This window comes from Oncorhynchus kisutch, unplaced genomic scaffold (genome assembly GCF_002021735.2).
Source record: "Oncorhynchus kisutch isolate 150728-3 unplaced genomic scaffold, Okis_V2 scaffold3840, whole genome shotgun sequence".
Lineage (NCBI taxonomy): Eukaryota > Metazoa > Chordata > Actinopteri > Salmoniformes > Salmonidae > Oncorhynchus > Oncorhynchus kisutch.
In genome coordinates, this window is record NW_022265785.1 from 965 (window position 1) to 204,416 (window position 203,452).

Below are 203,452 nucleotides of genomic sequence, written 5' to 3' on the forward strand. Positions count from 1 at the left end.
ACAATTGTTCACCGTGTGTAATTACGTTGAATGCTCCGGAAAAAAATGATAGAGATGGAATTCACGGCACAAACGGGTTACAAAATGTTTCGATTTAGGCTATAAAAATTGAACGGGACTTCATTTGATCACTGGGACCCTCAGGAAGAGAAATAAGAGCAAGATATCAGAATGTAAGTCATAATTTTACTTTCAGATGGGAATGTCATGGCGGAAAATGTTTTTGTTGTTGATTGCTCTTCTCAAACAAAAGCATGGTATTTGTTCTCTGTAATAGCTATTTTAAATCGGAAAACGTAGTTTGATTACCAAGATCGTAATCTTCTGAAGGATGTAAGACACTTGCATTTTCAAGGATGTTTAATGTTACGTAGTTGTATTTTTAGTTGTCACCCTGAAATTTCCCCTGATGTTGATCCCTGTACGGGGATCGCAGCCATAAAAGGTTATTAAAACACTTTCCACAATGGGAGCAGTGGTAATGATTCTCAACTGTGTGAATTTGCTCATGGGCTTTCAGGTATGCTTTCTGGTTAAAGCTCTTTACACACTGCGAGCAGTGGTAAGGCTTCCACCCTGTGTGTAATCTCTCATGAGCTTTCATGTTTCCTTTCAGGTTAAAACTCTTTCCACACTGCATGCAGCGGTAAGGCTTCCCGCTTGTGTGTATTCTCTCATGAGCTTTCAGGTTTGCTTTCTGGTTAAAACTCTTTCCACACTGGGAGCAGTGGTAAGGCTTCTCCCCGGTGTGTACTCTCTCATGTTGTTTCAGCTCACATAAGTGGTTACAACCCTTTCCACAGTGGGAACACTGGTGTCGTCTTGCTGGTTTGGACGTCCCTGGCTCTGGTTCCTCTGAGTCTGGTCTTTCTCCTGCCAAAGACAGTGTTTTTTAAAATAGAGACCCGAATGAAACCTCCACATGATAAAACGGCCTTGCTACGAGGGTAAAGCCTAATCAGATCCCTCAATAACCTAAGGCCAGTTTTAACAATCTTAGTGTGATTTTAAAACAAATGTTTTAGAGTTTCCTGGTAATTACTGATAATGTTTACATTACTTATTTATTAATTCTGTTTTCGTCAGAACACGAAAAACCTAAACAGTTCTAGGACACTAAAGACACAGACGTCACTGGATTCCATCGAGCAGGTAGTTCTAAATATATAACTTTCATAGCTGTATGATACAGAATGCGACCTACAGTCATGGCCAAAAGTTTTGAGAATGAAAAATATTAATTTCCACAAAGTTTGCTGCTTCAGTGTCTTTAGATATTTTAGTCAGATGTTACTATGGAATGCTGAAGTATACTTACAAGCATTTCATAAGTGTCAAAGGCTTTTATTTCCAATGACATGAAGTTGATGCAGAGTCAATATTTGCAGTGTTGACCCTTCTTTTTCAAGACCTCTGCAATCCGCCCTGGCATGCTGTCAATTAACTTCTGGGCCACATCCTGACTGATGGCAGCCCATTCTTGTATAATCAATGCTTGTAGTTTGTCAGAATTTGTGGGGTTTTGTTTGTCCACGCGCCTCTTGATGATTGCCCACAAGTTCTCAATAGGATTAAGGTCTGGGGAGTTTCCTGGCCATGGACCCAAAAATTGACGTTTTGTTACCCGAGCCACTTAGATATCACTTTTGCCTTATGTCAAGGTGCTCCATCATGCTGGAAAAGGCATTGTTCATCACCGAACTGTTTCTGGATGGTTGGGAGAAGTTGCTCTCGGAGGATGAGTTGGTACCGTTCTTTATTCATGGCTGTGTTCAACATTGTGAGTGAGCCCACTCCCTTGGCTGAGAAGCAACCCCACACATGAATGGTCTCAGGATGTTTTACTGTTGACATGACACAGGACTGATGGTAGCGCTCACCTTGTCTTCTCCGGACAAGCTTTTTTCCGGATGCCCCAAACAATCGGAAAGGGGATTCATCAGAGAAAATGACTTTACCCCAGTCCTCAGCAGTCCAATCCATGTAACTTTTGCAGAATATCAGTCTGTCCCTGATGTTTTTCCTGGAGAGAAGTGGCTCCTTTGCTGCCCTTCTTGACATCAAAAGTCTTCGCTTCACTATGCGTGCAGATGCACTCACACCTGCCTGCTGCCATTCCTGAGCTCTGTACTGGTGGTGCCCCGATCCCGCAGCTGAATCAACTTTAGGAGACGGTCCTGGCACTTGCTGGACTTTCTTGGGTGCCCTGAAGCCTTCTTCACAACAATTGAACCGCTCTCCTTGAAGTTCTTGATGATCCGATAAATGGTTGATTTAGGTCCAATCTTACTGGCAGCAATATCCTTGCCTGCAAAGCCCTTTTTGAGCAAAGCAATGATGACGGCACGTGTTTCCTTGCAGGTAACCATGGGTGACAGATGAAGAACAATGATTCCAAGCACCACCCTCCTTTTGAAGCTTCCAGTTTTTTTGGGGGGGGGGGTTCAGTTAATTTGCATGGCAAAGAGGGACTTCATCTGAACACTCTTCATAACATTCTGGAGTATATGCTAATTGCCATCATACAAACTGAGGCAGCAAACTTTGAAAATTAACATGTGTCATTCTCAAAACTTTTGGCCACGACTGTACACACTTCATTAAACACAAAATAAGTTAATAAGTCATTTTAATTGGAAGTCCAAAACTTGTTTTTACGGCGAAGACACAAAGCACATCAGTAAAATCTCCCCGTTGTCGAAAGGGTTCGACACCTGCTGTTTAAATGGCCCAGTTTCTTATTTAGACGTTCACAGATTTTCTACATTTTGACTATCGCTGAAGTCATATATTGGGTAAAGTAAAAAATAAGGTGAAATATTTTGGGTAAGATGTTCCTAAAACTGATAGTAACTACAATAAACTAAATATAAACACAACATGTAAAGTGTTGGATGTTTCATGAGCTGGAAAAAAAAGCTGAATTTTTTACATCCCTGTTAACATTTATTCTCTGCCAAGATAATCCATCCACCTGACAGGTGTGGCATATCAAGAAGCTGATTGAACAGCTTGATTATTACACAGGTGCACCTTGTGCTGGGGATAATAAAAGTCCACTCTAAAATGTGCAGTTTTGTCACACAACAATGCCACAGATGTCTCAGAGGAAGCGTGCAATTGGCATGCTGACTGCAGGAATGTCCATTTTTATATATTTTTTTACATTGGAGAAAGACACATCAGTAACATTTCCCCGTTGTCGATAGGGTGGACACTGAGAAAAATTACAAGATTGTATTAATACTGTTTAGCCATCGAATAGCTTTGATGGGTACTCTCTCATCTGTGTCTATGGGACTGAGTCGGGCCTCTGGAGTTTGAGCTGACAATTGATTCATGACTTACTGATAAAAACCTACAGACAGGTTGGGGGGTTAAAACAACACCAGGTGCAGATGACCACAGGATGAACCCATGATGGCTTGTGATGCCCCCCGATCAGCATGGGAGGGGTGGAACCAGCCCTGACTAAGCATTGATAAGAGCTCTGTTTTTCATTCAAGGTTAAGCTTGAATGAAAAATATAAAACATGCATTACCTTTGACAAGCTTCTTTTGTTGGCACTCCAATATGTCCCATAAACATCACAATTGGTCCTTTTGTTCAATTAATTCCGTCCATTTATATCGAAAATATCCATTTATAAAGCTCGTTTGATCCAGAAAAAACTGCTTACAAAAACACAACGTCACTACAAAATATTTCAAAAGTTGCCTATAAACTTTGCCAAAATATTTCAAACTACTTTTGTAATACAACCTTTGGTATTTTTAAACGTTAATAATCGATCAAATTGTAGACAGGGCAATCTGTATTCAATACAGGAACAAAAAGAAACCAGCACTGCTTTTCACGTCTTGCGCAACTCACAAAAGTGTCCCCAGTTCCGAGTTGGCCTACTTCTTCATAGCACAAAGCAATAACCTCAACCATATTCCAAAGACTGGCGACATCGTGTGGAAGCGGTAGGAACTGAAAATAAGTTCCTATTAAATATCCAATGGCAAAGACAATTTAGTGAACAGAGAGGGGGAAAAATAAAGAAATCGGAACAGTTAGTCCTCTGGGTTTTGCCTGATACATACGTCCTGTTATAGTCACAGACATGATTCAAACAGTTTTAGAAACTTCAGAGTGTTTTCTATCCAAATATATGAATAATATGCATATCTTATATTCTTGGCATGAGTAGCAGGAAGTTGAAAGTGGGCATGCTATTTATCCAAAAGTGAAAATTCTGCCCCCTAGCTTTAAGAGGTTAATTAACTGAGAATACACACAGGAGAGAAGCCTTACCACTAATGTGTTTACCTGTTTTTACCAGATGAAATTGCTTCTTCCAATTATTGATAAACATGTACCTGTTAAGAAACTGACTGTTAGAATTGTTAAGGCTCCATGGATTGATAAGGAGTTTAGAAACTGTATGTTTGAAAGAGATGGGGCAAAAGGAGTGACTAATAAGTATGGCTGCACATCTGTACTGCAAATTGAGAAATGATGTGACCAAACTCAACAAAAATAATAAACTTTATTATGAACCCAAGATCAATGATATAAAGAATGATGAAAAAAATGTACAAAAAGGAAGGGCACAAATACAATGCTATTTCTCTGTAAACAAATGAACAACAGACTTTCAGCATGCTTATAGAGAAGGGCACTCAACATGTACTGCACTGACACAAATTACTGGTGATTGGTTGAGAGAAATTGATGATAAGAAGATTGGGAGCTCTATTGTTAGATTTCAGTGCAGTCTTTGATATTATTGACCAAAACCTGTTGTTTAAGAATGTTTGTGCTATGGCTTTTCAACCTCTGTTCAGAGCTATTTATCTGATTGAATTCAGAGGGTTTTTAATGGAAGCTTCTCTAGTGTCAAACATATAAAGTGTGATGTACCGCAGGGCAGCTCTCTAGGCCCTCTACTCTTTTCTATTTTTTTACCAATGACCTGCCACTCCATTAAACAAAGCATGTGTGTCCATGTATGCTGATGATTCAACCATATAAGCACCAGCAACCACAGCTAATGAAGTCACTGAAACCCTTAACAAAGAGTTGCAGTCTGTTTTGGAATGCATGGCCAGTAATAACCTGGTCCTGAACATCTCTAAAACTAAGAGCATTGTATTTGGTATAAATCATTCCTCAAGTTCTAGACCTCAGCTGAATCTGATAATGAATTGTGTGGCTGTTGAACAAGGAGGCTAAATTACTTGGCATTACCTTAGATTGTAAACTGTCATGGTTAAAACATATAGATTCAATGGTTGTAAAGATGGGGAGAGGTCTAGCCATAATAAAGAGATGCTCTGCTTTTTGACACTACTCTCCACAAAGCAAGTTCTGCAGGCTCTAGTTTAGTCTAATCTTGATTATTGTCCAGTCGTGTGGTCCAGTTCTGCAAGGAAAGACCTAGTTAAGCTGCAGCTGACCCAGAACAGAGTGGCTTGTTTTGCTCTTAATTGTAATCAGAAGGCTGATATAAATACTATGCATGCCAGTCTCTCTTGGCTAAGAGTTGGGGAGAGACTGACTGTATCACTTCTTTTTATAAGAAACATGAATGTGTTGAAAATCCCAAATTGTTTGCATAGTCTGTAAGGGAATTCTGCCCTATGTGCACACAAGAGACCACAGGAAAATGCTTCTCTGGTTATGCTTCTCCCCTCTGATAGTGATACATTTGCTCCATTGTTTCCATGACATTTGGAATTTCCCACTCTGATGATTTATATCTGACAGTGGGGCTTTAAATGAATAGTATGGTGACATCTTAGTGGGTCTTGAAATAAATAGGATTATTAATCATAAACTCCTATAGCAACAATACACTGTGGCTTTGACATCAAGAAGAGAACGGGCTGATGGGTGGTGGTGCTACTCTATAGGTAAGGCTGTCCAATAGGAATGTTCAATACACACAATAGATTGATCAGTAGCCAGTTAGCTAGCTGCTACAGTCCCATATGAATGTTAAATACACACAATAGGACTGTTGACCAATATGAATGTTCATAATGAGGGAGAAATAAAGGTGGGCTCTCCTGTCAACATGGGACTCCTGCTGCAGGTAGCCTAGCGGTTAATGGTGTTGGGCCAGTAACTGAAAGGTCTCTGGTTTGAACCCTAGAGACGACTAGGTGAAAAATATGTAAATGTGCCCTTGAGGGCAGCAGGAGCCTCATGTTTCTCCCATTCTTCTCTGCAGATCCTCTCAAGGTCTGTCAGGTTGGATGGGGAGCATCGCTACACAGTTATTTTCAGGTCTCTCCAGAGATGTTCGATCTCGTTAAAATCCGGGCTCTGGCTGGGCCACTCAAGGACATTCAGAGACATCTCCCAAAGCCACTTCTGAGTTGTCTTGGCTTTGTGCTTAGGGTCGTTGTCCTATTGGAAGGTTAACCTTTGCCCCAGTCTGAGGTCCTGAGTGCTCTGGAGCAAGTTTTCAACAATGCTCCGTTCATCTTTCCCTTGATCCTGATGAGTCTCCCAGTCCATGCTGCTGAAAAATATCCCCACAGCATGTTACTGCCACCACCATACTTCACCGTAGGGATGGTGCCAGGTTTCCTCCAGACGTGATGCTTGGCATTCAGGCCAAAGAGTTCAATCTTGGTTTCATCAGACCAGAGAATTTTGTTACTCATGGTGTGAGAGTCTTTTAGGTGCCTTTTGGCTAACTCCAAGCAGGCTTTCATGTGCCTTTTACTGAGGAGTGGCTTCCGTCTGGCCACTCTACCATAAAGTCCTGATTGGTGGAGTGATGCAGAGATGGTTGTCCATCTGGAAGGTTCTCCCATCTCCACAGAGGAGCTCTGTCAGAGTGACCATTGGGTTCTTGGTCACCTACCAGACCAAGGCCCTTCTCCCCCGATTGTTTGTTTTGTTGGAGCAGCCAGCAGTAGGAAGGGTCTTGGTTGTTTCAAACTTCTTCCTTTTAAGAATGATGGGGACCTTCAATACTGTTTGGTTCACTTCCCCAGATCTGTGCCGTGACGCAATCCTGTCTCCAAGGGAAAATAACACATCAAATATAGGCTACTTAAAGCTCTTGAGAGAACACACATATGCTTGTACTCTAGTCTATTAAAAAAAATAGAATTGTGCTTTTGGTCATGCAATATTTTCTTTTTATATATACACTGATCATACCAAACATTTGCTGGAAAAAAAACGTCCTAATATGGACTAGGAACCTCCCCCTTTCCACGTCCTAATATGGACTAGGAACCTCCCCCTTTCCACGTCCTAATATGGACTAGGAACCTCCCCCTTTCCACGTCCTAATATGGACTAGGAACCTCCCCCTTTCCCTCAGAAGAGACTCAATTTGTGTGGGGCATGAACTCTTCAAGGTGTCCAAAGCGTTCCACAGGGATGCTGGCACACGTTGACTCCAATGTTTCCCACAATTGTGTCAAGTTGGCTGGATGTCCTTTGGGTTCAGTGGAGGCTCCTCAGAAGAGAAAGGGGAGGACCATCCTCCTGAGTGATTTTCAGAGCAAAATAAATTTGGTAAAACATTAAAAACATCATTTCTGGACGAAACTACTAAATATAATCACATCACCAAATAATTGAATAAAACATACTATTTTCCATCCTCCTCAGGGTACATTGACTTCAATACAAAACCTAGGAGGCTCATGGAACCCAAGCCCTTCCATAGACTTAATCAGTAATTATGACAACTTCTGGAGGATGTCCTCCAACCTATCAGAGCTCTTGCAGCATGAACTGACATGTTGTCCATCCAATGAAAGGATCAGAGAATGAATCCAGTACTGAAAGCATAAGCTACAGCTAGCTAGCACTGCAGTGCATAAAATGTTGTGAGTAGTTGACTCAAAGAGAGAGAAAGATAATTGTTGAACAGTTTTGAACAAATTAATTTATTCCAAAATGAAGGAGAAGCGAGAGAGAGATATATTGTCATTTATTTTCTACTTTCATTTTCACTTACTTAGCTAGCAAATGCAGCTAGCTAGTTTAGCCTACTGAAACACCCTGCTCAAACAGAGGGATGCTAGCTGGCTATCACTATCCAACACAACACTGGAACTCTTCCAAGTCAAGGTAAGCTTTTGGTTTTATAAATGTATTGCCACCGGGGCCCACCAATGTAAATGCTAAACTGCTTACTGACTGTACACTGTAACGTTACTGCATGATTGTAGCAGGTTTACTAACGCGTTAGTTCTATTAGCTCTGTTGACTATGATGTTACTTTAGCTAATATGGTGACAACAATGTAAGCTGTGTGTTTCAGTTATGAAATGGTTTGGCTCGTAAAAGTTTTCTTTCCTGGTCACATACAGCTGATGTGTTGTGCATTGAAGTCCAGAAGCGAATGGAGAAGGTGAGAGGAGGAGAGAAGGAATACAACGTGGCTGTTATGAAAGTGAACTGTGGTGTATTCATTCTGACGACTCTGTTGACAACGGTTTCTTAAACAGAAACAAACAGGATAAACACACCTGAATTTGTCAAATAAAATCAAACTTTATTTGTCACATGCGCCGAATACAACAAGTGTAGACCTTACAGTGAAATGTTTACTTACAAGCCCTTTAACTAACAGTAGAGTTCAAGAAGAGTTAAGAAAATTTGAGCAAATGAACTAAAGTAAAAAAATAATAAAAAGTAACACAATAAAATAACAATAACAAGGCTATATACAGGGGGTACTGGTACCAAGTCAATGTGCGGGGGTACAGGTTAGTCGAGGTAGTTTGTACATGTAGGTAAGGGTGAAGTGACATTTCATAGATAATAAACAGCGAGTAGCAGCAGTGTACAAAACAAATGGGGGGGTCAATGTAAATAGTCCAGGTGGCCATTTAATTAATTGTTCAGCAGTCTTATGGCTTGGGGGTAGAAGCTGTTAAGGAGCCTTTTTGGTTCTAGACTTGGCGCCCCGGTACCGCTTGACGTGCGGGAGCAGAGAAAACAGTCTATGACTTGGGTGACTGGAGTATCTGATTTTTTGGGCTTTCTTTATATAGGTCCAGGATGGCAGGAAGCTTGACCCCAGTGATGTTCACAACCCTCTGTAGTGCATTACGGTCAGATGCCGAGCAGTTGCCATACCAGGCGGTGATGCAACCGATGCTCTCGATGGTGCAGCTGTATAACTTTTGGAGGATCTGGGGACCCATGCCAAATCTTTTCACTCTCCTGAGGTGGAAAAGTTGTTGTCGTGCTCTCTTCACGACTGTCTTGGTGTGTTTGGACCATGATAATTTGTTGCTGATGTCTTCACGACTGTCTGTCCATGTGTCACTGTCTGTCACCTAAAAAATGTATCTCGACCTGTGTGCACCTACATTCTAAACTTCCATTCATAGGCTAGGTTGTAGAAATCTCATGATGGGTATAGGGAAAATTCTAGTATCATATAGTAGCCTAAACCTGTTGCTGTTACATTGAACAGGGTGAATGGAATATGAATGACAGTCATCCAATATTTTTATTTATTTATTTTATTTCACCTTTATTTAACCAGGTAGGCTGCGACCTGGCCAAGATAAAGCATAGCAGTGTGAGCAGACAACAAAGAGTTACACATGGAGTAAACAATTAACAAGTCAATAACACAGTAGAAAACAAAGGGGGAGTCTATATACAATGTGTGCAAAAGGCATGAGGAGGTAGGCAAATAATTACAATTTTGCAGATTAACACTGGAGTGATGAATGATCAGATGGTCATGTACAGGTAGAGATATTGGTGTGCAAAAGAGCAGAAAAGTAAATAAATAAAAACAGTATGGGGATGAGGTAGGTGAAAAAGGGTGGGCTATTTACCAATAGACTATGTACAGCTGCAGCGATCGGTTAGCTGCTCAGATAGCTGATGTTTGAAGTTGGTGAGGGAGATAAAAGTCTCCAACTTCAGCGATTTTTGCAATTCGTTCCAGTCACAGGCAGCAGAGTACTGGAACGAAAGGCGGCCAAATGAGGTGTTGGCTTTAGGGATGATCAGTGAGATACACCTGCTGGAGCGCGTGCTATGGATGGGTGTTGCCATCGTGACCAGTGAGCTGAGATAAGGCGGAGCTTTACCTAGCATGGACTTGTAGATGACCTGGAGCCAGTGGGTCTGGCGACGAATATGTAGCGAGGGCCAGCCGACTAGAGCATACAAGTCGCAGTGGTGGGTGGTATAAGGTGCTTTAGTGACAAAACGGATGGCACTGTGATAAACTGCATCCAGTTTGCTGAGTAGAGTGTTGGAAGCCATTTTGTAGATGACATCGCCGAAGTCGAGGATCGGTAGGATAGTCAGTTTTACTAGGGTAAGCTTGGCGGCGTGAGTGAAGGAGGCTTTGTTGCGGAATAGAAAGCCGACTCTTGATTTGATTTTCGATTGGAGATGTTTGATATGAGTCTGGAAGGAGAGTTTGCAGTCTAGCCAGACACCTAGGTACTTATAGACGTCCACATATTCTAGGTCGGAACCATCCAGGGTGGTGATGCTAGTCGGGCATGCGGGTGCAGGCAGCGACCGGTTGAAAAGCATGCATTTGGTTTTACTAGCGTTTAAGAGCAGTTGGAGGCCACGGAAGGAGTGCTGTATGGCATTGAAGCTTGTTTGGAGGTTAGATAGCACAGTGTCCAATGACGGGCCGAAAGTATATAGAATGGTGTCGTCTGCGTAGAGGTGGATCAGGGAATCGCCCGCAGCAAGAGCAACATCATTGATATACACAGAGATAAGAGTCGGCCCGAGAATTGAACCCTGTGGCACCCCCATAGAGACTGCCAGAGGACCAGACAGCATGCCCTCCGATTTGACGCACTGAACTCTGTCTGCAAAGTAATTGGTGAACCAGGCAAGGCAGTCATCCGAAAAACCGAGGCTCCTGAGTCTGCCGATAAGAATATGGTGATTGACAGAGTCGAAAGCCTTGGCAAGGTCGATGAAGACGGCTGCACAGTACTGTCTTTTATCGATGGCGGTTATGATATCGTTGAGTACCTTGAGTGTGGCTGAGGTGCACCCATGACCGGCTCGGAAACCAGATTGCACAGCGGAGAAGGTACGGTGGGATTCGAGATGGTCAGTGACCTGTTTGTTGACTTGGCTTTCGAAGACCTTAGATAGGCAGGGCAGGATGGATATAGGTCTGTAACAGTTTGGGTCCAGGGTGTCTCCCCCTTTGAAGAGGGGGATGACTGCGGCAGCTTTCCAATCCTTGGGGATCTCAGACGATATGAAAGAGCGGTTGAACAGGCTGGTAATAGGGGTTGCGACAATGGTGGCAGATAGTTTCAGAAATAGAGGGTCCAGATTGTCAAGCCCAGCTGATTTGTACGGGTCCAGGTTTTGCAGCTCTTTCAGAACATCTGCTATCTGGATTTGGTTAAAGGAGAACCTGGAGAGGCTTGGGCGAGGAGCTGCGGGGGGGGGGCGGAGCTGTTGGCCGAGGTTGAAGTAGCCAGGCGGAAGGCATGGCCAGCCGTTGAGAAATGCTTATTGAAGTTTTCGATAATCATGGATTTATCAGTGGTGACCGTGTTACCTAGCCTCAGTGCAGTGGGCAGCTGGGAGGAGGTGCTCTTGTTCTCCATGGACTTCACGGTGTCCCAGAACTTTTTGGAGTTGGAGCTACAGGATGCAAACTTCTGCCTGAAGAAGCTGGCCTTAGCTTTCCTGACTGACTGCGTGTATTGGTTCCGGACTTCCCTGAACAGTTGCATATCACGGGGACTATTCGATGCTATTGCAGTCCGCCACAGGATGTTTTTGTGCTGGTCGAGGGCAGTCAGGTCTGGGGTGAACCAAGGGCTGTATCTGTTCTTAGTTCTGCATTTTTTGAACGGAGCATGCTTATCTAAGATGGTGAGGAAGTTACTTTTAAAGAATGACCAGGCATCCTCAACTGACGGGATGAGGTCAATGTCCTTCCAGGATACCCGGGCCAGGTCGATTAGAAAGGCCTGCTCACAGAAGTGTTTTAGGGAGCGTTTGACAGTGATGAGGGGTGGTCGTTTGACTGCGGCTCCGTAGCGGATACAGGCAATGAGGCAGTGATCGCTGAGATCCTGGTTGAAGACAGCGGAGGTGTATTTGGAGGGCCAGTTGGTCAGGATGACATCTATGAGGGTGCCCTTGTTTACAGAGTTAGGGTTGTACCTGGTGGGTTCCTTGATGATTTGTGTGAGATTGAGGGCATCTAGCTTAGATTGTAGGACTGGCGGGGTGTTAAGCATATCCCAGTTTAGGTCACCTAACAGAACAAACTCTGAAGCTAGATGGGGGGCGATCAATTCACAAATGGTGTCCAGGGCACAGCTGGGAGCTGAGGGGGGTCGGTAGCAGGCGGCAACCGTGAGAGACTTATTTCTGGAGAGAGTAATTTTCAAAATTAGTAGTTCGAACTGTTTGGGTATGGACCTGGAAAGTATGACATTACTTTGCAGGCTATCTCTGCAGTAAACTGCAACTCCTCCCCCTTTGGCAGTTCTATCTTGACGGAAGATGTTATAGTTGGGTATGGAAATCTCTGAATTTTTGGTGGCCTTCCTGAGCCAGGATTCAGACACAGCAAGGACATCAGGGTTAGCAGAGTGTGCTAAAGCAGTGAGTAAAACAAACTTAGGGAGGAGGCTTCTGATGTTGACATGCATGAAACCAAGGCTTTTTCGATCACAGAAGTCAACAAATGAGGGTGCCTGGGGACATGCAGGGCCTGGGTTTACCTCCACATCACCCGCGGAACAGAGAAGGAGTAGTATGAGGGTGCGGCTAAAGGCTATCAAAACTGGTCGCCTAGAGCGTTGGGGACAGAGAATAAGAGGAGCAGGTTTCTGGGCATGGTAGAATATATTCAGGGCATAATGCGCAGACAGGGGTATGGTGGGGTGCGGGTACAGCGGAGGTAAGCCCAGGCACTGGGTGATGATGAGAGAGGTTGTATCTCTGGACATGCTGGTAGTAATGGGTGAAGTCACCGCATGTGTGGGAGGTGGGACAAAGGAGTTATCAGGGGCATGAAGAGTGGAACTAGGGGCTCCATTGTGAACTAAAACAATGATAACTAACCTGAACAACAGTATACAAGGCATATTGACATTTGAGAGAGACATACAGCGAGGCATACAGTAATCACAGGTGTTGATATGCTGTAATAGAAATAAGGCCATGCTCATGAGAAAACAAATCACATGGGAAGCTGGACAAACCCAGCAGCATTGCAGTTCTTGACACAAACCTGCGCCTGGGACCAACTACCGTTCCCTGTTCAAAGGCTCTTAACTATTTTGTCTTCCCCATTCCCCCTCTGAATGGCACACATGCACAATCCATGTCTCATTTGTCTCATGGCTTTAAAATCCTTATTTCAGCCATCTCCTCCCCTTCATCTACACTGATTGAAGTGGATTTAACTTGTGACATCAATAAGGGATCATAGCTTTAGCCTGGATTCACCTAGTCAGTTTGTCATGGAAGGAGCAGGTGTTCTTAATGTTTTGTAGACTCCGTGTAAAGCACTACAGATAATCAAGTGATATTTGCATGTGCTGCATTTGCTCTGTTGTTTACAGCGGGGTTGGGAAATTCCAGACCTCGAGGGCCTGATTAGTGTCACAGTTTTACCCCAGCCCCAGCTAACACACCAGACTCCAATGATCACCTAATATTCAGTTTAGAATGCAGCTTGATTAATCAGCTGTGTTTGCGGGATGGAGAAAAAGTGTGACATCGATCAGGCCCCGAGGACTGGAGTTGCCCACCCCTGGTTTACAGGATGATTTGTATCTTAAAGAGCGTAGCTTTAAGGGATTAGTTCCGTTACATCTAGATAAAAACGAATGTGAAAAATGAACAGAGCAAATGTGTATTAAAACACAACCTATTCATAGAAGTATTTATTCATCATTTACAAATCCATTAAGCTTCTACTTCGGTGTACAGGAAATAATTATTTGTAAGACGTAAGAGAAAATATATCAGCTTATTGTTAAATTATTATGACGCTCTATCCAATACAAAAAGGGTAATAACTATTGTTTCCAAACTGCGTTATTCACTCCAGCCAGCAGATGGCGGGCGTCTTTCAGGTGATGATTCTTGCGTGACGTGTAATAGACTGGACGGGACGCTTCTTCAGGAACAACAACACGGCTACTCTTTCAACCACCTCGGTAGCTTGCAAGCCAACATAAAACCGAAAGATTGACGCTTTAGACATTATTAATGTACATTAGCTAATCTCAGTGTTGTTAACGCAGTTCATTTGACGTATCAACTGGTTAACTTTAACCTATTTTGCTTGTTCAATTTGCAAAGTTGTTAAACATTGATACTGAGCCTAGCACTAGGCTAGTCGCTAATTCTAACATCCCGGACCATGAGTTCACTAAACTACTCCTCCCCTGCTAAAGAAGAGGTCTACTGTATGCAGAATGAAGCTTTGGGGTTGAACATTGTCGTGAAAGAAGAAGATGATGTTATTGAGGAAGAACATTTTAGAGAGGAAGAGGATGCTATCGCAGAAGAGGTGAAGAAGGAAGACGTTTTGAGTGTGAAAGAGGAGGAGACAGCATATCTGATTAACACCAGTGAGTACTGTCTTAAACAGGGGCACAAACTATGCCGTTGTTGAACTAATGTGTGGTTTTAAGGGGCATTCTAATGGAATTCTACACTTGAATATGTTGTTCAGTACTTTATACATTCTTAAAGGGTCAATCTGCCTTTGGTACATATATTTTGGGGTCTTTTAAATTAGATTTAATAAAATCTCCATGTGGTCTACATTAAAGTGCATCTCATCTAGTATAACATGCTTTTAAAATGCAATATTGGAGCATAATTTATACTTAAAATATCAAAGGGACGCAAAAGGCAGCCATTCCGTGGAACTACCCTTTAACATTTGCATTTTAGGCGTTTAGAGCGATTAATGCCTCGTCTAAGACTCTATGATTTTAATAGACAGTCATAAGTTTACCATCTGTTTGATGTTCTTGTTCACACAGGAGAGAGACATGACTATTATGGATCCTCTGGGGAGCCTCAAAAACATCCTGATGCTGACGAGGCAGAGAAGATTCTCTCCGGATCAGAACACCAGATGGTACAGATTGGTCTTTTCTAGCATTCAGCTTGCTCTATCGGGCTCAGGGCTGGGTTTCTGTAAAGCACTTCATGACAACAGTGACATAAGCATTCATAATGATATGTATCTGTGTCTCCTCTTTATGGTTACCAGGACAACGCTAGCCCTTCCTCTCTCCCGGAGTCCCCATGTCGTGTCTCTCCCGGTAGCACCTTACTGCTGGGTATGAAGAGGTTGTCTGTGCTGCTGGTGGACTGCAGGAAAACAACGGGGCAGAGTGGAACTGTGAGAGGTGGAGAAGAGAAGAAAGCTTCAGATTTGACTCATCGAAGTAAGTGCTGTAGTTTAGTTTGAACAAATAAAATAGATCTGCCCACTGGTATCTGTTACCAGGACAACCAGCAGAGTTCTGTTAGTTGACAGGAAGATAGAGTGGTGGATATGGATTTTATGAATATCATAACACTGAAAAAGGATTCTGCCAATGAATAGAGAGAAACCAATAGACCATATAAAACCTTGATGAAAGTTCGCTTTAGAGAGAAAGTTTCTAGATGAGGTGTATGTTTTCCAGAAACCTTCCCTAAATACATTATGGATGTGACATTGCCTGTCCCAGTCAATCCCCGTTCTTTACACCAGTCTAGAACAGGCAAACAAAACTCAAGACACTTCAATGTGGTCTGTATTGCTTCATTAACATCTGATCTACAGGACTTGTTAAACATGGCAAATATATATTTTAAAACCAGCTTCTTTTTTTTTGAAAACTGAAAAATTGGGCGTGCAAAATTATTCAGCCCCTTTACTTTCAGTGCAGCAAACTCTCTCCAGAAGTTCAGTGAGGATCTCTGAATGATCCAATGTTGACCTAAATGACTAATGATGATAAATACAATCCACCTGTGTGTAATCAAGTTTCCGTATAAATGCACCTGCACGTGATAGTCTCAGAGGTCCGTTAAAAGCGCAGAGAGCATCATGAAGAACAAGGAACACACCAGGCAGGTCCGAGATACTGTGGCAAAAGGTCGCAAAGTTCAAGGGGGCCGAATACCTTCGCAAGGCACTGTATATACTATATAGACCTTAAAGAACATGGTTTAATATATATACTATACAGACCTTAACAGAACATGGTTTAATATATATACTATATAGACCTTAACAGAACATGGTTTCATTTGGAAATTATTAACTTTATTGATTTCATGTGTAACTGACACCAGTGTGCTGCTAACAGTTTAGTTTCCTCCACTGTCCCCATACTGGACTCAAACTAGTGATCCTCTACTTCTCAACACACGTGACCGTCCTCGATAATTAACTATATTCAGAGTGCTAGAGCCACACACTCACTCACTACAGCACAATAAGGGGTATGTGTATTTAACAGATGATGAGATCAGAAACAAATCAGTCCCTTTGTTGCTCTGTTTCAGAGCTACTCTGCTTTCTGAGGAAGGAAACACAACATATCATCAAGGCCTTTTCAACTCTAAAGGTGTATTTGTCTGCCATTTAGGCTGCAACAACGATACAGTGGAACCCCCTGATCTGTTGTTTTATGAAGGGTCACCTACTCCCGGTACCCAAACAGCTAGTCCCATCCTGGGATTTTTATATTGTGCTTGAGGCTATTGCCGCTGTTGGAGCCGCTGGAAATAATAGAAATGAGATGTATCTTGTTTAAAACCTTTTTACTTTAGCCATTACATCCGTATAATGAGTTCCATCCCCATACAATCATGAGGTTCTATAGTAGCAAGGATCTGACACCTCCGGAGGGCTTGATGGCTCAATCCACCAGAGGTATGGCTACATCATAGGCATTGTTCAAAGGCATCTCTGTTCAAGAGATCTGTAATGATGCATGTTGTGGTGATATACCTTCATGAGGTTCTACTGACTGGACATCACTACACATACGGTGAGTAGAGTGGGGACCTCTGAGGGATGATCCTAGACTTGGCATCGGAGAGTACAGTGCCTCCGGAAAGTATTCAGACCCCTTGACTTTTTCCTCGTTTTGTTAGGTTACAGCCTTATTCTAAAAACACAATACCCCATACTGACAAAGCAAAAACATTTTTGTTTGATATTTTTGCTAATTAATTTTAAAAAAATACAAAACTAAAATATTACATTTACTTAAGTATTCAGACCCTCTACTCAGAACTCTGTTCAAGCAGCAGGTTCTGCTCTGGAGCAGGTTTTCATCAAAGATGCCAATGACATTTGAGTAAAGCCAGTGTGTCTGTATGCGGATGACTCAACACTGTACACGTCAGTTACTACAGCGACTGAAATGACAGCAACACTTAACAAAGAGCTGCAGTGAGTTTCAGAATGGGTGGCAAGGAATAAGTTAGTCCTAAATATTTCAGATGACCTAAAATTACATGGCCTACTATGCTAATTCTGTAGCGGTATTGTTAGAGGGGGGTAAAGAAATATTTTGTTGGGGCGCCAGGCAGGTATTGACCCTAGTTATTAAAGTTAGTTATTACCTGTTATAACATTATTATTAAATATTATTAAAACTGAAAGGATGAGAGTAGAATAGAGTAGCGCTTCCAGACACATTCTAAACATGATGGAGTCTTAAAGGAGGACTGTAGCATCTAATGATGAAACATGATGGAGTCTTAAAGGAGGACTGTAGCATCTAATGATGAAACATTATGGAGTTTGAACTTCTTATGGCTAACATTCTGCTGAAAAGGCAGAGCGCAAAATTAAAAAATATTTTTTAGAAATGTGTAACTTTCATACATTCACAAGTGCAATACACCAAATTAAAGCTTAACTTGTTGTTAATATAATTATGTTAGATCAGAGCCTCGTCACAAAAACACACACAGCCATTTTCCAGCCAAAGAGAGGAGTCACAAAAAGCAAAAATAGAGAGAAAATTAATCACTAACCTTTGATGATCTTCATCAGATGGCACTCATAGGACTTCATGTTACACAATACATGTATGTTATGTTCGAAAAAGTTAATATATATATCCAAAAATCTCAGGTTACATTGGCGCTTTATGGTCAGTTATGTTGTGCCTCGAACACATCCGGCGAATTTTCAGAGAGCCACGTCAATTTACAGAAATACTCATATTAACTTTAATAAAAGATACAAGTATTATGCACAGAATTATAGATATACTTCTCCTTAATGCAACCGCTGTGTCAGATTTCAAAAAAGCTTTACGGAAAAAGCAAACCATGCAATAATCTGAGTATGGCGCTCAGACACAACAACAAGCCATGCACATACCCGCCATGTTGTGGAGTCAGAAATAGCGTTATAAATATTCACTTACCTTTGATGATCTTCATCAGAATGCACTCCCAGGAATCCCAGTTCCACAATAAATGTTTTTTTTGTTTGATGAAGTCCATCATTTATGTCCAAATACCTCCTTTTGTTAAAGGAGGACTGTAGCATCTAATGATTAAACATTATGGAGACTTAAAGGAGGCTTGTAGCATCTAATGATGTATTACTATGGAGTCTTATGCTTTAAAGGAGAAGTTTACCCAAAATCCAGAAACTCCTAGGTGATTCCATACATTGAAACTAGTCCCGTGGACTTTTTCCCATGGATTCTCTCTCCCTGTAGTGTTGTCCTGAAACTGCTGCAAAAACGTGACTCGTGACGATGCTGGATGCTGGCCTCGCTCTGCTGCTTTGCCAGTTAATTTGTTATTTTGTTACAGCTATGGCCTTTGTCTTTCACCTGGAGTTGTTTATTTATGTTTGAGAAAAAAAACACTTTTCAACATATACAAAATAAATTCAGCAAAAAAAATTACGGATCGTTTTCAGGACCTTGTCTTTCGAAGATTATTCGTAAATTTCCAAATAACATCACTGATCTTCATTGTAAAGGGTTTAATCACTAACCTTTGATAATCTTCATCACTCAATACATTTATGTTTTGTTCGGAATGTCAGTGTTCTGCCATGGCCAGTGAAGAGCCCGGATCTCAATCCAATTGAGCACATCTTAAGTTTGCTGAAAATAAACGCAGTTGACAGCGAGAGGATATTTCTTTTTTTTGATGAGTTTAGATTGGCGAGGGGGATTTTTTTTTTGAATTTTAGAATAATGCTGAAATGTAACAACATTTGGAAAAGTTGAAGGGGTCTGGATCCTTAATGAATGCACTGTGTGTGTATACTGAACCAAAATATAAACAACAATTTCAACGATTTACAGTTAATTTTAGTCAGTCATTGTAAAGGAATAAATTAGGCCCTAATCTATGGACTTTACATTTAAATGCCACACCTGTCAGGTGGATTAATTATCTTGGCAAAGGAGAAATGTTCACTAACAGGAATGTAAACAAATTTGTGCACAATATTTTTGTCTTTTATTTCAGTTCATGAAACATGGGACCAACACTTTACATGTTGTGTTTTATATTTTTTTTAGCAACATCTACCCCAAAATTATTTTTACTTTACACAAAATATCATGACATTTGTGATAGTCAAAATGTACAAAATTTGTGAACGTCTAAATAAAAGAAATTGACGCAGCGGGCGTTGTCGTGGAAATTCATGTATACTGAGAGAGACTTTGTCATTTCTTCAAACAATCATTTTTTATTTAATATTGATTCATTATTGAAATAATGAAGCTGTTGACCCCACACTCTTGAGTATGTTGCCGAGAGCTTAACCTTGAATGAAAAACAGAGTTCTTATAAATGCTTAGTCAGGGCTGGTTCCACCCCTCCCATGCTGATTGGGGGGCATCACAAGCCATCCTGGGTTCATCCTGTGGTCATCTGCACCTAGTGTTGTTTTAACCCCCCAACCCGGCTGTAGGTTTTTATCGGTAAGTCATGATTCAATTGTCAGCTCAAGCTCCAGAGGCCCAACTCAGTCCCATAGACACAGATGAGAGAGTACCCATCAAAGCTATTCGATGGCTAAACAGTATTAATACAATCTTGTAATTTTTCTCAGTGTCCACCCTATCGACAACGGGCAAATATTACTGATGTGCTTTGTGTCTTTCTCCAATGTAAAAAAATATATAAAAATGGACATTCCTGCAGTCAGCATGCCAATTTCACGCTCCCTCTGAGACATCTGTGGCATTGTTGTGACAAAACTGCACATTTTAGAGTGGCCTTTTATTATCCCCTGTACAAGGTGCACCTGTGTAATAATCAAGCTGTTCAATCAGCTTCTTGATATTCCACACCTGTCAGGTGGATGGTTTATCTTGGCAGAGAATAAATGTTAACTAACATGGATGTTTTGTTTCAGCTCATGAAACATCCAACACTTTACATGTTGCGTTTATAATTTGTTTATTGGAGTTACTATCAGTTTTAGGAACATCTTTCCAAATATTTCACAACATTTTTTTACTTTACCCAAAATATGACATCCGCGATAGTCAAAATGTTGAAAACCTGTGAACGTATAAATAAGAAATCGGGCCATTTAAACCCTTTCGACAACGGCGCGAGATGTTACTGATGTGCTTTGTGTCTTTGATGTAAAAACAAGTTTTTGACTATCATACAAAATGACTTCTTTAGTTAATTTATGTTTAACTTCTTGCGTCGAGCAATCCCATATCCGGGAGCTTAATTATAGCCTCAAGCTCATTGAATGAATAGTTAATGCAACATTAACTATTCATGAAAATCGCAAATGAAATGAAATAAATATATTTGCTCACAAGCTTAGCCTTTTGTTAACAACACTGTCATCTCAGATTTTCAAAATATGCTTTTCAACCATAGCTACACAAGCATTTGTGTAAGAGTATTGATACCTAGCGTAGCATTTAGCGTAGCACTCAGCAGGCAACATTTTCACAAAAACAAGAAAAGCATTCAAATAAAATCATTTACCTTTGAAGAACTTCGGATGTTTTCAATGAGGAGACTCTCAGTTAGATAGCAAATGTTCAGATTTTCCAAAAATATTATTTGTGTAGGAGAAATCGCTCCGTTTTGTTCATCACGTTTGGCTAAGAAAGAAACCTGAAATTTCAGTTATTACAACGCCAAACTTTTTTCCAAATTAACTCCATAATATCGACAGAAACATGGCAAACATTGTTTAGAATCAATCCTCAAGGTGTTTTTCACATATCTATTCGATGATAAATCATTCGTGGCAGTTTGGTTTCTCCTCTGAACCAAATGGAAAAATGCACGCAGCTGGAGATTACGCAATAATTTCGACGGAGGACACCAAGCGGGCACCTGGTAAATGTAGTCTTTTATGATCAATCTTCCAATGATATGCCTACAAATACGTCACAATGCTGCAGACACCTTGGGGAAACGACAGAAAGTGTAGGCTCATTCCTGGCGCATTCACAGCCACGGGGCGGCAGCTTAGCCTAGTGGTTAGAGTGTTGGACTAGTAACCGGAAGGTTGCAAGTTCAAACCCCCGAGCTTACAAGGTAGAAATCTGGCGTTCTGCCCCTGAACAGGCAGTTAACCCACTGTTCCTAGGCCGTCATTGAAAATAAGAATTTGTTCTTAACTGACTTGCCTAGTTAAATAAAGGTTAAAAAAAATATATATAAGGAGACATTGGAACACAGCGCATTCAAAATCTGGGGCACTTCCTGTATGAAATTTCATCTTGGTTTCGCCTGTAGCATTAGTTCTGTGGCACTCACAGGCAATATCTTTGCAGTTCTGGAAACGTCAGAGTGTTTTCTTTCCAAAGCTGTTAATTATATGCATAGTCGAGCATCTTTTCGTGACAAAATATCTTGTTTAAAACGGGAACGTTTTTTTATCCCAAAATTAAGAGCGCCCCCTATATCGAAGAAGTTAAGTGTGTAGGTCGCATTCTGTATCATACAGCTGTGAAAGTTATATATTTAGAACTACCTGCTCGATTGGAATCCAGTGACGTCTGTGTCTTCAGTGTCCTAGAACTGTTTAGTTTTTTGTGTTCTGACTTGTAAAACAGGATGAATAAAATAAGTAGTGTAAACATATCAGTAATTACCAGGAAGCTCTACATTTGTTTTAAAATCATACTAAGATTGTTAAAACTGGCCTCAGATTATTGAGAGATCTGATTCGGATTTACTTGTAGCACTGTTGTTTTATCATGTGGAGGTTTCATTCGTGTAACTATTTAAAAAAATAAACTGTCTTTGGCAGGAGAAAGACCAGACTCAGAGGAACCAGAGCCAGGGACGTCCAAACCAGCAAGAAGACACCAGTGTTCCCAGTGTGGAAAGCGTTTTAATGATTTGGGGAAGCTGGAACGACACGAGAGAATACACAGAGGGGAGAAGCCTTACCACTGCTCCCAGTGTGGAAAGGGTTGTAACGATTTGGGGAAGCTGAAACTACATGAGAGAATACACACAGGGGAGAAGCCTTACCACTGTTCCCAGTGTGGAAAGAGTTTTAGCCAGGCAGGTAACATGAAAATACATGAGAGAATACACACAGGGGAGAAACCTTACCGCTGCTCTCAGTGTGGCAAGTGTTTTATCCTCTTAGGGGCCCTGAAGCAACATGAGATAATACACACTGGGGAGAAGCCTTACCACTGCTCCAAGTGTGGGAAGAGTTTTAATCGGTTACACGCCCTCAAATATCATGAGCGTATACATACAGGGCAGAAACCTTACCACTGCTCCCAGTGTGGAAAGACGTTTAACCATTTAGGGGAATTCAAAAATCATGAGAGAATACACACAGGAGAGAGACCTTACCACTGCTCTCAGTGTGGCAAGTGTTTTAACCTAATAAGGTCCCTGAAACATCACGAGAGAATACACACAGGGGAGAAGCCTTACCACTGCTCCCAGTGTGGGAAGAGTTTTAACCAGTTAGGGAGCCTGAAAAGACACGAGAGAATACACACAGGGGAGAAGCCTTACCACTGCTCCCAGTGTGGAAAGTGCTTCAACCAGTCAGGGGATCTGAAAAAACATAAGAGAAAACACACAGGGGTGTTGCCAGTGTGAAAAAAGATTTAAACAGAAAGGTTTCTTGGGGAAAAAAATGAGAGAATACACACAGGGTAGAAGTTTTACAAATGCTCAGACTGTGGGAAGACATATTTCTCATCACAGTTACTTAAAAGTCATGTGAGCATCCACACAGGACAGAATAATTACTTCTCCGAGTGTGTATATTGATATTTTACATCAAATTGACTTAAAATTCATCAGAGAACATACACAGTGCTCCAATTATCTTATATTGTTGACTGAGAATGTGTTTACCTGTTTATACCAGATGAAATGTAATTGTACAAAGTATACTTAAACATATAGTTGTATGTTTTTATTAGAAAATATGAATTGAATATGGAGTCTGTCAGTTTGAATATAGAGTAAATCAGCTTCCATGTGTTTAAATGGTCCTTTTTTAAAGTTCTGTGTGTTTATCTGGGTGTGTCATTCCTCCAGCACTACAGATAATCAAGTGATATTTGGATGTGATGCATTTGCTCCATTGTTTACATTTTCATTGTGGCCCACTGATGATTTAATGACATTAAAATGTTCACAGTGTCTGTAATGCAAAATGTTAATTGTATGTGTCCACATAACTGAGTATGTGACTAACCTTGTGAAACTGTCCTATTATAATCTCCTGTTCCTGGGAATATCATCCTGTGTTGCAGACCAGCTGCACCTGTGCCCTTGTATGAATAATGTCCCTCCCAGGAACAGGAAACTATAAAGGTATGTGCCCATCACCCAATGCTTCAGAATTCAGGCTGTCTACACTGCACTGTGTAACTCTGTTATTCTCTCTGAGCTCAGAAATAAAGAATCTTGGTTTGACTTGGACTCCAGCAGATCCTTATTTTATAATATCCACCACAACTCTCCCACAGATTGCTGTTTATCATTGTCTCAATGAAGAGTTCTTTGTTTTATTTTCCTGGGGGCATTTACAAGCCTCCCACTGGTTGAATTAACTTTGTTTCCACATCATTTCAACAAAACAAATCTATGTGATGTTTGATTAATGTGGAAAACTGATTGGATTTGTAAAAAGCCATGAACATCAGGTATTTTTTATTTTTCACTGAACTGGCAACCTAAATCCAATGACAGGTGACATTTTGTGTTGATTTCATGTTGAATTCACTTTAGTTGAGGACTCAAAGAAATGTAAATAGAAACTAGACGTTCAAGTGACGTCTGTGCCCAGTGGGCTGGTTTGAATACGGGGCAGGTGTTGGATCAATATCCACCTTCGTTGTTAAGTTTCCATGCAATTTGCGACAGATTGCCATGTGAATATTCTAGAACCTGCATAAAACATACACATTTTCAAAACAACGTTTGCTGTTAAATTCTCATGTACTGAATGAAAAATACAAGTTAAATTGGTTTCCATCGCATTTTCAACTCTACTGATGGTTTTTAAAACTGTTGTGTGAAATAGAAAACGTGTTCTTGTCCCCGTGCACTGTAGTCAGCAGCTCTAAGATGTGATGGTTATTATATCAATATTTGCACATAAAGGAGTTCCCACCTCCATTTCTCACTTATACATGTTTACTGACACATGAAGACCCCACCATGTCATACGAACTAACAAATTGTCTGCCTGCATTTATAAAATTGGAAAGGCATATCCTGTTTCCGTCAGCCCGGTCATTACTTTTGAAATGGTTGGATCAATATTCACCTTCATGATATGGATGAAGCCTGATTTGGAATGTCTGAGTAGTTCTATCTGATGTCATAATACACCCATCTGATAATCAAGTGATATTTAGAATGTCTGAGTAGTTCTATATGATGTCATAATATACCCCTCTGATAATCAAGTGATATTTAGAATGTCTGAGTAGTTCTAGCTGATGTCATAATACACTCCTCTGATAATCAAGTGATATTTCCATGTGATGCATTTGCTCCATTGTTTCCATTTGACGTCAGGAAGAGAATGGAATGATGGCTGGTGGTGCTACTCTACAGGTAAGGCTGTCCAATATGAATGTTCAATACACACAATAGGTTGATCAGTAGCCAGTTAGCTAGCTGCTACGTCTTTGTCCACACAGTAGCTAGCTATCAACAAAGTAAAAATCCCCTCCAGGCCTTGTGGTGGCAGCAGTGTACAACAACCACTGTTTACCGGAGCTTCCTGATTAGAAAAAAATGAGGCTGTATTTTGCTTGATTAACCAAATGGTATGTGTGTAAAGTCATACCTTATAAAAAAACTCACAACAGATGTGATGGAAACAGGTTTTCAGAAGACTGAGGTCGGTTTTCCTTTAACTTTTTACCTGGGCTTTGCTCCTTTCATATCTATTTTGATCCTGACAAACTCCCCAGTCCCTGCCGGTGACAAGCATACCCATAACATGATGCTGCCACCACAATACTTGTTGTGTGGTTAATGTGTGGTCTATCTCCAGGTCATCAGACTGTTAAATAGTCACCTCAAGCCGGCCTCCTCACAGTACCCTGTCCTGAACTTTAGTCACTGTTACTAGCCGTCTACCACCCAGTACTCCACCCTGTATTCTAGTCAAGGCTCATCCTATATAACTACTGCTGTACACACCTTTTATATTCATATACGGTCCATAATGTCTAGACACACCATCATATACACCGTAAACAAACTGTATATAATTATATTCCAGACTCTGACATTGTAAACCAACTGTATATATTTATATTTATATATATATATTTATATTCACAATACAATGTCAGAGTCACATAACACAATACAATGTCAGTGTCACATAACACAATGTCAGAGTCCCACAACACAATGTCAGCGTCACATAACATAATACCATGTCAGTGTCACATAACACAATGTCAGAGTCACATAACACAATACAATGTCAGTGTCACATAACACAATACAATGTCAGTGTCACATAACACAATACAATGTCAGTGTCACATAACACAATACAATGTCAGTGTCACATAACACAATACAATGTCAGTGTCACATAACACAATGTCAGAGTCCCATAACATAATACCATGTCAGTGTCACATAACACAATACAATGTCAGTGTCACATAACACAATGTCAGAGTCACATAACATAATACCATGTCAGAGTCACATAACATAATACAATGTCAGAGTCAGAGTCACATAACATAATACCATGTCAGTGTCACATAACACAATGTCAGAGTCCCATAACACAATACCATGTCAGAGTCACATAACACAATACCATGTCAGAGTCACATAACACAATACCATGTCAGAGTCCCATAACACAATGCAATGTCAGAGTCACATAACACAATGTCAGAGTCCCACAACATAATACCATGTCAGAGTCACATAACACAATACCATGTCAGAGTCACATAACATAATACCATGTCAGAGTCCCATAACACAATGCAATGTCAGAGTCACATAACACAATGTCAGAGTCCCACAACATAATACCATGTCAGAGTCACATAACACAATACCATGTCAGAGTCACATAACACAATACCATGTCAGAGTCACATAACATAATACCATGTCAGAGTCACATAACATAATACAATGTCAGAGTCACATAACACAATACCATGTCAGAGTCACATAACACAATACCATGTCAGAGTCACATAACACAATACCATGTCAGAGTCACATAACATAATACCATGTCAGAGTCACATAACACAATACCATGTCAGAGTCACATAACATAATACCATGTCAGAGTCACATAACATAATACCATGTCAGAGTCACATAACACAATACCATGTCAGAGTCACATAACACAATACCATGTCAGAGTCACATAACACAATACCATGTCAGAGTCACATAACACAATACCATGTCAGAGTCACATAACACAATACAATGTCAGTGTCACATAACACAATAAAATGTCAGAGTCCCATAACACAATACCATGTCAGAGTCACATAACACAATGTCAGAGTCCCATAACACAATACAATGTCAGAGTCACATAACACAATGTCAGAGTCCCATAACACAATACAATGTCAGAGTCACATAACACAATGTCAGAGTCCCATAACACAATACAATGTCAGTGTCACATAACACAATACAATGTCAGTGTCACATAACACAATACAATGTCAGAGTCACATAACACAATGTCAGAGTCCCATAACATAATACCATGTCAGAGTCACATAACACAATACAATGTCAGTGTCACATAACACAATACCATGTCAGAGTCACATAACATAATACCATGTCAGAGTCAGAGTCACATAACACAATACCATGTCAGAGTCACATAACACAATACAATGTCAGAGTCACATAACACAATGTCAGAGTCCCATAACATAACACAATGTCAGAGTCCCATAACATAATACCATGTCAGAGTCACATAACACAATACAATGTCAGTGTCACATAACACAATGTCAGAGTCCCATAACATAATACCATGTCAGAGTCACATAACACAATACAATGTCAGTGTCACATAACACAATGTCAGTGTCACATAACACAATACAATGTCAGAGTCAGAGTCACATAACACAATACAATGTCAGTGTCACATAACACAATGTCAGTGTCCCATAACATAATACCATGTCAGAGTCACATAACATAATACAATGTCAGTGTCAGTGTTTGCATCCTTAGATGCTTTGGTAATGTGTTATATTGTGTACATGTTCCCCTTGTAGATATTCCTTATCCTCTTAGATACTAGTACATTAGTAGTACATAACAGTGTAATAGTGTAGTACCACAGTACGGTCCTGTCTTGACAGCCTCGTTTGAAACTTTAAAAGTTTATTGTTTATTGTCAGAACCAGCCTTCTGGACATGTGTAGTATGTAAAATATCAGGGACTCCTTGATTCACCAAAGGTTCTTGTTCTCTACAGTTTAACATAAACAGTATTTCCCTCCCCTCTAAAAACATACTTTTGGATTATAAACATGTCATTAAAAAAGATGCCTAAAGTAGCCAGTGTATCTTGTCATGTCATATACATCATAACCCAGGGTGGTCAAATTGTTGTTAGAATGTCATATACATCATAACCCAGGGGTGGTCAAATTGTTGTTAGAATGTCATATACATCATAACCCAGGGGTGGTCAAATTGTTGTTAGAATGTCATATACATCATAACCCAGGGTGGTCAAATTGTTGTTAGAATGTCATATACATCATAACCCAGGGTGGTCAAATTGTTGTTAGAATGTCATATACATCATAACCCAGGGGTGGTCAAATTTTTGTTAGAATGTTATATACATCATAACCCAGGGGTGGTCAAATTGTTGTTAGAATGTTATATACATCATAACCCAGGGGTGGTCAAATTGTTGTTAGAATGTCATATACATCATAACCCAGGGGTGGTTCAAATTGTTGTTAGAATGTTATATACATCATAACCCAGGGTGGTCAAATTGTTGTTAGAATGTCATATACATCATAACCCAGGGGTGGTCAAATTGTTGTTAGAATGTTATATACATCATAACCCAGGGGTGGTCGAATTGTTGTTAGAATGTCATATACATCATAACCCAGGGTGGTTCGAATTGTTGTTAGAATGTCATATACATCATAACCCAGGGTGGTTCAAATTGTTGTTAGAATGTCATATACATCATAACCCAAGGGTGGTCGAAATTGTTGATCAAATGTTGCATATAAAATCTTTAGTACCTAGGCATTGTGTTATATGTTAGAATGTCTAACAAATAACTATATTGTTTACATTAACAATGTCGTTTTGCCAAAATAAACTGTTACCTGCATCTGTATGTAGATGATACAGTTGTGTACTATATTGCCCGCCCAGCTGATCAGGCTCTATCTGAACTACAGTATGCTGATCAGGCGCTATCTGAACTACAGTCTGCTGATCAGGCTCTATCTGAACTACAGTATGCTGATCAGGCTCTATCTGAACTACAGTATGCTGATCGGGCTCTATCTGAACTACAGTATGCTGATCAGGCTCTATCTGAACTACAGTCTGCTGATCAGGCTCTATCTGAACTACAGTAAACATATTTACCACGTATTGCTTGTTACAGAAGACTACTGTTGTATATTGAATAGTCATTCATCACTGTTACACCTCCTTGATGTGATGGTTTTCTATGTCTGTACACAGTGTGAATAGTGGTTTCCATAAAGTTATTACCCCCCTAAACCAGAATGTTAAATGACCTTTATGATATTTTGTACCACTATTACTTTGGGGTTCTAATCCCCCTCTGTCAACATCCACACTGTGAACACATCATTAACATTCATGAACCTGCACTCTCTTCATCCCTGAACTAGCAACAATAACTATTGTCTATTGTTATTCTCAATGACCTTCCTGGCCTTATGAAATCCTAGCTAAATACAATGTTGGTGCCAGTTTTCATGGCTTTGGTTATGCAAACATTTGTTTACTAGATTATATTTCTCATTAAGAATAATGTTGTTTTAATTCTGTATGGGTCACGCCTGGCTTTGGTCATGTGTTCCCTTATGGGTCAATGATTGTAATTAGAATATAGTAATGATGCTCTCTCCTCAATCACTTCCAATGCCTTTGGAAAGTATTCAGAGCCTGTGACTTTTTGCACATTTTGTTATGTTACATCTTATTCTAAAACATTTCCTCATCAATCTACACACAATAACCCATAATGATGAAGCGATAAAAGGCTTTTAGACATTTTTCAAATGTATAAAAAAAATAGAAAGCTTATTTACGTAAGTATTCAAATCAAATCAAATGTATTTATATAGCCCTTCGTACATCAGCTGATATCTCAAAGTGCTGTACAGAAACCCAGCCTAAAACCCCAAACAGCAAGCAATGCAGGCGTAGAAGCACTGTGGCTAGGAAATACTTCCTAGAAAGGCCAAAACCTAGGAAGAAACCTAGAGAGGAACCAGGCTATGTGGGGTGGCCAGTCCTCTTCTGGCTGTGCCGGGTGGAGATTAGAACAGAACATGGCCAAAATGTTCATAAATGACCAGCATGGTCAAATAATAATAATCACAGGCAGAACAGTTGAAACTGGAGCAGCAGCACGGCCAGGTGGACTGGGGACAGCAAGGAGTCATCATGTCAGGTAGTCCTGAGGCATGGTCCTAGGGCTCAGGTCCTCCGAGAGAGAGAAAGAAAGAGAGAAAGAGAAAATTAGAGAGAGCATACTTAAATTCACACAGGACAGGACAGGAGAAGTACTCCAGATATAACAAACTGACCCCTTTGATATGAGACTCGAAATTGAGCTCAGGTGCATCCTGTTTCCACTGATCAGTCTTGAGATGTTTCTACAACTTGAATGGAGTCCACTTGTGGTAAATTAAATTATTATTTGGTATTGTGTGTAGATTGATGAGGAACAAATGTAATTAATACATTTTTGAAGAAGGCTATATCATAACAAAATGTGGAAAAAGTAAAGGTGTCTGAATACTTTACGAAGGCACTGAACAAACATCACATTGAATATTGAACTCACTTTCAAAAAGCTCCATGAGGAAGAAAGGCTTCCTAGATGATCTGTTAGATGTTCTGTCTTCAGGATGTTCTGGGTTGATGGCTGTTGGAGAGGGAGGGGTAGTTGAGTGAGCTGGGGCCTTTTATTGCTCTGCCTCTGGGAGCCTGACAGCTTGTGACATGATGAGAGAGTGGAAGAGGGTCGACCTGTAAGATATTTTGTGTTATAAACGTACTTCTACTTGAAGAGGTTTTTGACCATTCAGGGACCTAATCTCAAACACACATGAGGAAACAACTGTCTACACTAAAGAATGTGAATTTGGTCATAAAAATGCTTTTTGACAAGTTATTTGCATGAAAATAAAGATGTTTAAGAAATGGACACTATAGAAAACAGCCTTGTTATGGATACATGTCTTTAAAGAAGGACTGGTATAAGATATCTGCTTCATTTGTGGGGCACATGTTGACCTGATGTTGGGGAATCACTGGAGGGGAATGTTGACCAACTGAGCATCTCAGTGTACAGTTCATTAAATACAATAGTCGTTTTGTTACATTTCAGTCTTCTGTGATGTATTTGAAGTTTCATATTGGGATGCGAACTCAGATACATTTAAACTATATCTGACATGCTACTGGTGTCTTTGTTAAGCCCATAACCATGTGTGTGAAGTGTCAACAAAAAGCCCCCCCCCCCATAAAAAGATCCCTCAACAGAAAGCTGCACAATATGTTGAGTAAAGTAATTTATGCCACCCTCGCCAATCTGTCACCTAATCCTGCCTAATGGGCAGGTCAGGAAAGTATTGGCTGTAGAAGGAAGAGGAAAACATAACATCTGTTTGTTTTAAAATGACTTCTTATGACATTGTTGGCCAGAATAAACATTGTAATTAATATTTTTCCAAACTGCGTTACCCACTCCAGTCAGCGGATGGCGATATGAGTTTTTCAGGTGATGCTTCTTGCGTGACGTACAATCTAGTGGACGGAACTGGAGGTTTCTTCAACAGCGACAAAAGGCTTCTGATTCAACCAAGGTGGTGGTTTTCTAGCGAACATTAAACCGAAACATTGAAGCGTTTAAGACAAATCTTGTGTATATTATTCTTAGTGTTTTAAACACAATTCTGTTTACATATCTACTCGTTCATTGAAACGTAGATTGCTTGTTAAATTAGCTAATGTGGTAAAGTGATACTGCACGAGGCTAATCGACCGGAGCATGAGCTCATTAATCTCGACGGAGAAAGAAGCTCTGAAGAAAGGAGAGGAAGAAGCTTTCAGGATGAAAAGGGAGGAAGAGGAGGCTATCGCATTGAAAGAAGAAGAGGATGATATTACAGTGAAAGAGGAATATGGGAAAGAGGTTGTGGAAGAGGAGGAGGTAGAAGCTTTCAGAATCAAAAAGGAGGAAGGTGCCATAACATTTAAAGAAGAGGAAGAACCTTTTGGAGTAAAAGAGGAAGAGGAGGCTATCTCAATTAAAGAGGAGGAAGACGTTTTGGGAGTGAAAAAGGATGAGGCTGAAAATTCCATTGAGACCAGTGAGTACTGACTTGAAAACGGGCACAAAATATGCATTTCTTGAACTAATGTGGGGTTTGAAAAGGGGCATTCTACTGAAGTTCTACAATTTAATATGTTGTTCAGTTCTCAATACATTGTTAAAGGTGCAATCCGTCATTGGTACATATATTTAGACTTTTATATTAGATTTATTGAAATATCCACGTAGTCCACGTTAAAGTGCACTTCATAAAACAGGCTTTTCAGAATTCAACATTGGTGCATAATTTATACTTAAATTATCAAAGGGACGCAAAGGGCACCCATTTCGTGGAACAACCCTTTTACATTTGCAACACAAACAATATTTTAGGAAATCACGATGAAAGCTGCCTTTATAGGCACTTTTTTATACACTGCTCAAAAAAATAAAGGGAACACTAAAATAACATCCTAGATCTGAATGAATGAAAATAAAGGGAACACTAAAATAACACATCCTAGATCTGAATGAATGAAAATAAAGGGAACACTAAAATAACATCCTAGATCTGAATGAATGAAAATAAAGGGAACACTAAAATAACATCCTAGATCTGAATGAATGAAAATAAAGGGAACACTAAAATAACACATCCTAGATCTGAATGAATGAAAATAAAGGGAACACTAAAATAACATCCTAGATCTGAATGAATGAAAATAAAGGGAACACTAAAATAACACATCCTAGATCTGAATGAATGAAAATAAAGGGAACACTAAAATAACACATCCTAGATCTGAATGAATGAAAATAAAGGGAACACTAAAATAACATCCTAGATCTGAATGAATGAAAATAAAGGGAACACTAAAATAACACATCCTAGATCTGAATGAATGAAAATAAAGGGAACACTAAAATAACACATCCTAGATCTGAATGAATGAAAATAAAGGGAACACTAAAATAACACATCCTAGATCTGAATGAATGAAAATAAAGGGAACACTAAAATAACACATCCTAGATCTGAATGAATGAAAATAAAGGGAACACTAAAATAACACATCCTAGATCTGAATGAATGAAAATAAAGGGAACACTAAAATAACACATCCTAGATCTGAATGAATGAAAATAAAGGGAACACTAAAATAACACATCCTAGATCTGAATGAATGAAAATAAAGGGAACACTAAAATAACACATCCTAGATCTGAATGAATGAAAATAAAGGGAACACTAAAATAACACATCCTAGATCTGAATGAATGAAAATAAAGGGAACACTAAAATAACATCCTAGATCTGAATGAATGAAAATAAAGGGAACACTAAAATAACACATCCTAGATCTGAATGAATGTAAATAAAGGGAACACTAAAATAACATCCTAGATCTGAATGAATGAAAATAAAGGGAACACTAAAATAACACATCCTAGATCTGAATGAATGAAAATAAAGGGAACACTAAAATAACACATCCTAGATCTGAATGAATGAAAATAAAGGGAACACTAAAATAACATCCTAGATCTGAATGAATGAAATATTCTTATTAAATACTTTTTTCTTTACATAGTTAAATGTGCTGACAACAAAATCACACAAAAACTATCAATGGAAATCAAATTTATCAACCCATGGAGGTCTGGATTTGGAATCACACTCAAAATTAAAGTGGAAATCCTGATCCAACTTTAATGTAATGTCCTTAAAACAAGTCAAAATGAAGCTCAGTAGTGTGTGTGGCCTCCACGTGCCTGTATGACCTCCCTACAACGCCTGGGCATGCTCCTGATGAGTTGGCGGATGGTCTCCTGAGGGATCTCCTCCCAGACCTGGACTAAAGCATCCGCCAACTGCTGGACAGTCTGTGGTGCAACGTGGTGTTGGTGGATGGAGCGAGACATGATGTGCTCAATTGGATTCAGGTCTGGGGAACGGGCGGGCCAGTCCATAGCATCAATGCCTTCCTCTTGCAGGAACTGCTGACACACTCCAGCCACATGAGGTCTAGCATTGTCTTGCATTAGGAGGAACTCAGGGCCAACCGCACCATCATATAGTCTCACAAGGGGTCTGAGGATCTCATCTTGGTACCTAATGGCAGTCAGGCTACCTCTGCCGAGCACATGGAGGGCTGTGCGGCCCCCCAAAGAAATGCCACCCCACACCATGACTGACCCACCGCCAAAGCGGTCATTCTGGGGGATGTTGCAGGCAGCAGAACGTTCTCCACGGCGTCTCCAGACTCTGTCATGTCTGTCACGTGCTCAGTGTGAACCTGCTTTCATCTGTGAAGAGCACAAGGCACCAGTGGCGAATTTGCCAATCTTGGTGTTCTCTGGCAAATGCCAAACGTCCTGCCCGTGTTGGGCTGTAAGCACAACCCCCACCTGTGGACGTTGGGCCCTCATACCACCCTCATGGAGTATGTTTCTGACTGTTTGAGCAGACACATGCACATTTGTGGCCTGCTGGAGGTCGTTTTGCAGGGCTCTGGCAGTGCTCCTCCTGCTCCTCCTTGCACAAAGGCGGAGGTAGCGGTCTTGCTGCTGGGTTGTTGCCCTCCTACGGCCTCCTCCACGTCTCCTGATGTACCGGCCTGTCTCCTGGTAGCGCCTCCATGCTCTGGACACTACGCTGACAGACACAGCAAATCTTTTTGCCACAGCTCGCATTGATGTGCCATCCTGGATGAGCTGCACTACCTGAGCCACTTGTGTGGGTTGTAGACTCCGTCTCATGCTACCACTAGAGTGAAAGCACCGCCAGCATTCAAAAGTGACCAAAACATCAGCCAAGAATCATTGGAACTGAGAAGTGGTCTGTGGTCACCCCCTGCAGAACTACTCCTTTATTTGGGGTGTCTTGCTAATTGCCTATAATTTCCACCTGTTGTCTATTCCATTTGCACAACAGCATGTGACATTTATTGTCAATCAGTGTTGCTTCCTAAGTGGATAGTTTGATTTCACAGAAGTGTGATTGACTTGGAGTTACATTGTGTTGTTTAAGTTTTCCCTTGAATTTTTTGAGCAGTGTACATATTCATGCCTCTTGTAAGACTGTGATTGCAATTGATGGTCATAAGTTTACCATCTGTTTGATGTTCTCATTCACACAGGAGAGAGACATGACTTTCCTGGATCCTCTGGGAAGCCTCAACAACATCCTGATGCTGACGAGGCAGAGAAGAGTCTCTCCAGATCAGAACACCAGATGGTACAGCTTGGTCTGGTCTAGCATACAGCTTGCTCTATTGGGGTCTGGGCTGGATTTCTGTAAAGCACTTCATGACAACAGTGACATCAGCATCCATAATGATATGTGTTTGTGTCCCCTCTTTATGGTTACTAGGACAACACTAGCCCTTCCTCCCTCCCGGAGTCCCCGTGTCGTGCCTCTCCCGGTAGCGCCTTACTGCTGGGTATGAAGAGGTTGTCTGTGCTGCTGGTGGACTGCAGGAAAACAATGGGGCTGAGTGGAACTGTGAGCGGAGGAGAAGAGAAGAAAGGATCAGATTTGACTCATCAAAGTAAGTGCTGGAGTTTAGTTTGAACAAATAAAATAGATCTGACCACTGGTATCTGTTACCAGGACAACCAGCAGAGTTCTGTTGGTTGACAGGAAGATGGACTAATGGAAATGGATGTTATGAATATCATAACACTGAAAAAGGATTCTGCCAATGAAAGAGAGAAACCAATAGACCATATTAAACATTGATGAAAGTTAGCTTTAGAGAGAAAGTTTCAAGATGATGCTTGTTTTACAGAAACCTTTCCTTAAAACATTATGGATGTTACATTGCCTGTCCCAGTCAACCCCCCTATCTTTACAAGACTGTTGAACAGGAAAACATGATGGAGTCTTAAAGGAGGACTGTAGCATCTAATGATGAAACATTATGGAGTCTTAAAGGAGGACTGTACCATCTAATGATGAAACATTATGGAGTCTTAAAGGAGGACTGTAGCATCTAATGATGAAACATTATGGAGTCTTAAAGGAGAGCTGTAGCATCTAATGATGAAACATTATGGAGTCTTAAAGGAGGACTGTAGCATCTAATGATGAAACATTATGGAGTCTTAAAGGAGGACTGTAGCATCTAATGATGAAACATTATGGAGTCTTAAAGGAGGACTGTAGCATCTAATGATGAAACATTATGGAGTCTTAAAGGAGGACTGTAGCATCTAATGATGAAACATTATGGTGTCTTAAAGGAGGACTGTAGCATCTAATGATGAAACATTATGGAGTCTTAAAGGAGGACTGTAGCATCTAATGAGGAAACATTATGGTGTCTTAAAGGAGGACTGTAGCATCTAATGATGAAACATTATGGAGTCTTAAAGGAGGACTGTACCATCTAATGAAACATGGAGTCTTAACCTCTTATGGCTAGCGGAACCCCTCGACAACATTCCGCTGAAAAGGCAGAGCGCGAAAATCAAAATATTTTTTAGAAATATGTTTATTTTTTATTTTACCTTTTTATTTTACTAGGCAAGTCAGTTAAGAACTAATTCTTATTTTCAATGACGGCCTAGGAACAGTGGGTTAACTGCCTGTTCAGGGGCAGAATGACAGATTAGTACCTTGTCAGCACGGGGATTTGAACTTGCAACCTTTCGGTTACTAGTCCAACACTCTAACCACTAGGCTACCCTGCCACCCCTACACTCTAACCACTAGGCTACCCTGCCACCCCTACACTCTAACCACTAGGCTACCTGCCGCCTCTACACTCTAACCACTAGGCTACCTGCCACCCCTACACTCTAACCACTAGGCTACCCTGCCTCCTCTACACTCTAACCACTAGGCTACCTACCGCCCCTACACTCTAACCACTAGGCTACCCTGCCGCCCCTACACTGTAACCACTAGGCTACCCTGCCGCCCCTACACTCTAACCACTAGGCTACCTGCCGCCTCTACACTCTAACCACTAGGCCGCCGTAACTTTCATACATTCACAATACACCAAAATAAGCTTAACTTCTTGTTAATCTACTCATTGTGTCTGATTTCAAAAGAGCGTTACAGCGAAAGCACACCATATAATTATGTTAGGTCAGAGCCTCAAAAACACACACAGCCATTTTCCAGCCAAAGAGAGGAGTCACAAGAAGCAGAAATAAAGAAAATGAATCACTAACCTTTGATGATCTTCATCAGATGGCACTCATAGGACTTCATGCTACACAATACATGTATGTTTTGTTCGATAAAGTTCATATATCCAAAAATCTCTGGGTTTAAACACTGTTTCCCATGCTTCAATGAACCATAAACAATTAATGAACATGCACCTGTGGAACGGTCGTTAAGACACCAACAGCTTGCAGACGGTAGGCAATTAAGGTCACAGTTATGAAAACTTAGGACTCCAATGAGGCCTTTCTACTGACTCTGGAAACACCAAAAGAAAGATACCCAGCGTCCCTGCTCAATTGCGTGAACGTGACTTAGGCATGCTACAAGGAGGCATGAGGACTACTGCAGATGTGGCCAGGGCAATAAATTGCACTGTCCGTACTGTTAGACGCCTAAGACAGCGCTACAGGGAAACGGGACGGACAGCTTATCGTCCTCGCAGTGGCAGACCACGTGTAACAACACCTGCACAGGATCGGTACATCCGAACATCACACCTGCGGGACAGGTACAGGATGGCAACAACAATTGTCCAAGTTACACCAGGAACGCACAATCCCTCCATCAGTGCTCAGACTGTCCTCAATAGGCTGAGAGAGGCTGGACTGAGGGCTTGTAGGCCTGTTGTAAGGCAGGTCCTCACTAGACATCACTGGCAACAACGTCGCCTCTGGGCACAAACCCACCGTCACTGGACCAGACAGGACTGGCAAAAAGTGGTCTTCACTGACAAGTTGCGGTTTTGTCTCCAGGGGTGATGGTCGGATTCGCGTTTATCGTCGAAGGAATGAGCATTACACCGAAGCCTGTCCTCTGGAGCGGGATCGATTTGGAGGTGGAGGGGGCGTCGTGGTCTGGTGCGGTGTGTCACAGCATCATCAGACTGAGCTTGTTGTCATTGCAGGCAATCTCCACGCTTTGCGTTACAGGGAAGACATCCTCCTCCCTCATGTGGTACCCTTCCTGCAGGCTCATCCTGACATGACCCTCCAGCATGACAATGCCACCAGCCATACTGCTCATTCTGTGCGTGATTTCCTGCAAGACCGGAATGTCAGTGTTCTGCTATAGCCAGCGAAGAGCCCGGATCGCAATCCCATTGAGCACGTCTGGGACCTGTTGGATCGGAGGGTGAGGGCTAGGCCCATTCTCCCCAGAAATGTCCGGGAAGTTGCAGGTGCCTTGGTGGAAGAGTGGGGTAGCATCTCACTGCAACTACTGTCAAATCTGGTGCAGTTCATGAGTAGATGCACTGTAGTACTTAACCCCCCCCCCCCCCTTTGTTCAGGGACACATTATTCCATTTCAGTTCGTCACATGTCTGTGGAACTTGTTCAGTTTTGAATCTTGTTGAATCTTGTTATGTTCCAACAAATATTTACACATCTTAAGTTTGCTGAAAATAAACGCAGTTGACAGTGAGAGGATGTTTCTTTGTTTGCTGAGTTTAGATTGGCGAGGGGGAAAAACAATTTAATCAATTTTAGAATAATGCTGAAATGTAACAACATTTGGAAAAGGTGTATCATTCGTGTATCTATTTAAAAAAATTAATTGTCTTTGGCAGGAGAAAGACCAGACTCGGTGGAACCAGAGCCAGGGACGTCCAAACCCGCAAGACGACACCAGTGCTCCTACTGTGGAAAGGGTTGTAACAGGTTAGGGGCCCTGAAACAACATGAGAGAATACACACAGGGGAGACGCCTTACCACTGCTCCCAGTGTGGCAAGTGTTTTAACCAGTTAGGGAACCTGAAACTACACGAGAGAATACACACAGGGGAGAAGCCTTACCACTGCTCCCAGTGTGGCAAGTGTTTCAACCAGTTAGGGAACCTGAAACAGCATGAGAGAATACACACGGAGAAGCCTTACCACTGCTCCCAGTGTGGAAAGTGTTTCAACCAGTTAGGGAACCTGAAACGGCATGAGAGAATACACACGGAGAAGCCTTACCACTGCTCCCAGTGTGGAAAGTGTTTCAACCAGTCAGTGAAGCTGAAACGGCATGAGAGAATTCACACAGGGGAGAAGCCTTACCGCTGCTCCCAGTGTGGCAAGTGGTTTAACCAGTTAGGGAACCTGAAACAGCATGAGAGAATACACACGGAGAAGCCTTACCACTGCTCCCAGTGTGGGAAGAGTTTTAACCATTTATTTAACCTGAAAAGACACGAGAGAATTCACACAAGGGAGAAGCCTTACCACTGCTCCCAGTGTGGAAAGTGTTTCAACCTGCCATGGGAGCTGAAACGGCATGAGAATTCACACAGGGGAGAAGCCTTACCACTGCTCCCAGTGTGGCAAGTGTTTCAACCAGTTAGGGAACCTGAAACAGCATGAGATAATACACACGGAGAAGCCTTACCACTGCTCCCAGTGTGGAAAGTGTTTCAACCAGTTAGGGAACCTGAAACGGCACGAGAGAATACACACGGAGAAGCCTTACCACTGCTCCCAGTGTGGAAAGTGTTTCAACCAGTCAGTGAAGCTGAAACGGCATGAGAGAATTCACACGGGAGAAGCCTTACCACTGCCCCCAGTGTGGCAAGTGGTTTAACCAGTTAGGGAACCTGAAACAGCATGAGAGAATACACACGAAGAAGCCTTATCACTGCTCTCAGTGTGGCAAGTGTTTTAATCAGTTAGGAAACCTGAAACAGCATGAGAGAATACACACGGAGAAGCCTTTTCACTGCTCCCAGTGTGGAAAGTGTTTCAACCAGTCAGTGGAGCTGAAACGGCATGAGAAAATACACACAGGGGAGAAGCCTTACGAGTGCTCCCAGTGTGGAAAGTGTTTCTACTGGTCAGGGGATCTGAAAAAACATGAGAATACACACAGGGGAGAAGCCTTACCACTGCTCCCAGTGTGGAAAGAGTTTTAACCATTTATGGAACCTGAACATTCATGAGCTAATACACACAGTTAAATGTCTTTCGAGAATCCACACAGGAGAGAGAAATTACTTCTCTTAGCGTGTATATTGATATTTCACATCTCATTGACTGACAACTCATCAGAGAACATACACAGTGCTCCCATTGTCTTATATTGTTGCCTTCTAATGTGTTTACCAGTTTTTACCAGATGAAATTGCTTCTTCCAATTATTGATAAACATGTACTGACTGTTAGAACTGTTCCATGGATTGATGAGGAATTTAAAAACTGTATGTTTGAAAGAGATGGGGCAAAAGGAGTGGCTAATAAGTCTGGATGCACATCTGGCTGGCTTATGTACTGCAAATTGAGAAATGATGTGACCAAACTCAACAAAAATGATAAACTTTATTAGGAACCCAAGATCAATGATATAAAGAATGATGGAAAAAAAATGTAAATAAACAATTAAAGAAAAGCAGTGTAAGTATTGAATTTTGTGAAGTTAGTGTGGGAGAGGTGGAACAATAGTCGTTATCGATCAATAATGACAAATCTGGCATTGACAACAGCAACAGCTGACTCTATAGCCACTCCTACTGAGGACAGTAGCTGACTCTATAGCCACTCCTACTGAGGACAGTAGCTGACTCTATAGCCACTCCTACTGAGGACAGTAGCTGACTCTATAGCCACTCCTACTGAGGACAGTAGCTGACTCTATAGCCACTCCTACTGAGGACAGTAGCTGACTCTATAGCCACTCCTACTGAGGACAGTAGCTGACTCTATAGCCACTCCTACTGAGGACAGTAGCTGACTCTATAGCCACTCCTACTGAGGACAGTAGCTGACTCTATAGCCACTCCTACTGAGGACAGTAGCTGACTCTATAGCCACTCCTACTGAGGACAGTAGCTGACTCTATAGCCACTCCTACTGAGGACAGTAGGTGACTCTATAGCCACTCCTATTGAGGACAGTAGCTGACTCTATAGCCACTCCTACTGAGGACAGTAGCTGACTCTATAGCCACTCCTACTGAGGACAGTAGCTGACTCTATAGCCACTCCTACTGAGGACAGTAGCTGACTCTATAGCCACTCCTACTGAGGACAGTAGCTGACTCTATAGCCACTCCTATCTGTCATATTTTTAATCTGAGCCTAGAGGAAAGTCTTTGTCCTCAGACCTGGATGGAAGCCAAAGTAATTCCACTACCCAAGAGTGGTAAAGTGGCCTTTACTGGTTCTAAGCCAGCTCTTAACAAACTGTTGGGAAAAATTGTGTTTTACCAAATACAATGTTCAAAAAAATAAAGGGAACACTAAAATAATACATCCTAGATCTGAATGAATTAAATATTCTTGAATTATTTATTTACATAGTTGAATGTGCTGACAACAAAATCACACAAATTATCAATGGAAATCAAATGTATCAACCCATGGAGGTCTGAATTTGGAGTCACACTCAAAATTAAAGTGGAAAACCACACTACAGGCTGTCCAACTTTGATGTAATGTCCTTAAAACAAGTCAAAATGAGGCTCAGTAGTGTGTGTGGCCTCCACGTGCCTGTATGACCTCCCTACAATGCCTGGGCATGCTCCTGATGAGTTGGCGGATGGTCTCCTGAGGGATCTCCTCCCAGACCTGGACTAAAGCAGGACAGTCTGTGGTGCAACGTGGCGTTGGTGGATGGAGCGAGACATGATGTCCCAGGTGTGCTCAATTGGATTCAGGTCTGGGGAACGGGCGTGCCAGTCCTGAACTGTACTCGAGTTACAGGGAAGACATCCTCCTCCCTCATGTGGTACCCTTCCTGCTCGTTCTGTGCATGATTACCTGCAAGACTGGGAGGTCAGTGTTCTGCCATGGCCAGCGGAGAGCCCGGATCTCAATCCCATTGAGCACGTCTGGGACCTGTTGGATCGGAGGGTGAGGGCTACGGCCATTCCTTCCCAGAAATGTCCGGGAACTTGCAGGTGCCTTGGTGGAAGAGTGGGGTAACATCTCACTTGTTCAGTTTATGTCTGTTGTTGAATCTTATGTTCCAACAAATATTTACACATCTTAAGTTTGCTGAAAATAAATGCAGTTGACAGTGAGAGGATGTTTCTTTTTTTTGCTGAGTTTAGATTGGCGAGGGGGGAAAACAATTTAATCAATTTTAGAATAATGCTGAAATGTAACAAAATATGGAAAGGGTGAAAGGGTCTGAATATTTAACGAATGCACTGTGTCTGTGTGTATACTGAACCAAAATATAAACAACAATTTCAACGATTTACAGTTCATATAAGTTAGTCATTTTAAATAAATAAATTAGGCCCTAATCTATGGACTTTACATGACTGGGCAGGGGAGCAGCCATTGGTGGACCCTGGAGGGTATAAGCCCACCCATTGCGGAGCCAGGCCCAGCCAATCAGGATGAGTTTTTCCCCACAAAAGGGCTTCATTACAAATAGAAATAAAACTCGGGTGGCTGGTCTCAGAGGATGTGGAGGTCCTGGGCTGGCGTTGTTCGTTATATGTGGTCTGTGGTTGTGAGGCCAGTTGGATGTACTGCCAAATTCTCTAAAATGACGTTGGAGGCAGCTTCGGGTAGAGAATTGAACATTCAATCATCTGGTAACAGCTCTAGTGGATATTCCTGCAGTCAGCATGCCAATTGCACGCTCCCTCAACTTGAGAAACCTGCACATTTTAGTGTGGCCTTTTATTCTCCCCAGCACAAGATGCACCTGTGTAATGATCATGCTGTTTAATCAGCTTGACATGCCACACCTGTCAGGTGGATGAATTTTCTTGGCAAAGGAGAAATGTTTACTAACAGGGATGTAAAAAATTCTGCAATCTTTTGTTTCAGCTCATTTTAACATCCAACACTTTACATGTTGCATTTATATTTTTGTTTATTGTGTCATGTTTTGTGTTGACCGCAGGAGGGGTAGCTGCTGCTTTTGCAACAGCTAATGGGGATCCTAGTAAAATACCAAATACCAAACTCTGTTGTTCTCTCTGAGCTCAGAAATAAAGAATCTTGGTTTAACTTGGACTCCAGCAGATCCTTATATTATAATATCCACTACAACTCACCCACAGATTGCTGTTTCATGATTGTCTCAATAAAGAGTTCCTCATTCCACTTTCCTGTGGGCTTTTACAAGCCTCCCACTAGTTGAATAAATGTTGTTTCCACGTCAAATTAAAAACATCCTTAACATAGATAAACCTTCACTATCTTCATCCCTAAACTAGGAACATTAACTATTGTCTATAGTTATTCTCAATGACATTCCTGGCCTTATGAAATCCTAGCTAAATACAATGTTCCCACCCGTTTTCATGTCTTTGGTTATGCAAACATTTGTTTATTCGATTATATTTCTCATGAAGATGAATATAGTTTTAATTCTGCATGGGTCACGCATTGCTTTGGTCATGTGTTCCCTTATGGGTCAATTATTTTAATTAGAATATAGCAATGATGCTCTCTCCTCAATCACTTACAGTTTCTTTGGAAAGTATTCAGACCCCTTGACTTTTAGGTTTAGGTCATCAGTAAAGGGGACATCTTAAATATTACAATGACCCTTTCAAAGACAGACATTCCCCGGACCTCCCCCTATAACTATTTTTAAAAGGGTAAAATGATCTGTTTTCTATAGCATTAAGGTCAGGGCGTTGTGATGCCCACTCCAATACCTTGACTTTGTTGTCCTTAAGCCATTTTGCCACAACTTTGGAAGCATGCTTGGCGTCATTGTCCATTTGGAAGACCCATTTGCGACCAAGCTTTAACTTCCTGACTGTCTTGAGACGTTGCTTCAATATATTCACGTAATTTTCCACACCCATGATGCCATCTATTTTGTGAAGTGCCCCAGTCCTTCCTGCAGCGAAGCACCCCCACAACGTGATGCTGCCACCTGTGTGCTTCATGGTTGGGATGGTGTTCTTCGGCTTGCAAGCATCCCCCTTTTTCCTCCGATCATAACGATGGTCATTATGGCCAAACAGTTCTGTAACGCTCCCAAGGATGAACCAGACTTGTGGAGGTCTACCATTTTTTTCTGAGATCTTGGCAGATTTTTATGTATTTTCCCATGATGTCAAGTAAAGAGGCACTGAGTTTCAAGGTAGGTCTTGAAATACATTCACAGGTGCTCTTCCAATTGACTCAAATTATGTCAATTAGCCTATCAGAAGCTATAGACATAATTTTCTGGAATTTTCCAAGGCTGTTTAAAGGCACAGTCAATTTAGTGTATGTAAACTTCTGACCCACTGGGATTGTGAAATAATCTGTCTGTAAACAATTGTTGGAAAAATGACTTGTGTCATTAACACAGATGTCCTAACCGACTTGCCAAAACTATAGTTTGAAACAAGACATTTGTAGAGTGGTTGAAAAATGAGTTTTAATGACTCCAACCTAAGTGTATGTAATCTTTTGCTTCAACTGTAAATACTGTATCCTTCACTATCTATTCTTCACTATATATTGCATCTTAGCTGCTGTGTTTCTGCTCATCCATGTTTTCTACTTCTATATTTCCCATTCCTTTACTGGATTATGTGTATTAGGTTTAGTTGTGGAATTTGTTAGATATTATCTGTTTGATACTGCTGTACTGTCGGATCTAGAAGCATAAGCATTTCACTACACTCACAATAACATCTGCTAACCAGGTATATGTGACCAATAACATCTGCTAACCATGTGTATGTGACCAATAACATCTGCTAACCATGTGTATGTGACCAATAACATCTGCTAACCATGTGTATGTGACCAATAACATCTGCTAACCATGTGTATGTGACCAATAACATCTGCTAACCATGTGTATGTGACCAATAACATCTGCTAACCATGTGTATGTGACCAATAACATCTGCTAACCATGTGTATGTGACCAATAACATCTGCTAACCATGTGTATGTGACCAATAACATCTGCTAACCATGTGTATGTGACCAATAACATCTGCTAACCATGTGTATGTGACCAATAACATCTGCTAACCATGTGTATGTGACCAATAACATCTGCTAACCATGTGTATGTGACCAATAACATCTGCTAACCATGTGTATGTGACCAATAACATCTGCTAACCATGTGTATGTGACCAATAACATCTGCTAACCATGTGTATGTGACCAATAACATCTGCTAACCATGTGTATGTGACCAATAACATCTGCTAACCATGTGTATTTGACCAATAACATCTGCTAACTATGTGTATGTGACCAATAACATCTGCTAACCATGTGTATGTGACCAATAACATCTGCTAACCATGTGTATGTGACCAATAACATCTGCTAACCATGTGTATGTGACCAATAACATCTGCTAACCATGTGTATGTGACCTTATAACATCTGCTAACCATGTGTATTTGACCAATAACATCTGCTAACTATGTGTATGTGACCAATAACATCTGCTAACCATGTGTATGTGACCAATAACATCTGCTAACCATGTGTATGTGACCAATAACATCTGCTAACCATGTGTATGTGACCAATAACATCTGCTAACCATGTGTATGTGACCAATAACATCTGCTAACCATGTGTATGTGACCAATAACATCTGCTAACCATGTATATGTGACCAATAACATCTGCTAACCATGTATATGTGACCAATAACATCTGCTAACCATGTATATGTGACCAATAACATCTGCTAACCAGGTATATGTGACCAATAACATCTGCTAACCATGTGTATGTGACCAATAACATCTGCTAACCATGTATATGTGACCAATAACATCTGCTAACCATATGTATGTGACCAATAACATTTGATTTGAACAAAACAAATCCATGTGATGATGTTTGATCAATGTGGAAAACGGATTGGATTTGTAAAAATCCATCTACATAAGGTATTTTTATTAATTTTCACACAACTGGTAACCGCTGACTGGTGACATTTTGTGTTTCACCCTACTGGCAACCTAAATCCAATGACAGGTGGACATTTTGTGTTGATTTAATGTTGAAATCACTTTTGTTGACGAATCAAAGAAATGTAAATAGAAACTAGATGTTGAACTCATGTCTGTGCCCAGTGGGACGGTTTGAATAAGCGGCAGGTGTTGGATCAATATCCACATTAGTAGATAAATTTCCATGCAATTTGCGACAGATTTTCATGTGAATATTCTCAAATCTGCATAAAACAATATACGCATTTTCCCACCGGAAATGTTTGCATCAAACAGATTTATTGCGGATAGAAGTATGCGTGATGACGTAAGGCACGGAAAAAAGGTTTTCCTGTTGAATTCCCATGTACTGAATGAAAAATGCAAGTTGAATGGGTTTCCATTGCATTTTCAACTCTACTGATGGTTTTGAAAAACCGTTGAGTTATATAGCAAAAGTCCTCTTGTCCCGTACACTGTAGCCAACAGCTCACATATACAGTGTTGATAGGCTACCTACATGATGAGATTATTATGGATGAGAGCGACATTATTTTATTTGTCAAATGGCAACCAAGCATCAATCATCATCATGTCACCAGAAGACCCTCAAAATGTATTGGAAAGGAGCATCAAGCTCATCACGTGCACTTTCACCACCCTGTGAAGTTCATCATTTATTTAATCTGTAGCCTAATAAACTGCATCGTTTCCCAAGTCGTAGTGGGAGGACCATACAATATATCATCACGGGACTCCAAGTTAACTAAGATATTATCGTTATTAAATCAATATTTGCGCATAAAGGATTAATGCCGCCATTTCTTGTTACAACATTTTTACTGACACAAAAAAATACACCATGTCAAACGAAATAACAAATCGTCTGTCGGCATTTAGAAAAGTGTACAGGCATATCCTGTTTCCATCAGCCCGGTCATTACATTGGAAATGGTTGGATCAATAGCCACCTTCATGATATGGATGAAGCCTGATTTGGAATGTCTGAGTAATTCTATCTGATGTCATAATACACCCCTCTGATAATCAAGTGATGTTCACATGTGATGCATTTGCTCCATTGTTTACATTTAAGTTGGAGGCCCACTCTGATGATGTATGTCTTACATAGTGGGGCTTTAAAGGAATAGTATGGTGACATCTTAGTGGGACTTGAAATTAATAGGATTATTAATCATAAACTCCTATAGCAACAATACACTGTGGCTTTGACTTCAAGAAGAGAACGGGCTGATGGGTGGTGGTGCTACTCTATAGGTAATGCTGTCCAGTATGAATGTTCAATACACACAATTGGTTGATCAGAAGCCAGCTGCTAGCTAACACAGCTCGCTAACACAGCCTGCTAACACAGCCCGCTAACACAGCTCGCTAACACAGCTCGCTAACACAGCCTGCTAACACAGCCTGCTAACACAGCTCGCTAACACAGCTCGCTAACACAGCCTGCTAACACAGCTCGCTATCAACAAAGTCAAAATGGACTCCAGGCCTGGTGGTGGCAGTAGTGCAAATACAACCACTGTTTATACGAGCTTCCTGAGTGAAAAATAATTTGGCTATATAAAGAGGGCACGACAAACCCTATTCTCCCTCAGGAGACTGAAAAGGTTTGGCATGGGTCCTCAGATCACAACGCAGGGCCAGACGGATTACCAGGACGTGTACTCCGAGCATGCGCTGACCAACTGGCAACTGTCTTCACTGACATGTTCAACCTCTCCCTGTCTGTGATACCAACATGTTTCAAGCAGACCACCATAGTCCCTGTGCCCAAGAACACCAAGGTAACTTACCTAAATGACTACCGACCCATGTCACTCACGTATGTAGCCATGAAGTGCTTTGAAATGCTGGTCATCTCTGTGAAGATGGGAGAACCTTCCAGAAGGACAACCACCTCTGCAGCACTCTGCCAGTCTGGCCTTTATGGTAGAGTGGCCAGACGGAAGCCACTCCTCAGTAAAAGGCACATGACAGCCCACTTAGAGTTTGCCAAAAGGCACCCAAAAGATTCTCAGACCATGAGAAACAGGATTCTCTGTTCTGATGAAATCAAGATTGTACAATGGCCTGAATGCCAAGTGTGACGTCTGGAGGAAACCTGGCACCCTCCCTACGGTGAAGCATGGTGATTGCAGAATCATGCTGTGAGGATGTTTTTCAGCAGCAGGGACTTGAAGACTAGTCACAATTGAGGCAAAGATGAACAGAGAAAAGTACAGAGAGATCCTTGATGAAAACCTGCTCCAGAGATCTCAGGACCTCAAACTGGGGCGAAGGTTCACCTTCCAACAGGACAACGACCCTAAGCACACAGCCAAGATAACACAGGAGTGACTTCAGGACAAGTCTCTGAATGTCCTTGAGTGGCCCAGCCAGAGCCCGGACTTAAACCTGATCGAACATCTCTGGAGAGACCTGAAAATAGCTGTGCAGCAACATTCCCAATCCAACCTGACAGAGTTTGAGAGGATCTGCAGAGAAGAATGGGAGAAGCTACCCAAATACAGGTGTGCCAAGCTTATAATTTAATACATTTTAGAATAAGGCTGTAACGTAACAACATCTGGAAAAAGTCAAGGTGTCTGAATATTTTCCGAATGCTGTCCTCTCCAAATGTAGCTGTATTTTATTGGTTGGAATTGTTTTAAGATGGCCATACTGTGGATTATTTAGATGTTTGATTTTTTATTCTAGGACCCCTTTAGGTATAAATATATATATATATATGTGTAATACCAGTCAAAAGTTTGGACACTTCAAAACCTTAGTCAAATATATAGGTATTTTAATCCAGTTATAAACGTCTTTTCATTGCATTTCTATGGGCAATATTAGTAAAGCCCAAATTCAATATTTAATTTATTTATATATACAGTACCAGTCAAAAGTTTGGACACACCTACTCATTCCAGAGATTTTCATTATTTTTTACTTTTTTCTGCTTTGTAGAATAATAGTGAAGACATCAAAACTATGAAATAACACATATAGAATCATGTAGGAAGCAAAAAAGTGTTAAACAAATCTAAATATATTTTATGTTTGAGAGTCTTCAAAGTAGCCACCCTTTGCCTTGATGACAGCTTTGCAACACTCTTGGTAATGTAGAAAAGTTCAAATAAAGAAAATCCCTGCAATGAGTAGGTGTGTCCAAACTTTTGACTGGTACTGAATATATATTTATATATATATATTTAAATCAAATATTGAATTTGGGCTTTACTAATATTGCCCATAGAAATGCATTGAAAAACACATTTAATAGCTGGGAAAAAATACATATATATTTGTTTTAAGTAATAAGGTTTTGAAGTGTCTGTCCTATATTTAGGCAATATAAGAAAGCTCAGGTAATATTTTATATTGTTTTACATATATTTAACCCCTTATTTTTGGGGGCACAAAACTACCTCCGTACTTCCATTTGTGTGTATAGGTTACATTCAAATGAGTTACGATGATCAACATAGAGAACACACTTTCACAACCCTCCCAAACCTCTCTACAACATCCCCAACAAACACCTTCACAACCCTCCCAAACCTCTCTACAACATCCCCAACAAATACTTTCACAACCCTCCCAAACCTCTCTACAACATCCCCAAACACCTCCACAACCCTCCCAAACCTCTCTACAACATCCCTAAACACAATATTATTTACCCTCAATGTTCAATAATGTGAAGACCCTCTACACAATATTGTGCTGCTGATGCCATAGCCCATAGCAGTCTCTTTCTGCTGTGAAGCAGAGGGTCACTGAACAGGTGGTGCAGCCGACAGAGGATTTCTTGTGGCAAAGAGCACAACGAAGCCTCCTTACTAAGCCCCTTTTGCACTCATTCCTGCCTGCAATAAGGAATTTAAGCATGTGCACACCACTGGTTGAAGGAGCAGAAGGGACAGAGGTAGAGGGGAATGAAGGTGCTACAGTGCTGTAGCTAGCAAGCTCCTGGATGAGCAGCTCTCTGAAGGCTAGCTGTGAGATGGGGGGCTGTCCACAGCTCTTGGCCATTTCCTTCTGGAGGATGAAGGCATTCACCACAGAAATGTCAATGAAATGATAAAACAATGTCTTGTACCATTTCATGGTTTTGTGGAGAACATTATAGTATCCTATCAGCGCATATGATAGGCCCACACCTCCCCCCATGCTCTTGTTGTAGTCCTTTACTGCAGTTGGAATGGAGACATTTTTGGTGGTCCATGCCCCTGTAGCGTCCTTCACACGCCTGACGACGTGATCACCACTGAAGGACTTGTGGATAGTGGAGCACATCGCCACCTCTCTGGTGTCCACCCACTTCACAAACAGCAGGCCATCTTCACGGATCCATCTCATGGTACCCCGCTCAGCCTGCTTAGGCATGTCGTTCACCCTGGTTTTCGGAAAGCCCACTCTGTTGGTCCGAATGGTGCCACAGGCCCACACATCCAGCTTCCTCAGGTCTGTGAACAGGGTAGGGCTTGTGTAAAAGTTATTCACAAACAGTTTGTAGCCCTTCCCTAGCAGCTGAAAATCTAATAACTGCATAACGGAGTCATAGCTAAATCCCTTACCGGTCGCACAACTGTTCTTACCCTCATAGACAAAAAAATTGCACGTGTATGCAGACGCAGAATCGGCCAAAACAAACAGTTTGTAACCCAATTTAGTCGGTTTGTTACGCATGTAGTGTTTTAGGCCATTTCTGGCCTTTGAGGCTACCATCCTCTCATCTATGGAAAGGTTCTGGGCAGGCTGAAAATAAGTATTGCAGGCCTCAATGATGTCGAGGTAGAGAGGTTTAATTTTGCAGAGCTTATCAAACCTTGCCGTGCCTCGTTTCGTCTCGTTGTCCTTATCAACTTCTGGGTCACTGATATGAAGCGCCCGTGAGATTGTCAGAAACCTTTTGCATGACATGACCGTGGTGGGGAAAGGCAGTTGATAGAGGGGTGCAGATTTCCAGTAGTCCTTCAGGGTTTTTAGCTTCACAAGACCCATGTAAATGACCATAGAAAAGTAACAAAAAAGATCTGACCTGGAAATGGGCTTCCATGTCTCTTTCTTGCCTGCCTGCTTCTTAGCTCCGTACTTATTAGTGTTCAACACCAGGGAATCAACAACTGCCGAGGTGAAAAACAACTGAAAAAGTTGCATGGGGCTGTACTTGGAGTTCATGTCCAGCTGAGGACCTGGTGGCCTCTTTGGTCTGAAAATTGGAGGTGGTGGGGCCACATCCTCCTCCAGTACAGAGTGCCAACGACCCTCCTCCGCACTGCCAGCAGGTTCCACACTTCCCTTCCTCCGCTTCTTTGTCACCGGCTTCACACCTCTTGATGGCCGGGCGGGGGTAGGTGTGGTGCCGGAGACAGCAGGGGTCCGGCTGGATGGACCAGCTTCAGTGGGGGATTTGCACCTTGGCAGTATGGGCTCCCAATCAGAATCGCTGGGACTGTGAAATAAAGACAAAACAGACACAGATTATATATAGAGTAAGTAAACATCCACTAAGGTGAGGTGCTGTATTTTATCTAAACATGGAATGGACATGTAAAAATATATGTAATATATACAGACACACAGATACACCCACAATGTAGAGCAATGTTTACTTTATACACATGTGTACTTTATATTTCATGTCCTCGTCATATTTTTATATATGGCAAAAAATATATATATATATCTCAAACAACTCAAATGAATAATATTTTATATTATTCATTTCAAACAACGTTACTCACCAATCCAACACAGAATCTTCTCCATTTAGAGTGAAAAGAATAGTCACTGTCTGGTCTGACTCATCTTGTAGTAATTCACTCTCACTATCTCTATCAATATCGTCAATGATATCGTGTAGATCTGTATACTTTGTCTTTGCCTTCGATTTTAAAGATTTACTTGCCATAAGTATTCTCTGAAAATGCTCTCAAAACAGAAATGCTGCACGTAACCAGCGTGGCTGCCTCGTAGAGTTTTCAATGGCGAATGGTTGTCTATACGCTTGAGTTTCCCACAAACGATAGTCTTCCTGGATAGAACCATCACATGTTGTCGTTTACCTGAGCTCATTGGCTATCTACCCAGCTAGATTTCAAGACGATCAGTGGTCATTGGTCCGAAATACAGTCATTGTTTGCCGTGTTCAAATCAGTTCCTTTCGGTCCCAGAAAAGAACCATGAAGTGTGGTTGTTTTACTAACAAACAGAGGAATGCAATGAAACCAAACATGACTCGATAAACGTCCGTTTAGATTGAGTAATTACATTGAACGTTACGTCCAAAGTTGAAGGACACGGAATTTACGCCAAGCCGTTTACAAAATGTTTCCTGTTAGGCTATAAAAATGGATTATATTGAACAAAAGACACTATTGTTTTGTCGTGACCTTTAGTGTTGCCAAAAGAAGATCTTCAAAAGGTAATTGATGAATTTTATTGCAAATTTCTGATCGATAATCGCATTTGCAGTAAAGCTTTTTGAATTCTGACATGGTGGCTAGATTAACCAGAGGTTTAGCTTTCATTTGGTGTATTGCACTTCTGATTTAATTTATATAATTTATAATAATGACATTTCGGGCAATTTTTGTTGAAACGTTTCCCTAGAGGAACGCTTGTCCTAGACAGGTTTTTAAACTGTCTGCTACTCAGGTCCATAAGCTAGGGTATGCATATAATTAGTAGATTTGGGTAGAAAACTAAAGTTTCCAAAACTGTTAAAATAATGTCTGTGAGTATAACAGAACGGATATGGCAGGTGAAAACGAGGAAAATACAACCAGGAAGTACTATTATTTTGAAAGGCTGTTTTTCCATTGAAAGCCTTTCCACCAAACAAAGACTTAAGACCCAGTTCACGAGCTCTATGGCTTCCTCTACATGTGACCAGTGTTTAGGAATTGTTTCAGGCTTTTACTCTGAAAAATGAGGGTGATACAGCACTTTCAATGAGAGGACAGTGGACATTTCCAGACATGAGCCAAGCGCGTCTTACTTGTTTCTCCTTTTCTATTGACGAAGCTTTTCTCCGGTTGAAATATTATTTTATTATTTATGACAAAAACAACCTGAGGATTGAAAATGTCCCTTGGGGTTATCCGTACCTATGTAGGACATGCAAGGGTTAGGTTAATAAACAGGCTGGAGCTAGAACCTCATTGTTGCGCGTCCTTATTTTAGATCATACTACAGTTTGACATGTTTCTACAAACTTTTATTGTACTTTTTAAAAACTTTGTCTGGACTTTGTGCCCGCACCTTCGGATTACTGGACTAAACGTGCGAACAAAAAGGGGGTTTTTGGTCATAAAGAGGGACATTATCGAACAAAACAAACATTTATTGTTTAACATGGAGACCTGGGAGTGCCACCAGATGATCAGAGGTAAGTGATTAATTTTAATCGCTATTTCTGACTTTTGTGACACCTCTCCTTGGTTGGAAAATGACTGTATGGTTCTGTGGCTAGGGGCTGACCTAACAATTGTTTGGTGTGCTTTCGCCGTAAAGCCTATTTGAAACAGGACAATATGGATGGATTTACAACAAGTTTATCTTTAAAATGGTGTATAATACTTGTATGTTTGAGGAATTTTAATTATGGGATTTCTGTTGTTTTTAATCTGGCGCCCTGCAATTTCACTGGCTGTTGTCGAGGTGGGACGCACTTGTACCAGAGAGGTTAACAAGAAATTTGTGGAGTGGCTGAAAAACGAGTTTTAAGGACTCCAAACTAAGTGTATGTAAACTTTGACTGTGTGTGTGTGTGTGTGTATGTATATATATAAATACATATGCAACTATTTAAACAACTGCATTAGCATGAGAAGTAAAAACTTGTTTTACTTACTGATCAAAAAGTGGATCTTCTCCTTCCAAAAACATTTCTTCCGCGCTGGAATCAAAACTCTGGTCGCTCACAGAGTCCTCATCCATTCCTTCTGTGTCACTCTCCTGGTCAATTTCTGCAATAATATCATCAAAATGATTATACTTGGACTGAGATTTAGCTTTTCCACTCTTAGTAACCATGTTTAACTTTTTCAGACTTGAGAAGTCTGTAGAAGAGAACGAACTGCTGTGAAACGTAAACTACCGTGCATCTGGTTTCCTTTCACCAGAGAATGAACTCTGTTGTGCACAGCTCTAGCATGATGGCTGTTTGTCCTACAAACAGCGTTCACATACTGCTGGAAATCCCAGCTCATTGGCTATCTAGCTAGGTTTCAAAACGATAGGTGGTCATTGGTCCAAGAACCTTCATGGGCTAATTCAGGTCTTGTATAGCCAATACGTAATGTAGAATTATGAAACATGTTTGGTTGCCTTCTAGAGTGTCTGAGGATTGCACAGAAACCGAACTTGACCGTGTTAAGCTATGTTTGATTGCTAAAATTTGATTTCATAAAATTGTTTTGTTGCAAGTTGAGTCGGAATTCATGCAGAATGCTGTTTACAACACGGATCGTGTTAGGATATACATGTCCTTTTGTCAGTTAAAATAACATTAAATTTATCATAAATACAGTGTAGACATTGCTAATGTTGAGGCGGAAAATGGCTGATTATCTACATAGAGGCCCATTATTATCTACAGAGGCCCATTATCAGCTAATCCAAGTTTATCATTTTAAAATGCGAATCGAACATTAGAAAACGCTTTTGCAATTATGTTAGCACAGCTGAAAACTGTTGTTCTGATGAAAGAAGCAATAAAACTGGCCTCCTGTAGACTAGTTGAGTATCTGGAGCATCAGCATTTGTGGCTTTGATTGTCAATGTTATTTTAATGGACCAAAAAAAAGATTTTCTTTCAAAAACAAGGACATTTCTAAGTGACCCCAAACTTTTCAACGGTAGTGTATATATAGAAATACATGTTTAACATTTGCACCAATTGATTGGTGAAAAGAACAGGTGGCTAAGTCAAACAAGATTTGTATTAGTCGGGGACAGCCCCACTGGTAAAAGATACTAGTCCATCTTCATGTCAACTAACAGAACTCTGCTGGTTGTCCTGGTAACAGATACCAGTGGGAAGATCTATTATATTTGTTCAAACTAAACTCCAGCACTTACTTTGATGAGTCAAATCTGATCCTTTCTTCTCTTCTCCTCCTCTCACAGTTCCACTCAGCCCCATTGTTTTCCTGCAGTCCACCAGCAGCACAGACAACCTCTTCCTACCCAGCAGTAAGGTGCTACCGGAAGAGGTACGAAACGGGGACTCCGGGAGGGAGGAGGGGCTAGCGTTGTCCTGGTAACCATAAAGAGGGGACACAGACGCATATCATTATGGATGCTAATGTCACTGTTGAAAAAGTGCTTTACAGAAGCCCAGACCAGACCCTGAGAGCAAGCTGTATGCTAGACCAAACCAAGCTGTACCATCTGGTGTTCTTTAAACACTTTAAAGTACTATTTAAGTAGCTTTCCGGGGGATTTGTACTTTACTATTTTTGACTAATTGTACTTTTACTTCACTACATACATAAAGAAAATGTACTTTTTACTCCATACATTTCCCTGACACCCAAAAGTACTCATTACATTTCAAAGGCTTAGCAGGACAGGAAAATGGTCCAATTCACTCACTAATCAAGAGAACATCCCTGGTAATCATTACTGGCTCTGATCTGGCGGACTCACTAAACACACGTTTCAATTGTAGATTGTCAGAGAGTTGGAGTGTTGGCTATCCGTCAATAAAACAAACAAGAAAATGGCACCATCTGGATTGCTTAATATAAGGAATTTGAAATGATTTATATACTTTTGATACTTCAGTATATTTTAACTTTTACTCAAGTAGTATTTTACTGGGTGACTCACTTTTACTTGCATACTTTTCCCACCACTGTGATGCAAATGTAAAAGGGCCGTTCCACAAAATGGGTGCATTTTGCGTCCACTTGATATTTTAAGTAGAAATGCAGTGTATATTATATTTTAAAACCCGGCTATACTAGAATAAGTGCACTTTAATATAGACCACATAGAGAATTCAATAAATCCATCTCTGAAGTTCCAAAAATATATGTACCAATGGCAGATTGCCACTTAATAAACAATTCCTACAGTACTGAACAACATATTCAAGTGTAGAACTTCAGTATAATGCCCCTTTAAAAACAACTGCATAGTTTGTGCCCGTTTTTAAGACAGTACTCACTGGTGGTAATCGGATCTTCAGTCTCATTTTTCACTCCCAAAACGTCTTCCTCTTTTATTGAGATATCCTCCTCTTTTACTCCAAAAGGGTCTTCCTCCTCTTTCAATTTTACGGCATCTTCCTCCTTTTTGATTCTGAAAGGTTCTATCTCTTTTTCCACTTTGACAACCTCGTTCCCATATTCCTCTTTCACTGTAATATCATCCTCTTGTTTCAATGTGATAGCCTCCTTATTCATTATTCAAGCTTCTTTGCCTCCTTTCACCAGTTTCTTTCTCCGTCTAGATTAGTGAGTTTATGCTCCGGGAGATTAGCCTAGTGCAGTATCAATGTAACACATTTGCTAATTTAACAAGCAAATTACGTTTAAATGAACCAGTAGATATGTAAACAGAATTATGTTGAAATCACTAAGAGTAATATACACAAGATTGGTCTAAAGAGCTCCAATGTTTCGGTTTTAGGTTTGCTAGCAAAGCACAACGTGGTTCAATCAGAAGCCTTTTGTCGCTGTTGAAGAAGCCTCCTGTCCCGTCCACTAGATTATACGTCACGTAAGAAGCATCACCTGAAAAATTCATATCGCCATCTGCTGACTGGAGTGGGTAACGCAAATTGGAAAATATGAATTACAATGTTCAGTCTGGCAAGCAATGTCATAAGAAGTCATTTAAAAATAACCAGATGTTATGTTCTTACTTCTTACAGCCAATACTTTCCTCCAGGATTGGCCTGCCTATTAGGCGGGATTAGGTATGTATATAGACTCTTTTTTTCTACTGTGTTATTGACTTGTTAATTGTTTACTCCATGCTTAACTCTGTGTTGTCTGTTCACACTGCTATGCTTTATCTTGGCCAGGTCGCAGTTGTAAATGAGAACTTGTTCTCAACTAGCCTACCTGGTTAAATAAAGGTGAAAAAAATTAATTTAAAAAAGGTAACAGATAGAATAGGGTGGCATACTCTTGAGTTAAATTGACCAAGGCTCATCGCGAACAACACATAACACTTCCTATGGTGGCATATGGGCTATTTAGGCAAGTGTTGGTGTCTCCCATCTCCACAGAGGAACTCTATATCTCTGTCAGAGTGACCATCAGGTTCTTGGTAACCTCCCAGACCAAGGCCCTTCTCCCCTGATTGCGCAGTTTGGCCAGGCGGCCAGCTCTAGGAAGAGCCTTGGTGGTTCCAAACTTTTCCTTTTAAGAACGATGGTAGCCACTGTGTTCTTTGGGAACTTCAATGCAGCATATTTTTTGTTGTTGTCTCCCTTCCCCATATCTGTGCCGGCGCTCTACGGACAATTCCTTCGACTTCATGGCTTGGTTTTTGCTCTGACTTGCGCTATAAACTGTGGGACCTTATATACACATGTTCAATCAACTGAATTTACCACAGGTGGACACCAATGAAGTTCTAGAAACATCTCAAGGATGATCAATGGAAACAAGATTCACCTGAGCTCAATTTCGATTCTCATAGCAAAGGGTCTGAATACTTATGTAAATCAGTTATTTCTGTTTAAAAATACATATACATTTGTAATACTTTCTAAAGGCACTGTATGTATAAACATATATTTTCCTTTGTGTTCCACTAACCCTATCACCCCTTCCCTAATTGGAGGAAACTAATGAACAACTTTCAGGCTTCTATGTCCAGCTTATACATACTATGTACATTTTACAGACAATGTGTTATACAATAGTTATATTTAGTTTGTTTTTAATCCTATCCTTCAGTTACCCTAAACCTCTCCCATCTATCTCTGAAGACCATCCAGTCCTATCCTTCAGTTACCCTAAACCTCTCCCATCTATCTCTGAAGACTCAGATTAGCCTTGTTAAAATCCCCAGCTACAATGAATGCAGCCTCCGGATAAATGGATTCCAGTTTGCAAAGAGTCAAATAAAGTTCGTTCAGAGCCATCGATGTGTCTGCTTGGGGGGAATATATACGGCTGTGATTATAATCGAAGAGAATTCCCTTGGTAGATAATGCGGTCGACATTTGATTGTGAGGAATTCTAAATCAGGTGAACAGCAGGACTTGAGTACCTGTATGTTGTTATGATCACACCACACCACGTCACTAACCATGAAGCATACGCCCCCGCCCCTCTTCTCACCAGAAAGATGTTTGTTTCTGTCGGCGCGATGCGTGGAGAAACCAGCGGGCTGCACTGATTCTGATAGCGTCTCTCCAGTGAGCCATGTTTCCGTGAAGCAAAGAACGTTACAGTCTCTGATGTCCCTCTGGAATGCTACCCTTGCTCGGATTTCATCAACCTTGTTGTCAAGAGACTGGACATTGCCGAGAAGAATGCTAGGGAGTGGTGCACGATGTGCCCGTCTCCGGAGTCTGACCAGAAGACCGCTCCGTTTCCCCCTTTTACGAAGTCCTTTTTTGGGTCGCCGGCTGGGATCCATTCCGTTGTCCTGGGTGAAAGGCAGAACACAGGATCCGCTTCGCGAAAGTCATATTCTTGGTCGTACTGATGGTGAGTTGACGCTGCTCTTATGTTCAGTAGTTCTTCTCGACTGTATGTAATGAAACCTAAGATGACCTGGGGTACTAATGTAAGAAATAACACGTAAAAAAAACAAAAAACGGCATCGTTTCCTAGGAACGCGAAGCGAGGCGGCCATCTCTGTCGGCGCCGGAAGTAACTCAATGTGGATGGTATATACAGGATGTACCGGTACAGAGTCAATGTGGAGGCTGTATACAGGAGGTACCATTACAGAGGTAATGTACAGCAGGCAGGAGGTACCGGTACAGCATCAATGTGGAGGGTATATACAGGAGGTACCGGTACAGAGTCAATGTGGAGGCTATATACAGGAGGTACCATTACAGAGTCAATGTGGAGGCTATATACAGGAGGTACCGGTACAGCATCAATGTGGAGGCTGTATACAGGAGGTACCGGAACAGAGTCAATGTGGAGGCTATATACAGGAGGTACCATTACAGAGTCAATGTGGAGGCTATATACAGGAGGTACCATTACAGCGTCAATGTGGAGGCTGTATACAGGAGGTACCGGAACAGAGTCAATGTGGAGGCTATATACAGGAGGTACCGGAACAGAGTCAATGTGGAGGCTATATACAGGAGGTACCATTACAGAGTCAATGTGGAGGCTATATACAGGAGGTACCTGAACAGAGTCAATGTGGAGGCTATATACAGGGGGTACCGGAACAGAGTCAATGTGGAGGGTATATACAGGAGGTACCGGAATAGAGTCAATGTGCGGGGACACAGGTGAGTCGAGGGATTCATTTTAAGCTGCATTTGCTCTATTGTTTACAGTATGATTTGTATCGTATAGAGCGCGGCTTTAAGGGAAAAGTATGGTCACATCTAATAAAAACGAATGTGAAAAATGAACAGAGTATTAACAGAAATGTGTTTTAACACACTACCTATTCGTAGAAGTATTTATTCATCATCCACATATTCATATTAAGCTTCTACGTCTGTGTACAGGAAAGTATTATTTGAAAGACGTAAGGGAAAATGTATCAGCTTATTGTTAAATTATTATCACGTTCTTTCCAACACAAAAAGTGTAGTACCTATTGTTTCCAAACTGCGTTACCCACTCCAGCCAGCAGATGGCGATGGGCGTCTTTCAGGTGATGCTTCTTGCGTTACGTATAATAGACTGGACGGAACGCTTCTTCAGGAACAACAAAGCGCCAACTCTTTCAACCACCTCGGTAGCCTGCTAGACAACATAAAACTGAAAGATTGATTCTTTAGACCATGTTATTGTACATGAGCTAATCTCAGTGTTTTAGACTAATTTCGGTTGACGTATCTACTGGTGAACTGTAACCTAATGTTCTTGTTAAATTTGCAAACTTGTTAAAGATTGATACTGAGGTTAGCACTAGGCTAGTCGCTAATGCTAGCTAGCTAACATCCCTGACCATGAGCTCACTAAACTACTCCTCCCTTGCTAATGAAGAGGGGGTCTGCTGTTTGGAGAAAGAATCTTTCAGAATGAAAAAGGAGGAAGAGGAGGCTGTTATTGTGAAAGAAGAGAAAGAACCTTTTAGAGAGGAAGAGGATGCAATCTTAATAAACGTGAAGGAGGAAGACGTTTTGAGAGTGAAAAAGGAGGAGACAGAAGATCCGATTGACACCAGTGAGTACTGTCTTAAAAACAGGGACACAAACTATGCAGTTGTTGAACTAATGTGGGGTTTTTAATCGGCATTCTTACTGTAGGAATTGTTAAATGGTCGATCTGCCATTGGTTCATATACTTTTGGGACTTTTCAAATAGATGTATTGAATTCTCCATGTGGTCTACATTAAAGTTCCCCTCATCTAGTATAACTAGTATAATCTTTTAAAATTCCATATTGGTGCATATGTTCTACTTAAAATATAAAAAAGGCACCCATTTTGTGGAACAAACCTTTTACATTTGCAGCACATATTTTTTTAGGAAATCAAGATGAAAGTGTCCATTTTAGGCTCTTTTTAGACATATTCATGCCTCTTGTAAGACTCTGTGATTGCAATAGAAGATCATAAGTTTACCATCTGTTTGATGTTCTCATTCACACAGGAGAGAGACATGACTATAGTGGATCCTCTGCGGAGCCTCAACAACATCCTGATGCTGACGAGGCAGAGAAGAGTCTCTCCAGATCAGAACACCAGATGGTACAGCTTGGTCTGGTCTAGCATACAGCTTGCTTTATCGGCTTGGGCTGGGTTTCTGTAGAGCACTTTATGACAACAGTGACATCAGCATCCATAATGATATGTGTCTGTGTCCCCTCTTTATGGTTACCAGGACAATGCTAGCCCTTCCTCCCCCCCGGAGTCCCCGTGTCGTGCCTCTCCCGGTAGCACCTTACTACTGGGTATGAAGAGGTTGTCTGTGCTGCTGGTGGACTGCAGGAAAACAACGGGGCTGAGTGGAACTGTGAGCGGAGGAGAACAGATGAAAGGATCAGATTTGACACATCAAAGTAAGTGCTGTAGTTTAGTTTGAACAAATACAATAGATCTGCCCACTGGTATCTGCTCCCAGGACAACCAGTGGAGTTCTGTTAGTTGACAGGAAGATAGACTGGTGGATATGGATGTCATGAATATCATAACACTGAAAAAGGATTCGTACAATGAAAAGAGAGAAACCAATAGACCATATAAAACCTTGATGAAAGTTAGCTTTAGAGAGAAAATTTCAAGATGATCCAATGTAAGGTGCTTGTTTTACAAAAACTTATCCTTAAAACATTATGGATATTACATTGCCTGTCCCAGTCAACCCCCCTGTCTTTACAAGACTGTTGAACAGGCAAACTAAACTCTAGACACTGTTAATTAATTAACTAATACTGAGGAAAGCTGTGATCAGGCTTATAGGGAAGGACATTCAATAAACACAGCACTTAAAAATGACTGACTGGCTGAGAGAAATTGATGATGATAAAAATATTTTGGGCTGTTTTGTTAGACTTCAGTGCGGCTTTTGACATTATCGATCGTAGTCTGCTGCTGAAAAAACGTATGGCTTTACACCCCCTGCTATATTGTGGATAGAAATAGAGGGTCCAGATTGTCAAGTCATTACAGCTATGGCCTTTGTCTTTCACCTGGAGTTGTTTGTTTATGCCTGAGAAAAAAACACCTTTCAACTCAGCAAAAAAATGTACGTATCTTTTCAGGGCCCTGTCTTTCAAAGATTATTGGTAAAAAATCAAAATAACGTCACAGATCTTTATTGTAAAGGGTTTAAACACTGTTTCCCATGCTTCAATGAACCATAAACGATTAATGAACATGCACCTGTGGAACGGTCGTTAAGACACCAACAGCTTGCAAAAGGTAGGCAATTAAGGTTACAGTTATGAAAACTTAGGACACTAAAGAGGCCTTTCTACTGAATCTGGAAACACCAAAAGAAAGATGCCCAGGGTCCCTGCTCAACCGTGTGAATGTGCCTTAGGCATGCTGCAAGGAGGCATGAGGACTGCAGATGTGGCCAGGGAAATAAATTGCAATGTCTGTACTGTGAGACGCCTAAGACAGCGCTACAGTGAGACAGGACGGACAGCTTATCGTCCTCGCAGTGGCAGACCACGTGTAACAACACCTGCACAGGATCGGGACATCCGACCATCACACCTGCGGAACAGGTACAGGATGGCAACAACAACTGCCCAAGTTACACCAGGAACGCACTATCCCTCCATCAGTGCTCAGACTGTCCTCAATAGGCTGAGAGAGGCTGGACTGAGGGCTTGCAGGCCTGTTGTAAGGCAGGTCCTCACCAGACATCACTGGCAACAACGTCGCCTCTGGGCACAAACCCACCGTCACAAAAAGTCACGGTTTTGTCTCCAGGGGTGATGGTCGGATTCGCGTTTATCGTCAAAGAAATGAGCATTACTCTGGAGCGGGATCGATTTGGAGATTATTTATTTATTTTTATTTTACCTTTATTTAACTAGGCAAGTCAGTTAAGAACAAATTCTTATTTTCAATGACGGCCTAGGAACAGTGGGTTAACTGCCTGTTCAGGGGCAGAACGGCAGATTTGTATCTTGTCAGCTCGGGGATATGAACTTGCAACCTTTCGGTTACTAGTCCAACGCTCTAACCACTAGGCTACTACCCTGGCTCCCCAGATACTGACTGTTACTTTTGATTTTGACCCCCCCCCCCCTTTGTTCAGGGACACATTATAACATTTCAGTTAGTCACATGTCTGTGGAACTTGTTCAGTTTATGTATGTTGTTGAATCTAATGTTCCAACAAATATTTACACATCTTAAGTTTGCTGAAAATAACGCATTTGACAGTGAGAGGATGTTTCTTTTTTTTGCTGAGATTAGATTGGCGAGGGGGAAAAACAATTTAATCCATTTTAGAAGAATGCTGAAATGTAACAAAATATGGAAAAGGTGAAGGGGTCTGAATACTTAACGAATGCACTATGTCTGTGTGTATACTGAACCAAAATATAAACAGCAATTTCAATGATTTACAGCTCATATAAGTCAGTCATTGTAAATAAATCTATTAGGCCCTAATCTATGGACTTTACATGACTGGGCAGGGGAGCAGCCATTGGTGGGCCCTGGAGGGCATAAGCCCACCCATTGCGGAGCCAGGCCCAGCCAATCAGGATGAGTTTTTCCCCACAAAAGGGCTTCATTACAAATAGAAATAAAACTCGGGTGGCTGGTCTCAGAGGATGTGGAGGTCCTGGGCTGGCGTTGTTCGTTATATGTGGTCTGTGGTTGTGAGGCCAGTTGGATGTACTGCCAAATTCTCTCAAATGACGTTGGAGGCAGCTTCGGGCAGAGAATTGAACATTCAATTATCTGGTAACTGCTCTAGTGGATATTCCTGCAGTCAACATGCCAATTGCACACTCCCTCAAAACTTGAGACATCTGTGGCATTGTGTTGTGTGACAGAACTGCATATTTTAGTGGCCTTTTATTCTCCCCAGCACAAGGTGCACCTGTGTAATGATCATGCTGTTTAATCAGCTTGATATGCCACACCTGTCAGGTGGATGAATTAACTTGGCAAAGGAGACATGTTTACTAACAGGGATGTAAACAAATTTGTGTTCAACATTTTTGAGTAATAAGCTGTTGTGCATATGGAAAAATTCTGGGGTCTTTTATTTCAGCTCATGAAAAATGGGACCAACACTTCACATGTTGTGTTTTATATATTTTTTGCAACATCTACCCCAAAATAATTTTTGCTTTACACAAACTATCAATGACATTTGTGATAGTCAAAATGTACAACATTTGTGAACATTTATTCAATATTGATTAATGATTGCAATAATGAAGCTGTTGACCCCACACTCTTGAGTGTGTTGTCGAGAGCTTAACTTTGAATGAAAAACAGAGCTCTTATAAATGCTTAGTCAGGGCTGTTTCCACCCCTCCCATGCTGATTGGGGGGCATCACAAGCCATCCTGGGTTCATCCTATGGTCATCTGCACCTGGTGTGGTTTTAACCCCCCAACCCGGCTTTAGGTTTTTATCAGTAAGTAATGAATCAATTGTCAGCTCAAGCTCCAGAGGCCCAACTCAGTCCCATAGACACAGATGAGAGAGTACCCATCAAAGCTATTCGATGGCTAAACAGTATTAATACAATCTTGTAATTTTTCTCAGTGTCCACCCTATCGACAACAGGGAAATATTACTGGTGTGCTTTGTGTCTTTCTCCAATGTAAAAAAATATATAAAAATGGACATTCCTGCAGTCAGCATGCCAATTTTACGCTCCCTCTGAGACATCTGTGGCATTGTTGTGACAAAACTGCACATTTTAGAGTGGCCTTTTATTTTCCCCAGCACAAGGTGCACCTGTGTAATAATCAAGCTGTTCAATCAGCTTCTTGATATTCCACACCTGTCAGGTGGATGGATTATCTTGGCAGAAAATATGTGTTAACTAACAGGGATGTAAAACATTCTGCAATCTTTTTTTCAGCTCATTAAACATCCAACACTTTACATGTTGCGTTTATAATTTGTTTATTGTAGTTACTATCAGTTTTAGGAACATCTTTCCAAATATTTCACCTTATTTTTTACTTTACCCAAAATATGACATCATCGATAGTCAAAATGTTGAAAACCTGTGAACGTCTAAATAAGAAATTGGGCCATTTAAACATTGTGTCGAACCCTTTCAACAACGGGGAGATGTTACTGATGTGCTTTGTGTCTTCGATGTAAAAACAAGTTTTTGACTATTACACAAAATTACTTCTTTAGTTATTTTATGTTTAAGGAAGTGTGTAGGTCACATTCTGTATCATACAGCTATGAAAGTTATATATTTAGAACCACCTGTTCAATTGGAATCCAGCGACGTCTGTGTCTTCAGTGTCCTAGAACTGTTTAGTTTTTTTGTGTTCTGACTTGTAAAACAGGATGAATAAAATAAGTAGTGTAAACACCAGGAAGCTCTACATTTGTTTTAAAATCACACTAAGTTTGTTAAAACTGGCCTCAGGTTATTGAGAGATCTGATTAGGATTTACTCTCGTAGCACTGTTGTTTTATGATGTGGAGGTTTCATTCGGGTATCTATTTTAAAAAATTAACTGTCTTTGGCAGGAGAAAGACCAGACTCAGTGGAACCAGAGCCAGGGACGTCCAAACCCGCAAGACGACACCAGTGCTCCCACTGTGAAAAGGGTTGTAACCGGTTATGGGACCTGAAACAACATGAGAGAATACACACAGGGGAGAAGCCATACCACTGCTCCCAGTGTGGAGAGTGTTTCTACTGGTCAAGGGATCTGAAAAAACATGAGAGAATTCACACAGGGGAGAAGCCTTATCACTGCTCCCAGTGTGGAAAGTGTTTCTACTGGTCAGGGGATCTGAAAAAACATGAGAGAATTCACACAGGGGAGAAGCCTTACCACTGCCCCCAGTGTGGAAAGATGTTTAAATGGAAGGGGAACCTGAAATCCCATGAGAGAATTCACTCAGGGGAGAAGCCTTATCATTGCTCACAATGTGGAAAGATGTTTTACCAAAAAGGACACCTGAAAGCTCATGAGACATTTCACACAGGGGAGAAGCCTTACCACTGCCCCCAGTGTGGAAAGGGTTTTAACGATTTGGGGAAGCTGAAACGGCACGCGAGAATTCACACAGGGGAGAAGCCTTACCACTGCTCCCAGTGTGGCAAGTGTTTTAACCAGTTAGGGAGCCTGAAACGACATGAGAAAATACACTGAGGGGAGATGTATTACCACTCCTACCAGGGTGCAAAGCTTTTGCCCATTTAGGAAGCCTGAAAGAACATGACACAGAGGAGAAGACTTACAAAAGCTCAGACTTTGGGAAAACATATTACTCATAACAATCACTTAAACGTCATTAGAGAATCCACACAGGAGAGAGAAATTACTTCTCTTAGCATGTATATTGATATTTCACATCTCATTGACTCACAACTCATCAGAGAACATACACAGTGCTCCCGTTGTCTTATATTGTTGCCTTATAATGTGTTTACCTGTTTTTACCAGATGAAATTGCTTCTTCCAATTATTGATAAACATGTACCTATTAAGAAACTGACTGTTAGAACTGTTCCATGGATTGATGAGGAATTTAAAAACTGTATGTTTGAAAGAGTTTGGGCAAAATGAGTGGCTAATAAGTCTGGCTGCACATCTGGCTGGCTTACATACTGCTAATTGAGAAATGATGTGACCAAACTAAAATAATACATTTTATTAGGAAGCCAAGATCAATGATATAAAGAATGATGAAAAAAACTTGTAAAAAAAACATCATGAAAGAAAAGCAGTGCAAGTTTTGAATTTTGTAAAGTTACTGTGGGAGAGGTGGAACAATTGTTATCGATCAATAATGACAAACCTCCTGGCATTGAAGACTTAGGAGTGGCTATAGAGTCAGCTACTGTCCTCAGTAGCTTTCCATCTATCTGTCATTTTTTATATGAGCCAAGAGGAAAGTCTTTGTCCTCAGACCTGGATGGAAGCCAAAGTAATTCCATTACCCAAGAGTGGTAAAGCGGCCTTTACTGGTTCTAACAGCGGAACTATAAGCTTGCTGCCAGTTCTTAGCAACCTGTTGGAAAACATTGTGTTTGAACAAATACAATGCTATTTCTCTGTAAACAAATGAACAACAGACTTTCAGCATGCTTATAGAGAAGGGCACTCAACATATACTGCACTGACACAAATGACTGATGATTGGTTGAGAGAAATTGATAACAAGAATATTGTGGGAGCCCTATTGTTAGATTCCAGTGCAGCCTTTGATATTATTGACCTTAACCTGTTGTTTAAGAATGTTTGTGCTATGGCTTTTCAACCTCTGCCATAATGTGGATTCAGAGCTATCTATCTCATAGAACTCAGAGGGTTTTTAATGGAAGCTTCTCTAATGTCAAACATATGAAGTGTGATGTACCGCAGGGCAGCTCTCTAGGCCCTCTACTCTTTTCTATTTTTACCAATGGCCTGCCACTGGCATTAAACAAAGCATGTGTGTCCATGTATGCTGATGATTCAACTATATAAGCACCAGCAACCATAGCTAATGAAGTCACTGAAACTCTTAACAAATAGTTGCAGTCTATTTTGGAATGCATGGCCAGTAATAATCTGGTCCTGAACCTCTCTAAAACTAAGAGCATTGTATTTGGTACAAATCATTCCTCAAGTTCTAGACCTCAGCTGAATCTGGTAATGAATTGTGTGGCTGTTGAACAAGTTGAGGAGACTAAATTACTTGGCATTACCTTAGATTGTAAACTGTCATGGTCAAAACATATAGATTCAATGGTTGTAAAGCTGGGGAGAGGTCTAGCCATAATAAAGAGATGCTCTGCTTTTTTGACACTACTCTCCACAAAGCAAGTTCTGCAGGCTCTAGTTTTGTCTAATCTTGATTATTGTCCAGTCGTGTGGTCCAGTGCTGCAAGGAAATACCTAGTAAAGCTGCAGCTGGCCCAGAACAGAGCGGCTGTCACGCCCTGGCCATAGAGAAGCTTTTATTCTCTATGTTGGTTAGGCCAGGGTGTGACTAGGGTGGGACTTCTATGTTCCTTTTTCTGTGTTTTTGTATTTCTTTGTTTTTGGCCGAGTGTGGTTCCCAATCGGAGGCAGCTGTCTATCGTTGTCTCTAATTGTGAATCATACTTAGGCAGCCTTTTTCCACCTGTGTTTTTTGGGTAGTTGTTTTCTGTATAGTTGATTTGCCTTACAGAACTGTTCGTTCTTCTCTTTGTTATTTTGTTTGAATGTTTTTTGATTAAATAAAAATCATGAACACTTACCACGCTGCGCTTTGGTCCATGCCTTCCGACGAGAGACGTGACAATTGTGTCATGTTTTGTGTTGACCGCAGGAGGGGTAGCTGCTGCTTTTGCAACAGCTAATGGGGATCCTAGTAAAATACCAAATACCAAACTCTGTTGTTCTCTCTGAGCTCAAATAAAGAATCTTGGTTTGACATGGACTCCAGCAGATCCTTATATTATAATATCCACTACAACTCACCCACAGATTGCTGTTTCATGATGGTCTCAATGAAGAGTTCGTCATTCCACTTTCCTGTGGGCTTTTACAAGCCTCCCACTGGTTGAATAAACATTGTTTCCACGTCAAATTAAAAAACATGCTTAACATTGATGAACCTTCACTATCTTCATCCCTAAACTATCAACATTAACTATTGTCTATTGTTATTCTCAATGACATTCCTGGCCTTATGAAATCCTAGCTAAATACAATGTTCCCACCCGTTTTCATGTCTTTGGTTATGCAAACATTTGTTTATTCGATTATATTTCTCATTAAGATGAATATAGTTTTAATTCTGCATGGGTCACGCATTGCTTTGGTCATGTGGTCCCTTATGGGTCAATGATTTTAATTAGAATATAGCAATTATGCTCTCCTCAATCACTTACAGTTTCTTTGGAAAGTATTCAGACCCCTTGACTTTTAGGTTTAGGTCATCAGTAAAGGGGACATCTTAAATATTACAATGACCCTTTCAAAGACAGACATCCCCCGGACCTCCCCCTATAACTATTTTTAAAAGGGTAAAAATGATCTGTTTTCTACAGCATTAAGATCAGGGCATTGTGATGCCCACTCCAATACCTTGACTTTGTTGTCCTTAAGCCATTTTGCCACAACTTTGGAAGTATGCTTGGCGTCATTGTACATTTGGAAGACCCATTTGCGACCAAGCTTTAACTTCCTGACTGATGTCTTGAGATGTTGCTTCAATATATTCACGTAATTTTCCAACCCCATGATGCCATCTATTTTGTGAAGTGCCCCAGTCCTTCCTCCAGCGAAGCACCCCCACAACATGATGCTGCCACCTGTGTGCTTCACGGTTGGGACGGTGTTCTTCGGCTTGCAAGCATCCCCCTTTTTCCTCCGATCATAACGATGGTCATTATGGCCAAACAGTTCTATTTTTGTTTCATCAGACCAGAGGACGCCTTCAGGCATTTGGAAATCGCTCCCAAGGATGAACCAGACTTGTGGAGGTCTACCATTTTTTTCTGAGATCTTGGCAGATTTGTATTTATTTTCCCATGATTATCAAGTAAAGAGGCACTGAGTTTCAAGGTAGGTCTTGAAATACATACACAGGTGCTCTTCCAATTGACTCAGGATGTCAATTAGCCTATCAGAAGCTACGAAAGCTATGACATAATTTTCTGGAATTTTCCAAGGCTGTTTCAAGGCAGAGTCAATTTAGTGTATGTAAACATCTGACCCACTGGGATTGTGAAATAGTCTGTCTGTAAACAATTGTTGAAAAAATGACTTGTGTCATTAACACAGATGTCCTAACCGACTTGCCAAAACTATAGTTTGTTAACAAGAAATGTGTAGAGTGGTTGAAAAATGAGTGCACTGTCGGATCTAGAAGCATAAGCATTTCACTACACTCACAATAACATCTGCTAACCATGTGCATGTGACCAATAACATCTGCTAACCATGTGTATGTGACCAATAACATCTGCTAACCATGTGTATGTGACCAATAACATCTGCTAACCATGTATATGTGACCAATAACATCTGCTAACCAGGAATATCTGACCAATAACATCTGCTAACCATGTGTATGTGACCAATAACATCTGCTAACCATGTGTATGTGACCAATAACATCTGCTAACCATGTGTATGTGACCAGTAACATCTGCTAACCATGTGTATGTGACCAATAACATCTGCTAACCATGTGTATTTGACCAATAACATCTGCTAACTATGTATATGTGACCAATAACATCTGCTAACCATGTGTATGTGACCAATAACATTCCATGTGATGATGTTTGATCAATGTGGAAACGGATTGGATTTGTAAAAATCCATCAACATAAGGTATTTTTATTAATTTTCACACAACTGGTAACCGCTGACTGGTGACATTTTGTGTTTCACCCTACTGGCAACCTAAATCCAATGACAGGTGGACATTTTGTGTTGATTTCATGTTGAATTCACTTTAGTTGACGAATCAAAGAAATGTAAATAGAAACAAGATGTTGAACGGACGTCTGTACCCAGTGGGCTGGTTTGAATAAGCGGCAGGTGTTGGATCAATATCCACATTAGTAGCTAAATTTCCATGCAATTTGCGACAGATTTTCATGTGAATATTCTCAAATCTGCATGAAACAATATACGCATTTTTCCACCGGAAATGTTTGCATCAAACAGGTTTATTGCGGATAAAAGTCTTTGCGTGATGACGTAAGGCACGGAAAAAAAGTTTTCCTGTTGAATTCCCATGTACTGAGTGAAAAATGCAAGTTGAATGGGTTTCCATTGCATTTTCAACTCTACTGATGGTTTTGAAAAACCGTTGAGTTATATAGCAAAAGTCCTCTTGTCCCGTGCACTGTAGCCAACAGCTCAAAGATACAGTGCTGGTAGGCTACCGACATGATGAGATTATTATGGATAAGAGCGACATTATTTTATTTGTCAAATGGCAACCAAGCATCAATCATCATCATTTCACCAGAAGACCCTCAAAATGTATTGGAAAGGAGCATCAAGCTCATCACGTGCACTTTCACCACCCTGTGAAGTTCATCATTTATTTACTCTGTAGCCTAATAAACTGCATGGGTTCCCAAGTCGTAGTGGGCGGACCACACAATATATCATCGCGTGACTCCAAGTTAACTAAGACATTATCGTTATAAAATCAATATTTGCGCATAAAGGATTAATACCGCCAATTCTCGTTTATACATTTTTACTGACACAAAAAGACCCCACCATGTCAAACGAAGTAACAAATCGTCTGTCGGCATTTATAAAAGTATACAGGCATATCCTGTTTCCATCAGCCCGGTCATGACTTTGGAAATGGTTGGATCAATATCCACCTTCATGATATGGATGAAGCCTGATTTGGAATGTCTGAGTAGTTCTATCTGATGTCATAATAAACTCCTCTGATAATCAAGTGATATTTGGAATGTCTGAGTAGTTCTATCTAATGTCATAATACACTCCTCTGATAATCAAGTGATATTTGGAATGTCTGAGTAGTTCTATCTGATGTCATAATACACTCCTCTGATAATCAAGTGATGTTCACATGTGATGCATTTGCTCCATTGTTTACATTTAAGTTGGAGGCCCACTCTGATGATGTATGTCTTACATAGTGGGGCTTTAAAGGAATAGTATGGTGACATCTTAGTGGGACTTGAAATTAATAGGATTATTAATCAAAAACTCCTATAGCAACAATACACTGTGGCTTTGACTTCAAGAGAACGGGCTGATGGGTGGTGGTGCTACTCTATAGGTAAAACTGTCCAGTATGAATGTTCAATACACACAATAGGTTGATCAGTAGGTGCTAGCTTAGTTAGCGGTGCGCGCTAAATAGCCTTTCAATCGGTGACGTCACTTGCTCTGAGACCTTGAAGTAGTGTTTCCCCTTGCTCTGCAAGGGCCGCGGCTTTTGGGTAACGAGCGATGGGTAACCATGCTTCGTGGGTGGCTGTTGTGGATGTGTGCAGAGGGTCCTTGGTTCGCTCCCGGGTATGGGCGAGTGGATGGTCTAAAGTTATACTGTTACATAGGCAGTTAGCTGCTTAGCCGCACAGCTCGCTAACACAGCTCATATCAACAAAGTCAAAATGGACTCCAGGCCTGGTAGTGGCAGCAGTGCACAACAACCACTGTTTACCCGAGCTTCCTGGGTGAAAAATAAGTTGGCTATATAAAGAGGGCACGACAAAACCTATTCCCCCTCAGGAGACTGAAAAGGTTTGGCATGGGTCCTCAGATCACAACGCAGGGCCAGACGGATTACAAGGACGTGTACTCCATGCTGGAAAATGATGGTGGGCACACAAAATATTGACACTTTGGGCCCAATTTGGACATTTTCACTTAGGGGTGTACTCACTTTTGTTGCCAGCGGTTTAGACATTAATGGCTGTGTGTGGAGTTATTTTGAGGGGACAGCAAATTTACACTGTTATACAAGCTGTACACTCACTACTTTACATTGTAGCAAAGTGTAATTTCTTCAGTGTTGTCACATGAAAAGATATACTTAAATATTTACAAAAATGTGAGGTGTGTACTCACAAAATCATACAATGTGATTTTCTGGATTTTTGTTTTAGATTCCGTCTCTCACAGTTGAAGTGTACCTATGATAAAAATGACAGACCCCTACATGCTTTTCTACATGCTTTTCTACATGCTTTGTAAGTAGTAAAACCTGCAAAATCGACAGTGTATCATATACTTGTTCTCCCCACTGTGTATAAATATATATACAGTGCGGCAAAAAAGTATTTAGTCAGCCACCAATTGTGCATTTTCTCCCACTTAAAAAGATGAGAGAGGCCTGTCATTTTCATCATAGGTACACTTCAACTATGACAGACAACCACTAGTCATGAGTGCACACGATTTGGTTTAATTTGAAGTGATCTATTTGAAGATATTTCTGTCAGAGTTTACATTGTAGGGGATAGGCTGGCTAGCCAGGTCCTCCATATTACTTCACAGCCTGTAAAAAAAACAATTCTGACATGACTTCGGCATTCTTTGGAATTCTGATCGGTTTTATGTACTGGAAAAATAGAAAAGAGAGGTGTAACTTTGCATTGGGACTTGTGATGCTATACTAATGCAGATCCATATGTTACATGTGGTTACATTTAGCTACCTTCACTTTAAGGGAGTTGTATGGCCACATTTAGATGTGAAAAAATAACAGACAGAGAAAACCATTTCTATTCTAACAGTATTTGGGTCATTCTTGAGCTCTGGTAATATTTCAGTCCCACTGACTGATTCTGTATATATATTGAAATGTCCAGTATAATGAATTGAAATAAATATAGAATTAATTTAAACCTTGTTATTACAATTCATTTTTACTAATTAATATTAAAATGAGAAGCGTAAACAGTGGAGAACAGCATACAAAAGAAGCAAGGAGAGGAACTTGACCACTACATTCTTAACTTTCATTCATAGGCTACGTTGCTACCTCATGATGGGTATAGGGGAAATGTTGGTATCATGTAGCAGTCTAAACCTATCGCTGTTACATGATGGGTATAGGGGAAATGTTAGTATCATGTAGCAGTCTAAACCTATCACTGTTACATGATGGGTATAGGGGAAATGTTAGTATCATGTAGTAGCCTAAACCTATCGCTGTTACATGATGGGTATAGGGGAAATGTTAGTATCATGTAGTAGCCTAAACCTATCGCTGTTACATGATGGGTATAGGGGAAATGTTAATATCATGTAGTAGCCTAAACCTATCGCTGTTACATGATGGGTATAGGGGAAATGTTAATATCATGTAGTAGTCTAAACCTATCGCTGTTACATGAACGGAATATGAATGACAGTCATCTAATATGCTGTAATAGAAATAAGGCCATGAATAAACAAATCGTCCTGCCTCATCTTAAACGGCACTGACCACCACTGTTTGGGTGGTGGACCACTCTTGGTACACATGGGAAACTGTTGAGCTGAAAAACTCAGCAGCGTTGCAGTTCTTGACACAAACCGGGGCGCCTGGCACCTACTACCATACCCCGTTCAAAGTAACTTAAATATTTTGTCTTCCCCATTTACCCTCTGAATGGCACACATGCACAGTCCATGTCTCATGTCTCACTGATTAAAATGCCTTATTTAACCTGTCTCCCCCCTTCATCTACACTGACTGAGGTGGATTTAACTAGTGACATCAATAAGGGATCAGAGCTTTAGCCTGGATTCACCTAGTCAGGCTATGGTCATGGAAGGAGCAGGTGTTCTTAATATTTTGTCTACCCAGTGTAAAGCACTACAGATAATCAAGTGCTATTTGCATGTGATGCATTTGTTCTGTACAGGACGATGTGTATCTTATAGAGCATAGCTTTAAGGGAATAGTATGGTCACATCTAATAAAAAAGAATGTGAAAATGAACAGAGCAAATGTATATTAACACACTACCTATTCATAGATGTATTTATTCATCATCTACATATTCATATTAAGCTTCTACGTCTGTGTACAGGAACGTATTATTTGTAAGACGCAAGAGAAAATGTATCAGTTTATTGTTAAATTATTATGACGTTCTTTCCAATACAAAAGTGTAGTAACTATTTTCCAAACTGCGTTACCCACTCCAGTCAGCAGATGGCGATGGGCGTCTTTCAGGTGATGCTTCATGCGTGACGTATAATGGACTGGACGGGACGCTTCTTCAGGAACAACAACACGGCTTCTCTTTCAACCACCTCGGTAGCTTGCTAGCCAACATAAAACCGATAGATTGACGCTTTACACCGTGTTTGTGAACATTAGCTAATCTCAGTGTTTTAAACGCATTTCTGTTGACTTATCATCCGATGACCTTTAACCTAATGTTCTTGTTAAATTTGAAAACGTGTTAAAGATTGATACTGAGGTTAGCACTAGGCTAGTCGCTAATGCTAACTAACTAGCTAACATCCCTGACCATGAGTTCACTAAACTACTCCTCCCTTGCTAAAGAAGAGGTGGTCTGCTGGACGGAAAAAGAAGCTCTGGGACTGAACATTGTCGTGGAAGAGGAGGCTGTTACAGTGAAAGAAGAGGAGGCTGTTACAGTGAAAGAAGAGGAGGCTGTTACAGTGAAAGAAGAGGAGGCTGTTACAGTGAAAGAAGAGGAGGCTGTTATAGTGAAAGAAGAGGAGGCTGTTATAGTGAAAGAAGAGGAGGCTGTTATAGTGAAAGAAGAGGAGGCTGTTATAGTGAAAGAAGAGGAGGCTGTTACAGTGAAAGAAGAGGAGGCTGTTATAGTGAAAGAAGAGGAGGCTGTTACAGTGAAAGAAGAGGAGGCTGTTATAGTGAAAGAAGAGGAGGCTGTTATAGTGAAAGAAGAGGAGGCTGTTATAGTGAAAGAAGAGGAGGCTGTTACAGTGAAAGAAGAGGAGGCTGTTACAGTGAAAGAAGAGGAGGCTGTTATAGTGAAAGAAGAGAAAGAACCTTTTAGAGAGGAAGAGGATGCTATCTCAATAAAGGTGAAGGAGGAAGACGTTTTGGGAGTGAAAGAGGAGACAGAATATCAGATTACCACCAGTGAGTACTGTCTTAAACAGGGGCACAAACTATGCCGTTGTTGAACTAATGTGGGGGTTTTAAGGGGCATTCTACTGAAGTTCTACACTTGAATAAGTTTCGTACTCTATAAATTGTTAAATGTAAAATCTGCATTTGGTACTTTGATTTAGATGTATTGAATTCTCCATGTGGTCGACATTGTGGTCGACATTGTGGTCTACATTGTGGTCGACATTGTGGTCTACATTGTGGTCTACATTGTGGTCTACATTGTGGTCGACATTGTGGTCTACATTGTGGTCTACATTGTGGTCTACATTGTGGTCTACATTGTGGTCTACATTGTGGTCTACATTGTGGTCGACATTGTGGTCGACATTGTGGTCTACATTGTGGTCTACATTGTGGTCTACATTGTGGTCTACATTGTGGTCGACATTGTGGTCTACATTGTGGTCTACATTGTGGTCTACATTGTGGTCGACATTGTGGTCGACATTGTGGTCGACATTGTGGTCTACATTGTGGTCTACATTGTGGTCGACATTGTGGTCTACATTGTGGTCTACATTGTGGTCTACATTGTGGTCGACATTGTGGTCGACATTGTGGTCGACATTGTGGTCTACATTGTGGTCTACATTGTGGTCTACATTGTGGTCGACATTGTGGTCTACATTGTGGTCTACATTGTGGTCTACATTGTGGTCTACATTGTGGTCTACATTGTGGTCTACATTGTGGTCTACATTGCACCTCATCTAATATAACAGCCTTTTAAAATTATTTTCTACTTAAAGATCAATGGGACGCAAAAGCCAACCAATTTGTGGAACGAGCCTTTTACATTTGCATCACAAACAATATTTTCGGAAATCATGATGAAAGTGGCCATTTTAGGCCCTATTTAGACATATTAATGCCTCTTGTAAGACTCTGTGATTGCAATAGAAGATCATAAGTTTACAATCGGTTTCATGTTCTCGTCCACACAGGAGAGAGACATGACTATCCTGGATCCTCTGGGGAGCCTCAACAGCATCCTGATGCTGACGAGGCAGAGAAGAGTCTCTCCAGATCAGAACACCAGATGGTACAGCTTGATCTGGTCTAGCATACAGCTTGGTCTGGTCTAGCATACAGCTTGGTCTGGTCTAGCATACAGCTTGGTCTGGTCTAGCATACAGCTTGGTCTGGTCTAGCATACAGCTTGGTCTGGTCTAGCATACAGCTTGGTCTGGTCTAGCATACAGCTTGGTCTGGTCTAGCATACAGCTTGGTCTGGTCTAGCATACAGCTTGCTCTATCGGGGTCTAGGCTGGGTTTCTGTAAAACACTTTATGACAACAGTGATATCAGCATCCATAATGATATGTGTCTGTGTCCCCTCTTTATGGTTACCAGGACAACGCTAGCCCTTCCTACCTCCCGGAGTCCCCGTTGCGTGCCTCTCCCGGTAGCAACTTACTGCTGGGTAGGAAGAGGTTGTCTGTGCTGCTGGTGGACTGCAGGAAAACAACAGGGCTGAGTGGAACTTTGAGAGGAGGAGAAGAGAAGAAAGGATCAGATTTAACTCATCAAAGTAAGTGCTGTAGTTTGAACAAATACAAAAGATCTGCCCACTGGTATCTGTTACCAGGACAACCAGCAGAGTTCTGTTAGTTGACAAGAAGATAGACTGGTATCTGTTACCAGGACAACCAGCAGAGTTCTGTTAGTTGACAGGAAGCTAGACTGGTGGATATGGATGTTATGAATATCATAACACTGAAAAAGGATTCTGCCAATGAAAAGAGAGAAACCAACAGACCATATAAAACCTTGATGAAAGTTAGCTTTAGAGAGGAACCAATAGACCATATAAAACCTTGATGAAAGTTAGCTTTAGAGAGGAACCAATAGACCATATAAAATCTTGATGAAAGTTAGCTTTAGAGAGGAACCAATAGACCATATAAAACCTTGATGAAAGTTAGCTTTAGAGAGGAACCAATAGACCATATAAAACCTTGATGAAAGTTAGCTTTAGAGAGGAACCAATAGACCATATAAAACCTTGATGAAAGTTAGCTTTAGAGAGGAACCAATAGACCATATAAAACCTTGATGAAAGTTAGCTTTAGAGAGGAACCAATAGACCATATAAAACCTTGATGAAAGTTAGCTTTAGAGAGGAACCAATAGACCATATAAAATCTTGATGAAAGTTAGCTTTAGAGAGGAACCAATAGACCATATAAAAAGTTAGCTTTAGACGGAAAGTCTCAAGATGATCTGATGTAAGGTGCAAATTTTACAAAACGTGTCTTAACAACATTATGGATGTTACATTGCCTGTCCCAGTCAACCCCCCCCCCCCCCCCCCCCCCCACCCATCTTTACAAGACTTTTGAAGCGGCAGACAAAACTCCAGACACTTCAATGTGTTCTGCATTGCTTCATTAACGTCTGATCTACAGAACGTGTTAAACATGCAAATGTACAGTTGTAGTCGGACGTTTACATACACCTTAGCCAAATACATTTATACTCAATTTCACAACTCCTGACATTTAATCATAGTAACATTTCCCTGTTTTAGGTTAGTTCACCATTTTATTTTAAGAATGTGAAATGTCAGAATAATAGTAGAGAGATTTATTTCCGCTTTTATTTCTTTCATCACATTCCCAGTGGGTCAGAAGTTTACATACACTCAATTCGTATTTGGTAGCATTGCCTTTTAAATGATTTAACTTGGGTCAAACGTTTCATCTCTAGGAGACAGAATGCATCTCCTTCCTGAGCGGTATGAAGGCTGCGTGGTGCCATGGTGTTTATACTTGCGTACTATTGTTTGTACAGATAAACGTGGTACCTTCAGGCGTTTGGAAATTGCTCCCAAGGATGAACCAGACTTGTAGAGGTCTACATTTTTTTTCTGATGTCTTGGCTGATTTCTTTTGATTTTCCCATGATGTCAAGCAAAGAGGCACTGAGTTTGAAGGTCAGCCTTTGAAATACATCCACAGGTACACCTCCAGTTGGCTCAATTGATGTCAATTAGCCTATCAGAAGCTTCTAAAGCCATAACATATTAATTTTGGGGAATTTTCCAAGCTGTTTAAAGGCACAGTCAACTTAGTGTATGTAAACTCCTGACCCACTGGAGTTGTGATACAGTGAATTATAAGTGAAATAAGACATTTGTGGAGTGGTTGAAAAACTAGTTTTGATGACTTAACTTTATTGACATCGGTGTGTTGCTTACAGTTTAGTTTCCTCCACTGTCCCCATACTGGACTCAAACTAGTGATCCTCTGCTTCTCATCACATGTGACCACTCTCCTTGACAATGAACCGATGGAGCGATACAAAAGGTACCAGTTGGACAGCTCCATCTGTGACGTTTCAAGCTGTGGAGTGAGTTTAAAAGGTACCAGTTGGACAGCTCCATCTGTGATGTTTCAAGCTGTGGAGTGAGTTTAAAAGGTACCAGTTGGACAGCTCCATCTGTGACATTTCAAGCTGTGGAGTGAGTTTAAAAGGTACCAGTTGGACAGCTCCATCTGTGATGTTTCAAGCTGTGGAGTGAGTTTACGGCACGTTCTCACCTCCGTTACACATGTTCAGGTTGACTTTCCCACGGAATCGACCATATACACTACCAGTCAACAGTTAGGACACAACTACTCATTCAAGGGTTTTTCTTTATTTTTACTATTTTCTACATTGTAGAATAATAGTGAAGATATCAAATCTATGAAATAACACTTATGGAATCATAGAGTAACCTAAAAAGTGTTCAACATTAGGCCACACCTGTCAGGTAAATGGATTATCTTGGCAAAGGAGAAATTTTAACTAACAGGGATATAAACACATTTTGCACCGAATTTGAGAGAAATAAGCTTTAGTGCGTATGGAAGAATTCTGGGATATTTCAGCTCATGAAACATGGGACCAACACTTTACATATTTATATTTTTTGTAACATCTACCCCAAATATTTCACATTCTTTTTTTACTTTACCCAAAATATCATGAAATTAATGATAGTCAAAATGTGTGAACGTCTAAATTAGAAATTGGGCCATTTAAACAGCATGTGTCGAACCCTTTCAACAACGGGGAGATGTTACTGATGTGCTTTGTGTCTTCGACGTAAAAACAAGTTTTGGACTTCCACTTTAAATTACTTATTATATGTTTAAGGAAGTGTGTAGGTCACATCCTGTATCATACAGCTATGAAGGTTATATATTTAGAACCACCTGCTTGATAGGAATCTAGCGATGTCTGTGTCTTGAGTGTCATAGGACTGTCTAGTGTTTTGTGTTCTGACTAGTAAAACAGAAATACAAATAAGTATTGTAAACAGTAATTACAACATTTGTTTTAAAATCACACAAAAATGGTTTTAAATGATGAAATGTTTGAAAGCTGGCCTCAGGTTATTGAGGGATCTGATTTGGTTTAAAGTTCATAGCAAGGCAGTTTTATCATGTGGAGATTTCATTCTACTCTGTCTTTGGCAGGAGGAAAACCAAACTTGAACGAACCAAAGACGTCCAAACCAGCAAGTCAACACCTCTGCTCCCAGATTGGAAAGAGTTTTACCAAGTCAGGAAGCCTGAAGATACATGAGGGAATACACACAGGGCAGAAGCCCTTCCTTTGCTCCCAGTGTGGGAAGAGTTTTAAGCGGTTAGACACCCTCAAAGCTCATGAGCGTATACACACAGGGGAGAAGCCTTTCCATTGCTCCCAGTGTGAGAAGAGTTTTAAGCGGTTAGACACCCTCAAAGCTCATGAGTGTATACACACAGGGGAGAAGCCTTACAAATGCTCAGACTGTGGGATGGCATTTTACTCATCACACTCACTTAAAAGTCACGTGAGAATTCACACAGGGGAGAAGCCTTTCCATTGCTCTCAGTGTGAGAAGAGTTTTAAGCGGTTAGACACCCTCAAAGCTCATGAGCGTATACACACAGGGGAGAAGCCTTTCCATTGCTCCCAGTGTGAGAATAGTTTTAAGCGGTTAGACGCCCTCAAAGCTCATGAGCGTATACACACAGTGGAGAAGCCTTTCCATTGCTCCCAATGTGAGAAAAGTTTTAAGCGGTTACTCACCCTCAAAGCTCATGAGCGTATACACACAGGGGAGAAGCCTTACAAATGCTCAGACTGTGGGAAGATATATTACTCATCACACTCACTTAAAAGTCATATGAGAATTCACACAGGGGAGAAGCCTTACCTCTGCTCCCTATGTGGAAAGAGTTTTAGTCACTTTGGAAACATGAAAGCTCATGAGCGAATACACACAGGGGAGAAGCCTTACCACTGCTCCCAGTGTGGAAAGAGTTTTAACTATTCAGGAAACCTAAAAGAGCACATGAGACTGCACACAGGGGAGAAGCCTTACAAATGCTCAGACTGTGGGAAGACCTATTACTCTTCACAGTCACTTAAAATTCATGTGAGAATCCACACAGGGGAGAAGCCTTACCACTGCTCCCAGTGTGGAAATAGTTTTAGTCACTTAGGAACCCTGAAAGTTCACCAGCGACTACACACAGGGGAGAAGCCTTACCACTGCTCCCAGTGTGGAAAGAGTTTTGGCCAAGTAGGAACCCTGAAAGCTCATGAGCGAATACACACAGGAGAGAAGCCTTACCACTGCTCCCAGTGTGGAAAGCGTTTTAACCATTCGGGAAAGCTGAAAAAGCACGTGAGAATTCACACAGGAGAGAATAATTACTTCTCCTTGACTTCTTAAAATGCATCAGAGAACATACACAGTGCTCCCAGTGTCTTTAATTGTTGACTGAGAAGGTGTTTTCTTGTTTATACCATATGAATTTAAATTGTACAATGTATACAAAAAAATATATTTGTGTGTTTTTATTAGAAAACATGAATTGAATATGGAGTACAGTGGTTCGTCCTTTAAAAGTTGCAGCGTACTGCAACACAGCTTGCATGGTGCCACAGAATTCTATGGCATGTAATTTACGTGTCAACCACTGTCACCAATAATGCTAGTAAGTGCTAGTTTGACCACCAGAGGGCATCTTTAATCCAGCCACAGTGTCTGATTTAAAAAATGCTTTACAGCGAAAGCTCCACAAACGATTATGTTAGGTCGCCACCAACTCACAGAAAAACCCAGCCATTTTTCCAGCCAAAGAGAGGAGCCACAAAAAGCACAGATAGAGATAAAAATGAATCACTAACCTTTGATGATTTTCATCAGATGACACTCATAGGACTTTATGTTACACAATATATGTATGTTTTGTTTGATAAAGTTCATATTTATAAAAAAAAATCTAATTTGACATTCAGTAGTTCCAAAATGCGGTGATTGTGCAGAGAGACACATAAATTCACAGTAATACTCATTATAAATGTTGATGAAAATACAAGTGTTATGCATGGAACTTTAGATACACTTCTTCTTAATGCAACCGCTGTGTCAGATTTCAAAAAAACTTGACGGAAAAAGCATAATCTGAGAACGGCGCTCAGAGCCCAAACCAGCCAGAGAAATATCCGCCATGTTGGGTAGTCAACATTAGTCATAAATAGCATTATAAATATTCACTTACCTTTGATGATCAGTTCCACAATAAATGCTTGTTTTGTTTGATAATGTCCATCATTTATGTCCATTTATGTCCAAATAGCTTCTTTTCTTGGGGCGTTTGGTTAACAAATCCAGTCGGACGAAAAGTTCAAAAAGTTATATTACAGGTCGAAGAAACTTGTCAAACTAAGTACAGAATCAATCTTTAGGATGTTTTTATCATAAATGTTCAATAATGTTCCAACCGGAGAATTCCATTGTCTGTAGAAAAGCAATGGAACGAGAGATACCTCTCATGTGAATGCGCGTGACTGAGAACGAGGCTGCTGCCAGACCCCTTAGTCAAACAGCTCTCATCCGGCTTCACATGAGAAGCCTGAAACAACATTCTAAAGGCGGTTGACATCTAGTGGAAGCCTTAGGAAGTGCAAAATAACCCATAGTCCGCACAAACATGATCAGATTTCCCACTTCCTGGTTGGATTTTTCTTAGGTTTTTGCCTGCCATATGAGTTCTGTTATACTCACTCAAACAGTTTTAGAAACATCAGAGTGTTTTCTATCCAATACTAATAATAATATGCATATATTAGCATCTGGGACTAAGTAGGAGGCAGTTCACTCTGGGCACTCTTTTCACTCTATTCATCCAAAAATGAAAATGCTGCCCCCTATCCCAAGAAGTTCATATTATGGTGTTTATATTACAAAGAAAACTAAAAACCCTCTGGGTTTCCGTCAGGATGGAAAATATGGCCCTGTACAATGTGACGGTCTGGAGTAGGCTACAGTACTGGGCTATTTAGCTAAAGAATCCCCGTGTCGTGCTGGCACACCGGAGAACGAGGTTCAATTCCCAGACGGGGAGGAAGGAGTAGGCTGTCCTTGTAAATAAGAATTTGTTCTTAACTGACTTGCCTAGTTAAATAAAGGTTACACTAAGAACATAACATTTCTACACCATAATTGTATAATTGTAGTCTAACCAATACCCAAACGGAGTAAACAATCTAATTCATTTATCAAGACCAGTCCCCATGCTTGTCTCAGAGCAGCGCGAAACAGTGATCAAATAGTTGGAGGCTTTTGCTTCAAATCCTATTGGTTCTAATCCTATTGCTTCTAGCTTCAATATGCTCTTTAAATAAATAAGACCTCCACCCCTTTAAACAGCACATTACTCAACACTAGTGAGACTCATGTCAGTAAATTGAAAAATATGACCTGACTCTCCACCAATAATTACATATAGAGGATTCTAAATTAAAACCAAAAGCCGCCGCATTGGTCTCCCAGTGACGGACGGCGCGGGTATCGAACCTGCATCAGAGAGGTGTTGGTGAAGGTATATTGTCCTGATAATAGCACATAATGGGCTATTAAAATACTGTACGTGGTGTCCAGGTCAGGATAACCAAACATTTCTTTATTAAAGACTATCAGAAAGAATGTTGGTACTTATTTATTTTGATCCAAAGCCATGAATAAGTGAGTCACTCAGCTATATGTAGATGCCCGGCTATATGACTGTGCCATCAACTTGATAGGATATAACGCTATTTTGGAGGTTATTTCATTTTCAAAAAACAAAAGTGAGTGATTGTAATCTGAATAAAGGCCAAAATAATATTTATGAAGGCCAAAACATGTATTTTTGTTTTTAGAGGGAGAGAAACGCTGGGCCAGTTGTGCTCCGCCCTGTGGGACTCCCAATCACAGTCAGATGTGATACATAATAATACATTTTGCTATATTATTTGTTTGGTCTTTTCTGGTGGATTAAACTGAAATTTCGACCAATCACGGCCGGTTGTGATACAGCCAAGAAATACATTTGATGATAGAATTCTCCCCCTATCCTCCTTCTAGGCAAGTCTATTGTCCAGCTTCTTGCTAATAGCCATAATGGCGCTGTACGACATGACCGTGTGTGTTTTGAAAGAGTGTTTTCCATTTAGCAACAATTTGTTTACCTTCATTAGACAACTTTGTTCCAATATTTCTGTCATTCAGTGATATTTATTCCCATAGTAATTTGTTATGGATCCATAACTAAATAAACATCTGCATTTTGAAAGAGTATTTGTATCATTGTTAAAGAAAGCATAAAGATACTGTACTGCTGTTTTGAGTTAGAAATGTAACACTTAAGAGCACTTAAGCATGGAATACATTGCAGGTAGGGGGATGTTCACACCTACAGTAGCCGGGATATAAAGAGTCTATTGTCCTGCTAATTGGGCTACAAGTGTTTGAAAACCTGTTTTGAAAATGCCACCAGCTGTCCATCACTACTGTAAACAAAAACACAGCATCTTGGTTACATTCTTTATTTTGACCACGTCACAAATCATTTGTATCTACCTTTCCAATTGCTTTTAGAGTTTGGGATTTACAAATGTGCGCTTTTCATATCATTTTTTGTTAAATCCTGTTTGGATTTAAGTATAACTTTTGACTGACGCCTTTAATGAGAGGTCTACTGCTTTAATATTGAATAATATCTGCCCTCCGAATTAATATCTAAGGGGCATTTTTCACACCATTATTAGTTACATTGTTTTAGTTTGAACGTGCAGACAGGCTCTAAGAACAGCGGGAGAGTTTTCCTAGTTAGCGCCATTATGAATGCAATGCCCCTTAAAGTGTTGCTCTGTGCTACCCAGTGGGGTGGGGATCCAACCCCCCTTCCTCCTTCTCCCTTTCCCATAGGGTGTTACAGTGAAAGACAAGAAAGAACCTTTCAGAATGGAAGAGGTGGCTATTATCGTGAAATAACCTTTTCGAGAGGAAGAGGATGCTGTCTCAAAGGTGAAGGAGGAAGACGTTTTGGGAGTGAAGGAGGAGGATACAGAATATCAGATTAACACCAGTGAGTACTGTCTTAAACAAGGGCACAAACTGTTGTTGAACTAATGTGGGGTTTTAAAGGGGCATTCTACTGAAGTTCTACACTTGAATATGTTGTTCAGTACTGTATAAATTGTTTAATTGTCAATCTGTCGTTGGTACATACATTAGATTTTTTGGATCCCTACAAATCTGGATCCCTACAAATCAGCAGGGCTAGACAATCTGGACCCTGTCTTTCTAAATATTATCTGCCGAAATTCTTCCAATCCCTATTACTAGCCTGTTCAACCTCTCTTTCGTATCGTCTGAGATCCCCAATGATTGGAAAGCTGCTTCGGTCAACCCCCTCTTCAAAGGGGGAGACACTCTAGACCCAAACTGTTATAGACCTATATCCATCCTGCCCGACATTTCTAAAATCTTCAAAAGCCAAGTTAACAAACGATCACCGACCAGTTCGAATCCCACCGTACCTTCTCCACTATGCAATCTGGTTTCCGAGCTGGTCATGGGTGCACCTCAGCCACGCTCCAGGTCCTAAACGATATAATATCGGCCATCAATAAAAGACAGTACTGTGCAGCCGTCTTTATCAACCTGGCCAAGGCTTTCGACTCTGTCAATCACCGCATTCTTATCGGCAGACTGACTAGCCTTGGCTTCTCAAATGATTGCCTAGCCTGGTTCACCAACTGCTTCTCAGATAGAGTTCAGTGTGTCAAATCGAAGGGCCTGTTGTCCGGACCTCTGGCAGTCTCTATGGGGGTGCCACAGGGTTCAATTCTCGGGCTGACTCTTTTCTCTGTATATATCAATGTAACCCTCTTGCTGCTGGTGACTCTGTGATCCACCTCTACTCAGACGACACCAATCGGTATACATCTGGCCCTTCTTTGCACACTGTTAACAAACCTCCAAATGATTTTCAATGCCATACAACACTTCTTCTGTGGCCTCCAACTGCTTTTAAATGCAATAAAACTAAATTCAGTCCTATCTGGTGCAAACACAGAGACAGGAACATCAGGACACTAAGGACAATCACCCACGAAACACTCAAAGAATATGGCTGCCTAAATATGGTTCCCAATCAGAGACAACGATAAACACCTGCCTCTGATTGAGAACCACTTCAGACAGCCATAGACTTAACTAGAACCCCTCACTAAGCTACAATCCCAATACCAACACACCACATACAAAAACCCATGCCACACCCTGGCCTGACCAAATAAATGAATATAAACACAATATATTACGACCAGGGCGTGACAGAACCCCCCCCCCCCTTAAGGTGCGGACTCCCGGACGCACATCAAAACAATAGGGAGGGTCCGGGTGGGCGTCTGTCCATGGTGGCGGCTCCGGCGCGGGATGTGGACCCCACTCTATCAATGTCTTAATCCCTCTTCCTCGCGTCCTAGGATAGTCCACCCTCGCCACCGACCATGGCCTAGTAGTCCTCACCCAGAACCCCACTGGACTGAGGGGCAGCTCGGGACTGAGGGGCAGCTCGGGACTGAGGGGCAGCTCGGGACTGAGGGGCAGCTCGGGGCTGAGGGGCAGCTCGGGACTGAGGGGCAGCTCGGGACTGAGGGGAAGCTCGGGACTGAGGGGAAGCTCGGGACTGAGGGGAAGCTCAGCACTGAGGGGAAGCCCAGCACTGAGGGGAAGCCCAGCACTGAGAGGAAGCCCAGCACTGAGAGGAAGCCCAGCACTGAGAGGAAGCTCAGCACTGAGAGGAAGCTCAGGCAGGTAGTTGGATCCGGCAGATCCTGGCTGGCTAGCGGTTCTGGCAGATCCTGGCTCACTGGCGGATCTGGAAGAGTCTGGTTGACTGGCGGATCTGGAAGAGTCTGGTTGACTGGCGGATCTGGAAGAGTCTGGCTGACTGGCGGATCCTGGCAGACTGACGTCTCTGGAAGAGTCTGGCTGACTGGCAGATCTGGAAGAGTCTGGCTGACTGGCAGATCTGGAAGAGTCTGGCTGACTGGCAGATCCTGGCAGACTGACGGATCTGGCTGCTCCATGCTGACTGGCGGCTCTGGCTGCTCCATGCTGACTGGTGGCTCTGGCTGCTTCTTGCAGACTGGCAGCTCTGGCGGCTTCTTGCAGACTGGCAGCTCTGGCGGCTTCTTGCAGACTGGCAGCTCTGGTGGCTTCTTGCAGACTGGCAGCTCTGGCAGCTCCATGCAGACTGGCAGCTCTGGCAGCTCCTTGCAGACTGACAGCTCAGGCTGCTCCATGCAGACTGGCAGCTCAGGCTGCTCCATGCAGACTGGCAGCTCTGGCTGCGCTGAACAGGCAGGAGACTCCAGCAGCGCTGTAGAGGAGGAAGGCTCTGGCAGCGCTGAACAGGCGGGAGTCTCCGGCAGCGCAGGAGAGGAGAAAGGCTCCGGCAGCGCTGAACAGGCGGGAGGCTCTGGCAGCGCAAGGGAGGAGGAAGGCTCCGGCAGCGCTGGAGAGGCGAGGCGCACTGTAGACCTGATGCGTGGTGCTGGCACTGGTGGTACTGGGCCGAGGACACGCACAGGAAGCCTGGTGCGGGGAGCTGCCACCGGAGGGCTGGTGTGTGGAGGTGGTACTGGATAGACCGGACCGTGCAGGCGCACTGGAGCTCTTGAGCACCGAGCCTGCCCAACCTTACCCGGTTGAATGGTCCCGGTCGCCCTGCCAGTGCGGCGAGGTGGAATAGCCCGCACTGGGCTATGCAGGCGAACTGGAGACACCGTGCGCAAGGCTGGTGCCATGTAAGCCGGCCCAAGGAGACGCAATGGGGACCAGATACGTAGAGCCGGCTTCATGGCACTTGGCTCGACGCTCACTCTAGCCCGGCCGATACGCGGAGCTGGAATGTACCGCACCGGGCTATGCACCCGCACTGGGGACACCGTGCGCTCCAAAGCATAACACGGTGCCTGCCCGGTCTCACTAGCCCCCCGGTAAGCACAGGGAGTTTGCACAGGGAGTTTGCACAGGTCTCCTACCTGGCGCAGCCATACTCCTGTGAGCCCCCCCAATCAATTTTTGGGGCTGACTCCCGGGCTTCCTTGCCAACCGTGTTCCCTCATATCGCCGGCTCCTCTCTCCGGCTGCCTCTGCTCTCCTCGCTGCCTCCACCTGTTCCCATGGAAGGCGATCCCTTCCCGCCAGGATCTCCTCCCAAGTGTAGCAACCCTTGCCATCCAATATATCTTCCCATGTCCAATGCATGCTCTTCAACCAATTGCTGCCCGCACCCACCCGCCCGACTAGCATCACTATTCTGGACGGTTCTGATTTAGAATATGTGGACGACTACAAATACCTAGGTGTCTGGTTAGACTGTAAACTCTCCTTCCAGTCTCACATTAAGCATCTCCAATCCAAAATTAAATCTAGAATCGGCTTCACAACAAAGCCTGCTTCACTCGTGCTGCCAAACATACCCTCGTAAAACTGACTATCCTACCGATCTTTGACCTCGGCGATGTCATTTACAAAATAGCCTCCAACACCCTACTAAGCAAACTGGATGTAGTCTATCACAGTGCCATCCGTTTTGTCACCAAAGCCCCATATACTACCCTACATATGTGTCGCCAAACCCACTGGCTCCAGGTCATCTATAAGCCTTTGCTAGGTAAAGCCCCGCCTTATCTCAGCTCACTGGCTACCAAAGCAACACCCACCCATAGCACACGCTCCAGCAGGTATATTTCACTGGTCATCCCCAAAGCCAACACTTCCTTTGGCTGCCTTTCCTTCCAGTTCTCTGCTGCCAATGACTGGAACTAATTGCAAAAATCACTGAAGCTGGAGTCTTATATCTCCCTCTCTAACTTTAAGCTTCAGCTGTCAGAGCAGCTCACCGATCACTGTACCTGTACACAGCCAATCTGTAAATAGCACACCCAACTACCTCATCTGCATATTGTTATTTATCCTCTTGCTCTTTTACACCCCAGTATCTCTACTTGCACATCATCGTCTGCACATCTATCACTCCAGTGTTAATGCTAAATTAATTATTTCGCCTCTATGGCCTATTTATTGCCTTACCTCCCTACTCTTCTACATTTGCACACACTGTACATAGATTTTTCTATTGTGTTATTGACTGTACATTTGTTTACGTGTAACTCTGTGTTGTTGTTTTTGTCGCACTGCTTTGCTTTATCTTGGCCAGGACGCAGTTGTAAATGAGAACATATTCTCAACTGGCCTACCTGGTTAAAAAAAAGGTTAAATAAATACAAATAAAAAAATACCTTCATGAGGTTCTATAGCAGCAAGGATCTGACACCTCCAGAGGGCTTGATGGCTCAATCCACCAGAGGTATGGCTACATCATAGGCCTTGTTCAAAGGCATCTCTGTTCAAGAGATCTGTAATGCAGCATGTTGTGGTGATGAACCTTCATGAGGTTCTATAGTAGCAAGGATCTGACACCTCCAGAGGGCTTGATGGCTCAATCCACCAGAGGTATGGCTACATCATAGGCCTTGTTCAAAGGCATCTCTGTTCAAGAGATCTGTAATGCAGCATGTTGTGGTGATGAACCTTCATGAGGTTCTATAGCAGCAAGGATCTGACACCTCCAGAGGGCTTGATGGCTCAATCCACCAGAGGTATGGCTACATCATAGGCCTTGTTCAAAGGCATCTCTGTTCAAGAGATCTGTAATGCAGCATGTTGTGGTGATGAACCTTCATGAGGTTCTATAGCAGCAAGGATCTGACACCTCCGGAGGGCTTGATGGCTCAATCCACCAGAGGTATGGCTACATCATAGGCCTTGTTCAAAGGCATCTCTGTTCAAGAGATCTGTAATGCAGCATGTTGTGGTGATGAACCTTCATGAGGTTCTATAGCAGCAAGGATCTGACACCTCCAGAGGGCTTGATGGCTCAATCCACCAGAGGTATGGCTACATCATAGGCCTTGTTCAAAGGCATCTCTGTTCAAGAGATCTGTAATGCAGCATGTTGTGGTGATGAACCTTCATGAGGTTCTATAGCAGCAAGGATCTGACACCTCCGGAGGGCTTGATGGCTCAATCCACCAGAGGTATGGCTACATCATAGGCCTTGTTCAAAGGCATCTCTGTTCAAGAGATCTGTAATGCAGCATGTTGTGGTGATGAACCTTCATGAGGTTCTATAGCAGCAAGGATCTGACACCTCCGGAGGGCTTGATGGCTCAATCCACCAGAGGTATGGCTACATCATAGGCCTTGTTCAAAGGCATCTCTGTTCAAGAGATCTGTAATGCAGCATGTTGTGGTGATGAACCTTCATGAGGTTCTATAGCAGCAAGGATCTGACACCTCCGGAGGGCTTGATGGCTCAATCCACCAGAGGTATGGCTACATCATAGGCCTTGTTCAAAGGCATCTCTGTTCAAGAGATCTGTAATGCAGCATGTTGTGGTGATGAACCTTCATGAGGTTCTATAGCAGCAAGGATCTGACACCTCCAGAGGGCTTGATGGCTCAATCCACCAGAGGTATGGCTACATCATAGGCCTTGTTCAAAGGCATCTCTGTTCAAGAGATCTGTAATGCAGCATGTTGTGGTGATGTACCTTCATGAGGTTCTATAGCAGCAAGGATCTGACACCTCCAGAGGGCTTGATGGCTCAATCCACCAGAGGTATGGCTACATCATAGGCCTTGTTCAAAGGCATCTCTGTTCAAGAGATCTGTAATGCAGCATGTTGTGGTGATGAACCTTCATGAGGTTCTATAGTAGCAAGGATCTGACACCTCCAGAGGGCTTGATGGCTCAATCCACCAGAGGTATGGCTACATCATAGGCCTTGTTCAAAGGCATCTCTGTTCAAGAGATCTGTAATGCAGCATGTTGTGGTGATGAACCTTCATGAGGTTCTATAGCAGCAAGGATCTGACACCTCCAGAGGGCTTGATGGCTCAATCCACCAGAGGTATGGCTACATCATAGGCCTTGTTCAAAGGCATCTTTGTTCAAGAGATCTGTAATGCAGCATGTTGTGGTGATATACCTTCATGAGGTTCTATAGTAGCAAGGATCTGACACCTCCGGAGGGCTTGATGGCTCAATCCACCAGAGGTATGGCTACATCATAGGCCTTGTTCAAAGGCATCTCTGTTCAAGAGATCTGTAATGCAGCATGTTGTGGTGATGAACCTTCATGAGGTTCTATAGCAGCAAGGATCTGACACCTCCAGAGGGCTTGATGGCTCAATCCACCAGAGGTATGGCTACATCATAGGCCTTGTTCAAAGGCATCTCTGTTCAAGAGATCTGTAATGCAGCATGTTGTGGTGATGTACCTTCATGAGGTTCTACTGACTGGACATCACTACACATACGGTGAGTAGAGTGGGGACCTCTGAGGGATGATCCTGTCTAGACTTGGCATCAGAGAGTATATGAGCTCTATGGTTGTTGACTATATCCCCAAAGTGAGAGACTAACAAGTCATTGAAATAGAACGGAAGGTTACCTAACAGAACCCTGGTTCTATGATATTCACCAGGTTACCTAACAGAACCCTGGTTCTATGATATTCACCAGGTTACCTAACAGAACCCTGATTCTATAATATTCACCAGGTTACCTAACAGAACCCTGATTCTATGATATTCACCAGGTTACCTAACAGAACCCTGATTCTATGATATTCACCAGGTTACCTAACAGAACCCTGGTTCTATGATATTCACCAGGTTACCTAACAGAACCCTGATTCTATGATATTCACCAGGTTACCTAACAGAACCCTGATTCTATGATATTCACCAGGTTACCTAACAGAACCCTGGTTGTATAATATTCACCAGGTTACCTTTCACACATGGAAGACAAACGTACTTAGATGTGAAGACGGGAGAGACTATGGCCCTATATAGGAAGTGGAGTCGTCTGCTATTAGCTGTTGCTTGACAGACGTTGTTTGATTGGATCTCCCTAGACTCCGCCCCTAACGAGGCTTATAATATCATAGAACAGGGGTTATGTTAGGTAACCTTAAGTTACATGTTCTACTATGCTAATGTCTCTGTATTAAATTGCCCATAACTTTAACACTAGCAGAGATCCTGGAACTAATATACCCTTAAAGTAGATTATATTCAACAATATATTTAAAAAATTGAAACATTTATATTTTCTATATTAATAAATGAATGTAAGAATGTATGAATGAAATCAAAATACAAGTGAAATGCTTACAGTGAAATACTTACTGACAAGCCCTTAATTAACCAACAATGCAGTTTATAAGCCCTTAATTAACCAACAATGCAGTTTATAAGCCCTTAATTAACCAACAATGCAGTTTATAAGCCCTTAATTAACCAACAATGCCGTTTTAAGAAAAATAAGTGCTATGTATGAAAATACAAATAATTTATATTAAAGAGCAGCAGTAAAATAACAGCAGCGAGGCTGTATACAAGGTATTACCGGTACAGAGTCAATGTGGAGGCTATATACAAGGTATTACCGGTACAGAGTCAATGTGGAGGCTGTATACAAGGTATTACCGGTACAGAGTCAATGTGGAGGCTATATACAAGGTATTACCGGTACAGAGTCAATGTGGAGGCTGTATACAAGGTATTACCGGTACAGAGTCAATGTGGAGGCTATATACAGGAGGTACCAGTACAGAGTCAATGTGGAGCCTATATACAGGAGGTACCGGTACAGAGTCAATGTGGAGACTATATACAGGAGGTACCGGTACAGAGTCAATGTGGAGCCTATATACAGGAGGTACCGGTACAGAGTCAATGTGGAGCCTATATACAGGAGGTACCGGTACAGAGTCAATGTGGAGCCTATATACAGGAGGTACCGGTACAGAGTCATTGTGGAGGGTATATACAGGAGGTACCGGAACAGAGTCAATGTGGAGGTTATATACAGGAGGTACCGGAACAGAGTCAATGTGGAGGGTATATACAGGAGGTACCGGAACAGAGTCAATGTGCGGTGACACAGGTGAGTCGAGGAAAAATACTACTCCTATTACAGATCCAAGTGGTAAAGATTCATATGACATCCATTGTTGGAGGACTGTAGCATCTAATGATGAAACATGTAGCATCTCCACAGAGGAGCTCTGTCATGATTGTAGCAGGTTGCTAACAAGTTACTTGTATTAGCTGTGTTGACTTGAGCTAATATGGTGACAACGATGTGTGTCGCAGATATGAAATGGTTTGGTTTGGAAAGGTTTTAACACCTGGTCACCTACAGCTGATGTGTTGTGCATTGACGTCCACAAGCGAAGGGAAAAGGTGAGCGAATTGATGTGAGAGGAAATACAACGTGGCAGTTGTGAAAGTGAACTGTGTTTACGCATCATCAGGGGTGAATTCATTCAGCCGATTCTGTTGCATTTGCTCTATTGCTTACAGTATGATTTGTATCGTATAGAGCGTGGCTTTAAGGGAAAAGTATGGTCACATCTAATAAAAACGAATGTGAAAAATGAACAGAGTATTAACACAAATGTGTTTTAACACACTACCTATTCGTAGAAGTATTTATTCATCATCCACATATTCATATTAAGCTTCTACGTCTGTGTACAGGAAAGTATTATTTGTAAGACGTAAGAGAAAATATATCAGTTTATTGTTAAATTATTATGACGTTCTTTCCAACACAAAAAGTGGAGTACCTATTGTTTCCAAACTGCGTTACCCACTCCAGCCAGCAGATGGCGATGTGCGTCTTTCAGGTGATGATTCTTGCGTGACGTATAATGGACTGGACGGGACGCTTCTTCAGGAACAACAAAGCGCCAACTCTTTCAACCACCTCGGTAGCCTGCTTGACAATAAAACTAAAAGATTGATTCTTTGGACCATGTTATTGTACATTAGCAAATCTCAGTGTTTTATACAAATTTCGGTTGACGTATCTACTGGTGAACTTTAACCTAATGTGCTTGTTCAATTTGCAAACTTGTTAAAGATTGATACTGAGGTTAGCACTAGGCTAGTCGCTAATGCTAGCTAGCTAACATCCCTGACCATGAGCTCACTGAACTACTCCTCCCTTGCTAATGAAGAGGAGGTCTGCTTTACGGAGAAAGAATATTTCAGAATGAAAAAGGAGGAAGAGGAGGCTGTTATAGTGAAAGAAGAGAAAGAACATTTTAGAGAGGAAGAGGATGCTATCTTAATAAACGTGAAGGAGGAAGACGTTTTGAGAGTGAAAAAGGAGGAGACAGAAGATCCGATTGACACCAGTGAGTACTGTCTTAAAAACAGGGACACAAACTATGCAGTTGTTGAACTAATGTGGGGGTTTTAATGAGCATTCTTACTGTAGGAATGTTAAATGGTCGATCTGCCATTGGTTCATATACTTTTGGGACTTTTCAATTAGATGTATTGAATTCTCCATGTGGTCGACATTAAAGTTCCCCTCATCTAGTATAACAGTCTTTTAAAATTCAATATTGGTGCATATGTTCTACTTAAAATATAAAAAGGAACCCATTTTGTGGAACAACCCTTTTACATTTGCATCACAAATATTTTTTTATGAAATCAAGATGAAAGTGGCCATTTTAGGCTCTTTTTAGACATATTCATGCCTCTTGTAAGAATCTGTGATTGCAATAGAAGATCATAAGTTTACCATCTGTTTGATGTTCTCATTCACACAGGAGAGAGACATGACTATGGTGGATCCTCTGCGGAGCCTCAACAACATCCTGATGCTGACGAGGCAGAGAAGAGTCTCTCCAGATCAGAACACCAGATGGTACAGCTTGGTCTGGTCTAGCATACAGCTTGCTTTATCGGCTTGGGCTGGGTTTCTGTAGAGCACTTTATGACAACAGTGACATCAGCATCCATAATGATGTGCGTCTGTGTCCCCTCTTTATGGTTACCAGGACAACGCTAGCCCTTCCTCCCTCCCGGAGTCCATGTGTCGTGCCTCTCCTGGTAGCACCTTACTGCTGGGTATGAAGAGGTTGTCTGTGCTGCTGGTGGACTTCAAGAAAACAACGGGGCTGAGTGGAACTGTGAGAGGAGGAGAAGAGATGAAAGGATCAGATTTGACTCATCGAAGTAAGTGCTGTAGTTTAGTTTGAACAAATACAATAGATCTGCCCACTGGTATCTGTTACCAGGACAACCAGTGGAGTTATGTTAGTTGACAGGAAGATAGAGTGGTGGATATGGATGTCATGAATATCATAACACTGAAAAAGGATTCTGACAATGAAAAGAGAGAAACCAATAGACCATATAAAACCTTGATGAAAGTTAGCTTTAGAGAGAAAATTTCAAGATGATCCAATGTAAGGTGCTTGTTTTACAAAAACTTATCCTATAAACATTATGGATATTACATTGCCTGTCCCAGTCAACCCCCATATCTTTACAAGACTGTTGAACAGGCAAACTAAACTCTAGACACTGTTAATTAATGAACTAATACTGAGGAAAGCTGTGATCAGGCTTATAGGGAAGGACATTCAATAAACACAGCACTTAAAAATGACTGATTGGCTGAGAGAAATTGATGATGATAAAAATATTGTTTAGGCTGTTTTGTTAGACTTCAGTGCGGCTTTTGACATTATCGATCGTAGTCTGCTGCTGAAAAAACGTATGGCTTTACACCCCCTGCTATATTGTGGATAAAGAGTAAAAAAATAAAAGCGAACCTTTATTTAACTAGGCAAGTCGGTTAAGAACAAATTCTTATTTTCAATGACGGCCTAGGACTGCCTTGTTCAGGGGCAGAACGACAGAGTTTTACCATGTCATCTCGGGGATAAGATCCAGCAACCTTTTGGTTACTGGCCTACCGCTCTAACCACTAGGCTACCTGCCGCCCCCAGAGCTACCTGTCTAACAGAACACAGAGAGTGTTCTTTAATGGAAGCCTGTACAACACAATCAAGGTAGAATCAGGAATTCCCCGGGGCAGCTGTTTGGCACCTACCTTTTTCAATCTTTACCAACGACATGCCAACGACATTTGAGTAAAGCCAGTGTGTGTCTGTATGCGGATGACTCAACACTGTACACGTCAGCTACCACGGAAACTGAAATGGCAGCAACACTTACAAAGAGTTGCAGTGAGTTTCAGAATGGGTGGCAAGGAATAAGTTAGTCCTAAATATTTCAGATTGCCTTAAATTACATGGCCTACTATGCTAATTCTGTAGCGGTATTGTTAGAGGGGGGTAAAGAAATATTTTGTTGGGGCGCCAGGCAGGTATTAACCCTAGTTATTAAAGTTAGTTGAATAGATAGAGTAGCGCTTTCAAACACATTCTAAACATGATGGAGTCTTAAAGGAGGACTGTAGCATCTAATGATGAAACATTATGGAGTCTTAAAGGAGGACTGTAGCATCTAATGATGAAACATTATGGAGTCTTAAAGGAGGACTGTAGCATCTAATGATGAAACATTATGGAGTCTTAAAGGAGGACTGTAGCATCTAATGATGAAACATTATGGGGTCTTAAAGGAGGACTGTAGCATCTAATGATGAAACATTATGGAGTCTTAACCTGTATGGGAACGGGGTTCTGCCGCCAACAGCCAATGAAATTGCAGGGCGCCAAATACAAATCAACAGAAATCTCATTATCAAATTTCTCAAACATTCAAGTATTAGGCACCATTTTAAAGATAAAAGTCTTGTTAATCCAGCCACAGTGTCTGATTTCAAAAATTTTCCAGCCAAAGAGGAGTCACAAAAAGCACAAATAGAGATAAAAATGTATCACTAACCTTTGATGATCTTCATCAGATGACACTCACAGGACTTCATGTTACACAATACATGTGTGTTTTGTTCGATAAAGTGCATATTAATATCCCAAAATCTCATTTTACATTGGCGTGTTATGTTCAGTAGTTCCAAAACATGCAGTGATTTTGCAGAGAGCCACATCAATTTACAGAAATACTCATTATAAATGTTGATGAAAATACAAGTGTTATGCATGGAACATTAGATAAACTTCTCCTTAATGCAACCGCTGTGTCAGATTTTTTTTTTTTACTTTACGGAAAAAGCATACCATGCAATAATCTGAGTACGGAGCTCAGAGCCTAAACCAGTCAAAGAAATATCCACCATGTTGCTCGGTCAACATTAGTCAGAAATAGCATTATAAATATTCACTTACCTTTGATGATCTTAATCAGAATGCACTCCCAGGAATCCCAGTTCCACAATAAATGTTTGATTTGTTCGATAAAGTTCATCATTTATGTCCATATACCTCCTTTTGTTAGCGTTTGGTAAACAAATCGAAACGCGCGTGCAACTTCCTGCGGAAAGATCGGATGAAAATTCCAAAAAGTTATATTACTGGTCGTATAAACATATAAAACGATATATAGAATCAATCTTTAGGATGTTTTTATCATAAAAGTTTAATAATGTTCCAACCAGAGAATTCCATTGTCTGTAACTCTCTCATGACCGCGCGTCACGAGACCAAGGCACTTTGCCAGACCTCTGACTCATTTCCCTCTCATTCAGCCCCCCCTCACAGTAGAAGCATCAAACAAAGTTCTAAAGAAGGTTGACATCTAGTGGAAGCATTAGGAAGTGCAACATAACCAATATCCCACTGTATCTTCAATAGGGGCTGAGTTGAAAAACTACAAACCTCGGATTTTCCACTTCCTGTTTAACAAAATATGGAAAAGGTGAAGGGGTCTGGATACTTAACGAATGCACTGTCTGTGTGTATACTGAACCAAAATATAAACAGCAATTTCAATGATTTACAGCTCATATAAGTCATTCATTGTAAATAAATAAATTAGGCCCTCATCTATGGACTTTACATGACTGGGCAGGGGAGCAGCCATTGGTGGGCCCTGGAGGGCATAAGCCCACCCATTGCGGAGCCAGGCCCAGCCAATCAGGATTAGTTTTTCCCCACAAAAGGGCTTCATTACAAATAGAAATAAAACTCGGGTGGCTGGTCTCAGAGGATGTGGAGGTCCTGGGCTGGCGTTGTTCGTTATATGTGGTCTGTGGTTGTGAGGCCAGTTGGATGTACTGCCAAATTCTCTAAAATGACGTTGGAGGCGGCTTCGGGCAGAGAATTGAACATTCAATTATCTGGTAACCGCTCTAGTGGTTATTCCTGCAGTCAACATGCCAATTGCACGCTCCCTCAAAACTTGAGACATCTGTGGCATTGTGTTGTGTGACAAAACTGCACATTTTAGTGGCCTTTTATTTTCCCCAGCACAAGGTGCACCTGTGTAATAATCAAGCTGTTCAATCAGCTTCTTGATTTGCCACACCTGTCAGGTGGATGGATTATCTTGGCAGAAAATATGTGTTAACTAACAGGGATGTAAAACATTCTGCAATCTTTTTTTTCAGCTCATTAAACATCCAACACTTTACATGTTGCGTTTATAATTTGTTTATTGCAGTTACTATCAGTTTTAGGAACATCTTTCCAAATATTTCACCTTATTTTTTACTTTACCCAAAATATGACATCAGTGATAATCAAAATGTTGAAAATCTGTGAACGTCTAAATAAGAAATTGGGCCATTTAAACAGCAGGTGTCGAACCCTTTCGACAACGGGGAAATGTTACTGATGTGCTTTGTGTCTTCGACTTAAAAACAAGTCAGTAGAACGTGGAATGAAGCCTCTAGTGTAATGTGGGACCGGATGGCAGCTATTTAAGTCACTGGTCTGGCAGAATGCCAGTCATTATATCGCCTTGCGTTCCATTACTCTGTAGACTAAAAGAATGCTCCGGTTGGAACGTTATTGGATATATATGATAATAACATCCTGAAGATTGATTCTCTACTTAGTAGAGTACCAGTTTATTCGACCTGGAATATAATTTTTGAAGTTTTTGTCCGAGTTCGCCTGGACCAGCGCCTATTTTTGGACATGTGAACTAAACGTGGTAGCTAATTGGACACTAGTAATGGACATTATGGAACAAAACAATGATTTATTGTGGAACTCGGACTCCTTGCACTGCATTCTGATGAAAGATCATCAAAGGTAAGGGAATATTTATGATGTATTTTCGTATTTCTGTTGACTCCAACATGGCGGAGAAATATATTTACTTCTGAGCATTGTCTCAGATTATTGAATGGTATGCTTTTTTCATAACGTTTAAAAGAAAATGTGACACAGCGGTTGCATTAAGAACCAGTGTATCTTTAATTATATGTAAAACATGTGTCTTTCGTCAAAGTTTATGATGAGTATTTGCATATACTCCAGAATGTTATGAAGAGTGATCAGATGAATTACAAAGTCCCTCTTTGCCATGCAAATGAACTGACCCCCCCCCCCCCCCAACACTGGAAGCTTCAAAAGGAGGGTGGTGCTTGGAATCATTGTTCTTCCTCTGTCACCCATGGTTACCTGCAAGGAAACACGTGCAGTCATCATTACTTTGCACAAAAAGGGCTTCACAGGCAAGGATATAGCTGCCAGTAAGATTGCACCTAAATCAACCATTTATCGGTTCATCAAGAACTTCAAGGAGAGCGGTTCAATTGTTGTGAAGAAGGCTGCAGGGCACCCTGTTACGGTTTTCTTTAGGTGAAAGAGAGTCGGACCAAAATGCAGCGTGGTATTCCTGATACATGTTTAATGACGACGAAAAAACGAACAATACAAAAACAACAAACGTAACGTGAAAACCTATACAGCCTATCTGGTGACAACAAACACAGAGACAGGAACAATCACCCACGACACACTCAAAGAATATGGCTGCCTAAATATGGTTCCCAATCAGAGACAACGATAAACACCTGCCTCTGATTGAGAACCACTTCAGGCAACCATAGACTTACCTAGAAAACCCCACTAAGCCACAATCCCAATCCCACACTAAGATTGTTAAAACTGGTCTTAGGTTATTGAGGGATCTGATTAGGATTTACCCTCGTAGCAAGTTTTATCATGTGGAGGTTTCTTTCGGCCTCTATTTTTCTTTTAAACACTGTCTTTGGCAGGAGAAAGACCAGACTCAGAGGAACCAGAGCCAGGGATGTCCAAACCAGCAAGAAGACACCAGTGCTCTTACTGTGGCAAGTGTTTTAAGCGGTTAGGGAACCTGAAACGGCACGGGCTAGTACACACAGGGGAGAAGCCATACCACTGCTCCCAGTGTGGAAAGTGTTTCAGCCGGTCAGGGCATCTGAAAAAACATGAAAGAATACACACAGGGGAGAAGCCTTTCTACTGCTCCCAGTGTGGAAAGTGTTTCAGCCGGTCAGGGCATCTGAAAAAACATGAAAGAATACACACAGTGGAGAAGCCTTTCTACTGCTCCCAGTGTGGCAAGCGTTTCAGCCAGTCAGGGCATCTGAAAAACCATGAGAGAAGACACACAGGAGAGAAGCCTTACCACTGCTCCCAGTGTGGCAAGTGTTTCACCCAGTCAGGGGATCTGAAAAAACATGAAAGAATACACACAGGGGAGAAGCCTTTCTACTGCTCCCAGTGTGGCAAGCGTTTCAGCCAGTCAAGGGATCTGAAAAACCATGAGAGAAGACACACAGGGGAGAAGCCTTTCTACTGCTCCCAGTGTGGCAAGCATTTCAGCCAGTCAGGGGATCTGAAAAACCATGAGAGAAGACACACAGGGGAGAAGCCTTACCACTGCTCCAGGTGTGGCAAGTGTTTCACCCAGTCAGGGGATCTGAAAAAACACGAAAGAATACACACAGGGGAGAAGCCTTACCACTGCTCCCAGTGTGGCAAGTGTTTCAGCCAGTCAGGGGATCTGAAAAAACATGATAGAATACACACAGGGGAGAAGCCTTACCACTGCTCCCACTGCGGAAAGGGTTTTAACCGGTTAGGGACCCTGAAACAGCATGAGAGAATACACACAGGGGAGAAGCCTTACCACTGCTCCCAGTGTGGCAAGTGTTTCACCCAGTCAGGGGATCTGAAAAAACATGAAAGAATACACACAGGGGAGAAGCCTTACCACTGCTCCCAGTGTGGCAAGTGTTTTAACCGGTCAGGGAGCCTGAAACAACATGAGAGAATACACGCAGCAGAGAAGCCTTAACACTGCTCCCAGTGTGGAAAAAAAATAAATTAAAAAAATATAAAGTAAATAATCAACTTTATTATGAAGCCAAGATCAATGATATAAAGAATGATGGAAAAAAAACTTGTAAAAAAACATGCAAGTTTTGAATTTTGTAAAGTTAGTGTGGGAGAGGTGGAAAAATTGTTATCGATCAATAATGACAAACCTCCTGGCATTGACAACTTAGATGGAAAGCTACTGAGGACAGTAGCTGACTCTATAGCCACTCCTATCTGACATATTTTTAATATGAGCCTAGAGGAAGGTCTTTGTTCTCTTGCCTGGAGGGAAGCCAAATTAATCCACTACCCAAGAGTGGTAAAGCGGCCTTTACTGGTTCTAACAGCAGACCTATAAGCTTGCTGCCAGCTCTTAGCAAACTGTTGGAAAAAATTGTGTAATTGTGTTTTTAATGGAAGCTTCTCTAATGTCAAACATATGAAGTGTGATGTACTGCAGGGCAGCTCTCTAGGCCCTCTACTCTTTTCTATTTTTACCAATGGCCTGCCACTGGCATTAAACAAAGCATGTGTGTCCATGTATGCTGATGATTCAACTATATAAGTACCAGCAACCACAGGTAATGAAGTCACTGAAACCCTTAACAAATAGTTGCAGTCTATTTTGGAATGCATGGCCAGTAATAATCTGGTCCTGAACATCTCTAAAACTAAGAGCATTGTATTTGGTACAAATCATTCCTCAAGTTCTAGACCTCAGCTGAATCTGGTAATGAATTGTGTGGCTGTTGAACAAGTTGAGGAGACTAAATTACTTGGCATTACCTTAGATTGTAAACTGTCATGGTCAAAACATATAGATTCAATGGTTGTAAAGCTGGGGAGAGGTCTAGCCAAGTTCTGCAGGCTCTAGTTTAGTCTAATCTTGATTATAGCCCAGTCGTGTGGTCCAGTGCTGCAAGGAAAGACCTAGTAAAGCTGCAGCTGGCCCAGAACAGAGCGGCTGTGACGCCCTGGCCATAGAGAAGCTTTTATTCTCTATGTTGGTTAGGCCAGGGTGTGACTAGGGTGGGCATTCTATGTTCCTTTTTCGGTGTTTTTGTATTTCTTTGTTTTTGGCCGAGTGTGGTTCCCAATCGGAGGCAGCTGTCTATCGTTGTCTCTAATTGTGAATCATACTTAGGCAGCCTTTTTCCACCTGTGTTTTTTGGGTAGTTGTTTTCTGTATAGTTGATTTGCCTTACAGAACTGTTCATTCTTCTCTTTGTTATTTTGTTCGAATGTTTTTTGATGAAATAAAAATCATGAACACTTACCACGCTGCGGCTTTGGTCCATGCCTTCCGACGAGAGACGTGACAATTATGTTTTGTGTTGACCGCAGGAGGGGTAGCTGCTGCTTTTGCAACAGCTAATGGGGATCCAATTAAAATACCAAATACCAAACTCTGTTGTTCTCTCTGAGCTCAGAAAAAAAAATATTGGTTTGACTTGGACTCCAGCAGATCCTTATATTATAATATCCACTACAACTCACCCACAGATTGCTGTTTCATGATTGTCTCAATGAAGAGTTCCTCATTCCACTTTCCTGTGGGCATTTACAAGCCTCCCATTGGTTGAATAAACGTTGTCTCCACGTCAAATTAAAAACATCCTTAACATAGATAAACCTTCACTATCTTCATCCCTAAACTAGCAACATTAACTATTGTCTATAGTTATTCTCAATGACATTCCTGGCCTTATGAAATCCTAGCTAAATACAATGTTCCCACCCGTTTTCATGTCTTTGTTTATGCAAACATTTGTTTATTCGATTATATTTCTCATTAAGAATAATGTTGTTTTAATTCTGTATGGGTCACGCCTGGCTTCGGTCTCCTCACTCAAGCCATTTTGCCACAACTTTGGAAGTATGCTTGGCATCATTGTCCATTTGAAAGACCCATTTGCGACCAAGCTTTAACTTCCTGACTGATGTCTTGAGATGTTGCTTCAATATATTCACATAATTTTCCCCACCCATGATGCCATCTATTTTGTGAAGTGCCCCAGTCCTTCCTCCAGCGAAGCACCCCCACAACATGATGCTGCCACCTGTGTGCTTCACGGTTGGGATGGTGTTCTTCTGCTTGCAAGCATCCCCCTTTTTCCTCCGATCATAACGATGGTCATTATGGCCAAACAGTTCTATTTTTGTTTCATCAGACCAGAGGACGCCTTCAGGCATTTGGAAATCGCTCCCAAGGATGAACCAGACTTGTGGAGGTCTACCATTTTTTTCTGAGATCTTCGCAGATTTGTATTTATTTTCCCATGATATCAAGTAAAGAGGCACTGAGTTTCAAGGTAGGTCTTGAAATACATACACAGGTGCTCTTCCAATTGACTCAAATGATGTCAATTAGCCTATCAGAAGCTACGAAAGCTATGACATAATTTTCTGGAATTTTCCAAGGCTGTTTCAAGGCACAGTCAACTTAGTGTATGTAAATATCTGACCCACTGGGATTGTGAAATAATCTGTCTGTAAACAATTGTTGAAAAAATGGCTTGTGTCATTAACACAGATGTCCTAACCGACTTGCCAAAACTATAGTTTGTTAACAAGAAATGTGTAGAGTGGTTGAAAAATGAGTGCACTGTCGGATCTAGAAGCATAAGCATTTCACTACACTCACAATAACATCTGATAACCATGTGTATGTGACCAATAACATCTGCTAACCATGTGTATGTGACCAATAACATCTGCTAACCATGTGTATGTGACCAATAACATCTGCTAACCATGTGTATGTGACCAATAACATCTGCTAACCATGTGTATGTGACCAATAACATCTATTGTTATTCTCAATGACATTCCTGGCCTTATGAAATCCTAGCTAAATACAATGTTCCCACCACAATAACATTTGCCAAACCATGTGTATGAGACCATTAGCATTTGATTTGAACAAAACAAATCCATGTGATGATGTTTGATCAATGTGGAAAACGGATTGGATTTGTAAAAATCCATCTACATAAGGTATTTGTATTAATTTTCACACAACTGGTAACCAGCTACTGGTGACATTTTGTGTTTCACCCAACTGGCAACCTAAATACAATGACAGTGGACATTTTGTGTTGAATTCACTTTAGTTGACGAATCAAAGAAATGTAAATAGAAACTAGATGTTGAACTGACGTCTGTGCCCAGTGGGACGGTTTGAATAAGCAGCAGGTGTTGGATCAATATCCACCTTAGTAGCTAAATTTCCATGCAATTTGCGACAAATTTTCATGTGAATATTCTCAAATCTGCATAAAACAATATACGCATTTTCCCACCGGAAACGTTTGCATCAAACAGATTTATTGCGGATAGAAGTTTGCGTGATGAAGTAGTGCACGGAAAAAATGTTTTGCTGTTGAATTCCCATGTACTGAATGAAAAATGGAAGTTGAATGGGTTTCCATTGCATTTTCAACTCTACTGATGGTTTTGAAAAACCGTTGAGTTATATAACAAACGTGCTCTTGTCCCGTGCACTGTAGCCAACAGCTCACATATACAGTGTTGGTAGGCTACCTACATGATGAGATTATTATGGATGAGAGAGATATTATTTTATTGTCATACAAATCCTGTTTCCATCAGCCCGGTCATTACTTTGGAAATTGTTGGATCAATATCCACCTTCATTATATGGATGAAACCTGATTTGGAATGTCTGAGTAGTTCTATCTGATGTCATAATAGACCCCTCTGATAGTGATACATTTGCTCCATTGTTTCCATGTCAGTTGGTTTCCCACTCTGATGGTTTATATCTGACAGAGGGGCTTTAAATGAATAGTATGGTGACATCTTAGTGTGTCTTGAAATAAGATTATTAATCATAAACTCCTATAGCAACAATACACTGCAGCTTTGACATCAAGAAGAGAATGGGCTGATGGGTGGTGGTGCTACTCTATAGGTAAGGCTGTCCAATATGAATGTTCAATACACACAATAGGTTGATCAGTAGCCAGTTAGCTAGCTGCCACAGTCCAATATGAATGTTCAATACACACAATAGGTTGATCAGTAGCCAGTTAGCTAGCTGCTACAGTCCAATATGAATGTTCAATACACACAATAGGTTGATCAGTAGCCAGTTAGCTAGCTGCTACAGTCCAATATGAATGTTCAATACACACAATAGGTTGATCAGTAGCCAGTTAGCTAGCTGCTACAGTCCAATATCAATGTTCAATACACACTATAGGTTGACTGTTGACCAATAAGAATGTTCAATACACATAGTAGGACTGTTGACCAATATGAATGTTCATAATGAGGGAGAAATAAAGGTGGGCTCTCCTGTCAACATGGGTCTCCTGCTGCAGGTAGCCTAGCAGTTAATAGTGTTGGGCCAGTAACTGAAACGTTTCTGGTTTGAATCCCAGAGACGACTAGGTGAAAAATCTGTCAATGTACCCTTGAGGGCAGCAGGAGCCTCATGTTTCTCACATTCTTCTCTGCAGATCCTCTATAGCTCTGTCAGGTTGGATGGGGAGCGTCGCTACAAAGCTATTTTCAGGTCTTTCCAGAGATGTTAGATCGGGTTCAAATCCGGGCTCTGGTTGGGCCACTCCAGGACATTCAGAGACATCTCCCAAAGCCACTTCTGTGTTGTCTTGGCTGTGTACTTAGGGTCGTTGTCCTATTGGAAGGTTAACCTTTGCCCCAGTCTGAGGTCCTGAGTGCTCTGGAGCAAGTTTTCAAAATGGTCTTTCTGTATTTTGCTCTGTTCATCTTTCCCTTGATCCTGATGAGTCTCCCAGTCCAGTCCATGCCACTGAAAAATATCCCCACCATGCTTCACCGTAGGAATGGTGCCAGGTTTCCTCCAGATGTGACCCTTGGCATTCAGGCCAAAGAGTTAAATCTTGGTTTCATCAGACCAGATAATTTTGTTACTCATGGTCTGAGAGTCCTTTGGGTAAACTCCAAGCTGGCTTTCATGTGCCTTTTACTGAGGAGTGGCTTTCATCTGGCAATTCTACCATAAAGTCCTGCTTGGTGGAGTGATGCAGAGATAGTTGTCCTTCTGGAAGGTTCTCCCATTTCCACAGAGGAGCTCTGTCAGAGTGACCATTGGGTTCTTTATAGAGCATGGCTTTAAGCGAATGGTATGGTCACATCTAATAAAAACGAATGTGAAAATGAACAGAGAAAATGTATATTAACACACTACCTATTCATAGATGTATTTATTCATCATCTACATATTCATATTAAGCTTCTACGTCTGTGTACAGGAACGTATTATTTGTAAGAAGCAATAGAAAATATATCAGTTTATTGTTAAATTACGTTCTTTCTAATACAACGTGTAGTACCTATTGTTTCCAAACTGCGTTACCCACTCCAGCCAGCAGATGGCGATGGGCGTCTTTCAGGTGATGCTTCTTGCGTGACGTATAATGGACTGGACGGGACGCTTCTTCAGGAACAACAAGGCGCCAACTCTTTCAACTACCTCGGTAGCCTGCTTGACAATACAACTAAAAGATTGATTCTTTGGACCATGTTATTGTACATGAGCTAATCTCAGTGTTTCAGACACATTTCGGTTGACGTATCTACTGGTGAACTTTAACTTCATGAGCTTGTTCAATTTGCAAACGTGTTAAAGATTGATACTGAGGTTAGCACTAGGCTAGTCGCTAATGCTAGCTAGCTAACATCCCTGACCATGCATGAGCTCACTGAACTACTCCTCCCTTGCTAATGAAGAGGAGGTCTGCTTTACGGAGAAAGAATATTTGAGAGTGAAAAAGGAGGAAGAGGAGGCTGTTATAGTTAAAGAAGAGAAAGAACCTTTTAGAGAGGAAGAGGATGCTATCTTAATAAACGTGAAGGAGGAAGACGTTTTGAGAGTGAAAAAGGAGGAGACAGAAGATCCGATTGACACCAGTGAGTACTGTCTTAAAAACAGGGACACAAACTATGCAGTTGTTGAACTAATGTGGGGGTTTTAATGGGCATTCTTACTGTAGGAATTGTTAAATGGTCGATCTGCCATTGGTTCATATACTTTTGGGACTTTTCAATTAGATGTATTGAATTCTCCATGTGGTCGACATTAAAGTTCCCCTCATCTAGTATAACAGTCTTTTTTTAAATTCAATATTGGTGCATATGTTCTACTTAAAATATAAAAAGGCACCCATTTTGTGGAACAACCCTTTTACATTTGCATCACAAATATTTTTTTAGGAAATCAAGATGAAAGTGGCCATTTTAGGCTCTTTTTAGACATATTCATGCCTCTTGTAAGACTCTGTGATTGCAATAGAAGATCATAAGTTTACCATCTGTTTGATGTTCTCATTCACACAGGAGAGAGACATGACTATGGTGGATCCTCTGCGGAGCCTCAACAACATCCTGATGCTGACGAGGCAGAGAAGAGTCTCTCCAGATCAGAACACCAGATGGTACAGCTTGGTCTGGTCTAGCATACAGCTTGCTTTATCGGCTTGGGCTGGGTTTCTGTAGAGCACTTTATGACAACAGTGACATCAGCATCCATAATGATGTGCGTTTGTGTCCCCTCTTTATGGTTACCAGGACAACGCTAGCCCTTCCTCCCTCCCGGAGTCCATGTGTCGTGCCTCTCCCGGTCCCACCTTACTGCTGGGTATGAAGAGGTTGTCTGTGCTGCTGGTGGACTTCAGGAAAACAACGGGGCTGAGTGGAACTGTGAGAGGAGGAGAAGAGATGAAAGGATCAGATTTGACACATCAAAGTAAGTGCTGTAGTTTAGTTTGAACAAATACAATAGATCTGCCCACTGGTATCTGTTACCAGGACAACCAGTGGAGTTATGTTAGTTGACAGGAAGATAGACTGGTGGATATGGATGTTATGAATATCATAACACTGAAAAAGGATTCTGCCAATGAAAAGAGAGAAACCAATATACCATATAAAACCTTGATGAAAGTTAGCTTTAGAGAGAAAGTTTCAAGATGATCCAATGTAAGGTGCTTGTTTTACAAAAACTTAAACTTGAAACATTATGGATATTACATTGCCTGTCCCAGTCAACCCCCCTATCTTTACAAGACTGTTGAACAGGCAAACTAAACTCTAGACACTGTTAATTAATGAACTAATACTGAGGAAAGCTGTGATCAGGCTTATAGGGAAGGACTTTCAATAAACACAGCACTTAAAAATGACTGATTGGCTGAGAGAAATTGATGATGATAAAAATATTGTTTGTGCTGTTTTGTTAGACTTCAGTGCGGCTTTTGACATTATCGATCGTAGTCTGCTGCTGAAAAAACGTATGTCTTTACACCCCCTGGTATATTGTGGATAAAGAGTTCCAAAAAAAGCTAACCTTTAAGAACAAATTCTTATTTTCAATGACAGCCTACTGCCTTGTTCAGGGGCAGAACGACAGAGTTTTACCTTGTCATCTCGGGGATAAGATCCAGCAACCTTTTGGTTACTGGCCTACCGCTCTAACCACTAGGCTACCTGCCGCCCCAGAGGTACCTGTCTAACAGAACACAGAAAGTGTTCTTTAATGGAAGCCTGTACAACAAAATCAAGGTAGAATAAGGAATTCCCCAGGGCAGCTGTTTGGCACCTACCTTTTTCAATCTTTACCAACGACATTTGAGTAAAGCCAGTGTGTCTGTATGCGGATGACTCAACACTGTACACATCAGCTACCACGGAAACTGAAATGGCAGCAACACTTACAAAGAGCTGCAGTGAGTTTCAGAATGGGTGGCAAGGAATAAGTTAGTCCTAAATATTTCAGATTGCCTTAAATTACATGGCCTACTATGCTAATTCTGTAGCGGTATTGTTAGAGGGGGGTATAGATAAAGTTTTGTTGGGGCGCCAGGCAGGTATTAACCCTAGTTATTAAAGTTAGTTGAATAGATAGAGTAGTGCTTCCAGACACATTCTAAACATGATGGAGTCTTAAAGGAGGACTGTAGCATCTAATGATGAATTACTATGGAGTCTGATGCTTTAAAGGAGAAGTTTACCCAAAATCCAGAAACTTCTAAGTGATTCCATACATTGAAACTAGTCCCGTGGATTTTTTCCCTCTCCCCCTCTCTCTCCCTGTAGTGCTGTTTTGAAACAACTGCAAAACGTGACTCGTGACGTTGCTGGGTGCGGGCCTCACTCTGCTGCTTTGCCAGTTAATTTGTTATTTTATTACAGCTATGGCCTTTGTCTTTCACCTGGAGTTGTTTGTTTATGTCTGAGAAAAAAACACCTTTCAACTCATAAAACATATACAAACTAAACTCAGCAAAAAAATGTACGTATCTTTTCAGGACCTTGTCTTTCAAAGATTATTGGTAAAAAATCCAAATTACGTCACAGATCTTTATTGTAAATGGTTTAAACACTGTTTCCCATGCTTCAATGAACCATAAACGATTAATGAACATGCACCTGTGGAACGGTCGTTAAGACACCAACAGCTTGCAAATGGTAGGCAATTAAGGTTACAGTTATGAAAACTTAGGACACTAAAGAGGTCTTTCTACTGAATCTGGAAACACCAAAAGAAAGATGCCCAGGGTCCCTGCTCAACCGTGTGAATGTGCCTTAGGCATGCTGCAAGGAGGCATGAGGACTGCAGATGTGTCCAGGGAAATAAATTGCAATGTCTGTACTGTGAGACGCCTAAGACAGTGCTACAGGACGGACAGCTTATCGTCCTCGCAGTGGCAGACCACGTGTAACAACACCTGCACAGGATCGGGACATCCGACCATCACACCTGCGGAACAGGTACAGGATGCCAACAACAACTGCCCAAGTTACACCAGGAACGCACTATCCCTCCATCAGTGCACAGACTGTCCGCAATAGGCTGAGAGAGGCTGGACTGAGGGCTTGTAGGCACTGCAGTACTTAATGCAGCTGGTGCCCACACCAGATTTTGTATTTATTTTTATTTTACCTTTATTTAACTAGGCAAGTCAGTTAAGAACAAATTCTTATTTTCAATGACGGCCAGTGGGTTAACTGAACGACAGATTTGTACCTTGTCAGCTCGGGGATATGAACTTGCAACCTTTCGGTTACTAGTCCAACTCTCTAACCACTAGGCTACCCTTCTGCTGTTTCCAGCTCCCCAGATACTGACTGTTACTTTTGATTTTGACACCCCCCCTTTGTTCAGGGACACATTATTCCATTTCAGTTAGTCACATGTCTGTGGAACTTGTTCAGTTTATGTATGCTGTTGAATCTTATGTTCCAACAAATATTTACACATCTTAAGTTTGCTGAAAATAAACGCATTTGACTGTAAGAGGACATTTTTTTTTTGTTGCTGAGATTAGATTGGCGAGGGGGGAAACAATTTAATCAATTTTAGAATAATGCTGAAATGAAACAACATTTGGAAAAGGCGAAGGGGTCTGAATACTTAACGAATGCACTGTGTCTGTGTGTATACTGAACCAAAATATAAACAACCATTTCAACGATTTACAGTTCATATAAGTCAGTCATTGTAAATAAATAAATTAGGCCCTAATCTATGGACTTTACATGACTGAGGGGTGCAGCCATTGGTGGGCCCTGGAGGGCATAAGCCCACCCATTGTGGAGCCAGGCCCAGCCAATCAGAATGAGTTTTTCCCCACAAAAGGGCTTCATTACAAATAGAAATACAACTCGGGTGGCTGGTCTCAGATGCTGTGGGGATCCTGGGCTGGCGTCGTTATATGTGGTCTGTGGTTGTGAGGCCAGTTGGATGTACTGCCAAATTCTCTAAAATGACGTTGCCAGGCTTCTGGTAGAGAATTGAACATTCAATTATCTGGTAACCACTCTAGTGGATATTCCTGCAGTCAGCATGCCAATTGCACGCACCCTCAAAACTTGAGACATCTGTGGCATTGTGTTGTGTGACAAAACTGCATATTTTAGAGTGGCCTTTTATTTTCCCCGGCACAAGGTGCACCTGTGTAATAATCAAGCTGTTCAATCAGCTTCTTGATATGCCACACCTGTCAGGTTGATGGATTATCTTGGCAGAGAATAAATGTTAACTAACAGGGATGTAAAAAATTCTGCAATCTTTTTTTCCCAGCTCATTAAACATCCAACACTTTACATGTTGCATTTATAATTTGTTTATTGTAGTTATTATCAGTTTTAGGAACATCTTTCCAAATATTTCACTTTATTTTTTACTTTACCCAAAATATGACATCAGCGATAGTCAAAATGTTAAATCTGTGAACGTCTAAATAAGAAATTGGGCCACTAAAACAGCAGGTGTTGAACCCTTTCAACAACGGGGAGATTTTACTGATGTGCTTTGTGTCTTCAACGTAAAAACAAGTTTTGGACTTCCACTTAATGACTTATTTACTGTTGTGTTTAAGGAAGTGTGTACAGTCGTGGCCAAAAGTTTTGAGAATAACACAAATGTTAATTTTCACCAAATCTGCTGCCTCAGTTTGTATGATGGCTTTTTGCATATACTCCAGAATGTTATGAAGAGTGTGCAGATGAGTTGCAATTAATTGCAAAGTCCCTCTTTTCTATGCAAATTAACTGAATCTCCCCCAAAACTGGAAGCTTCAAAAGGAGAGTGGTGCTTGGAATCATTGTTCTTCATATGTTACCCACGGTTAACTGCAAGGAAACACGTGCCGTCATCATTGCTTTGCACAAAACGGGCTTCACAGGAAGGATATAGCTGCCAGTAAGATTGCACCAAAATCAACCACTTATCGGATCATCAAGAACTTCAAGGAGAGCGGTTCAATTGTTGTGAAGAAGGCTTGTTGATTCAGGTGTGGGATCGGGGCACCACCAGTACAGAGCTCAGGAATGGCAGCAGGCAGGGGTGAGTGCATCTGCACGCATAGTGAAGCAAAGACTTTTGGTGTCAAGAAGGACAGCAAAGAAGCCACTTCTCTCCAGGAAAAACATCAGGGACAGATTGATATTCTGCAAAAGTTACATGGATTGGACTGCTGAGGACTGGGGTATTCATGTGTGGGGTTGCTTCTCAGCCAAGGGTGTGTGCTCACTCACAATGTTGGAACACAGCCATTAATAAAGAATGGTACCAACACATCCTCCAAGAGCAACTTCTCCCAACCATCCAGGTACAGTTCGGTGACAAACAATGCCTTTTCCAGCATGATGGAGCACCTTGCCATAAGGCAAAAGTGATAACAAAGTGATTATTATGCAAGAATGGGCTGCCATCGGTCAGGATGTGGCCCAGAAGTTAATTGACAGCATGGCAGTGCGGATTGCAGAGGTCTTGAAAAAGAAGGGTCAACACTGCAAATATTGACACTGCATCAACTTAATATCATTGTAAATAAAAACCTTTGACACTTATGAAATGCTTGTAAGTGTACTTCAGCATTCCATAGTAACATCTGACAAAAATATCTAAAGACACTGAAGCAGCTAACTTTGTGGAAATTAATATTTTTCATTGTCAAAACTTTTGGCCACGACTGTAGGTCTCATTCTGTATCATACAGCTATGAAAGTTATATATTTAGAACCACCTGTTCGATTGGAATCCAGTGACGTCTGTGTCTTGAGTGTCCTAGAACTGTTTAGTTTTTTGTGTTCTGACAAACAGAATGAATAAATAAGTAGTGTAAACATTGTCAGTAATTACCAGGAAACTCTACAACATTTGTATTAAAATCACACTGAGATTGTTTAAACTGGCCTTAGGGATCTGATTAGGATTTACCCTCGTAGCAAGGCCGTTTTATCATGTGGAGGTTTCATTCGGGTCTCTATTTAAAAAAACACTGTCTTTGTCAGGAGAAAGACCAGATTCAGAGGAACCAGAGCCAGGGACGTCTAAACCAGCAAGACGACACCAGTGTTCCCACTGTGGAAAGGGTTGTAACCACTTATGTGAGCTGAAACAACATGAGAGAATACACACCGGGGAGAAGCCATACCACTGCTCCCAGTGTGGAAATAGTTTTAACCAGAAAGGAAACCTGAAAACTCATGAGAGAATACACATAAGGGGGAAGCCTTACCGCTGCATGCAGTGTGGAAAGAGTTTTCGCCATAAAGGAAACCTGAAAGCTCATGAGAAAATGCACACAGGGGAGAAGCCTTACCACTGCTCCCATTGTGGAAAGCGTTTTAACGATCTGGGGAAGCTGGAACGGCACGAGAGAATACACAGAGGGGAGAAGCCTTACCACTGCTCCCACTGTGGAAAGCGTTTTAACGATTTGTGGAAGGTGAAACGACATGAGAGAATACACACAGGGGAGAAGCCTTACCACTGCTCCCACTGTGAAAATGTTTCAACCAGTCAGGGGAGCTGAAACGGCATGAGAGAATGCACACAGGGGAGGAGCCTTACCACTGCTCCCAGTGTGGTAAGGGTTGTAACGATTTGGGGAAGCTGAAACGACATCAGAGAATACACACAGGGGAGAAGCCTTACCACTGCTCGCAATGTGAAAAGATGTATAACGAGAAAGGTCACCTGAAAGCTCATGAGAAAATTCACACAGGGGAGAAGCCATACCAATGCTCCCAGTGTGGAAAGTGTTTCACCTGGGCAGGGGATCTGAAAAAACACGAAAGAATACACACAGGGGAGAAGCCTTACCCCTGCTCCCAGTGTGGCAAGTGTTTCAACGGGACAGGGGATCTGAAAAAACACGAAAGAATACACACAGGGGAGAAGCCTTACCCCTGCTCCCAGTGTGGCAAGTGTTTTAACCGGTTAGGGACCCTGAAACAGCACAAGATAATACACACAGGGGAGATGCATTACCACTCCTCCCAGGGCGCAAAGCTTTTGCCCATTTAGGAAGCCTGAAAGAGACACAGAGGAGAAGGCTTACAGAAGATTAGATTTTGGGAAAAGATGTTACTCATAACAATCACTTAAATGTCATTAGAGAATCCACACAGGAGAGAGAAATTACTTCTCTTAGCATATATTGATATTTCACATCTCATTGACTCACAACTCATCAGAGAACATACACAGTGCTCCCATTGTCTTATATTGTTGACTGATAATGTGTTTACCTGTTTTTACCAGATGAAATTGCTTCTTCCAATTATTGAGTAACAAGTACCTGTTAAGAAACTGACTGTTAGAAATGTTAAGGCTTCATGGATTGATGAGGAATTTAAAAACTGTATGTTTGAAAGAGTTGGGGCAAAAGGAGTGGCTAATAAGTCTGGCTGCACATCTGTACTGCAAATTGAGAAATTATGTGACCAAACTCAACAAAAATAATAAACGTATTAAGAAGCCAAGATCAATGATATAAAGAATGATGGAAAAAAACATCATGAAAGAAAAGCAGTGCAAGTATTGAAAAATTGTTATCGATCAATAATGACAAACCTCCTGGCATTGACAACTTAGATGGAAAGCTACTGAGGACAGTAGCTGACTCTATAGCCACTCCTATCTGACATATTTTTAACATGAGCCTAGAGGAAAGCCAAATTAATCCACTACCCAAGAGTGGTAAAGCGGCCTTTACTGGTTCTGCCAGCTCTACCTCATGATGGGTATAGGGGAAATGTTAGTATCATGTAGTAGCCTAAACCTATCGCTGTTACATTGAACAGGGTGAATGGAATATGAATGACAGTCATCTGATATGCTGTAATAGAAATAAGGCCATGAATCAACAAATTGTCCTGCCTCACCACACTGACAGCCACTGTTTCGATGGTGGGCCATTCTTGGGAAACTGTTGAGCTGTAAAAACCCAGCAAAGGTTTTCTTGACACAAACCTTTACCACTCTAAAGGCCGCTTTACCACTCTCAAGAGTGGATTAATTTGGCTTCCCTCCAGGCCTGAGGACAAAGACTTTCCTCTAGGCTCATGTTAAAAATATGGTTCTGCCAGCTCTTAGCAAACTGTTGGAAAAAATTGTGTTTGAACAAATACAATGCTATATATTTCTGTAAATGAACAAATGAACAACAGACTTTCAGCATGTTTATAGAGACGGGCACTCAACATGTACTGCACTAACACAAATGACTGATGATTGGTTGAGAGAAATGGATAACAAGAAGATTGTGGGAGCTCTATTGTTAGATTTCAGTGCAGCCTTTGATATTATTGACCATAACCTGTTGTTTAAGAATGTTTGTGCTATGGCTTGGATTCAGAGCTATCGATCTAATAGAACTCTGAGGGGTTTTAATGGAAGCTTGTCTAATGTCAAACATATGAAATGTGATGTACCGCAGGGCAGCTCTCTAGGCCCTCTACTCTTTTCTATTTTTACCAATGGCCTGCCACTGGCATTAAACAAAGCATGTGTGTCCATTTATGCTGATGATTCAACTATATAAGCACCAGCAACCATAGCTAATGAAGTCACTGAAACCCTTAACAAATAGTTGCATTCTGTTTTGGAATGCATGGCCAGTAATAATCTGGTACTGAACATCTCTAAAACTTAGAGCGTTGTATTTGGTACAAATCATTCCTTAAGTTCTAGACCTCAGCTGAATCTAGTAATGAATTGTGTGGCTGTTGAACAACTTGAGGAGACTAAATTACTTGGCATTACCTTAGATTGTAAACTGTCATGGTCAAAACATATAGATTCAATGGTTGTAAAGCTGGGGAGAGGTCTAGCCATAATAAAGAGATGCTCTGCTTTTTTGACACTAATCTCCACAAAGCAAGTTCTGCAGGCTCTAGTTTAGTCTAATCTTGATTATTGTCCAGTCGTGTGGTCCAGTGCTGCAAGGAAATACCTAGTAAAGCTGCAGCTGGCCCAGAACAGAGCGGCTGTCACGCCCTGGCCATAGAGAAGCTTTTATTCTCTATGTTGGTTACGCCAGGGTGTGACTAGGGTGGGCATTCTAGGTTCTTTTTCTGTGTTTTTGGCTGAGTGTGGTTCCCAATCGGAGGCAGCTGTCTATCGTTGTCTCTAATTGTGAATCATACTTAGGCAGCCTTTTTCCACCTGTGTTTTTTGGGTAGTTGTTTTCTGTATAGTTGATTTGCCTTACAGAACTGTTCGTTCTTCTCTTTGTTATTTTGTTTGAATGTTTTTTGATGAAATAAAAATCATGAACACTTACCACGCTGCGCTTTGGTCCATGCCTTCCGACGAGAGACATGACAATTATGTCATGTTTTGTGTTGACCGCAGGAGGGGTAGCTGCTGCTTTTGCAACAGCTAATGGGGATCCTAGTAAAATACCAAATACCAAACTCTGTTGTTCTCTCTGAGCTCAGAAATAAAGAATCTTGGTTTGACTTGGACTCCAGCAGATCCTTATATTATAATATCCACTACAACTCACCCACAGATTACTGTTTCATGATGGTCTCAATGAAGAGTTCGTCATTCCACTTTCCTGTGGGCTTTTACAAGCCTCCCACTGGTTGAATAAACATTGTTTCCATGTCAAATTAAAAATCATGCTTAACATTGATGAACCTTCACTATCTTCATCCCTAAACTAGCAACATTAACTATTGTCTATTGTTATTCTCAATGACATTCCTGGCCTTATGAAATCCTAGCTAAATACAATGTTCCCACCCGTTTTCATGTCTTTGGTTATGCAAACATTTGTTTATTCGATTATATTTCTCATTAAGATGAATATAGTTTTAATTCTGCATGGGTCACGCATTGCTTTGGTCATGTGGTCCCTTATGGGTCAATGATTTTAATTAGAATATAGCAATTATGCTCTCCTCAATCACTTACAGTTTCTTTGGAAAGTATTCAGACCCCTTGACTTTTAGGTTTAGGTCATCAGTAAAGGGGACATCTTAAATATTACAATGACCCTTTCAAAGACAGACATCCCCCGGACCTCCCCCTATAACTATTTTTAAAAGGGTAAAAATGATCTGTTTTCTACAGCATTAAGATCAGGGCGTTGTGATGCCCACTCCAATACCTTGACTTTGTTGTCCTTAAGCCATTTTGCCACAACTTTGGAAGTATGCTTGGCGTCATTGTATATTTGGAAGACCCATTTGCGACCAAGCTTTAACTTCCTGACTGATGTCTTGAGATGTTGCTTCAATATATTCACGTAATTTTCCAACCCCATGATGCCATCTATTTTGTGAAGCACCCCCACAACATGATGCTGCCACCTGTGTGCTTCACGGTTGGGATGGTGTTCTTCGGCTTGCAAGCATCCCCCTTTTTCCTCCGATCATAACGATGGTCATTATGGCCAAACAGTTCTATTTTTGTTTCATCAGACCAGAGGACGCCTTCAGGCATTTGGAAATCGCTCCCAAGGATGAACCAGACTTGTGGAGGTCTACCATTTTTTCTGAGATCTTGGCAGATTTGTATTTATTTTCCCATGATTATCAAGTAAAGAGGCACTGAGTTTCAAGGTAGGTCTTGAAATACATACACAGGTGCTCTTCCAATTGACTCATGACGTCAATTAGCCTATCAGAAGCTACGAAAGCTATGACATAATTTTCTGGAATTTTCCAAGGCTGTTTCAAGGCACAGTCAATTTAGTGTATGTAAACATCTGACCCACTGGGATTGTGAAATAATCTGTCTGTAAACAATTGTTGAAAAAATGACTTGTGTCATTAACACAGATGTCCTAACCGACTTGCCAAAACTATAGTTTGTTAAAAAGAAATGTGTGGAGTGGTTGAAAAATGAGTTTTAATGACTCCAACCTAAGTGTATGTAATCTTTAGCTTCAACTGTAAATACTGTATCCTTCACTATCTATTCTTCACTATATATTGCATCTTAGCTGCTGTGTTTCTGCTCATCCATGTTTTCTACTTCTATATTTCCCATTCCTTTACTGGATTATGTGTATTAGGTTTAGTTGTGGAATTTGTTAGATATTATCTGTTTGATACTGCTGCACTGTCGGATCTAGAAGCATAAGCATTTCACTACACTCACAATAACATCTGCTAACCAGGTATATGTGACCAATAACATCTGCTAACCATGTGTATGTGACCAATAACATCTGCTAACCATGTGTATGTGACCAATAACATCTGCTAACCATGTGTATGTGACCAATAACATCTGTAACCATGTGTATGTGACCAATAACATCTGACAACATTAATACCATGTGTATGTGACCAGTAACATCTGCTAACCATGTGTATGTGACCAGTAACATCTGCTAACCATGTGTATGTGACCAATAACATCTGACAACCATGTGTATGTGACCAATAACATCTGCTAACCATGTGTATTTGACCAATAACATTTGATTTGATTTGATTTCAACAAAACATGTACTGAGTGAAAAATGCAAGTTGAATGGGTTTCCATTGCATTTTCAACTCTACTGAGGGTTTTGAAAAACCGTTGAGTTATATAGCAAAAGTCCTCTTGTCCCGTGCACTGTAGCCAGCAGCTCACAGATACAGTGCTGGTAGGTTACCTACATGATGAGATTATTATGGATAAGAGTGATAATATTTTATTTGTCAAATGGCAACCAAGCATCAATCATGTCACCAGAATAAGACCCTCAAAATGTATTGGAAAGGAGCATCAAGCTCAACACATGCACTTTCACCACCCTGTGAAGTTCATCATTTATTTAATCTGTAGCCTAATAAACTGCATGGTTTCCCAAGTCGTAGTGGGAGAACCACACAATATATCATCGCGTGACTCCAAGTTAACTAAGATATTATCGTTATTAAATCAATATTTGCGCATAAAGGATTAATACCGCCACTTCTCGTTTATACATTTTTACTGACACAAAACGACCCCACCATGTCAAACGAAGTAACAAATCGTCTGTCGGCATTTAGAAAAGTGTACAGGCATATCCTGTTTCCATCAGCCCTGTCATGACTTTGGAAATGGTTGGATCAATATCCACCTTCATGATATGGATGAAGCCTGATTTGGAATGTCTGAGTAGTTCTATATGATGTCATAATACACACCTCCGATAATCAAGTGATATTTGGAATGTCTGAGTAGTTCTATCTAATGTCATAATACACTCCTCTGATAATCAAGTGATATTTGGAATGTCTGAGTAGTTCTATCTGATGTCATAATACACCCCTCTGATAATCAATTGATGTTCACGTGATGCATTTGCTCCATTGTTTACATTTAAGTTGGAGGCCCACTCTGATGGTGTATGTCTTTTTATAAATTTATTTAACCAGGTAGGCAAGTTGAGAACAAGTTCTCATTTACAATTGCGACCTGGCCAAGATAAAGCAAAGCAGTTCGACACATACAACGACACAGAGTTACACATGGAGTAAAATAAACATACAGTCAATAATACAGTATAAACAAGTCTATATACGATGTGAGCAAATGAGGTGAGATAAGGGAGGTAAAGGCAAAAAAAGGCCATGGTGGCAAAGTAAATACAATATAGCAAGTAAAACACTGGAATGGTAGATTTGCAATGGAAGAATGTGCAAAGTATAAATAAAAATAATGGGGTGCAAAGGAGCAAAATAAATAAATAAATTAAATACAGTAGGGAAAGAGGTAGTTGTTTGGGCTAAAATATAGGTGGGCTATGTACAGGTGCAGTAATCTGTGAGCTGCTCTGACAGTTGGTGCTTAAAGCTAGTGAGGGAGATAAGTGTTTCCAGTTTCAGTGCTTTTTGTAGTTCGTTCCAGTCATTGGCAGCAGAGAACTGGAAGGAGAGGCGGCCAAAGAAATAATTGGTTTTGGGGGTGACTAGAGAGATATACCTGCTGGAGCGTGTGCTACAGGTGGGAGATGCTATGGTGACCAGCGAGCTGAGATAAGGGGGGACTTTACCTAGCAGGGTCTTGTAGATGACATGGAGCCAGTGGGTTTGGCGACGAGTATGAAGCGAGGGCCAGCCAACGAGAGCGTACAGGTCGCAATGGTGGGTAGTATATGGGGCTTTGGTGACAAAACGGATTGCTCTGTGATAGACTGCATCCAATTTGTTGAGTAGGGTATTGGAGGCTATTTTGTAAATGACATCACCAAAGTCGAGGATTGGTAGGATGGTCAGTTTTACAAGGGTATGTTTGGCAGCATGAGTGAAGGATGCTTTGTTGCGAAATAGGAAGCCAATTCTAGATTTAACTTTGGATTGGAGATATTTGAAATGTGAGAAATGTAACACAAATGTGTTTTAACACACTACCTATTAGTAGAAGTATTTATTCATCATCCACATATTCATATTAAGCTTCAACGTCTGTGTACAGGAAAGTATCATTTGAAAGACGTAAGAGAAAATATATCAGTTTATTGTTAAATTATTATGACGTTCTTTCCAACACAAAAAGTGTAGTACCTATTGTTTCCAAACTGCGTTACCCACTCCAGCCAGCAGATGGCGATGGGCGTCTTTCAGGTGATGCTTCTTGCGTGACGTATAATGGACTGGACGGGACGCTTCTTCAGGAACAACAAGGCGCCAACTCTTTCAACCACCTCGGTAGCCTGCTTGACAATAAAACTAAAAGATTGATTCTTTGGACCATGTTATTGTACATGAGCTAATCTCAGAGTTTTAGACAAATTTCGGTTGACGTATCTACTGGTGAACTTTAACCTCATGTGCTTGTTCAATTTGCAAACTTGTTAAAGATTGATACTGAGGTTAGCACTAGGCTAGTCGCTAATGCTAGCTAGCTAACGTCCCTGACCATGAGCTCACTGAACTACTCCTCCCTTGCTAATGAAGAGGAGGTCTGCTTTACGGAGAAAGAATATTTGAGAGTGAAAAAGGAGGAAGAGGAGGCTGTTATTGTGAAAGAAGAGAACGAACCTTTTAGAGAGGAAGAGGATGCTATCTTAATAAACGTGAAGGAGGAAGACGTTTTGAGAGTGAAAAAGGAGGAGACAGAAGATCCGATTGACACCAGTGAGTACTGTCTTGAAAACAGGGACACAAACTATGCAGTTGTTGAACTAATGTGGGGTTTTTAATGGGCATTCTTACTGTAGGAATTGTTAAATGGTCGATCTGCCATTGGTTCATATACTTTTGGGACTTTTTAATTAGATGTTTTGAATTCTCCATGTGGTCGACATTAAAGTTCCCCTCATCTAGTATAACAGTCTTTTAAAATTCAATATTGGTGCGTATGTTCTACTTAAAATATAAAAAGGCACCCATTTTGTGGAACAACCATTTTACATTTGCAACACATATTTTTTTAAGAAATCAAGATGAAAGTGGCCATTTTAGGCTCTTTTTAGTCATATTCATGCCCCTTGTAAGACTGTGATTGCAATAGAAGATCATAAGTTTACCATCTGTTTGATGTTCTCATTCACACAGGAGAGAGACATGACTATGGTGGATCCTCTGCGGAGCCTCAACAACATCCTGATGCTGAAGAGGCAGAGAAGAGTCTCTCCAGATCAGAACACCAGATGGTACAGCTTGGTCTGGTCTAGCATACAGCTTGCTTTATCGGCTTGGGCTGGGTTTCTGTAGAGCACTTTATGACAACAGTGACATCAGCATCCATAATGATGTGCGTTTGTGTCCCCTCTTTATGGTTACCAGGACAACGCTAGCCCTTCCTCCCTCCCGGAGTCCATGTGTCGTGCCTCTCCCGGTCGCACCTTACTGCTGGGTATGAAGAGGTTGTCTGTGCTGCTGGTGGACTTCAGGAAAACAACGGGGCTGAGTGGAACTGTGAGAGGAGGAGAAGAGATGAAAGGATCAGATTTGACACATCAAAGTAAGTGCTGTAGTTTAGTTTGAACAAATACAATAGATCTGCCCACTGGTATCTGTTACCAGGACAACCAGTGGAGTTATGTTAGTTGACAGGAAGATAGACTGGTGTATATGGATGTAACACTGAAAAAGGATTCTGCTAATGAAAAGAGAGAAACCAATATACCATATAAAACCTTGATGAAAGTTCGCTTTAGAGAGAACATTTCAAGATGATCCAATGTAAGGTGCGTGTTTTACAAAAACTTATCCTTGAAACATTATGGATATTACATTGGCTGTCCCAGTCAACCCCCCTATCCTTACAAGACTGTTGAACAGGCAAACTAAACTCTAGACACTGTTAATTAATTAACTAATACTGAGGAAAGCTGTGATCAGGCTTATAGGGAAGGACATTCAATAAACACAGCACTTAAAAATGACTGATTGGCTGAGAGAAATTGATGATGATAAAAATATTGTTTGTGCTGTTTTGTTAGACTTCAGTGCGGCTTTTGACATTATCGATCATATTCTGCTGCTGAAAAAACGTATGTCTTTATACCCCCTGCTATATTGTGGATAAAGAGTTCCAAAAAAAGCTAACCTTTAAGAACAAATTCTTATTTTCAATGCCGGCCTAGGACTGCCTTGTTCAGGGGCAGAACGACAGAGTTTTACCTTGTCATCTCGGGGATAAGATCCAGCAACCTTTTGGTTACTGGCCTACCGCTTTAACCACTAGGCTACCTGCCGCCCAGAGCTACCTGTCTAACAGAACACAGAGAGTGTTCTTTAATGGAAGCCTGTACAACAAAATCGAGGGAGAATAAGGAATTCCCCAGGGCAGCTGTTTGGCACCTACCCTTTTCAATCTTTACCAATGACATGCCAACGACATTTGAGTAAAGCCAGTGTGTCTGTATGCGGATGACTCAACACTGTACACGTCAGCTACCACGGAAACTGAAATGACAGCAACACTTACAAAGAGCTGCAGTGAGTTTCAGAATGGGTGGCAAGGAATAAGTTAGTCCTAAATATTTCAGATTGCCTTAAATTACATGGCCTACTATGCTAATTCTGTAGCGGTATTGTTAGAGGGGGGTATAGATCAAGTTTTGTTGGGGCGCCAGGCAGGTATTAACCCTAGTTATTAAAGTTAGTTGAATAGATAGAGTTGTGCTTCCAGACACATTCTAAACATGATGGAGTCTTAAAGGAGGACTGTAGCATCTAATGATGAATTACTATGGAGTTGGATGCTTTAAAGGAGAAGTTTACCCAAAATCCAGAAACTTCTAAGTGATTCCATACATTGAAACTAGTCCCGTGGATTTTTTTCCCTCTCCCCCTTTCTCTCCCTGTAGTGCTGTTTTGAAACAGCTGCAAAATGTGACTCGTGACGTTGCTGGGTGCGGGCCTCACTCTGCTGCTTTGCCAGTTAATTTGTTATTTTATTACAGCTATGGCCTTTGTCTTTCACCTGGAGTTGTTTGTTTATGTCTGAGAAAAAAACACCTTTCAACTCATAAAACATATACAAACTAAACTCAGCAAAAAAATATACGTATCTTTTCAGGACCTTGTCTTTCAAAGATTATTGGTAAAAAATCCAAATTACGTCACAGATCTTTATTGTAAATGGTTTAAACACTGTTTCCCATGCTTCAATGAACCATAAACGATTAATGAACATGCACCTGTGGAACGGTCGTTAAGACACCAACAGCTTGCAAAAGTTAGGCAATTAAGGTTACAGTTATGAAAACTTAGGACACTAAAGAGGTCTTTCTACTGAATCTGGAAACACCAAAAGAAAGATGCCCAGGGTCCCTGCTCAACCGTGTGAATGTGCCTTAGGCATGCTGCAAGGAGGCATGAGGACTGCAGATGTGGCCAGGGAAATAAATTGCAATGTCTGTACTGTGAGACGCCTAAGACCGTGCTACAGTGAGACAGGACGGACAGCTTATCGTCCTCGCAGTGGCAGACCACGTGTAACAACACCTGCACAGGATCGGGACATCCGACCATCACACCTGCGGAACAGGTACAGGATGCCAACAACAACTGCCCAAGTTACACCAGGAACGCACTATCCCTCCATCAGTGCACAGACTGTCCGCAATAGGCTGAGAGAGGCTGGACTGAGGGCCTGTAGGTACTTAATGCAGCTGGTGGCCACACCAGATTTTGTATTTATTTTTATTTTACCTTTATTTAACTAGGCAAGTCAGTTAAGAACAAATTCTTATTTTCAATGACGGCCAGTGGGTTAACTGAACGACAGATTTGTACCTTGTCAGCTCGGGGATATGAACTTGCAACCTTTCGGTTACTAGTCCAACTCTCTAACCACTAGGCTACCCTTCTGCTGTTTCCAGCTCCCCAGATACTGACTGTTACTTTTGATTTTGACACTCCCCCTTTGTTCAGGGACACATTATTCCATTTCAGTTAGTCACATGTCTGTGGAACTTGTTCAGTTTATTGTATGCTGTTGAATCTTATGTTCCAACAAATATTTACACATCTTAAGTTTGCTGAAAATAAACGCATTTGACTGTAAGAGGACATTTCTTTTTTTTTCTGAGATTAGATTGGCGAGGGGGGAAACAATTTAATCAATTTTAGAATAATGCTGAAATGAAACTAAATTTGGAAAAGGCGAAGGGGTCTGAATACTTAACGAATGCACTGTGTCTGTGTGTATACTGAACCAAAATATAAACAACCATTTCAACGATTTACAGTTCATATAAGTCAGTCATTGTAAATAAATAAATTAGGCCCTAATCTATGGACTTTACATGACTGAGGGGTGCAGCCATTGGTGGGCCCTGGAGGGCATAAGCCCACCCATTGCGGAGCCAGGCCCAGCCAATCAGAATGAGTTTTTCCCCACAAAAGGGCTTCATTACAAATAGAAATACAACTCGGGTGGCTGGTCTCAGATGCTGTGGGGATCCTGGGCTGGCGTCGTTATATGTGGTCTGTGGTTGTGAGGCCAGTTGGATGTACTGCCAAATTCTCTAAAATGACGTTGCCAGGCTTCTGGTAGAGAATTGAACATTCAATTATCTGGTAACCACTCTAGTGGATATTCCTGCAGTCAGCATGCCAATTGCACGCACCCTCAAACTTGAGACATCTGTGGCATTGTGTTGTGACAAAACTGCATATTTTAGAGTGGCCTTTTATTTTCCCCGGCACAAGGTGCACCTGTGTAATAATCAAGCTGTTCAATCAGCTTCTTGATATGCCACACCTGTCAGGTTGATGGATTATCTTGGCAGAGAATAAATGTTAACTAACAGGGATGTAAAAAATTCTGCAATCTTTTTTTCCCAGCTCATTAAACATCCAACACTTTACATGTTGCATTTATAATTTGTTTATTGTAGTTATTATCAGTTTTAGGAACATCTTTCCAAATATTTCACTTTATTTTTTACTTTACCCAAAATATGACATCAGCGATAGTCAAAATGTTAAATCTGTGAACGTCTAAATAAGAAATTGGGCCACTAAAACAGCAGGTGTTGAACCCTTTCAACAACGGGGAGATTTTACTGATGTGCTTTGTGTCTTCAACATAAAAACAAGTTTTGGACTTCCACTTAAAATGACTTATTTACTTATTTTATGTTTAAGGAAGTGTGTACAGTCGTGGCCAAAAGTTTTGAGAATGACACATCTTAATTTTCACCAAATCTGCTGCCTCAGTTTGTATGATGGCTTTTTGCATATACTCCAGAATGTTATGAAGAGTGTTCAGATGAATTGCAATCAATTACAATGTCCCTATTTTCCATGCAATTGAACTGAACCCCCCCCCAAAACTGGAAGCTTCAAAAAGAGGGTGGTGCTTGGAATCATTGCTCTTCATATGTCACCCACGGTTACGTGCAAGGAAACAGGTGCCGTCATCATTGCTTTGCACAAAAAGGGCTTCACAGGCAAGGATATAGCTGCCAGTAAGATTGCACCAAAATCAACCATTTATTGGATCATCAAGAACTTCAAGGAGAGCGGTTCAAATCAAATTTATTTATATAGCCCTTCGTACATCAGCTGATATCTCAAAGTGCTGTACAGAAACCCAGCTTTAAACCCCAAACAGCAAGCAATGCAGGTGTAGAAGCACGGTGGCTAGGAAAAACTCCCTAGAAAGGCCAAAACCTAGGAAGAAACCTAGAGAGGAACCAGGCTATGTGGGGTGGAGATTAGAACAGAACATGGCCAAGATGTTCAAATGTTCATAAATGACCAGCATGGTCGTATAATAATAAGGCAGAACAGTTGAAACTGGAGCAGCAGCACGGTCAGGTGGACTGGGGACAGCAAGGAGTCATCATGTCAGGTAGTCCTGGGGCATGGTCCTAGGGCTCAGGTCAGTTGAAACTGGAGCAGCAGCACGGTCAGGTGGACTGGGGACAGCAAGGAGTCATCATGTCAGGTAGTCCTGGGGCATGGTCCTAGGCCTCAGGTCCTCCGAGAGAGAGAGAGAATTAGAGAACGCACACTTAGATTCACACAGGACACCGAATAGGACAGGAGAGGTACTCCAGATATAACAAACTGACCCTAGCCCCCCGACACAAACCACTGCAGCATAAATACTGGAGGCTGAGACAGGAGGGGTCAGGAGACACTGTGGCCCCATCCGAGGACACCCCCGGACAGGGCCAAACAGGAAGGATATAACCCCACCCACTTTGCCAAAGCACAGCCCCCACACCACTAGAGGGATATCTTCAACCACCAACTTTCCATCCTGAGACAAGGCTGAGTATAGCCCACAAAGATCTCCGCCATGGCACAACCCAAGGGGGGGGCGCCAACCCAGACAGGATGACCACATCAGTGAATCAACCCACTCAGGTGACGCACCCCTTCCAGGGACGGCATGAGAGAGCCCCAGTAAGCCAGTGACTCAGCCCCTGTAATAGGGTTAGAGGCAGAGAATCCCAGTGGAAAGAGGGGAACCGGCCAGGCAGAGACAGCAAGGGCGGTTCGTTGCTCCAGAGCCTTTCCGTTCACCTTCCCACTCCTGGGCCAGACTACATTCAATCATACGACCCACTGAAGAGATGAGTCTTCAGTAAAGACTTAAAGGTTGAGACCGAGTTTGCGTCTCTGACATGGGTAGGCAGACCGTTCCATAAAAATGGAGCTCTATAGGAAAAAGCCCTGCCTCCAGCTGTTTGCTTAGAAATTCTAGGGACAATTAGGAGGCCTGCGTCTTGTGACCGTAGCGTACGTGTAGGTATGTACGGCAGGACCAAATCAGAGAGATAGGTAGGAGCAAGCCCATGTAATGCTTTGTAGGTTAGCAGTAAAACCTTGAAATCAGCCCTTGCTTTGACAGGAAGCCAGTGTAGAGAGGCTAGCACTGGAGTAATATGATCAAATTTTTTGGTTCTAGTCAGGATTCTAGCAGCCGTATTTAGCACCAACTGAAGTTTATTTAGTGCTTTATCCGGGTAGCCGGAAAGTAGAGCATTGCAGTAGTCTAACCTAGAAGAGACAAAAGCAGGGATTAATTTTTCTGCATCATTTTTGACAAAGTTTCTGATTTTTGCAATGTTACGTAGATGGGAAAAAAGCTGTCCTTGAAATTGTCTTGATATGTTCTTCAAAAGAGAGATCGGGGTCCAGAGTAACGCCGAGGTCCTTCACAGTTTTATTTGAGACGACTGTACAACCATTAAGATTAATTGTCAGATTCAACAGAAGATCTCTTTGTTTCTTGGGACCTAGAACAAGCATCTCTGTTTTGTCCGAGTTTAAAAGTAGAAAGTTTGCAGCCATCCACTTCCTTATGTCTGAAACACATGCTTCTAGCAAGGGTAATTTTGGGGCTTCACCATGTTTCATTGAAATGTACAGCTGTGTGTCATCCGCATAGCAGTGAAAGTTAACATTAATGAATGAATAACATCCCCAAGAGGTAAAATATATAGTGAAAACAATAGTGGTCCCAAAACGGAACCTTGAGGAACACCGAAATTTACAGTTGATTTGTCAGAGGACAAACCATTCACAGAGACAAACCGATATCTTTCCGACAGATAAGATCTAAACCAGGCCAGAACTTGTCCGTGTAGACCAATTTGGGTTTCCAATCTCTCCAAAAGAATGTGGTGATCGATGGTATCAAAAGCAGCACTAAGGTCTAGGAGCACGAGGACAGATGCAGAGCCTCGGTCCGATGCCATTAAAATGCCATTCAATTGTTGTGAAGAAGGCTTCAGGGCACCCAAGAAAATCCAGCAAGTGCCAGGACCATCTCCTAAAGTTGATTCAGCTGCGGGATCGGGGCACCACCAGTACAGAGCTCAGGAATGGCAGCAGGCAGGTGTGAGTGCATCTGCACGCACAGTGAAGCGAAGACTTTTGGTGTCAAGAAGGACAGCAAAGAAACCAATTCTCTCCAGGAAAAACATCAGGGACAGACTGATATTCTGCAAAAGTTACAGGGATTGACCTGCTGAGGACTGGGGTAAAGTCATTTTCTCTGATGAATCCCCTTTCCGATTGTTTGGGGCATCTGGAAAAAAGCTTGTCCGGAGAAGACAAGGTGAGCGCAACCATCAGTCCTGTGTCATGCCAACAGTAAAGGATCCTGAGACCATTCATGTGTGGGGTTGCTTCTCAGCCAAGGGTGTGGACACACTCACAATGTTGCCTAAGAACACAGCCATGAATAAAGAATGGTACCAACACATCCTCGAAGAGCAACTTCTCCCAACCATCCAGGAACAGTTCGGTGACGAACAATGCCTTTTCCAGCATGATGGAGCACCTTGCCATAAGGCAAGGGTAACAAAACATCAGTATTTTGGGTCCATGGCCAGGAAACTCCCCAGACCTTAATCCTATTGAGAACTTGTGGTCAATCATCAAGAGGCGGGTGGACAAACAAAAACCCACAAATTCTGACAAACTCCAAGCATTGATTATGCAAGAATGGGCTGCCATCAGTCAGGATGTGGCCCAGAAGGTAATTGACAGCATGCCAGGGCGGATTGCAGAGGTCTTGAAAAAGAAGGGTCAACACTGCAAATATTGACACTACATCAACTTAATGTCATTGTAAATAAAAACCTTTGGCACTTATGAAATGCTTGTAAGTATACTTCAGCATTCCATAGTAACATCTGACAAAAATATCTAAAGACACTGAAGCAGCAAACTTTGTGGAAATTAATATTTTTCATTCTCAAAACTTTTGGCCACGACTGTAGGTCGCATTCTGTATCATACAACTATTAAAGTTATATATTTAGAACTACCTGCTCGATTGGAATCCAGTGACGTCTGTGTCTTGAGTGTCCTAGAACTGTTTAGTTTTTTGTGTTCTGACAAACAGAATGAATAAATAAGTAGTGTAAACATTGTCAGTAATTACCAGGAAACTCGACAACATTTGTTTTAAAATCACACTGAGATTGTTAAAACTGGCCTTAGGTTATTGAGGGATCTGATTAGGATTTACCCTCGTAGCAAGGCCGTTTTATATGTGGAGGTTTCATTCGGGTCTCTATTTAAAAAAACACACTTGTCTTTGGCAGGAGAAAGACCAGACTCAGAGGAACCAGAGCCAGGGACGTCCAAACCAGCAAGAAGACACCAGTGTTCCCACTGTGGAAAGGGTTGTAACCACTTAAATGAGCTTAAACGACGTGAGAGAATACACACAGGGGAGAAGCCTTACCACTGCTCCCAGTGTGGAAAGGGTTTTAACGATTTGGGAAAGCTGAAACGACACGGGAGAATACACACAGGGGATACGCCTTACCACTGCTCCCAGTGTGGAAGGCGTTTTAACGATTTGGGGAAGCTGGAACGACATGAGAGAATACACAGAGGGGAGAAGCCTTACCACTGCTCCCAGTGTGGAAAGGGTTGTAACGATTTGGGGAAGCTGAAACGACATGAGAGAATACACACAGGGGAGAAGCCTTACCATTGCTCCCACTGTGGAAAGCGTTTTAACGATATGGGCAAGGTGAAACGACATGAGAGAATACACACAGGGGAGAAGCCTTACCATTGCTCCCACTGTGGAAAGTGTTTCAACCAGTTAGGGACCCTGAAACAGCACAAGGTAATACACACAGGGGAAAATCGTTACCACTGCTCCCAGTGTGGAAAGGGTTTTAACGATTTGGGGAAGCTGAAACGACATGAGAGAATACACACAGGGGAGAAGCCTTACCATTGCTCGCAATGTGAAAAGATGTATAGCGAGAAAGGACACCTGAAAGCCCATGAGAAAATTCACACAGGGGAGAAGCCTTACCAATGCTCCCAGTGTGGAAAGTGTTTCACCTGGGCAGGGTATCTGAAAAAACACGAAAGAATACACACAGGGGAGAAGCCTTACCACTGCCTCCAGTGTGGCAAGTGTTTCAACGGGGAAGGGGATCTGAAAAGACACGAAAGAATACATACAGGAGAGAAGCCTTACCACTGCTCCCGCTGTGTCAAGTGTTTTAACCAGTTAGGGGCCCTGAAACAGCACGAGAGAATACACACAGGGGAGAAGCCTTACCACTGCTCCCAGTGTGGCAAGTGTTTCAACCAGTTAGGGACCCTGAAACAGCACAAGATAATACACACAGGGGAGATGCATTACCACTCCTCCCAGGATGCAAAGCTTTTGCCCATTTAGGAAGCCTGAAATAACATGAGACACAGAGGAGAAGGCTTACAGAAGGTTCGATTTTGGGAAAACATATTACTCATAACAATCACTTCAACGTCATTAGAGAATCCACACAGGAGAGAGAAATTACTTCTCTTAGCATGTATATTGATATTTCACATCTCATTGACTCACAATTCATCAGAGAACATACACAGTGCTCCCGTTGTCTTATATTGTTGCCTATAATGTGTTGACCTGTTTTTACCAGATGAAATTGCTTCTTCCAATTATTGATAAACATGTACCTATTAAGAAACTGACTGTTAGATATGTTAAGGCTCCATGGATTGATGAGGAATTTAAAAACTGTATGTTTGAAAGAGTTGGGGCAAAAGGAGTGGCTAATAAGTATGGCTGCACATCTGGCTGGCTTACGTACTGCAAACTGAGAAATTATGTGACCAAACTCAATCAAAATAATAAACTTATTAAGAAGCCAAGATCAATGATATAAAGAATGATGGAAAAAAACATCATGAAAGAAAAGCAGTGCAAGTTTTGAATTTTGTAAAGTTAGTGTGGGAGAGGTGGAACAATTGTTATCGATCCAATAATGACAAACCTCCTGGCATTGACAACTTAGATGGAAAGCTACTGAGGACAGTAGCTGACTCTATAGCCACTCCTATCTGACATATTTTTAACATGAGCCTAGAGGAAGGTCTTTGTTCTCAGGCCTGGAGGGAAGCCCAATTAATCCACTACCTAGTCATGTAAGACTGGAACATAGTATCAACAGGAACTCTTAGTTCCCTTTATCCATCTGTTACCTAAAATATAGTTTCAACACACAGACATCTGACTATGTACAGTTGACCTTTTCATGCACTTGCTAGGTGTCTACCACTGATTCTTTATCTCAAGCTAAAGCAAAACATGAATCATTGTACTTTTGTCATCACAGGTGTTCCTGTAATGTACAGATATCATCAAAGTTCTTCAAGTCAAATTACACACATCTCTGACACACACACTTATCCCACCAGACATGCCACCGGGGGTCTTTTCACAGTTCACAAGATTCCAGAACAAATTCAAGAAAGCGTACAGTATTATATAGGGCCCTTATTGCATGGAACTTCCTTCCATCTCATATTGCTCAAATAAACAGCAAACCTGGTTTCAAAAAACAGATCAAGCAACACCTCTCCCCTATTTGACCCAGGTAGTTTGTGTGTATGCATTGATATGGAGGCTACGTGTGCCTTTTGCTAAATGTATGTAGTTCTGTCCTTGATCTGTTCTTGTCTATTGATGTTATGTGTCATGTTTTGCTAGCAACATTAACTAATGTCTATTGTTACTCTCAATGACCTTCCTGGCCTTATGAAATCCTAGCTAAATACAATGTTCCCACCCGTTTTCATGTCTTTGGTTATGCAAACATTTGTTTACTAGATTCTATTTCTCATTAAGAATAATGTTATTTTAATTCTATATGTGTCATGCCTGGCATTGGTCATGTGTTCTCTTATGGGTGTCACGCCCTGACCGTAGATTGCTTTGTATGTTTCTATTTTTTGTTTGGTCAGGGTGTGATGTGGGTGGGCATTCTATGTTTGTATGTCTAGGTTTTTTTATTTCAATGTGTTGGCCTGGTATGGTTCTCAATCAGGGACAGCTGTCTTTCGTTGTCTCTGATTGTAGTGGCTTCCTATCCTCTTTACCATAGCCACTGCCCAAGCCTGAAGCGGGGTTGTTTGGTACGCATACAGTCCACACTCAAGGTTTCCAAACGGCCAAACATTCAATGACATCCAGAGATATGGTGCAAAATAAATGTTTATTCTTCTTATATCTAACAAATAAATGATTCTCCAATCAACTTAAAGCATAGAATACTTGATATGGAAAATACATATTATGACCTGTCTGTATGGTCAAAAAACTATACCGCTCCCGCATCTAGCAAGTACTCCCCCTCCCGAAGGCCCAACTTCCTGCCTTTATCCTAACACACTTACCACAATACAATGACTAGGCAAGAGGGGGGGCCAAAAACTGAGTTACACTGACAACAAATGAATATATCTCAATCAGGTAAATATACATCATAAAGGTACCTAATATTTCATCATTTACATTAATATTTAATATATTTACACAAATGTACATGGAGCTCCATATGTTCAGTCTTCTATACAAATATGTCCAAATTGGCTCTAACACTGATTGAGAACCATACTTTGGTAGCCTGTTTTCCCACTGTTAGTTGTGAGTGGTTGCTACCCTGCCGCCCCTAGGCTACCCTGCCACCCCTAGGCTACCCTGCCGCCCCTAGGCTACCCTGCCGCCCCTAGGCTACCCTGCCGCCCCTAGGCTACCCTGCCGCCCCTAGGCTACCCTGCCACCCCTAGGCTACCCTGCCACCCCTAGGCTACCCTGCCACCCCTAGGCTACCCTGCCGCCCCTAGGATACCCTGCCACCCTTAGGCTACCCTGCCGCCCCTAGGCTACCCTACTTTATTTGGAAAGTATTCAGACCCCTTGACTTTTTTCACATTTTACTACGTTAAAAGCCTTATTCTAAAATGGATTAAATAAAACCATGTCCTCAACAATCGACACAAAATACCCCAAAATGACAAAGCGGAGACAAGCTTTTTTATAAATGTTTTGCAAATGTATTAAACACAAAATGATTTACATAAATATTCAGACCCTTTGCTGAATGAGACTCGAAATTGAGCTCAGGTGCATCCTGTTTCCATTGATCATCCTTGAGATGTTTCTATAACTAGATTGGAGTCCACCTGTGGTAAATTCAATTGATTGGACATAATTTGGAAAGGCACACACCTGTCTTTATATGGTCCCACAGTTGACAGTGCATGTCAGAGCAAAAACCTAGTCCTGAGGTTGAAGGAATTGTCCATAGAGCTCCGAGACAGGATTGTGTTGAGGCACAGATCTGGGGAAGGGTACCAAAACATTTCTGCAGCATTGAAGGCCCCTGTTTTAGCCCCCTGCAGTAAAAGGTTATTCGTGGAGTAAAATGATCTGTTTAAGTCACTAGTAAAGGGCACATCGTTCAAGAATACAGTTATCTTTTATTTTGTGGTCTCTATCCTCTCAATCATTTATTCCTTCATAAACAGAAAACATATGTACTTAAACACAACATGTGTTCAAGGGCCCCTCGAGGTTCACGACCTCTTGACCATTATATCTGGATAGCTGACAACTATTTTTTAAAGGTCAAAAGTGATCTGTTTAGGTCATCAGTAAAGGAAGCATAGTTAAAGAGTACAATGACCCGTTCAAAGACTGAGACATCCCCCCCTAGAACAATTTTTTTTAAATGATCTGTTTAGGACGTTAGTAAAACAGATGTTTTCAAAGACACCTGGGGGACCAGGTTGTTAATTATTTTGTGTCCATATAGTTCCCCTGTGTGCAAGGGCCCCCTAGATTCACAACTTCTTAACCCTTAACATTCGCAGCCAAGGGGAGAGAAAGAGAGAGAGACATTTAGTAGTCATTTAAACATACATATTACCATTGTTAAAGTTTACTATGTAATATTAAATACAACATTTAATAAAATAATTAAATTATGTCACTAATGTTTTTTACTAAAGAACTTTTTCTAAATCATACATGTTATTATTACATGTAGCATCACTACATAACAACAACATGGTAGCAACACCACATGGTACATACATTATTGGGCACAACAATACATCACACGAAGCAGCCACATCTGTCAGTAAGAGTGTCCACAATTGAGTCCTTGAATGAAGAGATGGAGATAAAACTGTCCAATTTGAGTGTTTTTTGCAGCTTGTTCCCATCGCTAGCTGCAGCGAACTGAAAAGAGGAACGACCCAGGGATGTGTGTGTTTTGGGGACCTTTAACAGAATGTGACTGGCAGAATGGGTGTTGTATGTGGAGGATGAGGACTGCAGTAGTTATCTTAGATAGGGGTGAGTGAGGCCTAAGAGGGTTTTATTAATAAGCATTAAACCAGTGGGTACGGCGACTGGTATACAGAGACAACCAGTTTACAGAGGAGTATAGAGTGCAGTGATGTGTCCTATAAGCAGCATTGGTGGCAAATCTGATGGCCGAATGGTAAAGAACATCTTGCTGCTCATTGTATCCTACCATGACTATATCCAACCCAACTCCATGTGTTGTCACTATCATGTATCCTACCATGACTATATCCAACCCACCTCCATGTGTTGCCACTATCATGTATCCTACTTGCCTGAAGCTTTGATCCAGTGGAAGAAGTATTGAGGAGCAGGGAGGTTAAAGGTCACTTCAGGATACAGCTGTTACTCTACACTATCCCTAGATAATACAGTAATGAGAGAAAATGTATAGAATATTTATGGCTCTATAACATCTCTATCTAATCCGTTTTATTGAACCTAATTCCATTTTCTCCATTTAGTTTTTCCAGGTTTCTGATTTGTCCCTGTTTGTCTGTTTTTCTCTCTAAATCACACTGTTAATAGAAAACAACAACATTGGATGTTCTAAGTCCACAACAAGACTTAAACCACATCAGGAGAACACGTTTGAAGTCTGAGAAAAATCTAAGACATGTTCATTTTTATGTGTAGATACCCTTTAATTGAAGTGACACCAGCAAGAGCCTTGCTTGGTTAGTGGTGTCTCTGTAGCACATATGTGATTGCAGAGTCTGCTGAACAAATCACTGGATTGATGCTAATAGTCATGGTATCATTCTGCCAGGGAGGCATAGACTACTTTGTAGTTAACATTTAATTGACAAGATTTGTGGGAAAGCTTTTCCATCAACCAGAAGATAGTTGTCATTAGTATCATCGCTAACAGCTACACATAGTGGATCATTAGCATCATCGCTAACAGCTACACATAGTGGTAGACAAATGCACTCAGACAGGGGCATTTCCTGGCTGTTTCCTCTTCAGAAAGTTGAAGGAAAATACAAATCACTGAGGCTAATTTAACAATGGCTTGAAGGCAGTGGGTTCAGAATAACGATGACAAAAATCGAATACTCTTTCATCTGTCACCTAATTCTGTCTAATGGGCAGGTCAGCCCTGGAGTAAAGTATTGCCTGTAAGAAGTAAGAGAAAACATAACATCTGTTTCTTTTAAAATTTCTTCGCATGACATGGCTTGCCAGAATAAACATTGTTATTCATATTTTTCCAAACTGCGTTACCCACTCCAGTCAGCAGAGAGCGATATGAGTCTTTCAGGTGATGCTGCTTGCGTGACGTATAATCTAGTGGACGGAACTGGAGGCTTCTTCAACAGCGACAAAGGGCTTCTGATTCAACGAACGTGTTGCTTTGCTAGCGAACATAAAGTTGAGTCTTTGAAGCTCTTTAGACCAATCTTGTGTATATTACTCTTAGTGTTTTGAATATAATTATGTTTACCCATCTACTAGTTCATTTTAACGTCATTTGCTCGTTAAATTAGCAAATGTGTAACTAAATTTATACTGCATTAGGCTAATCGACCGGAGCATGAGCTCACAAAGCTCGACCGAGAAAGAAGCTCTGGTGAAAGGAGAGGAAGAAGCTTTCAGGATGAAAAGGGAGGAAGAGGACGCTATCACATTGAAAAAAGAAGAGGATGATATTACAGTGAAAGAGGTTGTCAAAGTGGAAGGGGAGGAGGTAGAAGCTTTCAGAATCAAAAACGAGGAAGATGCCATAACATTGAAAGAAGAGAATGTAGTGAAAGAAGAGGAAGAACCTTTTAGAGTAAAAGAGGAAGAGGAGACTATCTCAATAAAAAAGGAGGAAGACGTTTTGGGAGTGAAAGAGGAGGAGGCTGAAGATCAGACTACCACCAGTGAGTACTGTCTTAAAAACAGGGACACTATGTAGTTCTTGAAATAATGTATTGTTTTAAAGGGGCATTCTACTTCAGTTCTACACTTGAATATGTCGTTCAGTACTGTGGGAATTGTTTAAGGGATAATCTGCCATTGGTACATATGTTTTTGGGACTTCGATGTATTGAATTCTCATTCTCCATGTGGTCTACATTAAAGTTCACCTCATCTAATATAACAGGTTTTTAAAATCTACTTAAAATATCAAAGGGATGTAAAGGCACCTATTTTGTGGAAATTAACCTTTACATTTGCAACACAAACAATATTTTACAAAATCATGATAGAAGTGGCCATTTTTGACATATTCATGCCTCTTGATTGTAATAGTGGTCATAAGTTTACCGTCTGTTTGCTGTTCTCGTTCACACAGGAGAGAGACGTGACTATCGTGGATCCTCTGGGGAGTATCAACAACATCCTGATCCTGCTGACGAGGCAGAGAAGAGTCTCTCCAGATCAGAACACCAGATGGTACAGCTTGGTCTGGTCTAGCATACAGCTTGCTCTATCTTGGTCTAGGCTAGATTTCTGTAAAGCACTTCATGACAACAGTGGCATCAGCATCCATAATGATATGTGTCTGTGTCCCCTCTTTATGGTTACCAGGACAACGCTAGCCCTTCCTCCCTCCCGGAGTCCCCGTGTCGTACCTCTCCCAGTAGCGGCTTACTGCTGGATATGAAGAGGTTGTCTGTGCTGCTGGTGGACTGCAGGAAAACAACGGGGCTGAGTGGAACTGTGAGAGGACGACAAGAGAAGAAAGGATCAGATTTGACACATCAAAGTAAGTGCTGTAGTTTGAACAAATAAAATACAATCTGCCCACTGGTATCTGTTACCAGGACAACCAGCAGAGTTCTGTTAGTTGACAAGAAGATAGACTGGTGGATATGGATGTTATGAATATCATAACACTGAAAAGGATTCTACCAATGAAAAGACAGGAACCAATAGACCATATAAAACCTTGATAAAGTTGGCTTCAGAGAGGAACCAATAGACCATATAAAACCTTGATAAAGTTAGCTTTAGAGAGGAACCAATAGACCATATAAAACCTTGATAAAGTTGGCTTCAGAGAGACACCAATAGACCATATAAAACCTTGATAAAGTTAGCTTTAGAGAGAGAGTTTCAAGATGATCCAATGTAAGCTGCTTGTTTTACAAAAACTTTTCCTTAAAAATGATGACCTGACTTTTTTCAATCTTTACCAACGACATGCCAACGACTTTTGAGTAAAGCCAGTGTGTCTGTATGCGGATGACTCAACACTGTACACGTCAGTTACCACGGAAACTGAAATGACAGCAACACTTAACAAAGAGCTGCAGTGAGTTTCAGAATGGGTGGCAAGGAATAAGTTAGTCCTAAATATTTCAGATTACCTTAAATTACATGGCCTACTATGCTAATTCTGTAGCGGTGTTGTTAGAGGGGGGTAAAGAAATATTTTGTTGGAGCGCCAGGCAGGTATTGACCCTAGTTATTAAAGTTAGTTATTACCTGTTATAACATTATTATTAAATATTATTAAAACTGAAAGGATGAGAGTAGAATAGAGTAGCGCTTCCAGACACATTCTAAACATGGAGTCTTAAAGGAGGCCTGTAGCATCTAATGATGAAACATTATGGAGTCTTAAAGGAGGCCCGTAGCATCTAATGATGAAACATTATGGAGGCTTAAAGGAGGACTGTAGCATCTAATGATGAAACATTATGGAGTCTTAAAGGAGGACTGTAGCATCTAATGATGAAACATTATGGAGGCTTAAAGGAGGACTGTAGCATCTAATGATGACACATTATGGAGTCTTAAAGGAGGCCTGGAGCATCTAATGATGAAACATTATGGAGTCTTAAAGGAGGACTGTAACATCTAATGATAAAACATTATGGAGTCTTAAAGGAGGCCTGTAGCATCTAATGATGAAACATTATGGAGTCTTAAAGGAGGACTGTAGCATCTAATGATGAAACATTATGGAGTCTTAAAGGAGGACTGTAGCATCTAATGATGAAACATTATGGAGTCTTAAAGGAGGACTGTAGCTTCTAATGATGAAACATTATGGAGTCTTAAAGGAGGACTGGAGCATCTAATGATGAAACATTATGGAGTCTTAAAGGAGGCCTGTAGCATCTAATGATGAAATATTATGGAGTCTTAAGGAAGTGTGTACAGTCGTGGCCAAAATGTTTGAGAATGACACAAATGTTAATTTCAGCCTCAGTTTGTATGATGGCAATTTGCATATACTCCAGAATGTTATGAAGAGTGATCAGATGAATTACAAAGTCCCTCCTTGCCATGCAAATGGACTGATCCCACCCCCCCACCCCAAACTGGAAGCTTCAAAAGGAGGGTGGTGCTTGGAATCATTGTTCTTCCTCTTTCACCCATGGTTACCTGCAAGGGAACACGTGCCGTCATCATTACTTTGCACAAAAAGGGCTTCACAGGCAAGGATATAGCTGCCAATAAGATTGCACCTAAATCAACCATTTATCGGTTCATCAAGCACTTCAAGGAGAGCGGTTCAATTGTTGTGGAGAAGGCTTCAGGGCACCCAAGAAAGTCCAGCAAGTGTCAGGACCATCTCCTAAAGTTGATTCAGCTGCGGGATCGGGGCATCACCAGTACAGAGCTTGCTCAGGAATGTCAGCAGGCAAGTGTGAGTGCATCTGCACGCACAGTGAAGAGAAGACTTTTGGTGTCAAAAAGGGCCGCAAAGAAGCCACTTCTCTCCAGGAAAAACATCAGGGACAGACTGATATTCTGTAAAAGTTACAGGGATTGGACTGCTGAGGACTTGGGGTAAAGTAATTTTCTCTGATGAATCCCCTTTCTGAATGTTTAGGGCATCCGGAAAAAAGCTTGTCTGGAGAAGACAACCCTCAGTCCTGTGTCATGCCAACAGTAAAGCATCCTGAGACCATTCATGTGTGGGGTTGCTTCTCAGCCAAGGGTGTCGGCTCACTCACAATGTTGCCTAAGAACACAGCCATGAATAAAGAATGGTACCAACACATCCTCCGAGAGCAACTTCTCCCAACCATCCAGGGACAGTTCGGTGACGAACAATGCCTAAATATTTTGGGTCCATGGCCAGGAAACTCCCCAGACCTTAATCCTATTGAGAACTTGTGGCCAATCATCAAGAGGCGGGTGGACAAACAAAAACCCACGAATTCTGACAAAATCCAAGCATTGATTATGCAAGAATGGGCTGCCATCAGTCAGGATGTGGCCCAGAAGTTAATTGACAGCATGCCAGGGCTGATTGCAGGGGGTCAACACTGCAAATATTGACTCTGCATCAACTTCATGTCATTGTAAATAAAAGCCTTTGACACTTACAAGCATTTCATAATTATACTTCATCATTCCATAGTAACATCTGACAAAAATATCTAAAGACACTGAAGCAGCAAACTTTGTGGAAAGTAATATCTTTCATTCTCAAAACTTTTGGCCACGACTGTAGGTCGCATTCTGTATCATACAGCTATGAAAGTTATATATTTAGAACCACCTGCTCGATTGGAATCCAGTGACGTCTGGGTCTTGAGTGTCCGAGAACTGTTTATTTATTTGTGTTCTGACTTGTAAAACAGAATGAATAAATAAGTAATGTAATTACCAGGAAACTCTACAACATTTGTTTTAAAATCACAATAAGATTGTTAAAACTGGCCTCGGGTTATTGAGAGATCTGATTAGGATTTACCCTCGTAGCAAGGCCATTTTATCATGTGGAGGTTTCATTCGGTCTCTATTTTTCTTTTAAACACTGTCTTTGGCAGGAGAAAGACCAGACTCAGAGGAACCAGAGCCAGGGATGTCCAAACCAGCAAGAAGACACCAGTGCTCTTACTGTGGAAAGGGTTGTAAATGGTTAGGGGCCCTGAAACTACATGAGAGAATACACACAGGGGAGAAGCCTTACCACTGCTCGCAGTGTGGCAAGTGTTTTAACCAGTCAGGGACCCTGAAACAACATGAGAGAATACACACAGGGGAGAAGCCTTACCACTGCTCGCAGTGTGGCAAGTGTTTCAACCGGTCAGGACACCTGAAAGCTCACGAGCTAGTACACACAGGGGAGAAGCCGTACCATTGCTCCCAGTGTGGCAAGTGTTTTAACCAGTTAGGGAGCCTGAAACAACATGAGCTAGTACACACAGGTGAGAAGCCTCACCACTGCTCCCAGTGTGGCAAGTGGTTCAGCCAGTCAGGGGATCTGAAAAAACACAAAAGAATACACACAGAGAAGCCTTACCACTGCTCGCAGTGTGGCAAGTGTTTTAACCAGTTAGGGACCCTGAAACAACATGAGCTAGGACACACAGGTGAGAAGCCTTACCACTGCTCCCAGTGTGCCAAGTGTTTTAACCAGTTATGGACCCTGAAACAACATGAGCTAGTACACACAGGTGAGAAGCCTCACCACTGCTCCCAGTGTGCCAAGTGTTTCAGCCAGTCACGTTATCTGAAAAAACACGAAAGAATACACACAGGTGAGAAGCCGTACCACTGCTCCCAGTGTGCCAAGTGTTTCAGCCAGTCACGTTATCTGAAAAAACACGAAAAAATACACACAGGGGAGAAGCTGTACCAATGCTCCCAGTGTGGAAAATGTTTCAGCAGGTCAGGACACCTGGAAGCTCATGAGCTAGTACACACAGGGGAGAAGCCTTACCACTGCTCCCAGTGTGCCAAGTGTTTCAACCAGTCAGGGGATCTGAAAAAACACGAAAGAATACACACAGGGGAGATGCCGTACCACTGCTCCCAGTGTGGCAAGTGTTTCAACCAGTCAGGGGATCTGAAAAAACACGAAAGAATACACACCGGGGAGAAGCCTTACCACTGCTCCCACTGTGGAAAGTGTTTCAACCAGTCAGGGGTTCTGAAAAAACACGAAAGAATACACACAGGGGAGAAGCCTTTCTACTGCTCCCAGTGTGGCAAGTGTTTTAACCAGTCAGGGAACCTGAAACAACATGAGAGAATACACGCAGAGAAGCCTTACCACTGCTCCCAGTGTGGAAGGAGTTTTTACCAGAAAAACAGCCTGAACCAACATGAGAAAATACACAGAGGGGAGATGCATTACCACTCCTCCCAGGGTGCAAAGCTTTTGCCCATTTAGGAAGCCTGAAAGAACATGACACAGAGGAGAAAGCTTACAAAAGCTTAGACTTTGGGAAAACATATTACTCATAACAATCACTTAAACGTCATTAGAGAATCCACACAGGAGAGAGAAATTACTTCTCTTAGCGTGTATATTGATATTTCACATCTCATTGACTCACAACTCATCAGAGAACATACACAGTGCTCCCATTGTCTTATATTGTTGACTGATAATGTGTTGACCTGTTTTTACCAGATGAAATTGCTTCTTCCAATTATTGATAAACATGTACCTGTTAAGAAACTGACTGTTAAATATGTTAAGGCTCCATGGATTGATGAGGAATTTAAAAACTGTATGTTTGAAAGAGATGGGGCAAAAGGAGTGGCTAATAAGTCTGGCTGCACATCTGGCTGGCTTACATACTGCAAATTGAGAAATTATGTGACCGAACTCAACAAAAATAATCAACTTTATTATGAAGCCAAGATCAATGATATAAAGAATGATGGAAAAAAAACTTGTAAAAAAACATCATGAAAGAAAAGCAGTGCAAGTATTGAATTTTGTAAAGTTAGTGTGGGAGAGGTGGAACAATTGTTATCGATCAATAATGACAAACCTCCTGGCATTGACAACTTAGATGGAAAGCTACTGAGGACAGGAGCTGACTATAGCCACTCCTATCTGACATATTTTTAATAAGAGCCAAGAGGAAGGTCTTTGTTCTCTTGCCTGGAGGGAAGCCAAATTAATCCACTACCCAAGAGTGGTAAAGCGGCCTTTACTGGTTCTAACAGCAGACCTATAAGCTTGCTGCCAGCTCTTAGCAAACTGTTGGAAAAATTGTGTTTTACCAAATACAATGCTATATTTCTGTAAACAAATGAACAACATACTTTCAGCATGCTTATAGAGAAGGGCACTCAACATGTACTGCACTGACACAAATGACTGATGATTGGTTGAGAGAAATTGATAACAAGAATATTGTGGGAGCTCTATTGTTAGATTCCAGTGCAGCCTTTGATATTATTGACCATAACCTGTTGTTTAAGAATGTGTGTGCTATGGCTTTTCAACCTCTGCCATAATGTGGATTCAGAGCTATCTATCTAATAGAACTCAGGGGGGTTTTAATGGAAGCTTCTCTAATGTCAAACATATGAAGTGTGATGTACCGCAGGGCAGCTCTCTAGGCCCTCTACTCTTTTCTATTTTTACCAATGGCCTGCCACTGGCATTAAACAAAGCATGTGTGTCCATGTATGCTGATGATTCAACTATATAAGCACCAGCAACCATAGCTAATGAAGTCACTGAAACCCTTAACAAATAGTTGCAGTCTATTTTGGAATGCATGGCCAGTAATAATCTGGTCCTGAACATCTCTAAAACTAAGAGCATTGTATTTGGTATAAATCATTCCTCAAGTTCTAGACCTCAGCTGAATCTGGTAATGAATTGTGTGGCTGTTGAACAAGTTGAGGAGACTAAATTACTTGGCATTACCTTAGATTGTAAACTGTCATGGTCAAAACATATAGATTCAATGGTTGTAAAGCTGGGGAGAGGTCTAGCCATAATAAAGAGATGCTCTGCTTTTTTGACACTACTCTCCACAAAGCAAGTTCTGCAGGCTCTAGTTTTGTCTAATCTTGATTATTGTCCAGTCGTGTGGTCCAGTGCTGCAAGGAAAGACCTAGTAAAGCTGCAGCTGGCCCAGAACAGAGCGGCTGTCACGCCCTGGCCATAGAGAAGCTTTTATTCTCTATGTTGGTTCGGCCAGGGTGGGACTAGGGTGGGCATTCTATGTTCCTTTTTATGTGTTTTTGTATTTCTTTGTTTTTGGCCGAGTGTGGTTCCCAATCGGAGGCAGCTGTCTATCGTTGTCTCTAATTGTGAATCATACTTAGGCAGCCTTTTTCCACCTGTGTTTTTTGGGTAGTTGTTTTCTGTATAGTTGATTTGCCTTACAGAACTGTTCGTTCTTCTCTTTGTTATTTTGTTTGAATGTTTTTTGATTAAATAAAAATCATGAACACTTACCACGCTGCGCTTTGGTCCATGCCTTCCGACGAGAGACGTGACAATTGTGTCATGTTTTGTGTTGACCGCAGGAGGGGTAGCTGCTGCTTTTGCAACAGCTAATGGGGATCCTAGTAAAATACCAAATACCAAACTCTGTTGTTCTCTCTGAGCTCAAATAAAGAATCTTGGTTTGACATGGACTCCAGCAGATCCTTATATTATAATATCCACTACAACTCACCCACAGATTACTGTTTCATGATGGTCTCAATGAAGAGTTCGTCATTCCACTTTCCTGTGGGCTTTTACAAGCCTCCCACTGGTTGAATAAACATTGTTTCCATGTCAAATTAAAAAACATGCTTAACATTGATGAACCTTCACTATCTTCATCCCTAAACTAGCAACATTAACTATTGTCTATTGTTATTCTCAATGACATTCCTGGCCTTATGAAATCCTAGCTAAATACAATGTTCCCACCCGTTTTCATGTCTTTGGTTATGCAAACATTTGTTTATTCGATTATATTTCTCATTAAGATGAATATAGTTTTAATTCTGCATGGGTCACGCATTGCTTTGGTCATGTGGTCCCTTATGGGTCAATGATTTTAATTAGAATATAGCAATTATGCTCTCCTCAATCACTTACAGTTTCTTTGGAAAGTATTCAGACCCCTTGACTTTTAGGTTTAGGTCATCAGTAAAGGGGACATCTTAAATATTACAATGACCCTTTCAAAGACAGACATCCCCCGGACCTCCCCCTATAACTATTTTTAAAAGGGTAAAAATGATCTGTTTTCTACAGCATTAAGATCAGGGCGTTGTGATGCCCACTCCAATACCTTGACTTTGTTGTCCTTAAGCCATTTTGCCACAACTTTGGAAGTATGCTTGGCGTCATTGTATATTTGGAAGACCCATTTGCGACCAAGCTTTAACTTCCTGACTGATGTCTTGAGATGTTGCTTCAATATATTCACGTAATTTTCCAACCCCATGATGCCATCTATTTTGTGAAGTGCCCCAGTCCTTCCTCCAGCGAAGCACCCCCACAACATGATGCTGCCACCTGTGTGCTTCACGGTTGGGATGGTGTTCTTCGGCTTGCAAGCATCCCCCTTTTTCCTCCAATCATAACGATGGTCATTATGGCCAAACAGTTCTATTTTTGTTTCATCAGACCAGAGGACGCCTTCAGGCATTTGGAAATCGCTCCCAAGGATGAACCAGACTTGTGGAGGTCTACCATTTTTTTCTGAGATCTTGGCAGATTTGTATTTATTTTCCCATGATTATCAAGTAAAGAGGCACTGAGTTTCAAGGTAGGTCTTGAAATACATACACAGGTGCTCTTCCAATTGACTCATGACGTCAATTAGCCTATCAGAAGCTACGAAAGCTATGACATAATTTTCTGGAATTTTCCAAGGCTGTTTCAAGGCACAGTCAATTTAGTGTATGTAAACATCTGACCCACTGGGATTGTGAAATAATCTGTCTGTAAACAATTGTTGAAAAAATGACTTGTGTCATTAACACAGATGTCCTAACCGACTTGCCAAAACTATAGTTTGTTAACAAGAAATGTGTGGAGTGGTTGAAAAATGAGTTTTAATGACTCCAACCTAAGTGTATGTAATCTTTAGCTTCAACTGTAAATACTGTATCCTTCACTATCTATTCTTCACTATATATTGCATCTTAGCTGCTGTGTTTCTGCTCATCCATGTTTTCTACTTCTATATTTCCCATTCCTTTACTGGATTATGTGTATTAGGTTTAGCTGTGGAATTTGTTAGATATTATCTGTGTGATACTGCTGTACTGTCGGATCTAGAAGCATAAGCATTTCACTACACTCACAATAACACCTGCTAACCATGTGTATGTGACCAATAACATCTGCTAACCATGTGTATGTGACCAATAACATCTGCTAACCATGTGTATGTGACCAATAACATCTGACAACCATGTGTATGTGACCAAAACATCTGATAACCATGTGTATGTGACCAGTAACATCTGCTAACCATGTGTATGTGACCAGTAACATCTGCTAACCATGTGTATGTGACCAATAACATCTGACAACCATGTGTATGTGACCAATAACATCTGCTAACCATGTGTATTTGACCAATAACATTTGATTTGATTTGATTTCAACAAAACATGTACTGAGTGAAAAATGCAAGTTGAATGGGTTTCCATTGCATTTTCAACTCTACTGATGGTTTTGAAAAACCGTTGAGTTATATAGCAAAAGTCCTCTTGTCCCGTGCACTGTAGCCAGCAGCTCACAGATACAGTGCTGGTAGGTTACCTACATGATGAGATTATTATGGATAAGAGTGATAATATTTTATTTGTCAAATGGCAACCAAGCATCAATCATGTCACCAGAATAAGACCCTCAAAATGTATTGGAAAGGAGCATCAAGCTCAGCACATGCACTTTCACCACCCTGTGAAGTTCATCATTTATTTAATCTGTAGCCTAATAAACTGCATGGTTTCCCAAGTCGTAGTGGGAGAACCACACAATATATCATCGCGTGACTCCAAGTTAACTAAGATATTATCGTTATTAAATCAATATTTGCGCATAAAGGATTAATACCGCCACTTCTCGTTTATACATTTTTACTGACACAAAACGACCCCACCATGTCAAACGAAGTAACAAATCGTCTGTCGGCATTTAGAAAAGTGTACAGGCATATCCTGTTTCCATCAGCCCTGTCATGACTTTGGAAATGGTTGGATCAATATCCACCTTCATGATATGGATGAAGCCTGATTTGGAATGTCTGAGTAGTTCTATATGATGTCATAATACACACCTCCGATAATCAAGTGATATTTGGAATGTCTGAGTAGTTCTATCTAATGTCATAATACACTCCTCTGATAATCAAGTGATATTTGGAATGTCTGAGTAGTTCTATCTGATGTCATAATACACTCCTCTGATAATCAAGTGATGTTCACATGTGATGCATTTGCTCCATTGTTTACATTTAAGTTGGAGGCCCACTCTGATGATGTATGTCTTTTTATTTATTTATTTAACCAGGTAGGCAAGTTGAGAACAAGTTCTCATTTACAATTGCGACCTGGCCAAGATAAAGCAAAGCAGTTCGACACATACAACGACACAGAGTTACACATGGAGTAAAATAAACATACAGTCAATAATACAGTATAAACAAGTCTATATACGATGTGAGCAAATGAGGTGAGATAAGGGAGGTAAAGGCAAAAAAAGGCCATGGTGGCAAAGTAAATACAATATAGCAAGTAAAACACTGGAATGGTAGATTTGCAATGGAAGAATGTGCAAAGTATAAATAAAAATAATGGGGTGCAAAGGAGCAAAATAAATAAATAAATTAAATACAGTAGGGAAAGAGGTAGTTGTTTGGGCTAAAATATAGGTGGGCTATGTACAGGTGCAGTAATCTGTGAGCTGCTCTGACAGTTGGTGCTTAAAGCTAGTGAGGGAGATAAGTGTTTCCAGTTTCAGTGCTTTTTGTAGTTCGTTCCAGTCATTGGCAGCAGAGAACTGGAAGGAGAGGCGGCCAAAGAAATAATTGGTTTTGGGGGTGACTAGAGAGATATACCTGCTGGAGCGTGTGCTACAGGTGGGAGATGCTATGGTGACCAGCGAGCTGAGATAAGGGGGGACTTTACCTAGCAGGGTCTTGTAGATGACATGGAGCCAGTGGGTTTGGCGACGAGTATGAAGCGAGGGCCAGCCAACGAGAGCGTACAGGTCGCAATGGTGGGTAGTATATGGGGCTTTGGTGACAAAACGGATTGCTCTGTGATAGACTGCATCCAATTTGTTGAGTAGGGTATTGGAGGCTATTTTGTAAATGACATCACCAAAGTCGAGGATTGGTAGGATGGTCAGTTTTACAAGGGTATGTTTGGCAGCATGAGTGAAGGATGCTTTGTTGCGAAATAGGAAGCCAATTCTAGATTTAACTTTGGATTGGAGATATTTGAAATGTGAGAAATGTAACACAAATGTGTTTTAACACACTACCTATTAGTAGAAGTATTTATTCATCATCCACATATTCATATTAAGCTTCAACGTCTGTGTACAGGAAAGTATCATTTGAAAGACGTAAGAGAAAATATATCAGTTTATTGTTAAATTATTATGACGTTCTTTCCAACACAAAAAGTGTAGTACCTATTGTTTCCAAACTGCGTTACCCACTCCAGCCAGCAGATGGCGATGGGCGTCTTTCAGGTGATGCTTCTTGCGTGACGTATAATGGACTGGACGGGACGCTTCTTCAGGAACAACAAGGCGCCAACTCTTTCAACCACCTCGGTAGCCTGCTTGACAATAAAACTAAAAGATTGATTCTTTGGACCATGTTATTGTACATGAGCTAATCTCAGAGTTTTAGACAAATTTCGGTTGACGTATCTACTGGTGAACTTTAACCTCATGTGCTTGTTCAATTTGCAAACTTGTTAAAGATTGATACTGAGGTTAGCACTAGGCTAGTCGCTAATGCTAGCTAGCTAACGTCCCTGACCATGAGCTCACTGAACTACTCCTCCCTTGCTAATGAAGAGGAGGTCTGCTTTACGGAGAAAGAATATTTGAGAGTGAAAAAGGAGGAAGAGGAGGCTGTTATTGTGAAAGAAGAGAACGAACCTTTTAGAGAGGAAGAGGATGCTATCTTAATAAACGTGAAGGAGGAAGACGTTTTGAGAGTGAAAAAGGAGGAGACAGAAGATCCGATTGACACCAGTGAGTACTGTCTTGAAAACAGGGACACAAACTATGCAGTTGTTGAACTAATGTGGGGTTTTTAATGGGCATTCTTACTGTAGGAATTGTTAAATGGTCGATCTGCCATTGGTTCATATACTTTTGGGACTTTTTAATTAGATGTTTTGAATTCTCCATGTGGTCGACATTAAAGTTCCCCTCATCTAGTATAACAGTCTTTTAAAATTCAATATTGGTGCGTATGTTCTACTTAAAATATAAAAAGGCACCCATTTTGTTGAACAACCATTTTACATTTGCAACACATATTTTTTTAAGAAATCAAGATGAAAGTGGCCATTTTAGGCTCTTTTTAGTCATATTCATGCCCCTTGTAAGACTGTGATTGCAATAGAAGATCATAAGTTTACCATCTGTTTGATGTTCTCATTCACACAGGAGAGAGACATGACTATGGTGGATCCTCTGCGGAGCCTCAACAACATCCTGATGCTGAAGAGGCAGAGAAGAGTCTCTCCAGATCAGAACACCAGATGGTACAGCTTGGTCTGGTCTAGCATACAGCTTGCTTTATCGGCTTGGGCTGGGTTTCTGTAGAGCACTTTATGACAACAGTGACATCAGCATCCATAATGATGTGCGTTTGTGTCCCCTCTTTATGGTTACCAGGACAACGCTAGCCCTTCCTCCCTCCCGGAGTCCATGTGTCGTGCCTCTCCCGGTCGCACCTTACTGCTGGGTATGAAGAGGTTGTCTGTGCTGCTGGTGGACTTCAGGAAAACAACGGGGCTGAGTGGAACTGTGAGAGGAGGAGAAGAGATGAAAGGATCAGATTTGACACATCAAAGTAAGTGCTGTAGTTTAGTTTGAACAAATACAATAGATCTGCCCACTGGTATCTGTTACCAGGACAACCAGTGGAGTTATGTTAGTTGACAGGAAGATAGACTGGTGTATATGGATGTAACACTGAAAAAGGATTCTGCTAATGAAAAGAGAGAAACCAATATACCATATAAAACCTTGATGAAAGTTCGCTTTAGAGAGAACATTTCAAGATGATCCAATGTAAGGTGCGTGTTTTACAAAAACTTATCCTTGAAACATTATGGATATTACATTGGCTGTCCCAGTCAACCCCCCTATCCTTACAAGACTGTTGAACAGGCAAACTAAACTCTAGACACTGTTAATTAATTAACTAATACTGAGGAAAGCTGTGATCAGGCTTATAGGGAAGGACATTCAATAAACACAGCACTTAAAAATGACTGATTGGCTGAGAGAAATTGATGATGATAAAAATATTGTTTGTGCTGTTTTGTTAGACTTCAGTGCGGCTTTTGACATTATCGATCATATTCTGCTGCTGAAAAAACGTATGTCTTTATACCCCCTGCTATATTGTGGATAAAGAGTTCCAAAAAAAGCTAACCTTTAAGAACAAATTCTTATTTTCAATGCCGGCCTAGGACTGCCTTGTTCAGGGGCAGAACGACAGAGTTTTACCGTGTCATCTCGGGGATAAGATCCAGCAACCTTTTGGTTACTGGCCTACCGCTTTAACCACTAGGCTACCTGCCGCCCAGAGCTACCTGTCTAACAGAACACAGAGAGTGTTCTTTAATGGAAGCCTGTACAACAAAATCGAGGGAGAATAAGGAATTCCCCAGGGCAGCTGTTTGGCACCTACCTTTTTCAATCTTTACCAATGACATGCCAACGACATTTGAGTAAAGCCAGTGTGTCTGTATGCGGATGACTCAACACTGTACACGTCAGCTACCACGGAAACTGAAATGGCAGCAACACTTACAAAGAGCTGCAGTGAGTTTCAGAATGGTTGGCAAGGAATAAGTTAGTCCTAAATATTTCAGATTGCCTTAAATTACATGGCCTACTATGCTAATTCTGTAGCGGTATTGTTAGAGGGGGGTATAGATAAAGTTTTGTTGGGGCGCCAGACAGGTATTAACCCTAGTTATTAAAGTTAGTTGAATAGATAGAGTAGTGCATCCAGACACATTCTAAACATTATGGAGTCTTAAAGGAGAACTGTAGCATCTAATGATGAATTACTATGGAGTCTGATGCTTTAAAGGAGAAGTCCTGTGGATTTTTTCCCTCTCCCCTTTCTCTCCCTGTAGTGCTGTTTTGAAACAACTGCAAAACGTGACTCGTGACGTTGCTGGGTGCGGGCCTCACTCTGCTGCTTTGCCAGTTAATTTGTTATTTTATTACAGCTATGGCCTTTGTCTTTCACCTGGAGTTGTTTGTTTATGTCTGAGAAAAAAACACCTTTCAACTCATAAAACATATACAAACTAAACTCAGCAAAAAAATGTACGTATCTTTTCAGGACCTTGTCTTTCAAAGATTATTGGTAAAAAATCCAAATTACGTCACAGATCTTTATTGTAAATGGTTTAAACACTGTTTCCCATGCTTCAATGAACCATAAACGATTAATGAACATGCACCTGTGGAACGGTCGTTAAGACACCAACGGCTTGCAAATGGTAGGCAATTAAGGTTACAGTTATGAAAACTTAGGACACTAAAGAGGTCTTTCTACTGAATCTGGAAACACCAAAAGAAAGATGCCCAGGGTCCCTGCTCAACCGTGTGAATGTGCCTTAGGCATGCTGCAAGGAGGCATGAGGACTGCAGATGTGGCCAGGGAAATAAATTGCAATGTCTGTACTGTGAGACGCCTAAGACCGTGCTACAGTGAGACAGGACGGACAGCTTATCGTCCTCGCAGTGGCAGACCACGTGTAACAACACCTGCACAGGATCGGGACATCCGACCATCACACCTGCGGAACAGGTACAGGATGCCAACAACAACTGCCCAAGTTACACCAGGAACGCACTATCCCTCCATCAGTGCACAGACTGTCCGCAATAGGCTGAGAGAGGCTGGACTGAGGGCCTGTAGGTACTTAATGCAGCTGGTGGCCACACCAGATTTTGTATTTATTTTTATTTTATTTAACTAGGCAAGTCAGTTAAGAACAAATTCTTATTTTCAATGACGGCCAGTGGGTTAACTGAACGACAGATTTGTACCTTGTCAGCTCGGGGATATGAACTTGCAACCTTTCGGTTACTAGTCCAACTCTCTAACCACTAGGCTACCCTTCTGCTGTTTCCAGCTCCCCAGATACTGACTGTTACTTTTGATTTTGACACTCCCCCTTTGTTCAGGGACACATTATTCCATTTCAGTTAGTCACATGTCTGTGGAACTTGTTCAGTTTATTGTATGCTGTTGAATCTTATGTTCCAACAAATATTTACACATCTTAAGTTTGCTGAAAATAAACGCATTTGACTGTAAGAGGACATTTCTTTTTTTTTCTGAGATTAGATTGGCGAGGGGGGAAACAATTTCATCAATTTTAGAATAATGCTGAAATGAAACCAAATTTGGAAAAGCGAAGGGGTCTGAATACTTAACGAATGCACTGTGTCTGTGTGTATACTGAACCAAAATATAAACAACCATTTCAACGATTTACAGTTCATATAAGTCAGTCATTGTAAATAAATCAATTAGGCCCTAATCTATGGACTTTACATGACTGAGGGGTGCAGCCATTGGTGGGCCCTGGAGGGCATAAGCCCACCCATTGCGGAGCCAGGCCCAGCCAATCAGAATGATTTTTTCCCCACAAAAGGGCTTCATTACAAATAGAAATACAACTCGGGTGGCTGGTCTCAGATGCTGTGGGGATCCTGGGCTGGCGTCGTTATATGTGGTCTGTGGTTGTGAGGCCAGTTGGATGTACTGCCAAATTCTCTAAAATGACGTTGCAAGGCTTCTGGTAGAGAATTGAACATTCAATTATCTGGTAACCACTCTAGTGGATATTCCTGCAGTCAGCATGCCAATTGCACGCACCCTCAAAACTTGAGACATCTGTGGCATTGTGTTGTGACAAAACTGCATATTTTAGAGTGGCCTTTTATTTTCCCCGGCACAAGGTGCACCTGTGTAATAATCAAGCTGTTCAATCAGCTTCTTGATATGCCACACCTGTCAGGTTGATGGATTATCTTGGCAGAGAATAAATGTTAACTAACGGGGATGTAAAAAATTCTGCAATCTTTTTTTCCCAGCTCATTAAACATCCAACACTTTACATGTTGCATTTATAATTAGTTTATTGTAGTTATTATCAGTTTTAGGAACATCTTTCCAAATATTTCACTTTATTTTTTACTTTGACCAAAATATGACATCAGCGATAGTCAAAATGTTAAATCTGTGAACGTCTAAATAAGAAATTGGGCCACTAAAACAGCAGGTGTTGAACCCTTTCAACAACGGGGAGATTTTACTGATGTGCTTTGTGTCTTCACAAAGGCAGAACAGTTGAAACTGGAGCAGCAGCACGGTCAGGTGGACTGGGGACAGCAAGGAGTCATCGTGTCAGGTAGTCCTGGGGCATGGTCCTAGGGCTCAGGTCAGTTGAAACTGGAGCAGCAGCACGGTCAGGTGGACTGGGGACAGCAAGGAGTCATCATGTCAGGTAGTCCTGGTGCATGGTCCTAGGGCTCAGGTCAGTTGAAACTGGAGCAGCAGCACGGTCAGGTGGACTGGGGACAGCAAGGAGTCATCATGTCAGGTAGTCCTGGGGCATGGTCCTAGGGCTCAGGTCCTCCGAGAGAGAGAGAGAGAAAGAGAGAATTAGAGAACGCACACTTAGATTCACACTGGACACCGAATAGGACAGGAGAGGTACTCCAGATATAACAAACTGACCCTAGCCCCCCGACACAAACTACTGCAGCATAAATACTGGAGGCTGAGACAGGAGGGGTCAGGAGACACTGTGGCCACATCCGAAGGACACCCCCGGACAGGGCCAAACAGGAAGGATATAACCCCACCCACTTTGCCAAAGCACAGCCCCCACACCACTAGAGGGATATCTTCAACCACCAACTTTCCATCCTGAGACAAGGCTGAGTATAGCCCACAAAGATCTCCGCCATGGCACAACCCAAGGGGGGGGGCGCCAACCCAGACAGGATGACCACATCAGTGAATCAACCCACTCAGGTGACGCACCCCTTCCAGGGACGGCATGAGAGAGCCCCAGTAAGCCAGTGACTCAGCCCCTGTAATAGGGTTAGAGGCAGAGAATCCCAGTGGAAAGAGGGGAACCGGCCAGGCAGAGACAGCAAGGGCGGTTCGTTGCTCCAGAGCCTTTCCGTTCACCTTCCCACTCCTGGGCCAGACTACACTCAATCATATGACCCACTGAAGAGATGAGTCTTCAGTAAAGACTTAAAGGTTGAGACCGAGTTTGCGTCTCTGACATGGGTAGGCAGACCGTTCCATAAAAATGGAGCTCTATAGGAAAAAGCCCTGCCTCCAGCTGTTTGCTTTGAAATTCTAGGGACAATTAGGAGGCCTGCGTCTTGTGACCGTAGCGTACGTGTAGGTATGTACGGCAGGACCAAATCAGAGAGATAGGTAGGAGCAAGCCCATGTAATGCTTTGTAGGTTAGCAGTAAAACCTTGAAATCAGCCCTTGCTTTGACAGGAAGCCAGTGTAGAGAGGCTAGCACTGGAGTAATATGATCAAATTTTTTGGTTCTAGCAGCCGTATTTAGCACCAACTGAAGTTTATTTAGTGCTTTATCCGGGTAGCCGGAAAGTAGAGCATTGCAGTAGTCTAACCTAGAAGAGACAAAAGCAGGGATTAATTTTTCTGCATCATTTTTGGACAGAAAGTTTCAGATTTTTGCAATGTTACGTAGATGGAAAAAAGCTGTCCTTGAAATGGTCTTGATATGTTCTTCAAAAGAGAGATCGGGGTCCAGAGTAACGCCGAGGTCCTTCACCGTTTTATTTGAGACGACTGTACAACCATTAAGATTAATTGTCAGATTCAACAGAAGATCTCTTTGTTTCTTGGGACCTAGAACAAGCATCTCTGTTTTGTCCGAGTTTAAAAGTAGAAAGTTTGCAGCCATCCACTTCCTTATGTCTGAAACACATGCTTCTAGCAAGGGTAATTTTGGGGCTTCACCATGTTTCATTGAAATGTACAGCTGTGTGTCATCCGCATAGCAGTGAAAGTTAACATTAATGAATGAATAACATCCCCAAGAGGTAAAATATATAGTGAAAACAATATAGTGGTCCCAAAACGGAACCTTGAGGAACACCGAAATTTACAGTTGATTTGTCAGAGGACAAACCATTCACAGAGACAAACCGATATCTTTCCGACAGATAAGATCTAAACCAGGCCAGAACTTGTCCGTGTAGACCAATTTGGGTTTCCAATCTCTCCAAAAGAATGTGGTGATCGATGGTATCAAAAGCAGCACTAAGGTCTAGGAGCACGAGGACAGATGCAGAGCCTCGGTCCGATGCCATTAAAATGCCATTCAATTGTTGTGAAGAAGGCTTCAGGGCACCCAAGAAAGTCCAGCAAGTGCCAGGACCATCTCCTAAAGTTGATTCAGCTGCGGGATCGGGGCACCACCAGTACAGAGCTCAGGAATGGCAGCAGGCAGGTGTGAGTGCATCTGCACGCACAGTGAAGCGAAGACTTTTGGTGTCAAGAAGGACAGCAAAGAAACCAATTCTCTCCAGGAAAAACATCAGGGACAGACTGATATTCTGCAAAAGTTACAGGGATTGACCTGCTGAGGACTGGGGTAAAGTCATTTTCTCTGATGAATCCCCTTTCCGATTGTTTGGGGCATCTGGAAAAAAGCTTGTCCGGAGAAGACAAGGTGAGCGCAACCATCAGTCCTGTGTCATGCCAACAGTAAAGGATCCTGAGACCATTCATGTGTGGGGTTGCTTCTCAGCCAAGGGTGTGGACACACTCACAATGTTGCCTAAGAACACAGCCATGAATAAAGAATGGTACCAACACATCCTCGAAGAGCAACTTCTCCCAACCATCCAGGAACAGTTCGGTGACGAACAATGCCTTTTCCAGCATGATGGAGCACCTTGCCATAAGGCAAAAGTGATAACTAGGTGGCTCGGGTAACAAAACATCAGTATTTTGGGTCCATGGCCAGGAAACTCCCCAGACCTTAATCCTATTGAGAACTTGTGGTCAATCATCAAGAGGCGGGTGGACAAACAAAAACCCACAAATTCTGACAAACTCCAAGCATTGATTATGCAAGAATGGGCTGCCATCAGTCAGGATGTGGCCCAGAAGGTAATTGACAGCATGCCAGGGCAGATTGCAGAGGTCTTGAAAAAGAAGGTTCAACACTGCAAATATTGACACTACATCAACTTAATGTCATTGTAAATAAAAACCTTTGACACTTTTGAAATGCTTGTAAGTATACTTCAGCATTCCATAGTAATATCTGACTAAAATATCTAAAGACACTGAAGCAGCAAACTTTGTGGAAATTAATATTTTTCATTCTCAAAACTTTTGGCCACGACTGTAGGTCGCATTCTGTATCATACAACTATTAAAGTTATATATTTAGAACTACCTGCTCGATTGTGTCTTGAGTGTCCTAGAACTGTTTAGTTTTTTGTGTTCTGACAAACAGAATGAATAAATAAGTAGTGTAAACATTGTCAGTAATTACCAGGAAACTCGACAACATTTGTTTTAAAATCACACTGAGATTGTTAAAACTGGCCTTAGGTTATTGAGGGATCTGATTAGGATTTACCCTCGTATGGAGGTTTCATTCGGGTCTCTATTTTAAAAAACACACTTGTCTTTGGCAGGAGAAAGACCAGACTCAGAGGAACCAGAGCCAGGGACGTCCAAACCAGCAAGAAGACACCAGTGTTCCCACTGTGGAAAGGGTTGTAACCACTTAAATGAGCTTAAACGACACGGGAGAATACACACAGGGGATACGCCTTACCACTGCTCCCAGTGTGGAAGGCGTTTTAACGATTTGGGGAAGCTGGAACGACATGAGAGAATACACAGAGGGGAGAAGCCTTACCACTGCTCCCAGTGTGGAAAGGGTTGTAACGATTTGGGGAAGCTGAAACGACATGAGAGAATACACACAGGGGAGAAGCCTTACCATTGCTCCCACTGTGGAAAGCGTTTTAACGATTTGGGCAAGGTGAAACGACATGAGAGAATACACACAGGGGAGAAGCCTTACCATTGTTCCCACTGTGGAAAGTGTTTCAACCAGTTAGGGACCCTGAAACAGCACAAGGTAATACACACAGGGGAAAATCGTTACCGCTGCTCCCAGTGTGGAAAGGGTTTTAACGATTTGGGGAAGCTGAAACGACATGAGAGAATACACACAGGGGAGAAGCCTTACCATTGCTCGCAATGTGAAAAGATGTATAGCGAGAAAGGACACCTGAAAGCCCATGAGAAAATTCACACAGGGGAGAAGCCTTACCAATGCTCCCAGTGTGGAAAGTGTTTCACCTGGGCAGGGTATCTGAAAAAACACGAAAGAATACACAAAGGGGAGAAGCCTTACCACTGCTCCCAGTGTGGCAAGTGTTTCAGCGGGGAAGGGGATCTGAAAAGACACGAAAGAATACATACAGGAGAGAAGCCTTACCACTGCTCCCGCTGTGTCAAGTGTTTTAACCAGTTAGGGGCCCTGAAACAGCACGAGAGAATACACACAGGGGAGAAGCCTTACCACTGCTCCCAGTGTGGCAAGTGTTTCAACCAGTTAGGGACCCTGAAACAGCACAAGATAATACACACAGGGGAGATGCATTACCACTCCTCCCAGGATGCAAAGCTTTTGCCCATTTAGGAAGCCTGAAATAACATGAGACACAGAGGAGAAGGCTTACAGAAGGTTCGATTTTGGGAAAACATATTACTCATAACAATCACTTAAACGTCATTAGAGAATCCACACAGGAGAGAGAAATTACTTCTCTTAGCATGTATATTGATATTTCACATCTCATTGACTCACAACTCATCAGAGAACATACACAGTGCTCCCATTGTCTTATATTCTTGCCTTATAATGTGTTGACCTGTTTTTACCAGATGAAATTGCTTCTTCCAATTATTGATAAACATGTACCTGTTAAGAAACTGACTGTTAGATATGTTAAGGCTCATGGATTGATATTGAATTTAAAAACTGTATGTTTGAAAGAGTTGGGGCAAAAGGAGTGGCTAATAAGTATGGCTGCACATCTGGCTGGCTTACGTACTGCAAACTGAGAAATTATGTGACCAAACTCAATCAAAATAATAAACTTATTAAGAAGCCAAGATCAATGATATAAAGAATGATGGAAAAAAACATAATGAAAGAAAAGCAGTGCAAGTATTGAATTTTGTAAAGTTAGTGTGGGACAGGTGGAACAATTGTTATCGATCCAATAATGACAAACCTCCTGGCATTGACAACTTAGATGGAAAGCTACTGAGGACAGTAGCTGACTCTATAGCCACTCCTATCTGACATATTTTTAATATGAGCCTAGAGGAAGGTCTTTGTTCTCAGGCCTGGAGGGAAGCCCAATTAATCCACTACCCAAGAGTGGTAAAGCGGCATTTACTGGTTCTAACAGCAGACCTATAAGCTTGCTGCCAGCTCTTAGCAAACTGTTGGGAAAAAATGTGTTTTACCAAATACAATGCTATTTCTCTGTAAACAAATGAACAACAGACTTTCAGCATGCTTACAGAGAACGGCACTCAACATATACTGCACTGACACAAATGACTGATGATTGGTTGAGTGAAATTGATAACAAGAAGATTGTGGGAGCTCTATTGTTAGATTTCAGTGCAGCCTTTGATATTATTGACCATAACCTGTTGTTTACGAATGTTTGTGCTATGGCTTTTCAAACTCTGCCATAATGTGGATTCAGAGCTATCTATCTAATAGAACTCAGAGGGGTTTTAATGGAAGCTTCTCTAATGTCAAACATATGAAGTGTGATGTACCGCAGGGCAGCTCTCTAGGCCCTCTACTCTTTTCTATTTTTACCAATGGCCTGCCACTGGCATTAAACAAAGCATGTGTGTCCATGTATGCTGATGATTCAACTATATAAGCACCAGCAACCACAGCTAAGCAACCACAGCTAATGAAGTCACTGAAACCCTTAACAAAGTTGCAGTCTGTTTTGGAATGCGTGGCCAGTAATAAACTGGTCCTGAACATCTTTAAAACTAAGAGCATTGTATTTGGTACAAATCATTCCTTAAGTTCTAGACCTCAGCTGAATCTGGTAATGAATTGTGTGGCTGTTGAACAAGTTGAGGAGACTAAATTACTTGGCATTACCTTAGATTGTAAACTGTCATGGTCAAAACATATAGATTCAATGGTTGTAAAGATGGGGAGAGGTCTAGCCATAATAAAGAGATGCTCTGCTTTTTTGACACTACTCTCCACAAAGCAAGTTCTGCAGGCTCTAGTTTAGTCTAATCTTGATTATTGTCCAGTCGTGTGGTCCAGTGCTGCAAGGAAATACCTAGTAAAGCTGCAGCTGGCCCAGAACAGAGCGGCTGCCACGCCCTGGCCATAGAGAAGCTTTTATTCTCTATTTTGGTTAGGCCAGGGGGTGACTCGGGTGGGAATTCCAGTTTCTTTATTTCTATGTTTTCTATTGCTTTGTTTTTGGCCGAGTGTTGTTCCCAATCGGAGGCAGCTGTCTATCGTTGTCTCTAATTGGGAATCATACTTAGGCAGCCTTTTTCCACCTGTGTTTTTTGCGTAGTTGTTTTCTGTATAGTTGATTTGCCTTACAGAACTGTTCGTTCTTCTCTTTGTTATTTTGTTTGAATGTTTTTTGATTAAATAAAAATCATGAACACTTACCACGCTGCGCTTTGGTCCATGCCTTCCGACGAGAGACGTGACAATTATGTGTCATGTTTTGTGTTGACCGCAGGAGGGGTAGCTGCTGCTTTTGCAACAGCTAATGGGGATCCTAGTAAAATACCAAATACCAAACTCTGTTGTTCTCTCTGAGCTCAAATAAAGAATCTTGGTTTGACATGGACTCCAGCAGATCCTTATATTATAATATCCACTACAACTCACCCACAGATTGCTGTTTCATGATTGTCTCAATGAAGAGTTCCTCATTCCACTTTCCTGTGGGCTTTTACAAGCCTCCCACTGGTTGAATAAACATTGTTTCCACGTCAAATTAAAAAACATGCTTAACATTGATGAACCTTCACTATCTTCATCCCTAAACTAGCAACATTAACTATTGTCTATTGTTATTCTCAATTACATTCCTGGCCTTATGAAATCCTAGCTAAATACAATGTTCCCACCAGTTTTCATGTCTTTGGTTATGCAAACATTTGTTTATTCGATTATACTTCTCATTAAGATGAATATTGTTTTAATTCTGCATGGGTCACGCATTTCTTTGGTCATGTGTTCCCTTATGGGTCAATGATTGTAATTAGAATATAGCAATTAAGCTCTCTCCTCAATCACTTACAGTTTCTTTGGAAGGTATTCAGACCCCTTGACTTTTACGTTTAGGTCATCAGTAAAGGGGACACTTAAATATTACAATGACCCTTTCAAAGAGAGACATCCCCCGGACCTCCCCCTATAACTATTTTTCAAAGGGTAAAAATGATCTGTTTTCTGTAGCATTAAGGTCAGGGCCCACTCAAATACCTTGACTTTGTTGTCCTTAAGCCATTTTGCCACAACTTTGGAAGTATGCTTGGCGTCATTGTCCATTTGGAAGACCCATTTGCGACCAAGCTTTAACTTCCTGACTGATGTCTTGAGATGTTGCTTCAATATATTCACATAATTTTCACCCATGATGCCATCTATTTTGTGAAGTGCCCCAGTCCTTCCTGCAGCGAAGCACCCCCACAACGTGATGCTGCCACCTGTGTGTTTCACGGTTGGGATGGTGTTCTTCGGCTTGCAAGCATCCCCCTTTTTCCTCCGATCATAACGATGGTCATTATGGCCAAACAGTTCTATTTTTGTTTCATCAGACCAGAGGACGCCTTCAGGCGTTTGGAAATTGCTCCCAAGGATGAACCAGACTTGTGGAGGTCTACCATTTTTTTCTGAGATCTTGGCAGATTTGTATTGATTTTTCCATGATGTCAAGTAAAGAGGCACTGAGTTTCAAGGTAGGTCTTGAAATACAGGTGCTCTTCCAATTGACTCAAAGGATGTCAATTAGCCTATCAGAAGCTATAGACATAATTTTCTGGAATTTTCCAGGGCTGTTTAAAGGCACAGTCAACTTAGTGTATGTAAACTTCTGACCAACTGGGATTGTGTAATAATCTGTCTGTAAGCAATTGTTGGAAAAATGCCTTGTGTCGTTAACACAGATGCCCTAACCGACTTGCCAAAACTATAGTTTGTTAACAAGACATTTGTGGAGTGGTTGAAAATGAGTTATAATGACTCCAACCTAAGTGTATGTAATCTTTAGCTTCAACTGTAAATACTGTATCCTTCACTATATTCTTCACTATATATTGCATCTTAGCTGCTGTGTTTCTGCTCATCCATGTTTTCTACTTCTATATGTCCCATTCCTTTACTGGATTATGTGTATTAGGTTTAGTTGTGGAATTTGTTAGATATCATCTGTTTGATACTGCTGTACTGTCGGATCTAGAAGCATAAGCATTTAACTACACTCACAATAACATCTGCTAACCATGTGTATGTGACCAATACCATCTGCTAACCATGTGTATGTGACCAATACCATCTGCTAACCATGTGTATGTGACCAATACCATCTGCTAACCATGTGTATGTGACCAATAACATCTGCTAACCATGTGTATGTGACCAATAACATCTGCTAAACATGTGTATGTGACCAATAACATCTGCTAACCATGTGTATGTGACCAATAACATCTGCTAACCATGTGTATGTGACCAATAACATCTGCTAACCATGTGTATGTGACCAGTAACATCTTCTAACCATGTGTATGTGACCAATAACATCTGCATGTCACCAATAACATCTGCTAACCATGTGTATGTGACCAATAACATTTGCTAACCATGTGTATGTGACCAATAACATTTGCTAACCATATGTATGTGACCAATAACATTTGATTTGATCAAAACAAATCCATGTGAGGATGTTTGATCAATGTGGAAAACGGATTGGATTTGTAAAAATCCATCTACATAAGGTATTTTTTATTAATTTTCACACAACTGGTAACCAGTTACTGGTGACATTTTGTGTTTCACCCAACTGGCAACCTAAATCCAATGACAGGTGGACATTTTGTGTTGATTTCATGTTGAATTCACTTTCGTCAACTAATCAAAGAAATGTAAATAGAAACTAGATGTTGAACTGATGTCTGTGCCCAGTGGGCTGGTTTGAATAAGCAGCAGGTGTTGGATCAATATCCACATTAGTAGCTACATTTCCATGCAATTTGCGACAGATTTTCATGTGAATATTCTCAAATCTGCATAAAACAATATACGCATTTTCCCACCGGAAACGTTTGCATCAAACAGATTTATTGCGGATAAAATTCTGTGTGATAAAGTAGTGCACGGAAAACATGTTTTGCTGTTGAATTCCCATGTACTGAATGAAATGAAATCAAATACTTATGTCATGCAATAAAATGCAAATTAATTAGTTAAAAATCATACAATGTCATTTTCTGGATTTATGTTTTAGATTCCGTCTCTCACAGTTGAAGTGTACCTACGGTGAGTAGAGTGGGGACCTCTGAGGGATGATCCTGTCTAGACTTGGCATCAGAGAGTATATGAGCTCTATGGTTGTTGACTATATACCCAAAGTGAGAGACTAACAAGTCATTGAAATAGAACGGAAGGTTACCTAACAGAACCCTGATTCTATGATATTCACCAGGTTAACTAACAGAACCCTGGTTCTATGATATTCACCAGGTTACCTAACAGAACCTTGATTCTATAATATTTACCAGGTTACCTAACAGAACCCTGGTTCTATAATATTCACCAGGTTACCTAACAGAACCCTGATTCTATAATATTCACCAGGTTACCTAACAGAACCCTGATTCTATGATATTCACCAGGTTACCTAACAGAACCCTGATTCTATGATATTCACCAGGTTACCTAACAGAACCCTGATGCTATAATATTCACCAGGTTACCTAACAGAACCCTGATTCTATGATATTCACCAGGTTACCTAACAGAACCCTGGTTCTATGATATTCACCAGGTTACCTTTCACACATGGAAGACAAACGTACTTAGATGTGAAGACGGGAGAGACTATGGCCCTATATAGGAAGTGGAGTCGTCTGCTATTAGCTGTTGCTTGACAGATATTGTTTGATTGGATCTCCCTAGACTCCGCCCCTAACGAGGCTTATAATATCATAGAACAGGGGTTATGTTAGGTAACCTTAAGTTACATGTTTTCTATATTAATAAATGAATGTAAGAATGAAATCAAAATACAAGTGAAATGCTTACAGTGAAATACTTACTGACAAGCCCTTAATTAACCAACAATGCAGTTTATAAGCCCTTAATTAACCAACAATGCAGTTTATAAGCCCTTAATTAACCAACAATGCAGTTTATAAGCCCTTAATTAACCAACAATGCAGTTTTAAGAAAAATAAGTGTTATGTATGAAAATACAAATAATTTATATTAAAGAGCAGCAGTAAAATAACAGCAGCGAGGCTGTATACAAGGTATTACCGGTACAGAGTCAATGTGGAGGCTGTATACAAGGTATTACCGGTACAGAGTCAATGTAGAGGCTATATACAGGAGGTACCGGTACAGAGTCAATGTAGAGGCTATATACAGGAGGTACCAGTACAGAGTCAATGTGGAGGCTATATACAGGAGGTACCAGTACAGAGTCAATGTGGAGGCCATATACAGGAGGTACCAGAACAAAGTCAATGTGGAGGCTATATACAGGAGGTACCAGAACAGAGTCAATGTGGAGGCTATATACAGGAGGTACCAGTACAGAGTCAATGTGGAGGCTATATACAGGAGGTACCAGTACAGAGTCAATGTGGAGGCTATATAGAGGAGATACCAGTACAGAGTCAATGTGGAGGCTATATACAGGAGGTACCAGAACAAAGTCAATGTGGAGGCTATATACAGGAGATACCAGTACAGAGTCAATGTGGAGGCTATATACAGGAGGCACCGGTACAGAGTCAATGTGGAGGCTATATACAGGAGGCACCAGTATAGAGTTAATGTGGAGGCTGTATACAGGAGGAACCATAATAGAGTTAATGTGGAGGCTATATACAGGAGGTACCGGTACAGAGTCAATGTGGAGGCTATATACAGGAGCCACCGGTACAGAGTCAATGTGGAGGCTATATACAGGAGGTACCGGAACAGAGTCAATGTGGAGGATATATACAGGGGGTACCAGTACAGAGTCAATGTGGAGGCTATATACAGGAGGTACCAGTACAGAGTCAATGTGGAGGCTATATACAGGTATCACCGGAACAGAGTCAATGTGGAGGCTTTATACAGGTATTACCGGTACAGAGTCAATGTGGAGGCTATATACAGGAGGTACCAGAACAAAGTCAATGTGGAGGCTATATACAGGAGGTACCAGAACAGAGTCAATGTGGAGGCTATATACAGGAGGAACCAGTACAGAGTCAATGTGGAGGCTATATACAGGAGGTACCAGTACAGAGTCAATGTGGAGGCTATATACAGGAGATACCAGTACAGAGTCAATGTGGAGGCTATATACAGGAGGCACCAGTATAGAGTTAATGTGGAGGCTGTATACAGGAGGAACCATAATAGAGTTAATGTGGAGGCTATATACAGGAGGTACCGGTACAGAGTCAATGTGGAGGCTATATACAGGAGCCACCGGTACAGAGTCAATGTGGAGGCTATATACAGGAGGTACCGGAACAGAGTCAATGTGGAGGCTATATACAGGGGGTACCAGTACAGAGTCAATGTGTAGGCTATATACAGGAGGTACCAGTACAGAGTCAATGTGGAGGCTATATACAGGTATCACCGGAACAGAGTCAATGTGGAGGCTATATACAGGAGGTACCAGTACAGAGTCAATGTGGAGGCCATATACAGGAGGTACCAGAACAAAGTCAATGTGGAGGCTATATACAGGAGGTACCAGAACAGAGTCAATGTGGAGGCTATATACAGGAGGTACCAGTACAGAGTCAATGTGGAGGCTATATACAGGAGGTACCAGTACAGAGTCAATGTGGAGGCTATATACAGGAGATACCAGTACAGAGTCAATGTGGAGGCTATATACAGGAGGTACCAGAACAAAGTCAATGTGGAGGCTATATACAGGAGATACCAGTACAGAGTCAATGTGGAGGCTATATACAGGAGGCACCGGTACAGAGTCAATGTGGAGGCTATATACAGGAGGCACCAGTATAGAGTTAATGTGGAGGCTGTATACAGGAGGAACCATAATAGAGTTAATGTGGAGGCTATATACAGGAGGTACCGGTACAGAGTCAATGTGGAGGCTATATACAGGAGCCACCGGTACAGAGTCAATGTGGAGGCTATATACAGGAGGTACCGGAACAGAGTCAATGTGGAGGATATATACAGGGGGTACCAGTACAGAGTCAATGTGGAGGCTATATACAGGAGGTACCAGTACAGAGTCAATGTGGAGGCTATATACAGGTATCACCGGAACAGAGTCAATGTGGAGGCTTTATACAGGTATTACCGGTACAGAGTCAATGTGGAGGCTATATACAGGAGATACCGGAACAGAGTCAATGTGGAGCTTATATACCAGAGGTACCGTAACAGAGTCAATGTGCGGGGACACAGGTGAGTCGAGGAAAAATACTACTCCTATTACAGAGCAAGTGGTAAAGATTCATATGACATCCATTGTTGGAGGACTGTAGCATCTAATGATGAAACATGTAGCATCTCCACAGAGGAGCTCTGTCATGATTGTAGCAGGTTGCTAACAAGTTACTTATATTAGCTGTGTTGACTATGACCTTACTTTAGCTAATATGGTGACAACGATGTAGGCTGTGTGTAGCAGATATGAAATGGTTGGTTTGGAAAGGTTTTAACTCCTTGTCACCTACAGCTGATGTGTTGTGCATTGACGTCCACAAGCGAAGGGAAAAGGTGAGCGAATTGATGTGAGAGGAAATACAAGGTGGCAGTTGTGAAAGTGAACTGTGTTTACGCATCATCAGGGGTGAATTCATTCAGCTGATTCTGTTGCATTTGCTCTATTGTTTACAGTATGATTTGTATCGTATAGAGCGTGGCTTTATGGGAAAAGTATGGTCACATCTAATAAAAACAAATGTGAAAAATGAACAGAGTATTAACAGAAATGTGTTTTAACACACTACTTATTTGTAGAAGTATTTATTCATCATCCACATATTCATTTTAAGCTTCTACGTCTGTGTACAGGAAAATATTATTTGTAAGACGTAAGGGAAAATGTATCTGTTTATTGTTAAATTATTATGACGTTCTTTCCAACACAAAAAGTGTCGTACCTATTGTTTCCAAACTGCGTTACCCACTCCAGTCAGCAGATGGCGATGGGCGTCTTTCAGGTGATGCTACTTGCGTGACGTATGATGGACTGGACGGGACACTTCTTCAAGAACAACAAGGCGCCAACTCTTTCAACCACCTCGGTAGCCTGCAAGACAACATAAAACTGAAAGATTGATTCTTTAGACCATGTTATTGTACATTAGCTAATCTCAGTGTTTAAGACAAATTTCGGTTGACGTATCTACTGGTGAACTTTAACCTAATGTGCTTGTTCAATTTGCAAACTTGTTAAAGATTGATACTGAGGTTAGCACTAGGCTAGTCGCTAATGCTAGCTAGCTAGCTAACATCCCTGACCATGAGCTCACTGAACTACTCCTCCCTTGCTAATGAAGAGGAGGTCTGCTTTACGGAGAAAGAATCTTTCAGAATGAAAAAGGAGGAAGAGGAGGCTGTTATAGTGAAAGAAGAGAAAGAACATTTTAGAGAGGAAGAGGATGCTGTCTTAATAAACGTGAAGGAGGAAGACGTTTTGGGAGTGAAAAAGGAGGAGACAGAAGATCCGATTGACACCAGTGAGTACTGTCTTAAAAACAGGGACACAAACTATGCAGTTGTTGAACTAATGTGGGGTTTTTAATGGGCATTCTTACTGTAGGAATTGTTAAATGGTCGATCTGCCATTGGTTCATATACTTTTGGGACTTTTCAATTAGATGTATTGAATTCTCCATGTGGTCGACATTAAAGTTCCCCTCATCTAGTATAACAGTCTTTTAAAATTCAATATTGGTGCATATGTTCTACTTAAAATATCAAAAAAGGCACCCATTTTGTGGAACAACCCTTTTACATTTGCATCACAAATATTTTTTTAGGAAATCAAGATGAAAGTGGCCATTTTAGGCTCTTTTTAGACATATTCATGCCTCATGTAAGACTCTGTGATTGCAATAGAAGATCATAAGTTTACCATCTGTTTGATGGTCTCATTCACACAGGAGAGAGACATGACTATGGTGGATCCTCTGGGGAGCCTCAACAACATCCTGATGCAGACGAGGCAGAGAAGAGTCTCTCCAGATCAGAACACCAGATGGTACAGCTTGGTCTGGTCTAGCATTCAGCTTGCTTTATCGGCTTGGGCTGGGTTTCTGTAGAGCACTTTATGACAACAGTGACATCAGCATAATGATGTGCGTCTGTGTCCCCTCTTTATGGTTACCAGGACAATGCTAGCCCTTCCTCTCTCCCAGAGTCCCTGTATCGTGCCTCTCCCGGTCGCACCTTACTGCTGGGTATGAAGAGGTTGTCTGTGCTGCTGGTGGACTTCAGGAAAACAACAGGGCTGAGTGGAACTGTGAGAGGAGGAGAAGAGATGAAAGGATCAGATTTCACTCATCAAAGTAAGTGCTGTAGTTTAGTTTGAACAAATACAATTGATCTGACCACTGGTATCTGTTACCAGGACAACCAGTGGAGTTCTGTTAGTTGACAGGAAGATAGACTGGTGGATATAGATGTTATGAATATCATAACAATGAAAAAGGATTCTGCCAATGAAAAGAGAGAAACCAATAGACCATATACAACCTTGATGAAAGTCAGCTTTAGAGAGAAACCAATAGACCATATAAAACCTTGATGAAAGTTAGCTTTAGAGAGAACATTTCAAGATGATCCAATGTAAGGTGCTTGTTTTACAAAAACTTATCCTTAAAACATTATGGATGTTACATTGCCTGTCCCAGTCAACCCCCCTATCTTTACAAGACTGTTGAACAGGCAAACTAAACTCTAGACGCTGTTAATTAATGAACTAATACTGAGGAAAGCTGTGATCAGGCTTATAGGGAAGGACATTCAATAAACACAGCACTTAAAAATGACTGATTGGCTGAGAGAAATTGATGACGATAAAAATATTGTTTGTGCTGTTTTGTTAGACTTCAGTGCAGCTTTTGACATTATGGATCGTAGTCTGCTGCTGAAAAAAACGTATGACTTTACACCCCCTGCTATATTGTGGATAAAGAGTTTTTTAAAAAGCGAACCTTTATTTAACTAGGCAAGTTGGTTAAGAACAAATTCTTATTTTCAATGACGGCCTAGGACTGCCTTGTTCAGGGGCAGAACGACAGAGTTTTACCATGTCAACTCGGGGATTCGATCCAGCAACCTTTTGGTTACTGGCCTACCGCTCTAACCACTAGGCTACCTGCCGCCCCAGAGCTACCTGTCTAACAGAACACAGAGAGTGTTCTTTAATGGAAGCCTGTACAACAAAGTGGTATTGTTAGAGGGGGGTACAGAAATATTTTGTTATGTTGTTTGTTACTATGCATTATGGAGTCTTAAAGGAGGCCTGTACCATCTAATGATGAAACATTATGGAGTCTAAAAGGAGGACGGTAGCATCTAATGATGAAACATTATGGAGTCTTAAAGGAGGACTGTAGCATCTAATGATGAAACATTCTGGAGTCTTAAAGGAGGACTGTAGCTTCTAATGATGAAACATTATGGAGTCTTAAAGGAGGACTGTAGCATCTAATGATGAAACATTATGGAGTCTTAAAGGAGGACTGTAGCATCTAATTAAACATGGAGTCTTAAAGTAGGACTGTAGCATCTAATGATGAAACATTATGGAGTCTTAAAGGAGGACTGTAGCATCTAATTAAACATGGAGTCTTAAAGTAGGACTGTAGCATCTAATGATGAAACATTATGGAGTCTTAATGGAGGACTGTAGCATCTAATGATGAAACATTATGGAGTCTAATGATGGAAAGGGGATACCTAGTCAGTTGTATAACTGAATGCATTCAACTGATATGTGTCTTTTGCATTGAACCCATCCCCTCTGAATCAGAGAGGTGGGGGCTGCCTTAAACGACGTCCACGTCATCGGTGCCCGGGGATTAGCTGTTGTTGGGGGTTAACTGCCTTGCTCAAGTTCAGAACAGCAGATTTTTCCAACTTGTTGGCGTGGGGATTCGAACCAGAGACCTTTCGGTTACGGGCCCAACATTCCTACCCGCTAGTCTTCAAATGTTACAACTTCAATTCATTATTTCTCAATGATGCTTTAAAGGAGAAGTTTACCCAACATCCAGAAACTCCTAAGTGATTTCCATACATTGAAACTAGTCCAGTGGATTTTTTCCCTCTCCCCCTCTCTCTCCCTGTAGTGCTGTACTGAAACAGCTGCTCTCTCTCTCTCCCTGTAGTGCTGTACTGAAACAGCTGCTCTCCCCCTCTCTCTCTGTAGTGCTGTACTGAAACAGCTGCTCTCTCCCTGTAGTGCTGTACTGAAACAGCTGCTCTCCCCCTCTCTCCCTGTAGTGCTGTACTGAAACAGCTGCTCTCTCCCTCTCTCTCCCTGTAGTGCTGTACTGAAACAGCTGCTCCCCCTCTCTCTCCCTGTAGTGCTGTACTGAAACAGCTGCTCTCCCTCTCTCTCTGTAGTGCTGTACTGAAACAGCTGCTCTCCCCCTCTCTCTCTCCCTGTAGTGCTGTACTGAAACAACTTCTCTCTCCCTGTAGTGCTGTACTGAAACAGCTGCTCTCTCCCTCTCCCTGTAGTGCTGTACTGAAACAGCTGCTCTCCCTCTCTCTCCCTGTAGTGCTGTACTGAAACAGCTGCTCCCCCTCTTTCTCCCTGTAGTGCTGTACTGAAACAGCTGCTCTCTCCCTGTAGTGCTGTACTGAAACAGCTGTTCTCTCCCTGTAGTGCTGTACTGAAACAGCTGCTCTCTCCCTCTCCCTGTAGTGCTGTACTGAAACAGCTGCTCTCCCTCTCTCTCCCTGTAGTGCTGTACTGAAACAGCTGCTCCCCCTCTCTCTCCCTGTAGTGCTGTACTGAAACAGCTGCAAACACGTGACTTGTAATGTTGCTACATGCGGGCCTCGCTCTGCTGCTTTTTTGGACTTAACATGACTGGGCAGGGGCACAGCCATTGGCTTTATTACGGAGAGACCTACTCCTCAGTTTCATCAGATGTCCGGGTGGCTGGTCTCAGTTCCCATAAGCGAAGAAGCCGCATGTACTGGTCTGGCGTGGTTACATGTGGTCTGCAGTTGGCTTCTGGTAGAGAATTGAACATTCAATTATCTGGTAACAGCTCTAGTGGATATTCCTGCAGTCAGCATGCCAATTACCGGTAAAAAATTGTCGTGCCTACTCATTCCAGGGTTTTTAAAATGTATTTGTACTCTTTTCTACATTGCAGAATAATAGTGAAGACATTAACTATGAAATAACACATATGGAATCATATGTGAAAAGTGTTAAACAAATCCAAATATATGTTATATTTGAAAAATCCCAAAGTTGCCACCCTTTGCCTTGACAGCTTTGCACACGCTTGGCATTCTCTCAACCAGCTTCATGAGGTAGTCACCTGGAATGCATTTCAATTAACATGTGTGCCACATGTGTGCCTTGTTTGAGCCAATCAGTTGTGTTGTGACACGGTAGGGGTGGTATACAGAAGATATGGTATATTGGGTAAAAGACCAAGTCCATATTATGTCAAGAACTGCTCAAATAAGCAAAGAGAAACAGCAGTCCATCATTACTTTAAGGACCACCACAGGAATGGAAGACCCAGAGTTACTTCTGTTGCAGAGGATAAGTTCATTAGAGTTACCAGCCTCAGAAATGGCAGCCCAAATAAATGCTTCATAGAGTTCAAGGAACAGACACTTCTCAACATCAACTCTTCAGAGGAGACTGCATGAATCAGGCCTTCATGGTTAAATGTCTGCAAAGAAACCACTACTAAAGGACACCAATAAGAAGAGACTTGCTTTGGCCAAGAAACATGATCAAGGGACATTAGACCGGGGGATATCTGTCCTTTGGTCTGATCAGTCCAAATTTGCGATCTTTGGTTTCAAACTCAAAGTTGGTGAACGGATGATCTCCGCATCTGCAGCGATACACCATCCATCTGGTTTGGTGGGACAAATGATAGTGGGACTATCATTTGTTTTTCAACAGGACAATGACTCAACACACATCCAGGTGGTGTAAGGGATAATTGACCAAGAAGGAGAGTGATGGAGTGCTGTATCAGAAGACCTGGCCTCCACAATCCCCCGACCTCAACCAAATTGAGACGGTTTGGGATTAGTTAGACCGCAGAGTGAAGGAAAAGCAGCCAACAAGTTCTCAGCATTCAGTTGAAGTCGGAAGTTTACGTACATTTATTTTGGAGATATTAAAATGTGTTTTTCAACCACTCCACAAATTTCTTGTTAGCAAACTAGTTTTGGCAAGTTGGTTAGGACCTCGAATTTGCCTGACACAAGTAATTTTCCCCCAAAATTTTACAGACAGATTATTTCACTTATATATCGCTATCACAATTCCTGTGGGTCAGAAGTTTACATATACTAAGTTGACTGTGCCTTTAAACAGCTTGGAAAATTCCAGGAAATGTTGTCATGGCTTTAGTAGCTTCTGATAGGCTAATTGACATTATTTGAGTCAATTGGAGGTGTACCTGTGGATGTATTTCAAAGCCTACCTTTAAGCTCTGCCTCTTTGCTTGACATCATGGGAAAATCAAAAGAAATCAGCCAAGACCTCAGAAAAAATTGTAGACCTCCGCTAGTCTGGTTCACCCTTGGGAGCAATTTCCAAATGCCTGAAGGTACCACGTTCATCTGTACAAACAATAGTACGCAGGTATAAACACCATGGGACCACGCAGCCGTCATACCGCTCAGGAAGGAGACGCCTTCTGTCTCCTTGAGATTAATGTACTTTGGTGCGAGAAGTGCAAATCAATCCCAGAACAACAGCAAAGGACCTTGTGAAGATGCTGGATGAAACAGGTACAAAAGGATCTATATCCACAGTAAAACGAGTTCTATATTGACATAACCTGAATGGCCGCTCAGCAAGGAAGAAGCCACTGCTCCAAAATTGCCATTAAAAAAACCAGACTACATGGGGACAAAGATCGTACTTTTTGGAGGAATGTCCTCTGGTCTGATGAAACAAAAACTGTTTGGTCATAATGACCATCATTATGTTTGGAGGAAAAAGAGGGATACCTGCAAGCCGAAGAACACCATCCCAATCATGAAGCACAGGGGTGGCAGCATCCTGTTGTGTGGGTACTTTGCTGCAGAAGGGACTGGTGCACTTCACAAAATAGATGGCATCATGAGGATGGAAAATAATGTGGATATATTGAAGCATCTCAAGACATCAGTCAGGAAGTTAATGCTTGGTCGCAAATGGGTCTTCCAAATGGACGATGAATCCAAGAATACTTCCAAAGTTGTGTTAAAATTGCTTAGGGACAACAAAGTCAAGGTATTGGTGTGTCCATCACAAAGCCCTGACCTCAATCCTATAGAAAAGGTGTGGGCAGAACTGAAACTGGTTGTTTTTTTAAATAACTTCTCATGACATTATTAGCCAGATTAAACTATTTAATATTTTTTTTCCAATCTGTGTTACCCACTCCAGCCAGCAGATGGCGATGTGAGTCTTTCAGGTGACGCTTCTTCTGTGACGTATAATCTAATGGACGGGACGGGAGGTTTCTTCAACAGCAAAAATAGATTACTGATTCATCCAGGAAGAGGAGGCTATCACATTGAAAGAAGAAGAGGATGTTATTACAGTGAAAGAGGAAGATGGGAAAGAGGTTGTCAGAGTAGGAGAGGAGGTAGAATCTTTAACAATGAAAAAGGAGGAAGGTGCCATAACATTGAAAGAGGAGGAAGAACCTTTTGGAGTAAAAGAGGAGGAGGAGAATATCTCAATTAAAGAGGAGGAGGAAGACCTTTTGGGAGTGAAAAAAAGTCTGAAGATCCGATTTAACATTGAGACCAGTGAGTGTTAACTTAAAAACGGGCACAAAATATGCATTTCTTGAACTAATGTGGGGTTTGAAAGAGGCATTCTACTGAAGTTCTACACTTTAATATGTTGTTCAGTACTGAATAAATTGTTAAAGGTGCAATCCGTCATTGGTACATATATTTAGCCTTTATATTAGATGTATTGAAATGTCCATGTGGTCACATTAAAGTGCACTTCATCTAACAGGCTTTTCAGAATTCAACATTGGTGCATAATTTCTACTTAAATTATCAAAGGGACGCAAAAGGCACCCATTTCGTGGAACAACCCTAACATTTGCAACACAAACAGTATTTTACAAAATGATGATGAAAGTTTCCATTTTAGGCCCTTTTAGACATATTCATGCCTCTTGTAAGACTCTGTGATTGCAATAGTAGATCATAAGTTTACCATCTGTTTGATGTTCTCATTCACACAGGAGAGAGACATGACTATTGTGGATCCTCTGGGAAGCCTCAACAACATCCTGATGCTGACGAGGAAGAGAAGAGTCTCTCCAGATCAGATCACCAGATGGTACAGCTTGGTCTGGTCTAGCATACAGCTTGCTCTATCTGGGTCTGGGCTGGATTTCTGTAAAGCACTTCATGAAAACAGTGACATCAGCATCCATAATGATATGTGTTTGTGTCCCCTCTTTATGGTTACTAGGACAACGCTAGCCCTTCCTCCCTCCCGGAGTCCCCGTGTCGTGCCTCTCCCGGTAGTGACTTACTGGGTATGAAGAGGTTGTCTGTGCTGCTGGTGGACTGCAGGAAAACAATGGGGCTGAGTGGAACTGTGAGAGGAGGAGAAGAGAAGAAAGGATCAGATTTAACTCATCAAAGTAAGTGCTGGAGTTTAGTTTGAACAAATAAAATAGATCTGCCCACTGGTATCTGTTACCAGGACAACCAACAGACTTCTGTTGGTTGACAGGAAGATAGACTAGTGGAAATGGATGTTATGAATATCATAACACTGCCAATGAAAAGAGTGAAACCAATAGACCATATTGATGAAAGTTAGCTTTAGAGAGAAAGTTTCAAGATGATCCAATGTGAAGTTCGTGTTTTACAGAAACCTTTCCTTAGAACATTATGGATGTTACATTGCCTGTCCCAGTCAACCCCCCTATCTTTACAAGACTGTTGAACAGGAAAACACGATGGAGTCTTAAAGGACTGTAGCATCTAATGAAACATGGAGTCTTAAAGGAGGACTGTAGCATCTAATGATGAAACATTATGGAGTCTTAAAGGAGGACTGTAGCATCTAATGAAACATGGAGTCTTAACTTCTTATGGCTAGCGGAACCCCTCGACAACATTCCTCTGAAAAGGCAGAGCGCGAAATATGTAACTTTCATACATTCACAAGTGCAATACACCAAATTAAAGCTTGACTTCTTGTTAATCTACCCATCGTGTCTGATTTCAAAAGAGCGTTACAGCGAAAGCACACCATATAATTACGTTAGGTCAGAGCCTCAAACACACACAGCCATTTTCCAGCCAAAGAGAGGAGTCACAAGAAGCAGAAATAAAGAAAATGTATCACTAACCTTTGATGAACTTCATCAGATGGCACTCATAGGACTTCATGTTACACAATACATGTATGTTTTTTTCGATAAAGTTCATATTTATATCCATCTCACTGCAAGTACTGTCAAATCTGGTGCAGTTCATGAGTAGATGCAGTGCAGTACTTAACCCCCCCCCCCTTTGTTCAGGGACACATTATTCCATTTCAGTTCGTCACATGTCTGTGGAACTTGCTGAAAATAAACGCAGTTGACAGTGAGAGGACGTTTCTTTGTTTGCTGAGTTTAGATTGGCGAGGGGGAAAAACAATTTAATCAATTTTAGAATAATGCTGAAATGTAACAACATTTGGAAAAGGTGAAGGGGTCTGAATACTTAACGAATGCACTGTGTCTGTGTGTATACTGAACCAAAATATAAACAGCAATTTCAACGATTTACAGTTCATATAAGTCAGTCATTGTAAATAAATAAATTAGGCCCTAATCTATGGACTTTACATGACTGAGGGGTGCAGCCATTGGTGGGCCCTGGAGGGCATAAGCCCATCCATTGCGGTGCCAGGCCCAGCCAATCAGAATATAGTTTTCCCCCACAAAAGGTCTTCATTACGAATAGAAATACAACTCAGGTGGCTGGTCTCAGATGCTGTGGGGATCCTGGGCTGGCGTCGTTATATGTGGTCTGTGGTTGTGAGGCCAGTTGGATGTACTGCCAAATTCTCTAAAACGATGTTGGAGGCAGCTTCTGGTAGAGAATTGAACATTCAATTATCTGGTAACAGCTCTAGTGGATATTCCTGCAGTCAGCATGTCAATTGCACGCTCCCTCAAAACTTGAGACACCTGTGGCATTGTGTTGTGTTACAAAACTGCACATTTTAGTGTGGCCTTTTATTCTCCCCAGCACAAGGTGCACCTGTGTAATGATCATGCTGTTTAATCAGCTTGACATGCCACACCTGTCAGGTGGATGAATTTTCTTGGCAAAGGAGAAATGTTTACTAACAGGGATGTAAAAAATTCTGCAATCTTTTGTTTCAGCTCATTTTAACATCCAACACTTTACATGTTGCATTTATATTTTTGTTTATTGTAGTTACTATCAGTTTTAGGAACATCTTTCCAAATATTTCACCTTCTTTTTACTTTACCCAAAATATGACATCAGCGATAGTCAAAATGTTGAAAACCTGTCAACATCTAAATAAGAAATTGGTCCATTTAAACAGCAGGTGTCGATCCCTTTCGACAACGGGGAGATTTTACTGATGTGCTTTGTGTCTTCGATGTAAAAACAAGTTTTTGACTATCACACAAAATTACTTCATTAGTTATTTTATGTTTAAGGAAGTGTTTAGGTCACATTCTGTATCATACAGCTATGAAAGTTATATATTTAGAACCACCTGCTCAATTGGAATCCAGTGACGTCTGTGTCTTCAGTGTCCTAGAACTGTCTAGTTTTTTGTGTTCTGTCTTGAAAAACAGGATGAATAAAATAAGTAGTGTAAACATATAAGTAATTACCAGGAAGCTCTACATTTGTTTTAAAATCACACTAAGATTGTTAAAACTGGCCTCAGGTTATTGAGAGATCTGATTAGGATTTACTCTCGTAGCACTGTTGTTTTATCATGTGGAGGTTTCATTCGTGTATCTATTTAAAAAAAGAAACTGTCTTTGGCAGGAGAAAGACCAGACTCAGTGGAACCAGAGCCAGGGACGTCCAAACCAGCAAGAAGACACCAGTGCTCCCACTGTGGAAAGGGTTGTAACCGGTTTTGGGACCTGAAACAACATGAGAAAATACACACAGGGGAGAAGCCTTACCACTGCTCCCAGTGTGGCAAGTGTTTCAAACATTCAGGGGATCTGAAAAAACATGGAAGAATACACACGGGGGAGAAGCCTTACCACTGCTCCCAGTGTGGCAAGTGTTTCAACCGGCCAGGACACCTGAAAGCTCATGAGCTAGTACACACAGGGGAGAAGCCTTACCACTGCTCCCAGTGTGGCAAGTGTTTCGCCCAGTTAGGAAATCTGAAACAACATGAGCTAGTACACACAGGGGAGAAGCCTTACCACTGCTCCCAGTGTGGCAAGTGTTTTAGCCAGTTAGGGAATCTGAAACAACATGAGCTAGTACACACCGGGGAGAAGCCTTACCACTGCTCCCAGTGTGGCAAGTGTTTCAAACAGTCAGGGGATCTGAAAAAACATGGAAGAATACACACAAGGGAGAAGCCTTACCACTGCACCCAGTGTGGCAAGTGTTTTAACCAGTTAGGGAATCTGAAACAACATGAGCTAGTACACAAAGCGGAGAAGCCGTACCACTGCTCCCAGTGTGGCAAGTGTTTCGAACATTCAGGGGATCTGAAAAAACATGGAAGAATACACATGGGGGAGAAGCCTTACCACTGCTCCCAGTGTGGCAAGTGTTTCAACCGGTCAGGACACCTGAAAACTCATGAGCTAGTACACACAGGGGAGAAGCCTTACCACTGCTCCCAGTGTGGCAAGTGTTTTAACCAGTTAGGGAATCTGAAACAACATGAGCTAGTACACACAGCGGAGAAGCCTTACCACTGTTCCCAGTGTGGCAAGTGTTTCAGCCAGTCAAGGGATCTGAAAAAACACGAAAGAATACACACAGGGGAGATGCATTACCACTCCTCCCAGGGTGCAAAGCATTTGCCCATTTAGGAAGCCTGAAAGAACATGACACAGAGGAGAAGGCTTACAAAAACGTAGACTTTGGAAAAACATATTACTCATAACAATCACTTAAACGTCATTAGAGAATCCACACAGGAGAGAGAAATTACTTCTCTTAGCATGTATATTGATATTTCACATCTCATTGACTGACAACTCATCAGAGAACATACACAGTGCTCCCATTGTCTTATATTGTTGCCTTATAATGTGTTTACCTGTTTTTACCAGATGAAATTGCTTCTTCCAATTATTGATAAACATGTACTGACTGTTAGAACTGTTCCATGGATTGATGAGGAATTTAAAAACTGTATGCTTGAAAGAGATGGGGCAAAAGGAGTGGCTAATAAGTCTGGCTGCACATCTGGCTGGCTTACATACTGCAAATTGAGAAATTATGTGACCAAACTCAACAAAAATAATCAACTTTATTAAGAAGCCAAGATCAATTATATAAAGAACGATGGAAAAAAACACCATGAAAGAAAAGCAGTGCAAGTGTCGAATTTTGTAAAGTTAGTGTGGGAGAGGTGGAAAAATTGTTATCGATCAATAATGACAAACCTCCTGGCATTGACAACTTAGGAGTGGCTATAGAGTCAGCTACTGTCCTCAGTAGCTTTCCATCTATCTGTCATATTTTTTATATGAGCCAAGAGGAAAGTCTTTGTTCTCAGGCCTGGAGGGAAGCCAAATTAATCCACTACCCAAGAGTGGTAAAGCGGCCTTTACTGGTTCTAACAGCAGACCTATAAGCTTGCTGCCAGCTCTTAGCAAACTGTTGGAAAAAAATGTGTTTTACCAAATACAATGCTATTTCTCTGTAAACAAATGAACAACAGACTTTCAGCATGCTTATAGAGAAGGGCACTCAACATATACTGCACTGACACAAATGACTGATGATTGGTTGAGAGAAATTGATAACAAGAAGATTGTGGGAGCTCTATTGTTAGATTTCAGTGCAGCCTTTGATATTATTGACCATAACCTGTTGTTTAAGAATGTGTGTGCTATGGCTTTTCAACCTCTGCCATAATGTGGATTCAGAGCTATCTATCTAATAGAACTCAGAGGGTCTAATGTCAAACATATGAAGTGTGATGTACCAGGGCAGCTCTCTAGGCCCTCTACTCTTTTCTATTTTTACCAATGGCCTGCCACTGGCATTAAACAAAGCATGTGTGTCCATGTATGCTGATGATTCAACCATATAAGCATCAGCAACCACAGCTAATGAGTTCACTGAAACCCTTAACAAAGAGTTGCAATCTGTTTTGGAATGCGTGGCCAGTAATAAACTGGTCCTGAACATCTCTAAAACTAAGAGCATTGTATTTGGTATAAATCATTCCTCAAGTTCTAGACCTCAGCTGAATCTGGTAATGAATTGTGTGGCTGTTGAACAAGTTGAGGAGACTAAATTACTTGGCATTACCTTAGATTGTAAACTGTCATGGTCAAAACATATAGATTCAATGGTTGTAAAGCTGGGGAGAGGTCTAGCCATAATAAAGAGATGCTCTGCTTTTTTGACACTACTCTCCACAAAGCACGTTCTGCAGGCTCTTGTTTGCTCTAATCTTGATTATTGCCCAGTCGTGTGGTCCAGTGCTGCAAGGAAAGACCTAGTAAAGCTGCAGCTGGCCCAGAACAGAGCGGCTGTCACGCCCTGGCCATAGAGAAGCTTTTATTCTCTATGTTGGTTAGGCCAGGGTGTGACTAGGGTGGGCATTCTATGTTCCTTTTTATGTGTTTTTGTATTTCTTTGTTTTTGGCCGGGTGTGGTTCCCAATCGGAGGCAGCTGTCTATCGTTGTCTCTAATTGGGAATCATACTTAGGCAGCCTTTTTCCACCTGTGTTTTTTGGGTAGTTGTTTTCTGTATAGTTGATTTGCCTTACAGAACTGTTCATTCTTCTCTTTGTTATTTTGTTCGAATGTTTTTTGATTAAATAAAATTCATGAACACTTACCACGCTGCGCTTTGGTCCATGCCTTCCGACGAGAGACGTGACAATTGTGTCATGTTTTGTGTTGACCGCAGGAGGGGTAGCTGCTGCTTTTGCAACAGCTAATGGGGATCCTAGTAAAATACAAAATTCCAAACTCTGTTGTTCTCTCTGAGCTCAGAAATAAAGAATCTTGGTTTGACTTGGACTCCAGCAGATACTTATATTATAATATCCACTACAACTCACCCACAGATTGCTGTTTCATGATTGTCTCAATGAAGAGTTCCTCATTCCACTTTCCTGTGGGCTTTTACAAGCCTCCCACTGGTTGAATAAACATTGTTTCCACGTCAAATTAAAAAACATGCTTAACATTGATGAACCTTCTATCTTCATCCCTAAACTAGCAACATTAACTATTGTCTATTGTTATTCTCAATGACATTCCTGGCCTTATGAAATCCTAGCTAAATACAATGTTCCCACCCGTTTTCATGTCTTTGGTTATGCAAACATTTGTTTATTCGATTATATTTCTCATTAAGATGAATATAGTTTTAATTCTGCATGGGTCACGCATTCCTTTCGTCATGTGGTCCCTTATGGGTCAATGATTTTAATTAGAATATAGCAATTATGCTCTCTCCTCAATCACTTACAGGTTCTTTGGAAAGTATTCAGACCCCTTGACTTGTAGGTTTAGATCATCAGTAAAGGGGACATCTTAAATATTACAATGACCCTTTCAAAGACAGACATCCCCCGGACCTCCCCCTATAACTATTTTTAAAAGGGTAAAAATGATCTGTTTTCTATAGCATTAAGATCAGGGCATTGTGATGCCCACTCCAATACCTTGACTTTGTTGTCCTTAAGCCATTTTGCCACAACTTTGGAAGTATGCTTGGCGTCATTGTCCATTTGAAAGACCCATTTGCGACCAAGCTTTAACTTCCTGACTGATGTCTTGAGATGTTGCTTCAATATATTCACGCAATTTTCCTCCCCCATGATGCCATCTATTTTGTGAAGTGCCCCAGTCCTTCCTGCAGCGAAGCACCCCCACAACGTGATGCTGCCACCTGTGTGCTTCACGGTTGGGATGGTGTTCTTCGGCTTGCAAGCATCCCCCTTTTTCCTCCGAACATAACGATGGTCATTATGTCCAAGCAGTTCTATTATTGTTTCATCAGACCAGAGGACCCCTTCAGGCGTTTGGAAATCGCTCCCAAGGATGAACCAGACTTGTGAAGGTCTACCATTTTTTTCTGAGATCTTGGCAGATTTGTATTTATTTTCCCATGATGTCAAGTAAAGAGGCACTGAGTTTCAAGGTAGGTCTTGAAATACATTCACAGGTGCTCTTCCAATTGACTCAAATGATGTCAATTAGCCTATCAGAAGCTATAGACATAATTTTCTGGAATTTTCCAAGGCTGTTTAAAGGCACAGTCAATTTAGTGTATGTAAACTTCTAACCCACTGGGATTGTGAAATAATCTGTCTGTAAACAATTGTTGGAAAAATTACTTGTCCCATTAACACAGATGTCCTAACCGACTTGCCAAAACTATAGTTTGTTAACAAGACATTTGTGGAGTGGTTGAAAAATGAGTTTTAATGACTCCAACCTAAGTGTATGTAATCTTTAGCTTCAACTGTAAATACTGTATCCTTCACTATCTATTCTTCACTATATATTGCATCTTAGCTGCTGTGTTTCTGCTCATCCATGTTTTCTACTTCTATATTTCCCATTCCTTTACTGGATTATGTGTATTAGGTTTAGTTGTGGAATTTGTTAGATATCATCTGTTTGATACTGCTGTACTGTCGGATCTAGAAGCATAAGCATTTCACTACACTCACAATAACATCTGCTAACCATGTGTATGTCACCAATAACATCTGCTAACCATGTGAATGTGACCAATAACATCTTATAACCATGTGAACGTGACCAATAACATCTGCTAACCATGTGTATGTGACCAATAACATCTGCTAACCATGTGTATGTGACCAATAACATCTGCTAACCATGTGTATGTCACCAATAACATCTGCTAACCATGTGTATGTCACCAATAACATCTGCTAACCATGTGTATGTGACCAATAACATTCCATGTGATGATGTTTGATCAATGTGGAAAACTGATTGGATTTTGTAAAACTCCATCTACAAAAGGTATTTGTATTAATTTTCACACAACTGGTAACCACTGACTGGTGACATTTAGTGTTTCACCCAACTGGCAACCTAAATCCAAATACGGTGGACATTTTGTGTAGATTTCATGTTGAATTCACTTTAGTTGACGAATCAAAGAAAATAGAAACTAGATGTTGAACGGACGTCTGTGCCCAGCGGCTGGTTTGAATGAGCGGCTACCGAGGTTTATTGCGGATAAAAGTCTTTGCGTGATGACGTAAGGCACGGAAAAAATGTTTTCCTGTTGAATTCCCATGTACTGAATGAAAAATGCAAGTTAAATGGGGTTCCATCGCATTTTCAACTCTACTGAGGGTTTTGAAAAACCGTTGAGTTATATAGCAAAAATCCTCTTGTCCCGTGCACTGTAGCCAACAGCTCAAAGATACAGTGCTGGTAGGCTACCTACATGATGAGATTATTATGGATAAGAGCGACATTATTTTATTTGTCAAATGGCAACCAAGCATCAATCATCATCATTTCACCAGAAGAAGACCATCAAAATGTATTGGAAAGGAGCATCAAGCTCAACACATGCACTTTCACCACCCTGTGAAGTTCATCATTTATTTAATCTGTAGCCTAATAAACTGCATGGTTTCCCAAGTCGTAGTGGGAGGACCACACAATATATCATCACGTGACTCCAAGTTAACTAAGATATTATCGTTATTAAATCAATATTTGCGCATAAAGGATTAATACCGCCACTTCTCGTTTATACATTTTTACTGACACAAAAAGACCCCACCATGTCAAACGAAGTAACAAATCGTCTGTCGGCATTTAGAAAAGTATAGAGGCATATCCTGTTTCCATCAGCCCGGTCATTACTTTGGAAATGGTTGGATCAATATCCACCTTCATGATATGGATGAAGCCTGATTTGGAATGTCTGAGTAGTTCTATCTGATGTCATAGTACACTCCCTCTGATAATCAAGTGATGTTCACATGTGATGCATTTGCTCCATTGTTTACATTTAAGTTGGAGGCCCACTCTGATGATGTATGTCTTACATAGTGGGGCTTTAAAGGAATAGTATGGTGACATCTTAGTGGGACTTGAAATGAATAGGATTATTAATCAAAAACTCCTATAGCAACAATACACTGTGGCTTTGACTTCAAGAGAACGGGCTGATGGGTGGTGGTGCTACTCTATAGGTAAAACTGTCCAGTATGAATGTTCAATACACACAATAGGTTGATCAGTAGCCAGTTAGCCAGCTGTACAGTCTAATACGAATGTTCAATACACACAATAGGTTGATCAGTAGGTGCTAGCTTAGTTAGCGGTGCGCGCTAAATAGCGTTTCAATCGGTGACGTCACTTGCTCTGACTCCCTAAATTTGACCAGCATATCGATTGCGCAACCAGGGGCCTGTTGCACAAAAGTAGAATTAAGACATCCGGGATAAATGACTCAGCTGAGCTCAATGAAGCCAAAACATGTGCGTCCAGGCTTAATTGGTTGCACAAAGACCAAGCCAGGATGAGCAGACACGGATTCATTAAGCCAGGTGAAACCAATCCTGGATAGGTGCGCGCTCACGGCTCACTCAAATAGACCCCGCCACAGATCACAGATTAACTGATTTACCATGGCAACTAGAGCCGCGTACTTTTCCCCGTCGGAAGCACAAATCCTCATGGAGGCATACGAGGAGGTAAAAGATATAATTAAGAAGAAAGGCAACACCGCCACAGTGATAAAGCAAAGAGAAAAAGCGTGGCAAAGTATTGCAGACCGCCTGAATGCGTAAGTAGTGCACAATTACACACTCACCGCTCCGCTGAAACATCACAATTACAATTCAAATATTTAATTCACATCTCCAAAAATGCAGTTGTACTGTAATTATGAAACGGTTACATTTTTTATTGAAATGCACTGCAGATATGAGTGAAATTGTGTAAAGTAACTCCATCACACTGTATAAAGCTATGATAAATTTTTTGATATTTTTACTGAAAACAAGACAAAAATACCAAGTAATTTTTTGCAGTGTGACGTGTGTGTGTGTGTGTGTGTGTGTGTGTGTGTGTAGATTAAACATGAACGGGCCAAAACGGACATGGCAGCAGATCAAATACAAGAACATTCTGCAGAATGGTATGGTCCCTGACTAATATTTAACAAAGCACAAGCATATATTGTACCCAGAAGGTGCCTGCTCACACATTGTCTGTACTGTTTTAGCAGTGAAAAAGAATACCCACAGACAAGGCACGGGTGGTGGGTCACCAAAGGCTGACCTTACCCCAGCAGAGGACATGGCCTTGGAGCTAAATAAAGGCAGGCCCGTCTTAGAGGGGATCCCTGGGGGGAAAGAGACGAGCATAGGTTCCTCCCAAGATTCCACCCGCTTCATTCAAGGTATGTCCTTCCATCTCTACATGGGATACAACCACATTCATATTGAATCAATTTGGACTGTCTGACTTTGGTTTACCTATTGCCTTGCAGTGTCTGGCAGCACTGTGTTCCTGTTAGAGCCACCAGCACAAGCACCAGACGATGCTGATCCAGTGAGTACTCCATCAAAGGCATACTGTAGGCCTGGCATGTCTTGTCTACTAGCTTCAATATGAATCCGATTAAATGTGATAGGGTGAAGGCCCCAGTGCAGCAGCAACAGCACATGATGGAGACGATGATGAGGAGGAGACCATCCCTCTGGATTCCAGAAGGCATGAGGTATCATGTTAAGACTGTGAAAGTACTATTTACTCTACAATGGTGAGGAGTCCTCATCAAAATCAAAAAATCTAATTTCTTTTACAGGACCCAGATGCTATACAGTGGGAAAACCAGCCTGGCAACATAGTGCGTATTAATAAAAGGACACCACATCCTGCCAAATTCCAGCTGCGCTAATTGTATTGTGTTCACAGAGCTCACAAGCTATCAGAAAGTTGTATGGCAACCACCTCCGGCGCCAAATAGAACTGGCAGACATAGACATTCAGTACAAGAAGAAAAAGATGGAAAATCTTGCACTGGAGTTCGAAATAAAAAAGAGGACAATTAGGAAACTGGACCTTGAAATAAAAAAACTTGAGAGGGAGGTGAGATATGCCTTCAATGTACACTGTATGCTAACTGTAACACAAATGTATTAATCATTATTTTTCTTTCCTCCCCCAGCTCCAAGAAGATGACACAGCTCTAAATAAAAATTAGGTATATTCTCGTAAAGTCAAGTGAGCCATGACATATGAGCTCTTATTGTGAGCACACAGGACGGTGGCATCTTTCTAAGGTTTTTTTATTTTCCCAGCAATCAGTACAACCAAGTCATCGTTATAAGGCATCGCCCTCTTTTGCCCACCCCCCCAGCACCAGGTGTGGCCACTAGCCTATATGAAGGCCCAAAATTGTGTGTTCCTTTCTGCTCTGACAATGGCATGCCCATTCGTGCGAGATGTGGTGGATGAAGAAGCACTTGTGCTGAGGAGAGCCTTCAGGCGAGAAAGGGTCTTCAGGGACCGGTTGGACCCACTGGCCTTCCCTGATGACCATCTATATGAAAGATACAGGTTTTCTGCAGATGGCATCAGGTATCTATGCAGACTACTGGGTCCCAGGATTAAGCACCGCACTGCACGGAGCCATGCACTGAGTGTGGAGCAAATGGTTTGTGTGGCCTTGCGCTTTTTTGCTAGTGGAGCCTTCCTGTACTCAGTGGGGGATGCAGAACAGCTGAACAAGGCCACAATTTGCCGCACAATAAGGAGTGTGTGTCTGGCTATCAAAGCATTAGCAGATGTCTTCATCTCCTTCCCTGGCCACAGAAGACTCTGTGACATCAAAGAGGAGTTCTATAGGATTGCAGGTAAGAGGATCTACAAATTACAGGACAACTGTTAACACATAGTAGGATACTCATTACTTTGTGTGACAGGTTTCCCCAATGTCATTGGTGCAGTGGACTGCACACACATAAGGATAAAAGCCCCCTCAGGTGCCCATGAGGCCGATTTTGTGAATAGGAAATCCTTTCACAGCATTAATGTTCAGGTGAACATAACTTTTTGATATTGTCCATTGACGAACACTCTGCATTGCCAGTGATGTGCATTGATTGGTGTAATATTCCTCATCTTATGATTTCAGATGGTCTGCAATGCTGACTGTGTGATCAGCAATGTTGTGGCAAAATGGCCTGGCTCAGTCCATGACTCCAGAATCTTTCGGGCCTCTGAAATCTATCACAAGGTAAGCCACACAACCCCTATTTATAACCATCATGGCTGTGTCAAGAATATCACTGTGTTTATGAGGTAGTAATGATGAGATTTTGTGTTGACAGGTGAATTCTCTGGTGTGTTGCTGGGAGACAGGGGGTATGGCTGCCAGCCTTTTCTCCTGACACCTTTCACAGACCCCCAGGAAGCACAGCAGGCCTACAACCATGCCCATGCCAGGACCAGGGCCAGAGTTGAAATGACCTTTGGCCTCCTAAAGGCACGCTTTCACTGCCTTCACAAATTAAGGGTCAGCCCTGTTAGGGCATGTGATATTACTGTGGCTTGTGCTGTCCTCCACAATGTGGCCTGCCTGAGGAAGGAGAGGGCCCCCAGAGTGCCACCAGCCATGGACTGGGACAATCCGGCAATCTTCCCTGATGACGACAGTGGTCGGCTGCTGAGGGACCAATATGTGTTGAATTATTTTAGTTAGTATGTGTGCTTTCAATTTTGGTTAAATATGTCCTGCGGTGGCAGAGGAATTTGGGTTTTTTTGGGTTCGTTTTTTGACGAATTTGGCCTCTTATGATGTTTGTGCGGTATACTGTGTGTAATACAAGGCTGCAGGGAGGCTACTGCATCCATTCATTTGTCTGTTCAGTTGATGTGTATGGATTTGTCCTGCAATTATTTTAGTGTGCAGACATGCAGGGTGTGTTATATACAGACCTTTGAATGTGTATGTATTATATGCTTGGATTCTGTGCTTTCCATCTTGTAGAGTCACTGTGACTTCAGTTTCGAAAGGAGCTGATGGTTTACCTGCTTTGTTTTGTCCTTATTCAATAAAGGAACATAATGTTACACATTGTGTTTTTATATTCATATGGAATGTGTATTTGTTTATATGACAGAGTACTAGGGCCACACTGAAGAAAAAGGATAAAGTCATAAATTTATGAGGCTGGTTCTTTCTGCAGAAAAGCTACATATTGTTTTGATACTTATGACAATGTGATACTTAATATTCTGGCACATCAGCATGTCTTTGTTTATGAAACCATACTGAAGTACAATTTCACGAAATGCCCCACATCTGTCATTTTAACAACTGTCCTCCTTTAAAACAACTGGTTACAATATTATGACTTGTGTTTTTTTCCCCTCTGTGGCCCTAATATTCTATCATTTTATATATAGCCTTATAGTCTATGGGAAACTGTAAATTATCTAATGATAGCAACATCATCTAAAAATCATTTTTTTATCCAAAATCATTGAAATTAATGATCACAAACGTTTAAATAATAACAGTGGGTCTAGTTATATGTGATAACAATGTATAGTGAGCAGTGAAATAACTATTGGTTTCCATTTGTGGTGACTGCTGACTGACATTAGGGATGAGATTAAATAGATCCTGGAATTTAGCCTGGTCTGGAGCAGGCTAGCTCCACAGAATAAATCTCCATGGTAATTTATACCATAACATATCCTCCTGCCCCCTATCCATCTTTAGTGCAACCGGATTACGGATCAATTGAGCCAGGATCACCAAGATATCCTGGCTTAATCCCTTATCCTAGTTTTGTGCAACAGGCCCCAGGGGTGGAAAAACCTTGGATCATTGTTACTCTAACTTCCGCGACGCATATAAGGCCCTGCCCCGCCCTCCTTTCGGAAAAGCTGACCACGACTCCATTTTGTTGATCCCTGCCTACAGACAGAAACTAAAACAAGAGGCTCCCACGCTGAGGTCTGTCCAACGCTGGTCCGACCAAGCTGACTCCACACTCCATGACTGCTTCCATCACGTGGACTGGGATATGTTTCGTATTGCGTCAGATAACAATATTGACGAATACGCTGATTCGGTGTGCGAGTTCATTAGAACGTGCGTTGAAGATGTCGTTCCCATAGCAACGATTAAAACATTCCCTAACCAGAAACCGTGGATTGATGGCAGCATTCGCGTGAAACTGAAAGCCGAACCACTGCTTTTAATCAGGGCAAGGTGACTGGTAACATGACCGAATACAAACAGTGCAGCTATTCCCTCCGCAAGGCTATCAAACAAGCTAAGCGTCAGTACAGAGACAAAGTAGAATCTCAATTCAACGGCTCAGACACAAGAGGCATGTGGCAGGGTCTACAGTCAATCACGGACTACAAGAAGAAATCCAGCCTAGTCACGGACCAGGATGTCTTGCTCCCAGGCAGACTAAATAACTTTTTTGCCCGCTTTGAGGACAATACAGTGCCACTGACACGGCCTGCAACGAAAACATGCAGACTCTCCTTCACTGCAGCCGAGGTGAGTAAGACATTTAAACGTGTTAACCCTCGCAAGGCTGCAGGCCCAGACGGCATCCCCAGCCGCGCCCTCAGAGCATGCGCAGACCAGCTGGCCGGTGTGTTTACGGACATATTCAATCAATCCCTATACCAGTCTGCTGTTCCCACATGCTTCAAGAGGGCCACCATTGTTCCTGTTCCCAAGAAAGCTAAGGTAACTGAGCTAAACGACTACCGCCCCGTAGCACTCACTTCCATCATCATGAAGTGCTTTGAGAGACTAGTCAAGGACCATATCACCTCCACCCTACCTGACACCCTAGACCCACTCCAATTTGCTTACCGCCCAAATAGGTCCACAGACGATGCAATCTCAACCACACGGCACACTGCCCTAACCCATCTGGACAAGAGGAATACCTATGTGAGAATGCTGTTCATCGACTACAGCTCGGCATTCAACACCATAGTACCCTCCAAGCTCGTCATCAAGCTCGAGACCCTGGGTCTCGACCCCGCCCTATGCAACTGGGTACTGGACTTCCTGACGGGCCGCCCGCAGGTGGTGAGGGTAGGCAACAACATCTCCACCCCGCTGATCCTCAACACTGGGGCCCCACAAGGGTGCGTTCTGAGCCCTCTCCTGTACTCCCTGTTCACCCACGACTGCGTGGCCACGCACGCCTCCAACTCAATCATCAAGTTTGCGGACGACACAACAGTGGTAGGCTTGATTACCAACAACGACGAGACGGCCTACAGGGAGGAGGTGAGGGCCCTCGGAGTGTGGTGTCAGGAAAATAACCTCACACTCAACGTCAACAAAACTAAGGAGATGATTGTGGACTTCAGGAAACAGCAGAGGGAACACCCCCCTATCCACATCGATGGAACAGTAGTGGAGAGGGTAGCAAGTTTTAAGTTCCTCGGCATACACATCACAGACAAACTGAATTGGTCCACTCACACAGACAGCATCGTGAAGAAGGCGCAGCAGCGCCTCTTCAACCTCAGGAGGCTGAAGAAATTCGGCTTGTCACCAAAAGCACTCACAAACTTCTACAGATGCACAATCGAGAGCATCCTGGCGGGCTGTATCACCGCCTGGTACGGCCACTGCTCCGCCCACAACCGTAAGGCTCTCCAGAGGGTAGTGAGGTCTGCACAACGCATCACCGGGGGCAAACTACCTGCCCTCCAGGACACCTACACCACCCGATGTTACAGGAAGGCCATAAAGATCATCAAGGACATCAACCACCCGAGCGACTGCCTGTTCACCCCGCTATCATCCAGAAGGCGAGGTCAGTACAGGTGCATCAAAGCTGGGACCGAGAGACTGAAAAACAGCTTCTATCTCAAGGCCATCAGACTGTTAAACAGCCACCACTAACATTGAGTGGCTGCAGCCAACACACTGACACTGACACTGACTCAACTCCAGCCACTTTAAAAATGGGAATTGATGGGAAATGTAAATATATCACTAGCCACTTTAAACAATGCTACCTTATATAATGTTACTTACCCTACATTATTCATCTCATATGCATACGTATATACTGTACTCTATATCATCGACTGCATCCTTATGTAATACATGTATCACTAGCCACTTTAACTATGCCACTTTGTTTACATACTCATCTCATTTGTATATACTGTACTCGATACCATCTACTGTATCTTGCCTATGCTCCTCTGTACCATCACTCATTCATATATCCTTATGTACATATTCTTTATCCCCTTACACTGTGTATAAGACAGTAGTTTTGGAATTGTTAGTTAGATTACTTGTTGGTTATTACTGCATTGTCGGAACTAGAAGCACAAGCATTTCGCTACACTCGCATTAACATCTGCTAACCATGTGTATGTGACAAATAAAATTTGATTTGATTTGATTTTGAGACCTTGAAGTAGTGGTTCCCCTTGCTCTGCAAGGGCCGCGGCTTTTGTGGAGCGATGGGTAACGATGCTTCGTGGGTGGCTGTTGTGGATGTGTGCAAAGGGTCCCTGGTTCGCGCCCGGGTATGGGCGAGGGGACGGTCTAAAGTTATACTGTTACATAGGTAGTTAGCTACTTAGCTCGCTCACACAGCTCGCTCACACAGCTCGCTCACACAGCTCGCTCACACAGCTCGCTCACACAGCTCGCTCACACAGCTCGCTCACACAGCTCGCTCACACAGCTCGCTCACACAGCTCGCTCACACAGCTCGCTCACACAGCTCGCTCACACAGCTCGCTCACACAGCTCGCTATCAACAATGTCAAAATGCACTCCAGGCCTGGTAGTGGCAGCAGTGCACAACAACCACTGTTTACCCGAGCTTCCTGGGTGAAAAATAATTTGGCTATATAAAGAGGGCACGACAAAACCTATTCCCCCTCAGGAGACTGAAAAGGTTTGGCATGGGTCCTCAGATCACAATGCAGGGCCAGACGGATTACCAGGAGGTGTACTCCATGCTGGAAAATGATGGTGGCCACACAAAATATTGACACTTTGGGCCCAATTTGGACATTTTCACTTAGGGGTGTACTCACTTTTGTTGCCAGCGGTTTAGACATTAATGGCTGTGTGTGGAGTTATTTTGAGGGGACAGCAAATTTACACTGTTATACAAGCTGTCCACTCACTACTTTACATTGTAGCAAAGTGTAATTTCTTCAGTGTTGTCACATGAAAAGATATACTTAAATATTTACAAAAATGTGAGGGGTGTACTCAAATCATACAATGTGATTTTCTGGATTTTTGTTTTAGATTCCGTCTCTCACAGTTGAAGTGTACCTATGATAAAAATGACAGACCCCTACATGCTTTTCTACATGCTTTTCTACATGCTTTGTAAGTAGGAAAACCTGCAAATCGACAGTGTATCATATACTTGTTCTCCCCACTGTGCATAAATATATATACAGTGGGGCAAAAAAGTATTTAGTCAGCCACCAATTGTGCAAGTTCTCCCACTTAAAAAGATGAGAGAGGCCTGTCATTTTCATCATAGGTACACTTCAACTATGACAGACAACCACTAGTCATGAGTGCACACGATTTGGTTTAATTTGAAGTGATCTATTTGAAGATATTTCTGTCAGAGTTTACATTGTAGGGGATAGGCTGGCTAGCCGGGTCCTCCATATTACTTCACAGCCTGTAAAAAAAACAATTCTGACATGACTTCGGCATTCTTTGGAATTCTGATCGGTTTTATGTACTGGAAAAATAGAAAAGAGAGGTGTAACTTTGCATTGGGACTTGTGATGCTATACTAATGCAGATCCATATGTTACATGTGGTTACATTTAGCTACCTTCACTTTAAGGGAGTTGTATGGCCACATTTAGATGTGAAAAAATAACAGACAGAGAAAACCATTTCTATTCTAACAGTATTTGGGTCATTCTTGAGCTCTGGTAATATTTCAGTCCCACTGACTGATTCTGTATATATATTGAAATGTCCAGTATAATGAATTGAAATAAATATAGAATTAATTTAAACCTTGTTATTACAATTCATTTTTACTAATTAATATTAAAATGAGAAGCGTAAACAGTGGAGAACAGCATACAAAAGAAGCAAGGAGAGGAACGGAGCACTGAGGAACTTGACCACTACATTCTAAACTTTCATTCATAGGCTACGTTGCTACCTCATGATGGGTATAGGGGAAATGTTAGTATCATGTAGTAGCCTAAACCTATCGCTGTTACATGATGGGTATAGGGGAAATGTTAGTATCATGTAGTAGCCTAAACCTATCGCTGTTACATGATGGGTATAGGGGAAATGTTAGTATCATGTAGTAGCCTAAACCTATCGCTGTTACATGATGGGTATAGGGGAAATGTTAGTATCATGTAGTAGCCTAAACCTACCGCTGTTACATGAACGGAATATGAATGACAGTCATCTAATATGCTGTAATAGAAATAAGGCCATGAATAAACAAATCGTCCTGCCTCATCTTAAACGGCACTGACCACCACTGTTTGGGTGGTGGACCACTCTTTGTACACATGGGAAACTGTTGAGTTGAAAAACCCAGCAGCGTTGCAGTTCTTGACACAAACCGGGGCGCCTGGCACCTACTACCATACCCCATTCAAAGTAACTTAAATATTTTGTCTACCATGTCTCATGTCACAAGGCTTAAAATTCCTTATTTAACATGTCTCCCCCCTTCATCTACACGGATTGAAGTGGATTTAACTAGTGACATCAATAAGGGATCATAGCTTTAGCCTGGATTCACCTAGTCAGTCTAAGTCATGGAAGGAGCAGCTGTTCTTAATGTTTTGTATACTCCGTGTATAGCACTACAGATAATCAAGTGCTATTTGCATGTGATGCATTTGTTCTGTTGTTTACAGTATGATTTGTATTGTATAGAGCGTTGCTTTAAGGGGAAAGTAGGTCACATCTAATAAAAACGAATGTGAAAAATGAACAGAGTAATAACACAAATGTGTTTTAACACACTACCTATTCGTAGAAGTATTTATTCATCATCCACATATTCATATTAAGCTTCTACGTCTGTGTACAGGAAAGTATCATTTGAAAGACGTAAGAAAAAATATATCAGTTTATTGTTAAATTATTATGACGTTCTTTCCAATACAATAAGTGTAGTAACTATTGTTTCCAAACTGGATTACCCACTCCAGTCAGCAGATGGCGATGTGCGTCTTTCAGGTGATGCTTCTAGCGTGACGTATAATGAACTGGACGGGACGCTTCTTCAGGAACAACAACACGGCTACTCTTTCAACCACCTCGGTAGCTTGCTAGCCAACATAAAACTGAACAATTGATTCTTTAGACCATGTTAATGTACATTAGCTAATCTCAGTGTTTTAAACACATTTCGGTTGACGTATCTACTGGTTAACTTTAACCAGTGCTTGTTCAATTTGCAAACTTGTTAAAGATTGATACTGAGGTTAGCACTAGGCTAGTCGCTAATGCTAACGAACTAGCTAACATCCCCGACCATGAGCTCACTAAACTACTCCTCCCCTGCTAAAGAAGAGGAGGTCTACTGGACGGAGAAAGAAGCTCTGGGGCTGAACATTGTCGTGAAAGAAGAAGAAGAAGAGGGTGTTACAGTGAAAGAAGAGAAATCTCCGTTTGGAGTGGAAGTGGGGATAGAGGCTGTCCCAGTGGAAGAGGAGGAGGTAGACACTTTCAGAATGAAAAATGAGGAAGAGGAGCCTGTTAAAGTGAAAGAAGAAGAGGATGTTGCTGTGAAAAAATATAAAGAACCTTTAGGAGTGGGAGAGTGGATAGAGGCTGCCAGAGTGGAAGAGGAGGTAGAAGCTTTCAGAATGAAAGAGGAGGATGTTATAGGGGAAAGAGAGGAAGAAGATGCTATCTCAATAAAGGTGAAGGAGGAAGTCGTTTTGGGAGTGAAAGAGGAGGAGACAGAAGATCCGATTAACACCAGTGAGTACTGTCTTAAAAACACGTGTGGTTTTAAAGGGCATTGTAACGAAGTTCTACACTTGAATATGTTGTTCAGTACTGTAGGAATCTGCCATTGGAACATATATTTTTGAGACTTTTAAATGTGATTTATTAAATTCTCAATGTGGTCTACGTTAAAGTGCACCTCATCTAATATAACAGGCTTTTAAAATACAATATTGCTGCATAATTTATACATAAAAGGAATGCAAAAGTCACCCAATTCGTGGAACGACCCTTTACATTTGCACCACAAACAATATTTAATAAAATCATGAAGAAAGTGGCAATTTTAGGCCCTTTTTAGACATATTCATGCCTCTTGTAAGACTCTGTGATTGCAAGAGAAGATCATAAGTTTACCATCTGTTTGATGTTCTCATTCACACAGGAGAGAGACATGACTATGGTGGATCCTCTGGGGAGCCTCAACAACATCCTGATGCTGACAAGGCAGAGAAGAGTCTCTCCAGATCAGAACACCAGATGGTACAGCTTGGTCTGGTCTAGCATACAGCTTGGTCTGGTTTAGCATACAGCTTGGTCTGGTCTAGCATACAGCTTGGTCTGGTTTAGCATACAGCTTGGTCTGGTCTAGCATACAGCTTGGTCTGGTCTAGCATACAGCTTGGTCTGGTCTAGCATACAGCTTGGTCTGGTCTAGCATACAGCTTGGTCTGGACTAGCATACAGCTTGGTCTGGTTTAGCATACAGCTTGGTCTGGTCTAGCATACAGCTTGGTCTGGTCTAGCATACAGCTTGGTCTGGTCTAGCATACAGCTTGGTCTGGACTAGCATACAGCTTGGGGTCTGGGTTTCTGTAATGCACTTTATGACAACAGTGGCATCAGCATCCATAATGATATGTGTTTGTGTCCCCTCTTTATGGTTACTAGGACAACGCTAGCCCTTCCTCCCTCCCAGAGTCCCTGTGTCATGCCTCTCCCGGTAGCACCTTACTGCTGGGTATGAAGAGGTTGTCTGTGCTGCTGGTGGACTGCAGGAAAACAACGGGGCTGAGTGGAACTGTGAGAGGAGGAGAAGAGAAGAAAGGATCAGATTTGACTTATCAAAGTAAGTGCTGTAGTTCAGTTTGAACAAATAAAATAGATCTGCCCTCTGGTATCTGTTACCAGGACAACCAGCCTTGAAGGAGTTCCCACATATGCTAAGCACATGTTGGATACATTTCCTTCACTCTGCAGTCCAACTCATCCCAAAACATCTCAATTGGGTTGAGGTCGGTTGATTGTGGAGGCCAGGTCAGCTGCTGCAGCACCACATCACTCTCCTAATTGGTCAAGTAGCTCTGGGTGGCTGGTCTCAGACGATGTGGAAGTCCTGGTCTGGCGTTGTTATATATGGTCTGCGGTTGTGAGACCGGTCGGATGTACTGCCAAATTCTCCAAAACAACGTTGGAGGCGGCTTATGGTAGAGAAATTAACATTAGAGTCTCAGGTAACAGCTCTAGTGGATATTCCTGCAGTCAGCATGCCAATTGCACTCTCCCTCAAAACTTGAGACATCTGTGGTATTGTGTTGTGTGACAAAACTGAACATTTTAGTGGCCTTTTATTGTCCCCAGCACAAGGTGTACCTGTGTAATGATCATGCTGTTTGATCAGCTCCTTGATAAACCATTCACCTGACAGGTGTGGCATATCTTGGCAAAGGAGAAATGTTCACTGACAGGGATGTTATCAAATTTGTGTACCAAATTTGAGAGAAATAATCTTTCATGCGTGTGGAAAAATTCTGGGATGTTTTATTTCAGCTCATGAAACATGGGACCAACACTTTACATATTTGGAACATCTACCCAAAATATTTAATTATTTTTTTACCTAAAATATCATGACATTAATTATAGTCAAAATATTAAAAAAAATATATATGTGAACTTCTAAATAAATAAATATAAAATGCTTTTTTTCACCTTTATTTATCCAAGTTCTCATTTACAACTGCGACCAAGATAAAGCAAAGCAGTGCTACAAAAACAACAACACAGTTACACATGGGATAAACAAAGGTACAGTCAGTAACACAATAGAAAAGTACACGTGTACAGCATGTTCAAATGTAGTAAGATTAGGAAGGTAAGGAAATAAATAGACCATAGGCCAATTTAGCATTAACACTGGAGTGATAGATATGCAGATGATGATGTACAATTAGAGATACTGGGGTGCAAAAACAATTTAAAAAACTATATGGGGATGAGGTAGTTGGTTGTGCTGTTTACAGATGGGCTGTGTTGGAGTGTTGTATGGCATTGAAGCTCATTTGGAGTTTGTTAAAACAGTTTCCAAAGAAGGGCCAAATGTATAAAGAATGGTGTCGTCTGCGTAGAGGTGGATCAGAGAATCGCCAGCAGCACGAGCGACATCATTGATACAGTTGAAGTCGGAAATTTACATACACTCATGTTGGAGTCATTAATACTCGTTTTTCAACCACTCCACAAATTTCTTGTTCCCAAACTATAGTTTTGGCAAGTCGGTTAGGACATCTACTCTGTGCATGACACAAGTAAATTTTGACCAGTGGGTCAGAAGGGTCAGAAGTTTACATACACTAAGTTGACTGTGCCTTTAAACAGCTTGGAAAATTCCAGAAAATGATGTCATGGCTTTAGAAGCTTCTGATAGGCTAATTGACATAATTTTAGTCAATTGGAAGTGTACCTGTGGATGTATTTCAAGGCCTACCTTGAAACTCAGTGCCTCTTTGCTTGACATCATGGGAAAATCAAAAGAAATCAGCCAAGACCTCAGAAAAAAAATTGTAGACCTCCACAAGTCTGGTTCATCGTTGGAAGTAATTTCCAAATGCCTGAAGGTACCACGTTCATCTGTACAAACAATAGTATGCAAGTATAAACACCATGGGACCACTCAGCCGTCATACCGCTCAGGAAGGAGACGCATTCTGTCTCCTAGAGATGAACATACTTTGGTGTGAAAAGTGCAAATCAATCCCAGAACAACAGCAAAGGACATTGTGAAAATGCTGGAGGAAACGGGTACAAAATTATCTTTATCCACAGTTAAACAAGTCCTATATCGACATAACCTGAAAGGCTGCTCAGCAAGGAAGAAGCCACTGCTCCAAAACCATAAATAAAGCCAGACTATGGTTTGCAACTGCACATGGGGACAAAGATCGTACTTTTTGGAGAAATGTACTCTGGTCTGATGAAACAAAAATAGAACTGTTTGACCATCGTTATGTTTGGAGGAAAAAGGGGGGTGCTTGCAAGTCGAAGCACACCATCCCAACCATGAAACACGGGGGTGGGAGCATCGTGTTGTGGGAGTGCTTTGCTGCAGGAGGGACAAAATAGATGGCTTCATGAGCTAGGAAAATTATGTGGATATATTGAAGCAACATCTCAAGACATCAGTCAGGAAGTTAATGCTTGGTTGCAAGTGGGTCTTCCAAATGGACAATGACCCCAAGCATACTTCCAAATTTGTGGTAAATTTGAGGTAGTTGGTTGTGCTGTTTACAGTGGCTTAAGGACAACAAAGTCAAGGTATTGGAGTGTCCATCACAAAGCCCTGACCTCAATCCCATAGAAAATGTGTTGGCAGAACTGAAAAAGCATGTGCAAGCAAGGAGGCCTACAATCCTCACTCAATTACACCAGCTCTGTCAGGAAGGAATGGGCCAACATTCACCCAAATTATTGTGGGAAGCTTGTGGAAGGCTACCTGAAACTTTGACATAAGTTAAACAATTTAAAGACAATGCTACCAAATACTAATTGAGTGTATGTAAACTTCTGACCCACTGGGAATGTGTTGGAAGAAATAAAAGCTGAAATAAATCATTCTCTACTATTATTCTGACATTTCACATTCTTAAATAAAAGTGGTGATCCTTACTGACCTAAGACAGGGAATTTGTACTGGGATTAAATGTCAGGAATTGTGAAAAACTGAGTTTAAATGTATTTGGCTAAGGTGTATGTAAACTTCCGACTTCAACTGTATATACAGAGAAAAGTGTCGGCCCGAGAATTGAACCCTGTGGCACCCCCATAGAGACTGCAGAGGTCCGGACAACAGGCCCTCCGATTTGACACACTGATCTCTATCTGAGAAGTAGTTGGTGAACCAGGCGAGGCAATCATTTGAGAAACCAAGGATATTGAGTCTGCCGATAAGAATGTGGTGATTGACAGAGTCAAAAACCTTGGCCAGGGTGATCAAGATAGCTGCACAGTTCTTTTATTGATGGCGGTTCTGATATTGTTTAGGACCTTGAGCATGGCTGAGGTGCACCCATGACCAGTTCGGAAACCAGATTGCATAGTGGAGAAGGTACGGTGGGATTCGAAATGTTCGGTGATCTGTTTGTTAACTTGGCTTTCAAAGATTTTTGAAAGGCAGGGCAGGATGGGAATAGGTCTATAACAGTTTGGGTCTAGAGTGTCTCCCCCTTTGAAGAGGGGGATGACCGTGGCAGCTTTCCAATCTTTGGGGATCTCAGACAATACGAAAGAGGTTGAACAGGCTAGTAATAGGGGTTGCAACATTTTTGGGAAAGAGAAGTTCCAGATTGTCTAGTCCAGCTGATTTGTTGGGATACAGATTTTGCAGCTCTTTCAGAACATCAGCTGTCTGGATTTGGGTAGGGGGGCTTGGGCAAGTTTCTGCAGGGGGTGCAGAGTTGTTGGACGGGGTAGGGGTAGCCAGGTGGGAAGTGTGGTCAGCCGTAGAAAAATGCTTATTGAAATGATCGATTATCATGGATTTATCGGTGGTGACAGTGTTTCCTAGCCTCAGTGCAGTGGGAAGCTGGGAGGAGGTGCTCTTATTCTCCATGGACTTTAGTGTCCCAAAACGTTTTGGAATTAGTGCTACAGGATGCAAATTTCTGTTTGAAAAAGCCTTAGCTAGCCTGTGTATATTGGTTCCTGACTTCCCTGAAAAGTTGCATATTGTTGGCTATTCGATGCTAATGCAGAATGCCACAGGATGTTGTTGTGCTGGTCAAGGGCAGTCAAGTCTGGGGTGAACCAAGGGCTATATCTGTTCTTAGTTCAACATTTTTTTTGAATGCTTATCTAAAATGGTGAGGAAGTTGCTTTTAAAGAATGACCAGGCATCCTCAACTGACGGGATGAGGTCGATGTCCTTCCAGGATACCCGGGCCAGGTCGATTAGAAAGGCCTGCTCACAGAAGTGTTTTAGGGAGTGTTTGACAGTGATGAGGGGTGGTCGTTTGACTGCGGCTCCGTAGCGGATACAGGCAATGAGGCAGTGATCGCTGAGATCCTGGTTGAAGACAGCGGAGGTGTATTTGGAGGGCCAAATGTAAATATATTATCAGTAATTACCAGGTAGCTTTACAACATAATTTGTTTTAAATGATGAAATGTTTGAATATTGGCCTCAGGTTATTAAGGGATGTGATTTGGATTAAACCTCAGCAAGGCAGTTTTATCATGTGGAGATTTCATTCTGGTCTCTTATAAAATAAACACTGTCTTTTGCAGGAGGAAAACCGAACTTGGAGGAACCAGCGACGTCCAAACCAGCAAGACGACACCTCTGCTCCCATTGTGGAAAAAGTTTTAACCAGTTAGTTAGCTTGAAAAGACATGAGAGGGTACACATAGGAGCAAAGCCACACCATTGCTCCCAGTGTGGAAAGAGTTTTAAGCGGTTAGACACGCTCAAAGCTCATGAGAGAACACACACAGGGGAGAAGCCATACTATTGCGCCCAGTGTGGAAAAGGTTTTACCCAATTAGGAAGCCTGAAAGAACACACGAGACTGCACACAGGGGAGAAGCCTTACCACTGCTCCCAGTGTGCAAAGCGTTTTACCCATTTAGGAAACCTGAAAGAACACATGAGGCTGCATACAGGGGAGAAGCCTTACCACTGCTTCTGGTGTTCAAAGTGCTTTACCCATTTAGGAAACCTGAAAGCTCATGAGCGAATACACACAGGGGAGAAGCCTTACCGCTGCTCCCACTGTGGAAAGCATTTTAACTATTCAGGAAAGCTGAAAGAACACATGGGACTGCACACAGGGGAGAAGCCTTACAAGCTGGCTTCCACCTGCGTCCTTGTATGAATAAAGTCCCTCCCAGGAACAGAAAACTATAAAGATATGTGCTCATCACCCAATGCTTCAGGAATTCAGACTGTCTACACTGCGCTGTGTAATTGTTATTCTCTCTGAGCTCAGAAATAAAGAATCTTGGTTTGACTTGGACTCCAGCAGATCCTTATTTTATAATATCCATCACAACTCTCCCACGGATTGCTGTTTATCATTGTCTCAATGAAGAGTTCAAATCAAATTTATTTATATAGCCCTTCGTACATCAGCTGATATCTCAAAGTGCTGTACAGAAACCCAGCCTAAAACCCCAAACAGCAAGCAATGCAGGTGTAGAAGCACGGTGGCTAGGAAAAACTCCCTAGAAAGGCCAAAACCTAGGAAGAAACCTAGAGAGGAACCAGGCTATGTGGGGTGGCCAGTCCTCTTCTGGCTGTGCCGGGTGGAGATTATAACAGAACATGGCCAAGATGTTCAAATGTTCATAAATTACCAGCATGGTCGTATAATAATAAGGCAGAACAGTTGAAACTGGAGCAGCAGCACGGCCAGGTAGACTGGGGACAGCAAGGAGTCATCATGTCAGGTAATCCTGGGGCATGGTCCTAGGGCTCAGGTCCTCCGAGAGAGAGAAGGAGAGAATTAGAGAACGCACACTTAGATTCACACAGGACACCGAATAGGACAGGAGAAGTACTCCAGATATAACAAACTGACCCCAGCCCCCCGACACATAAACTACTGCAGCATAAATACTGGAGGCTGAGACAGGAGGGGTCAGGAGACACTGTGGACCCATCCGAGGACACCCCCGGACAGGGCCAAACAGGAAGGATATAACCCCACCCACTTTGCCAAAGCACAGCCCCCACACCACTAGAGGGATATCTTCAACCACCAACTTACCATCCTGAGACAGGGCCGAGTATAGCCCACAAAGATCTCCGCCATGGCACAACCCAAGGGGGGGCGCCGACCCAGACAGGATGACCACATCAGTGAATCAACCCACTCAGGTGACGCACCCCTTCCAGGGACGGCATGAGAGAGCCCCAGTAAGCCAGTGACTCAGCCCCTGTAATAGGGTTAGAGGCAGAGAATCCCAGTGGAAAGAGGGGAACCGGCCAGGCAGAGACAGCAAGGGCGGTTCGTTGCTCCAGAGCCTTTCCGTTCACCTTCCCACTCCTGGGCCAGACTACACTCAATCATATGACCCACTGAAGAGATGAGTCTTCAGTAAAGACTTAAAGGTTGAGACCGAGTTTGCGTCTCTGACATGGGTAGGCAGACCGTTCCATAAAAATGGAGCTCTATAGGAGAAAGCCCTGCCTCCAGCTGTTTGCTTAGAAATTCTAGGGACAATTAGGAGGCCTGCGTCTTCTGACCGTAGCGTACGTGTAGGTATGTACGGCAGGACCAAATCAGAGAGATAGGTAGGAGCAAGCCCATGTAATGCTTTGTAGGTTAGCAGTAAAACCTTGAAATCAGCCCTTGCTTTGACAGGAAGCCAGTGTAGAGAGGCTAGCACTGGAGTAATATTATACATTTTTGGGGTTCTAGTCAGGATTCTAGCAGCCGTATTTAGCACCAACTGAAGTTTATTTAGTGCTTTATCCGGGTAGCCGGAAAGTAGAGCATTGCAGTAGTCTAACCTAGAAGTGACAAAAGCATGGATTAATTCTTCTGCATCATTTTTGGACAGAAAGTTATTTGTTTTACTTTCATGGGGTCATTTACAAGCCTCCCACTGGTTGAATTAACTTTGTTTCCACGTCATTTCAACAAAACAAATCTATGTGATGTTTGATTAATGTGGAAAACTGATTGGATTTGTAAAAAGCCATGACCATCAGGTATTTCTTATTTTCACCGAACTGGCAACCTAAATCCAATGACAGGTGACATTTTGTGTAGTAGTAGGACTGCTACTTCCTATCTGACTGGTAATAGGACTTCACTGCTACTTCCTATCTGACTGGTAATAGGACTTCACTGCTACTTCCTATCTGACTGGTAATAGGACTTTACTGCTACTTCCTATCTGACTGGTAATAGGACTTTACTGCTACTTCCTATCTGACTGGTAATAGGACTTCACTGCTACTTCACTGCTACAGTATAACATAACTTTCTGTAGGCAGTATAGCATAACATTCTGTAGGCAGTCTCCACAGACGACGCCATCACACTGCATATTGCCCTAACCCATCTGGACAAGAGGAATACCTATGTAAGAATGCTGTTCATTGATTACAGCTCAGCGTTTAACACCATAGTACCCTCCAAACTCGTCATTAAGCTCGAGACCCTGGGTCTCGACCCAGCCCTGTGCAACTGGGTCCTAGACTTCCTGACGGGCCGCTCCCAGGTGGTGAGGGTAGGTAACATCATCTCCACCCCGCTGATCCTCAACACTGGGTCCCACAAGGGTGCGTTCTCAGCCCTCTCCTGTACTCCCTGTTCACCCACAACTGCGTGGCCATGCACGCCTCCAACTCAATCATCAAGTTTGCAGACGACACTACAGTGGCCTACAGGGAGGAGGTGAGGGTCCTTGGTGTGTGGTGTCAGGAAAATAACCTCACACTCAATGTCAGCAAAACAAAGGAGATGATCATGGACTTCAGGAAACAGCAGAGGGAGCAGCCCCGTATCTACATTGACGGGACAGTAGTGGAGAGGGTAGAAAGTTTTAAGTTCCTCAGCGTACACATCAAGGACAAACTGAAATGGTCCACCCACACAGACAGCGTGGTGAAGAAGGCGCAGTTCAGGAAGAAGAAATTCGGCTTGTCACCAAAAACACTCACAAACTTTTACAGATGCACAATCGAGAGCATCCTGTCGGTCTGTATCACCGCCTGGTACGGCATCTGCTCCACCCATAACTGGAAGACTCTCCAGAGGGTAGTGAGGTCTGCACAACGCACCATCGGGTGCAAACTACCTGCCCTCCAGGACACCTACACCACCCGATGTCACAGGTAGGCAAAAAAAGATCAAGGACAACAACCAAACAACCACCCGAGCCACTGCCTGTTCACCCCGCTATCATCCAGAAGGCGAGGTCAGTACAGGTGCATCAAAGTGGGGACCGAGAGACTGAAAAACAGCTTCTATCTCAAGGCCATCAGACTGTTAAACAGCCATCACTAACATTGAGTGGCTGCTGCCAACATAATGACTCAACTCCAGCCACTTTAACAATGGAAAAATGGATGTAATCAACTTATCACTAACCACTTTATATATAATGTTTACATACCCTACATTACTCATCTCATATGTATATACTGTACTCTATACCATCTACTGCATCTTGCCTATGCCGTTCGGCCATCACTCATTTATATATTTTTATGTCCATATTCGTATTCATTCCTTTACACTTGTGTGTATAAGGTAGTTGTTGTGGAATTGTTAGGTTATATTACTTGTTAGATATTACTGCATGGTCGGAACTAGAAGCACAAGCATTTAGCTACACTCGCATTAACATCTGCTAACCATGTGTATGTCACCAATAACATCTGCTAACCATGTGTATGTGTCCAATAACATTTGATAACCATGTGTATGTGACCAATAACATCTGATAACCATGTGTATGTGACCAATAACATCTGCTAACCCATGTGTATGTGACCAATAACATCTGATAACCATGTGTGTGTGACCAATAACATCTGATAACCATGTGTATGTGACCGTTAACATCTGATTTGATTTGATTTCAACAAAACAAATCCATGTGATGATGTTTATTCAATGTGGAAAACGGATTGGATTTATATAAGGTATTTTTATTAATTTTCACACAACTGGCAACCTAAATCCAGTGACTGGTGACATTTAGTGTTTCACCCAACTGGCAACCTAAATCCGTTTCAAAGAAATGTAACGAGAAACTGAATGTTGAACTGAGGTCTTTGCCAAGTGGGCTGGTTTGAATAAGCGGCAGGTGTTGGATCAATATCCACCTTAGTAGCTAAATCTCCATGTAATTTGCGACAGATTTTCATGTGAATATTCTCAAATCTGCATAAAACAATATACGCATTTTCCATGTTTGCATCAAACAGGTTTATTGCGGATAAAAGTCTTTGCGTGATGACGTAGTGCACGGAAAAAAATGTTTTCCTGTTGAATTCTCATGTACTGAATGAAAATGCAAGTTAAATGGGTTTCCATTGCATTTTCAACTCTACTGATGGTTTTGAAAAACCGTTGAGTTATATAGCAAAAGTCCTCTTGTCCCGTGCACTGTAGCCAACAGCTCATAGATACAGTGTTGGTAGGCTACCTACATGATGAGATTATTATGGATAAGAGCGACATTATTTTATTTGTCAAATGGCAACCAAGCATCAATCATCATCATGTCACCAGAAGAAGACCCTCAAAATGTATTAGCTCAACACATGCACTTTCACCACCCTGTGAAGTTCATCATTTATTTCATCTGT

General features: G+C 41.6%; 6 protein-coding genes and 1 pseudogene across 6 annotated transcripts; all 7 read left to right on the forward strand.

The window, feature by feature from the left end:
- Positions 1-13,724: 13,724 nt before the first annotated feature.
- Positions 13,725-113,905, forward strand: LOC116372022 (zinc finger protein 271-like; annotated as a pseudogene).
- LOC116372021 (zinc finger protein 22-like) lies at positions 39,343-39,844 on the forward strand. Its single transcript, XM_031821089.1, has one exon. It carries the CDS (start codon positions 39,464-39,466, stop codon positions 39,764-39,766), a length of 303 nt encoding a protein of 100 aa, XP_031676949.1. The 5' UTR covers positions 39,343-39,463; the 3' UTR covers positions 39,767-39,844.
- On the forward strand, positions 60,974-66,510 carry LOC116372020 (zinc finger protein 239-like). The gene is made up of 2 exons (XM_031821088.1): positions 60,974-61,243; positions 65,382-66,510. The coding sequence occupies exons 1-2, from the start codon at positions 61,138-61,140 to the stop codon at positions 66,011-66,013; spliced, it is 738 nt and encodes a 245-aa protein (XP_031676948.1). The 5' UTR covers positions 60,974-61,137; the 3' UTR covers positions 66,014-66,510.
- LOC116372018 (zinc finger protein OZF-like) lies at positions 76,441-84,041 on the forward strand. The gene is made up of 3 exons (XM_031821086.1): positions 76,441-76,491; positions 76,803-76,980; positions 79,916-84,041. The coding sequence occupies exons 1-3, from the start codon at positions 76,489-76,491 to the stop codon at positions 81,160-81,162; spliced, it is 1,428 nt and encodes a 475-aa protein (XP_031676946.1). The 5' UTR covers positions 76,441-76,488; the 3' UTR covers positions 81,163-84,041.
- A 649-nt stretch (positions 113,906-114,554) lies between the features above and the next one.
- Positions 114,555-157,866, forward strand: LOC116372015 (zinc finger protein 721-like). The gene is made up of 7 exons (XM_031821084.1): positions 114,555-114,606; positions 121,579-121,593; positions 129,155-130,254; positions 136,765-136,933; positions 139,959-141,297; positions 143,416-143,420; positions 155,838-157,866. Exons 1-7 carry the CDS (start codon positions 114,555-114,557, stop codon positions 156,854-156,856), a joined length of 3,699 nt encoding a protein of 1,232 aa, XP_031676944.1. The 3' UTR covers positions 156,857-157,866.
- A 17,662-nt stretch (positions 157,867-175,528) lies between these two features.
- LOC116372009 (gastrula zinc finger protein XlCGF17.1-like) lies at positions 175,529-177,512 on the forward strand. The gene is made up of 2 exons (XM_031821080.1): positions 175,529-175,541; positions 175,733-177,512. Exons 1-2 carry the CDS (start codon positions 175,529-175,531, stop codon positions 176,743-176,745), a joined length of 1,026 nt encoding a protein of 341 aa, XP_031676940.1. The 3' UTR covers positions 176,746-177,512.
- A 15,788-nt stretch (positions 177,513-193,300) lies between these two features.
- On the forward strand, positions 193,301-199,133 carry LOC116372019 (gastrula zinc finger protein XlCGF8.2DB-like). The gene is made up of 3 exons (XM_031821087.1): positions 193,301-193,392; positions 193,801-193,978; positions 198,412-199,133. Exons 1-3 carry the CDS (start codon positions 193,390-193,392, stop codon positions 198,996-198,998), a joined length of 768 nt encoding a protein of 255 aa, XP_031676947.1. The 5' UTR covers positions 193,301-193,389; the 3' UTR covers positions 198,999-199,133.
- Positions 199,134-203,452: the final 4,319 nt, after the last annotated feature.

What these genes read in the sequence shown, in the direction of transcription:
- LOC116372019 (XM_031821087.1), top strand. An exon ending in ATCAGATTTGACTTATCAAA is followed by an intron (nt 193,979 to 198,411) that starts GTAAGTGCTGTA and finishes TGTCTTTTGCAG; the next exon opens with GAGGAAAACCGAACTTGGAG.
- LOC116372021 (XM_031821089.1), top strand. Translation starts at nt 39,464, where the DNA reads ATGAGAATTCACACAGGGGAGAAGCCTTACCACTGCTCCCAGTGTGGC.
- LOC116372015 (XM_031821084.1), top strand. Translation starts at nt 114,555, where the DNA reads ATGAATCAACAAATTGTCCTGCCTCACCACACTGACAGCCACTGTTTC. An exon ending in ATGCAAAGCTTTTGCCCATT is followed by an intron (nt 130,255 to 136,764) that starts TAGGAAGCCTGA and finishes CAGGACAACGCT; the next exon opens with AGCCCTTCCTCCCTCCCGGA. An exon ending in ATCAGATTTGACACATCAAA is followed by an intron (nt 136,934 to 139,958) that starts GTAAGTGCTGTA and finishes TGTCTTTGGCAG; the next exon opens with GAGAAAGACCAGACTCAGAG.
- LOC116372018 (XM_031821086.1), top strand. An exon ending in ATCAGATTTAACTCATCAAA is followed by an intron (nt 76,981 to 79,915) that starts GTAAGTGCTGTA and finishes TGTCTTTGGCAG; the next exon opens with GAGGAAAACCAAACTTGAAC.
- LOC116372020 (XM_031821088.1), top strand. Translation starts at nt 61,138, where the DNA reads ATGAAGAGGTTGTCTGTGCTGCTGGTGGACTGCAGGAAAACAACGGGG. An exon ending in ATCAGATTTGACACATCAAA is followed by an intron (nt 61,244 to 65,381) that starts GTAAGTGCTGTA and finishes TGTCTTTGGCAG; the next exon opens with GAGAAAGACCAGACTCAGTG.